This window comes from Scleropages formosus, chromosome 8 (genome assembly GCF_900964775.1).
Source record: "Scleropages formosus chromosome 8, fSclFor1.1, whole genome shotgun sequence".
Lineage (NCBI taxonomy): Eukaryota > Metazoa > Chordata > Actinopteri > Osteoglossiformes > Osteoglossidae > Scleropages > Scleropages formosus.
The window spans coordinates 19,033,081-19,316,063 of record NC_041813.1 but is presented as its reverse complement, the minus strand read 5'-3'; the positions used below and the strand labels follow the sequence as shown (position 1 = coordinate 19,316,063).

Sequence of the window (282,983 nt, the reverse complement as noted above, 5' to 3'; positions counted from 1 at the left end):
TTTCATGTGAGGGTTGTACACAATGGTACAGCTATGTAGTATTTTCGCTGTCAATTCAGGGTAGGCATCTTGCTGAAGGGTACTGCAGCTGGGGTGGGATTCAAACAGATCCTTGGAATAGAAGGCAACAGGTGTAATCACCATGCATCACCTGCTCCTTGGTAGCAAGACACTGTACAACAGCAGAGGAAGAGGACAGCAATGAGAAAGCTGTCCAGTGTGGCACTATCCTGTTACCTGGCACACTGCAGGAGCAGCTCATATTTACCCTATATGCGTGTTTGCGTCTGTAACTGGAGTCCACAGATCAGCACTTTGAACAGTCTTGTTCATTCACTGAACAGCTGAAACAGGGCCAGTGAAACTCTGAGTCGAATAAGCCCACTTCCTTCTGAGAATTTGCTCCTTCGTTGGGTAACCTGGACATGGTTTGAGTCCTGAACTTACTCACTGACTGAGAGCATGACCACACCACACTGGGGTTTTCATGGTGGATGTCGGACAGGCTCTTCCAGGGAAGGTGGTCCTCTTATTAAGTTGCGTTCTATGACCGACGCAACACGTTTATTTTTACACACTCAGGAAGTGACGCCCACCAGCGAGAGAGCTTTCCTCGTACGAGTGGGTGTCTCTTCTTCGGACGCGTCTCGTTTTGCCGTGTCATGTCTGTGTCTTTGCGTCTTTCTTTCCACACTGCCGCTGTGGCTACCAAACCTAACAAGGCGTTGACAGTGAGGAAGGAACCAGCTGACCCAGAAAACTCTATGGGACCTTGGTGGGTGCCATGTCATCAATGTGGGGCTCAACTTGTGACTTTAAATTCGGGTCTCCTCTCATCAGGGGTGAAGACAGTCTTTGGCACACTGGGACGTTTCAGGTCCAGGCAGTAACCAGACATGGGACAATACTATTAGGATCTCGTATTGATTTTATTTAGAAAATCCTGAAGTATGAAACCAAGTGCAAAACTAGTCCAGTCAGTCAGAGTGGAAAAGAAGCAGTTTTTCGTCCAGAGTAACTCTTTTTTTTTTTTTTTTTTAAAGCTCAAAACTTCCTAACTTGTTTGTTCTCACACACTGAGTGCTTTCCATGTAAGGACTTCCTAAATGTTCATTGGCCGCACCTTGTGCTTGTTTTCACACTCAGTTTGAGGGAAAGACTACTAATTTAGTAATTATGAATGCAGTCATACCTCAGGATCTGCTGATCATTTGAGAATTCAACTTTTAATCAAGTTTCATTTAATACCCCAGCTTCGTCTTACGAGACATTCCTTTATATTCATAGAGACTGACTTCAGATTTTGGATTTTTACATTTTTTCGCGTCGGACACTTTTCTCCAGTGTTTAGCCAACACCTTTATCCAAGTTCACTTACAGTGCTAGACATACTTCAGTAAACACCCTGCATTCATTCACGCATTTATGTAGTACAGCAGTGTAACACACACACAGATTCACACACTGCAGGCAATTTACAATCACCATTCCCCCTGAATCTCATCTGAGCTGTGGGAGGAAATGTGGGTACCTGGAAGAAACACACATGAATATGGCAAGATGCTGGAGAGGGGTTTATTCTCTGGCAATATAGTATATGTAAACTTATTCTGTGTGTATTGGGGTTTTTTTAATGGTTTAATTTTTTTAAAGCAGGTTTAGTATTATGGTTTCATCTTTATGTAAGCACAAATTTATTGTGGCATGTCCTGTAAGGCTTACGTGGCGACGGGGTTAGACATGGTTTTTTGTTTTGTGCAGAGTGTCAGCAGCAAAGTAATCCAACACACACATACATTCACATGCTACAAGCATTTTCGCAATACCATGCTTTAAGTGTGTGCTATGTATTAGTTTAGAAATCTTGAATGAGTGAAGGTAGATGGCTAAACTGTTATAGAGTAATTAATGAAGGGGAAACTGCCTTGTTATGCTGTGTTAGAACTAATGTTAACTGCTGAAGTAATTGTGTTCATTTAGGATTTTGTCAAATTTTTGCATAAATGGCCGTCATTTTCGGCGCTCAGGAACACTTTTTTTTTTTTTTTTAAACCAGAGAAAGTGATGGTAATTATGTCTCTATTGTGAGAATTCACCTTATGAAGGGTATTTCAGGAACTCGTTACCTGTGTAAGGTGGGGGAAACTTTCTTTCTGTTTCTTTCTTCTGTTTCTTTTTTTTAAAAAAAAATCTGGGTTGTATGTCGAAGGGGAATCTGTACACCATGAGTCACTTGGAGATACTTGACCGGTTTTCAGATGACGTAGATTACATTCAGCATACCATGTCCTTGGTAACGAGCCATGGATGATCTTTTCTTCAAGACAAAAAATGGGTAGAGATGTAAACTCGAGACAATATGTACCATGGTAGAGGTCACCAAGGTTGAGTTTTGCAAGGTGTTGCTATAGTTCTGTACAGGAAAGACCTTTGCTTTGTAGGCTGTGCCATAATGTTGACAATGTGTGGATTCCTATGAAAATAGGAAACGGGTAAATGGACTGCCAGCCCCTCATCATGCCACAACGGGTAACCGCTTAGTTCGTAGCTGACCACACTGGTTTACTGAAGTATCTGTCAGCGGTCAGCCACCATTTCCTTGGAAGTTGCACGGAAAGTGAAAACCACTCATCAGCGTCGACCTTTCCTAAGAGTACGCGCCCCAGTGGCTCGCCAAGCCCGGCATAGAAACATAAGAGCAACTTTCAGAGGAGCATTTCTGGTTGCGGTCAGGTGCTTGGTATGGAATGACTCACCGGAGTGTTTTAAAAAGTCCCGGTGTGTCGTCACCACTGACCTTGCACCGAGGACATACGTGCCTTCAGCCTTTATTCATTGTTAGGAGTATTGAAGGCCCATTCATAACATAGTTCCTCAACTTAATCTGCCTGAAGCTGCCCGTAAATCAGGATCGTAACATCACGTGCCACAGGTTCACTTTTCAGGTGTCCTTTGATGGGCCTAGAGTAACTGCAGTACTTCAGTCAAACACATATTATTATTTCTTATTAATTTATCTGACACTTTTTTCTGTTAAGCAGTTTAAAATGCTCAGCTGCTTATGATGGTTTTCCCATTCATACAGCAGGGTAATTCTTACTGTATCAATCCAGTGTGATTACCTTGATCACAGGTCAGGAGCAGGGATTCAAACCCTGGTCCTTCACTGGCAAGGTGACGGCTCTAAGGCCCCTTTTAATAAAACTTCGGATTAATGTGTTCACTGCTGACAGCCAAGTTCTGTGAAATTTAGTTCTCTAAAGACAGTTCGCTAAATTCAGTGGAGTTTTACATTTCCGTACATTTAGTTACAAGCTAACTAAACTACATGTAAATCAGCAGTTTTTTTTTTTTTTTAATGCGAGTTATTTTGGCATATTTCCGTTCGACTGTGAGGTAATAACCCCTGATGACACTGCTCTTCTCTCTGCAAGGAATTTGCTGTCTCATGCAGAGCCTGCTCCTCTGCTTTTGTATATCTCACTTGGGTGTGTTTTTCCCTGAGGATGCATCCTCAGAGAGCTCCACCCACCTAACCCCAGCGCGTGGTTGTGATTGACAGATAACAGCGACCTTATTGCCTGCATGGTGGTGACGAAGGACGGCAGCCAGGCGCAGCGCTTCCTCGCTGTGGACGTGTACCAGATGAGCCTGGTGGAGCCAGACAGTAAGCGGCTCGGTTGGGGTGTTGTCAAGTTTGCCGGGTTGCTTCAGGTTAGTACCGCCCCCACGGCCGCCAAGCCCCCATCCTTCTCTTGTTAGTTTATCATTCAGTGAGAAGAGCAGGACTTTGTATAAGATGCTGCATTGATTCGCAAAGAAAAAATAAAAATCCTTTATTTTGATACTCAGCACTGCAGATTGGGCTTCTGTGTGTTTCTTTACATATTGCTTGAATGTTTGTGTCCACATTCTTCCAGTGCTTGTAGAAGGTCTACAGGGAGATAATTTTGAAAGAATTCTTGGATCGCATGCTCCTTCTTACCTCACAGGACATGCAGGTGTCAGGTGTGGAGGATGACAGCCGAGCCCTGAATATCACAATCCACAAGCCAACTTCGAACCCCCACGCCAAGCCCTTCCCCATCCTACAGGCAGTCTTTGTGTTTGCCGACCACATCCGCTGCATCATTGCCAAACAGCGACTTGCCAAAGGCCGCATCCAGGCCCGACGCATGAAGATGCAGAGGATCGCAGGTGAGAGACATCCTGTCCTCTCCTGTCTCCTGGCATATTGGAGCGATGCCATGTCAGAGAGCTGGTAGGATTTTAGAGGAGCACAGGGAAACCCCAGGTGTCAGTCTATAAGATTAATTATTACTTTGACTGGATGTACCAGTCACTTTCATACACATGTAAATCATCTTCAAAGCCTCAGCAGGTTTCCAGCTTAAGGCTGTCGAAACAAACGCGTATTCAGTAATGCAGCAAGTTGGTGACATAAATGCGATTTCCTAAAGGCTTGAGTTGCAACCAAAGAAGACTGGGAAAGTGTCTGGTCCCACTTCCTGTCTCAGATCCCAGTTAGGTGAAAGACTGTCCAGGGCCTGTAACTGGAGACAACAAGGGCCGCTGTCTTCCAGATCTTGAGCCCCTTTAGGGCATGTATAGATACTGCACAGCTGGTCAGGAGGAACACACTTATCTGGCCTGGAGGTGCCAGAACCTTCCCTCCAATTCTTGATAAAAGGGAGCCAGAAAGAAATCAGGCCAATGGCTTTTATTTCAGCCCAGAGCACTGAGCCCTTAAGGACACATACATCTCAAATTTATGAGAAATACAACACACATGATTGAAAGAATCAGATCATATATAAGAATAATGGCTTCTTAGAGCCAGCTAGTGTGGTACTGTTTGTTGGTGACTATTATGCTGATTTAAAAAAAAAAAAAAAAACCCTTCGTTACTAAGCTGTGATAGATATGAGTGCAGCATAATCTCCCACATCCTGTCAACACCATCTCTACTCCCCTTCCCTCCAGCCCTGTTGGACCTTCCCATTCAGCCCACCTCTGATGTGCTGGGTTTCAGCCAGAGCATGGCCGCCTCTTCCCAGCAGCTGCCCTTCCGCTTCTACGACCAGACCCGGCGTGGCCCCCTAGAGACCGGCACCCCGCGCTCTGTCTTTGCCTCAGTGGACAAGGTCCCAGGTAACCGTGATGATGGTACATTGAGCAGCCTCTGCAAGAAACCACCTCCTCACTTCACTGCTTTTTCACTCAGAATTCATAAAAATAAAGATGGCATCTTCTCGTCTTGTTTTCATTGAATTTTACCCAGAAAATGAAGAAAAAAAATTTCTCCAAGAAGTTCCGGGTATTAAACTGAGCTCTAAGTGTATGTATGGAAGCGAATTGGTAGCACTGCAGCAGACAATGGCTTTATATGCTGGAATGTAAATACCAAGAGTCCTTTCAGCCACAGGCAGTCATGGAGGTGAAACTTGTTTCTGCGCAAAAACTTATCTGTCAAGTGTTCTATGAAACAAAGGTTTGAATATCCTGAAAAGTTTTCACCTTGGCCAGGTTTACTAAAGGCTCGGTGACAAATGTGAAATGCTGTCTTGGAAAAATCTTCGTAGCTTGTAGCTGTGTGCATTTTTATTGTGTATTCTAGGTTTTCACAATGGTGCATTGGTTTACAGCTGTCTTTGTGGTTCAGTGAAAATCTCCTCTGTACAATGTGTTTCTCAGCAACTGGTTCTGCCATCGAAACTGCAGTTCAGATCTCCCAACCATTGTGGAATTTGATCAATCAGCATGTGTGTGTCTTGTGCTCTGGCACCTTCTGACATCAAGAGTCTGATTTCAGCACGAGCCTCCTTCACCTGAACCTGATGACAATAAGTTTGTCTCTGTTTAGATAAAAGTTGTTCACAGAAAGCCGGTGTTTCATGCCCTTGAGCATCGCTTCATAGGAAACCAGACTAAGAACGCTCCTTTTCTTAGATAAACTATGAGTAATAAAGCCAGTTGCTTTTTTTTTCCCCTCCACACTTTTTTGACTTTTCTTTGTCCTGTGGTTTATGGCAGCAGAGCTGCCAAACAAACTGCACGTTTCTCAAGTCTTTGGGACATCTAGCATGAGTGGCCAGTAGAGTGTAAGTGCTGGGAAAGGAGCTAATGCTAACACTAAAGCTAGCGTGTGCTGTGCTGCCAGCTCAACCTGAGTCTCGGCTCCTACTGAGTTCAGGGCGCTCAGTGACGACATGCAGCCGGGGACACTCCGTCTCGCAGGTGCTGCGTGGGTGCGAAGAGTGGGGGGTCGTTTGACTAATTTGCATCTTTCGTTTGCATGGTTGGGGTTTCCTTCGATGACAACTCTATAGACAGGCGCTGTGGGTTCTGAGAAATGGTTTGGACTCGTGCCATGAGTCTGAATGTGAAAAGCAGGGCAGTGACTGAAGGAGAGTCCTGGAGTGGCTGGGAAGCTATGGAATCTGATACTGGGTTTTTTTTAAACTGCGGTCGTTACCCCCTTCCAGTGGGCCTCCTGCCCAAATAGCCTTAATAAATGATCGTGATGGGCAGTAAATGCAGCTGAAGCTGCATGCCTTTCGGCAGATGCTGAGTGTGTGCCCGTGTGTGTGCGTTCCAGGGTTTGCGGTGGCCCAGTGCTCAAGCCAGGCTGGCTCCTCGCCACTGTCGTCTCCCTCTCCCCCCTCCAGTGGCAGCACGGGCCGCTGTGACTCAGCCACTGTCAGCAGCGCTTCAGCCACCCAGAGTCCCACAGGTAAAGCTGTCCATCCCCAGTCTCCTTTAGAACACCAGAGGCAGTCTATCCTCCCTGTCCCTCGACCCTTGGCCCATCACTCTACCTGAACTAGAGGGCCCTCTGCCAGGAGTTAGGGTGGTTTGCTGGGGGGTACCACACTCTCTGACCTGGGACTGACTCTGGTGGAGTTTGGAGACGATCAATACTGTTAAATACATCCATCTGCGCTCCTCTTTCCTGAACTATATTCAGCAGGCATGGTGTGTGTGTGTGCGCGCGCGCACTATTTCCTGCACTGCTATGCCCTGCACTGAAGCTAAACAGCTTTTTACCTTCTGCTCTCCTTCTCTTATGTGTGTGTTTATAAAAGCGCTTCTTTCTAAGTCATCTCAGTTTCTGCGTGGCCGACACAAACCCTTTCCTGCTGCATGTGAATCCTTTACAACCTACTCCTCCTTCACCCTGAACTCCCGCTGTTTGCTCCACATGACAGTTCGCCTGCTCCTCAGGATGAACAGTGGCACGTAGGCAGTCGGTGCTGGCAAAAAACATGTTTCTGCTAGCACTTGTTTTATTACCATGGTGCTCTGCGACATGACTTTGGCCAACGTGGGGAACTCCCACGATTACTGAAAGCCAGTTGCCATCTTTCTGAGAAAAAGGCCCTTACTCCCATCTTTTCTGGAATTCTCTTGGCCCTGCGGGCTTCTTGGATTTCCACTTGACGGTGGTGCATGTAATAAAGTTACTAGGTAAACAAAAGATATTAGCAATAATAACAGAACATCTTCAGGGAAAGTTAGAAAGTAAATATCCTCTCAGTAAAAATGAAGAAAAATAGTGAGTAGCAGCCCACAGTTCCATTGAATCTGAGTGGTTGTTTGGTTTTTCCTCCAGACCTCACTTAAGTTGGTGTGTGAGTGGTTTGGAATGCTTTTGTTGAGAGTTTGGAGATTCTGTAGAAAACTCCAGCAGAGAAGGGCTGGGGTTTTCACTAAAGACTTGGAAGTTTCCCTGGTCTTTACAAGTTAAGACTCGCCTTGCAGCACCCCATTCTAGTGACTGCTACCACCATGTAGGATGCTCTGAGGTGACCCTTCTGAAAAACACTCTTGGCAAATGGATGGAGGTTTGGGTTGATACGGCAGTTTCTGTGCTAGGGTGCATCATGGTTGGGGCTGTGTGGTACGGGGCCTCGCTGGTGTTATGTCTCAGTAGCTAGTTGCATTTCTCTCAGTGTTGCCTTTGGTCATATCAACACCTCTAGGTCTGGCAGGCATCCTCCCGTGATATTGGTGCTCCAGTGGAAATGTACAGTGTATGTTTGAGGTCTGGGTGTCCCCTTAACTAACCACCAGATGTCCTGAGCTTTAGAACACCCTGTCATTCTTTCTGCCTCCTTGGTGCCGCTGGTGCATTGCTTGAGTTACCAGTGGAGTTGGAAATGTTGCGTGGGATGGCCCTGTGGTTAAGGAACCGGAACGGTGCTAAAAAGGATGCCAGTTCTGATACCCACATGCAGCCTTGCTGCAGTACCCTGGAGGAGTAGGTTTCATGCAGAAATCTCCAGCTGTGAGCAGTGGCAAAAGGCGCACAGGCAGCCGGAGCAGGCCACAGCAAGTCCTGCACTGCAAGATTCGCCTTGCTGTGGCACCACCTCGCTCCGGTTTTAACTCACCAGATCCACTCCAAGGCTAATTTTAATAACCGCATTTACATTTTATAAAACACCTTCTCAGAAAGCCATGTATCACAGATGGGCAACATCAGTATCATCAGTGTCAAAAGCCACAGCACAGGCAGTGTAGGAAGGTCGCAGCAGCTCGCGGCTGCTGTGAATCCCCTTCTCGTCTGCAGAGAGCGATGCCCATATTGACTCTTACCTTTTATTGATATTTATTAACTTTTCGTTAAATACATAATGACAAATCTTCTGACCATTTGAAGCAGGAAATTTGCTTTCTACTCACATACTTCTGGGACTTACCTCATGCCCCTATTGCTCACCTTTTACATTTATTCATTTAGCTGATGTTTTTCTCTAAAGCAACTTACAGTGTTAAGGTTACAGAGTTATTACATGCTATTACAGTTATTTACCCATTTATACAGCTTGGGTAGCCTTAGCAATCAGCAATTTAGGGTAAGTACCTTACTCAAGGGTACTACAGCCAGAGGTGGGGATCAAACCTCCAGCCTTTGGATCCAGAGGCAGTAGCTCTAACCACTACGCTACCAGTTGTCCCTTTTGGTATCAGGTTACGCTCTTACTGGTCAGCTGGTCATTGACTTCATACTGCTGCCAGGCAGCTGTGGGTATCATCCTTCTCCTCATTAACTGTTGATATGCCATTGTGCTCCTATCAGTCGGTTGTTGGATTTAGTTTGTGCGACTATCAGTCACCTTTTGGAATCACTTAATTCCCCTGTTAATGGCCTCTTCATATCACTTCTTGCTATTTTTGTTCACCTGTTGGATCACGGTGGTTCGCTTTGTTGTGCCATTGGTCACCTGTTAAAGTCACGTCATGTTTTTGGTGGTCGCTTGTTTGTATCACCTCACATCTTCATTGGTTGCCCCTTGGTCTTGTCACACTCCTGTTGGCTGTTGCTCCCTCAGTGGTTGCGAGGCCAGTGGCAGAGCGGTGTTTTGCGCCGCATGAGCATCTGCATGGGCTGCTCTGTGTTTTCTGCTTGCGTGGCCAATGCGGTGCCATTAACCACCGTGCGTGTACCACAACGCCTTTTTCCATTTCCTCTATGTGCTTTCTTCTGTCAACACAAACAAGAATTCTTTTTTTCTTTTATCTGTCCTTCAGCTCACTTTAACAAAATAAACTGTTTCTGATTAATATCTCTAGATTGTGATACAGTTGCTGAACTCAATCCAGTGTCCCTAAGCTCCCGTACTCTGTGTTTGCATGCTGACCCACGCATGACTGCCTGACCTTCTCGCTGCCAGCTCCCACCCCCTCTGTGCCACAGTCTCACCTGCTCTGTGATATGTGCTTCTGTTCTCCTCTAGTCAGGTCTGGCAGGAAAGGACGGCGGAGGGTGTTTAGTCTGTCCGAGGAGGACGGGGGCGGCGGACACTGGGTTTAGACCTCCATCCAGCCGTGACCCCAGCTCCCCAGGCAGGTCTCTTTATTCAGCACACTTGGGTACTGCTGAAGGGGGTGGTGGTGGCCTCCTTACGCCATCAGCCCAACAACGCCACCGCCGCCACAGGCCCAACAGGTCCAACAGGCCCCAGACCACCTCTCCAGCCCTTAGGGCACTGGGTGTGGGACGGCCCTGTCTCAGGAGGGGGCTTCTCACCAGGGGTCAGTGGCCAGTTTACTCCACTGCTGAAACAGTGTAACAGTTTTTTGTAATGCACTTTTTCTGCCTTTGGAAATATTTATCAAGGCCAAAAAAGCAGAATGTGCTATAGCTGCATAAACAGAGTCCCTGTCTGCAGGGTTATAGGGCTTGTCAGGCCTCTGAGAATTTCCTTGCACTTTCCTGGGAATTGTGAATGTATGTGTATTTAGCTCAAGGCTGCTCAACACTCATTTTTTAAGTATATTTGGCAGCTGCTGCACTCACATTGGAAAAAATCCCCAGTGGCCTTATCTTCCCAGCTGGGAAGGACAGGTTTCTCCTGTCTCACTTTTTTGTGCTTTCCTTAATTACTGGGTTTGTTTGCTGTTAGAATTAATTTGTGTTGCGTTGAGGTTGCTACTGTTTTTGTCCTTCCATTGTTGTTGATTTATGGGTTGCACTTTGGCCGCTCAAAGGTGTCTGGTTTCCACCTTCTTCATGCCTTCAGTTGGCTTCTTCTTGTGTTCAGCTTTTGTCTGCTCACAGTTGTGCTTAAGTCTGTCTTTTGTCTTGCTTAGAGTCCTTTTCCGAATTGGTTCGCTTAGTGTTGTTGTTTTATTTATTTATTTTCAAGTCAATCTAGAGTTCATCGCTCATTTGCTGTACTCTAAAAACCTTGACAACCCAGAGGAAATCCCATTGTGATTGATGCCAGGGAACGATGACTCAGTGCTTAGAGATGTATACTGTCCATATTGGATTGTTCTGTTGACACATTTTGTTTTGTGTAAACAGATGATGCCACCTTTATGGACCAAACAACACCTTCCTCTTCCAGTGAAGTGGAACCTGGTGAGCCGGCAAACTACGCCCCTACACCCCAGGCCCCACCCCCCACCTTGGCCCCAAGCCTCACCCCAGCACCCCAGCCGGCCATCTCTCTCTTCTCAGACGATGGCACTGACGCCCTGAGCGTAGAGTCCCTGACCCTGCTCCCTCCCGCTGACCCTCCCCGCCTCCGCAGTCTCACCACCCAAGGGGAGAGTGATGCAGTGCCCCTGCAGCTGGCCACGGACAGCACACCCCCAGCGGAGGAGTAGAGGGGAGAGGGAGTGGTTAGCCTTCTCCCCGTTTCTCTCTGACTAGTTGCTTCTCCTCCCCGTCTTGCCCCGTGACCAGGCTCATTTAGTCCTGTTATGTTTTTCAGAATTTCACCATGGGGCTGGCACATAAATATTTTTAATTTATTTGTTTTTTTTTTTTTTTTTCTTTTTTTTTTTTTGTTTTTCGAGTGGATGGACCTTTGTGACCTTCTGCAAGTAGATGACAAAGGTCAAAGCACAGCTGGGTTTGTGAGTGTTTCCTCTGTCCAGCATGGTGCTGTTTTGTACTTTGTGTGTGTGTGTGTGTGTGTGTGTGTGGAAGAGAATCAGTGCAAGAGAGCATGTGTGTTCCTGTATATAGACATCTTCAGTAGAAATTGAAGACAACTTCTTTATTGGGTTTTACCAGTCATAAAACGATGAATGTATAATATCTTTATGCAGGTATTAACAGGTTTCATTACCATAAAAAATTATTTTAGAGAGAGATTTCTCTATTCCATGGAAGTTTCTTTTCTAGTTGTAAAAATTGGCTTTCTGCTACTCCTAATTGTTTTGCAGCAACTGAATTTTCTTTGTTCCTTGGTTTGCTCGTGATCTGACAGACCACCACACGATCATTATTAACCATCTGCGTTCACCGTTCATACTGCAAAAAGTGTGTATTGAGTTTAAAATGATCTCAATCCGGACAAAAGTATAATTGAAAATCTAAGGTCTTTCCTCCACATTGGCAATGGGTCTGTTCATCAGTAAAGGGCAACATTTTCCTTCTTTTTTTTCCTCCTGTTTTAATTTAATGCATTTTTCGCATCCAGATTCAGGCAAACTTCGGTTTGAAATGCTTCTTTTCAGTCTGTCCTCGGCAGTATGGCACTGCTTGCGACCATTTGTTATGGTTGCTGTGCTAGTCCACAAGTCCGGTTGTCATAGGTTCATAACTACTTTTACGAACTAGAAAGGCAGAAATAGAAATGCAGCAGCAAGCCCTCCGAGCTGACAAATTGTTTAGTAAAATGGTTGTATAAAAATAGCACTTTCCATTGGAACTTCCATTGGAAGTGCTGGTTCTGTTGTTATAACTGATACAACAAAAGAAAGGTAGTTCCCTGCAACAGGACCATTCTGGTGTCAATCGTTGGACAAGTGAATGAAGTAATGTAAAGCTTTGACAGGTGTGAACCACCTCACCTAGTGTCTGGTAAACTGTGGACAGACTGTCAAAAGAATGAGCTGGAAGATTGGAAGTACACAGGTGTGGCCCAAAGATGTGACATTTTTTTTGCCCCATTGTTTGAGTATGTTACCAGCAATGTGGAGGATATCTGAAGTCTGAAAAGGGCTGTGCTGCTGAAAGAAAGTGACAGTCCTGTCATAATTCATCGTACATCTTCCATTCCTCCACCGCAGAGAGTGCGTGCGGGGTGGGTGTGTGTGTATGTCTCAAACAGGTTCACACTTTTACACCCATTTGTACAGGAGGCGAAACAGTTGACTCTTTGGCTTCCCAAATGTCCCTGACCAAGACGGAGTTCACGGATTTAAATGAAAGCAATACTTTTCTCCTTTCACCTCTCATTTCACTGAGGTCTTGGCAGTATAAATAACCTTAAAAAGAACGCAGTTGTACAATTGGACATTGTGTTACTGCATGATTTATGTTCTGTATATGTCATCCGCTTCTGATCTGTGTTATGTATAAGTTACCAATGGAAGTTTGAGAAATGCAATAAATTATTGTACTCTTCAAGCTCATTCGTGTGCAAATGTTTTGATTTCCCACCCCAGCTGTTCTGATAGATGTCAAGTGGTTTGTGCGACTACCCAGTGCCATTAAACTGGGTGTGGCAGTGTGTGAGAACCACAAATGCCTGCTTTAGGCTTAAACCATAATTTGTTGCCGTTCAAACGCGGCTCGGTGCGAGACTGCATACGTAGGTTGACGCTCGTGGTGTCTGAGACAAGCCGGAACCCAAGGGCCCTTGTGCAAACCGTGAGATCTCCTTTATGGGAAACAGTTCTGAGTCTCACTGTATTTTGTGTGATAAAATGAGTAAAGAGTAATTTGCATGGTCTGACTGCTGCCCGTGCGCTGCCGGAAAGATTGATCAAGACCTTATCTTTCTGGTGCACTTTGAAATGAGCACTGACGGCCTTCGTGTGGGCGCTCATTTCTGAGTTGCTGACTAGGCCAAGTGCTGGACCAGCATCCCTCAGCTGAATCTGGAGAACTTGTGTAAAAGATGCAGAAACTTCTGCTTGCCTTGCTGGTCATGCTGTTTAGCAGCATGGTACTTAGAGCAGCTGCCTGAGCAGCACATTTTGAAACGGTGGAAGCGGGTGTGAGCCTCTTTTGAGAGCGCCTTAACTGCACCTCGTCTGTGGCAGCCTACTCGGCATGCCGTGCGGTGCCCGCTTGCGAGGTGCCCTTTGCACCGAGTGAGCTCCTCCACGCTGCGGGAGCCATCATTTCCCGCTTGCAGGGAACCACCGCGCTCGATATCGCTTCCGTTTATTCAAATGGCTTCTGTTTTTGGTAATGTACACAGCAGTCGTTACCACGGGGACAGGAAAACAGCTGTGAGACACTTGTCAAAGCACGGCACAGACATGAAGTTCTCTCTTAGCACTGCTACACCGGCCACCCCGATCCTCCTGCGCTGCTTCTCAGGTGATCCCTGAGGCCCGGTTTGTCACCGGGCCAAGTCACGATAACCCTGTACCAACGGTGACCTCTCGCAGCGACCAGCACCATGTTCCGAACCCTCGTCTGCCAAAATCTTTACAAGATCTGAGCAGTGGTGGCGTTATTAGAAAAACCTCACTACCTGGAAGTGCGATGACGTCAGTTGTCACCAATGAGTCCCTTACCACAGGAAGTGGGACAGAAGTCACGGGGTGGGGGATGGGGCTCAGCCTATGTTTTTTTTTTATTATTTTTTTTTTACCGCATTTTCAGATGTTTGACACTCTGAAGGTCACGGAAGTTTAAATAAAAGCTGTAAAACATACATGAAGAATGGACGTCCTCCCTGCCAGCCTCTCTGACAGCATTGAACAACCCCCCCCCCCCCCCCCATGTGCCTGAGAACGATCACAGCTCATGGTTTCTTGTGAAGTTTGCCTCATCAGACTATTTTTTTTTTTTTTTTTTTCTTCCCTGTTTCTCTTCTCTGAAGAGACACTGAGAGAACGAAGTGCTTGTGGTTTTGTGTTCGCGGTATCCGAAACCCAAGAGTCTACCCAGTTTGTAAACTGTAGCCGAGTGCGGCACGTAATATCAGCTCGTGGAACACCAGACCTCATTTGGTGCGCATAAAAATACAGGGCAGAGAGGGAGAGAAAAACATCTCAGGCGAGAAGTAGGCCACCTGGCCCACTTCCCGGAGCACTCCTGCGGTTCAGGATGCTCTCGTTTCGCTTTGACCCCTGAATCCAGCCACCGGGTTGCTCTGTCCAGTCTGAACATCCAACGTCCGTTCGCAAGGCCATGCGTCTATGGCTTTTTTCGCGCCGGCACGCTTGCTCCTGGGTCGAGGCTCCTCTGCAGGACGTGGCGCAAGTCGACACCCCCGGCTTCTCAATTCCGTGAGGTTGTCGCAGAAACCAGATGATGAGGGCTAGCGACTGTGGGGATGGCATTCGTTTACGCTGGAGGTTTTTTATGCTTGCCTTGCCCTTCCTGGAGACATTGTGTTGACTTGGGCCACAGGTGAGCTGAAAGGTCTCCCTTGTGGGGGGTAGAGGTTCGAGACCCACAGCAGGACTTTGAATGGTAGCCCTACATTGCACTCACCTTCTCCAGATGTTCGTTGTTCAAAACGCCATGTTTATGGACAGCTGTCATAATTCACAATCTTGCTACTTCTTGCCTTTAAATTCCAGCAGCTGAAATCTGTTCATTTGGGTTTGTTAGGGTTGTAGAGCTACCTGAAAGTGATGTATTTATGTACAAAGCAAGATATTGAAACTGCTGGTAATTTTGTGATGGGGTGTATGGTAGGAGCTTGATATTCAGTCTAATGTTAATTATTATATTAGCAGAGTTCCACACCATCTACACATTATCCTTACTGGGGTCATTTCAGTGCATGGAAAGACCATTTCTTTTCCCCATGTATTTATGCGTGTAAATCGTTTGTATCTGCAAGTGATCCGTCTTACCAGGAAATCTTACCGAAGAAAACTGCTTTACAATTAGAAAAGTATGATTTATGTTATGCCGTGTCTTTTTTTGGTTTTTTTTTTTTTTTTGGATGGAGCTCAGTGTCACGTTCCTCCTGTAGGGGGAACCTTCTCAGCCCTGCCGCTCCACCACTTCTTGGTAACGCCGGTGAACCATAAGCTGCTGGCGACCCCACAGAGTGAGAGAGCGCACATCTATTCGGAGAAACAGACGCCTCCTTTCCTGGAAGCGCTGAAACCCAGAAACCTCTTTCTCGTGTCATTCTTATCAAAGTCACAAAGCACGCAGAGATGTCAAAAGAGATGAACTCTACTTTTAAGGGTATCTGTGGGCAACGACAAACCTCTGTGTGTGTATGTGTGTGCATTCGCCAAAATGTTTTTTATGCAGTTCTTTGTATATTTTTGACCTGCGTGCAGCAGTAATTTTCAAGCACATCACTGAGTCAGAACCTCACCTTGCAGGTCGTTCATTGGTTCGCTCTTGTTACGGCCAGATGCATCAGCAGTTGCTGTGTAAAACAGGTATGGGCTAGTTCCGAGGCCAGGAAAAAAAAAAAAAAAAAAAAAACCCTAAATCCAGATCAAAGTGCTATAATCTTTGTTTTAGGGGAATCCCAGCCTATGTTCGCCATGGCGACCTGCCACGGCACAATCGGCCAGTTTCTCGGTCTCCGCGAGCTTTTCTTCTTCTGCTTCGGGTCCTGGGCATTGCAGCGCTGTGGAAATAAACGCGCGCGTTACGTAGCCCGTCCCTGAGGTGCACTTTGTGAGCTGGACAAGTCTCCAGTCTCCCAATCTAAGTCACGTTTGCGAGTACAGGTGAACCTTAACCCCGTCCTCTGCTGCCGGAACCACAGATCTATTGATTTCATTCCAGTAAGACTTGTCCGAAGCGAGAGAGGCGGGTGTGCTTTTTGTGTGTTGGTATATCTTTATGGGCTGCTGTTGAAATGGCCATTTCTTGGAGCGTCAACATGTGAAAACAATATAAAACATGAGATGCCATTCAACAGATATTTACTGCATGGCTAATACAGTAATATATGTATACACTGGTACTCTAGTATATAGCCAGCTATCTTACTTATTTGTATAATCCATTTTTTCCACGCTCTGTGTCACTGTGAGAAGAGCGCTCTGTAAAAATGAATTGAATTGAATTTAAAGGAAATGGTCAGAGTTAACAGGAAAGGGAGGAATTCTGGCTGTTACACAAAGAATGACATTCCAAGTCATTCTGCTTTTCTGGAGACGGCTTTACCGGCCAAGCAGTTTCACTTTTACCAGCGATTCCCCATTTTTGAGAAAAGGCAGCGTTCCTGAAAGTGAGCCCTGAGAAGGGAACCAGGAAGTCTAAGTGAACATGAAGAAAAACCTTGAAAAACTCCCTGATGGGCTGAGAATGGCATGTGCTTTGTCCAGTAGAGTCGCCAGGGATCGGAGGGCGGTGGATAGAGAACACGTATGTATGTGTGTGTGTGTCAGACTGGTAATGTCACATTTACACAGGAGGTTAAATGTAGAAACCTATAATCGCTCAAGGCATTAAAATGATTCCACAAATTGTGTTCTCTGGAAATACAAGGAACGGTGCCAAAACATGCTTAAAAAAAGCCGTCGGGCTCCTTGTGATTTGGCTTGGAGTTTACCCTGAAATAAGGACAAGGAAGGCTGGTTAAAAGATAGATTGCAGAACACTTAACCTTGAACCATGCAGGGAAGTGATAAGCGCTGTCGGGACCAGACTCCACCGAAGAGCTCAGGTCAAACCTCAGCATCGCAGTCATGCCGACACTACCCACTTCCATTTCTTGTAAATTTCACCGCAGCGCAAAAGCAATTACTGTCACTGTAGCCCCGCCCCCTCTGCTTTGAACATCTCGGGTGTCGCGGGCATCCTTCGCTCGTGATCGATTTCGCCCGGCGCTTCTGGAACCGATGGATTTGACCGAACCGACTCTCGCCAACCGCCAGCTGTCAGAATGCATCTCGGTGGAGTTTTGCTTCATCTTTACCTTGTCGAGCCAACATCAATTCTCAGGCAGGACCAAATGGTGCTCATGGTTAAACTTAGTCTGTCCAACCCAACGTTTATCATAAGTGCATCAGTTACTTTAAATACCCTGCCGGACACTTTTTTCTTCTGCACGCCGCTACAAACGGAGCTGAGCTGATGCGCAGAGCCTGCCGCGTAGGAATCTGTGCTCGTTTGAAACCAGGAGCAGAAATCCGACTTTCTCCGTTCCATGAGTAAAAACAACCATCTGGCAGGAAGCGGGCAATAAAGACTGAATTAGTTAAGGAGTGAGAGTTAAATTTTCAGAACAAAATTTATTTTCTGTATAAAATCCTAAAAATATAGCTGTCTGCATAGCAGAAATATCGTGGCAGGGCACCGCGTGCCCTGCATAGTGTAAACATTCACAGGTGTAAACTTCTGAGCTGGAGTGTTCAAGTCTTCTTTCGTAATATTTTAGCTTGCTGCCATCTTTCATAGAACTGAGCACGGTAGCAATACACAAGCTCTCAGGTGTCTCGCACCCGACACAGCAGCGCGTTAATGCGTTTCGACCCGTCATCACAACCGATACGGGAAGGAGTTCAAGAAGTCTTTCAGGACCGGGTTCAGAGGGATGCTGTCGATCTCGTCTCCGCCGTACGTTTCAATAATCCTTTTGCGACACAGCTCCTGCAGAGACTGCAGCCGTACCCTCCTCAGAGGTTTGGTCAGGAGTTTCTTGGGCGAATCCGTGTAATATTCCAGAAGTTTGAACAGGGAGTCAAACTCCTCCTTGCTCCCGCACAGGCTGAAGCGCGAAGCCTTAAACGTGATGCGGATGTTCAAGGACCCGGTCCCGGACACATAGCTGAGCGTGAAGAAGACGTCCTTCTGACTGCTGTCCCGGATCAGGAAAGTTCCCACAGGTTGACCGTGAAGCGTGACCTCCGCCTGCTTCGCGGTCATGGTACCCCAATAGAAACCGCTATTCTCCAGCATGGTGGTCGTCTCGGCGATCATTTTGAATTCCTTCTCGCTTTTGAACGGACGGAAATGTGTCCGGTTCTCCGAGCCGGCTGGGACGACCGGGGGAGGCCTGGGTCTGCGACGGGGGCGGTTGGCTTCCGGGAGTTCAATCCTGCCGTTTTCTGCTGCTTCTTCTGCATTGCCTTCCCGGTTATTGTGAGTTACCATCCTACAACATAGACCAACGTGCGTGGCCTTCCATAGCGTCCGTCATCAAGGTGATCCGGGTGAGGCCTTTCGATCTGCAAGAAACGGCAACGACCGGGTTCAGTTCCGTCACGGTTGGCTGCGAAGACTTTGCCAGTGGCTCGAGCGCGCCTTGGGTGTCGTTAAACCCCTACGTCGTTTTCGCTGCGATGCGGCGAAAGAGTTAAATTGCACCTCTGGCGCAGACCGCTGGAGCAAAAACCTAGAGTAAAGCGAAAGTAAAAATCTCTGTGGAGCACTGAGTTTGCCAACACCATTTGGTGTCGACCCTCCCGATACCCACCAGTCTGCCTTTTCCTGGTAAACTGTGCATGAAGGCATAACTGGTGTGCAAAAAGACGTGCGTTTTACTTGCACGTGTACACGTGTGGATCCGATTCCAGCCCTCAAGGTGCGTGACAGCAGAACACCTGAGCCCAGCAGGTCTGACTCTGATCTGTGCACCAATGAGCTGTGCTTCAGCTCCCATGACTTTTTCCTACTAGGCTGTAGCCTTTAAGTTACCGATCCGCCTTCGCAGTGCATTTCACAAGGTCCCAAAACATTTTTAGTTTACATACAACATATTTAGAAAAAATATGTATCTATATGGAAAACGCTCTGAAATACAGTGAAGGGTAGTGATCTTACCGTCGGCGCTGTGTCAGAGTGGTTTATCCGAGTGAAAATCCAGAGACAAACGGGTGAGGTGTGAAATCCGCGGCGGAATCCTTTTAGCGCACAGCGGATCTGCCAGGATTTGACCACAGAAGGTGATGATGATGATGATGATGATGATGGCGATGATCTTTACACGCGCACCTGGTTCACGAGGTGCCTCCTCTCCTCTCCAGTCCATCGCATCATGTTTCTGTCCCCGTCCCAGCACTGAGATCTCAGGTCATACAGTTTCTGTGTGGGAGGAGACAGCGCGCGCGCGCGCGCGCACACACACACACACACACACACACACACCGTGTGTGTGTGTGGCGCGCGCGTCTTCCTAGAATCCCTTCGCTTTCGTTATGTGAAAGATACGCCGATACGCAGAAATCGGCTTCTTCTTCCGCACAAGACACTCAGAAACACACACACACACACACACACACTACTAAATCACACGCCACTGACTGACTCGCATCCCACATCATGTCACACTTCCAAGCAACCGACAACAGTAAGAAAAGTGACTCAAGCAAGCCAGGTATCGATGCCACCCCTTACCCAGAGAACAGCAAAAAGGTGGTTAGATTATTGATTAAGTTCTGGTTTGCACACTTTTGCTCCCCCCCCCCCTTTTAGCAAGGACGTGTAGAGTTTCAAGCACGTACACACTCATAAGCGAAATTACAACAAAGTAGCAGTGTGACATCGTGCCGATCTCCACTGGAACTTCCAGTTGATGATCGTATAGGTAAAATTCTAATCTACTGCCCTCCACTCACTGTAATAAATAACCGACGGGTTTTTCTTTCACATAATAATAATAGTTTAGAAATGGAACCTCAGTTTATACCTTGAGCTGAACAAAACACACGTCGATACACTTCCCCGAATGGGATGATGAAGGAAACACGGATGTATGGTGATTCGCTGCAGGTCCGGCACTAAGAAGTCAAGTTCTAAAGTTTTAAATGCTGGACGAGCTCGAGCGCCGCTGAGAAACTAGGTGCTTCTCCGTGAATTTTGGAGGCCTCTAGTGGTGTCCTGGTGAAAAGACACCGCGGTCTTCGTGGAAGTCGGGCATTGATGTTGGGTATTGTGGACCCCAGAGAGGTGGGAAGCTTTTTTCAAACCGTTCGCTTTCTGATTGCCGGAGGCTCCTGCTTTCAACCGGGAGAGATGTTCTCCTTTTTCTGCTGGAAAATGGTGCTTGCACATTACTTTCACAAATGACAGCCTTATTTCCAAACATTTGCACAGTTGCTCAGCTGCTCTCTCTGTGGCTGTGAAAGCGTACTTTGGATGGCATGGAAATATCATTCATTATCAAATAGCAGCCCCTAGATGGTTAAAAAGAAGGAACTTTTAAATGTATTCCTGCGGCTTGTCACAGGCAACAAGCGCGTTGGATAAGTTATAGGACTGGAAATGAAACTCGGCGTAGCAGCTGGACATTTGCATGTAAACCAGAGACGCTTAGCTCCCATTTTTACACACCCATCTGAGTTTCATTTCTACAGAACAGACACTTGGCCAGGTGGATAGAGGTTACCGCATCCCGTCCCTCTGCAAGCATTGCCTTCCTCTTTTCAGCTACAATACACACACACACACACACACACACACACACACATTTTCAGAACCGCTTGTCCCATACGGGGTTGCGGGGAACCAGAGCCTACCCAGCAACACAGGGCGTAAGGCCGGAGGGGACACCAGTCCGTCGCAAGGTACCCCAAGCGGGAGTCGAACCCCAGATCCACCGGAGAGCAGGACTGTGGTCCAACCCACTGCACCACCGCACCCCCAGCTACAATACAATAAAGCAATATTTTGGCTGCTCTTGCGTTGTGAAGCAGAACATACATGCAGCTTGCAGTAAATCATGATGGGCCCTTAACAACTGCTAACCAAAAGGAAAGGACAAGACTAGTTAAAGCTGACAGTGCAGCTTTTGCTCGCGTGCTTTGCTGTTTCACTCTTATTTGTTATTTCTGTGAAGAAGCTGGACGTTTTCGTATTTCTGGGAAGGACCTGTATGTTTGTCATCTAAAAAAAGCACATAGAATGGCATGTTACTGCTTGGTCAAAATGCACCATTGCTAGATGTAAGAATAAAAATGAAACAAAAAGAAAGAGCAAATATTCAGAATAACCTGAAACGTATCACTTTTCCGGGAAGGCGACTTTTTCTTCTGAAGAGCCGATAAGGATGGTAGATAGTCAGGCCCTAGTGCAAGCCGGAAGTTTTCTCAGGAAGACAATGAAAATTAAATTTACCTGCCGTAATTCGAGAGGGTCCTTGCCATGGTCTGACAGCCCAACCGGAGTGCACACTACCTAACCCCCGTGCCTCCAGGATAGGTTCTGAACCCCTGCCACAATGTCTTGGACTATTTTTATCGATAATGAAAGGTTGGATGCCTGAACGGATTTGAGAGTAAATAAATAAATAGATAAATGAGAGGGTTATTTACTTTTAAGTGTAATTGTTTGCTGTTCGCCTCTGCAGAACAGTTTGATGCAAAACGCTGCTACCATCCGAATGATTTATGTTACTTCATCCTGCAATCTCCTTCCTCCGGCCGGTTGTTGAATAGATGAGGCTCTGCTCAAAACACAGTGGTGTGAAATGCTGTTCTTTTTATTTTAAGAAAGAAATGGAACAAGGAACCACCCTCTATCAGTCATCCTAACCGAAAGTGCAAACAGAATCAGGCTTCGTAACCGAAGGAGCAGACAAATGAAGCCCTAAAAAGAGACCTGCCGGAGTCAGAAATATCTCAGACCTGAACACATGCCAAGGGCTCTTTGCTCTTTGTTTCTGATACAGTTCTAGGTTTATGAGAAAGTGAAAGTGAAAGTTTCTCCCCCCAGCTGGCCAATCTCACTAATCCCCTCCCTTTGGAGCCTCCTGCTTAAATAATAAACATCACACACCAAATTGCCCCTCACTTACCATGTATTGTGTGACTCTTAAGAGATTAAAATGGTTTTGTACATTCGCGATGCTGCGCAACGTGACTTAGTTGTGAATGGTTTGCTGGGCTCCTTTGAATTTGCGTAAATAAAAATTACATCAGTGCAAGGAAAAACGCGACCACGAAAAAAGAACGTTCTGTACTTTTACGATCTGTGAAGTCGGACTTGCCTTAGATGAAAAACAAGAAAAGCTGGAATGCGAAAGGCAATTCTGCTGTGCATTCGAGTGTCATGTTTCATGCCTCTTGTATGTGGCAAACCTTGGTGAAGCTCGGTATAATGAATAATAACAGTTAAATATTACAAATGGTGTGTAAAATGTAAATGGGAAGCAAGCAATGAATACTAAGCCGAATGTATGTAACTCAAATATGTAGCTTATTACCAGTAAGTGAAATCTCATTTCGGAAATGTTCTTATTCCTGCTTTAAAATGAGGAAAGGATTAACCGGCTCGAAGACTAAGAAAGCAATATTATTATTCATTATTCTCTTTTTTTTGTCCTCAAAGAAATGGCTTAAGCTTCATACTTTGCATTTTTTCTTTGGAGTACAGCACTTTCAACAGCCCTGTTAAATTAAGCCCCTCAAAAAACAGCCCATGTCAAATATTAGGCATTAATATATAAATGAGCTATTAACATCTAAACCAGGTTTATATTTAATCAGTTACACGAGGGGCCTTATATATTTACTTTTAGCCTCGTGTTGATAAAGGAGGATGTTCCGGAAACTTTCATTTTGTCATGCGCGATTCCCAGAAATCACGTGCCTGGAGTGATGAAGTTCCATGCCAGCCCGAGCTGAGAGCTTTGCATTTATTGCTGTGTTTCCCTGTCTAAACAAAGTACTGATTGTGTGTCGCATAGGCACGTCAGTTAGACTTCAGAGAAAAAGCCACAAAGACAACTGATTGTTTTTACAGCTGAACGTTTACCTGTGACATAAGTCATCCAAGGCCCCCATACCCAAGTGTACCAAATTTAGAAAGAAAAATGAACTTACAAACACAATACGCTAGAAGGGTGGAGGTGCATGTAATCTGATCTCCTACGAAGCCCATGGTTTCAGCCCTTCTCGCTGGGAGTTTATTTCATAATTAACTCCTTGCTTTAATCAGATTGCTATGATATTTTCCATGCAAATAACCGAAGATGCGTAGTTCTTCGTGGTCTCCTGCATGCCGATCCGCCCTTTTTCTCTTAGGCATAAGCAGACCAACATAGATATGAGGAAACTTGATATTGCCCAAGAAACATTATGTTTACAGAGTGTGTGCAGTGTGCAGTCCTGGTCCTGCTGACACCCTGGTGACCCCTGATTTTTATTCAAGCTCACCTAAGAAATTCATCAACTCTGACCGAGTAGCTTCTTGAGACAGTGGCATGGCCTAAATCATGGGAAACTGAAAGCGTTACTTGATGACGAATAATAATTTATGAGACTGTTGTACTGGAAGAGTTTTATTTAATGGTGAAGACTTCATTCAGTGAGCTGTACTACTATTAATATAAAGGCCTTCATTCTCCCGCTTTGATCAGTTGCACATTGTTCATAAATGAGTTTTATAAGGACAATAAAAATGCATTCTGTTTTAAGTTCTGCATGCACATGGGGGGGGGGGGGGGGGGGGGGTGTCTCACCGGGAGCAGAACTTAGAGCTCCTGCTCTAGTGCCTAACTGCTTATGCAAATTTTTAAAATTTATTTTGCATACATTACATTTAGGGGGGTGCGGTGGCGCAGAGGGTTTGGCCGGGCCTGCTCTGTGGTGGGTCTTGGCTTTGAGTTCTGCTTGGGGTGCCTTGCGATGGACTGGCGTCCCGTCCTGGGTGTGTCCCTTCCTGGGTGTGTCCCCTTCCCCCTCCAGCCTTGTGTCCTGTGTTGCTGGGTTAGGCTCCGGTTCGCCGCGACTCTGCTCGGGACAAGCGGTTGCAGACATTGCGTGATTGTGATTGTGTGTGTGTGTGTGTGTGTGTGTGTGTGTGTGTGTGTGTGTGTGTGTGTGTGTGTTACATTCATAACCGTTCTCCACTGAACTATCAAGGGTAAGAGCGTCGCCGTCAGCGCATCACTGGTGTCCTCTAGTGGGCACTTCAATTACTACAGCTGACCGAGCCTCAGGTGTACAGCACAGGTACTGTTTGAATGGATTTATTACTGCTGTTTCTGGACAGTGAATTTAATATGAAGTTAATATCAAATAAATGTTAAACATTTTCTCTTGCAGGTGTTGGTAAAATGCTGTTATTTAGGGTTATACAATACCAATATATATTTTGTTAAAAGGTGTTCTTGTATTAATAAATTGCATTTGTAAGCATGAACGCATGGCCTGTGAAAATATGAATCTCGATATTATTACATAATTAATTAACTCTTCCACCTCCCACCGGCACCTTGTGCGCTTCCTGAGCTCTTGAAACATTTGATGGCGGTATAAAAAGGTGCATGAAAATCCAGCACGATGTGGGCCGCGATTCCACGGTGGAAACGCATAAGATCATCTGAAGCCCACGCAAGTTTTCCACAAGCCCGGAGCCACACATCCTCTCTGCGCTCAAACGATGAGACAAAAAAGGGAAGGGGGAGGGGGGTAAATTGAGAGGAGCGCGTGGCCGATGCCAGTCTCGCGGCACTCATAATCTGATTATTTCAATTCGTCCGATTTGCGGATTAGCGCTAAACGCGTTAAACGTGTCGGTACGTGTGCATCTTACAACCGCACTCCCTTTGAAGGGCCTCGTAGTAGGAAGCTGGAGTAACAAAGGGGAGCCGTACTATGGTTTACTATTATTTTAGGAGAAGGGTGTCATTTCTCAGACGGGCAAAGAGAGAAGAGGAAGGGAGGGAGAGAAGCGGAGCATTTGTCGTCCTCATAGCGAATGCTTTGGCTGGCCCGTAGCGCCCCCTACTGCCCCCTGCTGCCCCATGCTGCCCTGCACTGTCCCATACTGCCCCGTACTCCTCAATCCTGCCCCATACCGCCTCTGTGCTTCATCATCCTGCGAGAGATGCCTTCCTGTCAGTAGACAAGACATTGGCAGGAAAATGACCCGATCGTCATGGAAACCGCCCAAGGCGAGGACACATTGCCGGGCTCATGCAGAAAGGGGAGAAGGGGACACTTCTCTTTAGATCCCTTACGTGGAAAGCTGGGGCAGTTTGCCACCTGTACCTGGTACACCCCAGGCCGTGATCTAATTTCGGAGACCGCCCTTGGCGGGGGCTCAAGTGTCTGCGCGGTGCATTTGCGAAGACGCCAATATTGTTTCATCCGGTGCTCATTCGCCAAAGGGTATCCTGTTTTTTATAGTCAATCAGAAAAATGCAGGTAGCAGACAGTATTTCTGACAATATGATAAAAGTGCACATATTTAAATGCAAAGCACTGTTTTAGCCCTCAGTCTTTTCCCACTTTAATTTAACACCCCCCCCACACACACCGGTAATCTATTGATCAAGGCCCAGGGATGCAGGGGAGGGACTCCACGTGCATGCTTTAGGGGTGGGTGCAAGGCGTTCATGGCAACCATGCAGTCCCCGTCTTCCGGCACTTTCCGTACTCTTCTGTTCCTACCGGAGATGTGATCAGCCCTCTGAGCGATCCGCCTTCCCTCCGCTCTCTGCATTATATAAGAGCAGCGCACATTAGTCATACGTGGATCTTTCCGGGTTGTTTCACGAAACAAGACGTATGATGTTATTGCACAGGAAATAAATGATCTGCATGGAGAGGCTTCCTCATAACCTAAAGATATTTTTTCATCATGTTTGTACTGCAGGCAAGGAAAATAATTGCTCAGTGAAGAACCCGTTCAAATTCACAAGTCTCGTCGCAATACCTTTTCAGCAGCGGATTGCAGTTTTTCTTTGCTTTTCATTTCGGTTAGTTTCTTTTTATTTCTGTCTGGGCAGCACAGCATCGCAGCGGGTAGCACTGGTGCCTCACAGCTTCTGGGCTGGGGATTTGGACGTGGGACCTGCAGTGTGGAGTAGGATGGGGCAGTCTCCGGAGTTTATATGTTCTCCCAGTGTTTGTGGGTTTTATGCAGTTGCTCTGGTTTCCTCCCACAGTGCAAAGGCATATTTTTCAGGTGAACTGGTGACTCCAAGTTGCCCTTAGTGCCTGTGTGTGTTTGCCTTGTGATGTAGTGGCATCCAGTCCAGGGTGTACCCTCCCTTACACACCATACTTCCTGAATAGGCTCTGGACCACCTCAACCCTGCACAGGAAAAGCAGTTACTGACAATGGATGGATGTTTACTTCAGGGAAAAAAAATGTATATTTACTTACTAATTTAATTATTTTAGCAATGGGTTAGAGCTTCGTGATCTGGGCCTCAAGAAAACGTGGTTCTAGTTCCCCTCCAGCTATGCAGTCATGTACAATTGATCCTTTTGTGAATTTCTTCTTTTGATCGCACGCGCGTGTGTCTGCTCGGTGCGCGTTGAATTGGCTGAATGTTCATTCGGCTCCTCCTTATCTCGGAATGCGAGCATTATGCATTGTTTACAGTACCGGGGCCAGACCAAATTATGAATGCCTCCTCGATTTCCATAATGCATTTCCATGGCAACTATAAGAAAGCCCTTCGTACTTCCGGCACTGTAAATTAAGTTTCGTGTTTTGCGAGCCCAGAATGTTCTGCAGGTAGAGGACGGAGGCTGCCTTCGGACGCGGAGACGTTGCATTTGCTTTTTACATGCAAAACACTGGGACGTTATCAGGCGAGAGAAAACACAGCTCATGTAAATGATGCTCAGCACACACTCCCTCCGGTGCCTGCCTCAATGGTGTGTGTGTGTGTGTGTGTGCCCACCTTCATCGAGGCCTCCGCGACACACACCCACCTGCTCACATGCCTTCCCCATGCAAGTCAGCTCCGGGGTCAGCGCGGGAGAGGGCGAACGGCAGGATGACGCTGCTCCGGGTTCGGAGGCGTTGCGCAGGTGCGCCAGCGGGGAACAGGTGGGCAACGCGGCCCACGGCAAGCCTACAGGGGATGAGTTCTTACCTCATCAATACGCGGAGCACGGTACACCTCCTTAGCGCATGTGTGGCCGAGCTAAGAGTCCTGCCAAGCTATAGGACGCTCAAATATCTTTGGATTAGTTTCGAATTAATTTCAGCACTTGTGTGCCATGATGTCAGAGGAAAGGCACAGGTCCTACATTCACGGGATCAGAAAACAGAACAGCGAGTGGTCACTCCACCAGTTTACATATTACATGTATCCACTGGGTTCCTGACTCTAAATTTACAGTCAGATCACACAACATCGGTACTACGTACATATCTGTACGCAACTATATCTGCACTTCGTCCTGAGGACCTCATGCTGTTCTGTATTTTATTTACTGCTGCTCAGAGGTCAGAGATCAGTTCCCTTGTCTAATTTGTATTTCTTGTCATGTCTATTTATATATGTATTTATATATGTATTTATACATGCGATGTGTGTTTATTGTGTCGTGTGGCACCGGGCCAAATTATGCTACATCTGAACCTCTGCAAAACCCACTTTTCGCAATATACCCTTGTGGAGTGAAATGATAAGAAACAAACACATTTTGGTGCAAATCTCATCATTTTTTTAGTCTGATGCTTGTTTCCCACTTTATAGCCTATTAATGAAGGTGCGGGGGGGGGGGGGCGACTGCGATATAATATCATTTTTCTAGTTTTAGTTCACTGTGTGAACACAACAGCACTGCGTAGGTTACACTAAATGATCTTTGTGTTTGTGTGTATGACTTGCAGTATAATTCAAGTGATGTGAATGTTTTACGTGGGAACATAAAATGTACGTTTAACACTGATGTCAGTGCGATTTTATTTGTGAGTTTCACTTTCGGTATAGTTATTTTTCGGATTTTATAGTGAGTTTCTCCTGGAATTTTGTCTTTTGCACGCTTGACATGTGCACCCAATTTTTTGAAGCCTTGTTCGTTTGGAATGCTGTTCTTTTGACAAGTGAAGCAGCTGGAAGACTGCAGGAAAAAGATTTAGACAATGTTTTGCTGTAGGCGGCACAAATCAGTCCAGACCTTCTGGGTTGATATCACATCATATAGAGGGTCCCTCCAGAATATTTTATGTTCTACTTGTATCCTTTGTGTTGAAAGGGTTGTGTCCACTGTCACTGTCATTGAGTCCATGCACCTGGTTGCTGCTCGTTCTCTTCTTCTCATTCAGCTTTTCCAAGCTTTGTTGTCTTTTTGAGAGAATCCAGCCTTCTCATGACGTGTCCAAAGTATGATAACTTCAGTCTCATCATTTGTGCTCTTCGGTAAGAGTCCTGGATTGATTTGATCCAACATTCACTTGTTTGTTTCCTTTGCTTTCCATGGTGTCCTTTAAAGTCTCTTCAAGCATCAAAGCTCAAAGGAGTCCATGTTCTCCTGCTTCTTCAGTGCCAGCCCTTCCCATCTACACACCGTCATTGAGAATTGTACCTACTGAACAGTTTTGTTCTTGTGGACACGTCAACATATCGGAGGTTCCTTTCCAGATCTTTCATTACAGCTCTGCTAGGGTTTGACATATTTCCTGCTACATCCCTCACTGTAGACTATTGGACAGCTATCCAATGATGCAAACATTGTCAATAACCTCTGTATCTCTGTTGTTAATTAATTAAATGTCTGTTTTTGCTTTTTAAAGGAGAATGTCGGATTGGTCACACAGGAAAGTGGTATATATGTTCCAGCCTGCTGTTCACCATGCCACTCCTCATTTATCTGATGCTTTTCTCCAGTAGAGCTTGTAATCATACACCGATCAGCCAAAACATTAAAATCACTGACAGGTGATGTGAATAACATTGATTGTCATTACAATGGCACCTGTCAAGGGGTGGGATAGATTAGGCAGCAAGTGAACAGTCACTTCTTGAATTTGATGTGTTTGAAGCAGGAAAAATGGGCAAATGTAAAGATTTCAGCAACTTTGACAAGGGCCAAATTGTGAAGGCTAGATGAGTGGGTAAGAGGATCTCCAAAACGACAGGTCTTTTGGGGTGTTCCCAGTATGCAGTGATTAGTACCTACCAAAAGTGGTCCAAGGAAGGACAACCCATGACCTGGCAACAGGGTCATGGGCACCCAAGAGCTCACTGATGTCTGCGGGGAGTGGAGGCTAGGCCGTCCGGTCCAACCCAACAGAACAGTTACTGTAGCACAAATTGCTGAAAACCTTAATGCTGACTCCCATGATAGAAAGGTGTCAGAACACAATGGATTGCAGCGGAGAGGGCTGCGTAGTCGCAGACTAGTCAGAGTGTCCATGCTGACCTTTGTCCACCTCCGAAAGCGCCTACAATGGGCACGTGAGCATCAGAAGTGGACCATGCAGCAATGGAAGAAGGTGGCCTGGTCTGATGAATCACTTTTTTTTTTTTTTTTTTTTTTTGATTATGTGGATGGCTGGGGAGAGGGACGCAGTGGCACAACGGGTTTGGCCTGGTCTTGCTCTCTGGTGGGTGCAGGGTTCGAGTCCTGCTTAGGGTGCCTTGTGATGGACTGGTGTCCCATCCCCCTCCAGCCTTGTGCCCTGTATTGCTGGTTTAGGCTGCGGTTTGCCGCAACCCTGCTTGAGATAAGTGGTTTCTGACTGTGTGTGTGTGTGTGTGTGTGTGTGTGTGTGTGTGTGTGTGTGTGTGTGGATGGGCGGGTGCATGCGTATCATTTACCTGGGGAAGAAATGGCAGCAGGATGCACTATGGGAAGGAAGCAAGCCAGTGGAGGCAGTCTAATGCTCTGGGCAATGTTCTGCTGGGAAACTTTGGGTCCTGGCATTCATGGGGATGTTACTTTGACAGGTACCACCTACGTAAAGATTGTTGCAGACCATGTACCACCCCTTCATGGTGATGGTATTTCCTGATAGTAATGGCCCTGCCACACTGCAAAAATTTTTTTAGGAATTGTGTCATGAGGAACATGACAAAGAGTTCAAGGTGTTGACTTGGCTTCCAAATTCCCCAGATCTCAATCCGAGTGAGCATCTCTGGGATGTGCTGGAAAAACAAGTCCGATCCACGGCGACACCACCTTGCAACTGACAGGACCTCCTGCTAACATCTTGGTTTTACATACCACAGGACACCTTCAGAGGTCTTGCGGCGTCCATGCCTCAACAAGCCAGAGCTGTTTTGGCAGCACATATGAATGTTTTAGCTGATCGGTGTAAGTTCCAGTGATTTTACCATTTCTCCAGCTAGGTAACTTTTACCATGAATTCAGGCTAAGCACCTTACTGAAGGGTACTACAAGAGGAGGTGAGATTTGAACCTAGGTTCACCGAGTCCAAAGAAGAGGGCAGCACTAACTACTACACCATCTGCTGCTCAACATTGCAATTTAATCCACTGCATGTCCTGAGAATATGAATCCCACACAAACTGAAAGACTCCTTAATCACCTCCAGATGAAACAGTCTTGCTCACAGCACAGGGAAGGTTTACAAAACATAATTATGCCACATGAGTCATAACTGATCTGCTCTAATGAAGGAACTGAACTATGAAGTTTTCTCCCATGGAAAGTTTTTCTTTAAAAAAAAAAAATAGTTATATCGGGAAAAAAAAAGCTGCTATTTTCAGAAAACACGGCAGGCGGGTGAGAGGACGGACACCCCCACGTGCCGCAGGTACCGGCCCTCACTTTTATTCTCAAGGAAATCCGCCCCTCCGACGAACCGTTATGCGCGTGTTTATCTCGAGCGTCTTTTTAGGCATTATGATACTTCGCGAGACCTGGACCTGAACCTGCAACCTTCCGTTCCCCAGTCCCGGTCCTCAACCACTCCACAGGGGAGCTCCTTCTCTAACCTGTCCGCCCTGTTCACGCGCCGACATCTGTTGCTCTTTGCAAAATGAGGCGCGTCTCAATCTCAGGTGCGCGAGATTTCTTTTTTAGACCTTAAATTAGGTTCCGATCACAAAAGGCAGCGCGCGGGGAGGACAGTGGGGTGGGCCTCGCGGGCCCGAGTGGGACGAGGTGGTGGGACAAACCGGCTGGGGGAGGCGGGGTTTCGGCGCAGCATCACATGTGAGAGTGAGTGGGATCGCAGCTTCCCCAGACCTGCGCTCACTGTTCCAGCGGAGCGGCGCGGCGGCGGACGCGTGCTGCAGACGCTCGTGCTCGTTCTCGTTCTCGTTCTCGTGCTCGGACTCGGACTCCTCGCTCGCTCGCCGAGAGAAGAGAAGAGAAGAGAAGACGAGACGAACTTGCACACGGAGCGGCTCGCGGTCCTCGACATGGCTGACGGCGCGCAGAGCAGCGACGGCGAGAGCGGAGGAGCGCGGATGCGAGGCTTCGCGCGGCAAGGCGCGCTCCGCCAGAAGAACGTTCACGAGGTGAAGGACCACAAGTTCATCGCGCGCTTCTTCAAGCAGCCCACCTTCTGCAGCCACTGCACGGACTTCATCTGGTGAGGCTGCGGCGGGGTGGTGGTGGTGGTGAGGGGGGGTCCATCGGGTGCGCGTGCTCTCGGTAGGGGACAGGTGAGGTGACAGGTGATGCTCAGTGGCGACAGGTGATGCTCCGGGTTCTGACAGCCTGGTGATGTGCCTTTGCGAGCCCAAAGTAGACCCCCCACTGAGTGGCATGTGCATGTTGAACCACAAAGGTGATGTAACTCTCCGTATTTTCATTTTGCACAATTTTTTTTTTTTTTTTTTTTTTTATTTCTCACTGGAGAGTGCCGAAATGGACTTGGAAAGGATTAGCGGTACGATCGGCTGCGTTGGGATGCCTGACATCCTTTTTTGCGTGACCAAGGAGTTATGTAAATATGTAAAACGAGTTTATTTGGAAACTTGTACGGTTTTCTGTTTCTTTCCTTGACGAGCCGCATAAGTGAGAAATAAGCAACAGCTTCTCCGAAGTCTTGATGTGTGATTTTTATTGGCACAGCAGTTAGTGAATTAATTAATAGGTGGGTCTTGCTTTCAGATGAATGCTTTTTACTGATTGCCAGCTGGGGAACAATAACTGGTTTTCTTTGCTTTCAGGGGATTCGGCAAACAAGGTTTCCAGTGTCAAGGTAAGAAATAGAAATCTGGGACGAGAGTCCCTACCTGTTGTCCATATGTGAACCAGGCCATGTGGGACACCGCCGTGGGAAGGTCATTATAGCGCCGATCTGGACGTCCCACAGACCTGACCGTTTGTCTCAAAGTGCCTAATCTGGTTCTTTAAACTGGAAAGTATCTGTGTTACTACCATCCCCCCATTGTACCAGTTCCGGTGATGATTTACAGCATGAAGGTAGGAGCTGGGTGAAACCAGGAGAAATTAATTTCCAAGTTGGGGCTCCTCAGAGAGTGGGACTTGAGCAGAAATTAAGCTCCTGCTGCCTTTATTTTTTCAGGGCAGACAACAAGGGTTCGCTGAATCCGAGCGGCTCCGTGCCAGGAGCTGGACTGTTTGAATTGACCTTTTATAATCAAGCCGTGGTCTTTTTCCGTGACACCAGAAGTATCTAAAATGATCACCTTAGCTCTATAAAACATTAATCATAAGCATTACAACTGTCTCGTAAAATCAACACCACCGGTTTTTTTGGTTATTCTTAACTTGAGCGCCATCGTCCTAATTCCACACTGTATTACTGAACGCAGCCATGGATGTGTAGAACTCTTTATGAGGTATCACTGGCATCATCTGTGCCATCCCCCCCCCACCCCCCGTGCTTTGCTATGTTTCAAAGTGTTCTTGGGCACTGTGAAATGTACGTAAAAATAATGAATGAAATTGCACCAGCTGTCTACCTTTCTATCTTTGCAGTTGGAGAGGACAAGATTCGCAATAATAGGTTTCAGGGTGGGTTTGGACTTATCAAGTGAAACCGCAAGGTTTTCTTATTGTTTTCAGTAAGGCAATATCCATGTCGACTTAGTGAGTTTCTTAGTGTTGATTTAAAAATGAAGCTAAAGAGACACCATCTCTGATTGGAGACCACACCAGTAAAATCACACAATATAGCGTGGAGTAATGTTGGTAGCGGTTACGCTCTGGAGTAACAGTGAGAAGATGCTTGGTCGCTACAAGCTTCGTGAGCCATGCTCTTCAGTAACTTGCACTTCCCATCAATAGACCTCATCGCACTGTTCAGACATCGAGCATTTCAGTCATTGAGTTTAATCACACTCTTCCATTTTTGGCCCCTTTAGTCACTGGTTGTCACCACACTCTTCACCACTCTCTTCAGTCTTTGACACTTTCAGTCACTGGTCTTCGTGACACTTAATCGTCGTCCCTTTAACAGTCATTAGAGTGTACTGCGGTGTACTACAGTGCTTTTTCTACATCAGGAAGGATTAAATATATTAGTTATTGCTTGCAAAACATCACGGATTTACAGATGGACCCTGTTTCTACATGGAAATCAAACGGTTAATTTCAGTATCTCACTTATTCATATGGGGGGGTGCGGTGGCGCAGTGGGTTGGACTGGGTCCTGCTCCCTGGGGTTGAAGTCCCGCTTGGGGTGCCTTGTGATGGACTGGCATCCCATTCTGGGTTCTGGGTGTCCCGTCCTGGGTGTCCCCCCCCACGCCCCGTGCTGTCGGGCTAGGCTCCGGCTCCCCGCGACCCCGAATGGGACAAGCGGTTTGGACAGACTTATTCATATGATACCCTGTGTTTTACTCTTGTGGAGCATAACCTTCAGAGCATGTTGAGTGAATTTTCATTTGAAAATGATCCATTTTAACAAATCTTTTTAATAATTTTTTTTTTTTCTCTGGCATTTTTTCCAAGCAGGGAGTACCACATTGTGTGTACAAAGGGTTGAGGTTGTATTCGTGCCTTGCAATGACCCATGATCTCTGGACCCTGTGTGTACTGTCTCTAGTGATTAAAATACCCGTGCTACGTGACCAAGGCCAAAGTGACTGCCCCAGGAAGCTGAAAGGTGACTTAAGAAGTATGTGGCGTGAAAACCGGTTGAGTGATTGCAAGCGTCTTATTCAAAATGTTTTGTTTCACTATACTGTTGCAAAGTGAACAGGAAGAGGAAGTGTATCGCATCTGTACATGTTTTTGTCAGGAGGTCCGTTACACCTGTTTTTTTTTTTTTTTGTAGGTCTGATTTTCCGGCGATCGCTTCTGGAACATTCCAGCCGTGATGCAGCTGTTATGTAATTAGGGCTCTTGAACTTATCATTGTGTTGTTACTTTGTCAGTAATATGACTATTTACAACAGGACAAAGGGGCAGCTGGTAGCGTAGTGGTTAGAGCTGTTCCCTTTGGATCCAAAGGTTGTGGGGTTGAATCCCACCTCCCGCTGTAGTACCCATGACCAAGGTACTTACCCTAAATTTCTCTCGTAAAATTAACCACCTGTATAAATGGATAAATTGATTGTAAGTGGCTTTGGAGAAAATGCATCAGCTAAATGAATACATGTAATTAAGCTTCCAAGTCTTCTTTATTTATGCATGAAAGCTTGTTTTATTTTAATTATTAAATAAAGAGCTTTAAAATACCAGCTGATGCGTTGAATGGACACATTTGTTGTCTTGGAATGTCCAAGAGGGGGGAAAAAACAACAAGTTAAGCTAGCTGTGTCACTTGTCAGGCATTAAATTTAAATGCCTGGAATGTATTTTGGTGAATACATTTTAAATTGGTTCTGCTGCTGAAAACAATGTCATATTGTCTCGTGACAAAGGAATTTTTCGTGTGCAGTTTTTTTTTTTTTTTTTAAACTGATGTCTGTGGATAAAACGGGGCCGCTGTCTGGGCAACCAACCCGCCCCCCTCGTGCATTTTGTCCGCCAGTCAATCACCCGCTTTGTCTTTTTCCTAAGGCCATGCCTAAGGAAGGCTTCCCCTGCTGCATCACCTTGTCAAATGGCTGTCCATCACACTGAGCTCATTACCTAAACTACTTGTAAAAGCAGAAGAGATGCTTGCAGTACAGCGATTCAGTGACTAACAGTAGATAACAAGGGGTTTTGTGAGCAACCGTAGCAATGCACAATGTAGTGTCAAGTAAGGGTGACCGTGATGCATTAACCTGCAGCGTGAATTTAATTAGCTGCATGGAAATTGTCGCTCAGGCAAAAGTTTCCTTCGGCGTCATTTAACTTTGTCAACACCGTCTCTATTTTAAAAACTCGACTCTGTGCCTAATGCTTTGCTGCTGCTGTGGAATTATCCTGCCAGTAAGATGTCAAATAATTGCAAATCGTTTATTGATTGATAAAATTGACTCACGTTAATGTTTGGCTTCTGTGAAAAGAAGTTGGAGGGTGCTGGTGGAAAGAGGAGGAGATGTTCCATTCCCATGGCATCTGAATAGCTGTCAAAGTATATCTAAGGGTGGTCATGCTATAAATAATCAGGGTTTGTGAAAAATCAAAACAGATTTGTTTCCTTTTGGCAGCTCCCACTCCCTCACACCAGTTTGATGGGGCACAAGAGACATATATAAGGCCACTATTCAAGATTTACCACAGTTTTGGGAAATATTTTAAACGGTGGCAGTGAACTTTGCACTCTCTAGGTACAAATATAATTTTCAGGGGTAGTTTTAACACGTTTGGTCATGCTTTTGGCACACGCCGCCTAACACCAAATGACTTAATTTGCTCCGTCTTACAAGCAGGCGGGTAGCTTCCCTAACAACTTTTACAGTACATTTAATGTTAAACAAAACACCACAGTAGGTGGCATAGTGGTTACAGTAGTGGCCTTGCAGTCAAAGGGCTCAGGTTTGAACCCCTGTTCCTGCTATAATACCTTTGATCAAGGTCCTTACCCTGAACTGTCACAAAAAATTATTTGGAGTAAATCATTGCAAGTAGCAAAAGCATCGGCCAAATTAATAAACCGAAATATTAAGGGACAAAAGATTTTCGCAATATGCAGTCCTTAGGTGAAGTAGTGCAAGAAGCCGCTGAAAGTTGCATCTGCGAGTTTCGTTGTGCCACCGCGATGTAAAAATGGTTTGTGGTCCTCAGCCCGTAGAAAAAAAAAATGCTGGTGAGATTCGTAGCCTCTCTTGCAAACTCTGTTTGGCTCATTAGCTAGCTGCGCTTCTGTGACATACGATAGCGGCTGTCAGGGTTCCCTTGGGGAAATGGAATCCCACCCCCGCATCATGGCCCGACACTCTGTGGTGCAGATGTGCCGCTGGCGAGTGAAGCTGAAGCTCTCTGACAGAGCGGTGCGTATTCTACCGTAGAGTTTGTGACTGGCGCTCATACTTGGACCTTGTCTGTAACGTAAGGATGCCGCACGATGTTGTGAGGTTAATGGCGCCGGATCTTGGGCGAAGATGCTGGTACAGTTACAACTGTAGGACCCTGTGTGTGTGTGTGTGTGTGTGTGTGTGTGTGTGTGTGTGTGTGTCGGTTTCTGTGGGTGTTTTTGTCTCTGCAGGTCTTTTTGTTATTCTCAGCTGTTTGACAGGGAGCTTGAGAATCAGTTTGAAGTTGCTTTCCTGCAGTTCTGGGGTATACTCATCAACCCCACCAGTTTTTTTTGAACAAATGAAGAAGAGGGAACTAGATTCTTGGGTGGGGGAGCTGCATCCTGTCGCCACGGCAACACTCGGGCAATTTGGGCAGCATCTTCAGTCTTAATTACAAAATGACAGGTTTTAGAGAGCGGTGGTCATCTGTGCTGCAGAACCGGGATGAGCAGAGTGCGGGGAGGTGGAGGGGGTGAGGTGGCAGCTGAGGAAAAGTGAGAATATGGGAGATGGACAGGTGATGGGAGATGGAGATGGAGGAGTGATACATTGGCTCTGCTGAAATGGAGGAGGAGGCTGGCATGTTGGTGAGGAGCAGCGCAGTTATGGTGCAAAGAGAGATGACCTGAAGGTCAAGGAGTCCACCTGTCAATCCAGTGAGAGACACACCCAGAGCCACTGCATCCCCTTGTTTTATGTTTAACTACCCTTGTTACGGTGGTGTTTATGTGCTTGGCAGCCTTTCTCGTCCAAAGCCCCTTTCGTAGCTTAGCATTGCACACTTCTACCAATTTTAACATCTGGATGGTAACTGAGGTTATTTGATTTTTTTTTTTTTCTCTCTTCTCTTCAGTCCTTTCATATGCATTTTGATTCATGTTTTGTTCCCAACAGCAAATGCGAAGTCCCCTGAGTGGGTAGCTGACGTATGCTCTGGTTTACATCCTCGCCAACTCTGCCTTCTTTTCATTCTGTGGGTCAGCTGTCACCGTGCGGGAGGCTCGAGCACCAAAAGGAGGAGCAGCTAGTGCCTCATGCTGACAGCCAACAACTTGCTGATGCCTGCCTAAATTAATGTGCAGTGAGAGGTTAATCCCTACCTATTGTCCCACCCCTCTCCAGCAGAATGAAGGCAAGTTCTTCTGCTGTTGCTATTCCAAGTCACAATTGGCAATTAGTGCAGCTCGGACTCGAACTACGTTCCGGAATGTGTAGCTAAGCCTCCGTGTGGTTACTTGGCTCAGCCAGCTGAAGCTTGGGAGACCCCAACGGAAGCCCGTTTGGCTTTCCTGCTTCTCTCAAGAGCACAAGAGTGATTCACATACAGAGATTTAAAACTAGAAATGCCAGCAATTCAGGTCCTCAACTACTGCGAGCTTTTTTAAGTTCTTGTAGACTTGAAATGCACACGGTGTGTTTACACTACCCACTTGAGGAAATTCCTGCGAACATGGGCGAGAAAACACAGTGCTGGCCTTGGGTAAAGCGCGGTCCGCACTTCCTTCAGCTTCAGAGGCTCCTGGGAGTTAAACTGACGCTTTATCTCAGCGAGGAGGGACATGACAGCTATTGTTATTTTCTTTTCAGTTAGCTGTAGGCGGTATCTTTATTTACTCTAAATGCTAGGAACTATTTTGTTGACCAAGAATTTTTCTTCAACCCTCCGATCTTAAAAAAAAAAAATAGAAAAAAAATCTATGCAAATTTTGCCAGGGCATCATAGATTAGCGATGTCAATGGTATTGAGATCACACCTGCGTTGCAGAGGCCACTAGTGTTGAGTGGCCTGATTAAAAGATTGAGAGAAAAGCAATGACACGGTCACAGTGTGTTGTCCCAAACATGTAATATGCCCAAGAGATCAGCAATAGGTCGAGATACACAAATGCAGAGAAAAAGGGATGGATGGTCGATAGATACATGTATGTATCCATCCACTGATGGATATAGAAGTAGGAGAGGGAGCAAGGCAGCCTTCTCCTGCTGTGGCAAGTTAAGACCTCCCGCAAACCCAAATGTTCATTGCCAGTGTGAACACCAGACCACACCGCCAGCCAGTCACTGTTAACAGAGACCCCCAGAAGATTTGCCCTCATTTTCCTTGTCTTCCTGTTCTCGAGGAAATCCAAATGCAGCAGCAGGGGTCTCTCTTCTTTAGAGCGGCGCCCGCTGATCAACAACGCCAAGTACAAGCGCCGCTTTTGAAATTGCGGCCTCTCTGAAGGCTCTATAAATAGCAGACATGTTCCACAGAGGACGTTTGGTGGGGGGTTGGGGCTGTGGGGGGTGGGGGGGGGGGGTGGCTAGCGGGTGAGGGATCTGCGTGGGTGGTAGAGTGAGAGGAGATTTGTGCTACTAGATATGTGAGAGGGAAAAACGGTAGATAGGAGAAGTGGCTCGCACACATGAAAACTGCTCATCATGAGCTCTTCTAGAATTTTAGAAAATTTCCGTTTGATGCATCGCTGTTTTTTTTTTTTTTAACCCACACATTGAACAGATCAAATGCGTAGATCGCCCTGCACACCACTTTAACTTCAGTACTTTCAGGCCCAGTTAATGTCACTTTAACATTTTGGGGTCAGGAGCTGAATCTTAAGTACCTTATGTTCACAGTAAAGATAACTGAAGATCTCGTATCGCTAGAAGGGAGATCACTGGAAGATGGTTGGGATTTCTTCACTACTGTATTCAGGTCTTCCTTTGCTGGAATGGAGCAGATCTTCATAGTAGGGTTTTGACCGTCATGGTTTCCATGCCTTTCCCATAGCTGGTGACTGGTGGCATTGCCACTGGCGTTGGAGATGGCATTGACTCGCTCTTTCACGCTCTCCATTCTACGTTAATGTCAAGACGCAGTCCCGCATTGAGTACAGGGTTTGGGGTTGCTTTGACCAACGGCTTTCTCCGATTTTTGAAGAACAGTAGGCGTTCTGTGCTTGTACGCTTGGGTGATCTCTGTGAGCACTTGTTTGTGCTTACAGGCTTTTGTAAACACTAATGAGACTCAGAACGTCCTGTAATTACCTGTTTAACTGTGTTAGTTAAATGAGGTTTACATCACACTGCATGTTTCCACATATCATTGGTCTGTCCTTTTGTTCTTCAGTAGACCTATAATTACACTGAAGACTCCATGCTTGCTGTAGGTAACTTACAGTAATTAAACAAGGAGCGTGCATTACGTTTAACAATATTAAGCCTTGATCCTGGACAGGAGTTCCTAAAATTACGTTTTCGCAGTGATTCAGTGATTTTTAGGTCTCTGAACGATGGCATATTTAATTTTTCCTTTGTCACAGACTGATTCATGTAGTTCTGAGGTATGAGGATTTTGTAACGGTTTGATGTAGTGTTACTTATGGGTGAAGTGTGGACCACACGGTCCAGCTGTAGCTGGTACTGTCTGCGCTGGCTGGCACCTCGTGAACGCTCACCTTAAAATCTTAAAATCAGAAGGGTCATGCTCAAAAATGTCAACAGAGGATTGACTCCCACCTGAGGGATATGTGAGCATGGGTAGTGATAAGGGGTTGTGACCTCTTGGGCACCATGTCACAAAACTGATGTAGCTGTTCTGATTCTCAGAGGTTTACAGTGTTGTGGGAAACTCAGCAGAGATTGATATCATTACAGTTGACTTGTGGCTGAGAGGTCATAGGATGAAGTTCTGGGGTCAAGGGTGGGGGATGGTGAGGGTTGGTAGGGTTTGTGAGTCCCTGTTCTGTTTTGCAGCTTGGTCCCTCATGTTGTTTTCAGCTTCGGCCAGTGATGCTTTTTGTGGCTCATTTTTCTTCTCCGTCGTTTGAACGTCAGTCCTTTCAAACAGAAAGCAGAGTGTATTACAATAATTGGATCTTTCAGTTGCCAAATGAAACCCGAGCACATTTTTGTGAAATGTGCCAAATCAGTTTTTCTGGAGGATCTTAGCAGGGAGCAACCAGTGCAATGGTCATCCATCCATCACTGTCTCTCTCTCTCTCTCTTAATGTCCTTCTTCTATTCCCACTCTGTGTTTGTATGAACCAGTCGCCTGTAGGATTATTTTAACATTAAAAATCGAAAGTAGCGCACAGGGTCCTACCAGCCCTCACTGATAATCACTGGCCATCCCAAGCAATTAGAAGCACAAGAAATGCTCATGTGTAGAGAAATGTGGACGTCAAGAAAAAGTGGACTCCCTGCCACCATTGCTACCCTCAGATCTGAGTCAAGAGTTCAGGTCTGTGTACAGCAGTTGCTGCCACGGGCGAGTGTGGCTCGGTTTGGCCTCCTGATGGAGGTATATGGAGAGTGGTGTTTTGCGGAGAGATTTTCCTGATGACTGCAGACTGACAAGTCCAGTGTCCTTCCATCCCACTGGATGTCCTTGCGGTCATGTGGGTCCGTTCCTTTTCTGCCGTCGCGTCATCAGAACAGTCTGCACTTGTCCATCTGGGGGATAGGGTAGGCTCTTGTTCCAGTAAACGGGAAAAAGGATCTTGGGGGTCAAGAGGGTCAAATGACTCTCACAGCCCCAGCCTGGACCCGACAGACATCTGGTGTCGCATCGCAGACTGGACAGGGTGCATGTGTTAGGGTGAAGGCAAAATGTAAATAATGAATCATCCATTTTGCTCTCTCTGTGGTTACTGCCATTAATATTACATTGCCATATTGTGTTATCTCTCGAGCCATGGGGGTATTCTTAGGCTGTCGAAAAACAGTGCGGCGCTTAGAGTCAGCTGTCGGCTGCAAACGTAGCGTCGTGCAGCATTTGTTCTTTAATATTCATGCGTCCCTTTTGTGTGACACCAGCCAACAAGGCAGCCATACTGTGGGGGACGCTAACAGGCAGCTTTTCCACCGCGCTCATAAATAATGCACCTTGTGATTCATACCGTACGGATGCACCTTTCCCTGCTCTTGCCTTTCGTGTGAGAGCTGCTTCCAGCATCGGCAAGCTGCCCTTCTGCACCTTTCAGTCAAGACCAACGGAAGCGTCTGTGTTCAGGCCTGGACGTTGCAGATAGTCAAAATATGGACTTTGTTACTGTTTTAGCTTCTGGGTTTAGGGTTTAATACAGTGAGGGTCAAACCTTGGCCTTTTTGGGTGTTGGAGTTCGTGCCACTGATTTTTGAGTGACTGGCCATTTCAGAGAAGCTATCTGGTGAACAAGACGATGACAGCCATAGTGTAGAGCTTCATATCAATGAATGACACGCTGAATTGTCTCATCACCCTTTACAATTTATCCTCCTTTGTCCCAGTGCTCTTTGGCCTCCTAACTTCAGTCTGAACACCACAAAACCAACAGTTCTGATTTTGAGATCCTTTCAGAAAATCTCCTTTTTATTGCAGTTCACAATCACAAATCCTTGCCGTTTACCCCATTCTCACAACTTCCCTTCAACACGTAATACAGTGTGCCGGTGCGCGTCATATTTGCGTTGGAGGGTTGCTGCTGCAGTCACGTCCGTGTAAATTTCTTTGCTACCTCTATATCCCAGCACGCGTTTCCAATCTGTAATTCTGCCTATAGATCGACGTAATCGGTTGTTGTGCAGTTGTGGATCATTAATTTATTTGCAGTTTTGTCAGTGTGCTCCTGAATCGAAGAGTGTTGCATATTGTAGCCTGCCTCTCACTCAGGGGTTTAGAGTAATCGTACTGCTGATTTATTTTTGTTCCAATCATGGAATAGTTTTGGTTTTGGCTCTCAACTGATGTAAATTAGTCATCTTTAAATTATGGCAGGTGGCGTATAGCAGCAGTCTCGTGGTGTGAAGACTTGGGGTGCAAAGACAAGGGAGTCTACTTGCAGGAGTCGATTGAAGGAGGCCACCTGCTACTACCAGAGTACCAGCCGTCCACATTATGTTTCGCAGGATGCACCCATATCTCACAAACTCTATGCAACTTTTGGTACAGGCCATGGTGACATCCCACCTGGGCTACTGAAGCTCTCTCTTGTCTGGCCTTCTGACCGCTGTCATTAAAACTCTCCAGCTGGTACAGAATGCTGCTGCACGCGTTGTATTTGACCAGCTGAAATGCTCCCGAGACTTGATCATTCGTAACGCACCCACCAGACTGTTATGGTCCTCCGCCTTTGCCTGCTTGGTGGTTGCATGCAAAAGAGGGCCAGAATCAAAAGCACAAAAGGTTTCAGTTCTGGCTCCACTGTGGTGGAACAACCACCCCTTTTCACTCAGAACTGCTGAATCTCTCTCTACATTTACAAAGGGTCTTAAAACTCACCTCTTTCGGACTCGCTTCTCCCTGATCTTATAAGTGCATGATAGAAGCATACGAGTTTATTTAATAATTTTTGATAGCAATTTGTTTAATAATGGAAAAGTCTTTATACAGCTACTCCTGTAACATTTACTGGGGGAATGTGACCAATTGACTGTACTCAAGAATCACGTGTCCACGTCCAAATCTGTCCTTCTGTTGATGCAGTGCAGTCTTTGTATTGTTCTGTGAGATGTACGTCGCTTTGGAGAAAAGCGTCTGCTAAATGAATAAATGTAAATGTAACACCCACATCCTATGAAGTGCGTGTGAGCCACCTGCTTTTTTGACTATGCAGGCAGCAGTCTTCACTGGGTGACTTAACTTTTCTCTAGGAGGAGAGCAACATTCACCTGATTCCTCCTGCATCCTTGACCATTGCTATTGCCGTGAGGGGGAGAGGGTCAGCCTTATTATTCGCTCAAGGGCACACGGGTCTGTTACTGTTCTCTGGAACTTCTCACCACAGAGGGCTAGTGAGGTGTGTTGGGGTGTTCAAAATCAATTTATTTATGTGCCATTGACATGGCCCCTTAATGCCCAGTTTTAAAGGGATGCAAACAGTTTTGTAGAATGGATCCTCCTTTATGTTTTGGTTATACATGTTACAAATGGAAATGGGATCTTCGGTGAATATTATCCTGCCCACGTCAGCTTGGTATTGGCTGGTGATCAGCTCATGGTAATGCAGAGTAATGGTATTTCAAATGTATTAGAAGAGGAAACCTATCATTATGGAATCTGTCTAGGGGTGTGTTCAGTGTTTTTTGGTTTGCCTGAACATTACAAGCACATATTCTCTCCTAAGGTCTCACCTAACACCTCTGAATGAACTGACTTGCGTCAGTTGCGATGATAATAAAACTGTACCTTAAAGGCAGCTGAAAGAGTGTGTGTTATGTGCGTGCATGTGTATATGATTGCTTTTGCAATCCATGCTGTACGTGCTTAACTTGTATACATTTGTGAGTTTGGCTCGGAGTTGAAGTGAATCATCCAGATTTTGAAGAAGAGACTCTCGACTTCTCTACAGCATAAATTATAAAGGAACTTGTTTTGTTCTGCAATGTGAAAGAAGCTTTCAGTTTTCTCACTTGTTTGAAACTTCTTTTTTTATATAGGTTTTTTGACTGGTGGTAAGTTCTGGTCTTAGTGTCCAGAATTCTATGACATCTTATAGCTGAGTAAATTACTGAACGCCCAGCGTTCGCACATTTTCACAGATATAGTGCAGAGCTCCTTACCTAGTAATTAGCGTAGAAGAACATTGTTGAAATTTTTTCATTTTACTAAAAATGAGAAGCAGACAGAGCAATTTGATAGACTCAAAGACCATCATCATAGTTTGAAATTAGCAGCTATTGGAAAGTGTCAATCGGTGTGAGAAAATTGCTGTAGAGCTGGAAATTCAGTTTAATTTCAGAAAGTCATTGCTCTCAGTTCCAGTGCCATCAGCTACGTCTTCATTAAAATTTTAGCCATCTTATGTTATTCAGTGTTGTTGAAGTTTCTCCATATGAATTCTTCCACATCTCTTCAACTGTCAATTCAAGGTGTGAGGATCAACCATGTTTGGCCACTCCACTGCTTGTCTTTCTCCCTTTTTTGCTCTGCCTGGGAAATAAAATGGCATGCATTTTTCAGATGGGGATTGCAAGATGTCAGCATTCCAGAATTTTTCTGGTGATGGGATGAAGTGGACACGGGCTGTTTTGTTGCAAAGGTGTCATTGTGGTTGATCTCGTGAAGAAGCTGGTACGAGGAGGAAGAAGTTCGGGAAGGCTACAGTCATTGTGTTGCATTTCTTCTCGAAATTACTTTAACCCAAGTCAGTATTTGCCTGGTTGCTAGGCAACAGGCAGCAGAGTCTGCAGTGTTAGTCATAGCGAAGGTCCTGGGACTGATTCACGCAATGCTGGCGATACCTTGGCGACTGCTTTTTTCACCGAGACCCTTGAAAGATCCTAACAACAATGCCAAGGTGGTACTGTTATGACACACTGTCCCTGAAGTTTGTAGGCCCTTGCTACGAAGAACTGACCTTCTAGAGCATTCCAGAAGTCCTTAAGGACCTTTGTTATATTAGGGGCATGAAACGTATACCTAATCATCCCTCGAGGAGAATGCTGCTGGTCTGGCCTTTGTGCTGAGAGTTGATTCTGAAAGCTAAGATCCAGCACCCTTACCTGTAGACCCAGTAATTTGTTTGTAAAAGGATTTCCGTTTTCTGCCAGCTACTGGAGAAAATAGCTATTTTCAAAGGTCAAACAATTGACCCGCAATGCATCCATCAAAAATTCCTGAAAATTTTGTATCTGTAGTACTTGAATAAATTAATTGCTGTTACCTGCCGTGACTGTGGCCTGCGCCTGATTTGCATGCTTTAATGGGTCTGCGTGCAAATGGCCCAGTTAACGAGGAGAAGATGTCACACACTTCCTGAGAAATGCAGACCATAGAAATGCCCAACCCCCTTCCTCTGGTAACCTTAGTAGTGGAGGATTTAATTGGGTTGGCAACAGAGCTTGAAATTTAGATCTATAGCCTGCGAAGTGTTCGGACTATCAGTTTTGAGGTATTCATCCATCCGTTTTGTGGTCATGCTCAATCTGGTTAGAAACCCAGCAGATCAGGCTGCTGACGTACTTCATGAGTTCCGACAGGAATCCCCCGTTCCTCGATGCTAATAAAGCTCTTGGTGAAGTTGGTCCAGCTACTTGAGAAGATTCCCAGAATGCGGAGTGAGCTAGTGACGTTATAGTTGTTAGCTGCCCTCCCCACCCCCCACCTGTGGTGAACTGTTCGCCTGTCAAGACCTGCCGCTGAGGAGATGTTTGTTCTGGAGTTCAGAGCACAAGACTGACATTTAGTAGTTGCTAAGCAATCTGGTCCACCTAGCGTGTCGCAATGAATTCTCATGACATTTCAAGATTTGGAAATTTTGTGTCAGTTTTGCCAGTAAATATGTCAGCCGCCTGAAGTGCTGGATTAAAAATGGAGCAATTTCGTAAACATGACAAATCGATGTCACGCCCTCTTCCCAACCCCATCCCTGACTTCCATGTGTCTCGATGAGAAGGCTAATTATGGGATATTTTCTCATACGAACGAGAACGGCTTTTTTTTTTTTTTTTTTTTTTTCTGGCAAATTAGATTGGTTGCGTCAGGACTGCGGTCGCAACGAGGAGGGTTCTTCCAGAGCATGCGTCAGAACCTCGTTCTGATTAGTCTGGAGCCACGTAACTCAGCCCTGTGTGAGTACTGGGCATATTTCAGGTTTCTAAATAGGGTAGGCTGCGTGTGTGAGAGTGTGCGCGCGCGTGTGCCTGTACATAGGCCTTGAGAGATGACTGTGGTCGTGCATCCTCTCTGACCCTACCTGTTCTCATTCTCTCGCCGTCTCTCCCTCACTCTTTTTCTCACTTCCCCCATAGCGCTCTGTTCCAGAACGTTCTGTTTGCGTGGGCTAGGCATAGGTGTGTGCGGGGGCTGCACGAGCTCGTCGGTGGGGAGGGGGGAGAAGTTTTCAAGCAGGCGGTGAGCGGGAGAAAGTGGCCCTTCACTAGGAGATGAAACGGGGATTTAAGAGCCATTGTCACCGAGATGGGAAGAGCAGAGGGCCGGCTGGGTGCCAATATAGGCTCCTCTGCCACGGAGGGCATTACCAACAGCTCGGTTACAGCTCCGCTGAGGCCGGCCGTGGTTTTCATTTCTCTCTTTTGTCATCTCAATTGCTTTAGTAATCAGATTGCTCATCATTTAGTGAAAGTGAGGGCTCTTGATTATTTTTGATTGGCCGTTTTTCAGAGTTTACAAGTGGCTAGCTGGGACGCTCACCAACGTTGTTTCTGCAGTTAATGTATTTCATCTGGGCTGCACGGCACTGTAGGTGCGAGGCATTAGCTCCTGTCTCGCGAAGTCCGGTGGGGAGGCCTCAAAACTTTTGCCTCTCTCCCGTTCCAACATAAGTGGAGCCAGGGAGCCTAACGGAATTCCTGTCTGACAGCCTACGCCTCCTGAAGTTGCGCTGGCACAGACTGGGCAGTGCAAGGCAAGCTGGGTAAATTTTGGAGCACCCGTGTGCGATTTTTCCAACGGGGCAGAAGCGGAGGGCTCCAAGAACAAAGAAAAGAAGGCACGGATGGCATCGGATGCGAGGGTGACTCAACTGACCCTTCCTGGCATCTCCTCGAGCCAGCCCTACCCCTCCACCGGAGCCGATATATTTATATTTAGCGCGTAGGTTGGTCTTTACTTGCATAACTTTTTTATTTTGAAGGGAATGAAAGGTGAAAATGATGCATTTTTTCATTTTGCTTTATCTCTGATTTCCCTCAAATTCCAGGTCTGTCCCTCATGGCACCCTTCTGGGTCCCGTGCTGGACTGTCGCTGCTTATTTTGTGTGTTGGGCAGGCCACAGTGAAGCGAGCCTTTTCTGGCGTGTAGCTTGAAATTTTGAGCGACTGGACCGCTAGAAAACTCTGCACCTGGAAATGTGGAAAACTAAAGAGGTCTGTCACCTCACTGGACTTACTATTAAACCTGTTGGGTGCACCACATCAGAGAGACACCTGTTAGGTGTCATCCAGTGAGGTTTTCCAAGTTAACACACTGAAGCTCCTTATGCAAAATTACCATCATCCCGGCAACAGATGTTATCTCAGGGCTTTATCTATAGATGCAAATCAGCCCCGCTTGTAACCAGTTAGCAGTCACGCTTTAGCTATTTCATCGTGTTTGCGTTCACAGATAGACGGCAGCTGATGCCTTTGTAACGGGGTCGAGGATGTTGATTTCGGGACCCCAAGGGTTGCTCCTGCCAAACAGGCTGATGAAGCTCACGTATGGTCGGCACAGCTAGAGGTCACTGTGCTTGTTAGCAACTCTTGTGACCAATGTGGGTCCATAACCAACCAGAGATCGGAGTAATTCAGCAACTTTACCCAACTGACTCCTTTCCTGGGTCTCCTCAGTGGGTCATCTGCCTCTGTATTCCCATACAAATGGTAGTTGACAATTTCTGGCCCCTTATAGTGGAGCATGACAGGTTGTTGTTTCAGGTAGCGGGGGCGAGCATGCAAAACTTCATAGCCTCTCCTCACCTTCGCCTCTTCCACTATGCTCTTTGCATGACTGTGAAACTCAGACTCGTAATGTGGCCGTTCTTAATGCTAATTCAAAATGCACATATTAACAGCTGATGGAGTTTCAAAAAGGAATGGGTTCTAATTATTTCAGTTAAGCCTATTCATGATTTACCCTTATGTGATAGTGTATATTACAAAAGCGCATTGTAAAGTGTTTTGAATTCCTTTTAGAATCATCAGTATGCAGATACTTTTTACCTCCCTGGAAGAATTCATCCTTTAATAAGGCTTCATGGTGCAAAGATGAGACTAAATTGTTTAAGAAAAAAAAAAAAAAAAAGTATTTTAAGTGTAAGGTTGTTTTACCAAACCAGTTATATATCTGTAATGATTGGAATTTCAGTGTAACCTCAGTAGAGGACCTTGACTTAGAATCACTTTAATACCTGGGAATTGGTTGTTTTTAGAATTTAACAGAAGAGATCATGGACTTGAAGAAAATGAGAAGGAACTTAGTTTGTAGAACTTGCAGTACCCAGGCTCTCTTCTTTTAGCTCTGTTCCAGTGTACTGGGTGGCTCTCGGCAACTTGAGAACAAGAAGCAGACTTCGCTTGCTTTAATGTGAAATTTTGCTAAATGTACAGATGAAGAAGAGAAGGTGCAGTTCTCCAGCATTAGCCATGGCAGCATCGGTCTGCCCAGGCCCCTCGATTTTACCATGCATTTAATAACCTTTACAGTTACATATATCCATTTTGCAGACATACAGCATTGAGTAAAGAAAAGCCAATCTGACTACCAACAGAAGGCTTAGACGAATACACACGATAATTCAAGCATAGCTCGCTTGTTATAGTCATTGTCATACTGCACATATTCCAGTAGCTACCTACATATAGAAGTGATAGGAATCAACATGTCTGTAGCATTTCTATAGAGGGCAGCAGGTAGCAGAATGGCTGGAGCTGCTGCCTTTTGATCTAGAGGTCACAGGTTTGAATTCCACCTGCTGCAGTATCCTTGAGCAAGGTACTGATTCTGAAAAATTGCACCAAGAAAAACTGCTCCTCTGCATGAAGTTATTCTTCTAGCAGATGCTTTTCTCAAAAGTGATCATCTCAGAGAAAAATATTGCATTGCATCAACAGAATGAGGGTAAATGGGTAAACTTATTAATGGTAGTTAAGTGTTTAGAGCTGCTGCCTTTGTACCCAAAGGTTGTAGGTTCAGATCTTGCCTCTGGCTGTAGTAACCTTTTAAGCACCCAAAATTGCTCTAGCAAAAACTACCCAGCTGTACAAATGAGAAAGTAATTGTAAGTACACTAACATTGTAAGTCTCTTTGGAGAAAAGTGTTAGCTAAGTTCATTTATATGAATGTAACATCAGTAGACAAAATGTAACAGGTTCTGAGGAATGATCACTCAAAGTACAAGGTGATTTCAGAGCAATCGGAAAGGATTTTTCTGATCCCGTGATGGGTTCTTCAGCACAACCAAGCGATATTCTCTTGCAGCAGTAGTTCTACATGGGACCTACCTCAACTCAAAGACATTAGCTGTCAAGCTTCATAACAATGCAGACCCTCTAGGCCATGTTCTGTGTTTCACCTCCATAAATTGAGCAGGTTAATTATTGAGCTTGACTGAATCAATTTGGGGCTGCTCACCGTGATGAACGGATTGCCCTGTTGCACAGCTTAAAGCTTAGACAATGTTCCCCCCTATCAGACAGTGTGTAGCTCAGACTCAACAGATTTGTTATGAGTGAATACATCTCATGGGGTACCACAAGGCCTCTGGGGAGAAGGAAAAATTACTATTATTTGAAGATATTTTTCCCGGGAAAAAAAAAATGCTCAGTTAACATAAACAGAAGGTGCGAAGACCATATCTGACAGACTCTGCAGCATCTGACCCAGTACGCTTGGCTTCAGTATGTAGGACACTGTTCTCCTTTAGCTCCGAGTCAACCAGAGCAGAGTCTCATCTGCTTGATATGGATGAAGGGTACCAGTTGGCTGTATTGACATTTTTGGCAGAGAGCTCCAAATTGGGGGTTGTGATAGATCGACCAAAGGATCCAGAATGTGGGTCTTGCTGTTCTTGTGACCGTGTGTCTCCTAGACCAGACTGAGTGTTAGCACATTGGTATCCTGCCTCACTCACCTGTCACTGCTTCTTAATTGAGCTTTCCTGAAAGCTGCAGCTGGGGGATCATTCTCTGAGGGGGCACTGTGGCTCCCCAGCTGGACCGGTATCTGTATGAGTGTTACCATTCTTGGGTAGGATGAGAAATTGACTCACAGGTGCCCTTTGTGGAACAGCCAACAAATTCCCACCGGTGATCTCTTTCTATCATCCTCTCCCATCCTTCCCTCCTGCTCATTTGCATCCTCCCTCCATCCCATCCTGTCGCTCCATATTTTTTCTTCCACTTTCCCCTGCTGCCTTGGTTCAGTTTGGTTCAAGTGATTAAACAAAGTCCTCTTGTTGAGTTTGTATGTGGCAAACGAAGCAGAATAGTGAAAACAATAATCGCTCATTTTAAAAGGAGCCGTAGTCGGGAAACAATGAAGCGGTGATCGAACGGCGGCACAGTGCCAAACTGAACAGCCACTTTTCTGTATTTGATCCTAGGAACCCTGCTCGGGGTGCCTTGTGACGGACTCGCATCCCGTTCGTGGTGTGTCCCCTCCTCCTTCGGCCTTGCACCCTATGTTGCCGGGTAGGCTCCGGCTCGCAGTGACCCCACTCTGGACGAACGGTTATAGACGTTGGTTGGAAATTCACTTAAAATGAGTTTCTCAGTGGCAGTCTGTGTCGCGCTGCCATCTTTGAGCCCGTACCTCGCAGTCCCGTGTCCTTGAACCCATTCTTAAGATGGCGGAATGAGTGCTTGTTATCGCGGTGTCTCTCTTTTTCAAGATCGATACAGAATATTCGGTGAAAGGTCTTGGCGATGGGGCACCTACTCCTTCCCGGCCCTGCGGCTGAATGCTTGTGGTGAGGCGTGCCATTCGGTCTCACTTTAGCCCCACAGCAATGTACCATCCTGCTCCGCTGACCCCAGCTGCACAGATGTCTGCATGTCTGTTTTTTTTTTATTAAGTATGAAATTTTGAGGTTTTACTGGCTTGGTGGTTCTGAGCTCTCTTTCTGGGAGCGGCACAGCTGCTCTGAGCTTGTCTGAATATTTAGGCTCCTGTGTGTCCTGACTGTGTGGCCTACTTTTCTGGCTACGCAAACTCGCCTGGATGCTGTGGGACGTGGCCGGTTGTGTGGCCCAGGTGCTGGAGGCTTTATCAAGGGATGCGAGAGGCAGGATGGCTCCCATGGATTAGCTTTGTGATAATCTCTCGCTCTCTCTCTCTTGCTCTCTCACACACACTCACTCACACACACACACGCACACATTGTTCTTCCATTGAACTCTCCAGCTCGCCTCTCCATTCAGCTGTTCAGTGCGGTATGAGAAAGGCTGGCAGCATTTCTGCTGTGCGGCTGCCCAGCGTCTTGCAGGGTTTCTGTGTCGAAGGGGTGCAGCTGTGTGACTGTATGTTAGGTCAGAGGGATGGCCACTGGAGCATCCCTTGTGGAACAAAAGCGCACACTTCATACCGCAGGTGGGTGTGGGGTTCAGCCAAACAAACAGTTCGGTCAAAGCCGAGGGAAGTGTCCCCTCAGCACTGGCTTCTTTTGACGTGTTCTGTCACAAGGGGGTCAAGAGCAGAACAAATCTCTCTCCTGTCATTTACATTTATGTACCTGACACTTTTCTCGGAAGTGACAATGTTAAGCTGTATATACTGATTTACCCATTTATTCAGCTGGGCGTTCTTTACTGTTTCGAGTCGGCTTGTATGTCTCGATCAAAGGTACCACGGCAGGAGGTGGGATTTGTACCCAAGTCCTTTGGGTACAAGACAGTGGCTCTAAGTACTGTGCCACCTGCTGGTGTCATGTAGTGGAGCCCTTCCTGGAAGTGGTGACCGTGTTTATTCGCCTCCCTGCTGCAAAGACTCGAGCGAAAGGGCCAGAGAAGGGAGTTCAGGTAGAAACGGCGCCTCATCTCCACCTTCACCCTGACTGGTTTGTGGAGTCGATGCAGTTTTGTGCAGCTGAGGCTTGCAGACGTGCTCTTTGCCCTTGAACAAACACTCCTTCTTTATGAAGGAAACCAGGCTGATCCTGCACAATCTTCTCTCCGAGGCCTTGGTTATGTAACCACCGCTCTCCTATTGTTGCACCCGAACTGATTTTCTGGGTCCCCCCCCCACTCCACGAGTCATCCTTTTGGAAGATGGTGACAGCTGCATTGTTGCCTCCTCAGGGTTCCAGCGCTTTCTCTGATGGCGCCTGTGAATGTTGTTTAGAAGAGTCTCAAGCGTCCCACCCAGGCAGCGCATTAAATCCTTCTTTTTATTCCGACACGACTCATACCGACTCGGCTTGCTTGTCCTGAATCGCGACCTGCAGCTCCAAGCCTAGGGGTTTACTGTCCTCATTCCTCTGACTGCGTAATAGAAAGTTGCGCTTCTGATGTTATTTGCATCATATTTCGCTGTATGCATATTTGTTTTTGAGTTTTTTTTTTTTTTTTTTTTGTCATTGTGTGTTGGGGAAAGGGTGGGGGTGGCTCTCAACTGAATGTTTTTGTGTGTGTTTGCTTGTTTGTGTGCTCTCTGAATAGAGGTGAGGGAGGCCATTCATTCTGCCTGTCAAGGCAGCGTTAAATAAGTCAATAAAGGAGAAGCAGCTGAAGTCCTGGTTCTGGGGACCGGGTGTCTATGAGTCACTGGATCCCTCCCCTACTGCAACCTGCATAATGAATGGGATATGGTTAATAATGAACTGGAGATCTGTCTGAATGGGAACCAAGACTGCTGGTATCACTGCATAAAAAATTTTATTCTGTCATCAACACTTAGTGTATAGAGAGTTCCCCATTCATTCAGGCTGCTGGTATCGCTCTGTTTAGACTCTATCATCACCCAAACTGCTGATGTCACGGTACAGAGATTTCCACCTGTCTGTGCGATTTCTATCTCATTTTCACTGCTGTTGTCACTATGCCCGCTGGCCACTTCATAAACACCTCACCACTTTATCAGCATAAAGTACATTGGCGATGATTGCAATTCTGATATTTACTGACGTATTTATAAATTCATTGATGTGTTCCTCTTATATGCATATACTATACATAGTGCAATGTGTCTTGCAAATTTGTGTTGGTCTCATTTATTTTAATCTCTAACTTGTGGAAACTCTCCGAGTTTGTCTTCAAAATATAGTGCTAATGCACTGTACCGCAATATGTAAAGATTACTCCATCGATACAGACTGCCGGTACAGATTTATACCTGTTGCCAACAGTTCCGGTATGACGGTACAGAGATTTCCATTCACCCGGCCTGCTGGTATCACCGCGATGGAGAGCGCCGTGCTCAGTTGACTGTGTGCTCCCATCGACTCTTTTTGCTCTTCTTTCAGGATGAAACAGTTAGGCTTTTTTTTTTCCTCTTTGTGTCACGGGTTCAATTTGCATTGTTATCATCTCCTCTGCTTGCCATGGGCAGGATGCTGTGTGGGGCTGTTGAAAGCCTTTTGTGGCACTACAGTGTGGGGCTGGACAGCCTGTGGGGATACGAAGATCCGGAAGACCGGAAGATGGAGCTGGAGGGCAAGGCAGCTTTGCTTTGCATGCTTTTTGCATCCAGCAGTGAGCTTTGCCGCCACCACGCTCAATGCCCAAACTTCAGGCCCGGCGTGAACACGCACATCCCTCCTGCAGAGCCCCACGTCCGCGATCTGCGTGGCTCTGAGCCACGTGCCGGCACCAACTGGCGTTGATTTCCAGTGACTGACAGGCTTCCTCACCCCTTGCCTCTTTTCTTTGTTTGCAGTGTGCTGCTTTGTGGTGCATAAGCGGTGCCATGAATTCGTCACCTTCTCCTGTCCAGGTGCAGACAAGGGTCCCGCGTCAGACGTGAGTAAACCACCCTCAACCGCCTCCTTGCTGCGCCGTCGCGCAGGTCGCATCTGTCTAGCTAGCAGGTGAAATAATTGCTTTGACTTTTACAGGCTGAAAGATTTATGGCCTTGAGGTGACCTTGAGAGTTGTTATGTGAGTCTTTGTTCTTGAAAGTGAATTCAAACAGCCCAGGCTGGCAGCGGGAGATGGGAACGCTAAGGGGTTGAGGGAAGGGAAAAGCAAGACAGCGCCTCCACCTGGTAAGTGAGCAGGTGGGAGAAGGTTGCTCCCTGGCAACAGGATCCCACACGGGCATAGATGCCTTGGACCGTATCCTTGAGGTCTGTTAGCTGAGCGTTGGCATCGTGGCAAAAACAGCCTTTTTTGATGGAAAGTCGATTGTGACTAAATTAGTCTCGGGGGTTAATTTTCAGCACCTATAAATACCCAGCGATGCCGGTGAGGATGTCAGCCGGTAATAAGAGAGTAATCTGGGGAGATATGCTCTTTAATGAAGATGCCCTGTGACACCGAGATAAGTCCTTCCTCGCACAGGTTTACAGGTTTGTCTCAAGACGCACAGCAGCGGCGGTTACCGTGGCTGTCAGGAGACTCACAGTCAATGTCACACTCCCTGCATCCATTTCAAAGGGAATCGCTGGGCGCCTATTATAGAACTGGGTTAATTAGGAAGTTCCTGTTGGGATTTCTGCGGAGCCGTGTCCCTCACACTTTGTGACATTATCTGCTAATGAAGCCTACATTTCCCCGTTATTTCGGTGCGCCGGGGCAGGGGGTCCGAAGAGCTGCCGTCTGGAAGACTTGCGATCCGTTCACGTCTCAGTTCCGGCGCTATCCTCCTGGCCACGTTCGCTCAAGTAACTAGTTTGACCAATTTCCTTCTCGGAGGACAGGGGATCGCAGACCGCGTTGAGCGGAGCAGGCAAGATTCGGTGTCAGAAGGAAAGGACTTCGACGAAGTAACCTACGCTCTGACACCTCGATTTTCCTCAAGGCCTGAAACAGGGTCATGGTCTGAAACTGGACATCCCACCGGGGAACCACTTCGGCTCTGCCCTCTAGCAAGAAAGTCCGCTGCGATGGTGGGCGGGTTCCTAGAAGAGACACTGAAACAAGCAAGAGCTCCCTACGTTCCTTTGTGTGCCTTAGAACACCCAAGGTTACAGTCTAAGAATTCCGCTCCCAAGCGTAGTTGGCTTCCGGGGCGGTTTGGTATTGAGCCTCATCAGATGGAGTCCCACCGTGGGGATATTAAGGATATGATTAAACTGTGTTTAGAAACCACTACAGTGCTTTCTCTCTCTCTCTCTGTCTCGCTATTCCTTCCCTCCCGTGTTTGATGATAATTGGCTGCTGTCGCTGGTGTTGCCGATGCGTCGCAAACATGCATTTCTGGCACGAGCCTCTGCCGTTCTGTACTTATTACATATTCTAGCATATTCCAGCATCTTCCATCTTATTCCGTATTATTCATTTTCATTTATTCATTTAGCTGGTGTTTATCTTCAGTGCAACTTAGTCTGAAGCTGTTTACAGTAATATAGAAAATTATGCAGCATCAACTCTGTCACTACAAGGGAAGAACATCAGTCAAGGTTACTGTAGCAGGAGGGGGACTCAGACCTGCATTGTTAGATTGCAAGTCATCGACTCTATCCACTGTGCAACTTGCCACCCATATTCCATGGTGTTCCAGCATATTGCAGCATATTCCACACATTCTACAAATTTTGCAACGTATTCCACACACGTTCAGAGTTTGCGTGGTGGTCTGCACCTTTTCCATAGCTGGAAACACCAAAGTTCCAGCTGGACATCTGAGGTCTCCGAGTTTTAACCTCAGAAGGCATCATGAATGTCAATGGTCATCGGGTCTGATGGTCAAGTGGTTGTTTGGGCAACAGCATTTTCATCAGGAGCTTTGACCTGAAATTAAGAGAGAGGAAGAGGTCCGTATGGATTTTATATGGACTGTGACTTGATAAATGTTACTCTTCAGCTGGTAGTATATTGGTTAGAGTTACTGCCTTTGGATCCAACAGTTGCAGGTTTGATCCCCCCCCCCTCTGGCTGTAGTACCCTTGAGCAACATATTTACCCTCAGTTATGCCACTAAAATTACCCAGCTGTATAAATGTGTAAATGATTGTAAGCATGCAATTATTGTGACCTTAACATTGTAAGTTGCTTTGGAAAAAAGCATCCGCTAAATAAATAAATGTAAGTGCCCTAACATTTGTTGCTATGGGAATCTGTTTCTTCCCTGACAGGTGCGGACAGCCCTCTTATTCACAGAGGCAGCAGCCGGTTGCGTAGTTGTCAGAGCCGTTGCCTCGCACTTGAAGTACCCGGGTTCAGATGCCCTGCTGTAATACCATTGCTAAAGATACATAGCTTGATTTAATGCAGTAAAAATTACCCTGCCTTATTTAGGTATTAAGTATCTTGGTGTACAGTCATAATATTGTAAGTCACTTTACAAGTTTAAATAAGTCTGCTGAATGATTAATTTGCTGATTTGCAATTGCTACACACGCTTGTCCCATGCGGGGTCGCGGCGGGCCGGAGCCTACCCGGTAACACGGGGCTCGGGGCCGAGGGGGGAAGGGACACACCCAGCGTGGGGCACCAGTCCGCCGCAGGGCACCCCAAGCGGTGCTCGAACCCCAGATCCACCACATAGCGGGCACAGGCCAAAACCCCCCGTGCCCCCACCCCATTGCTGATAGTGTTGTAGTTATTTTTTTTTTTTTTTTTTTAAAAAAAAATCCTCAAGGTTTTGTTCAGCGGTCAGGAATGATGTGGCTCACACTCCCGTTTTCAGATGAGTCCACGTTGCTCCAGCTGAAAAGCAGTTTTCTGAAACTTGGTGCTAATTAGTCTGTGTTTTCAAAACAGAGAAAGAGACACTGTCTGTAAATAATTGGTCCCGTTTCCCTGCCTGGTTCACAACTCCGCATTACAAATCTTGCCTTTTGCTGAGAAACAATGCCTGTACATGATCCTATGGTCCCCTTCCAAAAACAGTCCCTGTTTGGACTGAAGCCCCACGCATCCCAGCAGGAAAACCAGGAAAGTTTTCACATTTACCGCTGGAATTATTTAGCCGCTGACTCTTAGAGCCTCAAAGAACCCCTGGAGTGGGTTCAAATTAGGAGAGTTATTATTGGGTATATCGTTGCTGTCACACAATGCTGATGTATTGAAGAGAGCTCGCTAAGGGCTCAGTTTATGACCAGAGGTTTAAGTCCTTGGAGGAACCCTGGTGTTGTGCTCTTTAAAAAAAAATATATATATATATATAAATATATAATAAAAAATTAAAAGCATCTGCCAACAAGCCAGTGCTACTTATTGAAAGACGAGACTGATTATGATGGTTTCATCTGCAAGTTCCTAGAATAGCTCTGGGAGCAGAATTCTGGACAGCACGTCCCCGGCTGCTGGGCTTCCGCTGGGACAAACTCCAGACGTCTAGAGGGGCCACGCTAAGCTTAACACAGCAGCCGCCAGAGCCTTCGCACCCAGTCAAATCGTTGCTTTAATTAGTCATTAAGCATTTGTTTGGCTACCGGCCCCCATCCCGTGTCGCATCCAGCTCTCGGTCCGGAGCGTGCGAGTGCATGTGTCCGTGTGTTTGTTTGTTTCGCGCGCGGGCGTAGGTATGTGTGCGGGGTTCGCGGGAAAAGCGGCAAGCCCCAGGGGCGTCTCTCGCTGGACGCCGCACCGAAGCCCATCTCGCGAACCTCCTCTTCCTCCGCTGCTTCCTGCGGGGGTGTAATCGCCTACAGCCAGGTGGGCCGCATGGACGCCTTTCTAATTGGCAGCAGGAGAGCTGCGGACGAGAATGCATAATACATGTGCGATGAAAAGAAATAAAGGCGCGGTAATGGAGTCCTGTACTGCCTCCCCCTGCCGGCCTCGCTCTGAGGAATTGCTGCGTCTCGCTCACCTGCGCGGCGGACGCAAGCTGTCGCGCATCTCCTGTACATCAAGCTCCCCGCCTGCTTTCAACAGTCTTTAGTGAACTCTGGGTGTCACCTGCTGACCCACTGGCTGTGTGTCCCTTGCTGAAAGCACCGCCACGGCACCCCTTATGCCTCTAGCAAGCCGAACTACATATCCACAGTAGCTCAACCCCTTTAACCCCCAGCGAGCAATGACACCGAGCGATCTGCCACGGATGGCAGTTGACTCCGTTCTGACCCAAACCGCAGTCTTAGCTGCAACACTTGACTCTAGGATTCCTCACTCCGTACCAACATTCCTCCTGCACCTGTCTGTCTCACAATCGCCTTGTTTTGAGGTGTTGGATCAGGGAAAATGTGGCCATGTCTGCAGGACCGATTGCTCTTCATCCATCAACTATATCGCGGTTGCTACGGCGGTGACCATGACCACGCTGCACTCATTGAATATCCATTAATGGGGAAACCTGTGGAGTATTTTACATTTTTTTTTTTTTTTAATTCTTAGGTGATTCAGTGGGTGTTGTTGAAAGAAATTTTAATTTGTGTTTTACTCACTTAATGCAATGGGCTGTTTCACAGATTTTTACAGAAATATGGCAATTTTTGACAAAGCAGCTCACTTGCGATTTCAGCGGCAGTTTTGCAACCTGTAATTTTTGCCGCAAGCCCTTTTCCTCATCTTGAAGATAGTGACTGTTCTGTCCTGTGCAAGATCTGTTTACGAAAAATCTCAGGTTCAAAGGCTGGAGTGTGTGTGTGTGTGTGCGGTCAGGCTTAAGAAGGGTTGTTTTACATTCATTGGAATGCTGGTTGTGGGTCAGATTCAGGATTCCTTCATCCTGAGGTTCTTTTACCTTGCCCACTCAGACCGTCACCTTCCAAGTCATCCGTCAGGGAGACGATAATAAAAATGTTCTCTTGCTCTGTTGTCCATTGCAGGACCCCCGGAGCAAGCACAAGTTCAAGGTACACACGTACTCGAGCCCAACGTTCTGCGACCACTGTGGCTCACTGCTGTATGGACTCATCCACCAGGGCATGCGCTGCGACAGTATGTACAGCACCTCTCTGTCTACCTGCCCCAGGTCATCCTATTGGATTACTGTACAAAGCAGTTTTACCGTTATTTGCACGATAGTGACATCTTGCGGCCAGGTTGGGTACTGCGCCCCACTTACCTGCCAAGTATTTGATAATGCAGATCAGTGAATGCTCAGTTACTCAATAAAGGAACCCACTGGTGTTAAATTACTTAATAAAAGGAGCTGTTCAGGGCCAGTGATATTAATGGTGTTAATATATGAAGTGTAATAAAATACGTTCCAGTCATAAGATACAGCCACAGTTTGTCCTGGCACTGAGGAAGACCCCGTTTTGTAATGCGATCGTTCAGGAATGACCGATTTTCTCCATCGTTTCTCTGTCGCTGTTTTTTTGTGCGCTGTGGTGCTGCGGGTGCAGCTACAGTGACCTGGATGGATCTTTCTGTGTGTGTTCTGCTTGAAAAGGCAGCCTTGGTTTGAAGTATTACTTTAGTGCGAGTTCCAAAAAACACAATGTGTGTGTTGGGCACTGTTTGTTTGTGTGTGTGTGTGTGTGCGCGCGCGAGAATGAGCCAGCCCGTAGGCTTTTCCCTGTTCTCGTACCCCTTTCCAGGCTCTGTGTAGCAGCCCTTTATATCCAGCCCCTGCCGTCTGGTTATAAAAGATTAACTGGGGCCTCCTGCAGCCTTTGGCGTCAGGCAGCATCCCCCTGCGTGGCCCCCTGTCGGGGCGTGGATACAACAACCCTCTGCGAGTTGCAGAAGCGAGCGCTGCGCCAGTCCGCATTTCCTCGAGAGGCGAAGAGCCAGAGATGTTCCTGATTTTGTGCCCAGAGAGACGGCCCGAACTCCATCTGTCTCGCAGCAAGAGCTTTTTCCAGCAGCTCCCTGTCCAGGGGGTGGGACTTATGAGCTGCCAATCCCCAGCAGGCCCGAGCTCTCAGTAGGGTTCAGGTGGCTCTGTGATACTAGTGGCAAGAGTTTACTAACATCACCCCTCCTTCTCTCCACAGCCTGCATGATGAACATCCACAAGCGCTGTGTGGCTAATGTTCCCAGTCTCTGCGGGACAGACCACACTGAGCGAAGGGGCCGCATCCAGATCACGGCGCTTATCAAGAACAATCTGCTCACCGTCACCGGTGAGCGCCCACTGCTGGCTGCAACTGGCACTGCATCCCACTGCCTGTCTCGCCAGGATCAATGTACAAAGAAACGTGCAGATGCGGTGCAGCGATGGGACTGGTGCAGGACTTGAAACAGTTACGCATAAAAGCATATGCGATGATGGCAGACCACAAGCCCACACACTGCAGTGCTTCTGCGCACACAAACACACGGGTGCGTGCAGACTGACACAAGAAAATCGATGGTTGCACACGTACTGACAAACACCCACGTAAAGAGAATGTTGCATAAGCTCCTACAGGTATCACCTAGCTAGACACACACACACACACTCTCTCTCTCACACACACACTCTCTGTGTTAAACCCAAATGCATTTTGTTCTTTTCAACTATTTTAGTTCCTGATAACAGAAAATGAGCCTGTTTTACATGAATGACAGTATTTTCTCACATTTTTACATGCACTCTTACTGTGGATTCAGAAGGCCGTTGATCACCTGTTTGTAACGGATCAGTCCTGGGAATCACAGCGATTTGCTCTTTACTGTTGGTGTGAGGACTGGAATTTGCTCAAGAGTTGAAATTTTGGCCAATCTGCCAAGCAGTGCACTTCACTGCACTTAGTGTGAGGAGCCAGTTTTTTTTTTTTTTTCATTTACTTTTTTTGCAGTCACGCACTTAATTTAGCTGTTGAGTGCTTAACAACAACTCTTTCTGGTCTAAAGCATAGCGGAGATTCCAGGATTTTTTGACGCCACTTAGTGATGGCTCTAGAGAACTGCATGTGAGTACAAGAAACGGCGTGTGCCTCACATCTTTGATTTTTGGAAATCAATGTCCAGTGAGTGCTGTTATGAGGATAGTTTGAAGTTAAGGCAGGAAACTGACAAGTAGGTAGTCTCGATTTCTTTGTTTATTTCTGAAATGCACAAATGCATATATGATTTGCAAAATAATTCTTTTTAGCTGATACTGTTGTCCAAGCCATCCTGGTGTGAGGTCTGTATAGATACTTAGTTATTTAATAATTTGTACAACAGGGTAATTTATGGATGGATGGAAACTTCATTAATCCCAAATTCATGGGATTCGTGGTGACTTACACTGCTAGATACACTACTTGCAATGAGTCACTCATCCATACATCAGTAGAACACACTCTCTGTGTCACTCACACACTATGGGTGAACCTGAACAGCATGTCTTTGCACTGTGGGAGGAAACCAGAGCACCCAGAAGAAACCCACACAGACAGAGGGAGAACATGCAAACTCCACACAGGCTGAGTGGGAATTGAACCCACGTCCTCTCACACCACCCAGGTGCTGTGAGACAGCAGCGTTACTCGCTGTGCCACCCAAACTTACACTGTTGTTTATGGTTTTATAGCATCAGCACTGCAGAAGGTAAGTGCACCACTTTTACCGAAGGCATTCTGGTGACTGAAATATCTATATCGACTATTCCGTATTCCAGATATTGGGTGCTGCATCGCACCACTAGGTGGCATCAGATGTTCACTGTAATAACGTGATAATAGTGTATATTTCAGAAGCAACTAGTAGCTGTCCGTATTTGTGTCGGGCACATTGTGTTGTGCACAGAGCCACCACTAGGGGGCAGTGCAAGAACACATTTGGCTTTAGTTTAAATTGCTGGAAGTAGCTGTCTATCACCTAAAGCTTGGATTTCTCCTTTTGTGTCCATCAGTACCAGAGCGGACCCCCTGGGAATGCCAGCTCTAAGTCCTCTAAGCATCTCTTATGACTGGGCACCGCGGGTTTACTGGTGGCGTGGGGGAGGCGTTTGATCGCCAGGAGTTCAGTGATGGCAGCCGAGAGCTCGGTCACGTTCAGTGCGCTAGATTTCATGGTCCAACACATTTCACATTTCACTCATTTGCTGACACTCGTATCCAAAGTTACTTGAATTATTTATTTGCTTAGCAGGCAAAAGTGACGTATGGGGTTCAGTTGACACAGCCAGCGCCGCGGTCCCATTTACACATCTGGAGCACTTTGTACTGGTAACCTTGCTTCTCATCACTGAAGGATCTTTCTGGGACTCACGCTCATGAGTTTGCTTCCTTGTCCATTGTGCTGGACACTGATAGTCCAGAAGGAATTTGCTGGTGGGATGAGAGGCTCCTCTAATTCTATTTGAGGCAGAAGTTATGAAAGCAACTTTTAATTTTTTTTTTTTTTTTTTTTTTTTTTTTTTACATAATCATTTAGGTGAGAATTTTCTCACATCTTTTTAATGACTGCTTGTCTCACACTTACTTTTTGTTTCCTGCCTCTGTCCTAGTAGAAACGGCTGCATCGTCCCGTTGTGCCAGATCCACATGTTTTTCTGCATCTGCGGGGCAGCCTGTGGGCTTCAGCCGTGATTGAGCGGCCGAGGTGTAAATTCTTAAAAAAAAAAAAAAAAGAATTCCCATGGAGCTGACCCGCTGGGTAGACACCATAAACACATGGTCCTGCACAAACCTGACAATCATTATGTTCTTGATCATTAGTTGAACCCTAACCTGACATTGATGCGCTGATGACTTCTGCTCCTTTTAGGAGAGAAAGAGGGCCTCCATGTCTCTTTACTTGCCATCATTAATGCTATTTTGCAGCTTCTCAAAGGTTAGCAAAATGGCGCTTTGTGCAGGAAGACCCCCATTGTACAGAATTCAGCACGCAGCCTCAATCGCGCCATCCTCTCCAATTTGATCTCACATCAAAACTGCACGGGGCGGTGGAGCGCAGAGCAAGATGAATGGAAGTGTTCCCGCAGCTCGACACAAAAGTCCCATCACTTAGGCCTAATGGGTGGCGGAGTGTGAGGATGAAAATGTGATTGAGATTCTCCATCTCCGCAGTTCGGAAGCTTCCGCTTTCCCTGAGAAATCAGTGCCGGTGTTGCGGGTGATTCTGAGTGTGTTGTTGCCGTGGCACAAGACAGTCTGCTGTGATGCGGCGTTCTTGCCGGCTCGTCAGTCGCATTCCTTAGTCAGGTTCTTTCCTTGTTTTGTGATTGTGAGATAAATTCTGCGCCAACAGTCCTCCAGACTCACTTTGGGTCCTTTCGAACATGGTATCCCTGATGAATGTGCTTCCAAATCTGGTTCATGTGATGGTCAAATTCAGCTGGTGTGGATGAGAGCACTGTTTCCATTCAGTGAGCTGCATCAAGACTGGGATGTGACTGAGGCCAAATGTGTTGATGTTCCTTTACCAGTTTCTGGTTTAAATGAAAATGCCTTCAATAAACAAACAGATGCAAATTCACAACCGGGCTTGTAGAGAATAAGATCTTTACCGGAACCTTGACAGACCTCTTTGTGTCTCCATTAGTCCGAGAGAAACGACATGTGGATCTCTCTCCTGGCTGTAGTTAAAGAAGCCAAAAATCTGGTGCCAATGGACCCCAACGGTCTGTCGGATCCCTACGTGAAGCTGAAGCTCATACCAGACCCCAAAAGTGAGAGCAAGCAGAAGACCAAAACCATCAAATGCTGCCTGAATCCGGTGTGGAACGAGACTTTTAAGTTGTGAGTGTGAACTTCTGTGAAAACAAGCCATTTTAAGAACAGTTATGTCTGAAACTGGTTTAAGGCAGTTAAGGTTGACTTCTTGCCCACCTTGGTCTTTTGCTCTCTCAGTCATCTGAAGGAGGCAGACAAGGACCGAAGGCTGTCTGTGGAGATATGGGACTGGGACCTGACTAGCAGGAATGACTTCATGGGCTCCCTGTCATTCGGCATCTCAGAGCTACAGAAGCAGGGAGTGGATGGCTGGTGAGGAGGTGGATTGATGGCGGGAAGAAGGCAGAGTGAGGGTTGGGAGAAGGGGAATTGGGGATGGGTGAATGGTGGGTCATGCAGAATAAGCCTGGGGTGAGAGTAGCCAATATCAAGTAGGTGAGAATGGAGGTCGACTGCAATTGTTCATCAGCACGACACTGGTGCACAAACAACGCAGGAGCTTCCCTGCTTTCATTAGGTGTTTTATTACTTCTGTTCAGCTTCTGAGAGTACATTCTGAGATAAAATATTTATTAAGCACATTTAGTAGTTTAGGGACTCCCATGGTAAGAGGAAGTGAGAAAAAGACATCAGTAGGTACTCAAACTGTGCTAGTATGGAATTTGCATCAGAAATGAAGACCGATCGTAATTGTACTGTAATGAAAGTAATAGTATATTATTTACACAGTAATACTGCTGAAATGGAACATAATAGTGGTAGTACAGTAATATAATGGTGATAATACGGTAACAGAATAGCGATAATTGCTGTAACGTAGTAATACAATGGAATACAACAGTAACAAAACATTAAAAAGATATAAGAGCAATAATAACACAGTAATGATGTAGTAATCGAACGTCAATAATGCAATTATGGTTGAGTAATATAACGATAATCATTCCATTGTTGTGGGACAGCTGGTAGTGTAGTGGTTAGAACTGCTGCCTTTGGACCCAAAGGTTGCGGGTTTGATTCCCACCTTGAGCAAGGTGCTTTTCCTAATTTGCTCCATTAAAGTTACTCACCTCTGTAGATGGTTAAATGAGTGTAGGTAACTTAACGTAAGTCAGTTTGGGGGAAAAAAGCATCAGGTAAATGAATAAATGCAAATTCAGTGATATTACAGTTATAACATGAGAGCAGTACAGTAATGCAGCACTAAAAATACAGTGCGGTACCTTTGTTACATCCGTTTCATTCATTCAGCAACAATTACTACTTTAGTGTAAGGTCACTGTGGTCCAGAGACTATCCTGGAAGCATAGGGTGTCAGGAAGAGCACACCCTAGATAGGATACAATCCATTGCAGCTTAATTTAATTATTCGTCATAGAAGTTGAATGATGGGTTTTTGGAGCACCAACAGCGCTTTAATACTCTCCTCAACACTCACTTTTCCCTGCAGGTTCAAGCTGCTCAGCCAGGAGGAGGGGGAGTATTTCAATGTTCCAGTGCCCCCAGAGGGGGAGGAGGGCAATGAGGAGCTGAGGCAGAAGTTTGAGGTGAGCTGTGACCCTCATCATATTTGTGTCCTTATGAGAACTCTGCTTGATCGAGCGTGTATGCGTGTATGGGCGTGTGTGTGAATAAGGAAACTTGCTGTTCCGAAACTCGTCAGGATCGCAGCAGCGTTTAGCGCAACCAACAGAACTCGCTCGCCAATTAGCTTTTTCTTGTCCTAGCATCTAGTGGTCCAGCAGTCGGGATGTTGCCTTCTCTCGTTACGGAAGGCGCTCAACGAACAGTCCATGTTAAGTTGCCACATGTTTTGCCTTTGTCCACAGAGAGCCAAAATTGGTCCAAGCACCAAGAACACAGATAGCTCCTCGGCCAACGCCATCGCCAAGTTTGACAGCAACGGCAACCGCGACCGCATGAAGCTCTCTGACTTCAACTTCCTCACGGTGCTGGGGAAGGGCAGTTTTGGGAAGGTAATTGTTCTCACCCTTCTCCATCACACTGTCTGTGGGGTCCTTCATTAACAGCCTCACCTGTGGGGGGAACAAAACTGGGTGTTGGTCCTGATTGGACCAGAAGGTGATTTTTGAAAGTGTCCCTCCCATCAGTTCTCTCATCCACTTTGCTGCAGAGAGTAAGAAGGAGCAGTTAATGTGTGAGAGCAAAAAGAGAGGGAGGGAGGGAGGGAGAGAGGAAGTATCCATTGCCCTCAATAGGCAGGGCTGCTGCAGGCACATGCGGTTTCCATGGCAACAGGCATTCTGGACCATATTGATATGTTGATGCAAGCCAGCAGACCTTCGTTACGGTCATTAGGCAGAGTCCTGGTTGACACTGTCACCGTGACGACAAGCAAAATATCAGGGCCTTTCTTAATGTATTCCACTCTGCCGCTGTCCTCGGCCAGAGGGGTCGAGATACGGGGCTGAGATGTTCATGGTTTATTAAGCAGTTGTTCGGTTAGTCAATCGTTCCGCCAATCAATCAGCTAAGCTCTGAGAACAGCACATTTTTAGAAACGTGTTTTAAGTAGTTTTAATTAATAAAGTAATTAATCCCTTTATTATTTATTTTATTTTTGCAGAGGTAATAGTTACCAGCATTTCTAGGAATATAACCTATAATAACATTAATTACATACAAAAGTCTACCTCCGGTACAGTCAGTCCCAAAAGCTTGTAACGTGTTGTCTGCCCAGGGTGTGCCTTGCATCAAAAATACTAATAGAAGCTGTAATAATGTTTGATGCTCAATACTGTTTCATCGCTTCTGCCTGTCCACAACTGGAATGTGCACTTGCAAAGCGAGTGAGTGAGTGAGTGAGGGAAAGAGTGAAAGTGTGTGTGTGTCAGTGGGTAGGTAGCTGGGGGTACTGTAAGCACACACGATGAGAATCTGTATCGGTAGCTGAACTTGTCCTTGTTCTGCGGGTCACTCCTTCTGTCTTGCTCTCTCTGCCTTATGCCTTCGGGCTCACTGTGAAAACGAACACAATTAAAACCGGATTTGCCGTGTCTCTCTGGTTCCAGCCACCCGTTGTGTGGCACTGAGTTGTGTCTGTCTCCACTGTGCTCCACCCCACTGTCTGCATTACAGGAGAACATCTTGTACTCTCTGTACAGCACTTGATAAACAGTGTTTGGCTCAGAAATAGCAGGCTTACCAGCTGGCTGTGAGTAGGACAGGAACCCTCCATGCTGTCCTCTCCAACCAGCGTTTGTCCGCTGCTCTCGCTTCCTGGATGCTGATGTGACCGTAGGGTGTCGGCTAACTGACGTACGAATCTATGAGAATTAAACCTGAAGCTGACAAACACATTAAGGACTGCTTTATATAACAAAAGCATTATCAAAATCAACTGCAAGGGAATAGAGAGAAAGCACAGAGGAGGGATTCTTGCAGTTCCATGGGATTTTGTGAGTTGTAACACATACCCTATGGATTATCACCAGCCCCTGCACAGGAGCAAAACATGAGTCTCAATTTTGATTTTAAGTTCAAGAATGAGTAGGTATATTTGTGTTTAGTGCAGAGATGAATAGTCTCTAATAGCTGTTAGAGCCAGACTAAATCATCTATCTTCCGTGCGCTCTCCTTATTCCATGTACTTGTTTCCAGTTACTGTGCTTTCATTTCACTTTTTCTCTCCCTTTCCTTCCTTCCTTTCTGCAGGTGATGTTGGCTGACCGGAAGGGGACTGAGGAGCTGTACGCCGTCAAGATTTTGAAGAAGGATGTCGTGATCCAAGATGACGATGTGGAGTGCACCATGGTGGAGAAGAGGGTGCTGGCCTTGTCTGGCAAGCCACCCTTCCTCACACAGCTGCACTCTTGCTTCCAGACAATGGTAGGCCTCTGCGCACGTATATGTCTGTTCATGTTTGTCTCCTTAGATGGGTTAGGGTTAGAGAGATTACCAGTATGTGCGGGGGGAGGCATGACGGTGTAAAGACGCTCCTCAGTATGTCCTGCCCTCCCCTGCAGGACCGCCTCTACTTTGTGATGGAGTACATCAATGGAGGGGACCTCATGTACCAGATACAGCAAGTAGGGAAGTTCAAGGAACCTCATGCAGTGTGAGTACCCACCCCATGTCCCTGCCCACATTACTTGCCCACCTGCACAGTCTTAGCCTCATCTAATGCTTGCCGGCACGGTGTGTCACGGCTGAGTATGTGTAGGTTGAGATGTAGGAGTGAATGGCGGGTTGCGATTGGTGTGTAGGGTGATGGATAGTGGCGATATATGCGGGGAGCCATGGAAATTGCAGCAGCTCCTGTTGATCGTAGCAGGTGTCTACCCACATGCAGCCTAAGCAGCTATCTCCGCTTGTTTAGTGTGCCACTGTCACAAACACGGTGGGTGCACTGTGCTTTCAAGAGGACATCCCCCAAATCCAACGGGGTGGGAGGTTGGAATAAAGCGCATTCGTTGCACTCATGCGCTCTGCCTATAATGGGGGGGATTTTTCCAGTTTTCACGACTCTCGCTGTTCAGTGTTGGTCCTGAGCAATTTGTCTTTCATTTCTGCACTACGTCTGTAGCCTAAACCCATGTCAATTTTGCAGAAGAGTGTGTGTGCGCGTGTGTACGTGTTCATGTGTTTGCATACGGATGTGTGGCTGTGTGGAGGCGGAACTTGGAGCGAAGGTACGACTTGGCAAAGCTGTTCGGTGAGAGAACATGCCGGGGAGAAGACTGCTTTTTTCTCTGGCCATGCAGAAGACCCGTTTCTGCTGTGAGGTCCTCGCTTGTCTCCGGTTTCTTTCCGAAAAGCAAAACCGGTCGTTCTGCATCACAGGGCAAATGGTGCCGAATGTCTGGTTTAGCGGGAAGGGATGCTTCCAGCGTGTTCTCACAGGGAATTGGTTCTTGATGTGTTGTTGATTCTTTAGTTTTTTTTTTTTCCCACCACTTCCTTCTTGAAGTGGAGGCCCCACGCAGTCCTGGGAAAGACAAGCAAAGCAATAAATGAAAGATGGTTTAGCAAATTACTAAACTGTGTGGTTGGTGGTTTTTTTTTTTTTTTTTTTTTTTTTTCTTTGCGCTACCTCTGAAAGCTTTCAGACCCACCAGGCTGCACAGGAAAGGGGTCCACAGCGATGGGTCAACCTGAACTTTCAGCTTTTTTCATAACAAGATAAGGTGTGTAGGGCTCATTCTACGTTACCGCCATCCACAGGTTCTACGCAGCTGAGATCGCCATTGGCTTGTTCTTCCTACACACCAAAGGCATCATTTACCGGTGAGTTAAGGCTTTTTGGGAGAGCGTGAGGGATGAGGGATTGGGTAAGTCTGAAAGTGACCCTGGGATTGATCTGTTTGTGAGACCTGATGGGTGGTGGGCAGCAGGAAGGTGAAAATCCTAACAAAGCTTTATTCTCCCTTCACACGTTGAACTTTTGCAGTTTGCAGCCTCATAGCAGCTACCATTATGACATCTTTCTCTGGGTGGTATAGTCAAATCCTGACCTCTTGGTCTCCTACAGATTGGCTGTAAATTGCAGATGTGTACAACCTCATACTTGCTTCCAGGAAATACTTTGGCTTCAGCAATAAGTTCTGTAGTTGCACTGAGAAGTTGAGATGCTGTTCATGTTGTAAATGGTAGAACAGCATTCTCCTCCGCAGTGATGTCCTTCAGACTGGCGATACAAAAGCTGCTAAAATTATCCCTTGTGTCTAACAAGAATTTGCCATGCTGCATGCCTGTCTCCATCTCTGCCGAAGGAGCAGTTCAAAACCGAACCGTTAAAACTTTGCTGGTCTCATATTTTTTTCTATATTTACCACAATGCTCCAGGGACCTCAAGCTGGATAACGTGATGCTTGACTCGGAGGGACACATCAAGATTGCAGACTTCGGCATGTGCAAGGAGAACATGTGGGATGGAGTGACAACCAAGACTTTCTGCGGCACACCCGATTACATCGCTCCAGAGGTCAAGCACGTTGCGTTAACGCTTTTGTGTGTGTCTGTGTGTAGTGATGCAAAGGATCCGGTGAGGCAGCTCTCTAATTAACTCCATCAGACGATGCGGGTTTTTATGACAGGACAGCAGATGTAGCCACTGGAGGTCTTAACAGTCTGAGGAGGAAGAGGAGCCATCAGAGGCTCTGATACACACACGTTCTCTGTGTGCAATGTCTTTTCCAGCATGAATGACTTGCGTTGAAGTTGTTATCCTTCCTGTCTTACTCGGTGTATAAGGGTTGATGAACGTGTTCGGTGGGATACCTACCACTGCACAGTAGCTGGATTTTTCGAAATCCTTCTTTTCCAGATCATCGCTTATCAACCATACGGCAAGTCAGTGGACTGGTGGGCCTTTGGTGTCTTGCTTTACGAGATGCTGGCCGGACAGGTAAGGATCAGGAAGAGGTCATGATCAGTACGGTATGAGCCTCACCAGAACATCGGTACTGCAGTTGTGGGAAGTTACTTCTTTGTCCTCTATGTTTCTTCTCTTGGTTCCCATCCAAGGTCAGCTGGTATTAATTTAATGCTTTCAAATCTCAAAACGCAGCCAGAAAGCATTTCATGACTTTCCAGTTTTCTGTAATTTGTGAATGATTCTGTAGGCCGAACACACACAAAGCAAAGCAGAAAAAAGTGCTCTGCGAATGGCTCCCCATGGAGAATTGGGCATTAACTCCTTATCTCAGGAGTTTGGAAATCCTCCGAAAACCAAAACAAGCCAACAACAAACACCTCGCGATTTGATGTTAAAAGAACGCTTTTGAATAAAGTTAAAAGCTCCTAAATCATGTTCTGCTGGTGGTTTTGATATTTCCAGTAATTGCCAGACAAACTGCTGCCAGTTTGTCCTCTAATGCTTTTGTAGCAGAAAGGCACAAAAAGGAGAACAAAGTCAACACAAAAATTTTCACAGTACAAGTCCACTTTCCTGTTTTCGCTCAGCTTCTCAGTTATTGTCCCCATCCTTCTGGCTTTGGAAATTACTTTTTTTATTTCAGGGACAGTGGGTGGCATAGTGGTTAGAGCCATCGCCTTGCTGTCATAACACCCGGGTTAAAATCTCCACTCCTGCTGTAGTACCCTTGATCAAGGTTCTTACCCGAAAGTGGTGCAGAAAAAATTACTCTGCTATTAAAATGGGTAAATAATTGTTAGTGGCTGCATATAAAAACCTCACAGTCTAGGTCGCTGTGTTGAAAGGGGGCAGTTAAATGAATGAATAATAATTTAAATAGAAGAGAGCAGTCCTTTGGGGGATTGAAAGAATACCTCCTTGTCCTTTATGTCCATACTGTGCTCTCCTCCCTTTCCAGCCCCCCTTTGACGGGGAGGATGAGGATGAGTTGTTCCAGTCCATCATGGAGCACCATGTCTCCTACCCCAAGTCCATGTCCAAAGAGGCTGTTGCTATCTGCAAAGGGGTAAGTGTTTGTATCATCTTTATGCCTCAGGTCTTGGGTCAAATGGTGCATCTTCGTTCTGCTTTACTTAGGGGGTTCAGTTTGGCCTATGTGCCCCTTTCTCACCCTGTTCTGTTTGGAAACTGCGTGTTCAGTCAGACTGTCCTGCCCTTCGGCTTACGCTGCAGGAAAGCGAGGAAGAGAAGGGGGTATCTGGGATGAAAGAGGAAGCTGATGCTAAGCAGACCATCTGCCGATGAGGGGACGTGAGCCACTCCACGTGCCCCTAGGCCCCATGTGATTGTGGGCTGTTCTGAAGCTCTGATTAAATTCAGCCCCTGCTCTTTCTCAGACATCCCATCCCCCAATTTCACTGTAGGATGAAGGAGTCCTCTTTATTGAAAAATGCACCTCAGTCACCTTAGGAATAACAATGGGATGGAGCAAGGAGAAGGATGACGGTGTCCCTATGGGGAACTGGACTCTAATACTTTCATGCTAATGTAAGCATTAAATAATGAATAAACTCTCCTGTGCTCTGAATTTTAATGCCTCTTTCCCGAGCACCTTGATGAAATTGCAGCTTGGTGATGTATAAATTTCAGTGACAAAAAGAGCGGTCACATCTTTCCCCTGCTGCTGTGGTATCGATAAGGAGGATCTCTCCTGCTGGCAGGTACGGTGTCAGAGACTGCCCTGAAACTCAGCACTGGACTCAGATCTACCTTGGTACATTTAGTCTCACTGAGCTGTAAAGGTAATTCCCCCCCTCATCCCCATCTGCCTCCTCACACTTGCTGTGCCCAGAAGGGTGTCATGGGATCTGACTGCGTCCCGTGCCGATTCTGCTCAATGACTATCCTCTTTACACCTTGTCAAAAGTGTAAGTGAAGAATTGTTCTTTGCTGGTTCGAAGGCATCTGCCCCCAGGGTATGCTACTCTATCACCAGGTGTCATAAACACCCCGAGGAAGTAATGATTTTGCATCGCGTGCTGGACACACCCCATGCAATACTGATGTAGTAGCAGGTGTGACAGCTCCTTGAGAAGAACTGATGTACTAGCAAACCAAGAGAGCTTGGCTGATTTTGACTGTTCACAAGCAGAGCTTCTTAACGTCCACGCTAACTGCTGCCGCGGATAAGAGGCTGGTCTTTAGACAGAATGTTTGCAGGTTTCAATGTCAGGAGGGACCTTACTGTTGTAATGCTGGGAATGGTATTTATTTACTTCCATTAAAAAAAAAAAAAAAAAAAAAAAAAAACGCATTACAAACTGCTGAAGTCTGTGTATAATTGAGCAAGGCAATGTGACGTAACATGTTGTTCAGTGGAACATTGTACTATGTCAGTGACATGTTTGCAGTAGTGCGTTGGCATGGTGTTGCATGGGGATATAGGTGCAGCAACGCATGACGGAGCTTGTAAAGATGGCAGCTCAGTCTGATGGATGCCCGGGGGGGCATATGGGGAGGGCTGCAGTGTGGACGAAGCCGTGTGGTTCTATCTGTGATTGTCAGATTGTGTGTGTGTGACTGCTTTTGTCTGTTTTTGTCTGACTGGAGCTAACAGCTCCCTGCTCATCAATATGCTGCAGATCATGGTTTTCTGGCATATTAATGTTTCTGCTCCCTGAATGGGAGGAATACTGATGCCACTGGAGCCCAATGCAGCGCTTAGAGGTCTAAGAATTTGAAGACCATCCAATTAGGGGCAGGGAAATGGGCGGGGCTGGATACTATTTGAACCCGAACCCTAACCATCTGTGACAGGGCAAAACAATTTGATGAACTTCTCAAAGGGATATTCCGCTGAATGCTGAATGTTGAGAGCAGCTCCTTAATCACATTCCCATTCATATATCCAGCATGTTAACTTGTTAAATATCGGTTGCGTGGACAGAGAACATGGTGGATTGGTCTGTGTTTTCCACACAGGTCTTCATGATTTCTAACCATGTCGCATTCCTGTAGGAATACAAAGGAGTGTTGTAATTTGTAGCGACACAGGGTGCTTGGGGAATGCCTATGAATTGAGCTGTTTCGTGGCACTTGGTTTAAATGCTTTAATCTGCAGCACCATGCACACACTCCTGGGAAAAGACAAAGACAGAAGGGATCTACAGCTTTTTCTTTTCTAGTGGGCTGGTTAGACATTTCTTTATTCTCATACCATGCACATTTGACCTTGACCTAACGTGGCTAAGGTCAGTCCTACACTAGTGTATTATTTCTTGATATGTGTCATTATTATCGTTACCCTAGTGAGAAACAAATGTTTTTATTCAGAGCAGTTTGTGTCAGATGTTGGATGCCGGTGCCGGTGCTGCAAGGCCTTGTTTATTGGTGTAGATTGTGAAAAGACCAAACGCACTGACCCACACGGCTCCCACTGGCCTTATCGCCCATCTGCCCTCCATTTCCTTTGCCACCTTAGAAACACGGAACGTTTTTCACACATTAATTTTTCATGTTCTGTGGGCTCAGTACATAAAGGCAGCAGAGGTCCTTCCATGTCTGATCTTGCCTTGAAAACATGCCACATTGATGTTTTTTTTTTTTTTTTTTTAATAATTGCAAAGGCCCAGCTCTCAACGGTAAAAATGTTCATAACCTACCTTTCTGAACAAAAGTGCTCCGAACATAAATGATTAAAAAAAAAAAAATCTTAACCTCATGGTAATAAATAAGTACTTTGGTTTCTTCTATTATGCATGGTGGAGTTACAACTTTTCAGAGTCAAACATTTTTGTGTGTGTGTATTTATTTTTACTTGCATTTTATTCGCTGATCTATTTTTTGAAATTTTAGCTTGTCAGTGTGAATGGAGCCTGTTTACAGGCCTAGTAAGGAACACCCAATTACAATAGGGGGACCACCTTATTTCAGCATCATTGTGGCACCAGCTCCTTTCCACAGTTTTTACAGCTCGTGTCTGGTGTTTCTACAAGTTGGCAATCAATAACGGGATGAAAAACATGATACACGTTTTTGGTTATTTGTCAATATTCAGCATCGTGTAGGAGTTTGTGGAGATGGCAGTTTTCACATGGAGATGACAAACCTCTGCAGGAATGCCTTCCCCAGGATACCTCAGTGAGTTCTGAAACTGCTACAATGACGGTCGTCCAAGCTGCCGTATCTGCTCATACTTTCCCTTGCTAATCCAGCTGATGACCAAGCACCCAGGCAAAAGGCTGGGCTGCGGACCCGAGGGGGAGCGTGACATCAGAGAACACGGCTTCTTCCGTTATATGGACTGGGAGAAGTTGGAGAACAAGGAGGTGCAGCCACCATTCAAGCCCAAAGCAGTAAGTGTGATCTCTCTACTTACCAGCCCTCCTTCCCCGACCCTCCTGCCATCTGTACCCTCCGGCATCCGAGTAGCCGTGTCCCTTTCCAGGTAAGTCCACCAAAATGCGAGTCTCACCTGGGACACGTGTGCACGTGTAAAGAACACTCTACGGGTGTGCTGGCTCTGAACGACACCCAGAGAAACGTCCAAAGACTGCCTCCACCGGCTGCACAATCCGCATGATTCTTGCATGGCAGCTGGGGAGCCCTGCCAGGGCTTGTTGCTCCTTTTGGCACATGCATGTCCATGCATGTGGAGAACTTTTCCGAATGCCTTTTTCTCTGGGTCACTCAGAAGAAGAATAATGGTGTGTTTGTTAACACGCAGTCACGATGAGAAAGTGCTAACTCGGGTTTTTGTCAGGGCTGCACGCTCAGGCTGAGGTTAGGTTGTTTTTTTCCACGAAGGCTGGGATGAAGGTCAGGAGGAGTACAATTCCACTCCTGACCTACACAGTCTAACCACCTTGCACCTCATTTCTAGTTACATTTGCATTCATAGATCAGATACCTTGAGACATTCACAGAATTCAAAAGTTTTGTTGGCGTCGCTTCAAAGATCGCACAGGAATGATCTTTTGTTTTGTTTCCTCATTGGAAGACTGAGTTGAGGACTGCAGTGGGTGTGGCTTTCTCTGGGTGAAGCTTAAGTGGGGCAAAGTTTGGAGCCTTCAGCTCTGTGGTAAATTCATTGCCCTCCCAACTGGCAAGGCTGTCTCTTCGCCTCTTGCCACTTTTTTTCCCCCATCATACTCAGAATATGACTTGCAGCAAGTTGTTGTACTGCAGGCTGAAATGATGATCTTGGGAGATGTTGTTTTTTTTTTTTTGTGCAGCTAAGTTCTGTGGAAATGGCTTGGCACATGTGTGCATCTGCACACACACCTATATCTATGACTGCACCTGTGTGTAAGGCTGAGGAAACAGGGAACAAGTAGGGAGCTAGCGGGAAGTAAATTAAGCGTTTAGCATTTAGCAGCTGTGTGGCTAGCAGGGGGCCCCCACTCGCTGGGGCTCCAGGTCCCCCATTGAGCTGTAAACAGAGAGCAATGCCAGGCACCTCGTACCCTGGGCTCCAGCGTGACTCCTTCATGGACTACTGCTCCCCAGACTCCATTGAAATGGAACCCAAAATGGAAGCCCAGCAGTGCAGTCAGTTGGCGCTAATTGCCTTGAATTTGAAACTCGTGGAAACGTAACTCGGCAGATGCTCATCAGTCGCAGCTTAACATCCTACGTGGCACGAGACAGGTCGATGCTAACGGATGAGTTCAACCTCCCTGGTGACACGAACGTTGCCTTCTTTTCTCAACCTCTGGTTGCTAACCTGTAGGCACTCGACTAACGTTTGTTTTCACAATGCCTAACATAAGACTACACCAAGGATGAGGGGCTTCTGTGTGATGGGTCCTACATGAGATCAGTGAAAGGTCAGTGGATACTCCTGTACTGTTTGAGGTTTAAAGGGCGAGAAAAGTCAGGCCAATGATCTATACTGTTTGGCATGTGGGCTACATTTTGAGGGTAGGTCACACCAGTGAGATGTTGGCTTGTAATATGTATTGTCAGAACTTGTGAATAAGTCTGCAGAAATGTCAGGGTTTCAGAGGCCAAAAACTCAACTGCTACATCCCAGGTGAGTGTTGCTCAGAAGAGCATCAAGAATGAAGCCAAGCCATGGAACATCTGTGGTGAGGATGAGATGTATGCAGCTTGAAGCATGGCTCATGTGTTTCCTATAACTCTTAGTGGCAAGCATCAATGGCACCAACTCTCCTGCTAGTGCGTGACCACCACAAGTTGACACTCATTTTGTCATGCCTGGTGCCTGTATACATTTTCTTCTCTCCTCATCATCCAAGTGCTACAGTGTAAAACTCATCAGAGGTGCATTAAGGTTTCAACGTGTGTGATCAACTCATTTTTTCTAGGCTGACTCGACAGGGTAAGTCAACCAGTCTGTGAGATGCAGGGTATCTAAAATTCGGACAATCAGAAGCCACCTGTTTTCAGATACTACTTTGAAATGAGCTGAATCAACAAAAACAAAAGTACAACCATTGGCAGGAAGTTTAAAAAAACTCTCCAAGAGAACTTGACTCCACAGTGTCCCATGTGGCTGGCACTTTAAGCGGTACAAGCTTCACTATACATATAGAAGGCATACTAGGAGGTTAAAGATAGTTTGAGATCTGCTTTGGTGCTGTTGTAGAACCTGGACAGATGCCTCTATTCACTCATCTCTGGAAGCAACCCCCAAGCTGTTTACCAGGTGTGCCTAACTCCAGTCCTTAAGTACCAGAGCCCTGCAGGTTTTAACTGTCATGTTTTTATTAGTATCAAATTTTACACAAGAAACAACAGGTTAGCTGATCTTACTGTGAAAATAATGGCTTTAATTCATGCTTTCCATGCCACACATTTTTTTTTTTTTTATACAACCCCAATCTGGGGGTGACACCTGCTTCTGCATTCACTGCATCCACAAAAGCAAAAGCCTATGGATGCAGTCTGGCAACTGCACACCCAGCATCCTCAGCTCATTCATTGTGACCTGTTGCTGTTCACCTCTCATCTTTTCATGAATTAGTTGTGTTGCCCTGTCATTTTTGTATGTTTGCTTGTTTTGTTTGTTTGATTGTTTATTTTTGTTTGTATTCATTTCCAGCCCCCATCGCCCCCCACCACCACCACCACCCACCATCCTCTTTTCTTCTTTTCTCCCTCCTACAGTGTGGCCGAGATGCTGAGAACTTTGACCGCTTTTTCACCCGCCATCCTCCAGTCTTAACCCCACCTGACCAGGAGGTCATCATGAACCTTGACCAGGATGAGTTTGAGGGCTTCTCCTTTATAAACCCAGAATACCCTAGTATGGAGGTCAAGAGTTAAGAGCAATCAGAGGTTCTCCCCAACATTCTAGAGGCATTTCAATATAGTCTTTCTTATGTTTAATATGTATCTATGTAGACATTATGGAAGTTTTAAAAAAAACATCTCCGTGTATGAAATCAGTGTATCAGTTTCTCATACCATTAACTATGTTAAGTCTGGGAGAAATTCTGAACATTTTCTAAGCATTTTATTGCCTCTTGAACATAATATTTAGAAGCAAAAGTCTGAAGGAAATCTATAGTACTTCCTAAATGTTGCCCATACAGTGATGGACTCAGAGATGCTAAAGCATCTTCCTGACCTTTTCATCAAGACCTGCGATGTAACCCCCTCACACCCTCAAAGACATTCCATGCTATGCAGTGTGCATTGTGTAGACAGCGTGTTTCTCCAGATCTCCGTCTCAAACCAGGAGAAATGGGCTCTGGTCTTCAGCTGTTTGCTTGCTACTGAGCAACAATGGCTGAAGTCTTTTTTTTTTGCTTATTTAACTAATATAATCTTAGTCCTGTTGTGTTTTTTGTTTCAGTCCTCTGAAAAGAGAAGATTTGTCCAAAACAAAAGTTAAACTTTAGCAGAGAGTAAAATGGTGGTTAACCCATTTTTTATGCATGCACTTATTTTATATCAACTTCTAACCAATACAAGTAGTAGGATTGTATCTTGAATATTATATTAGTGATTATCAACTAATTATTTCACTATTCTGTATGAATGGTGACTTCAATAATTAGCTGTTTTTTTAAGCATGGAAAACAATGTGTTGTTTACAGGACGAATCGGTCCATCCGTCTTTTGTCAATTCTGGCTGCAGTGGTTCTGTTGATGTGCTTTTGTTATGATGCTTTAATCTGTTTGTACAGTGTAGGTCAGGCCCCCCCCACCCTCCCCAGATGTGTACTCCTGGATGCCAGCATGACAAAACGAGACATTTTGACCTGCTGTCCAATAATTAGTCACCCTAAACCTGCATGGATTGTGGTGCGAGCATACAGTGGAATAAGCAGTCTTTACCTCTTTACCCTTCAGTTATTGGTTTCTTAAAGGGTATCTTGTATTTCAATTGCTACAAGTCTTTTTAGCATTCTATTTGTACGGAAGCAAAAAACAGCATGTGTGTAGGGTGCTAGTCCAAAGGATCACCGTCTTCTTTTTCAAGCATGCAGTTGTGTTGGTGTGAAACTGAGGCAGGATTGATGCTGTAGATACAGAAGGACTTCCTCCTTCTATACTGGGAAAGCACATTTTATTCTGTCCTGAACAGAATAAAAGTATCTAGTGTCTGTATAAGTGAAAAGGCTTGGACTTTGCATCAGACAAACTTGTGGACTTTATCTTTTGACCACTCGTTGGTCACCGGACCCTGGTGGTACTGATCAATTACATTGCATTCCATCAGAGAACTGGTATCTCAAACCATTGCTCATAAAGGTCTCCATTTGCAACTTCTGAGAAAAACATATCTCCTACAAATAGAGTAGAGACAATATATATGTATTCTAATTGGTACATCACTTGTTTTTATTCTTTCTGCCAAAAGTGATGTGTACTTTATTACAGGGCTTTGATATTTTTTAAGCAGCTCAAGAAAGAATTGCATATATAAACAGTATATTAAAAAGTGTCAGATTATGTTAGTTCTATGCATAAAAAATGGTCAGTATTTAAAAAAAGGATTAGATATTTAGACTTTTTTGTTTCTTCTAAACTAATGATGCAACGTAGGGTGTGCGTTGACATAAAAAGGAAAGCTTTGTGCATGAATTATAAACTAATTACTGTGATTTAATATCATGTTTGAACCATTCGTGCTTCAAAGATTGCTTCAGGCTGTTGTGTGTGATTTGTAAACTATATCTCAAATGCTTTTAATGTGCCAAAGTATTTTCCATAAAAAGGAATATATTAAATAAAACTGTAACATGATTAGCTACATGGGGCATTTTCTTTCAATGGCTGCTGATGGAGAAAGCAAGCATGATGTGGCCTCTTGTTCTGTGGTCCTAGTGGTCTGAGATGTTCCACCCAGACCTACGAGTGCATAATGTGATTTCCCCGTCTTTAGGATTTTGCTAAAAGTAGGTGAACGGCACTCGTGGTTGTGGTTGCACCACCTGTACACTGTTTCGGCTGTGTTTTATGGCCACTTTGTAAACCCCACTCGGAGTGATGCCTGATTTCTGCACTGCATTCCTGCACAACAGACACTTGTCATCTGGATGATGTGGAGTGAAGGACAGATCCTTGGAATATTAAGTATGAGATTTCCAGCCTCATCATGGTCCAGCAGATGGAAAAATGTTGAACAGTGTTGCTACAGCACCAGAGCCATTTTCCTGTTAAAAGCATTATAATTATTTTCTCATTTAGTGTAGTTGTCATTATTTCTTGGCTTTTTATTATTGGTACAACACTGCATTTCCTGCATTTGTTTGAATACTGCTGAAGGTATTGAGCGGCTCAGTTCCCACATTTAGCACATGAATGTTAATTAATTCTGAATGTCACAGCCTCGAATTAAAAGAGGCTGCTCGGCACGGCAGCGTGAGGTTTATCAGCCAAAAGCAGGTCACCATTGGCTGCAGCCAACATCCATTCCTTCCTGAAAGGCCCCCCATGCGACTCGCTGGAAGACGATGCAAAAGAACGCTGCTTTGAATGAAACCCTGACTGGATTAACTGTTGCAATTCTGGCAGGAAACAGTGGTGTTAAAGTGCATTCCAACCCCGGTGCTTATGTGTCGTTTGTATCAGATGAACCACCACAGTCAACTTGACCTCACGCTGTCTGTTGAATTTCATACAAAGAAACAACTTTTGCAAAATTTGGGAGAATTTCTTAGCAGGTGGTATGAGATCAAGATCAAAATCAAAAATCAACAGTTGCTTGCAGAAAGCAATTTCTGCATTACTGACTCTTTATCAAGACTTTTAAAGATCTCTCTATCATTCCCATTGCATTTGTTCACAAACTCTCAAAAGTGCAAACTCTTTGTCTCAATGGGAAAGTTTGGCTATCCAGATGCTAGTGTAATTGGCCAGGGAGAAACCTCCAGTAACCCAATCGAAACGATGGTTATCACAGGATCAGACTGCAACAAAATGTGTCATATTAAATGGAAATTCATATCACGGAAAGAAATATAGCTGCTCAGGGTGAAAAAGAGCAGGTGCGTAGGCCCTAGGTGACCAGGTGCTCGAGTGAAGCTGATGCCCAGCTGCCTGCACTGGAGCTGGGCCGCATGTGCAGCCAACCCCTGGGGCTGAGGCGGCCTGCAAGGGAGATGCTGCGGAAGGTAGGAAACAAGCTCTACAACTCTGTCTCTAAAACTACCGAGAGCTGCTCTATTTCCATTTCTCCAGTCTTCCTTGCACATTTGATTTCCTTTGCGCAACCTCCCACTGTTAAGTGTGGCGTTCGCATATCTATGTCTGTAGTAAATCTTCATTCTTTCCTGCTTCAGCCGTTGTTGGGCTATACTGTCGCTCAGGTGATCTTCACTCCTTGTGCTTTGGAATGTCCTTCAGTTAAACATTTAACATCACTTTAAATGGGACTGTTTGCGAATGTTTATCTCAAGCAGTATAAGACGGACTTTGAATTTTGGAAACCTTTAGCAGAAGCAAAAAAATGCACAAATTAAGTTTTCCACAGAGGCAAGAAAGACTTTCAAAGACCGTATTGATTTTTAAATTTTTCACAGCCTCCTCTTCCCACTACAGGGTCACTTCTGCTGGGTGTCCACAATGAATTGAGCATTTCAATAATTCATTTGACTTTCGGTCTGTATGTTTGTATGTGTGTGTGTGTGTGTCTGTCTGTGTATGTACGTATGAGTGCGCATTTTAAAATTTGTTGGAAATGTACAGAATGCACGCAATAATTACTACCGGTGGGGTTCTTTTTACAGCTGTTTGCAGCATTGGCTTTGCTGAAATAATCCTCAGCCTCCCAGCATATCTGGATTTAACCATTGTACGTAGAACCCCACATCCCTGGGCAGGTAGTGTACGAGCTGTCCGCTTCCTGTTTTTCTAGTACTTTCCAGTGAATGGCCCATCCTTGTGGCCACTGAATTCCGTGAAAGTGGTGTAGTTTTCTCTGTAGGGGTTGGTGAAATACTCCAATTGGATTGGCTTTTCTATGCCCTCAGCTCCAACAGAGAAGGAGCAAGCGTATCCAAGTGGGGATTGCAGCTGAAGGGTTCTTCTGTCCACCTGTTCCAGTTGTTGTGTGTCCTGAAAGACTTAATCTGTCCTTAGTGCTGTTTTTCCCAATGTTCACTGTGTCCCACTTCTCTCTCCCAACCACCCCAGAAAAGCAAGAAGGACACGTGCAACTTCGATAAGGAGTTCACCAAGATGGCTGTGGAGATGACCCCCACCGACAAGCTCTTCATCATGAACCTGGACCAGAACGAGTTCCTTGGCTTCTCCTACACCAACCCTGAGTTCATCATCCAGGTGTAACCTCACCAGGGGGTGCCAGGGATCTTCCACCTGAGGCTAGCATCCGTCTACGCGTCTGTGTCAGTGTGTATGCGTGTGTGCTCAAGCTGTCTGCTCAGGGAGCTATGACCTCGATGAGCTTGACTTTCTGGATAGGCAGAAACTTTGAAAGGGGTCATGGGTTCACATAATTCTGATGTTTTTTGTTAATTCTTGTGTTTTTCTCTTCTTCTTCACTATGATATCCAACTGCCACACCCACTCAGCACAGCCCTGCAGCAAGTCACTCACACTTAGGGCAGGCATGTATCAGGCTATGTCCAGTAATATAGATCTGCATCAGGCCATGCCCACTCACTGTAGGCCTGGGCAATGTGGCTTTTGTTCAGCTGCAACATACAGTATCTTACAGTAGGGCTGGAGGATGAGTGGCTTCATAGCCTCCTTGCTGTCACCTCTAATTACTTTCCCCTTTATTTTTCTTTTTTTTTAAGACATGATCTGTATTTAATTGTCCTTTGCTCAGTCTTGCTGGATTGTAGTCTTAGAGGTAATCCAGTATAAAATTGAACCACAGTGCTATGGGGGCCACAGGCACACACAAGCAACCCCAAGGAAGCTGTTTTTGCAGAACAGCAGCAGTGCAGGCCTCAGTTATTTATCTGTGGTTTGGTTTTTAACTGGCTGGTTTTTGAGCGAACTGTGTTTCCAGCTAATGTACATTTAATTTGCTCAAGCCTATTAGTTTAGATTTGTGGCGTAAAGCTGCAGAGAATAATTTCCTGCACATTAAGTCAAGTCAGAGTTTCAAGGGCACCTAAGCTTCCTTTTTTGTCTTTCTGTGCAGACGATGGTCCAAAAAATTGTATGTACAATGTATTTGCGTTGTCAGGGTTCACAGGACCATCAATGCACAGTTATATGAATGTACCACAAACCAATTTTGACAACTCCACAGCTCTGTAGCAGCCTGGGAAGGAGGCACAGAGAGCGCGGACGGTTACCATGGCAACTGGGGCAAAGCCACGTACCTTCAACATAATTAGTGCTGAACACCTCGTTTTTTTTTTTTTTTTTTTTGTTCTCACCACTGAAAAGTTAACTAGTTTCAATAAGGAGCTCCCATAAGCACCATATTCCATGTTTAGACGTTATGCATTAAATGATATCAATATGGGAATAAATCATTTTGATGATTCACTGTTACTGGACTGACAGGCGCAGTTAATTGCTAGGATTTATCACCAGGATGATCTTACTAAACAAATTGTTATTTTTAATGGTAGATGGTTTCACCTGCCCCCAACTCCCATCCCACCCTGTTGCCATGGTCACCTGCCATTGCTGGACCAGAGGATCAAAACTCGTACAGCTACATTTTTGCTTCATGAAGATCATGGTCCATCTCCACGAAGAGATGTTAAGGGGGTGATGAACACACGTATGAACTTTGACAAGCAGTGGCCCCTATGTGAGTAACTGTACTGATGCCACTTAAAAAGAAGAAGTAATGGTTCTTCTAGAACTTTGTAGACATGTGTGACAAGCCAGTTTAGATGCCCTTGAAGGCACAGTCAAAGTTTGTGGAGAGCTGCGTTCTCTTCCATTTTGGGTCTGCAGAGAATGAATGTATGCTCCTGTTGCACCACGCATCTGCCTGTTTGTCCGACTTCTGTGTCAGGGAAAAATACACACGCGCACACACACACACACACACACACACACACACAAACACAAAAGTTTGTGTTCATCAGCCTGGACTTTTCTCACACAGTACTGCAAGGTTAGTGCCTCTTACTCGCTTATGCAAACACTCTGTCCAGACAGGATTAGTGACAAACATGGGTCACATTAGACAGAAATTTATGAGCACAGATTGTAGTGAAGTAATTCAACAAACAATAGTTTCTTTCTTTTTTGTCTAGCCAAAGCAGAAAATAAACACATATATATATAAATATATATATATATATTTTAGTCTAGTTTTGCTGTTATTCAATGCATGCCTGTTTTTAAATGATTTTAATGGGGAATGTTAATACTGTATTTCAGATGTTACTTCAGACGTGAATTTGTTTGTTACTTTTGTTTATATTATATGATTATTGTTTTGCCAAACAGAAAATTACGCTTGCGTGTTTTTGACAATTTAAAATTTGATCTAACTAGTTCTTGTAGATGTCAAAGCCATGTGCCGGATTGAGGGTAGGAGGACTGAATCAGGAGCGGGCTCATGTCCTTCATACAGGGACTCGTCCCGGCAGGACGTTTGGGCCGTGCTGGCTATTCTTGCACCCGGATCTGTGGCTCATTTAAAAATCTGGCACATGTATTGAGATACACTGAAACACTCGACCCACATATCTCCACCCAAATTTTGCGTCTCCTGAAAACTTCAGTGTAATTTTCTGTTTGGCACCACAGTAAAACCCATAGTCTTCCAGATAGAACTTTTATGAACATTACCTGAGAGTTGAATATGCAGCCTGTGTGTTGAAGACTACACTCATCCCTCTGTCGGGTGGTGTGATTCTATGTTATTATTTTTGTGATAATTTCTGCTTCTCCCTTTGCTGGTTAGAAGTTTTGTTAAGTGTGTCGTGGATAGAGAAACGTGTTTGTCACGACCCAAACTTTGTTGTCCTCCAGTCCTGGACTAAAGGGAGCGCTGTCTGAATGTCCCATAATTCCACGGGGCCTTTGGATGCTAACAGTGATCAGCGTCCTCAACAGATCCCCGTCTTGTCCTTGTGGACTGACCACAGAGATGGACGTTGTGACTGGCGGAGCAGACTGAGGCATTGCCCTTCCTGGTGCCGGACAGTGTGGGAGGATTTTTGTGGCCGTGGTGAATGGACAAAGCTGCTTCAATGTAGCTACCGTAAAACTACAGGAGTGTTTCTACATCTTTGTGTTTGTGACCCAAATAAATCTCGCTCATTGACAAACATGGGACGTTGTTTTCCTTCTCATGTCAGAAATCTTTGTTTTAATGCCCTCAATTCACTTTTGAACTATAGTGGTGTATATTTCATACATTGATGGGAAATTTATTGTGATGTGGTGCAGTTTCCAGGTTTAAAGGGATGTAGAGGGTAAATGCATATAAAAGAGTTGCAGACAGGTGGGTCTGAGAACAGGTGTGTGTGTGTGTGTGTGTGTGTGTGTGTGTGTACACATATTTATAGCAACAGCATCAACCACAGTGAACACCTGATCTGAAATAGCTGTTTAGGAAGCAGAATCATAAGTGGTTCCCCAAAGCTGTTTCAGCAAGCCGTCCCAGGCCCAGTGGAGATCTGATGCTTTTAGAAAACAAACTCTTTAACATGAGCTCAGTAGCTTAGAGAAACCTATCACCTACCCCTTTCTACCCCTTACCCCCGGGCAACCTTGTGGGCCAAATAAATAAGTGTCTTGACACATATGTTCATCCTGTTGCCACTGAATTCCCGTATACCCCATTCTGCTAGGAGTCACTGCATACCTGTCCTGCAGCTCGGAAGCCCACAGGAAAATAGCTGTGGACTCTAACTTCCCTCCTATCGATACCCCCAGGTCCCATGCCAAGCTTATGCTATTTGTGACACTTAGCCAATGACCTTGGAGAGTCACTTACTCCCATAAATGGCCAACTGTAGATATTTTGTTTCAAAGGGTGTGACTAAGGGAATCTGGTTCCTTTGGGCTTGTATTGCATTGGGGGTTCACCATCAGCATGGAGGACTTTGAATCGTGGCCATTATGATATGAAGATACAGTAGATGATTGTGGTATTTATGGAATGAAGACATGCCAACTTAGTCTTTATGAGGATGGGCTATCTTGATTTTATAAAATGGAGGTAAACTATTGTGGTCTTTGATAGTGAGGCAGGCTATTGTAGTCTTCAGGATGTGGAGATATTGTATGTATATCTATTGTATGTAATCTCTATGAATACAGTGAGTCCTTGGTGAAATGTGGCTAAAGAATGGATAAATGGCTAGCTCTTGTCCCACCACCTCCTAGTTCCATCCAATGAAACCAAGTGGAGGATGGCTTCACTGGTAGGGTTGACAAGTGCTGATTGTACAACTCTTTTGTTCCTAGAAACCAGAGGTGTTCTAGATGTACCCGTTCTGACTGATTATGCATCCTGCACAATTCATGTGTTTTTTTCCTGCCGTCCACCGAGGATGTCCATTGTGTAGCTCTAGACAAGATGTTGAACCTTACTGACCAGAGCCCCAGAGGCATATAGAGCACCTTATACCAGTCAGGTTCATCTGGCTTCCTCTGCAGGTGATCATCTTCCTTTCAAAAGATTCCCCTATTTATCTGCAAGGCCTCCTCTCTTCTGGTTGCCAACACATAGGGCAGAGAGTAAAATGCATCAACAGAGCCAGATCGCTTCCAGAGAGGGGCATCAAACACAACAAGAGAGACGGCATCGTTCATTTCACTCACTGGAATGTAGGAGACATTTGGGACCATTGCACTGCTCAGGGAATTGCACTAATCATTGTTCCCACCCCCCCTTTTTGTCTCTCCTTTAATTGGGACGAGTTCTTTGTTCATGCCGGCGTTCAGAGGCAAAACAATTTAAAAAGCAATCTCCTCTTTTAATGAAAACAAGTACGGGGCCCTAGATGGAAGCGTATGAATCCTGCAGAGTTATTGCACTGGATCCTTGAATTGACAACCAGGGGAGCCACTTGCACAGACACTTATACACCTGGAGGGACTTGTGCCGTGTTATGTCAGGAAGTGTGTGTTTGTGGGGGGTGGGGTGGTATCAGAAGCAGTACAGGGCGTTTTTAAACACAGTGTGACATGAAGCAAAAGAAGGGACTGTTGTTTTAGTGTTGTCCAAGTGGTAGATGTAAGGGCAAGGGAAAGTTAGAAGTGGTTGTTCCTCCTTCAGACAGGTAGGGCAAATGCTGTGGAGTCCAGTCTGACTCACAGAGGCCACACTCTTGGTCTTCACGGTAAAGAAGGGTATGGAAATGGTTTACCATTTTCTTGTTTCCCCACATGTCTTCGGAATGCTAACATAGGGATAACATTATCTCCTCATCTCACTTCATTCACTTCCTGTAGCTGCATATCTGAAGTTCAACACTCTGGTAACAAACTACAAGAATCTACACCCCAGTATATACAGGAAGTGATCACTCCCTGCACCACACCAAGAGTGCGGTCTTCCTTCACCCCGGTTCCCTTATTCTCCGACTTACCAGAGATCCAAAAATTGAAAATCTACAAGTTCTTAGTTTTGGCTCCGACATGGTGTAATGAACTCCCTCTGTCCCTCAGAGCTGCTGAAACCCGGCCAAGAAAGGTCTGAAAATGCATCTCTTCAACCCATTTCTCTTCCACTTTCCAAAGTGCTCCATAACTTTGTATCACACCATCTGCCACAGACACCTTTGTATGTCTTGTCAGACTCAATGCTATGTACAGCTGCTTGTGTGATGCGAGTGAGCAAAGATGGTTATATTGGACAAATGTGCTTGAATATTATGCGTTTGTATCTAGAGCTCTTCGCTGACTGTGGCATGGAAAGAACATGGAAACTGCATGAATAGTGAGCTGGACTCTCATCTACAGCTGAACAAGCAGCTCAGACACTGTCAGGCACCAGTTCATACTTTGCTTAGTTTAAACTCAATGATTTAGAGACGGGAGAACTAAAGTTAAGCCTTTCTCTGTAGGCAGCAGTAGTGACATTGAGCTTATTGGACTGCATGGTAACCAGCTGATGACTGTAATCAGATGTTGTTCAGGACCATGGCAACAGTCTTTTAAAATTTAGTCTAAATGAATAGCGTGGCTTATTTGCTGTGGTAGCAGGTGGCATAGTGGTTAGTGTCATTGCCTTCCACTGCAACAACTCTGATTAAAATCCCCGCTCTTGCTGCAATACCCCTGGATAAAGGTATTTATCCCGATCTGATGAAGTCAAAGTTACCCAGTTGTATCAATGGGTAAATCAGCAGCTTACTGTACAAACCTAACATTGAAAGTCACTCTGGAAAAAGGAGTCAGATAAATAATAGCTGGATGACTGGACTCTTTGGCTTCATGGATAGAGGCTGTCCATCACAGGACACTGGGCAGGGTCACAGTTTGACAGGTGTACTGCAATAGTGCCTCGTGCACTGCTTCATGCGTTGGGGTGGAAATTATTTCACCCACTTGACAAGTGCAAGCGGCTGTATTTGTGGAAGCCACGCACACCTCCGTGATTCCTGTCAGTCAGCCGTGCCGCAGCCCTGGAATATTGGCACGAGTAGCAAATTGTTATTATTCCACATCCGCCCCGTGGTAACCTCGTCACAGGATGACACGTTTCAGAAAAGCAGCGCATGCAAAGTCCCAAGCAGCCTCTAATTATCTCTTAATGCCTCTGCTCTGCATTTCCATCTCTAATCTTGATCGCGGCTCGGGTACATGAACACTATTAACAGCTGAAGAGATTTTTTAACAAAAAGTTGCTATTTCTGCTATAAAAGAACGGCTGCGATTAGCTAATCACAGCAAAATCTTTGCCGAAATTCATGTGCAGGGTCAAAACAGTATTTTGATTTTCATTTTCCACTGCTGAGGGTCAGCTGCATTTCATATTCATGTAAGACACATTTAAACCTTATTTGAAAATAATATATTATTACTCACTGATTATTACTGATATCTCCCTTTATCGCACGTGACTGACAGTGTTAGGTTTGTGTAATAAATTGCTAACAAGTAGTGATTTACTCATTTACTCAATCGACATCAACAGTGAGTTCCCCTTTTACTGCATCAGCTTGTTAAATAAAGTGCAGTAAAATTTGAATTTGTACCATCTTAGCATTAGATTTACTCCCAAACAGTCCCCTTTTTATCCTAAAACAATGTCTGTTTAACATAGTTCATTCACTTAGTTGCAACAATTATTAAAGGAACATGTAAATAAGAAGTATCAATATTTATTTTAAAGCTCTGGAAAAGGAAATTTCGCAATGTCTTACATTACGCATCTATCCATCCATTCATCCATCCATTTTCTTGACTGCTCGTCCTTCTAGGGTCGTGGTGGCAATATGGAGAGCAGAGAAGCCCAGATGTCCCCCATCCCTCGCAACTTCCTCCAGCTGAACCTACGGGATCCCCAGCCGCTCCCAGGCCAAATGGGAGATATAATCTCTCCAGCGGTTCCTGGGCCGACCTCAGGGCCTCGGGAGGCGCCCAGGGGGATCCGAACCAGATGCCCAAACCATCTCAATTGGCTCCTCTCAGTGTGCAGGAGTAGCGGCTCTACTCTGAGTTCCTCCCGGGTGGCCAAACTCCTCACCCTGTTACGGAGAGTGAGAGGAAAGCTGGTTCGCTGTTCCACGGCCAGGAGGGAATCTGCATTGTTCCTCTTTGATCTGAGGTTCAACTATCGGCCGGAGTTACATTGCAAGAGCCAGTTTTTGCTGCGAGGGTCCATGACGCCATGTGCCATCCTGCCCCCTCCTGCTGCCTGAAAGGCATTGCACCCAACCCACATGTTGGACCTTGCGGGTGATGGGCCCACATGGCCCCCCCATGTTGCCTTTTCAGGCTGAGCCCGGCTGGGTTACGTGGGCTGCCCGGCCACCAGACGCTCTCCTAGGAACGCCACCCTTAGGCCTGGCTCCAGGAGTAGATCCCGGTGACCCTATTCTGGACAGGATAAACATTGTACTGCTTACTTTTTCCATGGGGATTTTTGGATCGTGTTAGTCTGGATCTTCACTCCAGACCCATGCGCCATATGAGACCCTCCCAGGAGCATGCTACTCTGATGATATAGTTCTGGAGATCCCTAGATCACGCAAGCCCTTCCACCACGACAAGGCCCCGATCTAGGAAGGGTGACATTATGTAGCAACCTTATTTATTTGCTTGATTTTTCAACTTAGGTATGTATATCAAGCTACTCACAACGATTTATCCCTTTAGACAGCAGGGTACTGTATCAATTCAGGGTAAGTGGTTCTACTGCAGTAATAGGGATTCAAACCCAGCGTCTTCAGATTGCAGGGTGACAGCCATAAACACTACTCTGCCTGCTGTCCTGAGTGCAAAGTGACTCCCTAGTGATTTCCCGCTGTGCTTCCTACTACTCACTTGTAAGTTGTCAAATAATGGCTCAGTGTTATCATTCTTACCACGCACATCATTTATCACAATCAACTGATCTCTCTTACTCACACACATACAGACACACGCACGGTGACGGCGGTTCAAGCCTCTTATGGCACCCGACCCTCTGTCGTGCAATAGCTGCCATCGATGTCTGAATGCCAAACAGTTGCCAAAGCCGAAGAACATGTGACCTTTTCACTCAGCAGTACTGAGACAGCAGGTAGCGTAGCGTTTAGAGTCAGCCTTAACCTCTGCTGTTGCTCTGTACCCCTATTTGTCAACCTTGTCCTTAACTGTAATGTGATTTCTTGTGCATCACATGACCTAGCTTCTCCTCCCAGCTGACACATACAACTCCATCGCTGTCTCTGTGCTATCCATCAGCCATCAGCAGCAAGTCACCCAGCTCCTGCATTTTTCATGTGTGCTTTTTAAATTTCTGCAGAACAATTTTTAATAAAAATAAATTCTGATATCATGGGGTTTTAATTTATTTAGCACACAGTTCTACTGCCTTGTCTGACAAGTGTAACACAGGAAACCCATTCTGTAATGGCCGGGCATGTGTTTTTTTTTTAATCCTCAGTCATTCATAATAATCTGAACATACGGAGAACTCTGTATTTGCTCCGGATTTAAACGTGTCTGCTGAACCTGTGCTTGTTCCTGCTTTCTTTTTTGAAAGGTAAGTAGTCAAAGATTTGCGGGGTTCTTCCAGGTGACCTCCTTGTGTCCTGGTAGTCTAATACTGTACAGTCTTAATATTACTTGTATTCCTTCAACAGGAGTGTGGGACTGCCAAAATTCAGTTAATCTCCACAGTGCTTACCCCTCCTCTCTGCTGTTCCTGAGTACCTGTGATCAATAACAAGAAGAGGAATATTGTACATGTGTTTTGGAGGAATTGGTTAGTAACCATTGAATAGGATTCTGTGGGGATTACATATATATTTTTCTCATTTGAAATCAGTCTTATTTTTTTAAAGTTGATAAAAATAATGAAAGTGTCTTATCAAGTATTTTTTTATTATATCTGTATCTAAGATATTAAATTAACCCAACCTGTGAATAAACTGAGTAAAATCTGTGTTATTTAAAATTAATTGACTGTGGCAGAAGTGACTACAATTATAAACAAAACAAACTATGGTAACAAGCAACAGACTTCTGGTCCCACATGTACGTAAGATGGGGAGCTGATGTTCATATCTCAGCAGCTGGGAATTCCAGTGGTCTAACAGCTGATCATCCGAAGCAATGATCAAAATGATACTGTTGTACCCTTGTACACTCCTTATATTGCATGAAAGTTCACCACAACCATATTTTCAGCCAGTCAATGTGTCAAGTATAAATTTACAAACCAATCACAAATGAGTGAGCGCTCATTTCTAAAACATACCAAATGTACATTTATATTTACGAAGAGATTTATTTTGCTTTAGGGGATTGATTTTGTCAACAGCAATGCAAAAAAAAAAATGTAATCACCAGACTCCCTAATTTTCATGTCCTTCCCTGCCCCCTCCGCATTGTTTTTCCTCTCACTATGCATATGCTAATACAGCTGCAGGTGTTACCTGCACACAGGTCCAAGTGCACACCTTCCCTGCCTCCGAAGCCATTTCTATGCTAATAGGGCTTTAGGTTAAGATAAGATGGTCAGAGGAGGCACGGCAACGGACTGCAGTCGTCTCTCGCTTTGCCTGATTTGATTCATTATTCATTCGCTCCGTCACGGCTCTGTTCACGGCTTCGGTGTTTGTTTGTGTGGAGAGGAATGGGGGCTTGTATCAAGGAGATCCCAGAAGGAGATAGCACCTGGCACGCTTTCATACTGCAGCCTTCTGGAGCATGGAGACCAACCCAAGGAGCGTGAGACCAGCAAGCATGCGATATGATTCAATTTGCTGTTCAGATTTATGTCCGTGTTTGTGTCCTAACAGGTGGCATTACCTTAACCGCGTGGCAGGAATCTCATCTTGGCTGCAGACTCGAGGTGAAGGTAGGGATTTGCCACGCCGCTCTAGGGGCTGAAGCCTTCACGAGACATTCTAGATCAGAGCATGTTTTCATTCACAGTCACGCAGCACGTGTGAGAGAGTGGACTCTTTGTGGAAATACCCTACAGGATCAATTCCAAATCACAGTGGGTTTTCCTACGCACAATATAGGGAGTGTGTGAAGGTGCGAGAGAAGACACGTGGATGGCTTCTCTTTTTCCCTGGAGTATCTGGGAGTGTTCCAGGGGATACAGCATAAGCAACAGCATAGCTCTTTACCCACTCTGCCTTTAACCCATGTTTCCACTCCCAACAGCACCACTCCGACTTGAACCAACACTCTGAGCCAAGGGCTCTGAGCTTCTAGGCTCTAGAGATCCTGTGAGGTTCTCAACAATTTTGATTACGTTAACTGCCTTTGAGTTGATTTTGGCTTTTGGTAACCACAAACATAGTCCTCCCCGTGTATTGTCTCTCAGCATATGTGGAGTCCCTCTACATGCGAAGTTTTACCATATATAGAGTCCCTCTACATGTAGAATCTCTCCACATACATAGAATCCAATCATATACAGAGTTTTTCAGAACGTATAGATTCCCTCTAGAATTTTTTGTCCTCCTGTCCTTTGTGTTGAAAGGGGTATGTCCATTGGCACTGTGATTGTACAAGCCCATCTATCTGGTTGCTGGTCATCCTCATCATCTTCTTCCCCCAACCTTTCTAATCTTCTTTTCCAAAGAATCCACTCTTCTCATAACGTGACATGAAGTGTGATAACATCAGTCTCATCATCTGTGAGCCTCACCACATTTTTATTTCCATCTTAATATGCTGACAATGACAGCAGTGGAATTGTTCCTTGGGGAAAAAGACGTCATCAACCTCATTTCTAACAACTCAGAGAGAATTAATCCCATCACAAGGGGCTTTGGCAGATGAGGAACGCGATGGGGTGTTGGAGGGTACAGGAGGCCTCACCATAGGAGGGGATTCAGCCCAACTGGAAGGCGAGCGTCAGAGACAATGCGTCTTCATCTTCACACAGCCCTCACTGCTTTGTTTGACTCAATGGGGTGTAGCACGCCATTGTGAGTCATGACATTGTAGGGTCCATGTTGCATTTGTCAGCCAGGGGGCAGTGTCGGGTGGAGCAGGTGGCTCCATTCCTCATCTGTGAGCAGTGTCCCCACAGCTGGTAGAGATAATCTTCTGTCCTCCCTACTTAAAGTTTGGTCTAGAGCTGCTGTGAAGGTAAGTGGTCATTTTCAACATATATTCTTAGTGTGTGTAGCCCAGAACATAGTCTAGACCCTATCAGTCATTCCAGTGAGAAGATAGTATAAATGTTGAGCTCAGTACTGTTTTTAAGACAAGGCATATGTCTCTCAGACATCAGTACAATGAAGCCTACTCCAGGTGTCCCATAATCCATCTGCTTAACATTTCCAGATGAGAACCAGCTATATTTTTAATGGCACACCGGTGAAGTTTTTGATGGACAGTGATAATTTAAAATGACTTTGACCACAGAACGTGTGCTTAATTTCTTCTTCCTTGCCTGTAGCCTATAGAGGATTTGAGAGAGAAATGGGTTATGATAGACAGGATCCATCCACCAGCCCCTTGTACATCACAAAAAAACAGACTGGAGGGGAAGGAGAAGAGCAGAGTAGTCCAAAAAGGACTGGCCTGGCTTTGCTGTGATTTAGGTGCCAAGTCGGTAGGTATTGAAGCGCAGCCCTCATCCTCAGTAGGCCGTTGGGGACTCCTAAACAAATGACTGTTTACATCTGACGTTTGAATTTAAACCATGTTTAAAACACACCAATTTGTCATCCATTTTGCCCAAAGGCTTTTGTTTCACAGGCTGCTGTAGTATTTCACAAAGGATTGTCGAGGAAGTGAGCTGACAGGGTTTAGCGACACGCTGACTGTGACATTCAGAGGGACAGTAACTTTCGTCTCCCGACCCTTTTCAGACTGTTTATCTTACACAAGTTATCCCCTAATATAAAAACAAAGGGCTTATGCTTAATTAAAAAAACGTATGATTAAGATGCCTAGTGTCACGACCATGCCTGCGTCTCAACCAGCAGCACCTGGCTCCAGTTAAGCACTTGATTTCAATTGGAATGCTTGGCTATAGAAACCACCACTCGCCCACTTCCCAGTTGCGGAATCTCACTTGAGACAATGTCCCCTCTGTGCTCTCAACCCTACCTTGCTTATCCCAAGTCCTGTCCCTCAACTTCCCCTAGTCCTGCTCCAGCTCTCCCTGGTTACGACCGCTTGCCTTGTCCCTCTACCACAACTTCAGCTCCTTGCTTCTGTTCTGTTCGACAATCGACAGACCATTCGCCTGTCCCCGACCACGAGAACAAGTCTGATCCCTTAATACTGAATAAACGATCCTCCACTTGGGTCCAGCCTCCTCCGTGTTCTCTGTTCCGCAAGACAGCAACCTGAAACCTGTAGTGTGAGGTACTGTGATGTACTTGCTGTTTTACACTTTTTATATTTAAATATAAAGGATATTAACAGACAAACTGCTTTATTAAATATGCACTAGTGAATTGGTAATTTTGAGGTTCACCTAGTAAAGGTTATTTTCAAGTATAAAATGGGGGCCCTTGTTAATCAAGTTAGCTGTCTGTATGAGTTCATGACATTATGACATTGATGTCTGTATGCCTGTGCGCTTAAGAAAAATACAGTTGGCCAGGTCTGAATAATTTACAATAATTTAACATTTTTTTCTCTTTGGAGTCAGAGGTTTGATCTAGTGGAAAATAATTGTAATTTAATACTGATATTTGGCGCCTGACCTCGTATGTGTTTAATCAATTATTCATTCTCTCAAGCTCACATTTAATATCAATAATAAATGTATTAACATAAATTTAGAAAGCGGCCTCGTGCTTCCGCTCTAGTTTGCGGGGATTCCGTACTTGTTCGCCTCATTAATGTGAGGTGCTCATTTAGGACCCTTAGAAAGAGTGTTTCTAGAAATGTTTTGTTTGCAGTGTTGCAGGACATTTGCAGTAAAAAGTACACATTGATCAAAACCTTGATGACGACCTTTCGACGGGGTTTTAGTTATTATTACTGAGGGGTTTTATGTGTCGTTAAACTCAGATCCCTGAAACAACGGGGTCTTCATTTTTTTTTTTCTTATTTTTGTGGTTACGGAGGTCGGTAAAGGTTCAAGCGGGAGCTTGAGGGCCATTTTTGACCCCAGGTGCCTCACCTGAGGATTTCAAAGGCATGCGATGACAGCGAAATGAGACAGGTCGCCGTGCACATGTGCAGCACACACAGGTGAGCTTCGTGATCGTGTGTGTGGGCGTCGATCACAGCGCACACGTGAGAAATGATAAGGGATGGAAATTCAGTCTGTTTCATCACACCTGTGCGTTCCGGAGAAGCAGACGGAAACCCGGTTAATGCTGCGCTGCAGCGAAAGCCTCTAATCCACTAGTCTCCATAGAGAAAATCATTTCTTAAATGTTCATGGCTCTTTAAGTCTTTTTCCGTCCTCCGGGATCCAGTTCTCCATGCATCGTTGAACAATATTTCCTCTTGCATATGAGGGCGCATTGGAGCGGCTGGGGGCCGCGCACGAAGGGATGGAGATGGGGAAGGGTTTGGGAAAGGAGACCCGGCCGATCAGAACCACGGAGAGCAACCAGCGCGTCCCCCACCCCCATACTGAGCTTCGGCAGCGCTCGTCCCCGAACCAGCACCCCGCCCACCCCCACCCCCCACCCTGCTGTAGGCGTTGTTTCGGAGGAACGTGGGGGGCGGCTGTCATCTCGCTGCCGTTTCATTGCCACATCGGCGGCAGTGGCGGACTCGGGGCAGCCGGTTCCTCCTTTCACCCTCCCTCATCGCCGCGTTTTTCCCCTTTCTTCCCTTTCTTTTTACCGGTGCCTTCTGCAGACGCCGCTCCCGTACCACCACCTGTCTTCAGCTGAACAAGCTGCAGGAGACAGGAGGAGGGAGAGCGCGTCGCGGGAACGTGCAAGGACGCGCCGCTCGCACACCGCTGTGGACGCGCACCGCTATTCCGCACCAAAGAAAGGTAACGAACGGACTTTTACACCCTCCGCGTTACGGCGTTCTTGTGCGCTGCAGAATGGGACTGGCGTGTTTTAGATATTTTATCAACTTGTCTGTTTTTCCCGGCTTTTTCAGACTAGAATTTGCATTCGCCGGTCATTTGGTCCAAATCGGTGCGTAAATTAGGAAATCCGTAAGAAGCCGGGGCGTCTGTGCCGGACTCAGTCTGACGTTCTAGTCCTCTCCCCTGCTGTTGTCCTGCCGGAATACACTTCACTTCCATCCAGTAAGCGGCTTCCCGAGTTGCCGAGTTTCCGAGGCTCGAGTCCCCGCTCCCTGCAGCCGCTTTCCAAGAAACGCCGGTGCTGCAGCCGCCCTCCTCCCCGATGCGCTCCTTCCGCGCGTTCTGGACACTCCACTGGACACCGTGGGCTTCGGGGGGGAAAAGCCCGTGACACGAGCGCAAAGTTGGAGATGAAGCTATTTCTCATCGTGCCCTGAGACGCACCCCGTTTTTTTTTTTTTTTTTTTTTTTCCGCTTGCCTTTTTTTCCCTGCTTTTTTAACGTCCGCACCCCGTGCGATGAAGCACGATGTGTGACCGAGGGGTTCAGATGCTCGTCACCACAGTGGGCGCCTTCGCCGCCTTCAGCCTCATGACCATCGCCGTGGGTACCGACTACTGGCTCTATTCCCGGGGTGTGTGTCGGATTAAGACGCCGGGGGAGAACGAGACCAATCGGAAGAACGAGGAGGTGATGACCCACTCGGGGCTCTGGAGGACCTGCTGCCTGGAAGGTGGGTGTCCTGCCCAATGGCCCAATGTACTGACCATTTTCCCGGACCAGGGTCATAACAGCTTCTTAGGTATTGGGGGAGCGAGCATAGCAGAAGCGCTCAGCATGGCCACACACCGATATTAGGGGACATATTAGACACTTTTCAACATTGAAAGGACACACCCCGCCCCCTACACCTTTTTCAGAACTGTTAAAATACAGTTAAAATCAGCTGCGCTTCACATTAAGATCAGCAGCTTCCATGAAGGTAAATGTGTAAAATGGCCAGGATATACAGCCTGCTTTACCAGTTTTGGTTGTGCTGGGTTTTTCTTTTATACTCGCCTTTCTCTATATTTATCTGTATATTGATCAGTCACGCATTTTACCATCACTGTACTCTGTTGCTGTTGTAGTTTTACCTGGCATACAGATATCATCTGTGTACTGGGTAAGTCCAGGAGCTCAGCCTCGCGCCAGATGCCGCTGGGCCGCTTGCAGTGCAAATGTCTGGGACACACTGTGCTTCGGAAATCCACCTTGTCTGATTTATTATTATTTATGTATTCATCTGAAACTTTTCACCAACGCAACTTTCAATGTTAGGTTTGTACACCAAGTCACTTATGCAGCAGGGTCATTTTTATTGGGGGCGTGTACCTTGATCAAGGATGCTACAGCTGGAGGTAGGATTCAGACTCAGCTCCTTCACACTGCAAAGCAACAGCATAATCGCTCCGCACCCTGCTTCCCCCAGCCGAAGTTGAGGGGCCTCCGTGTTCTCTGCCTCCCAGCGCACAACTCGCTTGCGCTGTATCTGCAGCAGTGTTTGCATTTGCTTGTCAGAAATCCCCCGTCACGTTTTTCACCTGGATGCGAGCAGCTGGCTTGCCGAGAGCTTTAAAATAAATCCCTGTGTCATTTGTACCCTTTACATGTCTAAAATGTATGTTGTTTGTTTGTTTCCACCTGTGTTGTAGAGCTGCATTGCTAGGCTTCAGCACCGAACTGCGTATGTTAGCGTGAGCAAATGCAATGTTACGTGTGCATTGCGTGTTTCAGGGGCGTGTGGCCTTGATGAGAATGGGTAGGAGCTCTTAGTCATACAGGTACACTGTGCTTTAACATGAGCTGTACAGACTGCAGCTGGACAGGGCCAGGCCAGCACCCTTGACCCTGATGTATTCTCAAGCATGTTCTGAAGATTAATGGCACATTGTTACATTATGACATTATTTTCAGGACAGTTTAGCATTGATGTGCAGCCCTTTCAGGTGGTGTTACACACTGCACAGTCAACACTTCCATCTGAGGAATGGCTCAGCTGACCGTTTGGAGAAATTGCAGACCTTGCATGAAATTGGCATGAAGGTTGATGGTTCTGATTATGAGACAAGGGACCTGCCCATCATTTCTGGTCTTTGTGGGCTCGGGTTGGCTGCCGCACTGTCCCTCACAGTCATGATGCTCCTCTTTAACCACAGCCTCCCAGCTTCCAAATGCCTAAAATAAACAATTCCTTTTGCTGACCAGGATTATTGTCACTTTACTCTCAAGCATGCAAAGCTCGTTGCACAGTTGTGTGTGTGTGTGTGTGTGTGTGTGTGTGTGTGTGTGTCTGGAAGGATGTAGAAGGAAGCTTGAAGTAAGGCTTTCACAAAATTCCATCATCCTACCTATAACAAATAAATTAATTTATATAAATGACTAGTCAGTCTCTCAGTTCAGCATCCAGAGAATATGCTTTCCATGTTGTATCAGCCACGGTCTTTTAGTGTCACAATTTGGGAATTTTGCCTGGGACACTGAAATGCTGGCACTGACACACTGGCAAATGCCTGTCCTCATCTGTTTCATAATTTTCAAAATATTGGGTGTGTTTTTTTTTTTTTTTCTGTTGGAGGCACAACACAAGACGGAGTCCACATACTGAACGGAATTTACATTTGAAGGATGCCCGCTGATCATAGAGTGTTACTGTACAGAGGGTTTGCGAAGCTCTGTGACAGTGTTTCTAAGAGGTTTGTAATGCACTTAGTCACAGCTGGAAGGAGAAGTTAAGGGGAACGCGTTCCAGTGCACGTTTAGGTTTACAGAAAGGTCACCGGTGTAATGAAGCCATTATAACATGTCGATTCGGCTTTTTTTGTTCTGGTTACTGTGATGAAACTATAAGGAAAAGTTGTGTTTTCAGCTGGTCTGTGCTGAGATGAGATGTGTCGTGAGATGATAAAAGGCAATGTGTCGCTGTGCATGCCTGCTGTACCTCTCTATGGGCGTATGTCTGTGTGTGCGTGGCAGGTGTAAGTCTGAGTGTGACACTTCATCTGTGTGTGTTTCCAAGACCTTGTTTAGAAGGTCTCCTGCAGTTTCAATCTTATGATGGAGTTAAAATATTTTTTTTTATATATTTAATGATTCTAGAGGTAGCAGGTGGCATAGAGGTTACAGGTTTTGCCTCGCAGTCGAAGGACCCAGGTTCAGATCCCTCTCCTGCTGTAGTGCTCTTGCTCAAGGTTCTTATTTTTAATTGACAGAGTAAAAATTACCCTCCCGTATGGATGTGTAAATCGCTTTAAGTAGCTTAATATATAAACCAAACACTGCAAAACTCACTTTGGAGGAAAAATGATAGCCAACTAATAATAAAAAAACCATGTTTACATAACAAAGGTACTTACGCATGGGCTGCGCTTATCAATAGTTTATTTTACCATAAATTAATGGCATTATAATTCAGTCAGTGTTGCCTGTTGCTGTAGCCTTGTGCAGTTTCTCTCTGGGATTAATGAATTTTTTACTCATTCATTCAAGATTCCTCAATCCTAATCTATCAGATAAATTCTAAATGAATACCCAATAATTTACAATACAGTATAACAGTATTATAGTAGCAGCTGCTTCTGAGGAATGACGATCAATATTAACCAGTTTTCTGACTCTAAACAGGCTCTACACTGTATATAGGGGTGTATGTTTCTTTGTGGGTCTGTAGATGCTGCCGTGACTTGTGTCTGGCAGATGAGGTCTGACTGCATTCTCTTTTTTTCTGGAAACACACCCCCAGCTCCTAATAAGAGACACAGATAGCATGACACAGTTAGCGAGGCACAGCTAGCTCGCCTGCCGAGACCCAGGTCCCCTGCGTGGGAATCTTGCCGAGCTCTTATCCTGACAACAGGGGGCGATGTCATTATCGGTAGTGGAGTGGCGCTTGCAGCTGGGTCCTCCGCAGTGGGCAAATGAGGTGTTACATTTAACACGCTGTAACTCAAAAAGTGACCTTTCTGTCTCGTTCCTCTCCGCTCTCGGCCATGTTCATCACATGTGGCATTCACCTGCCCGCCAGGATGCCGATATGGATGCCGTTTGCCAGGTCGCTGTCCACCCACGCTGGGCTATCATTCTCCAGCTGTTCAGCATTTTATCATTCCTTATGGTGTTTTATGCTGTGTGCTGAACACATATGGGGAGATGCAGAATAACAACAGAGTGAACCTTCTGCTGTGGGCCAGGTGCTGGCAGGTGCAACAAGATGCAGTGCTTTGAAAGAGGCATCTGAGAGATTTCCAGGCCTGTCCGGAACATCAGCTCGACCAGCAAAGTTTCGGCATCCTTTTTTTGCCTCGCAAATCAGAAAGCATTTGCCAACTTGACAAAAATGTCCGGTACCTCAACTTGTCAAAAATATTGCAGTCTCCCCATTCATTCGTTCTAGTTCAGTTAAAAGCTCTTTATGTAATAAACAAATGGACAGCTGGTAGGGTAGTGGTTAGAGTTGCTGCCTTCGGACCGAAAGGTAGCGGGTTTGAATCTCAGCTGTGGCTGTAGTACCCTTGAGCAATGTACTTACTCCAAATTGCTGCAGTAAAACTTACCCAGTTGTACAAATAGGTAAGTAATTGTATGTACAATAACACTGTAAGTTGCCTTGGAGGAAAGAGTCAGATAAATGGAAAATAGTTCATTGTCCGTCATGCTAAAATTTAATACAATAAAAAGTAAATATCACATGACAGATGCTAAAGAACAGATTGCAATCCATACACCAAGGTTCTGGGACGTATAAAACCAGTGAAAAAGGAAGCTTACCGAACTCGTATCTTTGGGTGATCTTGTTTGAGAGAAGTGCGATTGGCTTCATGTCCAAGTGAGGGCGCCGTCGTTTCTTCCTCTGTGAGTTGAGCTGACATTCTGGCAACTTGGACCAGGGTGAGGATGCCAGGTCGGTGGAATGCGATTTACTGCCTGCCACCGCCTGATGGTGTGTGCTTTCTAGGCGATGTCGTGGGCGGTGCAGTTTGGCTGGTCTGTCAGCCGTTTCTTTACACGGTCACACTGCCTCTGAAGCTGAGGAATCGCCTCAAATCCTGCACCCTGGGGGGCACATCTGTGGGATGGTGCCTCAACTGCCTGTGTTGCGTGAAGCAGATTGGCCCATATCAGGTGACTCATGATGGATCACTGCTCTGATTGGCAGTGTTTGTCTGCCTTATTTGTCACAGGGGAAGGCTAAAAAGTGGGCATCGGTCTTGGCTGCACCTGTATGTATGTTTGGGAGTGCCATGTGGAAATCCGCTGGGGTATAAAGAGGTGCTGAGGTTTACTCTGGAGATGCCGTAGGCCTCCTGGAATCATTCTAGAAACAGGGTGACTTTGTTCATTGGCCCCCCGTGGGTACACCCCGGTGGTCGGAGCTCACTGTGACTTCGGGGAACTGCCAGGAGTGATGCACTAGTGTCCCGTGGTTGGGTTCCGCCGAAGAGGCAGAGTAGCACAGTGAAGCCCACTGGTTGGAGCAAATGCCAGTAAAGTAGTGCGTGAGATAGGAGTCATCACAACAGTCGTTTTTTACCACTGCAACATCCAGTGACATACAATAAAATTATACATGCCAGCTTAATTGGGACATGGAAAATCTTACATTTTTTTCATTCAGGTAGTTCAGTTTTTAATTTGGTCAGTTTGCATTAATAGATTTAATCTGTCATTGTGTACAATAGTTTCATTTTAGTAACCCCAACCACAAGGATGATAGTCTGCCTGGTTCCTTGACGTAGCCATTATAGTTCGGAAAGAAACACAAGCAGAGACTTCAGTGCGTCGAGGAGAAAGCAGCGGTGGTGGCACTTGCTATATAAGGGATGCGAGTCCCGCCCCAAAAAATTCCCAGAAATTCCAGCAGCCTCACTAAGTGGACTTATCCAATTGGTTTTGGGGTTAAGCACTTTGGATTTAGTGTGGGAGGGCAGGGTGTGACTCGGCCCCCCACGCAGGCGGGTTCCCTGGAGGTTCAAGAGCCACCAAAGCGTATAACATTTTCTTGATTTATGAGTAAAATTTCGATTATGCTGATGTGGACCATTACCGGTTTCAGATGCAGGTTCTGTTGTTCTGCAGGGCAGTGGTGCTACCATGGTAATGTCACAGTAAAGCAAAAGGGGAAAAGGAGTAAAAAATAATATTTTCCAACTGTGCTTTCTTTATGAATTTATCTTTCTCCTTACCGTTTCATCCCTTTCAGCTTCTTTTGTGTCACAGGCGGAGTGCAGCAACGGGATGCTGCTGGAAAGATGTGTGTGTGTGTGTGTGTGTGTGTGTGTGTGTGTGTGTGTGTGTGTGTGTGTGTTTGTCTGTGCGTGCGCGCGTGCCCAGTTCTGAAAAGTGGGGAGGGGAGGTATCTCTGTATGCACATACGTTAGGAAAGGCGGTATCATGTTGGCTACATACCTGCAGACACACAAAGCCAAGCGCAGTGCAGCGTGGGAGATTAGGCTTGGGGGGGGATTACTACTGGAGGTGGGGGTGGTGGTGGTGGTGGCAGCGGCGGCGATGATGTGGGGAGGGGGACTGGCTGTGACTCACCGGCTGACTCACCGTGGCGCTCATATGGGACCGGGTCTCTCTGCCCACAGACACACACACACACACACACACACACACACACACACACACACAGTGCATACCGGCAGCGCTCTCCAGCTGAAACACAGCCACACCACGCAGCTTTTCTCTCTCAATCAATGAAATCCTGTTTAATATGCAGCATTTTCCCAAACAGGTTGTCGCTAATCGTTAACAGGGAGTTTGCCCCCCTTCCACGGCCCCCCGTAGGGCTACGTACAGCATCCGGAAGCTGAGAAACACTCCAGGAGTGTCTTCGCATGCGGAACATGACTACCTGAGGTTGATAACTTGTGCAGGAGAAATCTTCCATCTGGAGGTGGTGTTTGCGCTCTGGCCCCCTTGTCGTATGGTGTACCACCAGGATGGAGCACTTTTTCACCGACGTGAACAGACTGGTTTGACTGAACGTTCTGACGACTTTGCTTCTTCCCGCAAAATGAGTGTTCTCCCTCACCTTGTCTTTAAAATCGCGGAATCAATGAGCCAAGGGCTCCGAAAGAGAGCTGCTTCGGGGTGCGTGTAGATGGATTGTGATCGCCACCCTCCCGCTCATTGTCCACGTTGACGTCACGTGTGCTGCAGACCGGGTTCTGGGTGATGACTTGCAAATAATTTTTATGCCCATTTTTGCACAGGTAGATGTTGTTTCTGAAGGAACAAGGATTATACATGTAGGCGGTTAGGTTTGAGAGAGACTGTCTCCGGGTGTTGAGCGGCTGTGTAAGAGGGAGTGTATGGTGAGAGACTGAGCATGACTGAGTGTGTTTGGTGTCACTCATGTACTGCGCTCATAGATACGGCACAGCGTTCCACCGTGTGTACCCTAGACAGGCATACCTACATACTACAGGGGCACCACTGAGCTGCAGCTTGTCTCCGCAGCTTCGATAGATCACCTTGCTGTATCCCAGAATTGCTCTTCACTCCCTTCTCCTCCTCCTCTTCTGCTAGAGCAGTCAAAGACAAGATGATGAGTCGTGGACATCTAGGCAGGTCACCATTGAGAGTTTAACGAACATGTCGACATTTAATTTGAGAGATTATCTAAGAGGGAAGACCTGCCTGGCAGTATGTTTCTCTCACTTGTGTGTCTCTCTCTCACGTTCAATCTCTATGTGGATTTTCTTCTTGTCTTGATCAGCAGAGTGGGATTGGGATTCTGACCCACATGCTTTACCAGAGCTGCTCAGATAGGTGGCAAAGTACCCAAGGTCATCTACTGATCAAGTTCTCTTTGACTGGTGCAGGTGCATTTCGGGGAATCTGCAAGAAGATAGACCATTTTCCAGAGGATGCTGACTATGAGCAGGATGCGGCCGAGTACTTACTGCGTGAGTGTGCTGTCACATCACTTGTCCCTCTTATTCAAGCACTTATTCTTCCTGCCCCTTTTTACTGGCACATTCATTATTCTGTCATTCACCATGCCATCTATCCCCACCCATCTCACTTTCTGCCCCGCCTCCATTTACCATGCCCACTCTCCGCTCATCCCTTTGCCCACTTTCTACTTGGTTTTACACACCTGCTGTCCATGAATTGTACGACAGGTCCCTCAGTGTTACGCAGAAGTGGCCTTAGGGAACTTGGACCCTTTTGACTCCAAATCTGGCCGATGAGGGAGCACTGGGTGTATCAATGATTTCCTGCTTTTCGTGACTTTTAGCATTTTCATAAAGGGTCACACTAGGGATACTCATTTACTAAAAGTTGTGTTAGTTGGACTTGACTGGTATTTGATTGTGCTACATACATGCTGCTGTTGTTGCTTATTCTGTGTATGTGTGAGTATTAGATTTTTCCCTGAGTTCACCTCCGTGTGTCTGTGTGTGGCACTCTTGTGTGTGTGTGTGTGTGCGCGTGTATATGTATGAGTGCAGCCTGCTGGCACACCACACTCAGAACAGCAGATGTCACCGATTAGAGGAGAAACGGATGGAATCCACCCTCATGCAATGCATGCAGAGCAACAAAAGCCATCTTTCAGACACACAGGGGAGTCTATATAGATACTGAAACTCAGCAAACGCCCCTGAACAACCAATGCAGCAACTGGCTGTGCCTTAAACCAGTTTAGTGCCCTACATTGAGGCAGAGAGGACAGAGAACTAGGTCAAGTATTCATTGAACCTTCAGCCAACTAGTCAACTTCAAGGGAAAAAATGAGCGCAATAGCTTAATGAGGAAGTGTTGGTGCGCTGGCCAATGAGGAAGCAGCAGGAACGTCAACCAATGAGGAAGCAGCAGGAATGTCAACCAACGAGGAAGCAGCAGGCATGTCGGCCATCGAGGAATTAGCAGATGTATCAGGCAGCCAAGGAAACAGCAGATGTGTCAGTCAATTATAACATGGCAGTTGTGTCAATCAGTGAGGAAGCAGAGGGTGTTGCTGTGAGGGAACATTGGACATGTCAGCCAAAGACAGAAAAATGGGTGTGTCTCCTACTTAGGGAGCAGTGGGTGTATCAGCCAAGGGTTGTCAGTCAGTGGGTTTGTCAATAAGTGGGCATGTCAGTCAGTGGGCACATCGGGGGACTGGGAAGACCTGCTACAACCGCTGCGAAGGAAGATGAAGTGGAAATATTTTGACCTCATTTAAATCCATCTTTGGACTGATGTGTGGGTGGGGACAGGAAAGTTCTGTGAGTGCAGCTGGACCTGAGGCGGGTGTCACTGTGCCGTGATTGGAGGCAGGTGGATAGTTTAGTAACTGTCACCATGGTGACAGTCTCTAATCACTGCCCTTGCTGAACGCATGGACACCTGCAAGGGGGTGAAACTTTTCTCGCATAAAATACGAAAGCCTTATGGCAATGGTATACATTACCGCCCTTTCATACTCTAGTATGTTAACAAGGTGCATCGTGGGAAGCGGCTGATCCTGAAAAAACCTGCTAAACAGGGAAAGGAGATGGGGAGCAGAGAGTCTTCATTGCTGCAGGAGATGAGATGAGAGGAGTGAGCTCTCTGGTACCGAGTGCCAGAGCTGTGGGCCTGTTCAGACATCGCTCTGTCCCAGACACACACAGTGAGCCACTCTGGGCGCTGCAGCACGGCTGCAGTGCAGGCCACAAAGTACGCCGAAATTTTTCAGCGGTTTCATCATTTATGTTGTTTTCAGAGCCCTAAATGCCCTACGGCAGAAAGCAGCAAGAGTGCGGTGGAGCGCTTTTCTCAGGGCGCCATCCCCTCAACTTGCGGCACGTTTGGCGGGCCGACGTTCACCGACAGTACGATGAAAGCGAGCGCCTTCCATATTTAATGGCTGCTAAGGTGGAGAGAACTGTGTGATGGGCGTCAGGGGCTTTTCTTTCCAGCGGTTTTGAAGCTAATTGGGCCGAGACTGTGCGGCGCTACATATAGGCGTAGTCGTATGCGCACACACACACACACACACACATACATCGTGCCATAGTAGTAGCAGCAGATTCTCACCCACAGCCCCCATAGCGAGGTGCTGTCTAGGAGTTGTCTGCATTTTCTGTTTTCCTCGTCACACAGTCTACTATGTTACAGGTGGAAAAGGTGTTAACCTCCAAGGTGGGGGCAGGGGGTGTCTGCAGTGCTTGACACCAGACAGGTGGTTTGATGGTCAGTGGGTGGCAATGTGTGTGTGTGTGTGTGTGTGTGTGTGTGTGTGTGTGTGTGTGTAACAGAAGGACTCTGGACAGCTTCCCTGTACAGCTTACAGCTGGGCTTTATGGTCATAAATTGTGCGAATTTACACCTTCGATGGATGGGAGCATAGGACAAAGCGATGAATGTAAACGACTGTGTTTGTCATCTTCCCCTCCCCAACACACACACGCACGCACACACACACGCACACACCAGGCGCTGTGAGGGCCTCCAGTATCTTCCCCATCATCAGCGTGGGCCTGCTCTTCATGGGGGGACTCTGCGTGGCGGCAAGTGAGTTCTACAGGAGCCGGCACAACGTCATCCTCAGCGCAGGGATCTTCTTCGTGTCGGCCGGTGAGAGACCCCGCCCTCTTTACACAATGCTTAGTGCTCTCATCGAACTGTCTCCTTATCAAACCCAAATATTTGACTACAGGGATTCATGGAAGATACAGGAAGGATTTGAGGAACTGGGGATACTCTGTTATACCCTGCAGCACATTGCTTAACCAGTTGTAAATGTGCGAGTGTTACATGCATTATTATGGAGCAGCAGGTGGTACAACAGTTAGAACAGCCGCCTTGCGCTCAAAGGATCTAGGTTTGAATTCTGCCTCCTGCTGTAGTACCCCTGGGGAAAGTACTTTCCATGAGAAATAAATAAATGTAAATGTCAATTATTACTGAAGAGATGACAGGTCCTGTCTTCGTGCTGTAGGTCTAAGCAACATCATTGGCATCATCGTGTACATCTCAGCCAACTCCGGGGACCCGAGCCAGCGTGACGCCAAGAAGAGCTACTCCTACGGATGGAGCTTCTACTTCGGCGCGCTGTCCTTCATCATGGCTGAGATGGTGGGCGTCCTGGCCGTGCACATGTTCATCGACAAACACCGGCAGCTGCGTGCTCAGTCGCGTGTCGAGCTCCTTAAAAAGCCGCCCGCCCCCGGGCACCACCGCCGCTTCCGCCGGCGCTCCCGCTCGGCCGAGCCGGCCTCCCGCGACGACTCACCCACTGGCCAGGGCTACGGTGGCCCCGGCTCTGCCGATATCTCCATGTACACGCTGTCACGGGAGTCCGGCAAGGCTAGTGCTGCCTCGCTTCTCAACTCAGACAGGGAGTACCTACAGGCCCAGAAGGACTACCAGGACACGCTACAGCGGGAGGCGGCCAATCGGAGGACCACCCCAGTGTGAGGGGGGCGGGGCAGAGCTCATGGGGGGTGAAGTGAAAAGCACAAGCACAGAAGTGCCCAAGACACTTTACCCTGACAGCTGGAGGGAGGGGGTGCACGACACATGTGGGGTTTCTCCTCATGTTAGGAAATTCCTTTGCGGAGTCAAGTGGGTGATCTTCAGACAGGGAGGGTTCCCGGGGCAGAGTCATTTTAAAGCATGCTTTCTTGCTGTCTTTACCAAGCCAACAGCCTCAGTGCCCAGTGAGGAGGCTAAGTTCAAAGGCAACAAATCAAAAGTTGTGTGTCGTGTCCCCCAGCCCCCCAACCAGGGATCTCTAATATATGATCATTGTTACGTCTTTGGTGCTTCCTTTAAGTTATCTTTTTTAGTCACTTTTTTTACACTAGATGTAATAGAACAGTGTCCAGCTACTGGGATAGATCTAGCGCCATTCTTCAGCATCACGTATTACCTAATGAAGTATTATCTATATATACTGTTTGTTCAAAGATCTAACATTATACTCTGGGGTTGTGGAGATTCCACAAGGTCCCAAACTTGCACAGCTTTGTAAAAGACACTGAAAGGGTCCACTGCTGAGCGTATGTCCTCTGGACTGTTCCCTACAAGTCTGCGAACTCTTGAGACATCAGGCACAACTCACACTTCAGGGTGACGAGGGCCGTCTCCCTCTCCACCTGACGGTCCTGTAGCAGCATAGTTTGGGTGAGGACTTCCCCCATCGCACAGAAATGATTGTATGAAGCGTCCTGCTTCAGTCATCTGTGGGTGGTCAGAGCCACCTGTCATAGGCTCCACCCATGTTTTCTGCTCAGCCATGATCCCGACTCTCCTTCCAACAAGGGCCCCCTTTCCAGCTCCTATCTCCTTCTTGCCATCCCTCCAGCTCTCTTCAGAATCCCCATCCCTGCATCGCAGTCTCCCACACTGTGATTAAGGGCACCGCTGAGGGAAAACATGGAACAAGTTCTCTGAAAGAAACACTGCTGTCTGGTCAAAAAAGGGGGGGTCACAGTTTGAAACGGCCTGTTCCTGTGCCCTGTATGGGCTGTCAGGTTCCCATCTTTTGCCCTTTGACTTTTGCTGACAGCCATAGTCTTTCGACGAGCCAGCCTATGCTGCAGCGCAGCCCTGTTCGCAAACGCACACAAACGAGAAGCACAGGGATGCGAGTGGCACGAGGGTGAAGTGGTGCAGGCACGGGTACCGGACACTGCTGGGTGGGAACAGTACTGTAGGCACCAGGGGCATTCAGGGGGGCATCCTTGCTTGCACAGCTACTCAACTCAGGGCTCCTCCCTGCAGCAGTGTGCAAGCATGGGAGACAAAAAAAAAAAATCATGGCTTGACCCAAGGGGGACAGGTTTCGGCTTGAGGGGCATCTCAAAGAGGACCCGTCGAAGGAGGACGGGTTTCACCTGTGTGCACTTGAAGTTGGCCGTGCTACAGCACCCACAGCTGGAAAACATGGGTCGTCAAATACATTTTTAACTCAAAAATGATGCCGCCTGCTGTTTGTGTTGTGGGAGTGCAGCAAGTTTAAAGCACACTACGTCATAAATAAAGGTATTGTTGTAATTCACAGCAGTCAACTTAATTTGGTGAAAAGACGGTGAGTGTGAGTCAGACACGAGGCCCCCAATTCCCAGTACCACTGATATTTGTGCAGGGCCTGTTGGCTTGGCTACAGAAACACGCTGCTCAGACAACACGTTCAGCTGACTGTTCTCTTAAAGGGCTTTTCATTTCCGGAACAACATGTGCATTCAAGGGCTTTTAATTTAACACGTACCTCATAGGCGAGGCAGCACATGTGTAGGCGCAGTGGGCGAGCGACGACGTACCAGGGGAAGACGGCCACATGGCTGGTGAGACGCACATTTCTCCCTCCCATGTCTCACCACACCCCGGCCCATGAGGAGGAAGCACTCCGCGGCGCTCCACGGTCACTGTGTGGACCTGAGGTCAACCATGCCAGGCTTTCCTGAGGTCCTTCTGGCTAGCTCACCTGACACAGAGGGTTACCTCATGGGGAGGGGTCACTGCTACGTGCTTCTGTCTTTTCTCAAAAGCTAATGTCAGATCTGAGGATCTCTGTGAACGTTATGTGGAATGTACCATTAATAACTGCTTTACTGAGTTCATTGGATTTATCACACTTCTTCAATACTGCAGCAAAATTTGACCTTTTGTGTGTTTGTTAAGGTAGCAACCCAGCATCCATAGGAGTCTGGATGTTCTTCTTAGGAGACTTCAGTTTGTCCTTCAGAACATGATATTTACAGTCCGAGTCGCATGCCTGCCCACCCCCGTTCCAGCGCCCCCTCGTTGGAAAAGAAAGCACTGCCTAGGAACGATCAGAATTTTTCCTCATCTTTACCCAGAGTGCCTAGCATCCGCATGTCTCAACCTTCTTCCTCCTGTAACACAGAACCCTCTTCCCTCCCCAGCCCTGTCGATACAACCTCAGGGTCACGATCCCCTCCACACATGACCTCTCACTGACCCCCAGTGCTTTTAGTTCAATAACTGCAGTAGGAGAAAAGACACCATCGTTACTTAAAAGTGAAGAAAAAAATGTAAAAATAGAATATCTAAAAAGTACAAATAAAAACGGTTTTGAAAGATGAAAATGGGTAGCTGCTTTTTTTAACAATACTTGAAACCACTCCCCCCCCCACCCCCCAATATGCAACACTCACTCATACACCAGTATCATTTTTATTAGTAAATCGTGGTTATTAACTAAAAAAGATTAAAAAAATAAACTGATACTGGTCAGCTTCTGTCGCACACGAGAGCAGGAGGTAGAGCCCAAGCGCAGGATCTTTTATCTGTTGTCCAAAGGGCAAGGCAAGAATTGTGGTGTGGGGCAGGCGTGGGGCAAAGAATCAAAGAGCGAACGTTGTACTGAGGGATGATCTAATGTCGAAGTCGAAGAATAAAGTGAAGGCCATAGACGAGGGTGACAGAGCTTGAATCAGGAACGGGGAGGTGAAGCAGGAACTCGGGACAAGGGACGAGCAAGGTGAAGTGCTAGATTGCAAACGCAGAGGAGATGGTGCTCTTGATTGAGATTGCGACCAGTGGTGTGGCTTCCTTTGTACTGCCCCTTGCTGATTTCTGCCAGGTGCGTCGGACTGGGGTGAGGTCAGGAACATGACAACTACCAGCTGAAAAGCAACATGTTGAGATACATATTGGTATGTGTCACGCGGAACAGAGGCCACGGGGGCAGCTGGACCCAAGTGCAGGATCGGTCGTCAGCGGCCAGGGTGAGAGCAAGGATCCAAGGACGAGGTCGGGGGATGAAGCGAAGAGTCGAAAGCCAGGAATCGGAGACAGGAAGCAAGAAACGAGGAAGAGCTAGACATAGCGCAGGAGGAACGGTTGTCTCAGTGAGATTCCGCGATTGTACAGGAGCTGAGGAGGGTCTTTAAAGGGTGCGTGCACTGATTGGTGTCTGGTGCTTAAATGGTGTCAGGTGTTGTCGAATATGACGCGGGCGTGGATGTGACAGTATGTAAATGAGCTCTAAAGCAAAATGAGGCAAAACATGATTTCGTATTATAAAATTTCATAATAAAGATGCACTGTACTGCACTGGAGATTCCAATGCTTTACAATTCCCTATCTCCAGAAGAACAATAACTGTAACCAAACTATTCCAGTTGGCCACCATTCAGAAAACAATTTTCTCTATAAACTCCATGGAATTATCTATTTGCAGATGACATATATTTCAGCGTTAGGCGCAAACACTGATAAAATCTTGAATTCTTTTAATAAAATCCTGTAAAATTCTTATATAAATGGAGCACATTATCGGGAACAAGGGGGGAGGAATTCCTTGCACTAGTGTTAATGTAGGACAAGTTCATTCTGCAAACTTTCTGATGTTCATTGAATTTAAGCTTGAACCAATGTTGATTTTCAGCAATTATCATTAGTAGGTTCACAACGTATGCAGGGATCATTGCGCTGCTTGGTCAGTGTGTGTTGAACAATGTGTGTTTTGTCATACAGAAAGAAAGCACAAAGTGAGACTACAGCCTGCCTGTTGATTCATGTGTTCAAGACAGACTCAGCTATTGAAACAGGGGCTACAGGAGCTTCAGGTGTCCTTCCCAACCCTCTCCTGGCACTTCAGAACTTTTTTTTATTCAGCTGGTACTTTTCTGAAAACAACTAAGGGTTTAAGCTACTCACATTCACTTGCTCATTTTTACAGCTGGGTAATTTTTAATGTAATTAATTCACAGTAGGGGGGGCACAGTGGTGTGGCAGGTTCAGCCGGTGCCTGCTGTGTGATAGGTCTGGGGTTTGAGCCCTGCTTGGGGTACCTTGCGGCGGCCTGACGTCCCATCCTCGGTGTGTCCCCACTCCCTTCAGTCTCACTGCCAACCACACTCGGCACAAGCTTTTGTTGACAATTCATGGATGGATGCATAATTCACTGGAAGTATCTTGATACTTACTACAAGGTACAACAGCCAGAGATGGGATTCAAACCTTGGTCATTTGAGTGCAAGGTTGTGGCTCGAACCACCTTGTTCCTGTGAAAGAGGGGGATTCATTTTATTTTGTAATAGCAATGTTCTGCTTTTGGGTTGGGTCCAAAAGCGTTCTGGAGAAACAAAAGGAGTTACAGTCTATGGCCTGAGACAGTCTAGTAAAAACGTGGCCAATCTGGTCAGGATCCACCCACAGCCCTGACTTGCCGCAGCCAGAGAGTGACTGTAAAAGGTCACCTCCTCTGGTAGCAGCTCCAATCATCAGCGAACACACACAGCAACACACATACAAACATCACTTTTCTCATCCCCCCTAGCAACCAAGCAGGACGTCACACATGCCTTAATTAGCAGTGTTGCGTTGTTAATGAAAATAAAGCATGGCATCAACTCCCCGTCTTGGCGGCTATTCACTGAGCAGCTAGGAGGGTGCAGCAAAGGCTGGGCTCAAGTGCAAGGATGTGTGAACCCAGAGGACCCTCAGGAAGGACACATAAAACCTCATTTTGGATTGTGCTGTCTAAATAGAGCTTTAATGGAGCAGAAGTGAGCAGTAAAAAACGAGTGTTCTGTTCCCGACGACGACCCAACAAGACAACAGCAATGTTCATCTTACGTTCTAAGGATGCGCAACAGATTCTATCCACGCAAACACCTTCAGTAACCATGGGCCTGTCCCCTCAGGCCACCTTGTCGTGCTTCCGCTGTATGTAGCCCTGCCGTCTCCGGCACTTCGTCAGGACAAATTAGCATGCCACTACTCCTCACCCGAGGCAATGCAGGCCCCTGTCTCCGATGCCAGATCACAATCTACAATGCTCTGACAGCACTTTTAAATTACACTCCTGTGTTAGATAGAGCACTGGCTTATCTCTACATGAACCGTTTAGACAAGAGAGGGCGGAGCAGACCATTGCTAATGTCCTGTCCTCCACCTCTCAGCTATCGCTGTTTTAGACTGGAGACATGGAAGTGAACCTCAAGCTGCTGGCCCTCCTTCAGCAGGATCAAGTATCCCGCCTGTAGCAGTAGAATCCCAACTCGAACATTTCCCCAGTGGGTATGTACATGGGCAGAGATACAGTGAACAGATTATCATGAATCAGTGACATACTTTCTGTTGTTAGTCTATGGCAAATTCTTCAAAAACTTGAGCTATTGCAACTCTGACTTACGATCAGCTACACTCAGAAGCACTGGCAGTTAAAAATCCTTGCATCAGTCCTTCCATCAACCAGTGTTGAGACCTCATATTTTTTTCCTTTCAGCTTCCCATTTCTGACCTTTGTATTTATTTGTGCCCTTGATTCTGGCCCAGAGATGCAAGAGATGTCCATGGCTTCCTCTGATACAGGTAAACATTTCTGTTTCATGACCACTGAAATGATTTTACTCATGTACTCCTCGGGGTTGCTTAAGAGGAGGTTGAAGAAGATTTTGGAATGAGTGGGTATACATGGATGAGGATCAAGAAGCTCTTCCTCCAATGGAGATGGGCACCAATGCACTAGTGGTATGTTTACATAAGTATCAAAAAACCCACTGTGAAGTTTCACTGTAGGGATCTAGGGCAAAGAAAGGACATATCTTTGTGAACATTGTGAACAGTACATATAGGGACACCAACAAGTGGTCATACACACTGGATTCACACACAGTGGGGTAACTGAGAACAAGTCCAGAGCGTAACTACCAGTCCTGAGAACATCTACCATCTACCAAAAGGGAGCTCAGCAATCAGTTGAAAATTCTCCACTGAGTAAAAGAAAGTGAATGGAGTCTAAAGCCATAAAGATTGTATGACAAAATGTTTTCCCAGTATCAAATGGAAGGGAAAAAAATGGAGGGAACTTCCAGCTGCCCCAGTCATGAAAAGGACAACCATCATGTCTTCTGCAGAAAAAGTGATCCCTATCGAACAAAGAAGAACACCACGGCAGAGGTGAGAGCTGCACCTGTGATCAGCATAGCACTCCACACATGTGCATGAGCGGCACAGGTGATGATGCTACTGAAAACAAACTTAAGTACTAGTAAACTAAGTACATAAGTAAACCCTGCCTCTCAGGGAATGACCAGAAAGCAAGGAAATGGCTGAATTCCCATGATTCCTAGAGAGGGTATAGCTGCACTGGTTCAATGAAAGGATAGACACGCCTCATACTGATGTCTTCTACCATTTATTCAGACACCGTGAAAACTACAAAAAAACAAAGACATGAAAATATTCAAGCATACATCTTTCCCTCGGTTTAAATTCTCTCATATTAGCGTCCGTTAACACACCGGCACGACCACGTTGTTACAACGGAAATATAATTAACACGATAAATACACACAAAACAATCACATTTGTTCATACGAAGCAAATCAACAGACATTATGACAGAATAGAAACTAAATTAAAGTGACATCACACAATATTTATTACATTTTAATAATTTGAAAAACTGACCAAACTCGAATGAAAGAAATTTCTAACAAATAAAAATGAACCAAAACTCTGAATATGAAACCTGTCTTTGAGACAGTTACAGGGGGGTCTGCCTGCCATGGCAACATCCATCCTGCAGCTGTTTAAAGCACACGCACAACCCCCACTGCAGTCAAACCTGCCACATACTGCCCCATACAGAAGAAGCTAGGGACTGTTCTTTTTATTCTTCACATGGGCAACACAGGCCTCTGAATCCCAGGGTTTCCCAACTATGCGCAATGACGCTTATAAAACCGTGGTGTGTATGCATGTAAGTGTAGAGGATGTCCCAGTTTCTCTTCACTTCCTAAACAGATTTTATTGAGACTATTACGAATTAAATGCAGTGTAACTGGACTTTTCTCAACCACAGTGTTTCACCTTGCTGGAAAACGAATTTGTACTTTAATGCTCCTTTACAGCAAGCTCTGGTATTGCACCGAACGTTTGCCGAACACTCCCAGGGGTCGAATTCAGATCAACGGAGAGGGGATTTTGCAGACGCCGTGTTTTTTCTGAGCGCAAGCTCGTACGTTCTGCCTCCAACTTGTTTGAGATTTCGCTTGGATTTGTTGGGCGGAATGAATCACGTAGATCACCGAAATGCACCTTTTGTGAGGCGCAGCAGCAGAGCAAGCATCGATGACTCATCGGGGCACACCCCTCACCGGAGCCGCACATCAGATGTCTTTCAGCAGTATCTCCACTTAAGGAGCTAATTAGTTTACCGAATGACAGCTCTCAGCCCTCTTTCTGCTCGCCTTTTGTTAAACTGCGACGACGAATGTTTTTGTCGATATATATTTAAATAACAAGAGCATTGTTGCATTGTCGATGGGCAAGACATAAACTCATTTCCTTGTCATTTTTTTCAGCAATTAAGTAACTCTTTCACAGTTGTTGTCCTAAATTATATAGAGAATGTGCAATTTGGAGTATGGTGAGTTAATTTGTCCTAGAGTGTCTTGCACAGGTTTTGAAACAGCAGCTAATTATTTTTTTTTTTTTTATTCTGAATTGCTCTGTGACCAGTTTTGTTGAGTAATAATCCTGGAGAATAAGTTTAGCCATAAAGACCAAGGCAGTGGGCAGCGATTCCACAGCCAGGAGCCCACTGGGCTTGAGTTGGTGTGTGTGTTTGTGCATGTCTGAGGTTGTTCAGCCTCAATGTGAAGCATCAAAGTGGCGTGGGGACCGCACAATGGCAGATGATTGGCTCTCTTTCAGCCAAAACCAGGAGCATCTTGCTTCCTTTGAAAGAGTGCCTCTCCAAACCAGTAATGAAGGGTTGATTTTAGTCTCCCTCCGCCATGGCGACTGTATGACACAGCACCTGCACGGTGCTTTTACTGGGAGACACAGTCGCCCTCTGTGATCACTAAAGTTGAAATGAATCTACTGAAAAACACACACACACTTTCAGAACCACTTGTCCCATACAGGGAACCGGAGCCGAACCCGGCAACACAGGGCATAAGGCCGGAGGGGGAGGGGATACACCCAGGACAGGACGCCAGTCCATCACAAGGCACCCCAAGTGAGACTCGAACCCCAGACCCACCAGACAGCAGGACTGTGGTCGAACCCACTGCGCCACTGCGCCCCCCCCCCCCCCCTACTGAAAAACAAAAAAGGTAAATTCACAGCCCTGCAATGTGAATAAGTTGTATCACTAATTCTCAACTGTTTTCTAGTTCTGCCCTGCACACAGCTGTGCAACTTAACACCTGGGGCTGCGTGGAGCACCTTGTAGTGCAATGGCGAGAACTGCTACCTTTGGGCTCGAAGGAGCCAGGTTTGAAAGCTACTCTCCTGCTGCATTACCCTTCATCGAGGTACTTACTCTGAATTGCACTGGTAAAATGAATGTAAGTAGCTTAATGTTCCGAGTGTGTTTGGAATAGGTGTCGGCAAAATGAGTAAGTGGACTGGATGTGAGCTCTGGAGAGCAGGCAGTGGTAGCATGGAGTTGCTGTTCCAAGTCCTTCTACCTTCATTAGTTGCGGCTTCTGTTACATTTAGACAGCAAGAATGCTAAATGGATGCAAAAGGATTCCCACAAGTCTGCTGGTAGCTTCTCTTTTACTGACCTTCCCCACACTTCCAGCATTAAGAGGTCAGGGAGACTTCTCAGGCCGTCTGAGGTCTGACAGTGTGACAGCAAGTACATACATTTGTACACACACTCACACACAGAAGAGAACACTGATGTGTCATGACTTCCTCCCTCTGCATCTCCCCATCTGTGTTGGCACCCATTTACCAGACAGCAGTGTCATGTCAGGTTTGCAAGCTGAGTCGTTGCTAGACGATCTGGCTGACTGATGAATCTGCGCAGTCATTTTTCTGTGTACTAGATGAAGAGGATGTGAAAAAATCCTCAGTACTGACTTTTTAAAAAACCTTTATCCATTTATTAACATACAAATTATTATTAATATTGCATTAATTCCAAAAAAAGCATTTAAAGCACAATTTCCAAAGAACACACTTTTTTCACATCATGATCAAGACAGATAAATCCTGATTCAAAAAAATTATCTTACAAATAGAAAAAAGAATTATTCAAGCCCAAGGTTCATCCTTGCAATAAAAGTAACAGACACTGAAATATAAAAGCCAAAATTATTAGACAGGATATAAGACCACAGAACATTAAACCAATAATCACATATATCAGAACATCAGTTAGCCTGCAAGCTTAAAAAAAATCTGTCAAACTCTCGAAGGCTTTATATTTCTGAAAATCCATCCACTCCATTATCATTTGGTTTAAAAATAACAACAAAACATTAATTCATAGTTTTGAAAACACATCATGTTCTAAAAATACATGGATCATTGAATCATAAAATCATAAAATTGACAATCAAATAACCTCTTGTAGTCAAGTCCTTATTTGATTTTACTGTGGTTTTTGGAACAGTAAAGTCTGTGGCCATTGAGATTACAAAGGGACACTTTCTGTTTCACATAGGGTTTGGGGTGTGTGTGTGTGTGTGTGTGTGTTGAGCAGAGAAGGGCTGTGAAGCAGGTCCACATCTTGAATCTGCAGTCCCAGCTGTTTCTGCAATTAATGCTACAAGGGAAGGCAAATTTGTCATCCTGACAAATGTCTTCTTTTCAAACAAACTGTCGAAACTCAGATTATTTCTTGTGTGCCGATGCTAAAAAAAAAAAAAAAAAAAAACAAAAAGCACTCATGTTGTGCCAAAGCCCCCTCCGGGCTCCTGCCAGACATGACTTGCTGCTTATCGTGGTAAATTTTATGAGTGCCGATAGTCCAGGAAGACAATAACAAGTGCAAGTTCACTGTCAAAAAGCACAAAAAACCAACATCGACACTCAATCAACACTTCTTGACATGTGAAAATGGAATTTCTGCACCGGCTGCTCCGGCCGACACCAGCGCTGTTTGCGTGCGATCCCCTGGTACACTGCACCATGCAATCTGAACTCCATATCTCCCGGTTGTTAGGCAAAGAAATGCCATTTGATGCAAATTCTAGCCATTATACACAATTAGGCACTGATTAGCGCCACTATTATCATCGAACGAGGCTGCCTGTTGGAGTGCATATATGCAGCATTTAACAACCATCTGCAATTGCCATCAGATGAGAAGAGCAAACCATAGTCACAGCAGTCATCGGTCTCGTGTATAATGGCTTGAAATTTCTGTTTAAAGGTGGCCTGTGTCGGGCACTTGTTATGCTGTCGCAAGGGGGAACGGCAATGAAAAGGTGGAAAAGTGGGCAGAAGTTTCTGGAAGGTGTGTGTTTGGATTTAGTTACACATGTGAAGTTCATCCGTGTCACGTTCTGCATGCCTTAAAAAAAGTGGCTGGCATCAAGGACGTGGATGTGGAAACAGATCTGTCGGCGGCGTAGGGCAGCTGCCTCTGAGGAGTCCTGTCCGTCTCCAGAAGAGCAATGGAAGCTGCCGGAAACACAGATGCATCCAAATTAGCTTCACTGACTGGAGCAGAGCGACAGCTGACTGGCAGGTCGAGACGGGCATCGTGACAGATCTCCTCCGTCGGGGCCTCGCGCACGGCCCTAGGCCCATCGCTCGGGACGACCCACCCAGCTCCACACAGGCCCCGCTCCCCACTGCGGCTACATTATTAAACACCAGTTGGGTTAAGTTCCTACTTTGACCTCGGTTACTAACTCCGAAATCAAAACTTCAGAGGAGACGTGAGGTTAACGGGATCCAAGCGGGCAAAAGAAGAAAGGAAGGACAAAGATGTTGTGAGGTTTGACAGCGGGACACGTACTGCCCGCACCGGGAAGAATTTTCAAGGGTCAGCTTCGCTCGGATGTGCTCGTGCTCTGATAGAAGGAGCACCGTGCTTCGCGACACTCTCTCGACACGTCCGGCTGCCTTTGTGCGTAGAGCGCACAACGCTTCGGCGAATGATCGTGGCTGCCAAAAACAAGGCCCAACAAACCGACTGCAATCTTAGCCCTGCATTGTACATGGAAGTGTGCGGTGTTTCATCCCATCCGGCAAGAGGCAGTCAATCCCATACCACTTGGGCATGATGGTTGCACAGCGGTCAAAAAGCACCTGCCTTTTTCAGCGTCCACCATATGTCTAATGCTGTGTATTAGATGAGCCACGTGCTCCACTAATCAGCCCAGACGCGCCTCTTTACCCAATGTGGAGTCAGATTGAGCTGCTACTTTGAGTCAACCAGCTCTCATGGTTTAGCGGGTGTCACAGTGGTGCAGCGAGTAGTACTCCTGGGTTATGGGTTTGGCTTCTAATCTCACTCAGCCTATGTGACGTTTGCGTGTTCTTCCCATGTTCGTCCGTGTTTCCTCCAGATGCTCTGGTTTCCTCCAGTTTCTGGTGGACTGGTGATACTAAATTGGCTGTCATGTATCTTTGTGTGACCGTCCTGTGCCAGCCTGGCATCCTGTCCAGAGTGTATCCAACCCCACATCCTATGCCTCCAGGATAGACTCTGGACGTTTGTGGCCCTGCACTGGACCAGTGGATATTAGTGGCAGTCGGATGGAGGAAGCCCACCAACTGCAGCATGTCTGGAGCAACAGTGAAGAAGGCTGTTTTCCAGTGACTACATCTGGTGCTCACGCTGGCTGTTGCCACTTGTGGTTCATTTTTAACTGCGTGTAGTTTTCTGTTCTAGGGAGCAGTGGGGAACGGCATGTTCTGCAACACGACACGCTCAGCTTATTTTAAAAGACGAGGAAATAAAGAAACGGTTCACTGTCAGCCTTTCCGACTCACTTCCAGTCCACAGCCAAATCACTCCTGGGTCCTCTAGGAGGCGCAACAGCGAGGGAGTGTCATCGCAGGGCCGGCGGGGACCCGTCAGTCTGTCAGGTGTCCCTGATTTGGGCCGACAGCCTTGAGTGCCAGACGGCAGCGGGCCGCTGGCGGACGGGGTAGTGCGGTTGGAGCGGCCGTCTCCGTTTCGAATCCCCTTGTGCCGCGCCCTTTCATGAGTCACCGCCACGGATTTGTAACGCGTCAGATCATGATAAAACGCTCAAAAGATTGGGTTGTAGGAAATCCCACTCTTTTTCATCCTTTCCAGCTGATGGAGGTACAGTGAAGCGCTAAGTGTGGGGCAAAGCTGGAGCAAAATGATGCGCTGAGGTGCCAGCTGTGATGAGGCCCTTGTCTTTATGCTAATTCCCTAGGTGGGGCAATTTGAAAAAAAAAATAAACAGTATGAATTGCATGTGATGAGACAACGAAAGGGACTCGCTGTGGGGTGGGATAGGTGCACTTTCAAGTCTGCTGGTGGAGGGTTTGTCTTTTACCGCCGATGACATGTAAGTTACCGCCCCACCTGGCCATCAAAGAGCGGGAAATAAAGAAAGGACATGTTTGACTGCAGAAATGAGAGTGCGTATGTAAATAATAAGCAATGTAAACAATGCTTGAGGGCAGACAGGAGAAATTTCAGCAACAGCTGTGGATTTGTAAACACAAGCGAATTCGAAGTGGAAGCTGGCTAAAACGATTAAGATTCGGAGGGAGAGAAAAAAAATAATAGCTTTACTTTAATGCGGCTGTTGGAGAAAAAAATAAATGTGACTAGTTCGCCATCTAGTGGCACGTTTGGGGAAAACGATAACTGGGCTGTACTACAGGTAGCGCTCAATTGAATTGAACTGAATTGAGTTGAATTGAATTGTCCGGGTCTCGCTCTCTGGCGGGTGTGGGGTTCGAGTCCTGCTTGGGGTGCCTTGCGATGGACTGGCGTCCCGTCCTGGCTGTGCCCCCTCCCCCTCCAGCCTTGCGCCCTGTGTTGCCGGGTTAGGCTCCGGCTCCCCGCGACGCCCTATGGGACAAGCGGTTTCAGACTCTGTGTGTGTGTGTGACTTACTTTGTCATTGTACTGCTGTGCAATACAACGAAATTATAGTGTTATTCCCTGAGTTCTTTACACAGCCAGTTAACCGAGTCCTCCAAGGACTGACCTCAATCCCACAATCCTTTACTCTGTCCTTGCTGCTCTTTGTGCAGTGACCAGGGCTATTTCCCAGCATTCAAGCGACTCGCAATACGTGTATTTGTGGAGTTAGCACATGTGACGCTGGAGATGACAATCCTTCTTCAAAATATCTTTCAGAGTATAGTAAATAATAACAAATAAATAAAGAACTATAACTAATAAATTAGAAATGGTCATGATTGCTTGTTTGATTAAAAAGTTTTTTGTAAACATCCCTTTTTGTAATAATTATATGTGTTAAAATGTTTTTTTTTGTCTCAAAATTTGACCCCTGTTAAAGTAAAACTGTCAGTTTTTACGACTGTTTTTTGGGTTAATGCCTCCTTCAAAATGCGTCGCTCTTCCGGGAGGTATTAATTATAATCCGCTCGCAGACTGTGAGGGGCTTCTATAGTTATAAAGCGGTTATTGCTGACTCTGCCATTCTTGCACTTTTCGCGCGCTTGTGACGTGCGCGACTCCGCTTTATGACATCATCCGACGTGCCCCTTACGTTTCGTCCTGGAAACCCCAGAAAATCGGCGAACTCGCGACCATAGTGGTGCTCACGACGACGGTTGAAGTGATAGACCATCTGGACTGAAAGTTATCTAGAACATTGTTCAATAAGCAGTTTTTTTTTGTTTTGTTTTTATTATTTTTGATTGGATATCCATATTGTGGGTGATTTTTGGGTTCATGGTGAATGTTTTGCTGTTGTGCTGGTGATGCGACGTTTTTTGTAGACGGTCGTTTTTTTTTTTTTTTGTTGTGCTCAGGAAAGGGCGGCCATTTTGGGCCTCCTTTCCTCCCGCTTTCTCTCCCTTTGTCATATTTAGCTGTATAATTTTGGGTTTTTTGCTGTTGTCTACGCGGACGCGGACACGGCGGACGCCCCGGAGTATTTTAAAAGGGACTGACTGCGGATATTCGGTTTCGAGCGGTGCGGTTTGGACTGCGGCCTGCGACAGGAGGGACTGTTGGGGGACGCGCAGACGCGCAGCTTCCTCCTACATGGACTCTGAAGAAAGGCGCCACTGAGCGCTCCCCCGGGCCCGGACTCTTGCTCGGCCTCCTGGTTTCCCTGCGTTTCCGTGTTTTCCTCGCCTGAACAGGCCCCCCCCCCCCCGCACTGCTGGACACTGTCTGGAAGCCCGCTTGCCGGCTGTGCGGTCTGAGTCTCTTTCTGACGGACTGGGAACTGGAGTTGATTTGAGAACAATGTCGTTGGTTTCTGTTGCATTTCCATGATTTGGTGTGAATGTGGGTGTGTTTTTCCCACCTCGCGCGGTCAGTTTTAAACCAAAAGAGCCACAGAGAGAGAAGATCGTCCGTTTAGCGCGATGATGGTGCTCGTATTGCTGAGCAGCTAAGCTAGCCTGCGAGCTACCGCTTCTGTACAGTACAGGCTGTGTGGTTGTAGCGCCCCCCTCCCCTCCTTTGTCGGGCCTCTCTGTCTCTGGGCCGCGTGGTCTGTTCTGCTTAACAAAATGTCTTGTGTACATTACAAGTTCTCCGCCAAACTCAACTACGACACGGTGACCTTCGACGGGCTCCACATCACGCTGAGCGACCTGAAGCGCCAGATCATGGGCCGCGAGAAGCTGAAGGCGGCCGACTGCGACCTGCAGGTCACCAACGCGCAAACCAAGGAAGGTCAGTCTTGCTTAATGATTAATCCTCACATCGACTGTCCGGAGGGGGCTTTATGTAACAGAAAGACCTCTGATATTTTAAAGCTGCACAGTGAATGATTATTAATAATTGGCAGTAGATGACGTAAGCGTTAGAGGTGCGGCCTTGCACTTGTGGCGTCCTTTAGTTTTGTTCCCGCAGGGAATTTTCTCTGTAGCTGGATGAAACAGTACTACATCATGGCAAGAAGTTGCTTTGGAGAAGAGTGTCAGCTAAACGAATAACTGTAAACAGAACAATCATGAGAGCATGCCTGTTATCCAGTTACCTGGTTACTGGTGTTAAGCGCAGCCCCCCCCTTCAGCAAGCCTTATGCTTAACTAGTTTGTCCCATTGCAGCTCGTAGCATGCCATGGGTCACATGGCAGTAAACATTTCAGAATTTGTTGAAAACTGTATCTCTGGGTGTGTTATGTATATTTTTGATATGTTCTTTAAAACTCTAAGTGATGTATGGATTCCAGAGTCTCAAACCTGTCAGGGAAACTATGGCGTGTTTACCGTTTGAGCTTTGCTGAACCCTTTCCCAAGGGCCTTTAGAGGAAAAATAAATGCTAAGGTTATGTGGTGTGGCTTTTTAGGGTTATTTTAATTAACCAAATGTTTTTATCTGTTTTTTTTTTTTTTTTTTTTAGAGTACACAGATGATGGGTCTCTTATTCCCAAAAATTCGTCTGTTATTATTAGAAGAATTCCCATTGGAGGAGTGAAGGCAGCAAGCAAAACATTTGTCATGTAAGTGCTTAATTAAATTTTTCTGTATTTCAGTCAAACTTTGGAGTACTTTTGTTCCAGTCTTCAAAAATATATCTTGGTGTTTTTACTTAAGAGGAATTAACCTTTATTTTTTCCTTTTTTCTAGTGATCGTTCTGAGCCTCCGAGTGGACCTTCTAAAGCAGTATGTAAAAAAAACTCACCATTTTGGTTTTTTTATTAGACATTTCTCTAGTTTTAAGTATGCAACATACTACTTGCTATTTAGTACATGAAATGGTTTGTACTGTTAAGCGTTTTGATTCTGGTGCTACAATATTTGACTGTTGTATAGTTAAGGATGACGTAAATGCAATTTCTGCAATTCAAATTGCTGAAACTGTGTAAATTGTTTTGTGCATGCAGTTGCACTGTATTTCATACTGGAATACCATGGGTTACGTATATACAATGTATAGATTTTGTGATCAGTCCGTTCATTTTGCTAATAGTGAACATGATGGGATGTTCGGCCTGTTATATTTGTGAAAGTTGTTTTTGTTTCCAAATAAAAGTTGTACTGAGCCATATTTAACCTCACAATGTATTACACAGCTCTGATGTCTGACTGTTGATGTTTAAGGAGTTGCTATATAGTCAAGTACATCGGTCTGCAAAGAATGAAAAAAACCAAAGTTGTTAAATGTTGACTGTATTTACAAAATGGAACAGTAGCTGACAAGGCTCAAACAACCATTACCTGTTAAAATGTTTAATCTGGGAAAAATAATCAACTGTATTGAATTCACACTCCATGAAAACGATTTCTAATGTAAATTTACCACAAATCTCAGCTTTTCTAATTGTTCCTCCACATTGAAACTGGAAAAAAATTGGGATACCATGATGACCGACCTACATTTATCCACTGGTGGCTTACATAATTTTGTGGTAATATCAAGGACCACAGATCTCAATTTTCATAAATTGGGAAGAAATGGTTCTGTACAATAGGACTTAGTCTTTTTCGATTAACCTGTGTACCAGCAGTAAATACAACTTGAAAGTGTAAATGTAGCTTACTACAGTGGTTGTAACTAGGGTTGGATGGGAAAATGGAAATGTGTGGATTGAGCATTAATCATAAACCTAATGAATTGTTTGAGCCTTAGTGTGTACTTCACTATGAAAACCAAATGCGATGGAGATTTGCTCTTTATCCATCAGTTTTGGGCAGCACAAGAAATGTTTCCTTCAAGAAAGTGTTATAGTTTCTTTTTTTTTTGTTTTGTTTTGTTATGACCTTCAATGCAAGTGCCTTTAAATATATTTTGGTAGAGTCCAACATGAAGTTCCATCTGCACAGTTTTGCCGGGTTTTTTCCTCAGTATTTCTTAAGTGTACTGTTCACCTGCGCTTACCAGTTTCAGTAGTACTGTGTATGATGCAGAACACTACAGTTGTCAATAAAACATATGTGTACAATTTCTGAGCACCACCTCCAAGGCCTTGTGTGTTCACTCTCAGTCACCTCATGGGGAATGGGAGTTAATTTGCATATCAAAAGGGTTGGCAACTGCAGGCAAAACAGGTGAAGTGCTGTTGAAGAGGCAGTCTGGAAATGCAGACAAATGATTTCTAGACTGCCTGTTCTGAGTAGTCAAGCCCTTAGCAGGACCTGAGTTCGGTCCTTAAATTAGTGTGTGAATTTTACATTCCATTGTGTTCGTTATACCCTTTTAGGGTATTGCAATGCTTGACGTTATCATAGGAATCTTCTAGCAACCCCATGTGTACAAATAAGTAAAAATATTTGTAATTAGCTGCTACATTTATGCTGATAAAATTTTAAATGTAGTATTATGCATTGAGTTCCTCAAGATCACATAATGATACATTTAATTTTTGTGTGTCCGTTTGGTAGATTTTTGGCAGATAGCTTTGTAACTTTAAAAGCTTCCGTGAATTTCATTAATTTGGTTATTTATTGAACTTCAAGTGCAAAGGTGTTCAGTCTGGACTGTGCACATAAGACAGGTAGAACATCAGGTGCAGAACATCTATTTTGGAAAAATCTGGTATTTTAGACTTTAAAAAATGAACCAAGTTAGGTTTACATGCGTTTTGAACTATGAGCTTTCTTGTTTTTACGTGACCGAAATACAGGTGATCTGCGGTGATTTGCATGTCATTGTGTGTTGTGCCTTACGGGATTAAACTTGTTTTCAATTTCCTACAAACAGATTGATGATTCTTCTGCTTCACTTTCACTGGCCCAGCTCTCCAAGGTATATGCCCTTCCATGCTTTGTCAGTGTCCATACTATGACATGTCAACCATACGTCTGATTACTTGATGAAGCTGTAATGGCTATATATGTTTAGTGTGCTTTGAACGCTGTGGCAGTCCTGTGCAATGTTACCGGCTGTGTTTAGGCTTTGTAAAGTTACGGTCTGTTTTTCTAGGACCGCAAGTATGACTTTTTACCCCCAAACATTCAGACACATTGCCCTGTGTTTAAAAAAAAAAAAAAAAAGGGGGGGGGCCTTTTTTTTTTTTTTTTTTTTTAAACACAGGGCAATGTGTCTGAATGTTTGATTCAACAGTTTATATGATCAGATTTTTCACCTTTTTTCCCCTCATGAGTTACCATAAATTACATTTGCAGGTTTTGAAGGGATATAGTCTAACTAGCGCTCTCTCCTTTATGCTAGTGGTTTTTGGGAGAGTTTGAGGATGGTGCTAAAGTTTGAGGCTGTTTTGTTACTACCCGCTGTTGAACTGTTTGGTGCACGGTCTCCCCTGAGACAACACGTGTTTCACTTAAGATGTGTGGGTTTGAAACAAGAACAGCTGTGTTCATGTCCAGTCCTGTAGAGTGTGTCCGGGTGGGGGAGCTCTTGGGTGCTTTAAACACGGCTGAATCAAGATCCAGGGGCAGTACAATGTAAGGAAGAGCAGCAACCCCTCTCCCACATGCCATTTCAAAGTTTTTCTGAATGCGTTTTGTTGTTGTCCTTGATTTTCACTTCTTAAACCTTTTTTAAATATGAAGACGACTTGATCAAACAGCCACAGGTCCTATTTTATGTGAATCAGTAATGCACGGCCTACCTTTTTTTCCCCCGTCTTGATTTTAGTCCATCATTAAGACTGCAATATGTGTGTTGTTTTTGTGTCTTTTGTGAATCCAAGTCCTTTGCAATACTTAGGTCTACATGCCTGAATGTGTTGAAAGGTTTGTTTGAACAAAGCCCACATATTATTCCGCAGTCTATATAATCTCTATCCTGAAAGGTTTTAACTTGAGTGAATCTGTGGATTCAGTGGAGTTGTTAACAAGGTATGAGTCATCAGCGCAAACGCTGGGTCTGTTTAACCTTTTTGTGCATTGTTACTTATAGCTTGGTAAGAACCTTAAAAGCCTGAATCACCTGTTGTACACTGCTACTGTTACCAAAGTAATTTTGTACACAGGTCTAGAAGATAGTTTTAAGAGTTCTAGTTTGCATCTCTGAGTAACTGTGACTTGAGAAATTAACTGTATGCTTAAAATATTAGTGAAATATCGGAAATGTACTTTTTTTTAACCCTAAATATTGTTTGCGTTATTTGATGAAGTGATTATTTTTCGTTCCGTCTTTTCTTCCATTTCATAAAAATCCTTTTTTTTTTTGTCAAACTTTTGTTGCAAAAAATTTCAGTTGGCGTTTATCCTACCACCTGGAAATTTGCTGCACATGTTTGTTTGAGATCTAGTTTTGAATGTATTGTGTATGGATGGTAGCTGAGGGAGTAGCAAAGTGCACCTCTAAAATATAAGCGGCCTTCTGAGCCCCTCCTCACCCAAATGGACGAGCGTATCTGCAACTCTACAGGACATGGCGTGCGCACCACAGTGTCTCTGGAAGCTATGGCTGCTTTCTCCTGCTTTGTCAATAAAATGATACCTGTTGCCTGTTGCACAGACCGCCAACCTTGCCGAAGCCAATGCGTCTGAAGAAGACAAAATTAAAGCTATGATGAATCAGTCTAATCACGAATACGACCCTATGCAGTAAGTATGTGGTAATAACGTGGCAGTACCGATCTAGCACATGGAAAGTTGTGTTCTAATGTTGACTTTGTTTCGCACAGTTATAGTAAGAGAACAGTGGGTCCACCTCCTCCAAACTACACCTGTTTCCGCTGTGGAAAAAATGGACACTACATACGGAATTGCCCAACCAATGGGGTGAGAGGATTTCTGGGCACTTATGGGTATTAGTACCACTGTAAAGTTTGGGTGTTCATTTGAGATGGTTAACAATTGTAATGTGTTTCTAGGTGATTTTTCTTAATACGTTATCGTCTTCCATACATCGGTGACTTTCTGCATCTGTGTCCTTCACTTGGCAGGACAAAAGTTTTGAGGCACCCCAACGGATCAAGAAAAGCACAGGAATCCCACGCAGTTTCATGATGGAGGTAGACGACCCAAGCATGAAGGGTGCCATGCTGACCAATACTGGGCGATATGCCATTCCCACCATTGACGCGTCAGTATTCCATCTAGCTTGTGTGTGGTTATTTTTGTGTCATTGATTATGGTAGTGAATTCAGTATTTAACAATGATGTACAGAGAGGCCTATGCCATCGGGAAGAAGGAGAAGCCACCGTTTCTGCCCCAGGAACAGTCGTCATCTTCTGAGGATGAGGACCCTGTGCCCGATGAGCTGCTGTGTCTCATATGCAAAGACCTCATGACAGATGCTGTGGTCATTCCCTGCTGTGGGAACAGCTACTGTGATGACTGTGAGTGCACTCCCAGTTTTCCCTGCATTGCGGCTGAGTCCCAGATGCATTGCGTACTGGGGTGGTAAATGTCATGTTATACCTCCAGGTATAAGGACATGCCTCCTGGAGTCTGAGGAGCATGTGTGCCCCACCTGCCACCAGTCTGACGTGTCACCTGATGCGTTAATTGCCAACAAGTTCCTGCGCCAGGTAATTTCACCACTTAGGTGGTTCACTGTACATGAAGGTTACTGTGTTTTTGGCACAGTGTTAGCCTTAAAATTTTCAGTGTATTTAATTGTTTGCATTCATCATAAGGGTCGTGTACCTCTCTAAAAGCATTATATTCTTCTTTTAGGCAGTGAACAACTTCAAAAATGAGACTGGCTACACTAAACGCATGCGCAGGACTGCAGCTCAGCCGGCGGCTTTGGTGGTTCCTCCTCAGCCGCGAGTGCAACGACCGGTTCAGCCAATCAGGCCCCCCACCTCTAGACAGCAAGACCCCTTGTTGGCCAATGCTCCCCAGCCCACATCATCTGCTACACCTCCTCCGGCAACACCTGCAGCAGGAACCCATGCAACCCAAACCCCACCAACTGCGACTACCCCCTCCTTGCAGGCTGTAGCTGCATCAGGAGTCCCCAGCTTCAGCACCTCTGCTCCCTCACCTCAGAAGCCCGTAAAACAGGAGGAGCCGGCGCTCTCCAAGTGAGTTAGCACACCAACAGGAAAATACATAGCAAGTTTTTACAGCACCCTAATTGCCCAGACGAAAACAAAAAAATTGTTTGAATGTTCTTCATTGTGTGTCTCAGGGAGCTTGAGAATGTCACCCCAGCACCATCAGTTATGGTTTCAACTGAGCCCCCTTTGGCAGGACCTGTTACTCCAAAGGTGAGTATGTTGGAAGAAGCAATAGCAGAGCTTTCCTTTCTTGGTGACTTCCTGACAGTGCATGGTGCTTATGTTTGCTGTAATTTTTTTTTTTTTTTTGGTCCTCCTTAGGGATACCTTGTGCCAGTGATTGGTCAGCCTCACTCTCTTGGCCATTCCATTCCAAGAACAGGTAAGATCATAACAGATAAATGTGTAGAAGTTAGACAAAAGAGCTTCTGCTAACCTATGCACCAGAGATGTTGAAAGAATTATCGTAGGAACTGTGGTTATGCTATGATGTAGTTTTTAATTATCCGGTGGTACACATTGAAATGTGATCATTTTTCGCATTGCAGTAAGAGCACTTCACATCTGGTTCTTTGATGGTCCCACTCACAAGACTTTAAAAGTGAAAGTTCTGTAAGCTCTTTGTTTTCACCCCAATATATTGGATTGAAGTCCCTCTTTGTTTGTATCTACAGGACAGCCTCTGCGACCCAATCCACCGAGACCGAACAGGCCCACGTGGGACACGTAAGTGACCCGTGATTTGATTTCTATAATTTTTTCTGTATGTAATTGGTGTAACCTCTACTGTTGTTCTTCCAGCAGAAGCCGTTCCCAAGGCGACCGTCCTCGTGCACAGGTCCCAGCTGTACCAACACCCCTCCCTACCGTGCCTCCTGTCCATGTGCCTCCTACCCTCTTTGCGCCACCACAGTATGCAATGCCCCAGCCTCCTGGCCTGGCACCACAGCCATACCCACTGCAGTATCCTACAGGGCAACAGCCCGTTACCAACTACAGCGTGCCTCCACCAGTCTATCCACCAGCCCCGGCCACAGTGTCCACCCCATGGATTCCTCCTGGGACCCAGGCACCGATTGCCAACCCTATGCCACCTCTGACTTCGACACCCTTCCTGTCCAAGGAGGAATTCTATAGGCAGCAGCGGCGATTGAAGGAAGAGTGAGAAGATTAAGTTAATTTTCTATGATTCATTTGACTAACATAGTTTTGTGTGTTGTTTAATTTGTATTTAAACATAAACAGAACAGCTAAACTAAAAATGTTATCTGCTAGTAATGATAAATATTGAGATGATGCCCCTGCAGGCTTTGTTTTAACTGTCAAGTTTTATCTCCTTCCTGTTTTCGATAAATAGTTCGCACTGTCGATTCGTTGCCAGGGAGAAGTCTAAGCTTGAGGAGTTCACAAATGACTTTGCCAAAGAACTATTGGAGTATAGAAAGATACAAAAGGAACGAAGGCGTTCTTATTCCAGGTAAAATTGTAAAAATATTTGTGAGCATCCTAATGGGACACATTATGTCCAATTAAGTGTTTGTTTACTGAGAGTTTATCCAACTTTCTTTCCCCACCTCTCTATTTCTGCAGATCTAAGTCCCCCTACAGAGGCTCATCATACAGTGGAAGCTCCTATTCATACTCAAAGTCACGTTCCCGGTCTCGGTCTCCACGTTCCTACTCCCGCTCTCTTAGTCGCTCGAGGTCCAGGTCACGCTCGAGGTCCCGCTCACGGTCCTACTCCCGCTCTCCATATGGCAGGCGTGGTGGCCGAGGACGGAGCCGCAGCTATCGGTCTAGATCCCGATCTCACGGCTACCATCGCTCCCGCACCCGATCACCGTCCTACAGGGGGCGAGATGGAGGGGGAACTGGAAGCGGGTCCTACCGCTCCCGCTCCCGATCGCCCCTCGGGTACAGGAGCCATACCCCCACGAAAAAGCCTGTTCCCCTCATGCAAACTGAAACAGACCGCAAGTACATGAACCCTTACCGTGAACCTCCACCTTATGATGCCAAAGCGTACTATGGCCGAAACATTGACCAGGGAGATCCATATGAGAGGGAGAGGTACAGAGAGTGGGAGAGGGAGTACCGTGAATGGTACGAAAAATACTTCAAAAGCTACAATAACCCCCCAGGCAATATCCCACGAGGTCGGCCTCCAGCAACTGGCCGGGAGCCCTTCACCCCAGAGCGCTTTGCACCACCAAGGCCCCGGGATGGCTCACCATTTGGACGTGGCCGCCGGGACGAATTCTTGGGTCCTGGACACAGCCATAACCTGATTCCAAGAGGTCGCCATGGGCCACAGACATATGCAGAGAAGTTTGCTTTCAAAGAAGCCCATGGTTTGAGTAGCCTGGGTGCCACTGCTCCTGGCAGGGGTGGCAGTAAAGAGCTGCAGAAACCTCTGAAAGAGAGGGAGCCAAGTGGGAGTATTACTGGAGACCCTAAAGGCCTGAAACACAAGAAGCATAGGAAGAAGAGGAAGGGGGAGGATGGGGACATCTTCAGCCATTCAGACTCCATGGATGATGGCAGAAAAGAAAACCGCAAAGGCGATGGCATGCTGATGGCATCCAGTCGTGATGATGCTACTCCTGTGAGGGATGAACCTATGGATAGCCCTACAGTTCCCTACAAGGCCAACTCTGAAAAAGACCGGAAGGATAAGGTCAAAGGAAAAAGCGAGAAGGTAAAAAGAAAGCCAGAGTCAAACACCCAAAAAAAGGAGTCTGCAACAAAGATATCAAAATCCTCCAGGGAGAAGGATGCTGACATGGAACGTGAGAAGTCGCCAAAATCTGAACCGCCACTCAAAAGGGCTAAAGAGGAGGTCTCCCTGAAAGCAGATCCCATCAAGCAGCACCCGTCCCAGAGGGAGGACAAAGCACCCCCATCCCGAAAGGTGGTGCAGAAGCCAGCTAAGCACCATCAGGAATCGAAGTCTGCAAAAGAGGAGCCAAAGGTAAAGAAGGAGCATGCCAAAGAGCCTGCCAAGCATGAAAAGGGCCCTGCCAAAGATGAGAAGCCTAAGACTGAAGTGGAGAAAACCATCAAAAGTGAGGACAGACCATCAAACAAACCCATTGAGCTCAAACCAGAGAAGCGGAAGAAAAAAGATGAGAAACCTGCTGATAAGGACCAGGATGTTCCTCCAGTTAGATCACCTAGAGTGGATGTGACGGAGGTTGCAAAGGGGTCGCCTAAACTAAAGCCAAAGCCCGAGGTTGAAAAACCAGCTATCCGACCTCTAATGGAGAAGGAGGTCAAGCCTGTGCCTATGAGGAAGATCAAGATTAACCGGGAGATTGGCAAGAAGATTGGGTGTGCAGACACCATGCCTGTAGTTGAGGAACCTGTAGATGGTGCAGCAAGGAGCAAGTCTGAGAAGACCAAGGGCAAGGTTCGAAGGAAAATCCCAGCTCCTGATGGCTCAGGCTCACTACTTGTAGATTATACCAGGTAAGTCTCTTTTAATTACATGCATGTGTTTTAAGATTAATCTTTTTATTGCAAATGTTGAATTCCACAAGAATATTCAGGATTTATTGATTTGGGTTCTCAATTTCAGCACCAGCTCCACTGGGGGTAGTCCCATCAAGAAGTCAGAGGAGAAGCTGGACCTGAAGAAGACTGTGGTAAAAACACTGGAAGAGTACACCAATGACAGCTCCACACCTGCCGAGGATGAGATTGTCATGATTCAGGTCCCCCGCTCCAAGTGGGAGAAGGAGGACTATGAGTCAGAGGATGAAGAAGCCAAGGTGTCGGCCGTTCCTGGTAACAGCAATGTTGCACCTCTCCCTCCAGCAGCAGAGAGCTTAACTACAAAGCTCAGTGACAAGAATTCACCCCTGCCGGAGCGAGTGGCCACTTTCACAAAGGAGACTGCAAAGGTAGAGGCTCTTCCTGAAACAAAGCCTGCTAAGGTATCCCTAACAAATGACAAAGAGAAAGAAAAGGAAAAGGACTGGGAGAAGGAGCGAGAGAAGGGGAAGGAGAAGAGCACTTTCGAAAGGGAGTCAGCAGATAAGAAGCCCTCTGTTTCCAGCTCAGATAGGGAGAAGAACCCTGAGCGTAGCAGTGAACATGGAAGTGAGAGGAGTAGCTCCTCTGCTTCTCATGCTTCCTCTAGGGATAGGGCTGCAGACAAGTCTGACCCAGCTCAGCGCAAGTCGGGCAGCAAAGATGGCAGCTCTTCCAGTTCTGACCGGAGACCAGAGCAGCGGGTTAGCCAGAGAGACCATTCTGCCTCCAAGTCCAGAGATCCAGCCAGGAGAAGGGACTCGCCACCCTCATCAAGAGAAGCAAGCCAGCCTCTGAGGGGTCGAGACCGAGATGCACGCACAGATTCCACAAAGAGGGGTCCGGGTGTCTCGGAGTCTCGAAGGGCCGAGCACAGCCCTACCCGGGATAAGAGGGTGTCCCAGAGTGCCCCAGAGCCCTCGAGACAGGCGTTGGCTGACCAAAAGTCGGACAGGCCTTCCAGCAAAGAGAGGCCAGGCAGCAGGCACCAGGAGACACGGGATGCCAAGGTCTCGAAAGACCGGGAGCACAGCGCCCACAAGGCACCCCACCAGTCTGGCTCTCCTGAGGCCAAGGCAGATATGGAGCGGTCTGGTGGTCGTGTGGAGCGTGACCACAGCAAGGCTAAGCCCCCCTCGGCGCGCTCAGCCAGACTGTCCTCCGACTTGGCTCGTGAGACTGATGAGGCAGCCTTTGTCCCTGACTACAGTGAGAGTGACAGCGAGGCATCGGATGTTGAAGGGAAGGCAGAGTCCAAGAGTAAGGAGAAGGGGCCAGAGAGCAGCCCCAGTGGCAGCCCCAGCCCTTCTCGCTCAGGCAGTCACGCCCGTAGCAGCAGTGCCAGCTCCGGCGGTAGCCAGGACAGTAAGAAAAAGAGGAAGGACAAGAAAGAAAAGAAGGACAAGAAGAAGCACAAAAAGCACAAGAAACACAAAAAACACAAGAAGCACACCAGCAACGAGTCAGAGTCTGAGCAGAAGGGGCAGAAACACAAGCATAAGAAAAAGAAGTCTAAAAAGAATAAAGAGAAGGACAAGGATGAGAAAGAGAAAGATGACCAAAAATCTAAAGCGTCTGTTTGAGATCTCAGACACTGGAGCAGTTGACTTAATTTACTGAAGTCGCTTTTGTAACAGTGTTATCAGTATACTGTACAGTAAATACAATTTTATAAATGTGCAGGTAATGAAGAAACTGCATGTAAAGAGAACACTGCTGATTCGATGGTTCTTTTTCTGCTTTTGTCTTGAGGTTTGTAAAGCAAATTTGTACAGAACTGTTAAATTGACCATGCAATTCTGAGCTTTGGTGGTAATATTGGCTACTTGAACAGGTGAAGGTTTCAGACTTTTTCCAGTGAACCAGAAGTGTAAGGTTCTAGTGTATTTAGTTTATTTTAAATACTTTCTTTCCACCTCAGAATACCATCTTTCATATCACATAGGCATTCTTTTGGGAAACAATGCATTGTATAGTGAAAGCACTTTATAGATGTGAAATTTGTTGCATAGCTTGGTGGAACCAGATGCCTTTTATGTACCTCATCTTGCATAGGATTGTGAGTCCATTACCTGTAAAATTATGACAATATGGCAATGTAACTACTGGCAGAACTGGAGAGTTTGTTTTACTGAAGACTGGCTTGGTGACATCCTCATGAGTAGTGGAATTTACTGTAACTGTGAATACTTTTCCCCACATTTTTATTTTTGCATTGCCTTCACGTTTAATTTAATCTACAAGCTGAAAACTATAGAGGGATAAACCTTTCTATGTTGTTTTGATGAGAATAAATTTTTCAGCGAAACTTCAGGTGTTATCCTTTGGTCTTTTTGTTGACATGGGATGATGTTGACCTGTGCAAGGGACAGTCGTACCCTGTAGCAGAGTATTGTACCACTAGATGGTATCTGTACACCCTTATAATTGTATTTCTCCGGTCTTCGTCCTCTTTACCTGTGTAACTGGCCCTAGAGCCCTACTAGGGGCCGGTACACCTTTACTCACCAAAATGTACCTACAGACATGCTCGCCGTGAAGTCTGTTTTAACTGTGTTCAGAACACCAAGTTTATAATACCACCGTAGGTCCTTATGTATTTAATGGTGAATTTAAATGTTGGAAAGAATAAGAATTTTTATTTTTGTACTCTACAGTGCACAATGTAGAGTGGTATGGTGCTGACTTTCCAAACCATATAAAAATTAATTGTAACAGCCAAGTGTAAGTAGTGTTTTTGAAATGAATTTGAACATTTCATCGTATGGCTGAGATGCAGCCAGGTGCCAGCTATGCTGTATAGAATTTCTGACGAGTTCTGACGAGAAGGAATGGGACCGTCCACCATGCGTGTTCCAGTCGATTGTGGAATTCAACATTTTCAACTTGTGGGGCTGGGTTGGGGGTTCGCACACCTCAACTTGACAGTCCATGACTAATGGTAGCTTCTGGGTGGTTGGAATGGATTCATAAAAGAGCATTTTCTAACCACTTTGCATTTGCTTACTTGTAAAATGGTCAAACTATTGAGGTGTAATGATCAATAACAACATCTGGAAATTTGAGGTGGGTTTTTAAAATGTTTCAGTCTGCCATGACTGCCCTGTGTTTTACATTCTCGTACTAATCAAAACTGCCCTCCGGAAGGACCGTATACAGCTTTTTCTTTCCTAACCATATAAATACCGAGAGAACTTTTTGGACAAGATGTTTTTATTGTGATTAATCAGAAAATAGAGATTTTACGCTTTCAAAAACCACAGCTTCCAAATCCTTCAGAACAGAAAGGGCATCTAAATGACTATTAGAGCAACCATCGCACTCCAGTAACCAGGACTCTTTTACTCTTTGAGAGGAACTGTCCATTTTATGGGGCTTTCGCACGGATCTGTATTCTGATACGTTCTCCGTAATGCGTTGGTCGATGGAGTGGCTGTGTGCGCGCGCGCAGGCAGGCAGGCAGGAGCGGCATCACACACCATCCCCAGACAGTGCAGAAGTCATGCATGGTTGTGCTGATGAAGACATTAACAGGGTGCCCTCAAACACAACTGGCACCCTTCCAAGAGACAGGCAATCCTTCCCAGGAGTCCCAAGGTAAATATTTGCCACTCCTGATGTTCCTTCAGATCTGTGTCACAGTGGTCGCTTGCGGCTTTCGTTTCTCTCCTTTCGCTGATGGGCGCGTCTGTCGTGCCCCCTGGTCCCAAAAGGATAGGGTCCACAATGCCAGCAGCAGCAGCTCCAGTATCGTCTCCTGGGTTGTGTGCCTTCTGCTCAACCTTCTCTCAGGTCCATTTGTTCCCTGAACGATCCCTATGAATACAATCCCTGAACACCAAACTCTGTCATGTGATCTATGTAAGGTGGTCATATGACTGGACTGATGCAAAAAAAAAAAAAACTGAAATACAAAAACAAACACAAGATCCTCTTATCTGCCTCCTTGTTCATCTACCCTCAGTTCACTGCTACACCTCAGCAGCTGGAGGGAGGATTTGCTGCTTCTCTGTACCGCAGTCTAAAACACTGGCAGGGCACGCAGCGTGAGAGCTCAGCGATCTGGTTCATGCACTGCAGCCCTGGTCCGGTAAGTGCCCTGGATCCTTCCAGAAATCAGCTTGTGCAGGTCTCCCACATTAGCGTGCAGAGCATGATGTCTCACCTAAATATGCACTAGGCTGCTCTCGGTGAAAGAAGTAACGCATCAGTGCACATACTTCCTTTTTTTTTTGCTTTAGTGGGGCATATTTTGGCTGATTAACCCATAAAGCAGCTAAGTATTTTTTTGTGTGACAGTATTTATTACTCTGGATTTTTTTTTTTTTTTTTTAATACATTTTAGTAAATTTTGGATTCTTCTGCTGGATGCTGAAGCATTGCATTTACTGTGCGTTGCCTTCAGTGCGGTGTCTCGCAGGCTTTGTCCTCAGCAGAGAATTTTGGATTGGATCTTCAGAGCAGCAGAATACTTACTGTTATTTTTATGCTAAACGGACAGGAACTCAAGGGAGGGACTTAATGGAGAGTGCAGTTATGGAACGATTACACCAACGTGATACCGGTGCAGGAGAGGCTGCGAGACAACATGGTTTTTCTGCATGTGTCTCCATAGGGGTCCTTGGCAGGTACCCTGGGAAAGACTCCAGCACTAGAGTTGGCACCCAAGTGTAAAGCGATTTAAATGTATTAAACATAACACAGTCTGCATGGCCTAAATGACCTCATTGCACTACTTCAAAGCTTCAAACTAAATATAGTTTCCGAGCAAGAGGGACACTAATAAAATATATTATTTTTAAGAATTGCAAATTTAGGCTAGTACTTTTTAGGGCATTTTGCTGTAATTACCCCTATCCTGATTTCTTCGTTCCTCCAAAACAATGAATTGCATCTGTCGTCGTGTGATAGTTGTTATGGATGGACACCACAAGTTTATACGGTACAAACAGACCGCGGAACAGGATGTGAAATAGGAGCGATAAGTCTTGATCACACTGTATAAGTTATGGTGCCTGGTTGCAGAGGTGTAGTTGGTATATTTGCAATAAACCCAATAAATAACTAGTGGGGTCGCGGCGAACCGGAGCCTAACACGGCACAAGGCTAAAGGGGGAGGGGACACGCTCAGGATGGGACGCCAGTCTGCTGCTAGGCACCCCAAGCAGGACTCGAACCCCAGACCCACCAGAGAGCCGGACCCGGCCAAGCCTGCCGCGCCACCACACCCCCGCCCGGCAGATTTTACAAACTACTACCAGTTGGATGTTGTGTGAAATTGGAACGGGCTTCATGAAACACTACATGGCAGTTATGCTGCTCAAGGTTCTGCATGGGATGGAGGCTTCAGCGCCCAACAGGAATCAGTAACATAACATGATGACATATCCAATGGGAACATACTTAGAAAGAATGTGGTAAGAACATCATCTTTGACAGTTACAGTCTGTTAGTGGCTAAAGAGAACACTGATCACTTAGGGTCCTTCTCTTAGGGGCGTCTTTACACTCTAGCCTGAGTGTTGAGTGTGTGTGTGTGTGTGGGCGCCTGTGTCTCTGAATCCGGTGGCCCTGAGTATCATGATCCTACATCTCTGAGAATGAATTAAATCAATTATTTATTTAGTCTTGGGACTGCACTGGATTGGTTGCTAGTTGCTTAGCGTGAAGACAAGTCCTCCCTGACTGAGTGCGTTTACACACGTTCTGTCCCAGAAGGCAGTTCTGCTCTTCACTGACAGCACTGCGGTAGTGCTTGGGACAGCTTTGGGGCTCTTTGGTAGTTCATCATCAGGGAGAACTTTTTCAAGGAGGGAAAAGCAAAGTGCACTATTCTGTGCTACTAGCAAGTGGTTTGTCTTGCAGTGATTATGCTTTGTTCTTTTAGGGTTATTGCGCAATAAAGAAAGTGGGAAAATAAATGTCCTCTGCTACCCTAGAGGCCCTCCGGACGTGTGTGTGCGGTGATGCACAAAGCCAGTGCCGGTTCTCTGAGAGGGGGAGGCCACATCTCGAGCTGCAAATCATACACCGTGGCTCGAAAACCATCCTGTCTGCTTGCTATCCAGCCAGCTGGGTTTGGCGGGGTCCTGCTCTCCGGCGGGTCTGGGGTTCGAGTCCCGCTCGGGGCGCCTTGCGACGGACTGGCGTCCCGTCCCGGGTGCGTCCCCTCCAGCCCTGCGCCCTGTGTTGCCGGGTTAGGCTCCGGCTCGCCACGACCCCGCTTGGGATAAGCAGTTTCAAGCAGCGTCTGTGTTTTGCCGTGTCGCCTCATAGGTTCTGTTTTATTATTATACAAATAAGTATTGAGTAATTGTTCTTTAGAAAACTAACTCTGTCATATTGGTTAATACTCATGTTGAGTAACTGTTGAGTAAGAAACTGCTGTGACTTTTTCTTATTCTCAGCAGTTCTAATGTTACACAGGAGGGCAGCAGGTGGTTCAGTGGTTAGAACTGCTCTGTTGCGCTCAAAGAACTTTGTTTTGACTGCCTGGTTCTGCTGTAGTACCCTGAATTATTCCGGTTAAAAACTACCGAGCTGCATAAATGAGCCAATGTTTCTTTGGAGAAAAGCATCAACTAAATTAATACATAATAATATTAATTAACCGCATAGTGCAGTGTACCCAATAAAAGGGTAATTTAGGAGATTTGTAAAATTTTCTTAGGAAATCAGCAAAACTTTGCAGTGTTTGGGATAACTGTTCTTTTTTAATGTCTGCAATGAAACATGTATTATTTGTGAACTGTGGAAGTGTCTCACTGTTCAGGAAAGGATGACCCCGGTATGACAGGTGTCCCCACTGAAGCTGCCATTGACAGATTATGGATCCTTGTTCATAAGAGAGCGTCCAAGACACGGGGCCATTGTGCGCTGGAGCGGCCAGCAGGTGAGACATCCTTCTCCTGCCCCGTTCTCCTATCCGCCCAGCTCTCGACATGACACAATGAATGGGGCGCACTTTTGTGTCCTCGCAAACCCCAGCCCCTTCCGCTGCAATGCAAATACCTTGAGAGAGAGCCCCTCATTTGAATACCGATGGGCGCTGAGGCCACTGTCACAGCCCTTTCGGGGTAATTAGTCAGTTTCGGAGCTCTGCCCTTTTTCCTCACACTTTGCTGTGTCAACGAGCCCAGGGCACCAGAGCTAATGAGCAGCTCGTGTGGCACCAATGCACACGCACGCGCATTGGCTGAAGCCGCTGCTCCCAAGCGGGGTCACGGCAAGCCGGAGCCTAAGCTGTCAACACAGGGCGTAAGGCTGGAGTGGGGGGAACAAACCCAGGACTGGATGCCAGTCCGTCACAAGGCACCCAAAGCGGGTCTCGAACCCCAGACCCACCAGAGAGCGGGACCATGTCAAGCCCGCTGCGCCACCGTGCCCCCCCGACGCCAGTGCTTTAGTATTAAAATTAGCCAGATTGTTTCCAATTATAAATGTGTTTTCCAGGGGAGTTTGGCTTCCCTCTTCAGTCGCCTTGGCGCTGAGACGATGGAAATATGATGGAGCCATGATGCTCCCTGGCGTTTTGTGGAGCCACAGTCTGTGCCGGATCGCTAGCCTTGGGTTCCAGGACGCAGCAGTGCGGCTGAAGCCGTTGTTGTTATTGGCAACAAGTTGAAGCCTATCGGTTTACACACGGAAAAACTGCAGCCAAGTCAGTCCCACACCTTGGCATCTCGTGCTTTGTACTCACCTGTGGAAATCCTGTACCTGTGGGAAGTACACACTGGTGAAAGGACAAAAGGACAAGAATAAGAGCAGTCAACTCAAATCAGGGCAACCCTAACATATTGACACTGACACTTCCAGCTTCAAGGGGAGGCACCCAAACATGTTGCAAAAGTAGAATATAAATAGTGACAGTAACAATAAAAAATATATAACATACACACACACACACTTATATAGCACCTTTAAAAATCTTCTCAAATCTTTAGAGCAAGAAAAAGGGTTTGTATGATATAATAATCATAATACAAGAACAGATTCACAGTAAAGTACAATAAAACATAAGCAAAATTAAACTAGTAATAATAGTAGACAAAATGCAATCGAAGGGGACGCAAGGGTGTCCGAGGTGTTTAAATAAGAGGATCGGTTAATAAAACGGGTTCATAACTACTCCAAGGGTGATGAATGAACGAACAGCGCGTGTCCCCAGGGTGCTAGAGAGAACTCCATACTGCCAGTTATTATGCAGCAATGTTTCTATTATTTTTGACAGTAACTTCTCTTGCAAATTCATCCGAGGTGAATTACAATGCATAGTTTGTACACCGAAGCGCTTGCGGTGATTCGCCCATTTATACAGCAGGGTAGTATTTACTGTATTGCTTCAGGCCAAGTAGCTTGATCAAGGGTATTACAGCAGGAGGTGGGATTCTCACACACGTTATTCAATTGCAAGGTGGCAGCTCAGATCACTGCGCTACTCATTAAAAATGATAAAAACTCAGCACATCTCCATTCACTACACAGCTACAGCATTTATTCTCTTCTGTAATTAACTATTCATTCCATCAGCTGGGCTAATTAAAACCTCCATACCTCCACCTGCATCTTCACTGACACATTCATCATGTGCTTGTGAATCCTGTAACATTTGTTTCTGCAGAAGGTGATAAAAACGGGCACAGACGTACACACGTATGCATACCTCAGGATCTGTCACGGTGGTGGGAAGGGGAGTAACCTGAGCGGAGATGTCCTGGTTTACAGTGGCTCCGTGGAGATGCTGTGGGCCAGAGGACATCGGATGGGTGAGACGTGGCACCACCACCCAGAAAGGGCTCAGGGAACCGGAACTGTTGCTAAAATGTAGATCCAAATCGCTAGAAAGGGCCTGCCGTTGTACCCGCAAGCTTGCTCTATACCCCGGATTGACGCAGTCACGACATTCACCTCCATAAACACGTTAAGCGTTTTACTCAAAGCTGCATGACGTCGCTTTGGAAGGGAGCAAAACACCAAAAACGGTGAGCTTTGCGTTAGAAAAACAGCTTGTCGAAGGAAATTAACATTGACTCTTTGACCGCAAGCGCTCGAGGTAAAACTGGGTCGTCTGCAACATTATTCCGCACATGAATAAGTCATACGTGACACCGATGTCCTTCCATCTGGGCAAAGACACCAAAACAAAGCTGCAGCTGGAGTCTACTGCAGAAGTGCATTTTGTACATGACACAAGGACCCCCTCCTGAAGGTTGGGGTGAACATTTGTTCTGCTGTGTGCGGCGAGCGGCGTAGTGTTTAAACAGCAGGTTGAACTCCCAGCAGCAGGACACACTCCCCCCATGTGTGTGGTTTTAAGCTATGCTGACTCACAGTTCAAAAAGCAATGGAAAAACTGATTCTTTACATGTGTGTGTGTGTGTGTGTGTGTGTGTGTGTGTGTGTGTGGTGGGGGAAGGGGTTGCTGGCGGAACTGAGCACAGCATGGTTAGGTAACATGTTGTAATCACTTTGTCTCCCATCTGCTGTTGTGGGGCCCGCACCGTGAGGATGCCTGGCCTCGCTGGGAAGTGAGCGAGACACAGAGCTCGAGGGGCCAGACAGGAAGGAACCTGCTGCAGGAAAAGCCCTCGATTTGGCCGAGGGGGAACGCGACACACCGTTTGCCAGGCTGCGGCGGTTGTTTTACCTGCAGTTGGCATGCGAAGAAGATCGTGCTCATAGACTCTTCTTTTTCAGCTGCTTCTTTGGTAATATGCAAAGTGAAGAGTGGTTGGAACTATTGCTTTCCGCTTGAAGGACTCGGTTGAAGGTTCAAATCCTGCTCTTGCTGCAACACCCATAATCAAGGTACCTGTCCTGAATTGATGCAGTGAAGATGATCCAGCTGTATTAATTGGTAAATCAGTGCAAGTAGCTTAGCGTACAAACTAACGAGTGAGGTTGGACAAAAGTGTCAGACGAACAAATAAACAAGAGATATAATGCTTTTATAACAACCCTAGAAAAACCCGCACGGATAAAGTGTTTCTGAGCCCAGACGTAAGCTTTAACAGAATGAGATGAGTGATAACAAATAACCTTTGTAAATGAATAAGAAAATTTTGATTTAAAATTGTAGCTGTATAATAATATTTTACATGTTATCAAACCCATTTCCCATTTCCATCATGGAGGCGTTCCCTGGATCCAATACGTGCAGCGGGGCAAATAGCGAATGAGTGAGTGAAAGGCAATTATGTATGTTTACATTTGTAATTTGCGGAAGCAATAAAATCAGATCTGCGTAGTGCACTGCAGGTCCGCCAGTGGTCTGCCCCCCCAGACGTCCCCCATGTATCAAGTCTGCAGGGAGAAAATTTAATCTGACTGGAGAAATATGATGTATTGCATCTTTAGTCTCTTCTCCCGTTGCCAAGGCAACAGGCATCGTGATGGCTCGCTGCACACAGTCCCAGCTCTAATGAGTCTTTGGCCTGGTGCCAGGACAGCCCCTCCTGCCCCCATCCCATCACAGTCTCTCTCATCTACTCTCATTGCTGAGCAGATCCATCCTCGATGTTTCCTTCATTCCCGGGATTTTCGAATTAGTGCTTTGAGCTGTTGCATTGCGATAGGAAAGACCCAAATTCAAACCCCTTTTTTTGATGTCATATCCTTGATCAAAGTAAAACTTACCCAGCTGTTTAAGTGAGTATATAGTTGTATAGCTGGATGCGTGTGAAAATTTACACACCCAAGACAAGGGGGTCAGCAGGGGCACCTGGTAACCTAGCGGTTAGAGCTGCTGTATTTGGACAAAAAGGTCACAGGTTTGATCCCCACTTCCAGCTGTAGTACACTTCAGCAAGGTACTTACCCTAAATTGCTCCAGTAAAATTATCCAGCTGTATAAATGGGCTAATAATTATAAGTACCTTAACATTGTAAGTTGCTTTGGAGAAAAGTGTCAGCTAAATGAATAAATGTTAAATGTAATAGTGCAGCCACCAGTGAAATGGTTAGAGCTGCTGCCTTTGGGTCTGAAGGTTGCCAGTTCAGTTCTTGCCTCCTTCTGTAGTACCCTTGAGCAAGGTAAATTGCTCCAGTGACATCATCCAGCTCTCTGAATGTGTAAGCAATTGTAAATAGTATAACATTGGGAGTTGCTTTGAAAAAAGCACCAGCTAAAGGAATAAATGCAAAATAGAGGAACTGCTTCAGCCTTGAACAGCCCGCGGTATCGGAAGTATTTACACTCAATTCATCTACCTGATGCATTTTCTCCAAAGCAACTTATAGTGTTAAGTTGCTAAGAATTATTTATAGAGCAGAGTCATTTTTTTCCTGTATCAGTTCAGGTTAAATGCTTTGCTTAAGAGTGGGACAACAGGACTTGGGATTCAGACCTGAGATCCTGTGACTGGAAAGCAGAGGCTGTAACCACGACGCCACCTGCTGCCATTTATGATAGTTGCAGTGTACACTGCCGAGTGCCTGCGGTGACGGAGGCAGGAGGTTTAAAGGGGTTTTGTTCTAATTTGTTGTTGAAATGTGTGGAATCTTCTGGAAGGTGGATAGTGGAGCAGAACGCTACCTGAAACTGAAGTTCTCCCTGCCCCCCTCCCCGGGAGCTGCTGCACCTTGTCCAAATGACCTGCAGGCGATAAAAGATTCATGGCGTCTGCCACGAAACCTGGCATCGGGCACTCATAAATTTTTGAACGGCTGAGATGGGGGAAGGTCTGCAGGATGCGGAGACATGGAGCAGGGGACTCTTGTCGGTTAAGAAGCAAACAAACTCATTTCTGCATGTTCGATGCTGTTTCTCACCTCTCCTGTGTCTATGTTTTACTTCGGAGTTTTTTGCCCCTGAGTGACAAGGGCATGCATTGTCTCTGTTGCTTGTCACTTTCGGGACTCCACACGCCTTGGTCTTACACGATGCCGCTGAACTGGCCTTCTTCGCTCCGCCAAAAGTGTCCCACTCACTGTTAATGCCCCAATACACACCTTGGCCACGGTACACACTTCGGCCTGACGCCTTGCCAGCCTAACCACATCAGCGTCATTTCAAACTCCTGGCATCTGGTTAAATATATCATTTAATTGCTTCCTTTTGCTTCGCTTTAAACGTCTTTTAACTTACTGCAGGGGGGGGGGGGGGTCAGTATTTCAGGGGTAGCTGATTGTTATAAACCCTCAGTTTTTGCAAGGGAAGTCATTATTATTCTTTATAATCTCGACTCCCACTCTGCTCACACCTGCCTTTGCTCCCCTTTGGGATCCAGATGCTCTCAGTTGATGCGATATTAGAGCACTTGCTGCCGCAGTTTGGTCACCGCAGTCTGCACATGGGCCTTCATATTATGAATATATGAGCGATCAGTTCAGCAGCGATACGAACTTTTTTCGGTTTCTTTATTCGTTTTTCTTTGCGTTTTCTGCTCTTGCCCAGTTTCAAACATTTGTTTGCTGTGGAGCGAGCGTCGCCTGCGTTTTTTGTGTTCGGGCGTTAGCTGGTCGTAAACAGAACCCAAGCAGAGTAGGAACGTTTGACTGGATTAATTCAACTTACTTCAGCAATGTACGCGCTTAAGTTAAAATTGCTCCGGTAGAATGACCTAGCTGTATGAATGGGAAAAGAAATTGTAATTAGCTTAATGTTGTAAGTCGCTTTGGGGAAAAGTGTCAGCTAAATGAGTCGATGTAAGTGTAAGTCTTTCCTGATAAAGACAATCCTTTATCTTTCCACCCCCACCTTCGTTGTGTTGGGTTTTGCCGGATGATAGGAAAATAGGTGCGGCACATTCCTGTCTCAGCAGGGAACACGGATCTTTCTGGAAGACACGCTGCCTGTTGCATTCAGCAGCAGAGCGGGGGTTGAGGGGGCCTCTCGGCGCTCTCAGGAGCTTCATCTCCAACAAACTGCCCCCTGCTGGCTTCTCTTGCCCCCCTAACAATCTTGCAAAAATAGCCGTCCGTGATATTCACCCCCAGCCGTGCAGTAACAAAGCAGGAAGGAGCGGTTACCCCAAAGGAAACTGTACGGCCACCCTCATCACACCGCATTCTCATCTTGCCCTCTTCCCTGGTCAGAGGCGTGTTTTGAGAACCGCGATCGCTCAGCTGGCAAGCGCTTGTACGCCACAGCAGCACTCACGGTACCTTTTACACTTGTATTTATTCCTTTAGCTGATGCATTTTTTTCAAAGGAACTTACAGTTCCTACTTCAACTGATTTAACCATTTATACAGCTTGGTAATTTTTACTGCGTTAGATCAGGATAAGTAGCTTGATCAAAGGTATTACAGCAGGAAGTGAAGTTACTGTCCATTACTTCCATAGTGCAGCGTGTGTGTGTGTGTGTGTGTGTGTGTGTGTGTGTGTGTGTGTGTGTGTGTGTGTGTGTGTGTGTGTGTTATATTGACAGTACGCTGCAGGCTTTTTCACTAGAAAAGGTGAAACATGAAGTGAGTTTATCACAAAGTGCGAGTTAAATCACTGCCCTAACAAGATACGTTTAATTTCCACCATAACTTTATTGAATAAAGTTAAAGGAATTTGATATTAGAACGGTCATGTCATAATACATACATAAAAAGAAATGATCAAACTACTACGCAAGCTACTATGCAGAATTCATGCTCGAATGGTCTGTTTTCAAAGAGTAAAACACATTTAAGATGATTAAAACATCAACGTTCCACAACTCAGTTCGGCAGTAAAATACAGAAATATTAAATTGTCAAATAAAATAAAATATACATCAACTACAGGAACAAAACTTGACAGTTCATCAATAAGACACACATTAAGTCTGTTTTAACAGTACACATTTCATTTAACCCAAGTGACTACTAAACAGCAGATGCCCAATTATAACTTTGGGCACCTGTACACAGTCACACACACACACACACACTGTCTGAAACCACTGGTCCCAAGTGGGGCTGCAGTGAACCAGAGCCTAACCCAGCAACATACGACACAAGGCCAGGTAGGGGGAGGGCACACACCCATGATGGGATGCCATCCTCGGGCAAGGCGCCCAAAGTGGGACTCGAACCCCAGACCCACCAGAGAGCGGGACCCGGCCGAGCCCACTGCACCACCATACCCCCCCCGTACACAGTCAGCTGTTTATAAAATATAAAAACACAGGTCAGGTAGCAGGGTTTGGACACAAATAATGTGTGAGAGCGACTGGGACACTGGTGATCGGTCCTGGTGATACCATGCGGTTGTGTGCAGAGCGTTTCTCAGTCTTTCAGGAGCACAAAGTGTAAGGAGCACGGTGCAGACACGAGGAGGAAGGCGTGTCGGCGCATTACCTGACCGGGGACCGAGTACACAAGAGGCCGCAGCTGAGCAAACAAAGCAGCTGTACAAAGTGCATCCCGGCGGACAGGGGTCGCTAAGCGGCGCCTGCTGGTAGCGCACCGCTCCTAGAATGCATCTGAGGACGACAGTGTAAGGAAAGTGCATCTCTCAAGAGGAGCAGGGGCACGCGTGTAAACAGGAAACGGCCGGTCAGCTGATCTCCACCGAAAGATCCGAGCACAAAAGAATGCCTGATGCACGGCCTGCGCTCCACCGCCAAGTTAATCTGTGGTGTGAAGTGGTTGCTATAACTGTGTAACTGCAATAGCAACTGCACTCGCATGCTCTGAGGCTATTATTGGCAAAGTTTATGAAAGTGGCATGCAGGAGCAGAAAGGCCTGGGTTTAGATGGACAGGCTTGTTGTATTTAGTTAGGCCTGACATCCAGGAGAGCTTCAAGCCCTTTACATCAACCAAGGGGAGAAATATTTCTTCCAAGCAAGTCTCTGAATGACTCATCTGATTTAAAGAAGTAATTTATGGAAAAATTATGATGGCACAGCAGGTAGCACTGGCCCCTCAAAACTCCTGGGCAGGGGGTTCAGACACGAGTTAAAGAGCAGTTCAGTCTGTGGGGTGTGAGATCTTGTTGCGTTTGTGTGGGCTTCCTCCTCCTGCTCTGGTTTCCTCCCGCGGTCCAAAAATATGTTTCAGGAGAACCGGTGACTTAAAATTGCTCAGAGTGTGTGTTTCGTGAGTTAATGACGGTGTGACTGCCCTGTGAGGGATTGGGGTCCTATGTAGGGTGTATCCCGCCTCATACCCTGTACTTCCACGATAGGCTCTAGACCAGAATGACCCTGCACTGGAGAAGCAGGTTTTGATAATGGATAAATAAATAAATTATGGAGTGAAAAGCTTAGTTTTTACAGCTTAATTCTAGCTTTACTTTTGTCAGAATTTACATTTAGGAAAGAGTAATGTCAAGGTTATATGAATAGGTGGCGCAGTGGGTTTGGCCAGGTCCTCGTGTGTGGTGGGTCTGGGGTTCAAGTCCTGCTTAGGGTGCCTTGCAGCTGACTGATATCCTCTCTGCGATGTGTCCTCTCCAGCTTTGTGCCCTGTGTTGCCAGGTTAGGCTCTGGTTCGCTGCGACCCTGCTCGGAGCAAGCGGCTGTAGGCAGTGTGTGTGTGTTACATGAATAAATTATGGTCATGTTCAAAAAAATATATTGTTGTATTGAGATTACATGACAAGCCACCCCTCCTAATGCTAAACTGAGTCCCATTGTTTGGGTTCCTGCTGGTAACTGATGTTATTTTTGTTGCATTTTGTCATCACATTATTATGAGGTCATCTCAGTGTAAGAGAGAGGGAAACCCAGTACATGTGTTCGCGGGAGGAGAGCACTGCTTGGCAAGCGGCACAGCAGCTATTTGTGACAAAGTGTCTGCCAACTGAAGCAGAAACACAGCCTCCAAAAGGCTAATGGGCTCTGCCGTGCCGGCCCATTCACGTCTCTGCGCTTTTGTTTTGTTTGCAGAGTCAAAACGTAGGCAAATTCCAGACTGGAAGCTCAGCTGTATTTACATTGTTACACATTGGTTTTATTTTTTATCCCCGAACCTGCTGCTGGGTAGCATTTTTGTCCTTTGCCTGCATTTAGAGAACAGAGCTCCTTGCACAATGGTGATGGCATGTGCTGCGGCCACACATCAGACAAGCAAATCACATTAGAAAGGAAAGAACTGGAAAACCTGAAGAATTTTTGTCTCGATGCTTTGAGATCGGGGGTGCTCTTCACCCGACATGAATGAGAAAATGTGACAGATATGTTAGCATATCTTTTCACAAACATGGCTGCCTCTGACATTGTTGTGGTGTTCACTCATGTTTTTAGTTTAATTTTTGTGGTAATGATTATGGCTCCTCATCTTAAACAAGGAGTTGACCTTATGTTATTGTGTTCAGTGCAATTTTTAATTTTTTGGCAGAATTAATGGTATTTACTGATATTTATTAATGTAGTAACACCGTATGAAGACAACATTGTGCTATACAGTTCAGTAACATAGGTGACTGCCAACCAGAATGTTATACTGATCATACTGTGTACATTACATTTACATTTATGCATTTAGCAGATGTTCTGTCTCCCAGTGACACACACACATTTTCTGAACCGCTTATCCCATACGGAGTCGTGGGGAACCAGAGCCTACCCGGCAGGGCGTGAGGCCGGAGGGGGAGGGGACACACCCAGGGCGGGACGCCAGTCCATCACAAGGCACCCCAAGGCACCCCGAGCGGGACTCGAACCCCAGACCCACTAGAAAGCAGGACCTGGTCCAACCCACTGTGCCACCGCACCCCCCGCCTCCCAGTGACAAACAACTCAAAACAAAAAAAGTATGTTTCACAGCAGGGAAAGAGATTTAGATGCACACATGTAATTGCCAAAGTACAGTCAGTTTGTCCAAAGGTGGAGGAGCACACCTCTCCTGCTGGGGTGTTGGGAGTGGCTCCCGGGTCCTGTAGCTATCAGGGTGCAGACCATTTGTCTTTTAGACTGTAACCATTGTTTTGGATCACAGGTAGATGGACATGTTATCTCATGGATGTGGTGTCTAAACTGGGCTCAGGAAGGAGTGTTTGGAGAAGATAGATGGATTAACAGAGAAACAGAACACTGCTCGGCGAACAACCGAACACCTCGACCATCAACCTGAGCTACGAAGATCACCGATATTCTCTGTGATCTTCAAACAGAACACTGTCTACACTGTCTCTACATTGCATATAGTTCTGTTCTATAAATAGGAGCACCAGAGTAGTTTTGAACATCCTGCATAGCTATGTTTTAACGACAAAAAAGTCGCTACGCTTTGAGAAAAATAATGCGTGACTCAGATTTGGGTCCTTGTCCATGCCAGCGAGAAGGAGCGTGAGCTTCAGCTCTGTTTAGAGCTTTGGGAAATAAACCCAGTCCGCTCGGCTCTGGCAGCCTCACCGCAGACCTGCATTGTTGCCAGGAGACGAGAGCCTTGTTTACATCCTGGAGGCTGGCCCTCGGGAGCACGTAGGAACAGCAGTCTGGCACAGTTCCTCAGCCCGCATCTGAAAGATTCTTCTCTTTGGTCTGCGGCATTAAATAAAACCAAATGGAGCAAACTGGGATGCTAAAAATATGGATTTTAGTGGTCTTGATTTTATTTTTCTCCTCATTTGGTTTCTGCACTTGAAATTGCCTTGTGAGAAGACAAATCCAAAATTAATACTGTTGATTGTTCTGTACCAGGCAGTTTCTCCCAGAATGACAACATGTTTGATTAGCTTTGGATTATTTCTACTGTAGCCTACTAGGTGTGGTAGCCTAACAAAATATATTCACAAAAAAAGTATACTATGTTCAAATGAATAGTTTTACAGACTTTTGCAGAACAGTTTTACAGACTAAGTGTAAAGTATTACTATTCGTAAACTATTATATTGTCATATTTTTCTGAATGAAAAAGAGAATAGTTGAAGGGTAAGAGACACTATGATCACAGTAAATGTAGTCCATGTAGACTAAGGTGGGGCCATTTTAAGATGACGGAGAACTTCTTATAGGAACACCTGCTATATTATAAACCCTGATACATCCACAGGATCACTGGTATGATGGTTTGCAGTGAAAAAAAAGAGTATTTAAATCCCGCAGCATTATTTAAAGTATAAAAACATAAATGAGTAGATCAAGGAGAGTACAGATACACACATAGTGAGATTATAGTATTTTGACAGGACACCATGCCAAAGGCCTATATGGTTATTAATTTCATGTCCTTACTAATAACATATCATTTGAGGTTTGCATCTGTTGTTTGGTGATTCTTGCTAACATTTTGGATCTAGCTGTTGGCGCATGGAGGAGGAGTACCCTCCTGCTCATTATATGGTTTTCCTATAGGTTATACCTCAATAAAAGGCACAACTAAACCATTAATGGACATAGTTACTGAAGTGGTTCCTCAAACTGATTATGTGCTCTTCCTCTGGTAGATTATTATACTTCCACAGGGACAAGCACTTCAACCATTTTGGACCTGGTTGTTGGACCATGGAGGAAGTGGTCCTCGCGCTGGCTACGTGCTCTTCCTGTTGTAGGTGACACCTCCACAGAGGGGGCAGTTCGGCCATTTTGGATCTGACTGTAGGAATGCAGAGGAAGTGGTCCCTCGCGCTGGCTACACGCTCTTCCTGTTGTAGGTTACACCTCCACGGAGAGGGGGAGTTCAGTCAGTGAAGAAAATGGCGACCGTGCGAATAACCGCGGCGCTCTTGGAACGCTGCAAGCACATTTGATTTTCCGTAGCCTTATAATCTGCGTTCACTGGGGCTTCGCTGCACTTTAGACCTTGGAGGTGAGTGACACCCGGCTTCTCGGCTCGGGTCTTCTGCGTTCTGTGTGTGTTTTGTTATTTTCTGAGGATTAGCCTAGCGGACTTGCAGCAATCGACATGGCTCCACTTAGTCTAGGCGCCGAGACTAACACACACACTGTCTTGAGCTTTTAAACGCTTCTTTTAATCTTTAATATCGATATCCGGTTTGCTAAAATTGTCTGGTTTTTTTGCACGCAAGAATTTGTGTGCTTCTGTTTGTGTTTCATTTTTCTTGTCAAATGAAATGTGCAGAACGAAGACGCGATAAGGATCTGCTGCGAAGTAACCCATATTCGATAAATTAGGAAAGTTCGAGTTATTTTGTGACGCAGTATAATAAGGTTGATAAATTATGGTGTAAAAAAATCTACATTGATTTGCCAAATTTGGTGGTGGTTCTTGTTTTGTGGTTAGTTCGAGCAGTCGGCTGGCCGTGACGTAACTCCAAAACTTGCCCACAACACAAACCTGCAAAATAAATACTACTTTAAATAGTCAATACTTAGAAGATAAATAAACGTGACTTCCGGTAAATATTTCATATGAATGAGTTGAATAATAAGCCGGTGTGTAGATGATTTAGTTTATTAAAAGGGAGAAAATGGTTGCTGTCAGCAGACCGACTCACTCACTGTCGTGTCGAAGCCAGGCTAAGTGAGGGCACTTGACTTTGCACCTTTTTTTTTCCCCCAGACAGATGTGAAATTCGTTTTATTATTTTCTGTGGTACGCCGTCGAAACAGTAATAATATTTGGTCGAAAATTGGCTTTTTGCGGTCTGCAGTTGCGCTTCGCACTACTTTCCGATACAGCTGATCATGCTTTCTTCTCCGAAGCGACTTACAGTTCAAGTATTTATATTTATTCAATTATCTGTCCCTTTTCTCTAAAGCTGCTTACAACATGATTTTACATATATATAGAGCTGGGTAGTTTTAACTGTTCATTCAGGGTATACTTACACGTTGATCAGGGGGTCAGGAGCAGAGAATCGAACCAAGCCTTGAGTATAGAGCCAGCATTTATAACCGCTGTGCCCCCAGCTGCCCCCAATATTCATGTATAAATATTTATATTTATAAACCTTGATGGATGGACCTCGCTGTCCAAGGTGCCGTGCAAACCAAGTGTTGCAGTTCAGCTGTTTGTGTGATGTTGTTCCTCTTCATTCTTTACAGATTTGGATCCTTGAGCCACCAAAGAAGCTGAAGAGAAGCAAAACAGGTCAGTAGCCCTTTTCCCTCCTCGCCGCGCAGTCTGAACAGAACCTTCCAGGAGCTCATTGTGTTTCGTTGTAGTTTTCTGGAGTCCTACATCATGGTATGTGAGGATCAAGTCTGTAGAAAGTGTGTGTGCTGGCTATTCCAGTTCATACGTGACAGTATGATGTTCCTTTTTCCCAGGGGTTTACTGCACAGTCTCTGTTCATGCGTTTCTAACTCTCACACACTGGAAGGCTGCGCGACGGTGTTGTCGAGGGATGTGTTGTGCTGCTCTTTACGACGTGTTCTGGAATGTCGCTTTCTGTTCACATAAGCACAATTTGGCCACTTGTGCCATTGGGATTTTCTTCCGTGTTTATATGTAGAAAAGCGCTCTCATCGTTTTATTTCATCTTCTCTTTTCATGCAAAATCTCTCATTGAAATATGCAAATTAGCCATGCAGTGCTGGACGTTTAATACAGTGGAACTGGTTCAAAACACACACACACTGGCTGAAACCACTTGTCTTCAGTTCAAAACAATTAGATTTAAACATGATTTAATACTGGAATTTTTTTCCCCCCACAAGGAAAATGGTTTTGAATGTATGCTGTACGGTAATGTATTTTATTGCTTGTGCCCTACATAGCTTACAAAATGGATATTGAAAAAGATGTGCCACATTTGCAGATTTGAAGGTTTGATAGTTCTTGCTTGGAGGCCCTTTTTCGTCAGTGTTTGCGGAACTGGACCTTTACATGTCTGTACTGACGACACGCGCTCTCAGTGTGAGACATTTTTTGGGGAGACTGGCTGTGACGTTGACTCCTGCTTGCCTCTGCTCTGTTGACTGCTCCTCAAGCTGTAAACAGATTCCTGTTGTCAAGGTGGCCATCTGGTTAAACGCTCCTCTGCCTGACTGTGAGGCATTGGGGGGGGTACGGGGGAGGGGAATTGATTCCCCATCTCTGGCCTCTGGTGGCAAGATGCGGCAGTTTGTCCTGCACAGCTGGGGCCAGAGCGGCATTTAGTTTCATACTTTGACGGTGTTTTAATGAATCTGACGTGGTCGACAAATTTTCAGATATTTATGCTTTTTATCCTGGTAACAAATGCAGAAATTATTGCACGTGGCAATGTTGAAATAGTGACAGCCTGACTGAGAAAGGAAAACAGTGTCTTCAGTAGTCTTAAGCAATTTGCAGGGTGAACTCCTTACAGCTCTCTAGATTGATACAGCAGGTGGTATAGTGGTTATGGCCTTTCCCTTCTAGTTGTTTTACCTGGGTTCAAATCTCCTGCCCCTGCTCTAGTACCCTTGAACAAGGTACTCTGAATTTATACAGCAAAAATTACGCATTCATAAATGGGTAAATAATTGTAGGGATCTTAAAATTGTTGCTTTGAAGGAATGCATCAGTTAAATAGATGCATTTAACTGAAGCATGTTATGCTCACAGCACTGTTTTACCCTTTGAGCTGAGCTCATTTCCATCTGTGGAACCTATCAACACCTACAAGACTTCACATCCTTAATGAACATATTGGCAGGGATGAAAAGGCCTGCCTTTGGAGGTGGCACCCCATGGTGCCTATTCTTTTGTAAATAGCCTTTACTGTTCTGTCTCAGGTGTTCCTGTGAAGCGGTCAGGCAGGACCCATTGTCATGGGGTGGGGGAGGTCTGGGTGTACCTTTGGCCTGTTGAACGTGTGAGTTTGTAATTCAGTGACTCTCGGGTGTCATGGTTAGGATTGGAGAAGTACGTCCTTTACATTCTTTCGTATTGAAATGTATACATTATCATCACAGTGGTTGAGACTGCTGCTACATTATTTTGATCACATTAGATATGGTGAACAGAATCATTTAGGACCTCAGAGTATTTTTATTTTTTTAAAGACTCTAGTGGGAAAGTTAGATGACATGGCAGTGCCCGGTTTTCAGGTTTGGACTGTTGGGTGTGAAGAAACTAGTCAAAGAACATTATTTGATTTTGTTTATAGAGATTTTGCTCCAGCTGGCACGAGACATATGGTGATTAGCTGTGTGGGTGATTGAACATCTGAATGCTGCACCTTCCGCCTTGGCCTCATGTTCCAGACCCAACGCAGAGGGTGTGTGGGGTTGGGTTCTTCAGAAGATGAAAGGAATTTTCAGTGTTAAGAGCAAAGAGTGATGATTTGTGAGCTGAGTGCAAGACGAGGGCAACTTCTCATGACTTTCTCAGTGCTGAAATATACATACCTGAAATTGAAATTAGTTTTATGTGGATTGGCGATTGTGCAAAGCTTGACTTGCAAGACAACTTTCAGAGTAGTGTGAAATTAAGTATATGCAGAGTTGCTGTTTATAGAGCAGTAATTCAGCGGTGTAATCTCTTAAGAAGATTTAGATGCAGCTTTCTCCTGCTCCTTAATTGCGTTAGTGGACGCATTGCGATGTCCTGAAGTGGAATTTGCGGCCATCACTGTAGGTGTGTAAGAGGAGGCAAACCAGTTTGTTCATTGTGGTGTCTGTACTTCCTTTCTTTAGGGTAACCATACAAGGGAAGGAAGACCCAGTTGATGGAAGATAGGACAGAGGTAAAGGAAGACACACTTGAAGAAGCTGGATTGAAAAGGTAAGTGCTTCCTGAAGATCATAATGTTAGAATTAAGGAATTTAATTTAAATTTTGAATTCTGTAATAAGAGCTTTTTTTGGGCTTTTGCAATGGGCAATTGCAGTTTTTTTTTTTTTTTTTTTCCTTCCTTTTCTTTTAACTGGAGCTATCTACTTGTTAGTCAAGATTGTTGTTTGGAAAGACATGTTTAAGGGTCTGGAAGGAATGATAGTGGTAGCTGTGAGTCCGGGTTCTTGAATGTTTTGACCATGTTTACTGTGCATCCTTCCCAGAGCCTCGGTGTCTTAAGTCGTGCATTAGCCACCCTTTTTGCTTTCCCTCCTTGTTCTTCTGTCGATGTTGAGAGGTACGTTATGAATTTGAGGTTTCAGTCCTATAATAACTTTGGAATCACATCTGATTGCATTGGCATATTTTAGCAACTAAGGATGCTTTCATTAATTACTTTTCGTCAGGCAGTATTGATCTTCCTTCCCCTCAGCTGCAGGATCTTTTTTTTTTTTTTTTTTATTTGACAGGTGCATTTTTTCTTAAACTGCATGCATTTGTTTCATGGCACATTGAGTTGTTGTCCGAAGAGTTCATCTCTTATCTGTTTGCAGAAATATCGCCTGTAATCAGTGATGTGTTCATGTGGCTGGTATAACATTAGTGAGTCACATAGGTCACTGGAGACCTTCCAGTTGAGGATGGCTCAGTTGTTACCCAGGATCATTTTTGCATCTGAATGTTTATTCTTGGGTACTTTTAGAGAGCAGCAGTGGAATAACAAAACTGCTGGAGAGACTAGTGACTCCATACAGGTTTAAGTACAACCCGTATGCTTCCCTGAAATTCAGTTCTCAAGGTTTTTTTTTTTTTTTTTTTTGACAGGCATTTGTAATAGTGTAAAGGGCAGTGGTATTCACATCCAGGAAAGTCTGAAAATGGAAACCTTTCTCCCAAGCTCATTGGCTCTGCTTTTGAGCAAGAATCTAGGCGGCTAGGTTTGTTTACCAAATCCGACGGCTGTTACCAGGCGACAGCTGCGCTCAGGGTTGGGGTTAGTCACTGATGGGAGACGCGCTGCACAGACACAGAGTTTTCTTTGTCACGCTCAGGGTGTTTATGGACGACCCTTAGCTAAAATGTCTTATTCATCTAACTAACCTTTATACGGAACATCTTTCCCATATGCTGTCTGGTCATTAGAGCTTTAAAATTAATCTCAACTGTAGGTGCTAATTTATTGTGTTAGCCAAAACCTTCTCCAAGGTGATTTACAGTGTTTGGTTTGTACACTAAGCTGCTTACAATGATTTGCCCATTTATACAGCTGGGTAATTTTTACAGTGTGATTCAGGTTAAGTAGGGTTTGAGTTTTTTTACTTTCTCCAGACATTTGTTAATGTGTTCAGATGAAATGGGGATGAGGTCAGGGTATCTCAAAGCCAGCCATGGAGAAAGGCACTTAAAAAGCCTGGAGTTTGTTTGCTGTTGAGCGTCAGGACTGCATGAAGAGTCCTTCCAGGTTTTGAATGTTCTCTGTGGTTAAAGTAATTACTGTGCCACCGGCTCTGGTGCAAAAGCCCTGCTTCCTGTGTGTTAGCATTCCTCAGACCTGTTGTGTTCAAACGGGAAGTAGTTGAAACGCCCTGCTAACCTAAGAAGACATGCAGTGTGCATGAACCAGCTCACCGTTTTAATCCAGTGCCAGTCTCCCATAAATTGTGGTCCTCCCACCCGTATCCTATAGTTGTTGCTGTGCTGCTCAGCGTGTTCAAAATTCTCCTAGAGAGTAAAATGAGTCTGTGTTTTGTTGCAAGTGGCACTGCTGCCAGCACAGTGTCTTCGTGAGAAGCGCTGATACTAAAGAGCTTTTCATCTTCCTGTGTGAGCAACAGTTCATTTTTCTTTGTGTGCGTGTTTCGCAGCTTCTGGGGTTATATGGGCTGGTTCAGGCTGGACTTTAAATTGCTGGAAAGGGGAGGGAATATGGAGATGTTTTTCTCTTTTAATGACATTGACGTGTATAGTGAAGGCAATAAGTAAGGAGACTGCTTCAGCAAATGTAAAATCAAAAGTAGCAACCCACTCTTGTAAAGCTCCATCTTTTTGTCAACATTAAATCTTTTTGAATGAGTCCAATTTCTGAAGTAAGATTGCTCTTTGAGCAAGTTGTCAGAGCAGAGCTGAGGGGGTCAAGTGTTGCAGCTGTAATGTAGTAGAACAGTTTTTATTTTTTAATTTTAAGTGTGCTACATGTGGCTGTGTGTTGGGGTGGGGGTGTGTGAGGGCATTGGTTTATCTGGTCCGAGGACAGGGTGTGTACAGTTCTGTGTTCTATTTGTTGTAAGCTTCCACTGGAACACCTCATCTGTAATGGCATGGTGGCACTTGTGCTTCATAGCTATTGATTGCCCTGCAATGGACTGACTTCCCAAAAAAGCTGTACCCAGCCCTACGCCCTGTGCTTCCGAGAGACTCTGGACCACCATGACCTTGCATTGGGCAAGCAATTATTGATGATGGTCTGTTTTCTTGTGAAATCAATTTGTAATGTATTTTTCTGTATTCAACACACAACAGTGCATTGGTGTTTTTCTATACCTACTGAAACATTTTTCATTTACATATTTACTTCATGGGGGTGCGGTGGCGCAGTGGGTTGGACCACAGTCCTGCTCCCCAGTGGGTCTGGGGTTCGAGTCCCGCTTGGGGTGCCTTGCGACGGACTGGCGTCCCGTCCTGGGTGTGTCCCCTCCCCCTCTGGCCTTACGCCCTGTGTTACCGGGTAGGCTCCGGTTCCCCGCGACCCCGTATGGGACAAGCGGTTCTGAAAATGTGTGTGTGTGTGTGTGTGTGTGTGTGTGTGTATTTACTTCATGACTCTTATGTAACTTTTTTATTCCTGACCTTTGCCATTTCTTTGGTGTCTGTGTCCATTCAGTGCCAGAACATATTGGGTCCGTTTTGACCCGGACCCAGCGCCAGCCTGCGTAGCGGCTTCCCCTTTGCGCCCAACGCCACCAGCGATGCCAACTGTGCTCCGCCCAGCTTCAAGCCCTGAGCCGAACCAAGCTTTTTGCCTCACCCCCCTCCCCCCACAGTTGAAACGCTGATAGTCGCTGTTCCTGGGACCTGCCGACGCCCTGGGAACCCGGACACGGCTCACCTCCGGCCAGCTGGGGGCCACGCTGCAAGCCAACGAGGGCCCCCTCCACAGCCTTGCCAACTCCATCCTGCCCACAAGTACTGGTGTTGAATGGCTTAATTCTCTAAATTGCTAACAGCACCCAGTGTGTCTCAATAGCATCCTTTGACTGCACATCCATTGTTTTCAGTCTTAAAAGTCTAGTCTCATTGTTCCTTCTGTATCAGTCTCACTCTGTCTTACTCTTGTTTTGTAGGCATGGCACCCATTCGAGACTCAGTCAGTCACTCTCCTAACCAGACAGGTGAATCTTTTTTTTTTTTTTTTTTTTTTTTTTTTAAATCAAAATCCAAGTGATTTCCTCTTACTTTTTTGTACACATATGTGAAGGACATATTGGCTGTCTGGATTAGAAAACAGCTGAGCTGACCCAGTTTCTTTAATACTGTGCTGTATCTCTAGTATAGTGATATCTTAAGTTTTATTTGTATATTGAAAATTTAATTATAAATTTGCATGGTCCTTGATGTATTACTCAACATGCCATTGGCAGATTTGCTTTGGGCAGTTTATCCTTCAGTCTACCTATAACGTGATATATTAATTGGTGGGAATAAAACTTGCTTCACTTTTCTGCCATGCTGTATATATCAGCACCTTTGTATTGCTTGTGATCTAATTCAGATTTTAGTTCATCTGACTTAGCAAACTGTTTTGTCATCTGGATGCTAGCAGTCTACTTGCACCCCAGGCTACTGAACCTCACCTGCCTTTTCTCCACCTCCATCTTGCTAGATCTGAGCCATGGCAGCTTGGGTGCTCAGTACGAAAATCCTTCTTGGAGTACTGGTTCTCCTGGGAGCGACTCTGACATCCCCTGGTGTGATGTTGTGCTGCATGGCTGCGAAAGAGAGTCTTGGCCTGTGATCCGCGATGGCAACTTGGAATTGACCTCTGAATGCGTGGACGGTGACTCTGCCTCAAGCACAGGGTCTGAGAGGAACTTGCATGGGACAGCCTCAGGGAGCTGCAGTGGTGGAGACGACTCTGGCATCAGTGTGCAGAGCCACGGCCCCTCTACTTGTTTTGGCTTGGCTGGTGGCAGTGACCCTACCGGCAGCGGGAGCCTGAGAGGACCTTGGGGTGTAAGCCTGAGTCCAGCAGGAAGCACATGTGAAGGGTCTTCAGAGAGCGACCTGGGCACACAGGCTAATGAAGGACACAGCAAGGCGCTGCCGTGGGGCTCCACTGGCTCCTCAGCCAATCGGGATATGAACCCCAGCACCTCGGCCCCAAACACCAGCCTCAGCACTTGGAGTGCAACACAAAGCAGCGGGCCCTTAGGCAATTCGAATGTGGCCTGGAACACCCTTCAGGATGACAACACTGAGCCTGCAGCCAACGGTACAAGTGGAAAACCTTTAAACCTTAACACTGAGACAAACGGACCAAACACTACTAATGTGATAACCTCTAGTTTACCAAACTCTACCAGTTCAGCGCAGACGAGTGAACCGTCCACATGGCATGTTTCCTCGGCTTCTAGTTGTGTTGGTGAGGGAGGAAGTGGCGCAGCATGGGGAGAGAAGAGTGCCACCCCCCCAGAAGACCACAGTGCAGCTGACACTGTGAACACCTCTCTCACACAAGCAGGGCTGAGTGCCCCTGCTTCTTGCAGGAGCAGTGATAACGCTAATAGGGGGTGGGAGTCTGGACCTAAGTCTTCTCCAAGTTTGTCCTGGTCAGCAGGCAGTGCTGCAACCCAACATCCCTGGGGAAGTGTCTCATCGTCGTCCTCAACATCTGTCACGTCACATGCTGGCGGAAGGTCCTCGAACAGCGAGTGGACATCCCTCCCCAGTGCTGGGCTGTGCGAAGGTGATAACGGCACCGGGAAGCAAACGAGCGCCTGGAGGTCATTGGAAGATGATGCTTTGGGCAGAGGGGGGGCCGCATCCCACAGTAGCAGCTCAGCTAGCACCTGGCCCAGGCCTGTGGAGGCAAGTGAAGGTAGCAGTGAGAGCAGCGTAGGCAGCCGCACAGAGAGAGACACGCACCGCAGCATTCGTAAGAAGGGGAGCAGCCCATCGGGACTGGTGCAGAGCATGCTTTCAAGGGGAGATATTGACCCCCGTGTCCTGTCTAACACAGGCTGGGGCCAGACCCCAATTCGACAGGACAATGCTTGGGATTTGGCTGCTTTACAGACTCGCACAAAGCCAGAGATCAGTACAGGAGCCAAAGGAACCAAAGGCTCCAGTGCACAGGATAGCTGGGGGGATGCGCTGACTGCATCAGGATCAGTTAAAAATGGCCAGGCTGTGGGGTCCAATAAGGGGGATTGCTCTTGGAGCAACGGGCAAAAATCAAAGCAAGGATGGGTGCCTCCTGCTGGGGGTGAGGAATGGGCTGGGGTTGGCCACTGGGTTGAACCCCAGAAGCCAGGTTCCGGCAGCTGGGAGAGCGACAGTGACCGCTCGGGGTCTGGCTGGAGCGAGGCAGGCCATGGCAGCACTGGCAGTACCTGGGACGGCAGCAGCGAGGGGCGCGCCCCCAGCAGAAGTGACGGTGTGTCTGTGTGGAGCGATGCCACTAAATTTGATAATGGCCAGCATAAAGGTGGCGTGGAGAATGGGAATCCTAAACAGTCTACCCAGTGCTGGGGGGAGGACACGGCCTCCTGCAGTTCTGCAGAATGGTGTAGGATGCAGGATTCTTCAGGGGTCCAGAGCAAAGCCTCAGGGTGGTTGGGGGGACCCATGCCATCACCACCTAGAGAGAATGAGCCCACAGGCTGGGAGGAGCCCTCGCCTGAGTCTATCCGCCGCAAGATGGAGATTGATGATGGCACCTCTGCCTGGGGCGACCCCAGCAAGTACAACAGTGGCAATGTAAACATGTGGAACGCAAGCAGTGGTCTTAATACGGCGCTGCCCAAAGCCCAGCCTCAGCACACTGCACCGGCAGCAGAGATTGCTCCACCCCCCTGCTCTTTATCCAGCAAAGCAAAGTCCTCCAGCTCAAGTAAGTGTGCCTCCTCCTGGCCAGATGCCCAGGCCCTCAGCCCTCTGTTTTTCAAGTTGTCCTTCAGTGTCTTGGTACAGCCTAATAAGGATTACCTTAGTCCTAAAGAATGTGCCATGCGCAGCAGCGCCCCCTTCTCAGGAGTGCTGGTGACACTTGCCAAGCTGTGCTTTATCCCAGTTTTAAAGCCATCCATGGACTTTGCTAAACTAACAAATGCAGCGCTAGTGAGATAGCAGGGACAGGGCAGTTTCCTTTGGCTGTTAGGTTTTCACAAATGCTATAGAGAGAGCTTTGTCGGAGCAGTAGGGTTTGAGGTTGCACACTGGCCGAGAAGGGGGAAAAACAAGCTTGAATTTCTTCCCAGCTGATGCTGCCGTCATGTGTCTGCTATTTGAGCTGCAGAATACCTCCTAACAGTGCTATTTTTACAGAGGGAATGCAGCGTGTGCTTGGGAAGCTGAACCTAAGGGGGCAGAGTCCTCAGCAGTTTAAAGTTCTGCTCAAATACAGTTTAAGCATAAGCGGAACTTGCATAAGTGTACATGGAAGTGACATTTCCCTTTACCCAAGTTCATTCTACAATTAACTTTTTTTTTTTAAAAAAAATACCAAGAAGTATTACAAGCAAATGAGATGTAAATGTAATGTGAGTTGGTGTGCTTTGTAAAACCAGTTTATTTGTGTAAGTCTGGGGCAGCAGGTGGCATTGTGGTTGGAGAATGTCTGCTCTTGCTGAAACACCTTTGGTCAAGGTACTTTGAACCTTGAATGGTGAAAATTACCCAGCTGTGTAATTGGATAAATTAAGTAGCTTAGTGTACAATGGTCACATTGTATACCGGTTTATTGTAAGTCACCTTGGAGAAAATGTCAGAAATATGAATAACTAAATGCAACTACAAATTTGTAAATATTTGCAGTGTCTCAACTTATTGACTTGTAGTTTATTCTGTTGTTTGTAGCTAGACCTTTGAGAGGTGCAGCAAGTAGTTTTTATGCAGACTAAATATTAACTGCACGTGTCCTCAGTTGGGTCTGTCTGCCAGGTTGACTTGAGGAGGTATGAATATTGCATCGCTCTGCTCCTGTTTTTATTACTCTTGATTGGTTTCATAGCATCAGCATATTTGTTGGTGGAAGATTGCCTTGTCATCTGTACCAGGGATTGATAAAAGTACTTTTACTAGCCTGTCATGTGGTAATGGCATTTCCTGAAATGAAAGCTGAGTCTATTGAGGACTCCTGAAATTCCTGGTGGTCTTAATTGTCAAGGCCATTCATGCAAATATTTGGCTGCGACTGGTTACTAAACTAACATGAAAGGAGGGGGGGGTGTTTTGGCACAGCGGGTTTGGCCAGTGCCCGCTGTCTGGTGGGTCCAGGATTCGAGTCCTGCTTGGGGTGCTTTGCAATGGACTGGCATTCTGTCCAGGGTGTACCACCTCAGCCCTGTGCCCTGTATTTCTGGGACCCTGCTTGGGACAAGCGGTTGTTCCTGTTGATTAACATGAAATGTTTGTGTGTAGGTTGGGGGGAACCATACGAAACAGCACAGAAATGCGAGTCCTCGTGGGTTGTTCCGGTCACCATTGACAACGGCACCTCGGCATGGGGTAAGCCAGTAGACACGGGTGCGAGCTGGGAAGAGCCTGCATCTTGCGGATGGGCAGGTATATCGGCGGAACCGTAGTCACAGTAGAAACCCAGTGAGTGTGGAGGACAGCGGAGACCTGAAACAGACAATGGAGGCTTAATAGATCACCCCTCTTGTTTCCAGGTCCAAAACCTGCGCAAGACACCTGGGGGGGTGAGGGACTTCCTGCCCCTGGTGCCCATCCCCCAAGTTGGGAGCCAGAGGAGGAGGTGGAAATTGGGATGTGGAGCAATAACACTTCAGCTGAGATGAGTCAGACTGGCAGTTGGTCAGGCACAAAGAAGGCTGGTCCAAAGGTATTGCACAGCTATAGATTTTATTTTCTTTCACGCACGCACGCGCATCCGCACAAAGGACAATTTAGGGAAACCAGTTCACTTGAAACACGTCTTTAGACTGTGGGGGGGTGACAGGAGCTCCCAGAGGAAACCTGAGAATGTGCAAACTTCACATACACTCAGCTGGATTTGACCCTGCAAGGCAATGCATAGCCCTGGAGCTGTAAAACACCAGCACTACCAGCCGTCCAACTTCTTCACTCGTGAAGGAAAGCTGTTTCTTATACGTTTCTTGAAGTTGTTGAATTACATGCTGAATTACAAGTTGAATTAGAAATGCCAGGGTTGTTGGGTACCACTAGCAGCTTCTTGCACTTTCCCCCCCTCCCCACAGTACAACAAAGGAACGAATAAGCCAGATGACACTTGGATGAATCAGTTTTCAAAACAATTCAACGACATAAATTTCACAGTAAGTACAAATTCCTACAATACTTTCTCTGGGACAAGATGGATGCAGCATGTCCACAAGGGCAGAAGCTGGATGCTAATACATGTTGCTCACCCTTCGCTGTGTCCTTCAGAGAGAGCCTTCTGAGGAGGCCATGAGAAGCAACAGGATGGAGATAGCAGGTGGTGAGTACATCACGTCTACTCTTCTTGGTATTGTTGCGCTTTTTTTTTTTTTTTTTTTAATGGATTGGACAAGTTTGGGAGAGACCAAGGGATGCTAACAGAGCACTTGTGTAGGAGTGCTGGCCGACAAGCATATGGATGTTGAGAAGCACGGACAGAGCCTGGAGTACAATGGCATGATGAGGAAAGGGGTTGGGACACGGCAGCAGATGGCCAAAGATGATCGCAGCCCCTACTTTGACAAGGTGAATGCAGCTTTGGAGAAGCCAGTTCATGCACCCAATAAAGATGGTGTTGTTAGTTTTTACCAATAACACTTGATACTGTTGTATTTGGTAGCATGGTGCAGGGTGTCTGTTGTAGGTGCTTTGCATAATCTCTCCTTTCCCTACTCTTCCAGAACATGAGCCCTGTGTTTGGGGGTGGAAATACAGCTCTGCCTGGGAGGGCCTCCCAGCAGCTTCCCTCTCAGCCCAACCTGCGCAGTCAAGTGCCTCCTCTGCTTCCCTCTCAGGTTGTACTAGTATCTCCCTCTACAGCCCAGTGTGCTCATTGTGATGTAGAAACCACTTAACTCAATTTCTTGCCTTTGGTCTTGAATTTCATTCATCTTGGTTGTAATGTATCTCCCATCATTGCAGGTCCCAGCATCCTTACTGAAGTATCCCCCTGCCAGTGGTGGTCTTGGCCCTCTGTTGGCACCCCAGCAGATGGCCATGCTCAGCCAACTTAGCCAACTCAGCCAACTCAACCAACTCAACCAACTTAGCCAGCTGCAGGTATGGTCAACTTGCTGTTTGTGTTTAAATCACCCAAGAATACAGAATACAAGAGCAGGTTTTACAAATAACATGTAGGGACTTTTAATGTGCAACTTTTGCACAGTACATGAGAATATTAATATAACAATTGGTTATGTGAAGCACTGTAGTTTGACAAGTGACTCCTGTGCTAGTGCTAGCTTTGACCTCCTCACTTCTCTGGAGCCCTCTGCTGGCTGTTCCTTGTTTCACCAGTTGGCTGTAGTCAGTATAACTGAAGCAAGCTGGCACTGGTACAGTAGAAACCTTGCTATCAAAGGCTCTTTTACTCTCCAGCGCCTCCTACTGCAGCAGCAGAAGATCCAGCAGCAGCAGAGAAACATGACTGTAGGGAGTCGTCAGCAGCCAGATCTGCAGGTAAACAGTACTGTTTTTCTCAGATTTGCCACGTTCAGCTATCTGAGGATCCTGTCTGACCATGCTTATTTTCCCACTGTAGGGTCGGTCTGTAGGCTCTAATGTTCAGCCATTAACAGCACCTTCGCGACACCTCGACCCCCCTCAGCCCAAAAGGCAGAGTTCTCCACTGCCTCCGTCAGCACTAGCCTCCTACATGGAGACATTGGTGCCCCAGGCAGGGTCTGAGCCGTCTAGAGAGCAGCACACACTTGGAGCATTTTCCAGTTTCCCCCTGGGCAGCTACCCCATCCACAGTGGCCTGAGGCAGGCTGAGGCCCTGCTGCAGCAGGCTGTCAAACCCCCTACTCCAATGCTCACATCGGATGGCCACAGCCTCTTGAACAATGGTCTTGCATGCCCCGAGTCACCTATCCAGCCTCGGACACGAAGGCCGCTCACCACCCTTGACACTACTACAGCATCTGCCCGAGGTAACACACCCACTCTTTCTATCACTGTTTATCTCTTTTGCATTTCTTAAACCATTTACATACAGACAGACTGAAGGAGGAATGTGAATGTGGACGTTCTATGATTTAACTGTGGTAATAAACCGTTCTCACTGCTCAAACCTCTTTCCATTTGATATCAGGCCTGAGCTCCAGCTTGAATGTCAATAATCTGGATATCAACTTTAAGGAGCCACAGAGTCGGCTGAAGAAGTGGACAGCATTGGATATGTCCGTCAGCTCCCCTCTAGATCCAACCCCTGGCAAACCTGGCAAGTGCATTTCTCCGTGACTAGTGTTCGTGACTTCAGTGCTGAGGTGAAGATGTGAAGGTGGTTGCCACCATTAAGTTAGTTTCTTTTTGCAACCACCAGGTGCACTCTCCTCTGGGCTCAGACTGGAGGACCCTGCTTTTATTTCGTACGACTTCCGCAACGGCAGCAGTTCCCCTGTCAGCCCACCTGGTTCAGTGGGGGACAGCTGGTCCACCCGTGCCAAATCTCCCCATGGTATCAGTCAGGCCAGCTGGCCACCAGGTGGGTGCTGGGTGCGTTCAGCATGCGTGTCCTATATAACCTAATGTTCAGTCCCTTGAAGTTGAGCTAAAAAGCTGTTCTCTTGTTCCCTCAGAATTTCGGCCCGGTGAGCCCTGGAAAGGCTATCCAAACATTGACCCTGAAACTGACCCGTACGTCACTCCCGGCAGCGTGATGAACATTCTCTCCATCAATACTGTCCGGGACGTTGAACACCTCAGGGACAGAAACAATGGTATGTGAGTGTGTGTGCGCGCGCGCGCGTGTGTGTTTTTTTTTTTTTTTTTTTAATAGCAATAGTAACTGCAACTCAGAATCAGATCAGTTCCTCAACATGAAAGTTCCTTAGCAAGGTACTAGGGTTGAGGATTTACATGTGTTCAGTCATGCAGAGCTGCTGCCTGTGGTGATACGGAGGAGTAAACGTGGTTTGACACCACGTTTTTGTTTTCTCCCAGGGTCAACCTCCTCTCTTAACACCACGCTGCCTTCAACTAGTGCCTGGTCATCCATTCGTGCCTACAGCAGTTCTCTCAGCAGCACAGCACAAAGCATTTCAGGTCAGTGACAAAGCTGAAGCTTAGCATGGCCAAGGATGGCAGCATTTCTTTGACTTCTCTTTCTTAGTTTTCCACTTCAACTTTGTTTGAACCCACAGCCAGAAGCGGTGACTCCAAGTCTGCCTGGTCATCTGGAGCTGGCGCCAACTCCTCTCTGGCCCATGAGCTGTGGAAGGTCCCGCTGCCCTCCAGGAGTGTCTCCACTCCATCCCGACCACCACCTGGCCTCACAGGCCAGAAGCAGCCTGCCCCCTGGGATGACGGCCCTCTGCGTCTTGGGACTTGGGGGGGCTCCGACTCTAGGTTCACACCTGGTGAGTCCATGGCTGGAGCCATCGTGCAGGGTTGGCAGAGGGTGGTGTCCTGACTTCCTGAGATCTCATAGCAGCCAAACTCACGTGTGTGTGGTTTGCAGGTTCCAATTGGAGTGACAGCAACTCAGGAAGGGCAGCCACCAACTGGCTTGTTCTGAAAAATCTCACCCCTCAGGTTGGTGGTTTCCAGCTGCAGCAATGCCTTGCAAGGCCCCTCTGAAGCTGCCCATATGTCTCTTACCCGGTTTGTCTCTCCAGATTGACGGCTCCACCCTGAGGACCCTGTGCATGCAGCATGGCCCCCTCATGACATTCCACCTGAACTTGCCTCACGGCAATGCAGTCGTCTGCTACAGTTCGAAGGAGGAAGCCGCCAAGGCACAGACATCTCTGCACATGTGAGTACACCCTCCCCTGTTTTGTCGAGGAGGAACACTGCAGCCAGATTGTTCTGGACATTTTTTGACTTTGTCGCATTCTTGTGTCACAGGTGCGTTTTAGGGAACACTACCATTCTTGCTGAGGTTGCCGGTGAGGAGGAGGTCAGCCGTTTCTTTGCACAAGGCCAGTCGTCAGTGACCACTTCACCAGGCTGGCAGGCCCTCGGCGTCCCCCCAGGCCGTGGTAGTTCCATGGACGGCAGTCATCCCTATCCCGGACACTGGAGCGGTGCTGGGGATCTGCAGGCCTCCCCCCTCTGGGGGGCTCCCAACTATTCCACGAGCCTGTGGGGGAACCCTGGGGGCGGGGAGAGCCGGGGCATGGCCAGCTCCTCCCCACTTGCATCCTTCCTCCCTGACCACTTGACGGGAGGTGGGGACGGGATGTAAGGCAGCTCACACCTTCCAGCTCCAGAACTGTGACCTCAGTGTGTAACAAGTAATAACCATAACAATAACGTTAAAGGTGTGATGTGAAGAACACGAATGGCACTAGTGGAACTGCCCCATCCCCCAAGGAGCTGCCCTGCCGTTGCACACGCTGGGGCCATCCTGTGGAAACCAGTTACGCTTTTCTACCCAGCTTAACACATTTGTTTTAGCCCAAAACATATCAGTTTGAATACTTGAATCATGCAGGCCAATATTATAAATGTGAAAGGATATATTTACACTTCCAGGCAGTGCTCTTCATACAGACGAATATGCTTCAAACAAGCTCAATTAATGTTTATTTGAATTCCATTTACTTATTTTTTAGTTTGCTGATGCTGGTGGAGAATGAGCTTTCAACTTTGCACTGAATTTTTTTTTTTTTTTTTTCCTCAGTATAATCTGCAATATGGAGGGAGCCAGATGTTCCCACTTAGTCGTTTACTCAAGGATGTTCTTAGTGTACATGCTCTACTATGCCTTGACATACACCCTACCTTACCATGGTATTGTGGAGTTTCGCGATCAAGATACAAATGCTGACATAGGATGATGTCTGATGTTGAGGAGAGTAAGTATTGCACCAGTTTTGTGTTGGAAGACTAAAGGGTTGAGCCCTGCGGTGTGAGCTGTAGCCACAGGCGTGACTCGGAGAGCTGCTCCGCCAGTCTGAGGCGCAACAGCACTTTCACAAAGGCTTTCAGTTTGGTTTGGAGGACCTTTTTGAGGGGCCCTCTTGTTTACAGACTTAGAGGGAAAGTGTTTGCTCTTCCTTCATTTTGAAATGCATAAAATACAAAAAAAAACCCCAAAAAGTGAGGGGGGGGGAAAAAAAAAACAAAAAAGAGAAAAGATTTAAAAAAAAAAAAAAAAAAAAAAAAAAAAAAATGTGATGATGAAGACAAAACTTTCTATCTCTGGGAATACTGATCAGTGTTCAGCCATCTTGTTTGTTTTTCCTCCTCTTTATTTGAATCTATTCCTCTTGTCTGAATAACGGGCATGGATCTCAGGAAAGGCACAGTTTCCCTGCAGAAACTTCTTGTAGGAAAATCTGGCTTTTAGCACTGATGTTAATAGTGGTAAACTTGTACGTTTGTTTTCCTTCTCTGCCAAATAACTGCTTTAAGCTGGATACGTTCCACTCGCCGCTTTCATTGACGGCTTGCTGAATTGCTGTAGCTTATTTTCCTTTGTCACTTTTGTCGAGTGTTTCGGTTGCCCCTTGTCGTTGATATTTAGCTGTCGTACTGTAGAGATTCGGGAGCGAAACATCCTGATATCAACAACTATGCATACTGTAGCCAAGTATTTGGCGAACAGAATCACTTTGTCGTGATGTTTTTAAATGTTGAAATTACTGCAGATGCATCATTCTCAGTTCTCATTCTACTTGCCACAAATGGTATTTACAGAAACTTGTTTGGCTGATCATTTAAAAGTCAAAGTGGCCCACATTTCATTGCCTTGATTCTGACAGTTTTCAAAGATGCAGCAAGTCAAGTGGCTTTTTACCTGTTTACAAATAGAATATGATTGTAATGTGTGTCATGTGGTCGTATTGAGCGCTCGAGATCCTTAACCATATTAATTCATCTTTTGGCTGCTCAGTTCTCTAACCTCTAGCCCAGGAGCAGCGGAAAGCTAGAACAGTCGTGAATGTAAACTAGTGCTGGTAGTGCAAATGCATTTTTGAATGCATTTTAAATACAGTGTACATAGATTTACAAATATTTGCAATACTGATTTAGTTACTGTGATGCACAATTTATATGCTTCAGAGAGGGAGGTGTAAGCATTAGGCTAAGCCATGGACCTTAATTTTTTTATTTTTTTTTTTTTTTAGTTCCCCCCCTTTTAGCTGTAAGTTTTATTTAAAGAACATTCTAAAAATTTTAAGTTGTTACGACCAGGTAACGATTTCTTTTAAATGCAGAGTATTACCCAGATTTTTCTAGATGCATGCCAGTATTGAACCATTTTATGTTCATGCTGTACCAAATATAAATCAAAATATTTGTTTACTTAATTCCAGAGTCTGCATTATCTTTATTAAACGTGAAGTGGATCATACAAGCCAGGTTTACTATAAAAAAAAAAAAAAAATACTAGGAGAAGCCTTGGATTTGCACTTGGTGTATGTATCAAACTATTGTACTGTATTTGTACTCCTTGAACAGCAGCACAGCTGTGCATTCTGGGAAGGCTGCGTGGTTGGTCTGCTGTGGTGGGATTTTGTCCTTCCTGCTTTGTACACATTTTTTTGGCTTCTTCTTGGCCGCAGCAGCTGGCGGTCCAAACTTGCAATCCCAGGTCAACCTGCTCCAACGCTTTGATTAGTGCTGCTTTTTTTATTTTTTTTTGGGAAGTTAAAGAAAAAAATGTGTGTAGTGTCTGTGACCAGATTCCTCAACTTTGGAACGCCTTTATGCTGTCCTCCGTAGCGTTTGACCATGGGATGTTCTGGGCGCTTTTGCTTTTCCTCACCCCATGTGTCGCCTAGGACGACAACGGCGTTCAGAGTTCCCTCTTAAGCTTTACATGTGTCTTCACCCGCTGCCTGTGTCAAGCCTGCTCCAGCTACTCTGGTCCTGCAGCACAGGGCCAAGGACCGCATCTTCACTACCAAATTGATGCTTGCGTGTTATGTTGCAGAATTAGACCCAGAGGTGGAGAGCAGCGGATGAACCTCCAGGTTGTTATACTCCCTCCTCCACTTTCCTGCCTTTATCTGTGGCCCATTTTAATACTTAGAGTTGTGTCTGACAGTCCCGCTGCAGATGCATGAACTCACCCTCATGCCAAATTGAAAAGTGGGTGGAGTTTCCTTTCGTGTGGAAAAAACCGTGATTGAGGTGTAGTCCCCACTGGTGCTGTGCGGTCCCTGGGCCTAAGGCTGGAGGTCTCACTGTTGCTTTTGTAACAAGGACATTTTGTTGTTTGTGACTATATATACACCTGCGTGCTTTGCAGGGAAAGAAATGATCCCTGATGGTTTTACAATGTGCTAAGCAATCGACTCTACAAACTGTGAGCATTGATGTTTTCGTATTCTAAACCCCAAAAAGCTTTAGCAAAAAACCAGCACAAAAAAAAAAAAAGACAGGGGTCGCTTTGGAATTCAACGAAAAAGTCTATGCAGGGTGAAATCAGAGGCGCCTCTACCTGACGTGTACTCATGTATTTGCTGTTTGTAATCAGAACTAAAACCAGTACCCAGGTTTTAAAGACTTTAAGTGTGTGCCATGATCGAAATGTATTTTTGAAAATGTTGACCGGTTGTAGCAAGCAGAGCGTGTAGTTTCCCCCTCTGAATTACCTCCCATGAGTGGGTGGTGGAACTCCACCTTTTGATACCGAATCGGAGTACATTAATCTCAAGTTTCATCACCTGCAGCTGTTATGCACATTGCTTTAGTAGACTGTTCAATAATGTAACTGATGCATTTTAATGGCCTCAGTGAGCAGGAAGTAACCAGTCTTCCCAAGGCTCAGCATCATGGGAAACTGCACTATTTGAAGGACAATCCTTATTTGTACTGGTATAATTTGACTAAAGAAAGCCTCATGCAAGGTAGAAACTCAGCTGAGTAATGAATGTTCTCCACTTGATGCTGTCTTTGTTTCCTTGTTTTTTTTGTGCTCTTTAAGAGAACATATTAGATGATTTAGCTTAGATACGAGGTCTTTGGTTGACTGTATTAGTAGGCTGTTTTGTAAAAGTCATGTGTCCAAGTATGAAGCTGTAGGACTTGGGTACAACCCACAATAAAATCCTAACAAAAACTGCTTATGTTGAATAGTGTGACTTCAGTTTTGCCACTGTGGCTCTGTACATGGGGAAGAAGGTGCCAGACTTGTTACAGCTTATCTGTATGACCCTTGTCCTAAGGGAGAGCAGGGGATGAAGGGCCTATGAGGTAAACCCACCCTACTCTAGGTTACCACAAAATTCTCTACACAGTTCTTAAAGGGGTTTACTCCACTGCAGTTGAGTCAAAGCATATTCTGTTGTATGGTACAGCCAAGCCAGTGTTTAATTTGGTATTACAAGATGGAAGCACAAACATGGGGCAGGTGGTAGCCTCATGGTTAAGGGAGTGTAGTCTCCCTTGCTGCATCTATAGGTAAATGAGTACTTGCAGGAATTCAACCATGTGTGTATTCACTTTACATTTTCTCCAATAATCACCACTACAGGTGAACTGTACAGCATGTATTTGAAATGGGGGAGGAAACCCATCCAGACTCAACTCCGAGATCTTCAAGACTGTAGACTCATGTACAATTTAGCTTCCACCCAAGTAGCACTCAATTACAAAAAATGAAGGGGGGGTTTACAAATAAACCACCCACCCGTAAAGTAGTTACTGTACAAGGCAGGTTAATACTGACTATGGACCTCCTCAGGAACCAGATAAGGCTTGAACTTTTCCTATAAAATTGCTGTATCTACCACCCTCTACATATAATCCATTTAAATGCAGCCATGCAATTCTCCAGTGCTTTCACACAAACCTCATCCCCACAGAAGTTGTAGAAAAGATGAGCAAGGTTGCACTCACAGCCTGCTGCTTACATGTCAAATCCCTTCAATACCCATATCCAAACAAAAACAAGAGCTGGCATTTTATTACTTATTCCTGCAACCTGATACAAGGCTGGGGACACTTTCATACAATTAAATAGTGTGTACAGCAGACAAGGCATCAACACCAAAAGTTATGAACTAAAGAATATGGAAACATCTTGCTTAAATGAGGAAAGAAAAAACCACTCCCGTGAACACAGGTGGTCACCTGGCTACCTGTAAGGAGGAAACCTGGAGTTAGAACATAAGTCAAGCATTTATTACACACAGTGGTTTGTATAACAGGAGAGGTTATGCCGTGTGCTCTTCCAGGCTCCTTACTCATATACATCCTTCTTGTTTGCAATGTACTGTACAATCTCCTCTGGTGTCATCAGCTTCTCTGCTTCAGCATCTGGGATCTCGAACCCTACGGATAACGCACGCAGTCACTTAAGTGCATCAAATGTACTGCATTACATTGTTCAATATGACCGATTTATACGGCCGAGTAATTTTTTGTGCATCAATTCAAGAAAAGTAACTTGACCAAGGGTACTACAGCAGGAGGTGGGACTTCAATCCAGGTAATTTCAAGTGGAAGGCAATGGCATTAACTACTACGCTCCCCGTTGCCCCCTAAAAAGCCACACGAGGAGCTCACGGAACAGGAACTGCTTGGTCCTCAAGTGCTATGACCCAGGCTCTGAAGGACCTGGTGCCCATAGACCTGCTACCGTGCAGCCGAGTCAAACCCGGCCTTGCCGCGCAACCGGGCAAAATGGCGAGAAAGTGACAGGGGACACTGACCGAACTCATCCTCCATGGCCATTATGATCTCCACCTGGTCCAGGCTATCCAAGCCAAGGTCCTTCATGAAGTGGGAGGTGGACTGCAGCTGCGCACACATGCAAAGGCACAGAGAGCGAACAAACAGAATAAGGCCCTTTTACGCAGAACACATTACACGTTTACATTTAAATTTAGCTCACGCTTTTCTCCAAGGAGACTTACAATGATGTCAATTACTTAGCCATTTATACAGCTGGGTAACTTTTACTGGAGCAATGAGGGCATGTACCTCGCTCAAGCCAAGGCCAGGTACTACAGCTGGAGGTGGGACTCGAACCTATGACCACTGGATCTAAAGGCAGCAACTCTACTACTAGTCTAAGGTATTAGCTGCGCCCTCCTCGCTGCAACAGAATCACTGACAGTGACACTTCCTCCTACAGCAGCTGCCATGATTAAATTAATCCCGCGGTAACGCCGTAAGCGGACATGGACGAGTTGCAGCACGGACGGAGCCTAGTTCGCAAGTCAAGCAAGAGCGCGCGCCGCTTCGAGAATGATCATGAAGCGCTGCCCACCTTCTCCGGGTTGATCTTGTCGTACAGCTTCAGCACGTACATGACGCGCTCCGCGATTGACTCCAGCGTGAGCGGCGGCAGGTCGCCGAAGCGCCGCCACTGCAGCACCGCCGAGCTCCTGGGAACCTGCAGCGGACACACACAGGCACTCAGGAGTCAGGTACGCCTCAGAGCGCCGGGAAGGTCACACCAGCGCTAGGCCGCGTCCCCCTCCCTCCGTTTTACCCGTGTCGCTTCGCTCCGCCGCTTGTGCTGCTCCCCGAACAGCACGCCGAAGGGCCTCCGTGCCGCCGGCACCAGGGCTGCGACCACTCTTAACGAGCCACTGGACGGACAACACCACACCGCTGACCGCCGGCCGAGCGGACCGATGCAGCGAGCCAGAACACGCGCCGCCATCACTTGTGGGGAACCTGCGAGCAATCCCGGCATGCACCGCGCAGCGCACACTTAAGGCGGCGCAAGAGGAGGTCGACTGCGCATGCGTGACGTATACTATTCCGAAGCGTGTGCCGAGCCTGTAGAATTTGACTGAACTCACAATTTTCGCTCAGATTACGAAATACTGTAGCGAGGATTCAGTAAATCGTAGGTTTTTTCTTATTAAATTAAAAAAAAGCAGAAATTGAACCTTTAGTTTCTGTAGAGGAAGCTTTCTTTAAGCGGAGAGTGATTTGAACTTTATTATCTCACCACTTGACTTTAAGTCTTCACTTCTGTACACGTAGCTGTATGAAACAACTAGTTTTTGAGATTGCTCAGATTTAGCCTCATCAGGGCCTATTGTCCTGTTTCGAGGCCCTTCAGCCTCAACCACTGATAGTGACTTCTGGGTAAACAAATAATAATACAGATAATATAGATTTCTCGTGTCCGAAGTATAATTATTTAAAGTAGCATTTTACTAGTGTGTGAGTGAGAAAGAGAGTGTGCTCCGCTGATGTATGGATGAGTGACCCCTTGCAAGTAGTGTATCTAGCAGTGTAAGTCACCATGGTGAATAAGGTACACATGTAACACTACATAGTATTCACTGGAAGTCGCTTTGGAGGAAAGCGTCTGCGAAATAAATAAATGTAAATGTAGTACTTTAGACCACAATAGTTGTGCTTTGCGAACTGACCTGAAGTCATGTTAGTAGCAGGTCAGCAGATGGCAACATTTGACCTTTGTAACTTACCAATGTGGAGACATCCTCCACAATGCCATATGGATTTGGCTGACGCTTTTCTCTGGAGCAACTTACAACATTAAGATACTTTCAATTATTTACCCATTTATACAGCTGCGTCATTTTACTGGAGCAGTTTAGGATATGTACCTTGCTCAAGCTGGAGGTGAGACTCAAACCTGCAACTTGGAGGTCCGAATGTGGCAGCTCTAACTGGTACGCTACCAGCCGTCCCATACCCAAATCCCATATGCCAACAGATGTGGTTTAGGGTTAGGGTTCGGGTCTATTTTTTCAGTGCTGGAGTAAATTAGTTCACAAATGTTTTACAGTTAACCCTTGTTGCAGGTGACGGATGCATTTGTCAGTCATTCTTGACCTTGGTGGTCTGTTTACAAGGAAGTTTACTCTGCTTGGAGGTTTTTTCTGCTGATACAGATTCATGCACGGCATTTTGCGATGCAGATTAGGAGAACGTAGAAGAATGTAGTTCAGGGACCTGTTCGGGCTGTGAATCAACGGTCGCTGTGTGATACGGCCACTTTGTTCTTTAGGAATCCCTGTGTTTACCAGAGCTGTTATCCCCGAGGTCAGGCTTCCAGGTTGAAGTAGAGAGAGTATAAACATTAGCATGTTTTGTGTGAATCCCAGTCCATCACTTGCAGGGAAACCGGGGCACTCGTGGTGTTAACAGGTGTCTGGGACGTAGGGCAACAAGGGTGTAGGGGTGTGAGAACAAATTTTGCAGTTAATCCTGGGAGATTAGAGTAGGGGCAGATCACTGGGTTGGCGCTCCACGTCTCCTCCATCTAGCTGCCCTAGATACAGAGTAAAAGGATGTAAAAAGTCGAAACCCTGTTAAATGAAATTTGTGTTTTCTTTTGTGTTACCTAAACATGCCCACAAGCAACTTGAGGCAGTTTTAAAATCAACTTGGTCACTTGGACAACAAAATCACCCAAACCTGCTGGAGCAGCCCTGGTGGGATAGCACTCCCAGACCTGTTGCAGAGTGTAAGGTGATGCTCTCAAAGGAAAAAAGGGAAATGGTGATGACTTGTACAGGCGAGCCCAGTGTGCACAGTTGTCAGGCAAGGGATACAGTGAAACCCCACATTTACCTTGAGATCCAGCAGACTGATTTACTTTGTTTCGAGAGAAACTAAGAGAGATGTTTTTGGCAGCGCTTGCTCGCCATCACCCTCTGCTCTCACCTCTGTTTGCCCATATGGGTGTGTGGGGCATGAAGGTCGTCTCAGCCCTGTGATAAGGAGGTTAACCGAATTGGTATTAATCATACTGCTCAGCATTTATGAAGCAACATCACCAAGTACTTTCCCTTGAGAGCCAAATGTTAGTGGTCCTACTGTTCAGTAGGATGGCTCTCTGATCATGAGGGCTTACACATTTCCATGATCACTGCCAACAAGATCACTGTTCACAAGATCGGTTCAATAATCATTATCAGTGAGAAGACCAGTTCCATGATCACTGTAAGCACTGTTCTGTGTGCTGCACTTCACTGACTGATGGTGATAAGGCTTGGAAGTCTTGACCCCCCGTGTCTAAAATTACAAACCATACGCCTTGATCCAAACTGTTGCTGAAGGAAGACCCTGTTACATAACAGCAATATTAGATTCCAGATTTGCTGGAAAACAGAAGTCTCTTTGCGTTTGGTGATTGACTGTTGATTACAATAAGGTCATCCCCCACGAGCCAGGAGAAGGATGAGGGGATTATTGGGGTTGGGGAGGTCACGGATGCTCCTGGGAATTATGTGGAGGACAGCTTTACCTCAATTTGAAGCATCGTGTCTTTGTATTCTTGCTGTACTTATTCAGCTTCCCACAAGTCCAGTGCCTGCAGGAGCACTTAGTGATGACTGTATACAGGAGTTTGACACTTGTGATGAGGTGGCCGTGTGAGGCCCTGCGCTGAGGGAATGCTGCACTGAATCCCGGTTAATTTTAGTCATGAGGTCCGATGTTTGCCCAGCAGCTTAGGGCAGTATGTGTTTCTTGGAACGCCATAAAACACAGGCTCATTCCCCAGATACTTTGTCATCTTGATTAACGGCATTGGTTGTTTAATTTTATCACTTATTTGTGGGTAAACATGTAGAATTGCTTAGTAGCTGTAGCCTCGGATTAAGTGCCTAGTGACATTTACTCAAGCCCACCCTGCATAATTGCATCCATGTACATATTGCTCAGGCGAAGTTTACAGTGTCTGACATTTGTGAAATCTTGTCTCAAAGCATAACCGGGCACATGCTTAAAGCTTTCATTTACTGGACTGCTTTTAAGTAGGGATGATATTGTCTCAAGTATTTTCCACCATCAAATATCAACCCTGCCTTTGATAAGACTGCAGGTAACTTTTGTGAGCCTGACCTTGTTTAATAAGTGCTGCCCATACATGACCTCATGGTGGCTGTCATAGCAATAGCTGGGTTGTGCTGTTATATATACAGTGTCTGCCTCCCTCCTGATGGAGCCTTGTTTAGTAAAGTCTGGCAAAGTCCCTCTCCGCTGGTTGGAGTGTCGTCAATTAATTTACATACAGGCATCGAGCTTCACACACAAACACACCCATGTGGAAGGGATTTTGCGTCTATGGCAACAGTAGTAAATACAAAACACAAACGTCTAGGTGGACACACCTTGACATCTGTCTGTGTTTCTGTGTTTAACAGAGCAGTATTCTGTGATTGATTTTTTTCTTTTCGCATGCTACGTGTTTGTGTATGAGTTTAATGCTAAATATGTGGAAAGAGTGGTGTTTCACTTTTTTTGTTTTGCTGCATGCATGATCAGTGTTGTAAGCGGGTGCAGGTTATGTACAGTGGACACTGTCTTGGAGGTGGTCTCCTTGGGTGGCGTAGGTTGTACTGCCACTCAGCGTCTCGTCCACTCACGAGCCAGGTACATTACCCCGTCAGGACAGTGCAGGATGGGGGCTGCAACAGGATGGGGACTCCCTTCTGCAATGACAGACCTTAATCCCAATCAGAGTAAGTGTCCATAAAGTGCACAGCAGCCGCTGAGCTAGTTTTTGGAAGGCGGAGAGGTTCAATAAAAGGAAAGGGCATTGGTGTCAGGTAGCATTACAGCAGTGTGGACAGAGGGAAGGACAAGAAGTTACAAAACACCTCAGTGGAATCAGAAGGACCTCTGTGGAGGACAGTGATCCAGTAAGGAAATGCACCTCAGTGACCATTTTTTTCTACTGATAAGTTTAAATACTGACACTCTTCTCAGAATGCTCACCTGCAGCCTTATGGTCAGAAGTCTAGTTCTTTGACCACCACACCAGCTGCGGCCTCCACGTTCATCTCTCTTCAGCCAGTGATTTCCAACCCAGTACCACAGTGAACATCGCTTGAAACTGCTGCTGGGCCCAGAATGACCAACGAATTGGATTTGTTTATTGCTGCTGTGGTTTGATTAGCGGAGCCTTATCTCGCAGCTTACAGTGGGCTTATTTTCCTTCAGAGTACAAGCAGCTGTTGGGAAAGTAAATATGTATCATATCGGATAGGCTGTGCGACAAAAGGTAATAAAACACACACACACACACACACATTATCAGAACCGCTTGTCCCTTACAGGGTCACGGGGAACCGGAGCCTACCCGGCAACACAGGGCGTAAGGCCGGAGGGGGGAGGGGACACACCCAGGACGGGACGCCAGTCCGTCGCAAGGTACCCCAAGCAGGACTTGAACCCCAGACCCACTGGACAGCAGGACTGCGGTCCAACCCACTGCGCCACCGCACCCCCTTCGGTAATAAAACATTGGTATACATTTCCAAATTGCACCAGTAAGATGGTAAAACTGAATATGAAAGCAGCTTAAAATACTATGTCTGGTGTTAATTTTAAACAAGGCACCACCAAACAGTCAGGAAAATCGCAAACTGTTAAAGAAGTTCACATACAGTAGGTTGTAGGACCAAGTTCTTCATTTTAGTAGCTTTGTTGTGTGTGTGACAAACAAGGGCAGGGTTTCAGCAAAACAGATCAAATCAAACATGAAAACATTGTGTGTGAAATGTTTTTGGACCTTTGCCCATGCGAATGCCCAGTGTGCACCATTATAACATCGCTTGTGTTTGTCTCAATTGATAACAGCCTTTTGGCATATAAAGCTCATTGCTGTCTTGTGTTCACTGATCTTACTGTTGCGGTAATATGGCTGTGTTTTACTCTGTGCAGCTTTCACACAACCAACTGCAAAGAGGGGAGAAATGAAGTTATTGTAGTAGAGAAAATAGTGTTAAATGGCTCAGAGTTTTTGTGTCAGTTCATGACTGCAATCGACAGGTCTACGAGGCGTTTGCAGCAGCCGGGGTGGAGGAACCAGGTTTGTTTGGTCCAGAGCCTGTACCAGAAACACAGGGTATGTGGCTGGGTATAGCTTGGACAAAACACCAGTAAACTGTAGGGCAATCTCACACACACATTCACTTGGACACAATTATGATTTATTGGGCCATTTAGAGTAAGCAGTTTGGATTGTGGGAAGAAACCAGAGCACCCACACACACTGAGCCAGATTTAAACCCAAGCCTGAACCCACAGCCCAGGAGCCGTGAGGCAACAGCGCTATCCACTCTGCGACTGTCCTTCCCCGGCGCATCAGCACGATGAATTAAGACAAAGCGCTTGTTATCTGCCCCATGGAGCAACACAGACAATAGAATTGCCTCATCATTCTCATCATGTGACCATTTGTATTTGGATTTCCCGTAAACCTGCCACACTTAGTCAACTCACACAGTTTAAGACGTGCTGTTCCATATGGCTGTCACCGTTAAACACCCAAGACGGACATTTCCGGAACAATTGCACAAGATAACATTCACCGGGAGCAGTCATTTCTCAGAATTTACATTTGGAGTCAAAATATTGAAGATTTTCAAGTGAAAGGTATGTGTGTTTGCCCCACACATACAAACACACACACAGTGTGAGATATGCCATATAGCAGCGAATGTGTTCCAGCTAAAAGTCGCAGACAGACTGTGGACAAAACCAGTGGAAAAAATGGTGAATCCCGGGAGTCTGGGCCGGATGTTGACAATACAGTTGATAAATCTGACCAGTTCCTGTGCTCTGTTTTTGCAGCCTCTCAGTCAGACCGAGGAGCTGAGCAACGGAAGGGTGTTTTTAACCACAGATACTATGGGGTATTACTGCAAGGCTGCTTTAAAATGGAACACAAGACATTGTACTGTCATGTGTCCAGGTGTAGACCTCAGTCATACCAAAAAAAGCTGATCCTTGGGTCTCTTTCCCAGAACACTCACAGAGTCGAAAGTTAGGAAAAAGTGCTCACATTGCTGTTGTGATGTTTTCCAGAACAAGAAGGGCACTTTGGTTTTGGTGCTGAGACAGCTAAAGACACTTGAAGGGCAAAGAGTGTGTGCAAGAGACAGGTTGCGGTGTAATGGGCGGATGTAGAACAGATGTACGCACGACCGCTGGCTGTCACAGAAATAGACACGGGCCTTGACCTTATCTCCAAAGCGACGTACATCTCAAAAGAAAAATACAAAACGTCCATCACACTAATAGAAGGAGACATTTGGATGCAGACATGTGATTCTGATGGACAGTCAGTTGGTCACGTTCCACCAGATGGACCAGTACGCATTACACAAGTAGCTAAATATATGTTTTTTTAATTATTAAATTATTAAAAATGATTAAACAGATACCGAATATGTACACATCTATGGAGACGAGCGGAGAAGCGAGTACAAAACAGGTATTTTGAGACCCTTCTTAAATGTAAGCGATTCAGCAGTTCTTAGTGAGAGGGGAAGGTCATTCCATCACATCAGAGCCAAGGTTGAAAACCTTTGTGCTTTTGATTTTAGACTTTTTATGTGTGAGATAAATCCTTGTCCTTCTGCCTTTAGGTGGAAAGTCCTGGAAGCCAAGTCATGGTCTTTGTGGGTGGTGATGTCAGCAGGGCAACAGGTGGCGTTCTGGTTAGAGTCATTGCCTTGCGCTTGAAGGACTTGGGTTTAAATCCATGCTTCTTCTGTATTGCCCTTGATCAATATAGTTACCCTGAACCGGTAAAGTAAAATAATTCTCATCTGGGTTTTTGTTGTATAACACACATTGTCTAGCCAGGACCCAAGGCAGTGACATCACTGGCTCTCCCACAATTCCAGCAAAGTACATGGCCTCTATGCTTCATGATGTGTCATTCTCTTCCCAGCCCTGTGTTTCACACCCTTCTGACTCCCTTTTTCCTTTGAAATAGAGACCTAGCCTTTTCTCTTACCCAACGCCCACACTATACCATCAGGTTTTCTGCATGCGTGGAATTAAATGTCAGCAACAAACACCCACTTAATGTCCAAACACAGCCTTATCAGCAGAACGGGGAGGCCAGCAGGAGAGAGGAAGCGTGTTCGCTAACAATGTTAGTGACAGCGGCGCAACAACGGTGCCTTAATCACACAGTGCTCCTGCTCTGCGGAGATGTTCTATTGGCATGGGAGATAAGGGAGCAGGAGCACACATGCGCCTAATGGGCATTAGTGTCACACTCGGAGGAGCAGCAGGCTGAGACCGACACCGAAAGAGGCCCAGGCGCCACACGGATGTTGCACAGACCACGTATTTGTCGCTAACAAGGTGTATTCCATGCGTTCTCAGAGATGCTTTTCCTGCGAACCAAAATGCATTTAGTAGACTGGTTGGAATCCCCACTCCTGCTGTAGTACCCTTGAGCAAGGTACATACCCTCAATTGATACACTAAAAATGACCCGGCTATATAAATGGGTGGATCAGTGTAAGTAGCTTAACATGCTCAACTCTTTGGAGGAAAGGTTTAGATGAATGATTAAATGTAAAATGGCTACGGGTGACACTTGCGTGACTTCCGGCCTGATGTATTATGTGTACGACCTGCGTAATGGACGATGGCGATCCGTTGCTGGCACAGTCATTGCTGAAGAGTCCTTTTGCATTTATATGACTGACGGTCCATACACCCTGTGTAGCTCTTCTCTAGATCAGGGAAGACTGAGGTCACTGAGCATGTCATTTATGTACTTTAAAGTTTGCCAGAACTGAAGTACAAATTGGATTCCTTTCATATGTTTGCATAGTCGTTTACCAGAGAATCAGCTTCCTGTTCCACAGATCTGTGAATGCCCCATTACTCCTCTGTTTGTACAAAAATAACATTGATAAAATCGGTGACTAACCATGTTGAGTACCTGCTTTTTAAAAAAAAAAAAAAAAAATGTTTAGAATCAGACTGAACAGATTACATTTAGAAACTGAGATAGTGGAAGTTCTGATTTTGTCTTTCCCCACATTTATGGAATATTAATACCCGCATCACCCAGCTGCGAGGGGTTGTCTGGCATCGGTTTCCTCAGTGAAAGTTTCCTGCTGTCACAGGTGTGCAGTGAATTTCCTGTGGTTGCAAACAGAGGGTGTAGGCACCAGGTGTGCTTGAGGCGGGGACTCTGTGGAGTATATAAAGGCACGCTAAAGAGGAGAATCGCAGGCTTCACTGCAGTCCTGAGCGCTTAAAGTGGTGCCGGAACTTTTCCTGGTACTGCACCTGGTTCTCGATCCAAGGCGCACCAAGATGCCTCCTGCAGAGAAGGAGAAGGAGAAAACCACCGTCCGCCTGGTGTTCTTCGGGGCAGCAGGCGTGGGCAAGACAGCTCTGATCCAGAGGTTTTTGCAAGACAGATTTGAGCACAGGTACAAGCGCACCGTGGAGGAGCTGCACAGCGTGGAGTATGAGAGTCACGGGGCCCACATTTGTGTGGAGATCATGGACACAAGCGGCAGCTACTCCTTCCCAGCCATGAGGAAGCTGTGCATCCGCCACAGCGACGCCTTCGCCCTCGTCTACTCGGTGTGCGATCCAGAGTCCTTCGAGGAGGTGCAGAGGTTGCGTGACGAGATTCTGGAGCTCAAGGAGGACAAGTTCACCCCCATCACTGTGGTGGGCAACAAAGTTGACCTGGAGAAGGAGCGCCAGGTGCGCACTGAGAACAGTGCATCCACGGTGGAGCTGGACTGGAACGCCAGCCTGGTGGAGACCTCGGCCAAGAGCGGCCTCAACGTGACTGGGCTCTTTGAGGAACTTCTGCAGAAGGTCCATAAGGTGCACTTGCCCTGCAGCCTAAGCGTGGCACTGCAGCGCCGCAGGGGCACCATCCCCAAGGACTGCATGGCACTGCGCCGAAAACCGCTCATAAAGAAGACCAACAGCTGCAGCGTGTCATAATGGTGCCACCAACCGTGAGAACAGGGAGCTGTCACAACGGACAGGTGCCTTGGTTTGAGTATTTCTAAGCACACACGTGGGGGGAAAAAAATTTTCTGTAAATATACAACAACCTCTGTTTTGCATGCATTTGCCCGTCGTTGGTGCACTGGGTGACCAAGGAACTAGAAAGTAAACCAACTGTCTCATTTAGCCACTCCATTTTGAATAAAGCTCTGAGTTTATCATAAATATATTTTTTTCAAATATATTGGATAGATTTTTCAAAACGTATTTATTAAAAAATATAGAATTTTAACCTTGCATCTTGTTTTCAATTTATGCTCTTTTTAATCTTTTAACAATGATGGTTAAAGATAACAAGGCAGCGGGTGGTGTGGTCAGGGCAGCAGTTTCATGTTTCATACTTATATTTTGCCTGTCAGTATCCAAAATATGTGAACTATCAAGGGACCCCACAAAAAGGTTTGAATGTGGTGCAAAATATGATCAATATCCTTCCTTTTTGATCCCTGCTGATGCTTATTGTATAAGCCCGGATTTCCCCACTCTTCACGGGGCACTGGAAAAAAGTGTAATACACACTTAATATACAGATTTTTCTACATCAGTGGGAAACAACTGGAAAATAACTTGGGTATTTGTTGTCTTTTATTTGTTTCTCATTCAAGTTCTTACCTACGCATAAAATCATGTATTTAACCATTTTGTTTTGTCCTGTATATGAAATAACAAGAATATAGATTGTTGGATAGACCATACATTTTTAAAGCTGACACATTACTCTTGTAAACATTTCTGCATTTCTTTGAGTGACTCGGCTTTGAAGGAGCCATCATACATATGGTTGTACCTAGAATTGCTCGTATCCTAGGTTATCTTTGTAAACCAGCAAGATAACCAGGTCAATGGTCTTTATAACTGTGCCTGAAGCCTTTTTTTTTTCTTTCATATAAGCAATTTCGCATAACTGAAACTGTGCACAGGAGGATGATCATAAAAACAATAATTTAAACACGGTATGTATATAATAGTGTACAAGGATCGAAAGAAATGTCTTACAACTCTAGTGAATGCTATCATTTTAAGAACATGTGGGCAAACAGAAAATATGGTTAAAATAAAAACACAAACTATTGCACTGATTTATCAGTCACATGTCTGCTACCAAATGTTTTGTGAATATCCCCACCTGTTGAGACTGTAACATTAAATGTTTAATGATTTTTTTTTCAATGTTATTTTTATATTGTTTCTTTGAAAACTTTTGTGTTTACTGGTTGGCAGAGCATGAGAAACACCTGACCGCCAGAGGTTCCGGCCAAAGTGTTAAAAATGGAAACACATACACATAAACATGCACAAGGCAAATGTTTTCACTCGTTTTTCCACTGTTATCGCCGGAAAGGGTTCACTTAGCACCGTAGTGTTGACCTACCCCCACGTGAGACCATTCTCCAGACCCAGATATGAACCAGGTACAATAACACCGCAAGCGAAATTGGCAGAAAGATTGAAATTGTGATCTGGGCCAGATCTTAACTCCAACAGCTGCCACCCTAGATAGCGCAGCTGATCAAAAGGGCGCAAACATGAAAATGGTTCTTTAGATGGGGCCCAAATCACTATAATTCATATTTTTGTTTTAGTTTTGGTTGGGCTCAAGTCACAACGGTTGAGTTAAAAACTAATTCAGTTGCTGCTTCCAGTTGCATGGGTAGCAATTCTTCTGTATCACTGAGAACATTTTAAAATGGAAAAAAATCTATTAACTTTTTTCTTTGCATGTTATTAGTAGTAGTACAGTATATAAGTGATATAAGTGTTGCAAATAATTGTAAATTTATTTTGCTTAGGCAGTCATTTTTTGTTTATTATGCTTAATCGAGATATGATGACGTATGGGGGAGGTTTGCGTTTCGTTTTTCTTGGAGGCATTTAATTTTAAAGTTCCCATGATGCTCAGTCGCGTTCGCTTTCATTTAAAACCCTCAGACCAATCAAAAAAAAAGCTGTGGAAGGACGCGAGGAGACCGGACCAATCGAGATACAGACAGATGACGACGAGAAACAGTCGTCCTTTACGTAGACGCTGACGTGCGCGATGTGACCAATCGCAGTGTCGCCTCAACTTACAAGACAGTATTTGAAATTTCGACTCACCGTGTTGTCAATCGAACGGGGCTGTGTGGAAATAGTTTATGTTGGGGAAAGGAAAAAGAAAAAAACAAAACAAAACAAAGTTAGGGGTTTAAATTAGTCGCATGTGAAGAAAAAAAAAAATTAACAACGACAACGTGAAACAGACGAATGTTATGCTTATATGTAAATTAATATGCGTAATTGTGAATTTAAAGTTTAGGTGAGCTTTGCTGTCACTCGCCGTGAGGAGTCCGAGTGAGTCACTGACGGGGCGACGTTGTCGCGCGCTCGCTATTGACTTTTGAGCGGTCATCGATCGGATCGATTTTCTTTGCGGTTACTGAGCGACGAGGTGCGGGAATGAGTGCCGCCGGGGTGAAGAAGGGGGCGAGACCAGTCGCCTCTGCAGCTGACTCCAACTCCAACTTGTCCGCTCCGCTGAATGAGATCCCCGATGTGCTGGTGGACCCCCGCCGCCGGCGGCGCTACCTGCGCGGCAAGTTCCTGGGGAAGGGCGGGTTCGCCAAGTGCTACGAGATCACGGACGTGGAGAGCAAGGAGGTGTTCGCGGGAAAGGTGGTGCCCAAGGCGCTGCTGCTGAAGCCGCACCAGAAGGAGAAGATGTCCATGGAGCTCGCCATCCACAAGAGCCTCGAGCACCCGCACGTGGTGGGCTTCCGCGGCTTCTTCGAGGACGAGGACTTCGTGTTCGTGGTGCTGGAGATCTGCAGGAGACGGGTGGGTTCTCGTCCAGCCCGGACCGGCCGCTATGCGAAGCCGCTGACAGAAAAGACGTATAACGGGGTTATTATAATAATATTCCCACAATCGGGCGAACAAAACGGGGAACGTGGTGGTTAATCATCATCATGTAGACACCGGGTCACTCATCTCCCCTTGTGTGGCGCTAACTCCTGTCGATCATGACCTAAAACATGAATCATATGTGTAGCATGACACTAAATGATATTTCTGAGCGTTTTGATGATCTCGGCAGTTTAAAGTACACGTGACGTGTTTACCTGCACTCCCAAGTGGCAGTGCATACGGTTCCGTCCTGATGATGGGTACACTTTCCTTCTTCTGAAACACCCTATGGTCATAAGGCAATCGCTTCTGAATAAAAATGTAAGAACGCCTTTTTTTTTTTTTCCCCAGCTTGATTTTGAGTTTAAATGCATGCATCGCATTTGTATCCAAGTGTTCATAAGTGATGAGTGGTGTAACTGAATGGGTGCGTGGTGGGGACTCTGTCCACAGATCCAGGAGGCCGTTGGACATGCTGCAGTCCAGCTGGTCATTGTTCATCCTTCCCGTCTCCTTTCCCCGCTCCTTTGTGCTTTCCAGGGTGCCCTCGTTACCGCCGCGATGCTTGTGCTCTTCCCCTTCTCGAATCCCTGCTTCATTCACGTTGTGCCACAGGAACAGCAGGCTGGACGCCTGGAGATCAAATCCGGGATGTGTGTTGCGCTCATGGTCTCTGCCGGTGTGAAGTTACACAGTTTGCCATGTGTTCTCATTTAAAACCATTTTTTCCCTCCCTCTGGAAGTCCCTCCTAGAGCTGCACAAGAGGAGGAAGTCGGTGACAGAGCCCGAGGCCCGGTACTTCATGAAGCAGACTATTCTGGGCTGCCAATACCTTCACAACAACAAAGTGATCCACCGGGACCTCAAACTCGGAAACCTCTTCCTAAATGATGACATGGAGGTCAGAATAGGTACGTAAAAGAGAGATTTTGTTTCTCTTTTATCAAGTTCTACTATAGTAATCAAAAGGGCAAAAAAAAAAACCTTCCCCCAAAAAAGCCCACCGCTATAAATCAGTACATCCACATGACTGTCATTACAGTTAAAACCAAAATCTCAGTGCGAGACTTTATTTCTGCAGTCTGTGATGTCGATGAACTTCCGAACCTATCGGCTGAGATGATGATGATGATGATGATGCAAATATTTAGGGAAATTAATCATTAGAGGTTAAAACCACAAACTGCTAAGTGAACAAGTTGGAACAGGGCAGCAGTGTAGTGGTTAGAGGTGCTGCTTTTAGACTCGGAAATTGCAGGTTGGTATCCCGCCTCCTGTTATACCCTTGACCAAAGTATAAGCTATTTAAGAGAAATGAATAACTGTAAAACTCATTGACAGTAATTCCTAAAACCATTAATTGTGATTTAAAGGAGAATTTAAAACATGCCCAGTAAACCCTCACTAAAGAAAAGTTATTTGATCGTTACCTGAGGTTGTAGTTTAACACTCTTTCACCCATTAAATTGCAAGCTCACATTTTAAAAACATGTGAACAGTTGCACCACAACAAAACGGAAAAGATCCCGCTACCTGGAGTTGTGGCGAAGTGTGTGTTGCTCCTTAGGGGACTTCGGTCTGGCCACCAGGATTGAGTATGATGGCGAGAAGAAGAAGACTCTGTGCGGGACGCCCAACTATATCGCCCCGGAAGTGCTGTGTAAGAAGGGCCACAGCTTCGAGGTGGACATCTGGTCCCTTGGCTGCATCCTGTAAGTGCGTTGCCCGTTTCTAGAAGCTGGCCAGGAAAGTTTAAAAGTGGAACGTGCTGATTTTTGGTTTCTCTCCGATGGCTTTGTTTTTCTCGACACCCTGCTAGATACACGCTGCTGGTGGGAAAGCCTCCTTTCGAGACCTCCTGCCTGAAGGAGACATACGTTCGCATCAAGAAGAACGAGTACAACATTCCTCGGGTGAGCCACTGTAGCAGCCGCTGCTGAGCACCTTAGTTAGCCCCACCCTTTGCTCGCTGACTTCTCCATGGCTCCCACCCCCAGCACATCAACCCAGCCGCGGCGTCCCTCATTAGGAGGATGCTCCACCCGAACCCCACGCTGAGGCCCAGCATCTCCGACCTGCTGGACGATGAATTCTTCGCATCGGGCTACATCCCTGTGCGGCTCCCCACCACCTGCCTCACCGTGCCGCCCCGTTTCTCCATCGCCCCCAGCAGCCTGGAGCAGTCGCTGCGCCGACCCCTGACGGCACTCAACACGGGTATTGTCCGGATGCATCCCTTTTCCCTTGCCCGGAAAATTTCGAGGAACCTGGTTCCAGGTGCTGCTCTTTCTCCCTTTACCTAGGAACCGAGAGTCCCGCAGAGAAGGGAGGAGCGGCGGACCAGAAGGGGGAGCCGCAGCAACGGTAGAGCCGTTAGTTTGGAGTGTTTCCGTGAACTGTTAGGAAGAACTTTTGCAGCCCTGAGGGGAGTTCGTGAGAATTGCTACCTCACTATGTAGCTCAGCTGCCGAGCGTCCCTTTATGGATGTATAATTACACTCGGCCCTAACGTATCGGGGCGCTGTACAGGGAAGAGTGTGTTGGGTTAAACGCAGAGCACCTCTCCTACCCTCGCAGAGAGACACCTGAGGCAGTTGTCTGCCACCTGTCAGACCTGCTGCAGCAGCTGACCAGCGTCAACGCCACCTGGCCCTCGGAGAAGCCCGACGTTCGGCAAGGTGAGAGGGACCCTCTGGGACCAGCAGTATCCCTCTCTGACACGTCAGTCGCTCCGCTGACGGCGAACTTGTTTCCCTCTGCTTTCCGTTACTTGTAGAGGAGGCCGAGGACCCCGCCTGCATTCCCATTTTCTGGATTAGCAAGTGGGTGGACTACTCGGATAAATACGGTCTCGGTGAGTTCCCTCTCGCTTCGCTGTTTAGAAATGGTCTCCATTTACTGCTTGACGTGGGTGAGGCGTAGCCTTCGTCCCGCTGTGAACGTGCGCGCCGTGCTGCAGGGTACCAGCTGTGCGACAACAGCATAGGCGTGCTCTTCAACGACTCGACACGGCTCATCATGTACAACAACGGCGATAGCCTGCAGTACATCGAACGGGGTGGAGCCGAGTCGTACCTCAGCGTGCGCTCCTACCCTCCCACCCTCTCCAAAAAGGTCAGCGCTGGGCAGAGCTATAGAGGTCGGGAGGTCATCTTTGGCTGCGTTAGTGAGGGAGCTCCCTGACGTTTAACCCCTCTCGCCTCCAGATCACCCTGCTCAAGTACTTCCGAAACTACATGAGCGAGCACTTGCTGAAGGCGGGTGCCAACATCACGCCGCGGGACGGGGACGAGCTGGCACGCTTGCCCTACCTGCGCCACTGGTTTCGCACAAAGAGCGCCATCGTGCTGCACCTGAGCAATGGGACAGTGCAGATCAACTTCTTCCAGGTCAGAGGATACCTGTGGCTGAAATTGCATGTTTAGATGGTTGAAAGGTTGAAAGGGAACATTCGTACGCTGATAGCTGGCAGTAAAACGCACCTGAACAAAGTAAAAGTGTGAGACAACCTTCTTACAGCTCACTTCCAGCGTTCACAGGCCATATCAAAGCATGTCTTTCTCGGTGCCCATGAACAACGAGGTGAGGGCCATTGTATATGTTGATGGGATGAATCGGTTAACAGTCATCACTGAATACGAGTTTGTGGGGATGGCCTTATTTTTAGTTATTTACATTAGTTTCGATGTGGTTTGAAGTTGATTAAGAAAATACGAAGAAGCCTTTCCTTTTTTTTTTTTTTTTTTTTTTTTTTTTTTTTTTTTTTTTTAATGAATGAGTTGGCTTTATTGGAAGCAGAACCTAATCCATGAACAAATAGAGGGAACCTTTTCAATGTATACATTTTAAAGGAAATTGAAAGTAGCCAGAAGCTGCTGAACATTTCGCACACTTATGGAATGAATTGGACAACCACAGGGAAGGATTTGTATGTGGATTACACGCGCGCGCGCACGCACAGGCTGAAATTGCTTGTCCCGAGCGGGGTCGCGGCAAACCGGAGCCTAACCCGGCAACACAGGGCGTAAGGCCGGAGAGGGAGGGGACACACCCAGGACGGGACGCCAGTCCGTCGCAAGGCACCCCAAGTGGGCCTTGAACCCCAGACCCAGCAGAGAGCAGGACTTGGCCAATCCTGCTGTGCCACCGTGCCCCCCCAGTATGTAGATTAGTATTAGTTTGTCTCATTTTTAATTTTAATGAATTCAACTCAAAAAAAAAAAAAAAAGTCTTAATTTTTGCCTGAGGTTTTTACAGATCCTAACCATCAAATAAACTGATGGGACATTTGCATGAATGGACTTTTATGGTTTGTGAAGTAGCAGTTAAAGTGGGTTTAATAGATTTACAGACAGACTTCCTATCCCAGTTGTGTCTGTGAGTTGAGGAACCAGCTTCATCAGGGGAAAAGCATGGTAAAGACATGATTTTTTTTTTTTTTTTGAGGTGATTTGTGGTTCTTGTCTTGCAACAGGACCACACAAAGCTGATTCTGTGCCCCCTGATGGCTGCCGTGACGTACATCGACGAGCAGCGTGAATTCCGCACCTACAGGCTCAGCATGATCGAGGAGTATGGCTGCTGCCAGGAGCTGGCCAGTCGGCTCCGTTATGCACGTACTATGGTGGAGAAACTCTTGGCATGCAAGTCGTTGTCCTCGCAGGCTCCCACTGCCCCCTAATCCCCCCCAGCTCTATGGGTGTAAAACTGCCTGACCAAATGGTGTGACAGTTTTCCCCTTTTGAAATGTGCTGACAATAAATGGTTAATTCTGGTGTATATATGTAATATTTATCGTTAAAGGTTTTATTATTCGTCGAACACCTGGCTTCCTTTGGTTTCTTGTGAGGATGTTCACGTTACAGTTCATGTGGCAAATCAAGATGATGGGGCAGTCGTGTCTGGGGAATGTTGGCATTGTCTTCTTGAGTCTATTTTGAGTGCTGGATTTTGTATTTTTTTTTTTTTAAATGTTAATGTTTTAAGATTTCAGAAAATAAAGATGTCAAGTGTTCTTTAATGACTCGATCTTTGTTTTTCCAGACCTGATGATATCATCGAATCAAAGGTTCCTCAACCGCTTTGGCCTAGGGCTACGTGCACAACAACACGCAGTATGTGGACCGTCTGTCCAGACACACGAAACAGTCGCAAAAAGTACAGTAAGACCAGAGGAAAAACATTTTGGCAACAACAACTGAGCTTTATTAATTTTAAAATTTAAAATACAGATTTAACTATATAAATACAACGGTGAGTCACATCACGTATAAATCAATTAAAAAAACTTGACAAAGTTTCACATTTAGGAGTGTTGTGGGCAGCAGAATACACCCGTTTTGTAGGAATAGTGCAGTAAATCATGCATTGGATAATGTACAAACACACGTCTGCATGCTGCTGCTTATGAGTGAAAGTGTTTAGACACCGAACCAAACAGGTGAGGCTCCACTCCGCTCACATGTAATACATGTTTAATGATGTTAATGCTCTTCTCTGCTTCCTGCATGACAGTCGAGCACGAATGCTCTAAGAGAGACTCGGTTGTCAGCTTTGGTCTCGTCATGAAATAATGCAGAGCAGTTAAGGAAAGAATGCCGGTAAAAACTTTTCTGTTAAAGGCCAAATGCAAGACAGAGATGTGAGAGATCAGTGGGCCGGTGGAAAAAGCTGCCTTTCTGCAGAACAGGGTACGTCCACCCAAACGTACCGCTGTCCAGGTCCACTCCTCCCAGAACCCTGAATACAAACTACAAAGCCCTCCCGTACAGGAAGGGAGTGACTCTTAAAAAAAGCTCACTGTAGCCCAGCTGCCTCTTCAAGCTAAAACTGAAAATATAAAAAAATACATTTTCTATCATTAACCAAACTTGATCCCCTCTTTGTACACGAAATACCCTGGTATTCGGTTGTAGTTACAGTATGATGCCAAAGAAGCCAGCATAATACCTTGCTGACAGCTTCCCACCGGTGCTGTCAGAAATCACAGTGGTTGTGTGTGTGTGTGTGTGTGCGCATGTGTGTGAGAGACCTCCATGTCTCTCAGTGCAGCGCCCACTCACACAGCCACTGCTGGCACTGGGCCCTCTGCTCCTCGGTCTCCATCGACACTTTACTGTTCGTCTCCTCTTCCTCCCCCGTGCTCTGAGACTCCAGCCCCTGACTGCCTGGAGCCAGTCCACAACCTAGCAAGCCATCCAGAGCGCCCTCCAGTGGCTGAAGCAAGCACTGTGAAACCCACTTTGGGTCCACAGAGGGCAGAAAGGGGTCAGGGGCTGTGACGCAAATGGGCTCATCCTCCAGTGGAATGCGCAGCAGGTAGGCGTGCAGCATCATGCGGTAGGGGGCGCCATCTGTTCGGAGGCTGTAGGTAAAGTCGCCCACAATGGGATGGCCAATGGCGCTGCAATGGACTCTCAGCTGGTGAGTGCGGCCTGTGGGGATTAAAACCAACACTCAGATGCAGAAATGCAGCAGAAGTACCCTAGTAACCCTAATGAAGGCAAATTTATGAAAGCAGTTTGCCACATTGCAAAAACTGGCCAGTAGGTGGCAGCAGTATACTTTAATAACTGAATTATCCTTTGAATGGCGCAGTGGGTTGGACCACAGTCCTGCTGTCCGGTGAGTCTGGGGTTCGAGTCCCGCTTGGGGTGCCTTGTGACGGACTGGCGTCCCGTCCTGGGTGTGTCCCCTCCCCCTCCGGCCTTACGCCCTGTGTTACCGGGTAGGCTCCGGTTCCCCGTGACCCCGTATGGGACAAACGGTTCTGAAAATGCGTGTGTGTGTGTGCTTCGCTCCATTTACAATTGATTTCTTTAAAAAATACTTTTTTTTTTTTTTTTTTTAAACGAAGTGCTGCTCTTGAAATTTTTTTCTATGTAGAAAACCTGTTAATGGTTGCAAAAGGACTTTGGTGACTGGGTCTCCGTCGTACAACCCGTATTCCAGGACGGTGAGCTCCGTTTGGCAGGGCTTTGGGTTCTCGCACCCTGCGGAGGGACAGGAAAATATACCATGAGTTCTGTGCACGTGTAAAACACCCACAGGCCATAACGCTAAGCTCCCAGGAAGCGGTCATCCTCACCCTCGGTGCCTTCAATGCACATCATGTGGGTTTTTCCCTGGGAGGTGTTCTTTCCAATGGCAAAATCCAAGGTCGTCTTCAGCTTCTCCACCGAGCCCCGTAACTGCCAAGGACGGGGTGAGGGGATGGGGTTTAGAGACAGGGCACTCAGCAGCGAGAGGACGATGGCAAACGGTGTTCTGCATACCAGCGCCAAGTAGGCCTTGGTCACAAGGCGGTCCTTGAAGCAGCGGTAGGCCCGGCCCGCCGCCGCTTTGTTCAGTGCCACGCACAGCGCGCCACTGGTGGAGAAGTCCAGCTGGTGGCAGAACCTACAGAGGGGAGAGGTAACGCCATTGCAGGCATCCCCTATGGACCACAGTGCCCTCTGTGCCATTTTAGAACTGTAGCGGATCCCACATGCTGGGTTCGATTTCAAAATTCCAGCGCTAGAATGACTCCGCCTGCTCCTTATTGCTCTCTAGCACAGTTCCATAGCCTTGAGCAGCAGAAGGCACAGTGGTTAGAGATGTCACCTTGCAATGAAAAGATGGGTTCATATCCCACCCCCTGCTGCGGTAACCTAGATCAAGGTATTTACCCTGAACTCGCACAGTAAAATTTTCCCGCTGTAGAAATTGGACGAATCTTTGTAAGTTTAGTGGATAGGCAGTTAAGTTGCTTTCAAGAAGAATGTTAAAGGTGCTAAAAAAAAACATAATAATGTAGACATTGTGCTGCCCTTAGCTGCAAAATGCACAGCAGGAGGATGTGCGACTGTCCCGTATCTCCTCTCCTCTCCTCTCCTCTCCGTCTCACGGAATATCAACCTTATCTTCACTGTTGTGTTCCTGCTTTTCTGGTAAGCCCCCCCACGTCCCCTTCGACCAGCAGCAGCGTAAGCCCCCCCCCCCCCCCCCCCAGCCATCTCCAGTGACAGTATTGATCCACCCCGGTTTGCCCAGACTAATGCGCTACGCTTGGCCGGGAGAAAGCGAGATGGGACGAGATGAGGCGACCGCGGAACCTGAAGCCGTAGTAAGTGCCGGGGTCGGCCAGCTCCGGGAAGCGGTGCCGCAGCTGGCTCTGCACCGTCTGCTTCTCGTACCACATCTTGCTGTCGATGCGGATGTCCCAGTGCTTGTTGACCACGATGAAGTGGGTGCTCTGGTACAGCACGTGCAGATTCTCCAGGCTAGCCGGCTCCATGGCAACCGCGCACTATGAAGGAGCGAGATCCATCAGACTGTTAACAACAAAAGGGCATTTTCATCCACGCTGCTGATAGGGATGTTTCACTGAAGGACATAAAATTCGTTTCAGAATATATAACAACAGCGGAACTTGAGTGAACAATCTTTGTTTGTGTTGGATGACCAGTTCCTTTACTGCTACACATATATATACATGATTTTGTTGCGACTGACAAAACTTACTGTCTGTAAAAGTAGGTATTAATAATACTCAGTTCTCTTGCAATACAAAAAAAAAGCATACTGAGAAGACCTGGCTGATTGAATATTCTTTGAGTTCCCGTGTGGGGGGGTAAAGCATCCCACCATGTCACTTATTATTCCTGCACAAAAATAAAAACGCTGCAGTAGTCAGCGCTTCCATGTGATTTATGTCATTTTTCTGCCTGGAACTGGTCACACTCACCTCCATTTCCTCCCAACGGAGTCGCCTCCTGAGCTGAAAGAAAACGCTAGCTCTTCCATGAATAACAGCTCTAAAGTGAGGCCTTGAGCTGCGAATATTAACATTGAAAGGGTACGAACCTTGCCGCTGCACCCCGCTGTGTCTGTGCGGCTCTGATCCTCAGGTTTATTTCATTTTCCTCCGGGCAGCACGTTGTACCTGTCAGTGTACAAACACTGCGGTCACGTGCGCGCCGTATTGCGCAGACGCACTACGTGCGCAGGGTCGGTGACGACATCAATGACCAATCGCACACGACCGCTCCGCGACTTGTCCAATTAGAGTAAAGAAAGTCGTCGGATTGACCCGGAAGCAAAAATGCGCTGCGTTTTTTGCGGGAAATGCAAGCGTTTGGATGAGGGGTTTCTGTTGTGGACAAAAGTGCAGCAAGCAGAGGAAAAAGTGAACGAGGATAATTTAGCGGTAAATTATCGCGAAGATGGACGAATATGAGGAGATGTACGGGATAGAGGACGACTTCGAGCAGCAGTTTGCTGACGAGCTCGAGGTCATGGCTGAGATAGACAGTGGACCACTGAGTGGTGGGTGTTCTAGTCTCGCGACACACGACGAGCCATAATTTCACATCTATTATTGAATGTGTGAATATAATATAATTATGTCGCGTATCATGTTGTTATTTTTATTTTTTATAGAGCGCTCTTCTCACGTAGTCACACAGAGCGCTTTAACACAGGCATACAGCAAGAAAAATTGATACAAACAAACAAAGAAGACAGTCAACTAATCATCATGGCGCATAATGAAGAACTTATTTAGTTATTAGAGCTATACTACCTACTGGCTGCTAGGGAAAGGAACAAAAACTCCCAACTGAAGGTTGAGGGAGAAAAAAACCTCTGGGGGTCCACGGGCCAGTGGTTGCCCCCCCCCCCCGGCATTCTGGAAAGTAACAATTTGTAAGCCAGTGTTTAGCAAGTAATTATAATAATAATGTGTCTCGACTCTCCCCCCACAGGCCGCTCTTCCCCTGTGAAGCGCTCCAAGTGGAGAACCGAAGAGTGCCGCTCCTTCGCGGAGGCCCTCGCCTCTGCCGACGACCTGGTTCGGGCGCAGTCTGCCGCCAGGGCTCCGGGGGGCCTCCAGGGGACCACCGACACGACGACGAGGGTCTCTCCGGGCACAGGGGAAACCAAGGCTCTGGAGACTTTTGCTGAGGAGCACAACTCCCTCAGTGAGTATCAGTGTGTGTCAGCAGGTGGCGTGGTGGTTAGAGATGTCATCTTGGATCCTAGAGACTTTTTTGGTTGAATTTCACCTTCTGCTGCAGTTCCTTTGATCAAGGTAATTACCTTGAATTGCTCCGGTAAAAAAAAAAAAAACACCGGCCTGTATAAATGGGAAAATCACTATAATCATGATCATCTGACTTTGAGTTTGACCAAAAACCAATAAGTTAAGTAATCCACCTGCTGCCCCAGTTTTTTTTTACCGTGCTGCAAAGTTCATTTCTGTGTTTCTCTTTCAGCCCCAAAGCCTAAAAGACGGAGGCAGGATGTGGCAAAGAAATTGCATTTTGGTTTGGAAGACAACGGAAGGGACATCACACCTCCATCCTCCCCTGAAGAGTACCGTTCATCACGGAACACCAGGTGAGGGGGAAGTTGCGTTGCGGCAGCGTTGCTTGACTGTAGGGGTTTAACCGCAGCTCACGGTCTGCATCGGAATGGACAAGGATGCCTAATTCGTGTCGCTGTCACTTGTAGTTTAGATACAGTAACACCCGGCGTTTTGGAGATCAGTGGACTGGGGGCGTTGCAAGCCTCCCCGAGGAAGGTGGACCTGTCATGGCAACATGTCCTCCGGAGACCCCCTCCCACAGGCGACTACATCACAGTTACCGGCTCTGCGGGTAACCGGGTCTACCTAGCAAAGAGGGAGGAGGACTCGTCAAAGGTGGGCATCACCTGGGTGACAGTTGAAATGGACGTGGTCTTTGTGGTCGTGGGTGTGGCCAATATGATAGTGGGTTTGGTACAGGCCTGTTGTCCTTCTGTTAAGGATGTGATCTGACTGAAGTGAAACACACATGTGTCATCTGTGTTTTGTGGTGGTGCTCAGGCTGTGGATGCCAGGACTCTTCGAAACTCCCAGTACTCTCTGGGGTTGCTGTCAGTGCCCATTGAAGTGCTGAGGGAGCAGGTGGCAGAGAAGGTACACTCCTACTACCACACACTCCACATGACCCCCTTGAGACAAGTTCTTGTGTCCTGTCTTTTATTACTCTTCTGTTTCTCACAGACACACAGAATCATACAATTGTATGTAAATCTGTATTGTTTGTTTGTCGGCAGCGCCATCGACAGCTCGTGGTGGAATCTCAGAGACTGACTGACATGCTCAGCAGGTGACTTCATGTCCTCTCTCAGGCAATGCTTCTCCATGTGCCATTGCCTGTTCTGACACACTGCTTCCTGCTTTTCCTCAGCACCAGCCATGTAAATGTGGAATCTGGGGAGGTGGACAGCATGGACCAAGAGGGTGATGCTGTGGAGGGAGATTGTGAAGACACCACCTCACGCCTCTGGGTGGACAAGTTTTCCCCAGCACACTACACAGAGCTGCTTAGCGATGATGTGAGCATATCATCCATCCTGCTGTTTGTGTGTGTTGTGTTTGTGTGTGTTTGTTGACTTCGTTTACTCCCGCTCTTCCCAGTTCATCAACCGCTGTCTCCTGAAGTGGCTGAAGCTGTGGGACATGGTGGTCTTTGGGCGGGAAAAGCCCACCAAGAAGGTGAAAGCCAACCAGGCAGACAGCCGGCTGCAGGTAGCGTTTCTTGCTGTTGAGTTTTCGAGTTTCATTCCCCTTGCAGCTGAAGTGTGTCGTATATGTGAATCAGAGTGCGATGTTCCTTGCAGTCCAAGGAGCAGCAGAACTCCCGCTTTAAGACCAAGACACAGATGACCGAGGAGATCCTTGAGGCTGAGCTGGATCAGCACCACCGGCCCAAGTACAAGGTGCATAGCTCAGAGTCTGCGTTTGGGATTTGGTCACCATGGCAGTGGTGCCTCCCTGCTGTGGCTTGTCACTCACAGCTGTCCCGTTGCAGGTGGTGCTGCTTTCGGGCCCCCCTGGGCTGGGGAAGACCACGCTTGCCCACATTATTGCAAAACATGCTGGGTACAATGTTGTGGAGATAAATGCCAGGTACGGTAATCTTTTCTGGAATATCTTTCTCCAGTGAAAGTGTCTGAGTATATTGTGTGTTTGTGTGCAACTTTCTTTTATTTGATTTTTATTTGTTAGAATGTTAGAACATGTTAAAATTTCTCTAGAGGAATATAAAACAAAGTACACAAAAGTGTGTCAACAAGAGATGAGCTTTAGACATGGACACATCATTTAGCAGCTAGAATGTTAACTGATATGATGTGGCGCAGTTTTTATTTTCTTTAGACTGGTTTTTTTTTTTTTTTTTTAGCTGATTATATTGGGAAAGGAGAGAATGGTGCCACTAAAGAGAGCTGTGTGTGTGTTCCATCAGTGATGACCGCAGCGCCGAGCTCTTCCAGAAGCGTATCGACACAGCCACCCAGATGAAATCGGTGCTGGGGGCTAATGAAAAGCCCAACTGCCTCGTGATCGATGAGATTGATGGCGCACCGTCTGTGAGTTTCCTCACCATCGTTCTCTGTGATCTCCAGGGGGTGGAGTGGTTAGCGGGCTGGTCTGGCTTCAGAGGAACACAGGTTCAGTTCCTAGGTGGAACATTACTGCTGTCTTTGTGAAATATTTCAATCTGTTACTTGAATAAAAGCGTTTATTCAACTGAATATGAATAAAAAAAGGGTTGCTGAAATAAAAGAAAAAGTAGTGAAAACAAGTGTAGTGCAGTGTCTCACATCAGCATTTGAAATAACATCCTTGAAAAGAAATGCTTATTTGCTGTTTGGCAAATGCTTTCATTCTGGGCCCATATGAGTTCTTATAAAACACATTACAACATTATGAATGTTAAATATGTGGCTATATTGTAACTGATTGGTCACAAAACATAAAGAGACAAGACGTCTCAGCAAGGATGAACATATAGGCAGAAAATCCTTGTAGTTCATTACTTGTTTGGAAGTTGGCCGGAGTGAAACTGTGATCACAAACAGCGCCCCCTACTGACATCTCTTCCCTCTGCAGGCTGCCATCAATGTGTTGCTGGCCGCTCTGAACCGTAAAGAGAACCGCGAAACAGATTCTGAGGCCTCAGGTATTGCCATGCTAAAGAAGAAGAAGAAGAAGAAGGAATCGGTGCTGCTGAGGCCAATCATCTGCATCTGTAATGACTTGTAGGTGGTGCTGTGGATGGTGGGGGGGGGGGCGCGGGCAACGCAACGCTGGACATCAGTGTTGCTACGTGTTCATTGTGTTAAAAAACAAGTGTGTAAGTGTCTGCGTTTACTGACAGGTATGTTCCCGCCCTCCGACAACTGCGGCAACAGGCCTTCATTTTGAACTTTCCTCAGACACAACCTTCACGCCTCGTCCAGAGACTCGCTGAGGTGGGGTCAGCCACACACACATGCAAGCACTTCACAGTGTTTCTCACTTTAATGCATTAAAATATCATTTTTTATTGTTTATTTACTTTGTTTTGATGTCCGCACATAGCCTGATTTTTTTAAGGGTTTGCCTTACATTGAAGGACACTATCCTGGGTCCTGAATTTATGATCGGAGTTGATCCTATAGTCTGTCTGTAACTCAGTTTAATATTCAAGCCACTATGACAAAACTAATAAAAATATAATAAATGTCCTCTGATTTATTCACATCTAGGTTCTGTAAAAACCTCAGATAAAGCTACAATGCTGTATATTTCTGTTCGCCTTTTTATCTGTTCAGTCAATGAAAGTTTTATAATAAAGTTTGATTTATTAATTGGGTTGTCTCTTTAAAAGTCTGGGATATGGCTGTAATAAGTACCTTGCAAGACTTAACAGTTTATTAATTTCAGTTTACTTTGAAATTAAAAGTAATTTAAAACAAAAGTAAAACTTGGCAATCTTCACCGGTAACTGTTTAATACCGATTGAGTCATTCATCTGATAAACATCCAAGGTTCCTCATCTTCTCGTTGATCATCAGCACTCAGGAACACTGAAATTGAGCAGTAAACACTGGTAAGTGAGTTGAATTAATATGGTCCCTCATTCCTGTTCTGTTTGACAGATCTGCAGGTGCCAGGGAATGAGAGTGGAAACGGGGGCCCTCATGACCCTCTGCGAGAAGACGGACAGTGATATCCGGTCCTGCATTAACACGCTGCAGGTGAGCGTTCACTTCCATTCTGGCACTCATCAGCCCCCCCCCCCGGGGCTCAGAGGTTAATGAAAGGGCGTATAAGCTGTGTGTCTGTGTCCCCTGTAGTTCCTCCACGGCCGCGGGCAGCGCCAGCTCGACCAGCGTGCCGTCCAATCCGTCAAGGTGGGCCTCAAGGATCAGAACAAGGGCCTCTTTTCAATCTGGCAGGAGATCTTCCAGTTGCCCAGAGCCAAAAGGTACATGAGGCGTGAAGGCAGCCGTGATCCCGGTTGTTATTTTTACACGCTGCCTCACCTGTTCGCAGGTTGGTAGAGCTGAAGATGATTGAGTTGCATAAGAGCAGAATAATCCGGCAGCGGTTGGCATCTGTCGGGTTGTGTAAAAATGTTACGCAATACGTCCTTCAGGTTGTGTGTCACTGAGAAGGTCGACCTATTGCTCCGACGTGTGCCTCATCAATATTTTCATCTGAAAGTATGCTTGCGTTTGATTCTGTGCTTCCGTTGTGAGACGTAACCACATATATAGCAGTGCTGTGCACTTGAGTGCCTCCTGGTGTCTGACTTGCAGGAAGCGCATTGGCGATGACCCCTTTTCACTTGGGGAGGAAGGAGGCCTGAGCAGCGCAGGTGCCCAGAGGCTGCAGCACATTGTGCACTTAGCATCCTCAAGCGGGGAGTACGAGAAGCTCACGAACGTACGAACCTATCCTCCTCCACCTCCTGTCTCCCTCAACGCCCTTCTGATGTTCCTGCTCCAAAGCTGACTACATGTCGAACCAGAACCTGAATCTGTAACCCTCAGTTAAACTGCTTCCTTTTGCTTTGCAAACATTATTTAGTCACCAAAATACAAATATGATAATGTGAACAGGTGGCATAGTACCTAGGGTAGAGTCCCATCTCCAGCTGTAGTACCCTTGATCAAGTACGTGCCCGGCTGCATGAATAGATATGTAAGCCTCTGGGATAAGGTGTGGACATAGTGTTTGATATGCAGTACAAGTAAGTGTCAGTATACTGCAGTAAAGTGTCAGATGCAGATTATGAGAAGTGGAGACTGAGGGGGATCTGATCAATCATTCACTTATCAGCATTTGGCTCATTGATAGTCTGGTGTGAGGACCATATGGTGGGGAGCAAACACTGTATTGTAGAGGTTCTAGTAGTCTCTTTGTTTTTCTATCTCTCTCTACCCAGGGGCTCCACGACAACTTCCTGAGCATGAAGCTGAAGGACCCGAGCCTGCGAGGGGTGTGCCTGGCGCTCGAGTGGCTCTCCTTCTCAGACCTGCTGAACGAGGCTGTCATGCACCTGCAGAATTTCTCGCTGATGCGCTACTTGCCCTTCCTGCCCGCTGCCTTCCACCTGCTCTTCGCCGCCACCAGTGTCCCCCGCATCAACTACCCCAACAGCCAGTATGAGGTAAGGTGAGATCCAGGGATTGCCATGTTTTCTGAAGTGGGCCCTGGGCCATGCCGCACTGGAACAGCGTGGTGGGACATCCCCTTCATCTGGCTTGTTTGCTCTGTGGGCCCCTGAGTTGGACCATTGTTTTTTTTGACCCATTATGGTCACCCTCGATGTGGGACATGCCATTTGTCTCGCCCTGAGCTCTACAATACACTCCTTAATTGAACAAAAGCCAGGCTCCCTCTTCCTCGTTTTTCTCTTTCCAAATACGGTTGCGTTTTCTCTCTATATCGGGATTACTTTTATGGTCAGCTAGGCAGCTGGTTCAAGTGCAGCATCTGAGTCGAGGCCACTCATTAGAAGGAGAAAGGACGCAGCCCCTACATCAAAGCGGTGCCTGCTGAGGTCCTCGTGTCCGGAAGCCCCCGGCAGCATGTTACTGGTCGCACCTGCCCCCAGTTTTTGAAGTGCAAATCGCTACGGTCTTTTGCAAGGCTCTCACCCTGGTCTTCTGATCCCACATGGTCGTCGTTAATCTGTTACTGAAGCATGCATTTCTCAAAATAGAGAGCACATTGAAAGGGAATGCCAGATTGAACAAAAGATGCGCAAGGGTTTATTTTTGGATATACAGCTCCATTTACATTCGTCTTTTGAAGTTGGAGGGCTCATTCTTGGGTTAGCTGTGGGACCCAAAAGGATCGGTGTAAGAGCCTTGTCTCAAACTAATCCACTGAGTGTCATAGACCTTGAGCCGTGTAATTAACAAGCTGCCTCCTCTTGTTCTTGCAGGCCTTGACCAAGACGCAGCACACAAGGAATGCTCTTGTGGCCCTGCTGGCCGAGGTATCGCCCTCCATCCGCAGCCGAGTGGATGTACGCTGCCTCTCCCTGGACGTCCTCAGCCTGCTGCTGGACGTCATCTGTCCCAAGCTACGGCCAGTACGTCCACTCGTCCCCAGGACCTTTCTGGCTATTGGCTGTGTCTTTCCCTCTCTCTTGGGGCAGATGTTTGTTTGTGTGACTCTTCATAAATGTGAGAGTGTACTGAATGAGAGTAACTAGTATTGTAGTATGTTGGATGGACTTTGAGTGATATCCGCCTTCTCCACTCAGCGCAGGGTGCTAATGAGTGTTGCTAACCAGTTTTACCTTCATGGCAGGTGCTCTCAGTTCATATTAACCAGATTTTCTGCAGGCTGCTAGAGAATTCCCTGCATACACTGTTAGTCTCTCCACCACCATTTTAACCAACAGTCTAGCAGAAAAACTTGCTGCATAAAGGAACATGGTGTAAATGACCATGACCGCAGTAACACCGTGTTTGACTGAGCACCAGTCACTGGCCTGAAGTATAAATCTTATGGTCCCTTGAAAGATGAAGCAGGGATCAGAAGTGGGGCAGCTTTGCCAATTTAGCCCAGCTCCATTGATTGTTTATCAAACGCCTACGTTGTGAATGGTGAGCCAGAAATGTTGAACCGTTTCCCACCTGGTGAACCTGCGCATGTTACTTCGGCTCCTTATTTATTCTTTTAATCACATGTCCCTCAATACAGTTACAGAGTGGCTCTCCTCTTACTTAGAATTTCCATTTTATTTTTTCTTATTTTACATTTTACATCTTATTTTACATCACTGGACATGCATGCAGACTGAGGTTCCTCACGCGCCTGGCACACTGTGGGCGTGTGTGCGGGTGACTGTTTCTTCGAGGCAGCTGGCTAATTTTAGGAGCCATGCAGCGATCCAGCTCGGTGGGCGTGCTCAGGCTGCCTGGCGTGTTCCTACCCGTTGTGCGTGGTGCCTCTTGTGTAACTTCCCCCTCTGCCACCAGCATTGTCTCCTTTTGTTCACCCTTTTTGTGGAATAATAATTCCATTTTTTCTTTAGAAAATTTGAACTTTACATTTTCATACCTTATAAGTCCTGTGATTTTGTTTTGTAGCTCTTTAATCTCCTTCAGGGATGACCTCCAGTCATTTTTCCACTGTGGAGCCGTTCTGCCGTAGTGTTTCCTCAGCTCCCCCCATCCCTGATGGAGGGGTGTTGGAGCTGAAGCCCATCAGCACACTTTTTATTTAAAAGACATGGGACTACACAATATGATACAGTACAATGCTTCCAGGGTATTATATTTTCTGGCAATTTTTACCTTATCAACACGCAGCTGGTAGCGAAGTGGTTAGAGGTGTTGTTTTGGACCCAAAGGTTGCAAGTTGGAATCCCACCTCCAGTTGTTCTACCCTTGAGCAAGGCAGTTACCCTGAATTGCTCCAGTAAAATCACCCATCTGAATAAATGGGTAAATATTTGAAAGTAGCTTAACATTGTAAGTTGCTTTGGAGAAAAGTGTCAGATAAATGAATGTGTAAATGTAAACATTAGTATTAATGTAAACTGAAATAAGGCTACATCATAAAATTGAACAGTTCTCTTTAAATTTGCGGTAAATTTGTTTTCTTTAATTCATTTTTTTTTTTTTTTTTTTTTTTTTTTTAAACCAATGTCAGGTCATCTTTTTTCAAATAAGGAGTTAGCGTTCTCACTCTGTCAGGAAATAACAGATCTGGGTGCTGTCACTGTGCCCCCTCGGTGGGTGCGGTCGTGACAGGGACCGCACCAGCTAAGATTTGGCCAGAGGAGAAAGCAGTGGGAATTTGGGCATATTGTCTCTCCACCAGTCAAGAGGACTGCTGTGGAGAATAGTACAAGCCCCAGTGCTGTATAAGTTCACCTTCCTTTGTCTACCGCTTATTCAGCGTGAGCTCTGATGTCCCAGCAGTTCCTGCTCTTATGTGACTTGCAGAAATTTAATATCTCAATGCAGAACATAAGACTAAATTTCCTTTCATTATTATTTTTTTGTGTCACAAAATGTGAGAGAACAAAATTGGTCACATTTCTATAATATTGATAACTTTTTCTGTCTTCTGATGATCACAGTGGACACACCAAGACATTTCATGTCTGGTACCTCTCAGCTGTCCAACACAACTTCAGATCTCTCCATTTATTACACACACACACACACACACACACACTGTCTGAAATCGCTTGTCCCGAGCAGGGTTGTGGCGAGCCGGAGCCTAACCCAGCAACACGGGGCGTAAGGCTGGAGGGGGAGGGGACACACCCAGGACGAGATGCCGGTCTGTCGCAAGGCACCCCAAGCAGGACTCGAACCCCCGACCTACCAGAGAGCAGGCACAGGCCAACCCTGCCCTTATTACAACCATTCCAATTTAAAATCTCTAAACACAACAGAATTTAACATTATATAATGTAAAATTCATACAGTGAACAAAATGTTGCTTGACAGATGCTTAAAAACAAATAAAAAAAGAAAAACCGTACCTCAAGGCTTATAGATCAATGAAACCAATTTTAAAGGGAATTTATTGTGGTTACCTCATCTACTCGAGATGGGCAGTCCTCTGACCTTGTATCCATGGTGCTTCCATTCACTTTATCGAGCTTCCTCCAGGTGCTTTCCCTTGCATCACATCATACCCCTATTAGCACATTTTTTTTTTAGTACAAAGTAAAGGTACAATTGAAATCAAATTAAAAATGAAACATCCACTTGCACAAGCGAGGACTAACTTGCACTCCACTGAACATAAAGGTGCATTAAAATCACCAAACAGAAAGCTGTAATATTTGAAAGGGCTATTTAAAAGTGGCATGTTTGCTATGAAATATTTTGAAGTTTGGAAGTGATTAAAGAAATATTTAAAAACCCCACAGTCTCCATGTGGGTGGTCGCCTATGCTCCTCATGCCTGAGTGTCTTCCTTGTGACGCAGAGGCCTGGAGAGTTGGCTCATGGGGGGCCGTATAAACCCTCTGAGCATGGCCGCCATGTAAAGAGCGTAGGCTGAGAGCTCTCCGAGATTGTAGTTGACGCAGGCAGTGTCTGTGGGCAGCTGCTGAGCTGTCGGGTCGTTGACTTGCCGGTGTGCCGAGAGAGCGGTACGCAAGGCTGGTTGCACTGGAGCCAGAGAACAAGGAAAATGTCCCAGCCTTCTCTCCTTGTCACACGCTCATTGTGCACGTACTCCTCTTTTAACAGAGACCTGACGATGCCTCCTGCAGTCCTGTTGAGGACACTCGAGGTGTTTGTTTCAGGTGCTTTCAGGAGACCGTTGCTCTGTGGTATTTGCAGACGTCAGAGCAGTCCTCTTCAGTCTGGGCTTTTCAGCATATTCCTCCTACTTGTAGGAGGTACTTCATTTGCAAAGAAGGATTCCAGACAAACTCCTGTCCATCAGGGACAACACCTCAAACTCTCTGCACATCACCCTAGTTAACAGGAGTACCTTCAACAACTCATTGGTTTAGTTGTGCTGTTGCAAGGAGCTACTTGTAGCCACTCCTCCTAGGGGTCATTAGGCCCTATAACAAGTGCTTTGACTGTCAGGGTGGTACCGACCTCTTACCGCCCAAGTGGCATTGAGCTACCAGTACTACATTTAAGCTTTCTTTTTTTTCTCCTCTACCACACATTTAAAAATGTTTTCCTCATGTTACTCCAGTACCTTCTGTTACATAGCTGTCGCTATGTCACTGTATGTGTGCTGCTGTAGTCTCATGCTGTTTCCTTTGGGATCTATCTATCTATCTATCTTAAAACTAATTTTTGGATGCGTTGCCATATTTATCAGAATCATGATGATGATGATTATGCTTTGAAGTCTAAGACTGACCACCTGCTCTTCCTTCCGTCAGGTGAACCCTCAGCTGTACAGCACACGGGAGAAGCAGCAGCTGGTTGAATTGATCAACACCATGCTGTGCTACAACCTTACCTACCGCCAGGACCGCTCGCCCGAGGGCCAGTATGTCTACCTGTTGGAGCCGTGAGTGTCTGCCACCCTTGTTCCTGCCTTCAAGGACCTCTCCTCCCTGGCACTGCCCTACTGCTGGGAGAACTGAGCATCATTATAAAATTCCTCGGGAGAGTTTGTGTCTCTCCTCCTCTTTATATCTGTACATTGATCATTATTCAGTTCCCTCCTGCTCACCAGTGGTTGGGTTAATTTGGCACCAGTAGCCATACATGAACATCTTAAAAGGTAGAGGTGGTTTGGTTATGACAGTTAAAGACTGGTTAAATGCATTTATTATACATTTAGTGCTTGTTTTTCACCAAGGCAGTTTACATTGTTCGGTTTCCAACTAAGCTGCTGTAAATTATTAGTCCATTGATACAGGGGGGGTAACTGTTGCTGTTTTAGTTCAGGGTAAGTACCTTGTACAATAGGGCTAAAGCAAGAGCAGGAATTCGAACCTGGGTCCTTCAGTTTGCAGGTGACAACTGTGACCACTCCACTACTCGTGTCTAGCAGCTGTACCTGTGGCACTGAACTAATAGCAAGCAGAATGATTTGAACAGGATGTCAGCTGGACAATGTTGTCGGAAAGTTAAATATTGTCAAAGGGAAATCCATAAGCCTTGTTGCATAACACTCATGTTCAAACAGGTTTTGATAATCTAGAATTCTTGTCGCTTATTTCCACAGGTGTGGAGGGGGCAGCATTAAGAGCTGCTCTCAGCTCAGGTTCTGCCATTTGTCCCTAACATGTTTTCTTCTATTGGGTTGTGTAACACATGGAGGGGACTCATACTTTTATTTTTGCCTTATTTATTAACTTCGCTGAGGTTACCTGAGGCTGTTTTCTGTGGCCGATTACAACTCTTGTGTCATTATTTTCTGACAAGGCTTAGTGATGAAGAAGATTATATTTTTTTTTGTGTGTGTGTGTGTGTTTTGCCGTGTTTCCTTTTGATTGGCAGCTATGCCTTCTTTTAGCGGGTCACCTGCACAGTTTATTATACCATTCTGACTCTGCCCAGCATCAGTGCAGCTCAGCAGCTCCTGTTGTCACCTGTGTTGGCACTCTGGAATTTGATCATCAAGAACTTCACCTGTCTACCGTCTTTGGCTTTGTGGATGTTCCCGCTTGGGGCTGAGGTGTACTGAGGGAAAACGCGGCATGTCGTGTCTCTTTTAAGTTTGTGTTTGGATTTCCTGGCTTTTGGAAGTTTGAGGAAGGCACTTGGGTGTAACAGAACGGCTTGAAACATTTGGTGTGGAGGGGAGCAAAGTGACTTGATCTTCATTACTTCTGAATACCGCTCTTCGGTTTCCACTGTGCAACATGCAGCAGTCCTTCCTTCAGGCTCGCTGTGATGAGCCCATTATGACTACAAGCTGGGGGGTACCGCTGGTCATCGCTCTTGTGCTGCTGGGGCTGATCTATGCCTTCCTGTACCTCCCTGCCACGGTGCACCGAGCTCTGCTGGAGCAGGCAGTGACCAACCAAACCGCTGGCAGCACAGCCTTTGCTGGCAAGGGAGATTGAGCATTAATGCGGGGATGCTACACAGCTGAACCAAAGACAAACTATGTCCTTATGAAGTATCCTCAGTCCAGGAAAGGCTGTGCAGAGAGAGAGAGCAATTATGGGACAAAAACAGTCAAATTTTTCAGTGCATCATTTACGATTTGCTTTTGTTCCAACCACTTGACTTTTACTACGACACCATTTATAATTTTTCATTTTTATTTCTGTGTGAAAACTCTTTGAAGGATGAGGTGCTGGCCAGTGTTCGTTCCATGGGTTCCTCTAATATATGATCTTTCTTTGTATGGGAATGACAGCAGTAAACTCCCTTTTTTATTGTTCTTTGCTGAACAGCTTGGTAACAGGGGACTGTTGTGGTAGGGCTGTTGGAGATGGTCAGACTTGATGGACCCCCTCCAGTCATTCAGAATTCCACAAAGACGTTAGAAGGCTTTCTCCAGCTGCTTTGGAGTGTGCTCTTTTGGACCGCTGCTTTCCTCCCGAGAGCCGGCAGATGTCGGACGCTGTGGACGCAGCGCTGCACATTGCGCTCGTTTGCTGTTCACCGAACCTCGACTCCGTTTCTTTTGTTTACTCGTGCACAGTGAACGCAGACACCGAAGAAGAATGTATTTTGTGTTTGTGAACTCAGCAGGATATAAAAATGGCCAGTATGAAATGTCTTTTTGGATTTAATAATTGCACGTGTGTATTCAGTCAGTAAAGTGTTTGCAATCTGTATTGGCAGTTGATGTGAACATAGTTGATCATATAGATTCAGAGACTCAAGTTGTTACCACAAATTAGTCACAATTGGTTATACATTTTTAAAAAATACTCACTTCAAGTTTTGGAACTTAATGAGATATTTGTAGATTAGTTGTTTAATTCATAGGTGTTTTTCCGTACCGGAGCCTAACATTAAAGGTTGTCACTCGGGTTCAGGTTGGATTTGTGTGTTTTTCTGACTGCTGAAGACAAACAACACCTGGAATGTGGCTCCTGAATGAAGGGAACAAATAAAGGGCAGAGGTGTCCAGAGTTTGTCGGTGTTTGTGAACTCAGCAGGATATAAAAATGGCCAATATGAAATGGCTTTTTGGATTTAATAATTGCACGTGTGTATTCAGTCAGCAAAGTGTTTGCAATCTGCATTGGCAGTTGATGTGAACATCATTTCATTTCCTCAGTTTTGGTTTAAAATTTTCAGTTAAAATAAATTGGAGCTGAAACAGCAGTTTTCAAGAACACTCGTCTGTTTATAAATCTTTTACCTGTCTAGGTAATGAACACAATTGTGGATGACTAGGAAAATGCTTTTTTTGGTTAAACTCAGACAAAATATTTTGTTGGGAAAGGAGAACTGTTTAAAAAAAAAAAACCCCAAAGTATTTCCTTTGTGCTTTTGGAATGGAGAGTGTGGTGACACTTTAGAACACAAAAACGATCCCTATAAATGACTGTTTCCTTAATTAAATGGGGACAGCAGGTGGCGTGGTAGTTAGGGTTGTCTTTCCCACTGTAGTACCTTAGATCAATGTACTTCCCCTGGATTCACGCAGTAAAAATTACTCTGCTGTGCTTATAGAGTAAATCATTGTAAGTAGCTTAGTGTACAAGTGTAACATTGTCCATTGCTGTGGAGAACATCAGCTAAATGGATAAATAAAGATGAAATGTGCTCCATTAGCTTGGTGAACCACAGTGTGCCTTTTTGTGTTCGTAGATGTGAAATTATGGAAATAACAGGTGGGCCAGCACATTCTACTACTGACAGACATGGCTAAGCTCCTTAGCAGAGGGGGTAAAACCCTCTCGCCACAGGACAATGGCTTTCCTCCCCTTTCACTTCTTAAAGGCACATTAAGCGAAAGCCTGCATAGATTGCAGGGATCACGTGGGCGCTTCGTACGGCGGAGTAAGCTGATTGAGTCGGCCACCCCTTGGAAAAAAAAAAGAGAGAGAGAGAGATCAGCCTCATTTTGTGTTTTCAATTGAGTACATCACGAGATTAGGAGCTTAATTCCCTTTCGCCATCCCACTCCCGCGGTGTCATTGTGTGATTTGGTTGTCATTCATAGGTCTAGTGTGGCAAAAACCAGATTGTCCTGGAATTGCTCTAAATTTCTCTTAAAATATTGACCATTTCACCCACATAATAAAGAGTGGGACAGCTGGTAGTTTAGTGTTTAGAGCTGCTGCCTTTGAACCCAAAAGCTCGCAGGTTTGAATCTCACCTCCAGCTGTAGTGCCCTTGAGCAAGATCCTTACGCTAAAATTCTTCCAGTAGAATTGCACAGCTGTATAAATGGGTAAATAATTGTAGACACCCTAATATTGCAAATCGCTTTGGAGAAAACTGTCAGCTAAATGTATAAATGTAACAAAACTGAAAGCCTTTTGGTTCTCTGTTTTTGGCCCGATGTGGGGGAAATGAACTTCCTCTTTTCTGCAGAACTGCTGAATCTTTTCCAGCATTAAGATTCAATTTCTTTTAGATCCATTTTCTTCCTGAGTTTCTGAAGCCTTAGTTCGTCCATCACCACCCGTTAGTTTTTAGCTCCCTGTTCTCCCATTCATATCTTGCTTCTGTGGTTAGCTAATGGGATATACATAAGCTATGACAATGGCCATATCGATTAAACAAGCTGTGCTTCAATAACCTTGTGTTCGTATATAAGCCTTTTGTCTGTTGTTGATGCACTTTTACTTAATGTGTTGTTTATCCCTTTGTGGAAACCGTCAGAATGCAATGTAAATAATGCCAGTTTTTATTGATTTATGTTTAATTTAACCTAAGTGTTGCTTCACACATCTGGAGAAGTGTACAGTGTGTAACAAAGAAATGGTGCTCCTTGGAACACTTATTAAAAATGTGTTTTGCAAATTTAAAAGCTTCTGTGGAGCATAGGGTTTCGGTCACAGTGGAAATGCCCCGGAAGGCGATGTCTCAGGAGTCTCAGCTCTAACCGGTCCAGTATTTTGCATCTTTTCTTGAATTTTTATAATCACAAACATGGTGATGACTATTTACTAACTTATATACACCGCAGGCTCTCGTTTTGAACTGCGAGTGTGTGGCTGCCCATGCAGGTGGCTTTCTTGCTGAGCGTGTCTGCCGATCTCTTTGTGTCCCTCCAAATGTGGCAGGAACGTGGAGGAGGCAGTGCGCTTCCCGGGTCTGCCACCCCGTCGCCAGCTTACCTACCAGGCCAAGCAGATGATCGCCAGGGAGCTGGAGCTGGAGAGGATGAGGCGAGCTGAGGCTGCCCTGCTGGCCCGCAACCCGCTGCAGGTGAGTCCCCCAGGGCAAGCTTAACTCTTGACTAAGAACAGTTCCTTAGCTCTGGTGGCGAGGTGTGCCTTCCAAGTCCTACGGTTTAGGATTGAATGAGCACAGCGTTTCATGACTTTGAAAATCCTTTATATATTTAAAAAAAAAAAGGTTATAAATTTCCTCCTACGCTGTTAATGGAAGCGAGGTGTCCTGAATGTGTGCTTGTGAGCTGATTCTCCAGGACAGGGCGGTTAAACATTCATGAGGGTGACCATGTTTCTTTTGGGCTGAGAGGCAGCGGTACATGTGTGGCTGCACTGCAGAGGCCAGACTTCATCTCCTCAACTGGGTTTGTCTCACCTGATCTGACTTACTGTGGTGACCGAACTGGCCCAGCTCCCAAAGCTTGTTGGACGCAGCACTCCAGGACCTGGTTAGCATTGAGAAGGACTTTCAGAGTGTCAGACTTGTAAAACCCCCATTCAAAGGGGGATTCAATGCTGGGGTTTCATTCACACTCTTAACAGCTGTACTTAGGAAGAGGATGAGAAGAAGGAACATTTCCTCTCCATTAATTCCCACGTGTGATTTGTTCGTGCTGTTGAAGGTTCAACGGACTCACAGACTGACTGCCGTTTGAGCATCTTTTAATTGGGCCTGGGCAGATGACGCTAGCGAGCAAGGGGAGGAGGGAGGATGGGAGGGATAAAGAAAGGAGCTGAGAGAGGAAAGATGAGGGAATAGGATCTCCATGATCATGAGCAGTGGACAGTCACCTCCTCTCCAATGAAGGAGGTAGTCTTCCTCTGATCCACTTGAGGAATATGACAAGGTGTTCATTTTAATCAAATTTTATTAGATAATATTTCATATTATCTCATTTTATTTCATATATTTGCTTTGGAATGTGGGAAGAAGAGTGTTATGTTGGCATGTTCCTATTCAAGTTAGCCTTGTGACCTTAGCGCTTCGGAAAGAGACGGTCGTTTCGGATTCGACATTACAGCCACCTTTCAGAGGCCACCCATGACAGTTTGAGTCCAGAGACACATTTAACCAGGATCTGTAATGTAGTACTGAGAGACTTGTATGTAGTGCAGTTAGAGCTGCTGCCTTCCGCTCTAAAAGGGACCCAGGTTCGAATCCCCCTCCTGCAGTAGCAGCCTTGATCAAGGTACCTGCCCTGAGTTGATACCGTTTACGTTACTTCATTTAGCCAAAGATTTTTTCCAAAGCGACTTCCAACGGATACTATGTAGTGTTACGAGCCCACACACCTTATTCACTATGGTGACTTACACTGCTAGATACACTACTTACAATGGGTCACTCATCCATACACCAGTGGAACACACTCTCTCTGTCACTCACACACTGTGTGGGAACCTGAAGAGCATGTCTTTGGACTGTGGGAGGAAACCAGAGCACACAGACACGGGGAGAACATGCAAATTCCACCCAGCCTGAGTGGGGATTGAACCCATGTCCTTGCATACCACCCAAGTGCTGTGAGACAGCAGTGCTACTCACTGTGCCACCTTGAAGCCCCATGTAAAACACTGTAAAATTACCCTGAATTGATACAGCAAAAGTTACCCATTTATATAAATGATTAAATCAGTGTTAAATCATTCCACATGCTTTGTACAGTGAGCTAAATAAATGTAAATGTGTCTATTTTTTTTTTCTTTTCAGAGGAAAGAAGAGGAGAAGGAGATGAAGACGGTGGCTACCAGGGACAAAGCGGACAAAACTGGTTTGCGAAACCACCAACAGAGGCTGGAGAACATCATGAAGCAGGCGGTTATGGAGAGTAGGGTAAGACAGAGTCACTTCACATTGGGGTGGAGCTGGTGCTGTTGCTGGTCCGTAGGGAGTACTGCATATTATATAGTCATCGTGTTGCCATCTCCCAGGATTTGTTTTCATCCTAGTGCATGAAATATTTATCAGTTTAGAATGCCAGCATTGCTTGGTAAATAAACCAAGAGACCACAGTTTAATAGAACTGGCACAGATAGCAAAATGATGCTGATGAAGTCGGTTGCTAAGGCGAGTGGCAGGGACACAAGCAGCAATGAGGGACCGGTTTAACAACTCAACTCAGATGTGGAGACCACAGGGTAGCATGAATACCCTGCAGCCAATTCATTCCCAACCACTCCGATTAGCACTGTGGCCCCAATGGGACCCTGAGCGGAGGCAGTGGGTGTCCTGTGGCCTGTAGCCCTGGACATCCATCCCCTTGCTGCTACCCAAAACCGACCTTGGCTTGAGGTCAGGGGTCAGAGGCACATGGCCACAGAACTGAATTACTCTGTGGGGGTTGGGAAATTGGTGACAGCGAACAGATTTCCACAGTCCCTCTGTAGAGCAGCCTGCAGGTTGGCTCTCGTGGGTGCTATTTAAAGAACCTGAACGAGATGCAGAATCCCATGGGTGGGGAAGCAGCTGGAAACAGCATGGGGTGGGGGCTGTGTTGCCATAATGCTCTTGGATATCTGAACCTAATCCAAGTGCCACTGGGAAATTAGGTTAATGGGAGATAGTTGGCGTTAGCTTCAGACCCTTGAGCAGATCCGCTTTGGCGGCTGTCAGCTGTGCATGGCAGAGAGCTGCACTGCCCCGTCCACCTTTTTTGTGTTTCTTCAGCATGTTCCGCTGGGCAGTCAAAGAAAAACAGTCCAGTCAGAAAATATTATGCCCGTGTTTATTATACACCGATGGCGATATGTTTGTTTACTTGTTGTTCCTCTGCTTCAACTCCTTAAACAAAATTTTTCTCCTAGATAAACCAAGCATTGTAGAATTTAATGATCCATCCAATCCTCTCATAAAAGTTCATTTGTACCATGAAATCACCCTGTTCAGAGGGAGTCAAATTACTGTTATTTCTAATTGTAACAAAAAAGTCAGTCAGCTCCTGGACAAAAAAAGACACTTAAAATTTTTTAAAGTACCAAAGTAAAAGGTATTTTTATGCTTGATAATGACAATGCCAATATGTTTTACACTAGTACTACATTTATAACAAACTTATTTGTAACTTGTTATATTTTCATACATTGTGACTAACTGCTGGACCAATGGGTTGATGTAGAGGTCCGTACCCTGTACAGGAAACACAGGGCATGGTATATCGTGGGCAGAGGCATTTTCATAATTTGGCCCACAGATGTTCACAAGGTCTCTGTCTGTCTCACCCTGCAAAGTACATGGACACTGCAGTTAGATGTGGTACTAGCCAGTGTTTGATTCCCACTCTTGCTGCAGTACTATTGATCAAGGTACCTACCCGGACCTGATAGAGTAAAAATCATTCAGCTATATAAATGGGTAAATATTTCCAAGCAGCTTTAGAGAAAATTGACAGCTAAATGAAGTGATAATAGATAGTACTGAATGTGCTACTTGTGATTGGTCATGATTGTCAGGCAAAAATTCCTTTTTACTGAATAATAAGGCTGTTGTATGAAAACATGGTTTACATTTTCATAAATCGCTCCATTCATAAGCACGGAACCAATCAACTGTTTACTCTCTCCTTCCTTTCCAGCCCGAGGTGGACTTCTTTGGCCGTCCCATCATGCCAAAGGAGAAGCCGAAGACCAGCAAGGCCTCGGGTAAGACCAGAACACCCTCCGAGTCCATCCCATCTCATTATGTGTGCTCCAGGAGGCCACTGTTCCCCATTTTGACCTGGAAACACCTGCTGACCATGAGCTTGTAGAGCCAGGTTGTGGTGGGGACAGCGCTCGAGTCCAGCAGTGTAAGAGCACCGCAGTCCTGAGCACTTTTGACAAATATAGCCCTTTTGGTGGGAGGTGGATTAATGTAGGCCCTCACAGAACAGAGAGCAGCCACACTCGGATTAGCCCCCATAATCCCACAGCAGGTTCAGCTCTGGGGGCAGTGCTTGGCTTCGCAGTGGGACCATTGTCCCTGGGTGCGTGGAGGTGGGGTGAGGTTGCATCTGCAGGGATGAAACGGTGAGCCTGGTAATGACCTTGTTTCCCATCTGCTGGACATAGGACCAGTATCACAGCTGTACAGTTTCTTAACTATCAATCACCCCAACCCCATTGTTAGTTTAGCTTCCTGTTTCAGCCTGCACACCTTACTTGGCGCTCTCTTCCTGGTTGCAGGGGAGCAGGAGAAGTACAATGCCGAGCTCGTGATGGGCAGAGCCGTGGGCAACAGTGATGTGTGGTTCCGCTTCAATGAGGGTGTGTCCAATGCCGTCCGCCGGAACATCTACATCAGGGAGCTCCTGTGAACTGATACGATACCACAATGGGAAGTGGGATCATCACTTTGCAGGAAAGCGAACTGTGTGAGGGTGCCGTGCATGTAAGTGCTGCGTTTGGCTCCCCGTGGCCGACTTCACGTGTTCTGTGTACCGCGTCCCCCACCTCCTGCGAGAAACCCTCCCACACAAACCACATTGTTCAAGCTGTCCAAAAATCCTCTACTTTATTCAGATGTGACAAAATTGTTTTTCTAAAACAGTCAATAAAAAAAGCTGTCATTTATTGCTCTTCATCAGTGAATTACTACGGAGTCATCTGCATATCCCTAAACATACACACAAGTTTAGCTAGGTAAGTTTAAGTAATTTAGAAAAAATCGTCGTGAATAGAACCATATCTCATTTCATTGCCCGTGACCCCATGTCTCAGCAGAGACCCCCTGTCCGGCACAGGTAAGTGAGTCCTGCTGGACCCACGTGCATTAAGGAGAATGTTTACTAAGCAGAGTGCCATGCTCAACCCACAAGATTGTATCTCTTTCTCTTATTTGCCATCTAGAAGGTGGTTTGAGGGTGAGATCATGGAATCAATTAGTCCACAGGGAAATAAATAAATAAAGAAATGAAAACCTAAATAAATAAAAGGACAGGTGGAGTTGGTGGTGGTGTGAAGGAGATGGTGTTCCGTGACTGTGCTTCAGGCAGCCGTATGCCTGTGAAGGCTGTTGGGCTAGAGAGCTAGAGGGACCTTCTGGCTCACACTCTCTCCATTAGCCCTGAAGCTCTGGGAATCTTGACATCACAGGCAGCAGTGGCAGTGCCGATGGAAGCTTTGCCGTGTTGACATTCACAGGCAGCAGCAACAGAGTGCTGAAGACAAACCTGGTGTTTCTTGCAGTGACTGCAGTGGGGTGGTAACTGGAGATGGTGAGGTGGTAGTTCTTCCACCTCAGCTCTAACAGCTGTGTGAGATGAGGAGCAATCGGGCTTGACACTGTCCATCAAGGCCAGTGCTGTGGGTGAAGACGGACTGGGGGTAGATTTTAGGGCCAGGGGTAAGGCTGTTAAAGAATGGAACATTTTCCCTTTTCCACCCAGGGGTTGTTCTTCATAAGCTCGGGGTTCAGGAAGGGGTCCTCGGGGACACAGTCCTCGATCCATTTTACCAGGCTGAAAAGAAAGAGAGTGAAATACCATGAGGTGCGGGGGGGGGGGGAGATGAGTGGGTTGGTAGAATTAACACTGGTGGGGTGGGGTGCTGGTGTGTCGTGGGGCCTGAACCCCAGAAGGAGAGTAGGGATGGGCCTTAGCAAACAACAAAAAAGTAAGAAAGAAACAAACAAAAAAAAATGTTGCCGGTTGGGCTTGAACCGTGGGCTCTGCCGGGGAACAGGTAGGAGCCTTAGACCGCTGTGCTACAGGCCCACCCACCACCCTGTGCTAAGGGAAACGCTACTTGACTGACAGATGCTTAAAAAACAAGGAACGCAAAAGAACGGCGCCGCCGGGGAACGGGTAGGGGGCCTTAGACCGCTGCGCTACGGCCCCACCCACCACCCTGTGCTAAGGGAAACGTTACTTGACCGACAGATGCTTAAAAAAACAAGGACCAAGAAAGCCCGTTGCCAGTTGGGCTCGAGCCGCAGGGGAACGGGTAGGGGGGGGCCTTAGCCCGATGCGCTACGGACCCACCTGCCACCCTGCGCTAAAGAAAACATTACTTGATTGACAGATGCCTAAAAACAAGAAGAAAGAGAACATCGCCAGTGGGGCTTTTTTTTAAAAATGACGTTCTCTAAGGCCCCCTACCCATTCCCCGGCAGCGCCCGCGGTTCGAGCCCAACCGGCAACATTCTCTCTTTTATTTTCTGCATCTCTCAAGCAGCATTTTGTTACTGTATGAATTTTACATAATATATTGTTATATTCTGTCCTGTTTAGGGGGGGAGGGGGCTAGGCCTGGGGTACCCTGCAACGGACTAGCACGTTGCCCTGGCCCGCTGTAACCTCACTCGGGACAAGCTGTGTCTGTCTGTGTCTGTCTGTCTAGGTTCTATAAAGACCTTAAAGCTGTACTGAATAAAAAATTCATGTGCAATATTGTTCATCATGTTGCTGGTCATCAACACTCCAGGAACACCAGACAGACATGTGTGCCAAATTCTGAAAGTGAGTTCAATTAATTCCTCTTTCATTCTTGTGCATTTTACTGCCAACTAATGGCTGTATGTGGAAATGCAGGTGACCGTCACTACACCAAGCGCGCGCACACACGCATACACAGACATTCTCTAAAACCACTTGTCCCGTGTGAGATCGTGGTGAACTGGAGCCTAACCTGGCAACACAGGGCGCGAGGCTGGGGAGGGGGAGGGGACACACCCAGGACGAGACGCCAGTCCGTTGCAAGGCACCCCAAGCAGGACTCGAACCCCAGGCCCACCAGAGAGCGGGACCCGGCCAAGCCTGCACGCCCCCTCCCCTTCAGCAGCAAGCAAATTCATGAAAATAAACACCCAAAAGAATGAACGTTCGTATGTTTGAAAATTCAGAATTGGAGCACTCATGACCTGGTGGGGATGGAGGAGGAACTCACTCAGTAACCGTCTTGGAGGATTTCTCCCTCTTGAAGGCTAGCTGGTACTTCAAGCTCTCTACCTCCTTCTTCATCTGGGGCAGGTCCATCTCGTCCATGGTGGCGGCTGCAGAGAGAAGCCATGACTTGGGGCACCGCACTTGGTGCATGTAAAACTTTCCCCCTGTAATTTTCTAAAAATATTGACTGTTTTGCGTATATGATGGCAATTTTGTATTGTGCAACAGTTTGCGTAGTAGGTAGAACTTCCACATTACACTTGAAGGTCTCAGGTTTGAATCTCACCTCGTCCTGTAGCGTCCTTGAGAAAAGTCCTCAACCAGATTTGATACAGTAAAAATTACCCTGCTGCATAAACTGCTAAGTGTGAGTAGCTTATTGTAGAAACCTCACTGTCACCTTGGTGAGCTGTATCAAATAAATTAATGACAACTGCATCTGTTTTATAAAAACGTCTCTTTCTTGAGTAAATACAAGTCTTATACTGAGCAACAAAGGCATATGTGGACTTCCTGAGAAACATAAAATGGAAAAAATAAATTTTTAATTTGTATAATTTTTTTTTTAAAACTTCTGCCTCAGTGCTCAAGTTATGGTGCACACTAAGTGTTTTAATGTGTTGAGGAACTCAGGAAATAATATGGGGACAGCCAATAGTGGTTGGAGCTGCTGCCTTTGGACCCAAAAGTCGCAGGTTTGACTCTCACCTCTGGCTGTAGTACTTACCCTAAATTGCTCCAGCAAAATTACCCTACTGTACAAATGTGTAATTAGTTGTCAGTAGATTAACATTGTAAGTCGCTTCGGAGAAAAGCGTCAGATAAATGAAAAATAAGTTTGGTTTCTAAAAGTTAAATTCTTTGCTCCAGCTGCGTGTCTCAAAAATGTACTGGTAGGTCATCTGAATGAAAAAAGACTTTTTTTTTAATCCCCGGAGGGAAATTGCGCTAGGGTACAGCAGCATACAACGTACATTCAGCACCGAGACAAATAAGGGGTTACCGCTACTGAATAACTACTCAAGTTGTACCTTTTGGTCGATCAGCCTTCTAACTGTTTGCGCATTCAGGATAGTCCATGCTGGACACTCTTTTCACTATGGTACCGTACCCCAAACTAAACCCCCAGCAGTGCAGCACTCAGCAGAACAGCAGCTACTTTCAGGGGCAAATGGTTGAAAACCTCTCCACTGCAGCTGCTGGACAGGAAGTGGGTCACCCCACAATTTGGGTCGTCCCAGTGGGCCTGGCACGGGGATTATACACCGGACTTTGCCATCCAACCTGTGAGCCACATCAGCAAACCAAGGTTTTCTCTGTTACTCCTACGCATTTCACTGATTAGCACTAATATTTTATCCCATTCATTTCAGTTTCTCTGTTTGTCACATATCACACTGAACTATCATCAACTTCAAGTTCCCTTTTTTTTTTGCCCCCCACCTGTGTGTATGAATTTTACCTTTTTGGGTGTTTATGATCACTTTAATTTGATGGCTGCTGTGAACTCTGGCGCTTTTGCCAGGAGGAGGGATTTTTTATTTGTCCTCATCACTCTGGCCCTGCCACTCTGGAGGACAGCAGAGAGGGGTCCGGGGTCAAGAAAGTGGGCAGTAATGAAGATCAGGAACATTATTATTATTGTTATCACACACATTTTCAGAACCGCTTGTCCCATACGGGGTCACGGGGAACCGGAGCCAACCCGGTAACACAGGGCGTAAGGCCAGAGGGGGAGGGGACACACCCAGGACGGGACGCCAGTCCATCGCAAGGCACCCCAAGCGGGACTCGAACTCCAGACCCACCGGAGAGCAGGACCGTGGTCCAACCCACTGCGCCACCGCACCCCCTATTATTGTTATCATCATAATGAATTCATTTAGTGGATGATTTTCTCCAAAGTGACTAATAGTATTAAACTTTTTACACTGTTTTAACCATTTATACAGCTTGGTATTTTTCACTATCAGTTCAGAGAGAGTACCTTGTTCAAAGCTACTACAGCAAGAGTGGGGATTCGAACCTCGGACTGCTTGATGGCAAGGTGAGGGCTGCAGCCAGTGAGCTACCTGCTGCAAGCTGTTACAGCTGTCAGTACTGCACTGCCCAGTTGTGCAGAAGTACATATGGTTCAAAACTGTCAAATGGTTACACTATTACTGTACATTGTTATTAATAAGAGCACAAAGTAATAATTAAGAAAGAGGAAGAGTATAACAGCCATTTATTTAGAAAGAACACATTTGTGTGACACTATTTAAGACCATGAGTTCCCATGCAATGCATGTTATGAATAATACCCTTCAGCGTGGCATGGTGGAGCAGCAGGTAGTGCTGGTGCCCCACAGGTTCTATGCTGCGCAGTGCAATATGGGTTCAGATCCTACTCCATCTTTGTGTATGTAATGTACTTCATGTGAATTGTTGACTAAAGGTGTGTGTGTGTGTTTAGTAAGACCAAGTTGGTCCAACAACAGCACTATTTTATAAACTAGAATTAATGTGAGTGCAGTTTGCAGGTATAGGACCTGTGAGGGTTCGCAGCTCTTTTAATACAAATAACGGCCTCATTTTAATGTGTGCGTGGAACAATAATCTTTACTGCCTCTTTACTTTTCAATGAAGAAATAAATCGCCTACATCATGTGTCAACATTAAAGTGGACCCGACATCGTCCCTCTTCCTGGGGGGTGTCCCCCGTGCTCAGTTACCTACCTCAAAGGGGGTGTGTGTCCGAGGGCGCGCGGAGCTCTGCTGGTTCGGGGTCTCGATCAGTGGAACTGCAGGAGATCCGCCTGCGGGGTCCGGATGATGGGGAACCCGGTCTCAGCGCGAGGAGAAGATGTGTGGGATGGTGCTGAACGGCCAGTGTCGGATGTCTGAGAGGATGAAGGCAACGGAGTTAAGTGCGTGCGCCTGTGTGTGTCTGTGTGTGTGTGTGCGCGTGCGTGTGTGTGTGCGTGCGTGACACGCCGGAAGGGATGCTCTTTCACTGAGCTGGGGGAGACACATCCCTCTGGTTTCAGCTGCGTTTCCTGTAATGTGTCTGATCTCTGACGTCTCATGTCGTGTTCCACTCTCATACGGAAGGGGGCGCTGTTCTGCGCGTTTGTTGACCGGGGGTCGTAAGGAGCCTCGTAGCCCTTGTGTATAACTGTCAAACATTTACTTTACATTTACATTACTTTATTTAGCAGATGCTTTTGTCCAAAGCGACTTCCAATGAACTCTATGTAGTTTATCAGCCCACACACCTTATTCACCAAGGAGACTTACGCTGCTAGATACACTACTTACATTGGGTCACTCATCCATACATCAGTGGAACACACTCTCTGTCACCGACACAATAAAACCCACAAACCCACTCTGCTCCCACTCCATTGTTTACCTGTGTATTTACCACATTCCTTACCCTACCAGTGCTTATCCATCTCCTTTCCCTACTTTTCACTCCATTCCTTACCCTACTCTTTACCACACTTTCCACGCCATTGCTCACCATGGTCTTTACCCCACTCCGTACCTGACCCTTTACTACACTCTTCATCAGACTTCACCATATCTTTATTCTTTACTGTACTCCTTATTATGCTCACCGGTCTCTTCATTACTTGTGATTCTATTCTATACCTTATTCTTTACCCCACTCATCATCCCGCTTTACTCTATTTTTTCTTATACTTTAGCTCACTCTTTATCCTCCACTTTTCCCCACTCTAACTTATTACCCCTCTGTTTACACCACTTTCCTACATTTTTTTTCCCCCCGTTGTTTACCCATAAATGTGCCCCATTCTTCATTTGTTACCCCAATCTTTACTCTTTACTTCCATTGTTACACCATTCTTTATATAACTTATCATTGCATACTTTACCCAACTCTTCACTCCACTGTTTTCATCATTCACTTCAGAGTCTGATGACCTTTGCCGTGGACATTCTCATGTCACGTGAAGGCAGTATGAAGACATGGAGAGCCTTACAGCGTCTGCTGAAGGACGGTCTGAAGTGGGGCACGTATATATATATATATATATATATATATATATATATATATATATATATATGTGTGTGTGTGTGTGTGAGAATTAATCCTCTATAAGGGTGTGTACGACAGCGCTCTCGCTCACGGAGCTTTTAACGTGTGGCCTGCGTTGCCTTTGTTTGCCCAGTGGGGGCGCCGTCTTCAGAACAGTGGGAGTGGGGTGCTCTGGGTTGGACCTGGAATAGTCACATCCATGAGAGAGAGAAAGAGATGGAGAGGGGGAGGGAGCACATTCAGTACCCAGAGGTTATCGATGGTCAGGGCCACAATGGGAAACGACCAGATGATCTCCGATTCCTCAACGGCTACATGTTTACCGTAGTACGGGGGCTGCGGGGTGACACCTCTTTACAAAAGTGATTAGTGTAAGCGGTGCTGAATGGAAGCTTTCATGTGATCAGCGGGAGATCTATATGATGGATTTTAGGCTGTACGTAAATTACGTAATCCAGTACGGATTACACCCAAGAGCCGATTAGCACCCCCCCCATTAGAGATGTGCGTTGGTGAAGGGGTTAAAAACAGCCACTGGTGGTTCGATCATTTAATCCTCCTCTTCCTCCAGCGTGTCGTGTGTGCCTCATCATTTCTTTTTTATTTTCATTTCCTTTTTCTGGACCCTGCCTGAGAGGGGAATATGAGGAGTGCTTCTCCAGGGCCCTGTGACATGAGCCGCTCTTAGCGCATTAGGGTCAGGTGGTGCTGGTGGTGGTGGGGGCAAACTGGTCACTCTGGGGTATTATTATTAATGGATGTCTGTGTGTAAAAAATGGGGGGTGCTGTGTGTGTCTCAGTAGCTGAAGCGGGGGCAGAGTGGCGGTGATGCTACATGGCATGGGTGCGCTTCAGTGAAGAACCCAGAGACATTCTGTTCTCTCAGACATGATCCAGTCAGTGTGTGTGTGTGTTTCTCCTGCACTGCCACTGACTTTCATCATGCCTGGCTCTGCTCAGGCCTGAAGGACGTCGTATTATTACCCCAAAGTCCTCACCTTCATAACGGAGAAATGTACATTTAGTTTCTTCCAATAACAGTCTCCTTCCAAAGCTGCGCATAACGAGCCCGCGACGGTCACCTCACCACGGCCGACTGGACACAATGGCGGCGGCAGCAACCGGCCGTTAAAGGGGCGTCCGCGTTTGAAAGTACCCGACTGTTGTGAGTTGAGCTCAGCCATTGGTCGCTCAGACTGACGTAGACCGAACAGCGAGTCTTCTGTCTTAAAGGGACCGCAACAGCGCCTGGGTTTCCGTCGACACTCAGTACATTGTCTGTCCCAGTGTTACTTTTTGCATAAAGATATAAAGATGCGCTATTTCTTGAATCAGCAATTATGCAACTTCAATAAGTGCAATAAGCATACTTATTTTTTAAAAACGAAAAGGCGTTTCTGTCAGGTACTGTGGCGCAAATTGTGCTTTTCTTGAAAGTCAAAGTGTCAAGTACAGATTTGAACTTTTGTTTTGTATTACAGATGCAGACGACTCTGTCACTCACTGTATAGTTCTGTGTGTTTTTATTTACTTATTTATATATATTTATTTTTGAGTGCTGTGACCGTGGTGTTGATTATTCTGGGGAAAAAAAGACAGCCGATCGTGGTTGGAGCTACTCCGTTTGATTCCCAACTCTGGCTGTGTAGTACCCTTTAGCAAGGTACCTACTCTAAAATTACTCCAGTAAAAATTACCCAGCTGCATAAATGGGTAAACAGCTGTAAATACCTTAACATTGTAAATGGCTTTGGAGGAAAGCGTCCGATAAACGAGTAAATGGAATGTAAAAGTAAAACTGCAATACAAAGATTGGCCATGAGAGGGCATCTCATAACGAGAACCCTTGTTCCCCGTGGACATAATGTACGGTACATGATTTATTAATAGCGAATGAAATTGTACTACTGTTCGCTTCCGCGAGTTTAATTTGAGAATCTTCCTTAAAAACACTCATATGTGAATACAAAAAGACATTTCTTAAACACAAAATCCAAGATCCGCCTTTCGCCTTCAAAAATCACAGAGAAATAATTATGATCGTAAACCGGTATCTTGTGGGCTTTAGTGATGTTGGTCCTTAGTCCAGATTTGTGGGGACACCAAGAAGCCGGTTTCCGGAGGAGCCGAGGGCTAAAACGAGCCGGGTTCAGACCACAGGTGATTCCGGATGCGTGCGGCACATCTTTCGGCCCGGTTATGTAAGCGGCCTCCCCCCCCCCACCTCCATCTCCATCTCCACATGGTGCGGCAGGAAGCCCAGGCCCATCTGGGATGCTACAGCCTGGCAGAAGGTCAACAGTTGGTACTCCCCCAGTGCTCCCTTGAAAATATTGCTTGCTTATATATCCATTTTTATTTGACATTCTTTTCCCTTCGGTAGCTTGTAAGAACAGACTGAGCAGAAGAAGCACAGAAAAGCTTCAAAGATAAGCAATGCTCTCAGGCCTTTATGTAGAACATTTATTTAGAGCAGATGGCTGTAGATGCAGTCACTGCAAGCACACAACTGATCTGCTGCCAGTCACAGTAGGTATCATACAAGTCAATGGCAGAACGTCAATTCCACACACAAAAGTACAGCCTGCACGGACCGGGCTCTTCCAGGGTCGCTGCTTTTCATCTTTCCATTTGTACAGGATAAAAAATAAACTTTTCTCTTTTTTTTTGCTTTTGAACAAGACAATACCTTTCTCCAAACTATATTTACTTTCCTTTTTTTTGTTCTGATCATTGTATTCTCAAATATTTTCCCATCTAGGAAATGAATAATAATAAAAGCAAACTAAAGTTTTTTTTTTTTTAAAAAAAAAGGAAAAATTTTGTTTTTTTTTTTTTGTTTGCGGCAACATGAAAACATCCAGCTATATACATGGATGCAATACCGTGGCGTGGGGAATGCATAGCTCTTGCGCGTTGGAGAGGATCCCTGTAAGGGCAGGGAGTAGGACCGCCACCGACGCCATGGAAACGAGACGTTCCCGGTCCACTGTGGCCCTCCGCAGTCAGAGGAACCTGTGGTCAGAACTCGAGCGGTCGACAGGCCGGACAGGCAACGTTCATTTGGCGGTCAGTCACAAGCATTCCTGAACCACACCCGTGGTCTGTTTGCAGCCTTTTGAATGTGGTCACCAAGAGTTCAGCTCATGAAATACATAGAAACCTCCTTAAAACACCTGTCATAGTTGAACAAATACAAATTTAAAGCAAGGCACGTATGTATATAAAAAACGACATTGCATAAAATACAAAGACCTCTATAAGGACTCATGCAGTGACTGCTGTACAGCTAAACATACAACTGCACAAAAGCTCCCGATTAAAAAAAATTAAATGACACTTCACAACTTTCTGCAATGTATACAAGGAGTAAATTAGAGCTCCGTTCTCTCCTGTGTCCTGTAATTCAATTTGAATAACCTAATGCCTTCCTGGATGGTTTGTCTTTAAATACTTCATTTAAACTTACGTACTTCAAATAAATTAAACACCAATTTTAGTATTACTTTGTCGTCAGCTATCTATAAAAGCGAAAAGGAAGCTTTGCAGATGGTCTGTGCAATGACAGTCGGAAAATCTGGATTTATTGAAAGAAAACAACATGAAATGTTAAACATTGTTATTTGGAAGTCACGCTCAGCGGTCAACGGCTCCCTTTGGTCTAATGCCTACACCCGCGCCTCGTCGGCTGAAGACTGACCCCGGAGCTTCCTGTCAACAAAAGCGATGCTGTCAGGGATTGTCATGGCAACGCTGGAAATGGTTGCGGCAGAAAAACCACGTGGAAGGAGCAGGCATTTATAGCGGCGGTAGCGTCTGAACTGTATTGCCAGGATGGTGAGGACTCAGCTTTGCTAGAGCTCCATGGTTTATCACAGTGTCTCCTGCGGACTGGTTGGCTCCAAAGCAAGATGCTGCAGAGCTCGATCGCGGCTGGAGACGGGCAGGAGCCACTGTGACAGCGTCACCGGAGACCAAAAGTGCAGAAAGTCAATCATCCTGGCCATATGGAAAGTGATTGTGAAAAGCCAAAGGTACAGGAAGTTAGTTCAGTTTTTCAGCTTTTGAACTAAGTGAAACAACGCAGGTATAGCAACCATGGGCGTTTGGGGGAGAGGTGTTCTGTAAAGAGCGAAGCAGCAGGAAACCAATATGCTCCTTAGTTGTTTCTTACATACTGTATAAACTAAAAGTAAACAGACCCAAAAGGTAATTTAAGATGGCCCGACTGCGGTATAAAATTGACTCTCGTTACGAGCTTTTCAGTCTCGTAAGTATAAACGGCGAACATACACACACGCGTAGACGCAGACTGAGACGCACCCATGCGTGCATGACCGGAAGAGGCGAAGCACCGTCACCTGACAACACTCGACGGTGCCAAACGGAGACAGCCTTTCACACGTCATGCAGGAATGCTAGATGAGCCAAACAAGGAGCGTAGGTGTACTGTCGGAGAGCAAATAAGTTTGTGTTACGGCCACCTGCTCTGCGAGTTACTGCATCTCACCTGTCTCTCGATCCCGCTCAAGTAAGGAAGAGGAGAAAAGATTGTGCTTGTTCGGGCGGCCGTCTCCTTTCCGCCCGGCGGCTGCAATATGTCGCGGCAGGGCTGATGGGAAGTGTGCGCGGGAGGGGTGGATCGAACAGTAACGCAAACCCCAGGCGACCTTGACAGAACTTTTTTTTGTCCCCCTCAACAGCCTCACTCAATGTGTTTGCCTTCCGCTCCGGTTCAAAGGTCACCCCGCCGAAATGCGGGGGGCCGTTTCCTGTAAGAAGGCGACAGTCTGGCGAGGTATCGCAGCCCTGGGTGGGCCTCTAGAGACGCACCCTCGGACTCTATCCCCTCCTCGAGCCTGTCGGAATGCATCCGGGCAATAACTGGGATGCAGCGGTGGCTGGGTGTGAAGCCACGTGGAAGCCCATGTTGTTCAGATGCAAAAAACGGTGACGGTGACTGGAATCAACATGGCTGACAGGGATCCGGTCAACAGGATAGAGGCCCAGGTGCCATCCTGCTTTTGGTCGTATTAAAAAAAAAAAAAAAAAAAAAAAAAAAAAGCCTTGATTCTGAGTCCACACAGCTGATTTGACACCACACTTGTACCATTTAGCAAAAAGGTCAAATAAAAATAATATTTTAATATATTTTTATATTTATATTTATATATATTACTATTCCATCTAATGCATGAGTCTCACCATGAGATTATTTTTCTTAAGATATTAAGTTCTTTCTTCATGCTTACGATGCAGACATACCGTATAGTTAATTTTTCATTGATTCTGTATGGTAGCATAACTCGTTTTTACAATAGCCGTAATAATCCAACGTTACAGAAAAGAAAACAAAGAACGGCTGGGATTCCTGCGGGGGGAAACACCCTCACTACCCCTCCAACTCTGTTCTGCCCTCAAGGTCTCGGACTCGGAGTTCGCTTTTGCCCTACCCTGAGGTAATTTCTGGGGGCGAGGGGGCAGGATAGTCGTTTGTGCAAACGGACAGGGAGCACAGCATGGAAAAGACCGGGGAAGGGAGAAGTGGTGTAGGTGAGCGAGATGATGTAGGGAAGGATGATTTAGGCTTTGTTTCGAGGGTTCAGGGGGTAGGGGTGTGGGGTGCGGGGTGTGCGGTGTTAGGGGGTGTCCCTTGTGCCCTTATGCCCTGACAGGGAGCCCTGAGGTGGTTCTGCGGTGGGCGCAGGTCACGCCCCTCACTCCAGCATGGCGTCCAGTTGGTCAGCCAGGTCATCAAACATGCTGCCGATATCATCCAGAATGCTCACGGTGCTCTTCTCCTCCGAGGCGGCGTTGCTGGGAGACAGGCAGAGATTCGAGTTAGGCTTCCCTTTGCCGGCAATCTCGCAACCTGCAGTGGAAGTTAGCTGTATGAACGTGTGTACGTGTGTACGCATCACTCACTCTTTGAGACCGTCCTCCTTTCGGATCTTCTCCTCTACAGCCTGCAGGGCCGCTGCCAGCGAGGCGCTGGTTTCTTCCAGCCGCTGCTGCACGGCCTCAACTCCCCCACCGCCGTCCAATGACACCCCGCTGATGGAGGAACGTGGGGGCTTGGCCGGCGGGGGCGTCGGTGTAGGCGTGGGGATGGGAGCTGGGGCGGGTGGTCCAGGGGGCTGGGAAGACTGGGGACTCTGTGATGGAGGGGTGGGCGTGCTGGCAATCCGAGCCACATAGGGAGCACTAGAGAGCCCGGGGGTAACACCAATGCCATGAGGGATGATGTGCACTTTGGATGGCTTTGGTGCTGTTGGAGGGGGAGCAGGCTTCGGTGACACAGGCGGGGGCACTCGTTTCACCTCTGGAGAGAGAAGGAGAAGGGCAGTCAAGATCAAGAAGAAGTGGCCCTTTGGACCAATAGGGGGCACAGTGGATAAGATGCGGGACATGCAACATGAAGGCTACAGGTTCACGGCAGCGCCCTGCCACTAAACTTGAGAAAGAGTATGAAAACAGGGCGGCACCTGGGCTCTCCGGTCCCGGCAATGGCACGCTCTTGGACGAGCTTCCACTACCGCCCTGCTTCTTCAAGTGGTGGGCCAGAACCGGCTTGGGAGACACTGGGGGCTTGGCAGGTTTGCGGATTTCTGGAGCCTGTGAGCCCAGATCTAAGCTGTCCCTATGGGGGGGGGGCGCTTTCCTGACACTCCCGGGCCCACGCAGGTTCTGTGACGGCCACCTCGGATATGGGCCGCCTCTTTGTAGTGACTGTACCGTTCTGGCAAGGGGCCGGTACTGAGACGGGGCCGTCCTGCGGCTCTTCCTCCGAGTCCTTGTCTCGGCTCTTGGGCCGCCGCTTGACAGTACTGGACTCTATGAGCTGAAAGCGCACGCCCTCGCCTTGCGACCGGGCACGGGATGAGCGCCTCAATGCGGTGTCAGCGTTGGACGACTCCTCTTCTTGGGGTAGCACCATCTCATGACCATTTTCTCCCTTTCCTTGGCGGCTTGGCTTCCCTTCCGCCTGGATCTTTTCAGGCTGTGGTTCTGGCTCAGTTCCCGCCTCCCGTGGACCTTTCTCTCGCCGAGCGGCTGCCACGAGCTCTGTCACCGGCCCGCTGATCGTCCTGCGCCGGTTCACCACCTCGCCATCCAGTCCGATGGCATCGCGTGGCTTTCCTCCTCCCTGAACAGCTGGGTGCGCTTGGTCTGGGTGTACCTGCGAGGATGGACACCTTCAGTATGTGACCAGTAGAGGATGCAGGGCTTAATGTTTAAGGTCACACACAACCAGCATATTTGATATACATTTATTCATTTGTCTGACACTTTTGTCTAAAGCAACTCACATTGTTAAGCTACTTACTGTTATTTACCCACTTATACAGCAGAGTAATCTTTATCGCCACTTAAGGGTAAGTACTTTGGTTAAGAATACTATAGTAGGAGGCAAGATTTGACCCAGGGTCCTCTGAGCACTACACCACTTGCTGCCATACAGACTCTATCAAAGTCATAAGCTGTACATGCACAACTGCCTCGAGCACCTGCAGAAAGTTCTGTCCAACTGGAGACTTCTGCATGACCCGAGCCTTCGCTCCTCCACCGATGGAGGACATCTCCAGCATGGCGGCGATGCTGCGGACACTTCCAGCACTGCCTGTGTCCACGGCGCCCCCCAGATCACTAGCACGCCGCTGCGGGCGGTAGTTGACATCCAGCAGGGCACCGCTGGGCCGCGGTTCCTCCTTGGGTTCGTCGCTCAGGTTGGTGCTGGATATGGCTGAGCTGGAGCGCTTGGGCGGTGGCGGCGGGGGGCCCTTCTTCCTAGGCCGGGCAAAAGAGTGGCTGCGGTTCACGTTCTTGTCTGCCTGGCCAGGGCTGGAGGCGGGGCTAGGGGTGCTGCGGCCCATTCCAGGGTGCAGGCCCCCATCGGGGGTCCCCGCTTGCTCTTCGCTGTCCGAGGCTGCGTGGCGACTCAGGCTGCGAGCACGTCTCTGGGACTGACCCTGCACAGACTCATCCTCTTCCGGAGGTAGGCACAGCAGTGGTACCGTGGCAGGGGCGGTGCTTGGGGCAAGGCTCGGGGGAGGGGCCACCTGGCTGTCTTGGCTTTCCGTGTGAACTTTGCCACGATGGGTGGGGGACTGTGGGACGACGGGGAGTGATGTGGGCTGCTCAGTGGGCATCACAATAGCGTGGGGGGTGCCTTTCCCCTTGGACTGAGCAGGGCCTGTGCTTTGAGGAGAGGAGGGCTTCACCTTGGTAGGTGTCTGAGGAGAGGTGTACTGTCTCTGCTTTGCCTGCGCTGATGGGACACTGACCCTGGAGGTGCCCTGGCTGCTCTGCCGTGAAGATCGTGCCTCCTTCTTCGGGGGGCCTGTCATGATGCCGGCCTCCTCCTGACTCCGGCTGGTGGCGGAGCGTGCCCGTGCCTTGCCTTCTGTCCCCTGCTGGCGGTCAACAGGTGCCAGGGCAGCTTGGAGTTCGCCGCTCAGCTCGCTGTCTTGGAAGGTGGTAAGCTTCGGGGAGACCCCCCCTCCAGTGTCGGGGGGAGGACTCTGGATGGCCATGATCTCGGCAGATTGGGGTGCCTTCTTCTTGCGCCCCTCTGGGCCTTTCTGGAACTCGGCCAGCTTCTTCACCGCCAGCATCAGCTTCTTCTGGTGCCCTGCAAGGTTAGGGTTAGAGACTTCAGAGTCACTCATGCTTTTATTTATGTTTATTACAAAATCTGGGATATAACATAATTTTTTAAACCCCTTTTTTTAAATCAAGGGATAAAATTTTAAAAGTTTCTTTCAGGCTGCGAGCTGGCAAGAGACAGCACTGTATGTCACAACTGCTACAGTTACATAGCATGGTTAACAGTATTAATTTAAACAATTTAAAGAGATGCATATTTGAAATTTGCTAGACTATCCCCTTAATTTTAAACTGATGTAGCCCTTATCATTGTTGCAAAAATTAAAACAAAACATTGTACACAAAGTTGTTTATTATGCACGTTTCAGCTGAAGGCTGTCCGAAAAAGTAAGTCTTCTACATATAATGAAACAAAGTCACACTCTAGTCATTTCTGCAGTTTGGAATTCACAGCTAGCTGCTATATTCTCATTTGCTTCAGCGTAAACTATTATGTTTAATTTTTTGCCTGCAGTATGTGCGCAAAGATTCGCATACACTTGTGACAGTTTTGTTTCACTGCTAAAATATTAAACTTACAATAAATGTAACTTAAATCAATAATAATTATGTTAAGTACTTTAGCACTTGTTCTGGCGGTACCAAACGAAATTTAATGGAGACCGAATCTGAAGTAAAGCTATACGTTATCCATAGCTGTTTAGATTTTTACGATAGCAAGGCCTGAGATAATTGGCATGCGTTATAGCCCAGTACACGGTGGTGCAGCGGGTTGGACCGGGTCCTGTTTTCTGGTGGGTCTGGGGTTCGAGTCCCGCTTGGGGTGCCTTGCGATGGACTGGTGTCCTGTCCTGGGTGTGTCCCCGCCCCCTCCAGCCTTACGCCCTGTGTTGCGGGGTTAGGCTCCGGTTCCCCGCGACCCCATATGGGACAAGCGGTTCAGAAAGTGTGTGTGTGTGTGTGTGTGTGTGTGTGTGTGTATAGCCCAGTACATACATACATTTATCTATCTCTCTATATATCTGTCCAGAGAAACTTGGTGTGGGTGTCTTGCTCAAGGATACTGCAGAAGGTGAGATGCAGAACACGAGTCTTTTAAATCCAATGACAGTGTCTCTAACCACTCCTCTACCTGCTGCTACCCAAGTGAAGGTATGGAGGAAATGTGATGTCTCCCGAAGAAACCGACCGCGGTGTCTCTTTGGCACAGCTGCAGAGACGCCACCCCGTCGCTCGCACCTCCCTCCATCCCTTACCGAGCTTCGTGATGCCGATCTCCTGCAGGTCCTCCCAGGTGATGTTGGCAATAAAGTCGATGTTTTCATAGCCGTTCTGCACCAGCACCTGGTAGTACTGGCCCAGGCCGACCATGGAGAGCCACTCAGCCAGGTCTGCCTGCAGGCCACCCATGGGTTCCACAGAGGCAACAACAGAAGCAAGGAACCTTGGATCACAATGATGTAGCTAGGGTGTATCAAAATGTATTCTCACCCTAAGCACAAATAATGTGATATGAGCTCTGCCTCCCTGCAGTGGGAGGAGCCTAGCCAGCCAAACACACCTGTGCACCTGAACCCGAGAGTGACTTCTTGTTGACCTCACTCTACAGAGAGGTACCCGGTTTGAGGAACACATCGCATAACTGTGTGTCTGCACTGTTGAGTTATTGCTCACAGGTTTGTGGTCCATGTGCCACTCGATGCTGCTCATCTTGCTGATTTCTGAGGTCATCTTCTTGCGGTGGCCTGGTTTGGTCACTCCGATGGCGGTCAAGTCCTGAAAGATACGCACATCACCCCCCCCCCCCTTTTTTGTCAGAGCCAATCTGGTGGAGTGTTTCTGTCTGCGCGCACAAACACCTGACAAATGCTGCAGCGGGACACGCAAGAAGCGAGTCCCTTCGACAAAGCAGAGGTGGACTTGCAAAGGAAACATGAGCCATGGCGATTGTTCAAAGATGAAATTAACGTAAAAACATGAAAAACAGCAAAACGAGGGTTACTGCGACAAAAAAAAAAAAAGAAGCATGTGTTGTTCTGGAGCACCTTAACCTCAACTGCATTGGTCAATTTCAGGTTGAACATATTAGCACTGCAGGAAGGAGCGGTGCTGACCGGTGACCTATGACCTTTAACCCTGTCAAGTGCTCTTAATATTAGCGGAATAAAAACTCCCACGGTCAAACAGTAACTGTAAAGTCTGGGCAATGAGTGTCATGTGTGGCATCTAAGTGTCCAAATCCTCATTTTTCAGGTGAGAAGGGTGTGTCTTAACAACGCAGCATAAGCATCAGCGTACTGGAGCTAACGGCACCCACAAGGGTTCCAGCAAAACACAGCTAATTCAGCATAGACATTGCACCAGAAGGCCTTGCCGGCTGAGTCTGAGGTGCGAGGAGGAAAAGGTGGGGCAGGGTGCTGTGGAACGGGGAAGCTTGGCGTCGTAGGGGTCTGTTTGCGGGGTATGTGCGGATGAGAGGTGAGGCATCCGCGTCTTAGGGCCGTGGGGTGTATAGGATTCGGCAAATCAACACGAGCACAAAACATCAGCTCATTTTTGCAAAGAAAGACCAGCTTTTGTGTGGAAACTGCTCCAGTCAGTAAATTCAAGCTACGTGATGTGATTTTCCGTCATTAAACACCGGCTACAAACACGTCTTAGAGGGAAGGTCTGTGACTCAGTTTGTCGCCTTTACCGCCAAGTCACAGTCAGTAAAAGCGTCGAAATACAGATGTTCCACCATGTACAGGTTGTTGAAATGCAAGAAATACATTAAAAAAATACACTAATACTTTTATTTTGAGCTACATTCAAATTAAACCTAATTTGGATCGACAAAAGATAACCGCATAGCCTGTACAAACTCCCGTTCAATGCAGATTTCTGCCTATAAACACATGTAGCTCCCCTCATCTCGTTACTGATCATCAGCACTCGGGAACACCAGACGGGAGGTGGAAATGCTGTAGGCAGCCTGCTATAAAAGCCAGTTGAATGAATCCATCCCGCATTCCAAGCATCTAAAGTCTGCTTGAAGCAAAACAAACAAAAACATTTTAATAAAGAAAATACAATTGAAAATAAAAGAAAATGTGTGTATCTTTGAAAATTTAAATTAGAAATTTTGTAACTCGAATGTTTGTAATACAAGGACCCAGTGCAGTGACTTAAATCTGTGGATTGCAGAGCCCGTAGCCCTCACAAGGCATCGCTGCCCTCCCGTGGTGCAGGGCGTCAGGGACAGGGGTCTCGAGGGATCAGCTAGGGCGCGGTCTTACCTCGGCGGTCATTTGGCTAATGGTGAACATGTCATAGCCCTCGCTGATGAAGTTTGGTGCGTAGACTTGCAGCTGAAATGCACTCAGCCATTCGAGTACAGCATCTGCACTCTAGAAGAGAACATACGTGGCATTCTGTCACTAAGTCCAGAGAGCCGATCCCAGAGAGGGTCTTCCGGAGGGTGTCATCCAGAGGCCATGGGCCAGCTTGATCGCTCCTCAGCACCTGGGCATTCTTCACGTCACGTACATCAGTCACCTTATGTGTCTGCAAAAAGCGATTGGCTGTTGGCAGCAGTAGCGTTGTGTCGATGTGTCCACTAGAGGGCTACAAACCCATCACTGGTGGTGTTTCTGTTTCGAGTATTGGATCGTGGATTACGTGTGTAGTCTGTTGAGGATTCTGTTGCATGTAGAGATGTATTACGAATCAAGAACCACAGACGGCGAGGTGCCACACGTGACCTGACAGGTTGTCCCACGGCACCGCAAGATTTACATGCGCTTAGATATATAGATGGATAAGTGGATAGAGGAATAGGCAGATAAATAAATAGATATTTTATTGATCCTAGAAGAAATTGTATAAGGTTACAGTAACTGCTGTAACTGCTGCTGCACATGGCCGAATGCAAATCGATTCTGAAGCAGTGCTTCTCCACACTTTTGCAAACAGCATGCGAAGTGGGAGAAGACTGAGAATAAAGACCTCGAAGGCTTGATGCCCTGACACTCTCTCCCACGCAGGAAGCTAAACTCGTACATCCTGCCAAACAAATCTCTGTCATTGCTGTAACATGCCATGGCATGGCTCTGCAGTCAGGTTTTCAGATCTTTTTCACACTTGTGATTTTTCTCCATACTGGGTGCTAACAGTCCAGTGGCACGAGGAGCTGTATCCGCTGTGGAAAGCTCCGGAAAGTAGTGCCATCATGGACACTGATGTCACATGGGTTGGCACACCTACATGAAAACTACACTGACCTGCTTTCTGTCAACCCAAAAAAAAAAAAAAATCAGTTGAAGCTATCGTTTGCTCAACTCTGGACCCTGCACCAGGACCCAAATGTTTGTGGTCTGAGGGCAAGAGCTGATCATGAGCAAACAATAACAGCAGCAAATGAAGGAAAGTCTTATGAATGGCACATGAAGCAGAAAATGAGCAGACCGAAGCAGAGCCAGAGTCATTTTTGACCTGCGTCATGCACACGGACCCTCTCAGACACCCTGAGAGAATTAGCTGTCAAGAGCACAGTCAGGGATGGGCTGCGTTTCAAACACACGTGATGCCCATCCGAACCACTCCCCCCCTTGCAGGTAATATACTCACCGTCTCCTGGCGGCACCCAAATATCCGCAGGACAGATATGGCCAGGTGGGAGGAGAAGCAGCGGGACAGCATAGTAGCAGCCTCCACGACCCACCGGAAAGAAGCTGAGAGTGTGGGTCTGCAAACAGTGGTCTTACCTTCCCGTCGGAAGGCACCTCCCCCTTTCTCTCGCCCCCGTGTGGCTGCTGCTCGTGCAGTGGACAGCTTGAGGAGCCCTGGCTGCGTGACGACAGGGCTTTGGTGACAGAACACACACATACACACACACAAAGGTCAGATGGTTCCACCTGGTGGCCTTCTCACTAATTACAGCTCTGCTCCCAGTTGAAAACGCTCAGGTCAAGGTTGCTCATGGTCGGTTACAAGACCTGTCTCATGTTACATTTAAAGGGCTGTTCAGGAGAACCAGTGTGGTACCACACTGGTCTGGTGTGGATGGGGTCACACTGGCATCTTCTCCAGGGTAAGTGTGGGCACATAAACACTGGTCAGAACACTTGTTTCCTCTGGGTTTTGAAGGGCTGCACTGCAGGCAGGGTTGGTGGTTGTACTTGTATGGTAATGGGAACATAGTCACAGACGAGTGTGTGTGTGTGTGTGTGTGTGTGTGTGTGTGTGTGGGTAGGTGTAGGCAAGTACATGCAGAGTGGTACCTGTGTTCTGCTCCAACGATTTGGACTGCTCCAGCAGGTGTTCCTTAGCTTTCGTGGACTGAGAGAGCACGGTGGCCAAGAGCTGCAGCCGGAAACACATCCACACACGTCCGTGACTAACGCAATTAAATAAGTGACGTGTTCAGTAAACATAAATGAACACGTAGACCAGAGCCGTGGAGGATGTCCTATACTGAGCCTGAATGTGACTGTTAGCTGTAAGAATGTAACAGATGGTGCTGGAGGATGCACTACCTTAACGCCCTCTGCCTGGGCGTGCAGGGCTTGCGAGCTGCTACCGGCACTCTGGCCACTCCCCGACGATCGCGCGCTCGCTACACTTCCAGAACTGCCCACACTGCTGCGATCGCCGACTGGAACACGGAAGACAACGGTGTTAGAAGGCTGCGGGTCATGACACATGGGACACGAGGAGTGTAATGCACTGAAAGCGACACTGAACGCAGACTGAGACCACGTGAGTGAAAGGATGGGTGCAGCCCACACAGTCCCAGACTCCCAGAGTGCACCTGGCAAGCGGGGCAATACTGTTCTCAGAGACCTGGGCCCTTAGGGCTGCGGATGGCCCCAAAGCCAATGGCAGGGTGTTGGCGTGGAGGCCGTGGCTTCCATCTCTAATCGAGTGATATCGGGTTGGAGCTGGGCACGCATATGGAGATAGATGGCTTTTTGCAATGGATGCCCAGCTACAAAAGAGGGGCGCTGGGGGCAGGGGATGGAAGGGATGCTGCCCAGCTGTTACCTGCGGTGGGCTTGCGCAGCACCCAGATCTCCTCGCTGGCGCTGCCCTGTGGGCCGGTGGTGGGAGAGGGGGAGCCATGGGGACTGGAGTCTGAACCTCGGGAACCTTCAACACAAAAACCAGCGTTAACAGCACTGGCGAGGATTGGTGGGGGGCTGATTCATCTCGGACTCATCCTGACCCCCGCAGCCTTGGGGCATTCAACACACTGGTCTGTGGGGGAGTACTGGGGGCAATTTAATGCCTCTTGGACAGTGCCACCCTCCACAAAGGACCTTTGTTCGGCGAATACACCTGTTATTACCCTGGCAGCAGGTACATGTAGATCTCTGGAACTGTCTGTGACTTTCACATACGACACATATATATGCATATATGTATATATGTATATACATGCAGACTCTCACACACACACGTACATATATGAGTACATAGATTTACAGTAAGCATACATCATCAATGTGCGTATTTCCCTATATGCATATATATGCTTTGACATATGCATAAAGTTAAATTACACTGGCTTCTCGTCATACGAACACAACTGGGACCAGTAGTCTAAAGTCACTTTTACCATTGTCTCAATCAGTAGAATAATGATGATTATTAAATGTCCTTTGATTTATTATTATTTTTATTTAAAATGCTTTAAATTTTTTGATATAGCTGTAAACGAAAAGGGGGTGCAGCGGCGTAGCAGGCTTGGCCAGGTCCCACTCTCTGGTGGGTCTGGGGTTCAAGTCCTGCTTGGGGTGCCTTGTGATGGACTGGCACCCTGTCCTGGGTGTGTCCCCTCCCCCTCCAGCCTTGTGCCCTGTGTTGCCAGGTTAGGCTCCGGCTCGCCGTGACCCCACTTGGGGCAAGAAGTTTCAGACAGTGTGTGCGCAAATGAAAAAAAATTAAGAAATTTTGATATTTTACTAACTTTGAGATAACAAAATCACAAATGAAAAAACATGAAAAAGACTATAAAAAAAATCTGCCATTTCAACAAATTCTTATTCAGTGCCAACTGTTGATTGATTCACCCCATAAACATGTGCAACATCCATCTTGTTGTTGATCACAGATGCTCAGGAAAACCAGACAGGAGCTGTGAATACCGTGGAAGTGAACTGAATTAAGGATGTTACACACTCCTGTTCCACTTGGGCGCTCTTTACTGCCATTTATTGGCTTGGAGGATAAACTCAGCTCACTTTTTCTCCACTACAGACAGAAATTTTAGAAAGTAGGTATAGGAAGAAAGCGTAATTAACAATACACTGGAAAATGTCTTTTTCAAAATTGGTAACTTGACCGTTTGTAGCATGAGAAGCCAGTGTTCATACGTATATGTATATATATGTGTGTATATATAATATATGTATGATCCATATGATCCATATGTCTATATATAATATATATAAACATATATGTAATCCTATCTAAACATTTAAGTATGAATTGCAGTGCATTACAAGACCATTCTACACTCAGAGTCTCCAGGTCGTCATAAACCTCGACATTGCGCTGAGTGGTTCATAAGCAACCTGGACACACAAATACGGAATGTACATCACATTAGCTTGGTTGCATCAATGGCGCACTCGAGTCCCACGAGCGATCTTACCTTCAGGGTCACAATATGCCTCAGTGTGCACTTGTACACGAGTGTTGTGAGTTTTCACGTGCCACTTTGCAACAGATCTGAGCGCCCTGACCTGGAACCTCAAACAGAACCTGAGCGGAATCCTCTTTGGTGCAGATCTACAGTGCTGAGAGACAGTGCTTGCCGTGTTCCGATTTTCTCTAATTTTGCAGCTTTTGAACATTGAATCTGTGAATCTGATCACACGTTTTTGTCAGTAGTACACGAATGAAGCCTGAGAGAGGAGAAGTGACACCGGTATAGTTTTTATGTCATGTCCTCTTATTCTCAGCGGAAAACGCCGAAATGTATAGTCAGAGGTGTAAAAAGCAATGAGTCCTTCACAATTAAATGGTTGTGCTGCCTTTAGCTGCAATGACTGCAACTAAACTCTTCCTGTAGCTCCTGATCAGGGACTCTCACGGTTGTGAAGGAATTTCGGCAGACTCCTCCACGCAGAACTGCTTTACCTCGGCAACATTTGCAGGTTTTTAAGCATGTAAAGCTATTTTCAGGTCTCGGGGCTTTGACTAGGCCATTCCGTAACTTTCATTTTTATGGTTTAAGTTTCTGAAAAGGATATTGAGCTCTGGCCCAAATCAGGCTGACTCTAATAATGGCCTTAACGAGGTTGATTTCACTGTCTTCCATGCCAAGGAAATGATGTTTTAAAAAGCACTGCTGCTACTTTTTCTCGTTCAGACTCCGCTCATGTACTAGAACAGCCAAAAAGATCCAGTCAAATGTAACATAAAACTGATGGAAAAATACAACATAAATAGTCAGCGGTTGGAAAGGGGGCAAATACTTTTTCACCACACTGTGGATTTTTACAGATCTGGTGAGGTACTGATCTGACCACTCAGCATCTGACAATAAAAGGTGACCAAGAAGGCCCCTGCAGTTGTGCCCTTTCATACCCTGTGCTGTTCATGAAAAAATACCCACCCAAATCGAATAGGCTGGAATCATGGCGGTGTGACCCTCACCTTTCTCCTTTTCAGTCTGGTTTGGGTTTTCAGCAGAGTAAACACAGAAGTACTTAAAACCACAATTTGTGTAATTCAACTGGACTCTGGGCAGATTTTAAGGAAAACGATGCTCATCGTGTGGGACATGCTGAGCTGCTGGGATTTGAAAACACGTGTTGACATCCTACTGACTCTCTGTTATAAATGACAAAAGCCGCCCTTCATCGGGACTCATCGGAGTACAGCTCTGCCTGCAGGGGTGGGGAAAGAGAGCTGGAAGAGGATGTCTGAGGACATGACAAATGCTGGTCCGTTTGCGTTGCTGATGAAGGCCATGACCATGGCTATGATGATGATGATGATGAAGACACAGGGAGGCGAGAGGAGGTAGAGACAACGACAGAGTGACAAACCACGACAGTAGTAGGTAATGCCCAGACAAATCTTTTGACAACCATCAGCCCCACGCAGACTCACACTGTATCGGAATGATTGGTAGGAGGGTTTGTGGCTAGGGCTGAGTGGGAGGGGGGCGTGCTCAACTCTTAAAAGCACACCACAGCCAAGGGTACCAATGACCCTCAGTGAGAAAAAGAGATAATTGTCTAACTAATAGTGCTTCATTTGGACTGTTGGGCCCAGAAGGGTGGGGGGTGGGGAGGTACCCTGAGAGTGAACCTTGGGGTACAATCAATGCCCGCACGGCAGACACCATATACACAGAGATGCAGGACAGATCACAAAAAATATTAGCTGCCAGTTCTGTAGTTATAAGTGCTTATACTATGAACAAGAGCCATTATAAATATATGTAAAATACGTAAGTGCACCGCAAGCTTTGGCGATTAAGTAAAATATCAAATTAACACAAGTCATAACGTGGTAAACAAGAACTCTCCTTCAAAAACTTAAAGGAATGTTTTATCTTTATTTAAAGAAACTTCTTTGAGGTCTAAGACAAGCATTTGGTGCCATCACAGCGGCGGCCCGAGTGAATTTCCTCTAAGGACTCAATAAAATAAGATTACCATTATTATCGTTATTAATTTCTATTGGAGGGACTCAAAATTCACCAAAGAGAGCAAAAAGTACTAAAAAAATACAGGAGGAGAGGCTCAAAGTGGGCTGGGAGCGGCTGGGTCCGTTATAAAAACATCCCTTCAAGTTTTGTGAACAATACTAGCAGCGATAACGTTAATAAGCAGTAATAACATGAGAGTGTTAATAATGTGGAGGCAGTGCCAGGCCTGTACCTTGTCCACCCTGCAGCTGTCCTGCGCTGAGTTGCGACCTGCTATAGCCAAAGGAAGTGAAAAGTGGCTGATGGGAATGTGGTGGCGGGGGTGGAGGCGGCAGCAGGGCATGATACTGATACGAGTCCCCGTTGACCACGGCGGGAGGGCCGCCCGCGGCCGCACAGAGCTGTATCTTTTGATACTGTTGAGTGCAAATGACTGTGTTCCATGAACCTGGGAGCGACAACACGACGAGACGACGACGACAAACAGAAAAAAACAACAACAACAACAACAAACAAACAAACAAAAAAAAGAAAGAGGTTTAAAGAGAGGGAAAAAACAAACCGAGGCGACACAAAATCAGTAAAAGCAACGGGTCAGAAGGGCCACTTCCTTTCCTACATTAATAATTCATCTTACTGGGATTTCTGTGCTGTGGTTGTGGATGGTCACATGTATATATGTCTACATTTATATATGCAGTGTATATATACACTGGCTCCTCTTACAAAAACAACTGGGATCAAAAGTCAGTTCATAACCCATTTTGTTCAGAACTTTAAAATCACTTTCACCATTTCAAAATCAATAAAAGCATGATGAAAGAGATGCCTCTTGGTTTGTTTATGGGTTAGGCTTTGTAAATTCAAGGATACAGCTGTAATAAAAACTTGCAACAGTTATTAATTATGTCACTTTGAGTTAATAAAAAACTGAATCAAAATAAAAATGTCTCCACTAACACCTATTTAATTCATTCCATGTGCAACCCTCCACTCCTTATTGACCACTAAGGAAGTGAGTTAAAGTGGTCCAAATTTAGTGTAGTGTTTGAATGTATTTTACTGCCATCTACTGGCTTGGAGGATAAACACAGGTTGCTGCTCAACAAACCAAAATTTTAGAAAATAATTAAAGACATTACCTCTAAAAACAAATAAATAAAAATGGAAAATGTTTGGACCTTTGCTAATTTGTTACCCTGCTGCTCATAACATGAGGAGCCAGTGTATTCATATATATCATTTAACTCCCATGTTTGGGGAGTGTGATGTTGGAGCTGCAAAGCAGGGTTTAGGGAATGAATCCAAGCAGTGTTGCCGTGAAGATTGTTCTGGAATGCTTACTGGCCCATGACTCTGACAGAAGGCGGGCCATGTCCAGATTGATGTCCAGTGGGATCGGTCGGAGCCCAGCCAGTGAGGGCGTCAAACTGCGAGGGAGGGTGTGGATTTGGGAAAGATGGGCAGTGGACAGTCAAGGCCAGTGGACACGCTTAAATGTGGGCAGTAGGTGATGCAGTAGTTAAGGAACCACCATGAGGACCAGAAGGTCATTGGTTCCTGTCCTAGCAGCATCTCTGCTGTGTAATGCTTAAGCAGGTGAGAATAAGGGCTTTCATTTATTCGTCAACTGACGTGTGAAACCCAAAAACTGAGGTCTGATTTTAGTGGGAAAGCAGAGCGTTGAGCCCCAGAAGTGTGTGCATAGCAGGGTGTGGTTAAAGAAACAAAACAGGTGGAATGACAGGCAGGAAATGTGGATATGCGGTGGAGCAGGGGTGTGGGCATGGTAAGGATGGAGACAGACAGCAAAACCAGGCCAGTCCCTCTCTGCCCTGCTGGAGAGTGGGGATGTCTGAAAGTTACAGCCACTCAAGTTCATCTCCCATCTGATTAGCATGATCCTGGTTGAACGCTGTGCGGTTAATGTGTCAGGTGGGTTGTTATCTTGCAGTTCCGAGGTTGTTCTCCCTTGTGTTCCTGGCCTTCATCTGTGTGATGTGCGCATCAAGACAAGTGGATTCTTCTACAGGAGTCAGAAAAAACTAGATAGTTGGATTTAACTGGGGGGGGTTTGAGGAAACCACTCAAGCATGCAGTCATCGATCCGTTCTGCCAGGGTGGGATGTCGGGGCAGATCTTCCATGTCACTCCTGATCGCTGTCCTTCCAACCTGGCCATTGAACCCGATCCTGGGGAGCGGAGACTCTTTGAACCCGTTCCAAGATCATCGGGGTCAAGCCAGCTTGACGAGGTGGCTGTTGTCCTGCTTGCAGTCTGCTGGAAGGCCATCTGCGCGCGAGTGTCAGCACTTCATTTGTTAGCATCCACAGCTAATTTCTAGAGCTTCTGGACCCAGTCTTCAGTGCCGATTCTCCGCTGATGGCTCAATTAATTTCAACCAAGCAGCGTGCGCACCACGTGGCTTATGGGATATTCCGCACCTTGCAGGGGGGAATGCTCCAGCCCTCTCGATCAATCGACGCAGCTGGCCAGTAGAAAAAAAGCCACCAATGCAATAGCCAACGGCAGCACGTGTTGTAGCAATAGAAGAAACAGCCACACGTGGGGACCATGGAAACAGGCTGAGCATCGAGGAGCCCCACTGAGTCCCTGTGTCATCTCAGGGGCCCATACGTTCTCCCACAAACCTTTCATGCAGTGAGCCTACTGACCCATTGTTATCCACCTTGCTGTCCTATTCTGCTTCTCCCAACTAACTTTGAATCAGCCTGCTCATCCTCAATTCCTAATTACATTAATAAATAAATACATATCCAGGCACAGTCTTTCAGTGATATGATTGGCCCCCCTGCTAATCCTGTGACAAGCTATTACAGCAGCCCTATGTCCCGATTGGATGTGCACAAGCAATATGCAAATCAGCAGAGCTGCACTCACCTCCTGTTTCTCAAACTTTCTCAGACCAGCAGCTTTGATCGAAATTAAGCAGCTTCTGAAAACAGAGCTATGAAAATAAAGCTAACAGTGCCTCAATAGGTAAAAATAGAAAAGTAAACTACAAAAAATGGTTACACATCATGTAAACCGCATGTTAACGTAACGGTCGGCTTAATTTCAGTCCTGTCCCTAACCCTTGTGCTCAGGATCTTCTCTTCTGCTCCATGGCTAATGAAAGCCTTATACCCTGTTTCAAAGAGATCATTCAAGCGGCGTTCCTCCCCGCACCTGCCCTCTTGCTGATCACCTCCACCACACTGGAGGGGAAGAAGCCCACTCGGTCGTTTCCTGTACGGTTGTCATGAATACATCCCTTCCACCGGCCATCGGGATGCTGCTCAAGGACCTTCAGGGAAACACAAGTGGGTCTAGTCAGTTACACACTTCTGGGAAATCTGAAATCTATGCACTTTAATATGCAGCAATGGAAGATGTTCAATGAACAGCGCTCTCTATAGGCAGACATCGTGAGCACATTAGTGTCACCACAACAACGTACAGCGACATTACAGTTAAGGGTGCCACTTTTTACATTTACATTTATTCACTTAGCAGACACTTTTGTCCAAAGTCACTTACAACGGATACTATGTAGTGTTACTAGTACACACACCTTATTCACCAAGGTGACTACACTGCTAGATACAAGGGGTCACTCATCCATGCATCAGTGAAACACACTCACTCCGTGACACTCACACACTATAGGGGAACCTGAACAGCATGTCTTTGGACTGTGGGAGGAAACCAGAGCACCCGGAGGAAACCCACGCAGACACGGGGAGAACATGCAAAATCCACACAGACTGAGCAGGGATCGAACCCACGTTCTCTTGCACAACCCAGGCGCTGTGAGACAGCAGCGCTACTCGCTATGCCACCGTTTAAAAAATGTTGTGCAAATAGGGAATTGTGTTTCATATGAGTGCGGAGGACAAGATGTGCTGCTGATTATCACGGTAAATTGTGTGCAGATGCTTTAGGCACATTGTGGTATATGCATTGTGTACAATGGGTATGGCCAGCAGCTCACCGTGATGACATCACCAGCCTTGATGCTGAGACTCGTCAGGTCGTAGTTGTTGCAGTAATCCTTCAGGCCCCTGACCTGCAATGTTGTAGACGCCTCTGTGCCAGGAGACACAAGTAAGCAAAGTGACGCGGGGAATAAAAACACAGGGAAACAGTTATACGCTGGTTTCTCAACATACAAAACACAAGTCAACCAAAATCAACTGTTTGTAATTTGTCATTTTTACAGCATATGAACTCAAAAGTCCCAGTCAACAGAAGCATGACAATAGAGACATCACTCATCTTATTCCTTGATACAAGTTCTGAAAAAATCTTCAATACTGCTGTAACGAATAGAAATACTTTTTGTTTCAATATTTAGATTAACTGTAAGCTAAATTTAAATGAAAACTATTGTAAAATGCCTGAACATAAAAATGTGACCGCCACAAACTCCTGTTAAATTCCAATTATTGACTGATTCAACCCACAAACATGTACAATGTTCGTCATTTTTTATTAATCACAAACACTCAGGGACACCAGACATGACCTGTAAACACTGTGGGACTGAGTTGAATTCCGGCTATCCCACACTCTTATTCCATTTGGGTGCTCTTTACTGCTACATGTCATCTTGGAGGGTAAACATATGTTACATTTACTCGTTTACAGTCAGAAATTGTAGACAATCAATAGGAAAATGAAATTTTAAATAAAAAAACTGGGAAATAAAATAGAAAATACAATTTGTCTACCTCAACTGTTTATAACATGAGTAGCCAGTGTACAGTGTACACGAACACAATTAAAGAAGGAGCAAGTACAGGTATGCACAGGTCCACCCCGGCTCCCTCTGACCTCTGAGCATCTGCTTGATTTCTTTGCTGGCCTGTGTGGCAGTGAACTGGTGCACGATATCCAGCGCCGTCTGACTGTAGGTGTTCCTTACAGACGCGTTGATGCCGCTCTGGGAGTCGTAAGGAGACGGACAACAAGCACATATTAGGCATTTCAGGAACACATGGATGATTTTTTTTAAATGGCATTTTTCTGTTGCATATTGTTTGCATTGTTAATTTTTGGCAAATTATGTGTACTGTGCCAATCCAACTCAGTGTTCCACAGGAATTCCAGGCTCCTGGGTCTGCCCATCCCTGCTTCAGCTCACTCACGTCGAGCAGCAGCCGCACCACGTCCGTCTTCCCGCAGAGGGCAGCCTCGTGGAGTGCAGTGCCCGCTTTCGTCTGCCGATTGATGTCGATGCCTGCTTGGATCAGCAGCCTATAAGGTAAGGAGCAGCACTTGGTGTGAACATCACTTAGTGGATGGGTTTGGTTCCACTGTCAAAGAATGTTTACCCACTTTTACCTGGACATTCACCCATTTAAAGAAGGCTCCCTTACTGGACTTTGACCCTGAACTCCAGGGCCTTAACCACCACTTCCCCTGCTGGCCAATGAACAGTATTTGCTGTGGAATCCAGAACAAGGCTGCTGATTCTCACACACATACATACACACACACACACACACACAATGTCTACAACCGCTTGTCCAGAGTGGGATCACAGTGAGCCGGAGCCTAATCCGGCAGCACAGGGCGCAAGGCTGGAGGGGGAGGGGACACAGCCAGGACAGGACGCCAGTCCGTCGCAAGGCACCCCAAGGAGGACTCGAACCCCTGACCCGCCAGAGAGCAGGACCCGGCCAAACCTGCTGCACCACCGCGCCCCCCCACTGCTTATTCATTTTAAATAAATATGGTTGGTTTGACTGCTTTGGACATAATTTATGCCGAGAGGAGAAACATGTAATTTGCTTTGGTGAATTGTATGTTTACACACACACACACACACACACACACACACACACACACACACACCTAGACACAGAACCAGCCGCTCCACATTTCCCTCAACTGCAGTCCGCTTTTACGTTCCAGAAGAATACAGGTACAAGTGGCAGATCTGCCAGCCTTTAACTATCATTAGTCAAGCCATTGAAGAGAATTAAACTATTACAGACAGATGAACTCTAAGAAACAACACAATCAAGCTGCAGAAATGGACGGAGCAGCATCATGTTGATTCGTATCTCGGTACGTTCTCACACTCTTCTGCACAGAGAGACAATGGCTCATGACGTATAGGTTAAGAACTTCAGGTTCGTTTCATGAAAGTGTGAAACCCTCTGGAAACATCCCTTAAGTAATATGCCAACTACCGGCCTTTCCTTTCTGAGCCTTCAAAACCTTTGGCATCTGCTCCAAATACTGCCCTTCCCAGAGAAACTACAGACTGGTGTTCATTTTAAGTGTGGGATTGAAGACCTGGGGGTGTATAAGGAAGGCATGGGGGTAGAAGTCCTTTCTCTGCACCTGGAGCTAAAAACTGTAACAGGTTCATCATTGCTAATTGGAAAGAGACCTTAACAGCAAATGGCCTACCACAGACAGCCAATCACAGAGCCCGACTCCCCTTTACAGGCAGTCTACTTCCTGTTAGCTGTAGCCAATCACAGAACCTGACTCCCATTTACAGGCAGTCTACTTCCTGTCTGCTGTAGCCAATCACAGAGCCCGACTCCCATTTACAAACAGTTCACTCCCTCTCTGATTTAGCCAGTCACAGGATTAGTTTCTCCATTTACTGGCAGTTGCATGCTGGATATCTCAGTGAAATGTACAGGCAACAGGAACTACAAGAAGAAACAGAGGTCATAAAGTCAAATCCTCACTGCTAGAAAATGGGAAAATGTCCTCCTTGTCGTTCTCAAAAAACACAGCTATCGTCTTCAGTCTCAAATTAGAAATCGCAGACATGTGAATCACTGTGTAGGAAATCGGTAACCCAAAGCACATCCAATTCAGTCATCACCTAACTGGGTAAATGTGTGTGTGTGTGTGTGTGTGTGTCTTTTACCGCTGCTTCAGAAGAGGACTGACCTTCACACCAGAAAAGGTAAATAAAAAATCTGCATATATAATACTGCAGTCCTAGACCACAAAAGCACCTTTGCTCTGAAGTCTGTCCACCAATCAACATGGCTTTGGCATGGAATGACCGCCCCACTGAAATATTACAAGCTGTTAAAAGGAGAAAATTCATTTCAACTGCAAGAAGGGCAGCTTGCTGGGCTTGTGCACACATCGGTACGAAAGCGCTCCCGTCTCTCATGCTCCATTGCCCCAGTAATGTTGGCGAACACGGGGAAACCGACACCCCTCCTCATGAAGTGGATTGGCTGCTCAGTAACTACACAATAACCTATGATCTGATTGATCGGTAGATTGCATGGTCCGACTCAGCAAGAGTGTGTGTGTGTCACATGGAGGAGCACGGGTGATCCGTCTTCATATCACTGAAATTTCTCCCACAATCCAGGAGTGCAGACCACATTTTGTGTGTCATGTAGAGAAATGCTCCCGTCAGACTCCCCACAGGCTCTTGACAAACACTCGCTCCTGAAGATTACTTTCTGCAGAGATGGACCATGACCTGATTTGCTGGGTTCTCCCCCTTCTGGAGGCCTAGCAAACTGCAGCAGAGCAAGCGCTGGGAATTTGATTTAATTTGCATTCATAGCTGCTTGGACAGCTTATCAGTATCTCCTGCCAAGCTTCCTGGCAAAAAAAACCCCTATCCCACTTCCTGTATTGACAGCCTCTGACCTCGGACCACTCAAATTCAGTTACGTTTATAAGTGAACGCCGGTCTGCTGTTTGTAATAGGAAGCGACCGGAGCAGCGAGCTCTGACCTGATGATGTCGATGTGGCCGTTCTTGGCTGCGAGGTGCAGGGGGCTGGTGCCGTTGGGGTCTCCGGGCTTGGGCTCCAAGAGGGCGGCGCACATGTTGCTATTGAGCAGCAGCTGGACCACCTGGAGGGGGTGGACACGAGCAGCACACAGGCAGCCTGTCAGTGTGCCCCGGCAGGCGGAGCGCAGCACAGAAGGCATTTTACTTCGGCACGCATTTAAAAGAGACTCACCGCAACCCTGCCGAACTCACACGCGAGGTCCAAAGGGGTCTTTCCAGAGTTGTCCACGATGCACGGGTTCGACTGATGCTGCAGCAACATCTCCGACTGTGGGGGGGAGGAACACGGGCTTGAGACCGATACTTGAGCCTCTCTGCCTTGAACCTGTCCCCCCAGTGCCCCACTATGACCACAGCTCCATTTTTCCAACTATATACAGCAGATCTAGAGTGTGTTATGCAGGGGGGCGCAGTCCGCGCATCCAGACCAGCTACGGAGCCAACTCCCTACCACATCGTAGTGGCCGTGCTGAGCTGCCAGGTGCAACGGGATCTGGCCCTCATCTGACTGCCCGTTCACTGAGGAGCCTGATTTTAACAGCATCTTCATGGGCTCCAACCTGCCCTGCCAGGCGGCGTAGTGCAGCGGCCGCATGCCTGCCAGAGACACACGGGTAATTAGAGAAGGGGAGAGAGATGAGGACAACCAGTAGGACGGTGCTTATGAGTTGAGCAGAGAAGGAAGCACCTTTCTGGTCGCGGACGTCCACGGCAGCCTGGGACTCGAGCAGTAGTGAGATGAGTTCCAGGTTCCCGCTGAGGGCTGCATGGTGCAGGGGAGCGAATCTGCAACAGCGTTGCACAGTATGAGTTTCAGCCCAGGAGCACACACACACACACACACACACACACACATACACACACACAGGAGGAGATGGCAAGGAAACAGACAGGAAGGTGTGGGGAAAATAGCTCAAGACGAATTAAAATTGCAAGGTTCAGTTGTGGGCAGAAAAGAAAACAGCAATTAAGCAGATCCAACACCGTGTGAGCCCATCGCCCCATTTCCCAACGAGAAACACACACCCCCGTTCCTGCTGGTGACACACACACACACAACAAACGTAGAAACATCACAGTGTGAGGCCTTTCTGTTTGATCAGCAGAAGGAAGAGAAGCAAAGGGAAAGCACCCAGGGGAGTAATAGGCAGTGAAGGATACAAAGCCAATATTGAGCCACAGGTAAGAAACAAACTGAACTCAGTAATGCTGCTTCAGCCACCATAGTGTGTGTGTGTGTGTGTGTGTGTGTGCGTGTGTGCATCCAACAGTTGCCATCACAAATGCCAACAAATAATGTGCGTTTGAAAGGCAATGAAAAAATACCCGCTGCTACTGGTGTCTGATCACCTATCCCATATTTTAGAAAAAGGCCGAAGGTTCGAATATCGGACGGGGCTGCGCGGCACGGCCCTCGCGAGCTGAAGCCGAACTGCATGAGCACGGTTGCTCTCTGGATGGGTGTGTCCAGCTGGGATGGACGAGGACTCAAATTTGCACTCCTCCTCCTCACCTCTAGTTGAAGAACAGCAACAACAGGAAGTGGCCTTGTATTAGGCAGTATTCAAGACACGACCCACCACCGCAGCCTTGGCTTTCCACGCTCCACCTCTCTTTCCCAGTCACCGTGGCAGCACGTGCACTAAGGCCTTGCCAGGCCGACACCCCACGTCTGTCAGTAAAGACGTCAGGGAAGCAGTTGCTCCAGCTTGACGGGCCATGACCTACTTCTACCATGGTAGGGATCTCCCCGGCACCCCTGCCTCCCAGGCACCCCCACCCCACGTCTGATTCCTCCTTCAGCTCAGATTAGGATCTGGGATTTCCTCGTCTGCAGCCGCCCCTTTGTCTCTGCTGTGAAGTGGGTCCACCAACAGGAGGCAGGAGAACCGAGTCTGGGTCCCCATCCCCCCCCCCGTGAAGCAGCACTGACCTAATTTACTTTCAAGCTCAGTGAAGCGCAAATCCATCATAAATATTCTGCGGATACACACCGTACAACTGTATTAGCACAGGACAGCAAACCTTCAGTCACTGAGATGCTGAATAATTTACCATTATTATTATTACATTCTTTCATTTAGCAAATGCTTTCCAGCAAAGCAACATGCAACTCAGGGTGAACAGAATTGTATTATGCAGCTTTAAGAAAGACGTATTTCCGTTTATTACTATTAAATCAGGTGACGTTTTTTTCCAAAGCAACCTACAGTTTTATTCCCCCACATTTGTACAATTTTTACTGTCAGTACAGGGTAAGTGCCTCGATCAAGGACTCTACAGCAGGAGAGGGATTTGAACCCGGATATTTCAAGCAGAAGGAGGTATGTCTAACCACCAATTCCCAGCATCTACACCATTGTTTTAATGATTATATTCTGTATTTAGCCGATGCCTTTATCCAAGGCAATTTAGAGCGTCGGGATTGTTTTACAATACTCTTTTTTCAGTGCTGAGCCCCAGAGGCCTCAACGTCCTGCTCTGTACAAGAGGCTGTCTGCACTCCGTGTGAAGGTATTTGTACTGCAGCCCCTTCTGGAAACATCCCGGATCCATCCGCTGCGCGGTAACATACCGCAACATAACAAGTTCCTTTGGTCATGCTTTTTTGTTCCTCTTGTCTCATCGACGTGATGGTTTGCTTCTGATCCAAGTGCGAACATCCGACAGCTAACAGCCCCTCCGTGAGTGCGTGTTTGCGTGAGACGCACATCTTTCTTGCCGTTCGATTTCCTTTCCTTCCTCCTTTGGTGCAAGAGACCCCACCCACCTGTTGGGAGCGCTGACCTTGCTCTAACATGGTCGTAGTGTCTCTTAACGGCCGAGCTCGCGATCGCCCCTTGCCGCTTGGGTTAAGTCATTCCAGGCATCCACGCTGTGAACCTACAGCAAACGGCTGCCCCGGCCGACTCCTCACCTCGCGGAGGAGACAGGGGTTCCGCGTAGGACACGTGGCGTGGCAGCAGTGCGGTCCGGAGGAGGAGGGAACAGGGTGGTTGACACATGCACACACAGACTCCAACACGCTCACACTGCCTCTTTTTCGCTACTCACCCGTCTATGTCCTGGATGTTAACATTCACTTTCTTGGCCGACCCCAGGAGCTCTGGAAGGACAGCAGAGGTGTAGATTAACCAGAATGAAAAAAATACAGTATGTCTCCCTGCTAACGTGCCTCTAATACTTCTCTTAAGGGACATAAATCCTGTAACCATAGAGGCAAAGCAAACACTTTAAGACAAAGGTTAACAGGTACCAGGTTTATGCTGTAACCAGTAATTATTTCCTTATGATTCCCATTAGTGCTTTAATTAATTATCTGTATTTGTCTGTATTTGCTGTGTTTATTGCGCTATCACTGCACATTGCGGAAACATTCCAGGATTTCGGTGCCATGTTTTTATGAGAAAAACGCGTCAGCGTAAGCCATCGGAACGAGCCGCCGCGAAGGCCAACAGACTGAGGTCTGCTGGGAAATGGGCTCCACGCGGCAGCCAGGCGGGTGACACATCGTCTTGGCCGCCTCCAGATGTGTCCAGCTGCTGCAGAAAGGGGAGCCAATGAAGCAGAACGCAGAAACACCCAGCAAAGACACACAATCACATCACACTAGGCCAGGGGTTCTTAACCTGGGGTCCATGAATAAATGTAGAAATATAAAAATACTACCATTTTGTACCATGTTTGATATAACTATGTCAAGGTAATCCAATTTCAGTTTAGTATTTATTAACTTTTTTCTTGCTGTCTCGTTGGCTATGATCAGATCGTTTCGGTAAATTATTTTTGTTCGGGAAAACAATGTACATACGTAGCGAGTCAGATATTTTCTACATTTTTTCCCCCCGAATCCACCGTACAGGAAAAAACACAAACGGTATGGCACTGTGGACAAAGTGTATGGTTTCATAATCAACATGCAATAGAGTTACACTTCAAGGAGATATGACAGCTTTGTTACTTTTGTAATCTTAATTAATTCATTAATCTTGGGGAAGGGTTAGCATGTTTCTGAAAGAGGATAGCACAGGTTCCCATGTTTTTTTGTTGACCCTCTGATAGAAGGGCCTTAATCCTTTGTAACAGCTACCATCAGATTTTTGAAGAGCCCCAAGAATGGCTAAGAAGCTCTCCTCCAGGAGAACGTTGTCTCTCGGGTCCTACCGGTGAGTCATTTGGGGCCTCTCTGCTGTCATTCCCTCCTGGCACACGCTAAAAAGTGCTCCGCCCTCAAGGCCACCGTGGAAACCAAACACATGGAGACATGACGACAGCGATGTGGTACACGTGCCCCCTCTCGCACCCCCAATATTCGGTCACGTGGCGCCGCCCTCTGCGTTCGTGCTTTGACCGTGTAGGCACGTTTGTACGGCGCTATGGACGCGCTCATTTGCGGAGATATGCATGAATAATATTTATGATTACGATAATTATGAGGGTGAGGAGGGGGATCATGCTGAGTTTAAAGAGCTCGCGAGGAGTCAGCACACCCCCCCGGAGCCCAGCCCTTCCGCTCTGAAATGAAATTATTCCACGCCGCTGCAGTTAATGAAAGTTACAATCAAAAAAATGAACAGGGTGCAGCTTATTAATTAGAATTATGGAGATGAGCCAAGGCCGACCCACTGCAGAGCGAGGAGCCCCGGTGCCACTGCGCCGGTAGTCACTGCTGGCTGGGAGAGAGATGCTGGTGCGGAGAATGGTGCGGTCTGGTCCCGGGCGAGCCAATACCAGAGGGAGGTGGGCAACCAGGACCAGGGAGGAGTTCCCATTCTGCACTTGGGGCTGCTTGACACAACCCACAATGCATTACGTTGCGTACCCCATCCATGGCAAAATCATAGCACTCAAACCACCAGATAGCACAACGTTGAAGGTAGTGGACTAAAATAACAGGTTGCAGGTGCAGCTTCCAGGAGCCGCTCTCCTGTGGAAGTGTGTAAACTGGGTAAACGTGTCCAGTACACAGCCTCCACCGTTATGAGTGAAGCAGGCTGGGTGGGAGGTGGGCTTTCTGTCCATGGTGAAATTTCGCACATGGCAAGCATGTTGCTCTGCGCCGATTCTTGCAGCACACACCCCTCAGCTTTGCGTTCCGTCCCAGACTCCCTCCCTCGATCGATGCCTGACCTGAGGAATTCTAGGGATTTACAGTAATGGCAGTGTCTTTCTCCCCGTCCACCTGGGGAAACAAGTCCTATAGCAGAGAAACCAGCTTTTGACGAGTTTCCTTTCCGAGTTCATGTTTGACTGAATTATTGATAGCGGCTCTTCCTCTGTGGAAGAAATCGGGCCCGGCGGTGACAGGGGGAGAGGGAGACGTGCTTGAGCGCCAATGTAAATTGTGCTGCATTTGGACCCTCACGTTGTTTTTAAAGTCATCAAGTCGTTGTCGACTCTCGCCACCTGCATACATTCACTGGCCACTTTATTAGGTATAGGTTAGTGGTGGCAGTGTGATGGTGTTCTTCTTTTCACATGGTAGGTTTTTTAGAACCAACGTAGCGTCGTTTGAATGCCACAACGTACCAAAACATTGCCGGGAACAGCACATTTCTTCATGACCCGTATAACCTTCCGCAGATTGATACTTCCAGCAGGATAATGTGCCGCGGCATAAAGCATACATCATCTCAGGATGGCTGCACAAACATGACAGTGCCTTTACTCCAAAGGCCTGAAGCAAATGGAGCATCTTGGGATGAGGTGGAATGCAACATGAGCACAATGAAGATGCTGCCAAAAAATTTACAGAAACTGTGTAAACCAGTCAAGCGAGCATGGACCGGGAACTCTGTAGAATGTGTCCCACACCTTGTTGCGGAATCCATGCTGTTAAGATGGATTTCACCTGGCACTATCTAGGTGTACCTAATAAAGCGGCCACCAGGTGTAATTTTCCTATTTGTTTTGCACATTCTTCACCTGTAAACTCCTCTCGTATACGCAGTCCTTCCAGAAAGTTCTGTCCATCACTTGTGTTCTCAGGATTGTGCCTGTTGTCACTCTGATTGAGTCCATCCCTTTATAGGATGTACTGGTACCTGTCAGCACGCTCTTCTTTTTCCTCCAACTTTGCAAAGCTTCTCATGACGTGTCCAAAGTATAATAACCTTAGTCTCATTATTTATGTTTCCAATCTTCTATCCTGCCACCTCAGTTGATAGTTGTCGTCTCAAGAGTCCTATGGCAGGTGGGAAGTTGGGCAGCGTTCACCTCCCTCCCACCCTTCCTGCTTCGCTCACCTCCAGCCCACTCCCCTCCATCTGGCAGACTCCACGGTAACAGATTAGTACATCACTACCCAGATTAGTACATCATTACCCTGGCCCGTCTGCTTCTGTCCGTCCTGGCCAGCCTTCTCTGGAGCACACCCCATTGGCTCAGGCCTGGGCCTGCTGCTTCTCCTCGTTCCCGGGGCCCCGAGCCGGGTCTATATTGTGCACCCGGCTGCAGCCCCCCTACCCCGACACAGTTTAGAAAGCGTTTCTCAGTCGTCTCGCCCGATTACGCCCTGCAGGACTCTTGGACTGGGTCCCGCTCTCCAGCAAGCCTTCACATACCCGTGTCGGTGGCCACCATCTCACGGTTGGCACGGCAACCAAGCACAGAGAGGTGAGGACACCGAACAGTCCAGCGCGAACCTGCAGAGCGACGAGCTCAAGTAAAATTCTGCAGTTGGAATTGAATTTAATTACTGTTCAAAACAAATTCGTAAAAATATTTACTCTTGCCAAGCTGATCACTTTAAGCATACAATGAACGTTAGGTTTCTCACTTGGACAGCTCTTATGGGCACAGGAGCGACCGAGGGAGGATGACCGTGCTTCCCGGTCTCCACACGGTTTTGCGACAGCGGTTCTTCAAGGTGCAGCCCGCTTCCCTTGCAGCGCCGCTCTAAGCTTATCTTTAGATTGCACGGATGCGGGCTGGAGCGGTTGCTAGGCAACGAGCATCCTGCTGCTCTTCCTACACAAATCGCGGGCGCCGCTCGCTGCGGACTCCGCCACTTCACACTCGCCCGCGGCCCTTCTTGAGCAGCGTTCCGCTGCACACACCACACGCATGCGCGCGCGCACATGCACACACAAAAACAAACGCGTTCAAACAATGGTTCCCCGAGAAGCCTCTTTCCTCCACAGGTGAGGGAATGGCTGCTCCTGTGAATCCAGGATGGCACTAATGGTGATGGGAGCAATTGTGCCACTGCTGTTGTCCAAAAATTTCTATATCTGAGATTTCTGATTATAAAAGTCTGGCTTAGCTTTATGAATTTTTCACATCACGTCAGACGGAGGATTTTCACGTTATTGACTGTCCCACGTTACTGATGTCACCCATCCCTCCGTGCTCACCCCTCGCACGTCTCAGACATTGTGTCTTCGGCACAATGAAAGACTTTTTTCCTTTTCTGACAGGGTGTAGGTTGTGTTACATCACACACACATACACAAACACACACAGCGCTTGCTAGCTGTATGCCTGTGTGGGAAGCTTGAAGCCGTGTCTCCTTCTGTGAGAGCTCCACTCGTGCCTCTGATCCTCCCGCTGAGATGCACATCTGGGCTTAATCACGCCAGGCCCTCCCTGCTTTGGCCTCTGGCACGAGGCATCTCTAGCCCTCCAGTTCTCTTCCCTCCCTGTTCTTCTCATGCTGGCAAAACAGCATCTCGGTGCACTACGGATCATCGGTGGGGTGAGCATGTGATGTGGATTTATAAGCGGCAAGGTGCTACTGTGCTCTCCTGCGTCTGACTGTATGCACCTGTGCCTGAGTGTGTCTGCAGGCAGAGAGGCGCCCAGACAAACACAACGAAACCTAGAAAGCCACAATTGGACACAGCGAAATACAGAAAGACTGCAATATGCTTCCATCCCTACTAAAAATATATATGTGGACTTGCAGATGAACACGTTTGATTAGCTCCTCCCCTGCCCCCATTCTTTTTAAAACTTTCCATCCTCTTCAGAAAGCAAAAGGAGGCATCACCCAGGTTAGCGCAAGTTACTGTGAGTTGTATTGAAAGGGAGCCATCGGCTGTCATCCCGGTGGTCTATTTCCTCAATGTTCCTCGATGGTGGGGTTGTCGTTTCAACCCAGCGCGTTCCCAGGGACGCGTCCCGACGTCCGCAACGGGTACCGAGTCGGCCGGAGGAACGCCGCCACATCAGGAGGGTACTGTACGCAGCCGTCTGTTGGCCGCACGTAAATCATGACACCAAGCAGCCCGTCGGCAGCCAAGAACGCGCCCACGCTGTGCCCAGCGGTCACTGTACTCCAGCCGCCCACGGCAGATAGAGAGAGAGAGAGACCCTTAACTGCTACAGGGAGGGTGGGGGGAGAGCGCTCTGCCACTTGGCTTGGGACCCACCGCTTGTACGAATCGCACCATCCTGCCTCCCTCTCTGTGCCTCCCACGCTGTGTAACAGCTCCCCACCCCCCGGGGTGAGTCCTCGGAAGATGCGCACATCACAGTGAACACACCAGCATTATTATTATTATTATTAGTATTACTATTCAGTATGTTTGTCCAGTTCTTTCTGGCTTTTAAACATGCAGTTTGCCGCTCCTTACATAATAAGACTCACACTGTATCTCCCTCCCAGTCCCCCGGTCAGGGCGCAAGGCCCGGTCCCTCAGAATCCTGTCTAGTGCTGGACCAGTAGGCAGAATGGTGCTGTGGGCACCACGGTCTAGTTACCGCAAGGAAGCAGAATGAGGACGATGAGGCCTGATTCTCAGTCCACTTTCTGGAGGAGGTCTGGGTGCTGAGCATCAGCCCAGATGTGCTGTTCGTGTTTATTAAATATGCAGGAACGGGGCTAGAATTGGCACAGCGAGGCATGCTCTCAGACACACGCAGGAGCGCTGGGAGAGAGACGGCTGAATTCCAGAAACCTGGGGAGAAATGCTGAGCCAGACAATTAATACAAAATATGGAAGGTGGAATTCACAGGCTCTCTCAGACCTTCACAGAAGGGGTTTGATGGAACAGCCAATATGTGAAGCATCGGGCCAAGCACACAGTCTAAGGACATGTCCAGGTTCTTGATTTGTGACCACAAAAGAGTCAACTATTCACGTAGAAGCTGACGTTTTCCTCTGTTGTCCAGTTCCGGTCTTCACCCAGAGCATCAGTCATCTTGAGTCTGAAGCCATTCCTAATCAAATTGAATTACTTAGGCGCCACCAGGACCAGATGCCCTCCGACCTTCCGCAGCAAATCCCACGTCACCGTGGGAACGGCGAAACGAGTGCAGGTTAGCACGTAGCACCGTGGAAAGGGGGTGGGAGCTCGCTAGCACTTCCGTCAAAACATCCAGGTGTCTGAAAGGGTGTTTACACTGGACGAGGAACATACAATGAGCAAACAAACACAGCTGCCCCCGGGATCAATAATGTGTCCATCTGTGGGTCCGAACGTGCGCCCATGAGGCATGAAAGTGGCGGACGATGACAAGGTGAGTCCATATTAAGCGTGGTGGGGTCCACGCTTAATATCCTTGTTGTCGATGAAATCCAGACATCATCACCAATAAAACCCCCCGTCTCTAGCAATCCTGGTGACTGTCTCGGCCCCTTCTTCTTACAACCTTATAAACTGATAACTGATATACTTAACTAAAAATCTGCTCCGGTAGTTATCCAGAACATATTTATCACCTGGAGCGGCAGGTGTTGCTGCTACATGGTGTGAAAAAAAAAAATGAAGTTTGATATACGATGGATTGCTAAATCGCATCCGGCTTGCACTCCTCCTCCGCAGATTGCTAGCGAAGGGTGGCACCTGGTTCAAGACCAAGAAGAAACACTGGGCGGCTTTCCAGATGTCCCCGCTGCCGCAGTATCAGAACAGATGCCACGTCCAGGTAAGGACCCCGACATCACTGCAGGCAGAAGCGGCGTCAGTTAAGGGGACCGTCAGCTAGAAATCTGTAGAAGTTTCGGACGCATGCCCTAATTTGCAGAACAGAGGTCTGAGCAAATCTCATGGGCAGGGAGGCGGTGTGGGTAGGTGGTTGGTATTGGGGTGGGCGCTTTCGTTGGGGTGGAAGTTGCCAGGAGTCGGGGGAGGGGTTGCTTAAGGTCTGGTTGATAACTTGCGTTTGTAAAATTCCTAGAGCGATGTGCCATCGTGACCTCACCCTTCCCCCGACCCAATCTGGCGTATTGTCTACCCTGTTCCCGGACTGCCCCCCAGGGTCGACCCGGCCAACGTGTCCATACCCGGGACCCCTTTCCCATCAGGTTCCACTACAAAGCAGTTCAGACATCAGCACTCAAGACAACACGGCTTCCACTGACACGTACTCTCAAGACGCTCGTAAAACATTCATGCACAAGCGTTGGGGAAAAGGCTGAAAATATCATATCAGAACCTCCGAAATGCCCGTTACATAAGCGTGTAGATCTAAGCAGCGGAACATCACCTAGGGTTGCTATGGCAAGCGGTCTCCATGGTTACATTTGTGTTTCCTTCTTCTACAGCCAGGAGAATAATCCAATAGAGTATTGACAGGCACGGTGCAAACACGAAGCCGCTTGCGGCTCCAGGTCACGGCCAGTGAGAAACCCCGACTGCTGCAACATATCCAATGAAAAATCACAATCCAGATATTGACTTAGAGCTTTGATCAGTAATCATATCTCCTGCTCGCGTTCAGAACGATGCAGTAACTACAATGTGTTTGACACGTGGTCCTCACATGTCCGCAGTACTTTAATGTAGTATACTCTCATTTATTACTACTAACTTTGTGCAGCGGCAGCTTCACCCGGAGTTACATTTATCCATTTAGCATGTTGGACGAACTGAGGTTTACATTTGCATTTATGCGTTCAGCACACTTTTCTCCAAAGTGGGATACAATACAATTCAGAATAAACAAAAGTGCATCAACAACAGACGAAGAACATACACACAGACACAGGGTTATGGACACACAGCTTGTGTGTCTGATACCACCATGTTGCTGGTTCACACCCTTCAAGTAGCTGCCTGTAGAAGTGACATTCAAATAGCAAATACATAGACAATCATAGCAGATGGTGTTGGACTCATTTATGTAGCTGTCAGGAGATCATGATTGAAGTTGCTCTGAAAAGATGAGTTTGAGATCCTTTTTGAATGCTGGGAGAGATTCAGCAGCTTTGAACGACACAGGGAGTTCACTCCAGCACGCTGAGGTCAATCCCCGGAAGTAGAACCTGCAAGCTGTGGAATTGTTTCAGTCTTAAGGTAAATGAGAGGCATCAGTAGCCATAACCTGCAGAACAGCAGAGTAAAGTCTTTCCTAAGGGAACTGGACTATTTGGGGTGACCGCGTCCGGGATGCCTGATCCGACCTACAGTCCTGCTTTGGAGGTCAGTCAGGGCGGCTTCGTTCAGAGCGCAGTCGATATCGAAACGCAGCACACGATGCTCGGAGAAAGCGATCAACACTCTGCAGTTGAACGTGACCTCCTGGGGTGGGTGGTGACAACGGCAGGAGGATGGTCTGCACCCCGTGACCTTGCTGCGGCCTTCTCCATGACAACGGAGACTACGGTGACCACACAGTTAAGTAAGAAATCAATGAGCCTCGCTCTCTGTTGGCCCAGTCAGCCTCCTATTAAGGGTCGTAATTGAGTTGCGCATCAATGACAACCTTTGTGTTCCCGTTAGTCGCATCACACGTTATGACATGGAGAACAAAAGATGTCCAGTATTCAAAAAAACAGTAAAATTCCTGCACATCCTCAAGCCTGGGCCTCATCCCTTCTTGCTCGCTCTCTTTCGCGCGCGCGCACACACACACACACACACACACACACACACTCTTCAGTCCAGGTCTTTACTGCAATGCTTCATTGACAGGAGACAAAAGACTGATTTCTGAATGAATGGGAATGCAGCTTTTCTCCTATCCTTCTTCCAAATATCTTACACACATCAATATTACTAACAATATTGCCTTTTCACTTTCTTGGCAGACCTTTATTTGCAGTGGCTTTAGCCTTGCTGGCATTATGCTACTTTATCCACTTGTGCAACTCTCGCTGGATAAGTCTTGTTAGCACACACACAGTCTGAAGCCGTTCGTGGCGAACCGGAGCCTAACCCGGCAACACAGGGCGCAAGGCTGGAGGGGGAGAAGACACACCCAGGACATGATGCCAGTCTGTCACAAGGCACCCCCAGTGGGACTCGAACCCCAGACCCACCAGAGAGCAGGACCCGCCAAGCCCACTACGCTACGCTACTGCTCCCCCCCCTTAGATCTTGTTAGCACCTTGTTCAAAGTTACGACAGTAGATCATATGGTGAGAATCGAGCGGGAAACGCAGGATCTTCAACCCTTGTTCCAACAGGGGGGTCCGAAAAGAAAACCGGTATCTTCTCGATGTCCTCAGACAATAAGACAGTCAAAGTGAAATCTGTCTCTCCCTCCTACCTTGCTGCAGAAGATGAACTGGATTGGTCACATGAGACGTTTACACACTAAAGGGCTGGAGGGAAGGCCATACACACACAGTGCTTCCAACTTCATTGCACAAACAACCCCTGGAATAGAGCATTATCTGCGTAGAAAACGCACCACTCACCATTCTTTAACCGAGAACCGTTTTCTGAGTTTGAGTCACTGTCAACCCACTGTGCAACGTCAGGAAGCAGATGAGCCTGCACTGGCAGAAACAAAGAAACATTGCACTGACTGGGCTCCACCATTGCTCTGTGCCCCCTGCAGCAAAGTTTACCTCCTTTGGACCCTTTGCAGCTTTTCGACAGGCTCTTAGCACTGCTCCGAGGCCATAAACACGTTCGCTAGGCTAGCAGACCGCCCAGCACGCCAAGCTTCAAGAGCGCGATGCTAGCGAGAGGTTGTCAGTTATGCGAATCTGACGGGAAATTACAGGTCACCGTAGGTCTCCGTAGAGACGCGAGGAAGTGCATGTCTTCACAGTGTGGTTGTTGGACGAGAGATTAATATGACAGCGGTGTCTAATTAAACCATTTCAGTCAAGCGTGATTCGACTGTATGCAGGCCATCGTCACGGCGAACCCAAAAGGTGACCTGAGAACATGTTCTGAAAGCACCACCTTACCCAACACGTGCTGCAGTTATGACATCATAGGTCATATATAGAAAGTGTAATTAAACATATCATTTGTTATGCACCAGGTATGATGTCATAGGTCATTCATATGCTGGACCTGTGCTGCGATTACCACTGTAACCACTTCTCTGAAATGATGAATAGCTAAACACCACCTCGAGCAATGCGGTATGTAAAAGAGCAGGCGTTTCGGTCTTTACGTTTGCCTGGGTAAGAAGCATTTTTTGTATTTAGAGATGCTCCGAAACTACACCGACTCCTCCACTTATGAGCACAGTTGGGAGCAGAAAGAAACAAAGTGATTGATTTATAACTCCAAAGTCACTTTTACCATTCAGTCATAATCAATAAAAGCTGAGCAGTACAGATGTCCGTCGACTTATTCGCAGGAGGAAGGGCGCCCGATCTGGTGTGGGATCGAGGCTGTGGTCTGGGTGATGGCTCATCCGGCATGATCCTCGACCCCAAAGCTGTCAGCGGCATTTAGCGAGCGAGGTGCTGAGCGACAGTCAGCAATTGACAAGTCGGCAAGTGACAGTCAACAGTGACAGATAGCGCATGACAGCCGGCGATTGACAGCACCCCCCTCCCCTGCCATGTAGCCTGGCACAGACAAGCGGTCTGCGATCACTGCCGCGGGAGTCCAATGGAACTGCCCCCCAGCCAGCAGGGGAGTGAACCGTTTAGCTCTTTATCGACACCCGTCACCCCCAGCACACCCTGAACCTGACGGCACCTGGATATGGGGTCTGTGCCGCTGAAAGGAATAACTACAGAGCGATGAAGAAATAAATTGATAAATTATATATACCAGTAGTGGTACCTGATGACTATACCTGTATTTTGACATTTATCTGAGACTTTTCTCCAGAGAGGCTAACAATGTTACATTGATTTTACCCATTTATATACTAGCTGTGTAATTAGTACCTTGATCAAGGGCGCTACAGCAGGAGGTGGGACTCAAACCCAGGTCCTTTGAATACAGGACAGCAGCATCCTGTATTCTAACCACTTGTCACCTGCGTACAGCATCAATGTTCTTGTATTTTCAGTGTGTTACCTTTTCAAAAGCCTAATTAGAACACTATCCATCCATCTACTCATCCATTATTAATAACTGCTTTCTCAGTGCAGGTCGCAGTGGTCCAGAGTCTATCCTGGAACCATAGGACATGAGGCAGGGTATTGTTATGAATATATAAATGTTCACTAAAACCATGAACTGTATCTTTATAAAACCACATAGATGCTCAAAATATTCTGGCACATTTCAACTGAACCTTTGAGCTTATGATTTGGGAAATGGGTTTGCTGTCATTACGCAGTGCTTTATCGCCTATATGTGAATTATGGTTGTACTTTAGCAGCCATAATTCAGATTACATCTTATGATGACTGAAGGGCGTTGAATGATGGCGAGTACACACACACACACACACACACACACACACACACACACACACGCACACACGTACGTAAAGATGCACGCCCACGGTTTCAGCTTAGTGCCGAATCACTTCCCACCCACGAGGACGCCTAATCATCTCACGCGTCACAAAGCAAACATGTTTTAATTAAGGGGCGCTCTATGCGACATGCTTCTGTGCGGAACTGCTTGGCACGGAATATCTGCAATGCTGTTATCCTCGTGCCGAAACAAAGTCTTCCTCCGCTCAGGTTAGCCAATCAGCTGTCAGGCCCGTGTCATGTGACTTTACAGAAGTCTCCTCGTTTTTCAAGGGTAAAATCACGAGCAGCCAAGAAACAGACACTCGGTAATCCTCCAGCCGCTGTGTGCAAAGTACGCAAATGCAGATGTGAGCGCGCGACGCTTTTCAACCACCTGTCGGGCCTTGCAGCTGGAGGAGCCCTCGCGGGCACCACGTCCACCTGCCGCAGTTTCCTGCCCCCCCCATCTCCCCGAAGCTCCTGGCTCCTGCAATGGAGACGCCCCGCTGTCCTGCTGCAACTAGCTAGTTTGCCTGCAGGACATCGCTGGAAGGAGGAAGCACCAGCTATTGCGCTTCTTCTCTAATTAGTGCTCGATTACACTTGTAAAACAGTGCGTAATGACCGGCTGTCCGATTAGCATGAGAATAAGATACTGTTAACCAGACAAAAGCCCACCGTAATGCACTATTGGAGGAGAGGAAGGCAGCCTCGCACCCTGCCCTGGGCGATCAGGAAAAAAAAACAGGAAACAAAGGTGAAATTTAGATAGTGAAACTAATTAATAATAATAATAATAATAATAATAATAATAATAATAATAATGTACATGCTGTGCAGTGTGGGAGTTTGCTGATGGGGGGGGAGTGCAGCAGGAAGGGGGACAGTTCCCATGCTAGGAAGTAGGAGAAGGACCAGCGTTGCATAACACTTCCTGATTGATGGGCCTCAAAGTGAGCTTTTGTGTGTGTGTGCATGAGAGAGCGAGAGAGAGACAGAAAGAAAGAAAGAGAGTGCAAAGGCTGTGTCTCCACAGTGATTGAGCCTCCTCTTTGCTTCTGGCAGCAGGTGGTGTAGTAGTTAGAGCTGCCACATTTAGACTTGGAGACTGCAGCTTTGAATCCCACCTCATGCTGTAATGCCTTAGAGTAAAGTTTCCTCAAGTCACCCATCCATCCAGTTTCAATAACCGCTTGCTCTGAACAGGGTTGCAGTGAACGGGAGCCTATCCCAGAAGGATTGGGCGTAAGGCTGAAGGGGGCTACACCCTGAATAGGATGCTAGGCCTTTACCCTGAATTGCTACAGTAAAAATAGGGTAAATAACTGTAGGTAGCTTAACGCTGGAAGATGCTTGGAGAAAAGCATCAGCTAAATTAATAAATGTAAACGTATGCAGTACAGACACATACACAAACAGTAAAACATGCAACCATGTCAGCATGTTTACCCAGCAGGTACTGTCATCCTAGCCAGCTTCCACAGGAGAAGATCTTTGCTAAAGCTCCTCAAACCGAGCACCTCACTCAAGGGCTCAACGGCCATCTCCTGTCGCGCCAACGGTTCGAGTCTTGATTACGGTTTCAGTCTTAATCGTACTTTGTTGTCTGCACTGCGGCGTTTTGCCCGATAGCGACCGAGCAGCAGAATCGTCCCTTCCAGGCACACACACTCCCACACACCCACACGGCTGCAACGTTCGGAGCCAAGCGCAGCGGTCCGAATTCTGGAATCGCTCCCTCCAGTTAAGCTATGCGCTCTCGGGCATTGCTTGTTTGCTCGCTGTGCAACTTATTCCTATTCAAAGTTCACAGCTTTACTGTTGTACATCTTGCCATTTGAACAAACTGCCAAAAGGTACAGTGACATTTGTTCCCATGCACCTTGAGCAGAGCAACTTTCAAAGGCAGCGTCCAGCCCTCAGCCAGCACACCACCTGCTGGAAGCGTGACTGCTCGACTGTTCCGGAACATGGGGGTCGGGCAGAGACGGAGGGGTCCTAGTTAACAAGATTCCCTCTTTTCCTGAGCGCTATATGGGAATCTTTAATGGCGGGGCGAGGGAATGATGGGAAACGGGAAAGTCTGGACATGACTGGAACACAGCTGCGGCTGTATCGGATTAGGGAGCTGCCTAGTGGGGGGCATGTTGAGAGATGGGTCTGGGAAGACAAGACATGGGAGACACAAGAACATCAACACAGCGCTGACTTAATAATGGCAGTGGAGCTCCCTCCTGTCTCTCATCCCTGTCTTTTACCTCTTCCTCATCCTTCACTCTCACCCCTCCATTACCTCTCTCTCTCTCACGTGGGCAGTACCTGATGCCGTGGCTGAGACGAGCTGCACGGCAAGGGCTCCAGCTTTCCTGTCAGTCTGTGTCGCGTCGATCCTCAGGCAGCTGGAATCTCCAGCCAGGCAGGTGGAGAAGGATTAGAACTTGCATGTCTTCTAGTGCCGCTTAATTTGTTCATGAATGCGCTTCTGCAGCCTCCTTCTCGTCTGCTGCACTCCTGTTTGCTGTTAAAACTTTTTTTTTTTTTTTTCATCCTAACCTGTTGTGCTGAGGGGGGGGGCGCGATGGCACACCGGGTTTGGCCGGGACCTGCCATGTGGTGGGTCTGGGGTTTGAGTCCTGCTTGGGGTGCCTTGCAGTGGACTGGTGTCCTGTCCTGGGTGTCGCCCCCCCCTCCAGCTGTAGCGTCCGGACGGGAGTCCAACACGGACGCGCGAACACGGGCAAAAAGTAAAATGACCCCACGTGCAGAGTGATATTAGAAGTGCACTGTGCAAACTGTAAAGCACTCGGAGGTGAAACAAGAAACGTGGGACAAAAAAACTGTGTTTGCACAAAGGTGAACAGTGAAACGCGAATCTGTGAGTACAACTCGAACCCAGAGGTGTGATGAAATACCAGACTGGAACACTGGAGAACACACACACACACACACACATTTTCAGAACCGCTTGTCCCTTACAGGGTCACGGGGAACCGGAGCCTACCCGGCAACACAGGGCGTAAGGCCAGAGGGGGAAGGGGACACACCCAGGACGGGACGCCAGTCCACCGCAAGGCACCCCCAGCGGGACTTGAACCCCAGACCCACCGGAGAGCAGGACTGCGGTCCAACCCACTGCGTCACCGCACCCCCTTCAACTGGAGAACAAGAGGCAGGAATTGACAAGACGGGCACTCGGGACTGGAACATAAACACCTACGGAACAAACTGAGGAAACAGGAGACTATTAATCGCAAGGAGAGCACCATGAAAAGGCTGATCAAGAATCCCCAACCCACCATCTGCCGCTTGCTCCTTTTATACCTCAGAAAGTATCTAATTGTGAACAGGTGGCTCTGGGTCAGTGGCAGGGAGTGGTGCCTCCTCTGGCCTGTAGGAGTATTACCCCTGGGGGTTGTGACACCAGCCCTGCGCCCTGCCTTGCCGAGTTAGGCTCCGGCTCGCCACGACAAGCGGTTTTAGCCATTCTGTGTGTGTGTGTGTGTGTGTGTGTGTGTTTTGTTGAAATACGAGATGTCGTCATTTTGGTTTTTTGTGACTTGGATTTCATTTTTGCTTTTCTTTTATGCTTGTGTGCAAATCTGTGCTTTCATCTTATAAGTGTACGAGTATACCAAAGAAATGACTTAGCTGTACAAATGGATAAATAATTGTAAGGTATCTTAGTGCGCTCACCTCACATTGTAAGTCACTTTGGAGAAATGTGTAAGATAAGTGAATTAATAATTAATAATCACACCAGATTGTACAGCTGGGCAGTAAATGTTAATGGTGGTACCCCTGAGGTTTTCAACCCTTTTTTCTGTTTCATCTGTGTGGCACTTGGCAACTTCCTTGGCAGCATTGTTCCCTGCTTTTGTGTTTTTGCGACACATCAACTTGTCCCGTGAGCAGTACGGACCCTGCAAACGAAGAGGGGAATTGTGCGTAAGCACAGGCCCTGTTGTTCACGCGCACCCTTGAATAGATAGCAGACGATCCAGAGCTGGTGGCAGAAGTGGGATCCTTGAGGGGCTACAAGGATGGAGAGGGACTTTTAAAAAATACAAACATAATTATAAACTCAGAGTGAAGGCTCTTGGCCCTTATTCGCACAGGAGATTCGTGAAGCACGTCGGGCGGGACTTTGAATTGCACACTGCACCCAATTGACTGGATGAAGAAAAGCCTCGAAACCCAGAGGCAGACAGACCCTGATAACGTGGCCCGACGCTCTGAGAAACCGCTCCCGCCAGGGGACACTATGGATCCTATAAATACACCGTTCCAAATGAGCCAGAGATATTTTTGTAGAGCTGCTTTAAACCGGAGCTCGCGTCCTGGTTCCAGTATCTCACCACTCTGGGGAGGGTCCATGCCAAGTTGGTGCAGCACCGAGACACCCGGTGCTTCAACGCACCTTACACCCGACTCGTTAATGGTTCATTTAGCTTTCCTCCTTTTTAGGGTCTCAGCATTATATTATAGCCAACCGAAGGCTTTCATCATCAAAATCTGCAGATGATGTTGTAAAGTTGCAGCAGTTTCCATCGAGTCCAATGAGATCATAGTTCATTTTTCTCCTTGTCTCTAGGATATTGGGCAAAATGCTATGGAATCTGTGAATAAATAACTTAATTTCAAGTGATTTGCAAGTATAAAACTTTTCAATGCACAACATAGAGAAACATTTCATTAAATTCAGAATTGGTAGAAAACCGACATAAGGCCTTTTGCTTTACATACGATGATTTGGAAAGACTGGACACCCCTGTCAAGTCCGGTCACATAAGTGAATGACAGCAAGGGACAGAGAAATAGTGCAGAAAGGGTTGATATGCAACAGGCATTGTTTTACGCACAGCCAGATCACACGTCAAGCGGATGTGAGAATCTTCATTATAACAACCATTGTAGGAAGACAAACCGTAAGAAAGAAAAACGGTTGACACTCAGAAAATGTTATGTAATTGATTATTTGTTTGCATTGATGGATTTTTTTTCCCAGGAGTGTGGTCTTCACAGTCCAGCAAGAGTCCTGTTTTTAAGAAAGGCATTCGACTTTGCCAGCTGTAGAAATAGGCCAAAGAATGTAAAAACCGCAATTCGTCACGTACGAAGCTGTACGATCGTTCACGTACGGTCCCCTTGCCTGTCTGCCAAAGCCTGAGCTGAGCTCCGGAGCCCAGTTTGTGTCAGACGTCCGTTCCAGGGAGAGAAACGCTGGCTTCGTCCGTGCTGAGAATATCTTTTTTTCGCTCTTCCTGAGAAGACCCTGAAAAACAGGTCCGATGAATGCAAAGCAGACCTGAGGGCTTCTGGGATATTTTCCTACTGAAATTCTTGAGTTAGCAAAGGTTTTTTTTTTTAAATCATTTTTTAAAAAATACGTGTGCCCATTAAGACGTGACGTAAACCTAAAAGGGGACGATTAATGATGTGTGCAGATACGGCGAGGACACGTCTGGACATCTGAAACCATGTGTGGGAGTGGAAGGAATCGATTTATTCTTTTTACGGAGCCAAGACAACTCGGAGCTGCTCTGCCGAGGGGAAAAAAAAAATCACATTTCTGACACTGGGGGATGTCTCCAGTAGCCGGAGTCAGTAGGGCAGGGTCATGGCAGCAGGCCACTCGACCGATGGTGTGGCACTTTCAGTAATCGGGTCCACGGAGCTGTGCGAGGGCTGCCGAAGGGGTGGAGCTTTGGTAACCGGGTCCTGGCAAATGTACGCGGGCCTCATCCGTTTCAGCGATACGCAAACATGTCTCCATCCCACGGCGCTCTACCAACTTACATAAGGGTTCCACCAAGTAATGCTTTCCATTTTTTATATTTATGTTTCTGCCGAGACATTCTCCACGGTCCTCTTATTTTCCACTGTCCTCTTTGGACTGATTTAGTGACGGCAGGAACCATATCTCCGGCCTTCGGCAACTCTGGCTAGAGAGACCGCTGTCACAGTCCCGTTCCTGCCTTTCATCCTTTCCATAGTCTCACCTTATTTATTAGGCCCCTGTCTTATTTTTGCCAGACTCCTTTCTGGTATTACTGGAAAAGTCCAGCTGCAGAGTGCATTATTATTCATACTCAGCTACAGGAGCATCTATTCATTACCTGTCTTTTGTCTTTGCGCAATCATATGTATTACATTAAATATTCATGCAGCAACATGAGGAAACAGTGTTACTTTTCTGCGTACTATTTCACTCGTGTACGCGGGCGGTTTATACAACCGATTATTTACCAAAGAAATTCGCCTAAATTCGTGTTTTGGTCGGCAGCCCTCAGCATGGTCACAGGGCCACTGAACAGGAAGAAGGGAGCAAAGCAGGGGGTCTTTTCTTATCCACATCCTGTTGCGCTTTGCTTTTCTCACTGAGTCCTGCAGGAAGCCGCAGATTTGGCAAGCGATGGCAAAAAGCTGCGCTGATATTCAGGCACCTAAGACGTAAATTAATCTTCATTTTGCTTTAACGCAGAATTATTAATCGTCCACATCTGTCTGAAGGGTACAGACGAGGTCGGACCTGCCCTACCTACCTGGAAGCAGGACAAGGTCGAGGGTCACGGGATTTTTTACGGTACCGAGCTGTCGCTGTGTTATTTTTGTCCGTAAGTACACACGCAAACATTTTAATTTCACGGAAGAAATCTATATGTGGAACGAAAGGCCTTTGCTCTGATTTTGCCTCTGGAATGTTGAGGACGACAGTTTCCTAACGCAGCGCTGGAGACTCTTGTTTCACGCGCTTCTAGTTCAACAGGATGCGCCGATGTTTTAACTCCACAGCAGGAGCTTCTTCTCTATTTTTAATCCAGCGGTCCCATTGTCCCCGTCGGATCCCACGTCACACCTACTTCCGTTTGACTTGTGACAAGACCAGAATGCATTGGAGATTATATTTCATGCATTAGCTCAGCGTGTAGTTTATGTGGAACTTACATTTGTTACAATTCAATAATATGTAATAATAATGTCCCGTTCACACAGCTGGAAATTCACTGACGTGTGGCGCTTGGCCTGTCCACGAGTCGGCCGGAAACCTACATTCTGCACTCCATAGATGGACCGCTCTGTCCCCAGCGACCCTTCCATTTCTCTCCCCACTTGTGACCCTGCCCGCCCCACCTCTGCGTTTTCTCTTGGGCGGCTGGGAAGCGGAACCACGGAGGGCACGGCGGACGCTTTGTTGTCAGAGGAGCGGTCCATCGAACGAACGTGAGCTCTCTCTGCCCTCGTCAGCTCTCCTTTGTGGTCCACAGAAGCTCATGGCTCCGCCAGGTGTTTATTTTAGCCCTCTGTTTACGTGGAGCTCGGGCAGAAGGCAGCGGGCATGGGCGATGTGGAACCAAAGGGTAAACACGGGCCGGCGAGCGCAGGCTGCCGCGCTCCAGTTTTATCCAGGTCAGCCGGGCTAGTCGTCTCTGTGCAGCGAGAGGCCGCAACGGGTATGGGTTTTTTCCACAGGAAAAAGCACCCAAATTGATCAGGAGCGAGTTCCCTGGCAGGCAGTCAACAACTTTTTTAATTTGTTTTATTCTGTCTTTAGTTGTTCTTCCCTTCACTTGTTTTTAAAAAAAAAACAGGGCAGCGGGAAGCATAGCTGTAGCGGCCTTGGCCACGCAAGCTGAAACTTCCCGGTTCCCCTTATTCAAGGCACTTACCTTGAATTGGAACAGTAAAAATTACCATGCTGTATAAATGGGTGAATCATTGTAAAGGCAATTATTTAACACTGCAGCCTAAGTCGGACAGGGCTAATAACAGCTTCCGAAAAACTGATAATACAAAATAATACTGCACTGACACGTCAGTTCACTTACCAGTTACTGGCATGCTAAGTACCTCAAAGCCATTCTGTGTGCAAGCACTGAATAGCGTGTGAAAATCAAATACTATTTTATACATATTTAATCGATCACGATCAGTATTCCAGGCGGGCGGTCCAGCCTTCCCTTCCTCTCCCTCCACCGCAGCTTGTGTGCAGACTGACTGACGGCACCTCTGCTGCAGCCAATATGGGCTGAAGAGATCAGATCCCTCTTTCCTACTGGGTCCTTCACGTCCCTGCCAAGCCCCGACCGCAGTCCCCCCTTGCTCCGCGGACCACAGGTGAGGAGCGCCGTGTCCGAGCCGCCCTCGCTTCGGCTCTGTGGCCACCGCTCCTCTGTACGGCTACACAGCAGCGAAGGAGACCTAGAAGATTTTCTCTGTCGTTTTTCACCAACTTTATCACTATCCGTTTACTCCAGCCACTGCTTTTGTTACTTTAAATCCTAAGAAACAGCCTAATATGTACCGATGTAATGAATGTTTGATTTTAAATTTACATTAAATGCACATTAAAATGAGTAGTTCTTGTTTATTCCTTTAGCTGGGCATGCAATTCCATCAAGGGTGTAGCAGCAGCAAATGGGATTTGAACTTGGGACCGTCAGATCCAAAGGAGGTTCAAACCACTACTCCACCTCCTGTTCAACTCAAGGAGAGTTTATACGATTTGATTTACGTGTCCCGGTTGTACTCTGTGGCCGTCCCGGCTATTTACCTCCTAGGGTTGTAACTGAGTGGCCTGAGCAGCATAGTAAAGGTGTCAGTGGGCACAAGCAACATCCTGCAGCTTGCAGCTTCCCTTAGCCTTCCTCTATAGGTGACTATCCCTGAAGATGCCAGCGACAATATTAGCGATAGCAGTGCTCATTTTTACCAGATTTTGGTTCTCTGTGGTGGAGTTCAACTGAAATAAATCAGGCTCTCATTCGTATCTGCCACAAGCTGCGAGATGCCGGGGTATGACCCTATCGAATGACGCCAAAGTATGCGATTTTGCCTTCCAAGCCAAGACGACAACAGAAACCTACAATGACGACCCAGCGAAACTGTCCCTTATTTACAGGTTGTCCAAGGCCATCAGCGCAGATGCACTTGTTTTGTAATCACGGTGCGTGTGTCTCGTGGAAGGGAAAGGACAGTGGTGCCAAGACTTGATCTCTGCTGTAGAACGAGCCGCGAGATCACCACTGGGCTCTTCCTCCCTTTGTGAGCGTGCGCTGAGGCGGACGCCCCTTTGACTTTATTCACAGTGTCGTTTCGGGGCGCTGCTTCTTTTCTGCAGCGCAGGAATGTCCCACCATATGGCAAGAGGGGCGGTGCAGGAGGCTTGAGCGCCATGCCGACAGGCCCTACAGCCTCGCCTTCCCCCAGAACAATGGAGTTGCATCTGCTACAGCTTCCAATCTCATCACTGGCCGCAGGACGGAAATCGCCAACAGTGCCGAGCTACAGGAGCCCAGCGAGCGCTGGTCTCACGTGTAGCCCTTATTAAATATAACGGTGAATGGGATGAGCGGGACGAGTTAATACACGTGCACAACCGCTGCCCTGCGCACCGTCCTAAATTCTGCGCTATAATGGAGCTGCGAGAAGGGCGCAGCAGACCTTGGCCTAATTGAGAAGCAATTATCTGCGCTTATTTCCGCTTGTCTCCCCGTGGAGAAGTTTCCAAAGTGCTCAAAAAACCTCCGTCACTCTGTCTGTGGCCACGTTGCCATCAGCTGGCCTCTAAGTGCTTCAGTGAACATTCCTTGCCCTTAAATTTTAAGGTACGAGGCTGAGCCTCTCCCAAGCGTTTACTCTGGAAGATGCAGAAAGAAAGCGAAGAAAATGACGAGATGACGAATGGTCAAATGATCACTGTAAAAGCCCTTGCCCACAGTACCAGGGACGGAAACAGCTCACGGGGTGGCGACGCGGTGGGTTTTGCTGGACGTTCAGAGGTGTTGCCTGTGTTCGCAGGGATCCACAGTCAGGTGTGGAGTGGCACAGCACACAGCACCACAAAGGACATGTGACCAGCATCTAGTGGGGTCCTGCCAGGCTCTGGCACGGGGTGGGAGTGGGAGTGGGAGCTGCTCAGAATCACGGATCGCCGCGTTGCGCGCGACAGGAAGCAGAGCCGTGACTCGCAGCCTCCAGCCCGTGACCAGCGAACCCATCACGTGTGCTGCGCGGACACAGGAGCCTGTTCGTTCTCCCAAACACAATCTGCTCATCATGTGACATGTCTACATCTCTTCCTCCATGGCCATGCACTGATAGAGGATACAACCGCACGTTGTCAGAGGACACACACATTAACACACACACAGACACTTAAAGGGAAACGGAATTAATCATGCGTCACCTACTCGATTTCCCCGCTTTGGGTCTCTGCAGGAGCTTCTGCACCGTGAGGAGGTCCTCGGTCTTCACAGCCTGCAGTAATTCCTGATCTTTGCCCATGTTGCGCTGTGAAGGCTGTCGATGTGTTTTCACATCAGAAGCAGCAACAGCAGCAGCATCGTCTTCCTCCTCTTCCGCGCGCTCTCTGCTAGTCTCCGCTCTCCTCTGTCTCTCTGCGGATCCCGCCCGCTGGAGTCTGTCTGCCGAAAAGATGCTCGGAGTCGGACTCCCGGCCGCTGGCCAGCAGCGATGACAAGGAGGATGGAGAAGAAATAAAAGTGAAAACGTCACAGGAGCGTGCAGCTCGGGCCCGATTTCAGTGCGGCCCCCCCCGCGGCGGCGCACCGGCGATGCGCGCGATGTGCCGTTTGTACCGTGCGGGGGTTCCGATCATCTCACGGGTCATCGCGCATTTCGGCCGAACACCAGCGGCGACCGCGGAGAGAGAGACGTATTATTTCAGTCGGGAGCAGCGCGCGATCTCTTCTTTCGAACAATCAAACCATCATCAAGCTCAAAAATGAAATAATAATAATAATAGTAATAATGTTAATAATAGAGAGAGGCGGTGATGCGCGTAGTGGTCGCGTACAGAGCAGCTCTCCGCTGTCAGTCAGTGCGCTCGCGCAGAGGAGAACAGCAGCTCCATGCTGACAGCGTCTCTCTATGACTGTGTGCGCGCGTGTGTGCGCGCGTGTGTGTGCGCGCGCGCGCGTGTGTGTGTGTGCGTCTGTCTGTCCTCCTCCTCCCCCTACTCGTAAAGGGCTGGAGACCGCAATGTTAAAATGGCTCTACTGCTGCATCCAGTAGGCGGATCCGAGCCCCCCTCCTCTCCCCTCCCCTCCCCTCCCCTCCATCGCTCTTCACCCCCCCTCACCCCGGGATCGGGGGAGAGGGGCGCGCGACGGGTAAGGATGGAGTACAATTAACGGCCACATACATAGAGGTGGATGGACCGACGCGATGTCGCGTCCCCCTCAGTCTCGATTCATTTGCGCATCACGATCGCGAACCAGTTCGTCCTTACTGTTCATCGCTTGTTACACCGTGAGGAAAAGGATTTTGGGGGCTTCCGGTGTGTTTGTTGTGTAGAGCGTTACATTAATAATTAATGCTCGTGTGCGGCTGCGTTACTCGCGAACTTTATGTAATTTTGTGTCAGTCAGTGGGACAACAGAATAGAAAAACTGTCAGTCGCGCGAGGTTCCCCCCGATGTCTTTTTTTTTAATAAAACGACGAGGAATAGTATATTACATATATTTGCATTTATTCATTTAGCAGGACGTTTTCTCCGTGTCGCATCGACGGACGGAGCGCTTTGGACGCAGACACGTGATTCTTGGGTCCCGTCAGTTTGTCACATTTCGCCATATGAGCCAGTAAATTACATAGTGGAGTCGCTGAACGCAGGGTTTTTAAAGAACATATAGCATGATCACACATTATATAGCTAATGATATATCAATATAAATTAATTTTATTTATATTAGATGCAGATGATGTTTGCAGATCTGTATGAGCGTTTCAGTGGAGCGGACAGCAGGGATGTCCCTGTGCAGGGGTTCGAGACCCTTGAGCTGCTTGTTGATCAGGACCAATAAATGTGAGGATCGACTTTGTGTGGGGGTGTTTTTGAAAGCCCCCCACCTGTGAACCTTAGCTTTTAGGCCAGTGGTTTAATTTTGTCCTGTTTTCAGGCAGGCACTTGGTGGTTAAGGGTTCCTTTCTTTATTGATGTGAGACGGCACTGCAGGAATATATTTGTTTGAATTGTGTGTTGTAACTGCTTGCCTGTTTTTTCTATATTTGAAGATGATGTGAACAGCCTGTATATTTGTAGTACAGTGTGTTTTATTGAGGATTGATGTGTTGTAGTGGTTTGGATAAATTGTTTATTTTAAAATAGTATGGGATGTCAATTGCTGCTTGTCCTTGTATGAAAATGGCACTGTTCACTGAGTCATGTACAGTAACAGTTCACGGAAGGACTTTGTTTTCATCAATGTACAGGAAAGTTCAGTAAAGTTAGTCAGGGGTGTAATAACATTTATAATACAGTTTTTGTTTATGTTTTATGGTTTCTATTGATGAGGGAGGTTTGATTTCTCCTTTCTATTGGCGGAGGAGTCCGTGGCAGTGATTGTTCTGGAGTGTTTTATGAAGAAGGGTTTCTTTGCAGGTGTGTGTTCCTGAATAAACATAATATGTAACAAGGCATTTATTCAGTGCTGAGCTGTTACAGGTGTGTGTGAGATATAATGCTTAATACTGTGCAATAACACACAAGGGGTCAGTGTTGGTCTCCTTGCTGTCTTTGTCTCCTTTGTACCTAAGAAATGTCTCTCTGAGATAATACGGAGGAACACAGAGCTACGGTGTTGTTCTACCATATAATACCTAAAATACGTTCATGCTGGCAAGTAGTTTCCTTTACAGAGACGGTGAAGAGCAGCCCTGAGGCTGTTTCACGCTTATTGTGCGTGTTTTCTACAAAACTGGGCCATCTTGTCATGTTTAGATATCAATTCAGAGATGAGGTCTTGTGCACATGTACCACTGCAGGCGTGTTATGATTTTGCAGTTATGCTGTTATTGTTCTGAGCCTTTTTTCTGTTTCCCACACCAGTTTCTCAGTTTGTACAGGACACTCACTGCGAATGGCCCACCTGCACAAATGTGTGTGTCATGCACCACCTAGTGGTAGCAAAGTGATGTGTTTATATATATATTTCTATATACTATATATACAGTATATGCTCTATAGTGAAGCTCGTGTGTGTGTGTGTGTGTGTGTGTGTGTGTGTGTGTGTGTGTGTAACAGGCATACAGTGCTATATCATGTAATAGCAATATCCTACAATACACAACAAATAATAAATTGCATATGTTGTGAAACAGTACTACAAAACATTGTGCTGCTGTGTCTTGCAATATATTGTGGCACACAAGCTTTCTGTTCCCCATGTACCTATTAAATATATTGCTTTGCATGTATCACACACACTGTCCGAAGCTGCTTGTCCCAAGTGGGGTTGCGGTGAACTGGAGCCTAAGCCAGCAACACAGGGCAGAAGGCTGGAGGGGGAGGGGACACACCCAGGATGGGACGCCAGTCTGTTGCAAGGTACCCCAAGCAGGACTCGAACCCCATACCCACCAGAGAGCAGGCCCCGGCCAAACTCGTTGTGCCTCCGCATCCCCCGCTGCATATATCACTTGACACATAATTTTGAATACATATGACTTCCATATGACGGACATATATAATTACATATGTGAGTGTGTGTGTGGGTTCACCCAGCTCAATGTTCTTCTTTAGGGTGTTGAAGAGAAACACAAGTTTTAAAGTCTGTTCCTAAGTTTAAGTTCCTCAGAAAGACCATTTCCATTAAACTTAGAAAGGATCCTATGATCAGATTTTCTGATGGCTGCCATGCAACCATGACTGGTACTTTCTTCCATAAATCTTTATTCTGTCTCTAGGACAGGACATCAACAGTGCAATTCAAAAACAAATTATGTATATAACAAATATATATATATGCAATGCAATGTCTACAACCGCTTGTCCCAAGTGGAGTTGCAGCAAGCCAGCGCTTGCCTGGCAGCTCTGGGCGATGGGGGAGCAAACACACCCTGGACGGGACGCCAGTCCGCTGCAGGGCACCCCAGGTAGGGCTCGAGCCCCAGACCCACCACACAGCAGGCACAGGCCAAACCCACCATGCCACTTCACCCCCCCCAAATATATATATATATGGTGAAGCCCAAATAGAGCATATACTTATCATTATATTATCTATACACATATAAAAATATCTAAGCCTGTGGTATCTGAGAAATGTCTGTTAGAAAGGTTCAATTTAATTTTACTGAAATAAACAACGGGGGTGCGGTGGCACGGTGGCGTGGCGGGCTTGGCCATCTCCCGCTCTCAGGTGGGTCTGGGGATCGAGTTCTGCTTGGGATGCCTTGCGACGGACTGGCATCCCATCCAGGGTGTGTCCCCTTGTGCCCTGCGTTGCCGGGTTAGGCTCCGGTTCGCTGCGACCCTGCTTGGGACAAACGGTTTCAGCCAGTGTGTGTGAAATGAACAACCTGGGAATGGTGTCCCGTCCTGGATGTGTCCCCTCCGCCCCAGCCTTGCACCCTGTGCTGCCGGGTTAGGCTCCAGTTCGCCGCGACCCATCTTGGGACAAGCGGTTTCAGTCAATGTGTGTGTGAAACTGTATTCAAATCGTATGATGTGCCCATTTGTGTGGGTTTGTGTATAAAACACATCCTAAAATTCAAACATCCATCCGCCACACTGAAACGCAGTATTATTCATATTAACGGACAGATGGATAAAGACACATATACTCTGACTGATTAACAAGGAACGATGTCACAAAAAAAAAAATGGTTGTCATCATTTTTGCTACTACTGTACAAGAAAACTGAAAACAATATAAAAAATTTTTGCTGACTTTTGTTTCAATGTAATTTCTCTGGTTTGAAAACATATACCAGACAACAAGTATAATTTGGGAGAAATGTTTTCATGCGGTACTTTTTTCACGTTAGATTTTGTAGGAACTTTAAAGGAAAAATGGGGTGGGTTTTTTTTTTAAGAAATTTTTTTTTGATGAAAGTACAGTTTAACGATTTCCTTCTGTGTAGATACTCCGGTGTTGTGTGTATATATATATATTATATATTCCTGTTTCTGGTGCTTTGGTACTAGTATGGGAACTTTTTTCAAGACAAAGAAAGACGATGGAGCGACAAATAAAATAGTATTTTACACAATGTAACCCCAGAAATTTTCTGTTCATTTTTTGTTTTTATATTAAGCATACGTTACTTCGTGCTGCGAATGCCAGAGTGTTTTTATTCCACATGATTTTTGAAATATCTTCGACAAGTTCTGACACAGAAATATGTTTGTAATTTTTTTTAAAATGGCGTTTATATATCTCAGCAGTGTCCCGTGTGTGTGTGTGCGAGTTCGTTCTTGTAAAAAAAAGTCCAAACATGATCGAAAGGAGCTGGAATCTGTGACTAAAAACTGACCTGTAGAAGAAGAACTCGCGGTATTTTTGTCATCGCTGAACCTCTGAGGCGTTTTTTGTTGCGTCGGTCGTGTTCTTGCCTCGCGCTAATAAATAGAGCAATTATTGAATTAAAAAAAGGGCTGTAAACGCTGGAAACCTTTCTGTGGTGTTACCCACACGCGAGCGTGTTCTCCTTCCACTGTTTCTGCTTGACGAGGAGAAAAGAGAAGAACACACACACACACACACACACACACAGGCGCAACACACACTGTCCACACGATGGCGCTGTTCCTCATTACCTCGCCTGGTCCCCGCTAAGCGGCTAACACGTACACTGAAGAAGGCGCATCGACTACGAACGCAATGAAAGTACATCCCCTCCCTCCGCTGGAAACAAGCAGGTTCTGCATCCTTCGCTTCGCAGGACTCGCCTTAGTCTCGTTTCTTCTTCCTCCTACTCACCCGTAGCTCTACTGTCCCGACATCAGTTATGGGAAACGAACATGGGTGAAAAATGAGGGCAGTTTTGAAGGCAGAGGTGGGAAGCAGCCAGAGAAGAGCGAGGAGTTGATGATCTTGGAGATGAAGGTGGAGAGTTGCGGGGAGATGTTCCGTAGGAGAGGTAAATGAACCGGGATCGAGGGAGGAGATGGTGGCTGTGTGTGACAGCAGGAGGTCGGCGATTTCGGTTTTTGACAGGGGTTGAAATGCAGAGAACGTGACTTCCCGGACACTCCCGTCATGATCACGGCACGTGGATGCGGAACTTGTCCGCGACGGAGTTGACTTCTGCTCTGAAGAACAAGCAAGGCAAAATCGACAGCGGTGAGGGGAGTGCAGAGGAAGGAGGAGAAGGTGCTGAAGGCTCTGTGTGGGTTGTTGACTGCAGGCTGTAGTTTATTGTGGAAGAAGGTGGTTTCAGCCAAGGAAACAGCAGAGTGGAAGGATGATAGCACTTCCTTCTACACTTCCAGGTCCACGAGGGTGATTTTTTTACCATCGTCCTTCTACGTTACAACGTAAGGAAATGAACAGGTCCTCATCTGTGGTTAATGCCATGTACGTGTGCCGTGATTTATTATTTGCCGGCAGAGTGGAAATAGGCACTCGTGCCCAATAAAACTGAACCTCAGGAAGGCGGCTTAAAGGAGCAGCTGCTGTCGTTCGCCCACCGGAATGGAATCATGGGCGCAGCAGAGGCACTCTTCTCCATCAGGTGTCAGTGCGTCCGGTGTACTTTTACGAAGGCAGTTGCGTGATGAGAGTGACGGACGGATTTTGCAGTTCAACACCCACTGTAACAACCAAATCGTGTAAAAAATTTGACAAATGCACAGCTACACACAAGGTGCAACAACTTGCTGGGTGTCCTAAGACAAGGGAAGATGAGAGGGGTAGGGAAGTGGCACACCACTGACATTGGCCTTTGTTGGGAGGCTTCCTTGTCACGTCTCCCGCTGTAACCTTGAAACGAATCTGGCCCACCTGTGTCGCAATCACATCCCGCAATCTTCCTGATCGACGGTGCACTCTGGCCCATTTTTCACTGGAAAAGTGCAGGGGAGGTCCGGCTACGGCACCCTTGAACGACGCACTCATATCTGACCTGCTTCGGCAGTCACTGAACAAAATTTCACCCAAACTGACTCGGTGGGATTCAGTTTTGAAATCCCAGCCAGCCAAAGCAAGACTCTAGAACCTGGAGGAGCGTTTGAGAATGACAGAGTAGATATCGAGCCCCGATGCAGGACAAAGACCTCTTGGCAGCCAATCCGGAATCGAGTGGAATACCCTACAGACAACAGAAGGAGCAGAAAATGGGCCTGAAGAGAGAGACTAGCTCCACTCACGACCCCTCCTATTCTCGCCACTCATCCGGCAACACACATTCCACAAGTGTCCCGTCTTTGTTCTTCCACAGTTTAGTGGGCTCTTCAGTCACCCTAGAGGCCGGCAATTTCAAATCAGGGCCAGTCAATAAAGCAAAGGGCAATACAATTAAGACCAAAAAGCCAGAGTAAAAGCTACGGGATGGGATTCAAGTCCAAGTCTATCCTTTGACGTCCATTCGTTGACCTGGTGTCTGGTTTACATTGTTACAGGTCTCCGGTTAATGAGTCATCGGCTGAGCTTGCAGTGAAATTTCCTGGGGTACCCAAGTCGACATGGCGAACGTCTTGTCTGGCCTGGCACCGATAAAACCTAGTTCTCTTTGTCTGCTTTCCCCCATTTACTTTTTGTGTCTTTTGTGTGGGTGTAACAGGGGTTGGGGGGGGACTGTGCTATGTTACTAGACCCTCATTCTTTGGACAGACAGTATTGTGTGTCTCCAGCACACCACATCTTCATGTGATGAAAAGTTCAGTAAAACTTTTTTTAAACCATCTGTCTTTCCCTAGAACCCATAAAGGCTGTCCAGTGTGAGCTTTCTTTGTATTGTCATTGTGACACACAGCCAGAAGGATGCGTCTTGTGTAAATCTCTCTGTGCTTCTAAACAAACCGTGCGGTTCAGTGTGTGACTTGTAACCCCCCCCCTCCCAACTTTTCTCTACACACAGTCCGAGTTGTGTCCTGCTACAGAAGGCCTTTCATTGTCCCTTTCTGCATAGAACCTGTACGGCGCAAACACACACGCGATCCGTCTGGTAACAGAACAGTGTTATGGAGGTACGTTCATGTTCCACGCATGTTATGGAAAAGACAACCCATTTATGGCTGGTTATTATCTGACCTCTTTCAGCCATCTGCTGCGTTTCGTCGTGACCCGTGTGACCAAGTCACACGTCCAGCATACACGTCCTCCTAATCACACCGGGCGCCACAACTTCATTCAAAAGCTTTGTCATTCAAGGGACACCACAAAAGCTTTGATGTTTTTAAGTAACACCAACTAAGAGTTTTTGAGTAAAAACAGTGTAAGGACCCCCTATGTGTGAATACCAGCAATGAGAGAGAAGAAGCTCCTTAGGTGGTATTTAATACTGCTGCACAGCTTCAAAAGCGTATCCCCCAATTACCTCCCCCCGTCACTGTGACCAGAGTCACTCACCTGTTGACCAATGCCTCAGCATAAGCTGTTGTGGGCAAAATGGATCTGAAAAGATGAAGTCTAGAAAGCAAAAAAATCTGATCATTGGTTATTGTGTATAGACAGACACTAAGTGGTCACTTTATTAGGTACACCTGCTCAACGGCACATTGTTGATTTCAGTCTGACACTAGGTGCATGTACCTAATAAAGTGGCCACTGAGCGAACGCTGTAGTCTTCTTTACAAAACCTTTTGACACAAATTTCAAACAACTGTCCTTAGCAGACGCGTTGCCACCCTCATCATCTCAGAGCGAGACTCGCACACCCTGAAGCTGACTGATGTACAAGTAGGTTGGTGGCTGTACTACCCATTTTGGTTGTTTACAAAGGCCAGGATGTGATTTTTAAAAAATTTTTTAATAATCAGAAACAAGGCTCATCGTCGCCCGATAAACTGACTGGTTTGCCTCTTGAGGTCACCTGCCAGACCGCTACTATGAAATGTAACTGAGTACAAGGGCCGTGGAGCCCTTTGATACAATGGTCCCTCCAGCCCTATTTCCCAATAAATTTTACTTTTTTTTTTAATTTAGAAATACACATGGACATGGTGTACCCATGGCGGTGAGGCAGGTGAGTTCAGAAACAGAAGACCCGGCACTGATCCTTCCCATTCCTCTTGCTCTCTCTTGTCTACTGAAGCTGAAGGGAGGGGCAGAGAAAGGCGGGGGGTGGCTGGAGGGCTGCTTTCTTCACACCACGTGGGTCATCGTCACAAAGAAACCTGACACAGAACACAAACTCCGTCCCCCTCCCTCAGCTCCCTAATTGAGCACCTGGCCGATGAGGCTGCCAAGCCCCCATCCCCGGGATCCGATAACGGGTCTCGAGAAAGAGAAAAGAGAGGGGATGGAGCACAGTTCTGGGTCGTGTGCGTGCCGCCTGTCCGTTGAGCAACGATCCCCGCAAGGATCAGCGAGGCCAGCGTGGGCCCCGTGTAAATATTTAAACTTACGGTGTTCCGCATAGACCCCCTGCAGGGCCAGTCAACTTTGATGAAGCCCTAATGAGGGAGTCCATGCAGGAAGAGAGCTACCTGTTTGCACTTCTTCTCCAGCAGGTCTGTCAGGATACCGCGGTACAGGGAACCGCTCAGTTAGACTCTGGAGCCGAGTGTACTGGGTTCTCCGAGCTAACCCTGCGCTCCGCCTGCTGTCCCCTCACCGGTACTTTCCCCATCAGGAGATGGTTAATGCAGCAGTAATCGAAAAAAACAACTACCAAGCTATGTGTTCACATTATGCATTTATGTAATAAGTCCAGATGCAATAACAATAATCGACGATAATTTGCTTTTGCTGAAGACACGCCGCACACTGAAATTTGGGACAGGACTAGTCCAGCTTCCCACCGCTGCGTCTGCAGCTCATCTCTGGTGTTCCTAAGCATCTGTGATCACTGATGAGACCTGGAACCCCACACGTCTTTCTGGGACGAATCTGTCAGCGATCGGCATTAAGTAAGAGTTTGTGGGGCCAACATATTTTTTACTTCAGTTCATTCAAATTACTTTTGATTTTAATGTAGCTTAAAGCTAATATAAAATGTTAAAACTCTTCCAGCATTTTTCTAAACTTTTTTTTAAATACTTATTTTAACTATATCTGAGACTTGCACGGAACCTACCCAGCGAATAAATCAACGTACGTCTTTAATATTAAACTCGTGATGTTATTTCTATTAATAAAAGATAAAACACAAGTCCTGCAATGGACTGGCGTCACGTCAACGTGTCCCGGCATTAGGATAAATTAGGATAAATCGTGTCATTTCGATTTAGTGTCTTTTCCCAGAAGGACGGCCTTTCGGTGGACTTGCTGTGGGGAAGAGCCGAATCATCCATTAAGGATGGAGAGAGAAACGAGCTGCATGTATAGCAGATCGCTTTTCCCATGGTGAGGTCATTCCCATCTCCTTTACACCTATCATATTTTTTTCATGTTGGTCCACGGTGGATAACGTTAATTTTAAATAAGCTGAACACTGGTTTCACATTCAAATGCAAAGCCAACTTAGGGCTCCATAACTGGGCCGTCGCTGACCTCGGCTAATCCCTGCAAGGGTCAGCTAACACAGAACCTTCAAGAAGGTGACAGAGCGCAACAGTAAACAGCGCTTTAAGCCACCGAATATCTGCGCAAACCCAACCCAACCCTATGGATCGCATCTGCTTCTCCTCGATTGCCACAGTTTTGGGATCCCGTTCTGCAGCACCAACGCCAGACCAGACACTTATCGTGCGCAGGAAAATGTCCCGACACGGAGTCTGCCTTGGTGGAGAGAAAAGGTACGGAATACGAAGGAGAAGAAAAGAAAATTGGCAAGGTCACATTTTCCAGGGTAAATCAGGGACAGCGGACAGAAAGCAAGGAGTCTCCAAAATTTCAGAAAAAAAGCAACTAAGCTCTACAAGTAATTCTTTAACTCTCAAATTCGGTCCTCCTTATACAGTCCGTATTCAATACTGCTCTGGCATTATTTATTTTGACTGGCTGTGTACAACCACGCTTTAATTAGTCTAAATTAGTCATT

At 46.6% G+C, this 282,983-nt stretch overlaps 13 protein-coding genes across 28 annotated transcripts in view; 8 read left to right on the top strand and 5 right to left on the bottom strand.

The window, feature by feature from the left end:
• clec16a (C-type lectin domain containing 16A) overlaps window positions 1-11,263 on the top strand; it is a 36,149-nt gene extending 24,886 nt beyond the window's left edge. For 3 of the 7 annotated variants that reach the window (XM_018757246.2, XM_018757247.2, XM_018757244.2), the window contains 6 exons: window positions 3,563-3,714; window positions 3,993-4,197; window positions 4,984-5,151; window positions 6,599-6,733; window positions 9,745-9,849; window positions 10,814-11,263. In XM_018757246.2, the coding sequence (XP_018612762.1) occupies window positions 3,563-3,714; window positions 3,993-4,197; window positions 4,984-5,151; window positions 6,599-6,733; window positions 9,745-9,849; window positions 10,814-11,118 (1,070 nt within the window). In that variant the 3' untranslated portion in view covers window positions 11,119-11,263. Of the gene's footprint in view, window positions 1-3,562; window positions 3,715-3,992; window positions 4,198-4,983; window positions 5,152-6,598; window positions 6,734-9,740; window positions 9,895-10,813 lie in introns of those variants that run through there. The other 4 variants (XM_018757252.2, XM_018757248.2, XM_018757250.1 and 1 more) reach the window with 3 other exon arrangements.
• A 6,381-nt stretch (window positions 11,264-17,644) lies between these two features.
• Window positions 17,645-19,843, bottom strand: socs1a (suppressor of cytokine signaling 1a). Its single transcript, XM_018757088.2, has 2 exons — window positions 19,172-19,843; window positions 17,645-18,576 (listed from the first exon to the last, which is right to left on the bottom strand). The coding sequence occupies exon 2, from the start codon at window positions 18,500-18,502 to the stop codon at window positions 17,888-17,890; it is 615 nt and encodes a 204-aa protein (XP_018612604.1). The 5' UTR covers window positions 18,503-18,576; window positions 19,172-19,843; the 3' UTR covers window positions 17,645-17,887.
• Window positions 19,844-31,322: 11,479 nt separating this feature from the next.
• On the top strand, window positions 31,323-83,359 carry LOC108937416 (protein kinase C beta type). Of its 3 annotated transcripts, none has more exons than XM_018757356.2 (17): window positions 31,323-31,600; window positions 32,184-32,215; window positions 53,649-53,731; window positions 58,648-58,759; window positions 59,764-59,892; window positions 63,264-63,420; window positions 63,532-63,666; window positions 64,805-64,901; window positions 65,184-65,330; window positions 67,030-67,203; window positions 67,341-67,432; window positions 68,539-68,601; window positions 69,160-69,298; window positions 69,641-69,721; window positions 70,650-70,757; window positions 73,906-74,046; window positions 81,302-83,359. In XM_018757356.2, the coding sequence occupies exons 1-17, from the start codon at window positions 31,428-31,430 to the stop codon at window positions 81,452-81,454; spliced, it is 2,016 nt and encodes a 671-aa protein (XP_018612872.2). In that variant the 5' UTR covers window positions 31,323-31,427; the 3' UTR covers window positions 81,455-83,359. The 3 variants fall into 3 exon arrangements, with proteins under 3 accessions (XP_018612872.2, XP_018612871.2, XP_018612873.2); XM_018757355.2 differs by lacking the exon at window positions 81,302-83,359 and adding an exon at window positions 76,823-77,006; XM_018757357.2 differs by lacking the exons at window positions 31,323-31,600; window positions 32,184-32,215; window positions 81,302-83,359 and adding exons at window positions 45,837-45,905; window positions 76,823-77,006.
• A 5,144-nt stretch (window positions 83,360-88,503) lies between these two features.
• LOC108937227 (voltage-dependent calcium channel gamma-3 subunit-like) lies at window positions 88,504-107,153 on the top strand. Its single transcript, XM_029254304.1, has 5 exons — window positions 88,504-88,526; window positions 96,224-96,432; window positions 103,568-103,651; window positions 106,155-106,295; window positions 106,660-107,153. The coding sequence occupies exons 1-5, from the start codon at window positions 88,504-88,506 to the stop codon at window positions 107,136-107,138; spliced, it is 936 nt and encodes a 311-aa protein (XP_029110137.1). The 3' UTR covers window positions 107,139-107,153.
• A 14,002-nt stretch (window positions 107,154-121,155) lies between these two features.
• LOC108937371 (E3 ubiquitin-protein ligase RBBP6-like) lies at window positions 121,156-134,504 on the top strand. Of its 3 annotated transcripts, none has more exons than XM_018757277.2 (17): window positions 121,156-122,262; window positions 122,937-123,036; window positions 123,164-123,200; window positions 125,239-125,283; window positions 126,964-127,052; window positions 127,133-127,229; window positions 127,394-127,533; window positions 127,618-127,790; window positions 127,879-127,982; window positions 128,131-128,483; window positions 128,591-128,669; window positions 128,781-128,841; window positions 129,134-129,185; window positions 129,264-129,620; window positions 129,817-129,936; window positions 130,050-131,927; window positions 132,037-134,504. In XM_018757277.2, exons 1-17 carry the CDS (start codon window positions 122,097-122,099, stop codon window positions 133,571-133,573), a joined length of 5,388 nt encoding a protein of 1,795 aa, XP_018612793.1. In that variant the 5' UTR covers window positions 121,156-122,096; the 3' UTR covers window positions 133,574-134,504. The 3 variants fall into 3 exon arrangements, with proteins under 3 accessions (XP_018612793.1, XP_018612794.1, XP_018612792.1); XM_018757278.2 differs by having other exon boundaries at window positions 129,261-129,620; window positions 129,841-129,936; XM_018757276.2 differs by having other exon boundaries at window positions 129,261-129,620.
• A 16,009-nt stretch (window positions 134,505-150,513) lies between these two features.
• On the top strand, window positions 150,514-168,028 carry LOC108937228 (trinucleotide repeat-containing gene 6A protein-like). Its single transcript, XM_029254269.1, has 23 exons — window positions 150,514-150,657; window positions 151,857-151,902; window positions 154,416-154,503; window positions 157,435-157,736; window positions 157,895-157,942; window positions 158,434-160,662; window positions 162,192-162,335; window positions 162,443-162,615; window positions 162,992-163,069; window positions 163,182-163,233; window positions 163,348-163,478; window positions 163,634-163,747; window positions 163,875-164,012; window positions 164,331-164,411; window positions 164,494-164,884; window positions 165,046-165,174; window positions 165,277-165,438; window positions 165,533-165,673; window positions 165,897-165,998; window positions 166,097-166,312; window positions 166,414-166,487; window positions 166,571-166,710; window positions 166,803-168,028. Exons 5-23 carry the CDS (start codon window positions 157,897-157,899, stop codon window positions 167,140-167,142), a joined length of 4,881 nt encoding a protein of 1,626 aa, XP_029110102.1. The 5' UTR covers window positions 150,514-150,657; window positions 151,857-151,902; window positions 154,416-154,503; window positions 157,435-157,736; window positions 157,895-157,896; the 3' UTR covers window positions 167,143-168,028.
• A 3,170-nt stretch (window positions 168,029-171,198) lies between these two features.
• On the bottom strand, window positions 171,199-173,564 carry LOC108937229 (acyl carrier protein, mitochondrial-like). 2 transcript variants are annotated; one of them, XM_029254450.1, is made up of 5 exons: window positions 173,350-173,564; window positions 173,125-173,250; window positions 172,565-172,652; window positions 172,097-172,184; window positions 171,199-171,991 (listed from the first exon to the last, which is right to left on the bottom strand). In XM_029254450.1, the coding sequence occupies exons 1-5, from the start codon at window positions 173,554-173,556 to the stop codon at window positions 171,988-171,990; spliced, it is 513 nt and encodes a 170-aa protein (XP_029110283.1). In that variant the 5' UTR covers window positions 173,557-173,564; the 3' UTR covers window positions 171,199-171,987. The 2 variants fall into 2 exon arrangements, with proteins under 2 accessions (XP_029110283.1, XP_029110284.1); XM_029254451.1 differs by lacking the exon at window positions 171,199-171,991 and having other exon boundaries at window positions 172,093-172,184.
• Window positions 173,565-181,920: 8,356 nt separating this feature from the next.
• On the top strand, window positions 181,921-182,573 carry LOC108937307 (ras-related protein Rap-2a-like). Its single transcript, XM_018757135.1, has one exon. It carries the CDS (start codon window positions 181,923-181,925, stop codon window positions 182,571-182,573), a length of 651 nt encoding a protein of 216 aa, XP_018612651.1. The 5' UTR covers window positions 181,921-181,922.
• Window positions 182,574-184,743: 2,170 nt separating this feature from the next.
• LOC108937177 (serine/threonine-protein kinase PLK1-like) lies at window positions 184,744-190,464 on the top strand. The gene is made up of 11 exons (XM_018756966.2): window positions 184,744-185,453; window positions 186,266-186,434; window positions 187,091-187,235; window positions 187,343-187,436; window positions 187,521-187,740; window positions 187,827-187,887; window positions 188,101-188,201; window positions 188,300-188,377; window positions 188,483-188,637; window positions 188,730-188,912; window positions 189,998-190,464. The coding sequence occupies exons 1-11, from the start codon at window positions 185,076-185,078 to the stop codon at window positions 190,202-190,204; spliced, it is 1,791 nt and encodes a 596-aa protein (XP_018612482.2). The 5' UTR covers window positions 184,744-185,075; the 3' UTR covers window positions 190,205-190,464.
• A 253-nt stretch (window positions 190,465-190,717) lies between these two features.
• rpusd1 (RNA pseudouridine synthase domain containing 1) lies at window positions 190,718-194,468 on the bottom strand. 3 transcript variants are annotated; one of them, XM_018757068.2, is made up of 6 exons: window positions 194,368-194,468; window positions 193,617-193,835; window positions 192,798-192,921; window positions 192,611-192,713; window positions 192,414-192,515; window positions 190,718-191,957 (listed from the first exon to the last, which is right to left on the bottom strand). In XM_018757068.2, the coding sequence occupies exons 2-6, from the start codon at window positions 193,796-193,798 to the stop codon at window positions 191,566-191,568; spliced, it is 903 nt and encodes a 300-aa protein (XP_018612584.2). In that variant the 5' UTR covers window positions 193,799-193,835; window positions 194,368-194,468; the 3' UTR covers window positions 190,718-191,565. The 3 variants fall into 3 exon arrangements, with proteins under 3 accessions (XP_018612584.2, XP_018612583.2, XP_018612585.2); XM_018757067.2 differs by having other exon boundaries at window positions 193,617-193,810; XM_018757069.2 differs by having other exon boundaries at window positions 193,698-193,810.
• Window positions 194,469-194,599: 131 nt separating this feature from the next.
• Window positions 194,600-215,137, top strand: chtf18 (CTF18, chromosome transmission fidelity factor 18 homolog (S. cerevisiae)). Its single transcript, XM_018756959.2, has 23 exons — window positions 194,600-194,829; window positions 195,267-195,482; window positions 195,777-195,900; window positions 196,015-196,204; window positions 196,370-196,462; window positions 196,603-196,655; window positions 196,737-196,884; window positions 196,967-197,077; window positions 197,170-197,268; window positions 197,361-197,458; window positions 197,796-197,919; window positions 198,443-198,591; window positions 198,711-198,804; window positions 199,474-199,572; window positions 199,672-199,802; window positions 200,137-200,263; window positions 200,766-200,990; window positions 201,771-201,920; window positions 205,709-205,839; window positions 210,479-210,623; window positions 212,301-212,423; window positions 214,162-214,228; window positions 214,751-215,137. Exons 1-23 carry the CDS (start codon window positions 194,727-194,729, stop codon window positions 214,879-214,881), a joined length of 2,931 nt encoding a protein of 976 aa, XP_018612475.1. The 5' UTR covers window positions 194,600-194,726; the 3' UTR covers window positions 214,882-215,137.
• A 76-nt stretch (window positions 215,138-215,213) lies between these two features.
• Window positions 215,214-222,606, bottom strand: LOC108937173 (guanine nucleotide-binding protein G(I)/G(S)/G(O) subunit gamma-13-like). 3 transcript variants are annotated; one of them, XM_018756961.2, is made up of 5 exons: window positions 222,493-222,606; window positions 221,586-221,676; window positions 220,168-220,331; window positions 217,451-217,556; window positions 215,214-216,024 (listed from the first exon to the last, which is right to left on the bottom strand). In XM_018756961.2, exons 4-5 carry the CDS (start codon window positions 217,546-217,548, stop codon window positions 215,919-215,921), a joined length of 204 nt encoding a protein of 67 aa, XP_018612477.1. In that variant the 5' UTR covers window positions 217,549-217,556; window positions 220,168-220,331; window positions 221,586-221,676; window positions 222,493-222,606; the 3' UTR covers window positions 215,214-215,918. The 3 variants fall into 3 exon arrangements, with proteins under 3 accessions (XP_018612477.1, XP_018612478.1, XP_029109699.1); XM_018756962.2 differs by lacking the exon at window positions 221,586-221,676; XM_029253866.1 differs by lacking the exons at window positions 221,586-221,676; window positions 222,493-222,606 and having other exon boundaries at window positions 220,168-220,391.
• A 942-nt stretch (window positions 222,607-223,548) lies between these two features.
• On the bottom strand, window positions 223,549-272,975 carry LOC108937387 (caskin-1-like). The gene is given in 23 exon segments (XM_029254203.1): window positions 223,549-227,311; window positions 227,420-227,816; window positions 227,980-228,145; window positions 228,147-228,674; window positions 229,003-230,126; window positions 231,358-231,496; window positions 231,776-231,877; window positions 233,380-233,490; window positions 234,847-234,944; window positions 235,363-235,444; window positions 235,618-235,736; window positions 236,126-236,230; window positions 239,980-240,195; window positions 242,937-243,054; window positions 243,742-243,836; window positions 244,584-244,692; window positions 244,898-245,006; window positions 247,482-247,603; window positions 247,714-247,809; window positions 247,993-248,138; window positions 248,230-248,327; window positions 250,596-250,647; window positions 272,284-272,975. Coding segments are annotated over 23 exon segments (4,326 nt in total). The 5' UTR covers window positions 272,378-272,975; the 3' UTR covers window positions 223,549-227,211.
• Between the last annotated feature and the right edge of the window lie 10,008 nt (window positions 272,976-282,983).

What these genes read in the sequence shown, in the direction of transcription:
- LOC108937371 (XM_018757276.2), top strand. Translation starts at nt 122,097, where the DNA reads ATGTCTTGTGTACATTACAAGTTCTCCGCCAAACTCAACTACGACACG. An exon ending in CACTGGCCCAGCTCTCCAAG is followed by an intron (nt 125,284 to 126,963) that starts GTATATGCCCTT and finishes CCTGTTGCACAG; the next exon opens with ACCGCCAACCTTGCCGAAGC. An exon ending in CGAAGGCGTTCTTATTCCAG is followed by an intron (nt 129,937 to 130,049) that starts GTAAAATTGTAA and finishes CTATTTCTGCAG; the next exon opens with ATCTAAGTCCCCCTACAGAG.
- LOC108937177 (XM_018756966.2), top strand. Translation starts at nt 185,076, where the DNA reads ATGAGTGCCGCCGGGGTGAAGAAGGGGGCGAGACCAGTCGCCTCTGCA. An exon ending in TGGTCCCTTGGCTGCATCCT is followed by an intron (nt 187,236 to 187,342) that starts GTAAGTGCGTTG and finishes ACACCCTGCTAG; the next exon opens with ATACACGCTGCTGGTGGGAA. An exon ending in CTCCCACCCTCTCCAAAAAG is followed by an intron (nt 188,638 to 188,729) that starts GTCAGCGCTGGG and finishes TCTCGCCTCCAG; the next exon opens with ATCACCCTGCTCAAGTACTT.
- rpusd1 (XM_018757068.2), bottom strand. Translation starts at nt 193,798, where the DNA reads ATGGAGCCGGCTAGCCTGGAGAATCTGCACGTGCTGTACCAGAGCACC. An exon ending in CCAAGGCCTACTTGGCGCTG is followed by an intron (nt 192,714 to 192,797) that starts GTATGCAGAACA and finishes CGTCCTTGGCAG; the next exon opens with TTACGGGGCTCGGTGGAGAA. An exon ending in CCTTTTGCAACCATTAACAG is followed by an intron (nt 191,958 to 192,413) that starts GTTTTCTACATA and finishes TAATCCCCACAG; the next exon opens with GCCGCACTCACCAGCTGAGA.
- LOC108937307 (XM_018757135.1), top strand. Translation starts at nt 181,923, where the DNA reads ATGCCTCCTGCAGAGAAGGAGAAGGAGAAAACCACCGTCCGCCTGGTG.
- LOC108937416 (XM_018757355.2), top strand. Translation starts at nt 31,428, where the DNA reads ATGGCTGACGGCGCGCAGAGCAGCGACGGCGAGAGCGGAGGAGCGCGG. An exon ending in AGCTGAGGCAGAAGTTTGAG is followed by an intron (nt 64,902 to 65,183) that starts GTGAGCTGTGAC and finishes CTTTGTCCACAG; the next exon opens with AGAGCCAAAATTGGTCCAAG. An exon ending in CCGATTACATCGCTCCAGAG is followed by an intron (nt 69,299 to 69,640) that starts GTCAAGCACGTT and finishes CTTCTTTTCCAG; the next exon opens with ATCATCGCTTATCAACCATA.
- LOC108937227 (XM_029254304.1), top strand. Translation starts at nt 88,504, where the DNA reads ATGGAGAGCAGAGAAGCCCAGAT. An exon ending in GAGAGCAGAGAAGCCCAGAT is followed by an intron (nt 88,527 to 96,223) that starts GTCCCCCATCCC and finishes CGTGCGATGAAG; the next exon opens with CACGATGTGTGACCGAGGGG. An exon ending in GATCTTCTTCGTGTCGGCCG is followed by an intron (nt 106,296 to 106,659) that starts GTGAGAGACCCC and finishes TTCGTGCTGTAG; the next exon opens with GTCTAAGCAACATCATTGGC.
- socs1a (XM_018757088.2), bottom strand. Translation starts at nt 18,502, where the DNA reads ATGGTAACTCACAATAACCGGGAAGGCAATGCAGAAGAAGCAGCAGAA.
- chtf18 (XM_018756959.2), top strand. Translation starts at nt 194,727, where the DNA reads ATGGACGAATATGAGGAGATGTACGGGATAGAGGACGACTTCGAGCAG. An exon ending in CAGAGCTGCTTAGCGATGAT is followed by an intron (nt 196,885 to 196,966) that starts GTGAGCATATCA and finishes CGCTCTTCCCAG; the next exon opens with TTCATCAACCGCTGTCTCCT. An exon ending in CCTGCATTAACACGCTGCAG is followed by an intron (nt 199,573 to 199,671) that starts GTGAGCGTTCAC and finishes TGTCCCCTGTAG; the next exon opens with TTCCTCCACGGCCGCGGGCA.
- LOC108937229 (XM_029254450.1), bottom strand. Translation starts at nt 173,556, where the DNA reads ATGCCGGGATTGCTCGCAGGTTCCCCACAAGTGATGGCGGCGCGTGTT. An exon ending in GGCGGAGCGAAGCGACACGG is followed by an intron (nt 173,251 to 173,349) that starts GTAAAACGGAGG and finishes TGTCCGCTGCAG; the next exon opens with GTTCCCAGGAGCTCGGCGGT. An exon ending in GGCCATGGAGGATGAGTTCG is followed by an intron (nt 172,185 to 172,564) that starts GTCAGTGTCCCC and finishes CGTTATCCGTAG; the next exon opens with GGTTCGAGATCCCAGATGCT.
- LOC108937228 (XM_029254269.1), top strand. Translation starts at nt 157,897, where the DNA reads ATGGCACCCATTCGAGACTCAGTCAGTCACTCTCCTAACCAGACAG. An exon ending in AGCAAAGTCCTCCAGCTCAA is followed by an intron (nt 160,663 to 162,191) that starts GTAAGTGTGCCT and finishes GTTTGTGTGTAG; the next exon opens with GTTGGGGGGAACCATACGAA. An exon ending in TGCATCTTGCGGATGGGCAG is followed by an intron (nt 162,336 to 162,442) that starts GTATATCGGCGG and finishes TCTTGTTTCCAG; the next exon opens with GTCCAAAACCTGCGCAAGAC.
- LOC108937173 (XM_018756961.2), bottom strand. Translation starts at nt 217,548, where the DNA reads ATGGACGAGATGGACCTGCCCCAGATGAAGAAGGAGGTAGAGAGCTTG. An exon ending in TCCTCCAAGACGGTTACTGA is followed by an intron (nt 216,025 to 217,450) that starts GTGAGTTCCTCC and finishes CTTTCTTTTCAG; the next exon opens with CCTGGTAAAATGGATCGAGG.